Source organism: Haliotis rufescens, unplaced genomic scaffold (genome assembly GCF_023055435.1).
Source record: "Haliotis rufescens isolate VD_foot unplaced genomic scaffold, xgHalRufe1.0.p SCAF_15, whole genome shotgun sequence".
Taxonomy (NCBI): Eukaryota; Metazoa; Mollusca; class Gastropoda; order Lepetellida; family Haliotidae; genus Haliotis; species Haliotis rufescens.
The window spans coordinates 11,068,794-11,356,905 of NW_025963835.1; the positions used below are offsets into that span (position 1 = coordinate 11,068,794).

Sequence of the window (288,112 nt, forward strand, 5' to 3'; positions counted from 1 at the left end):
ATGGTGGTGGGTTCGAATCCCGGTTCGCCCCAATTATTTGTCTGGGTTTGTCTCAACCACACCCGTTTTCGTGATTTTCAGTGGTAAACGTCTAAGACCTGCATCACTTCACTTCCTCCCAAATGAAGCTTACCCGCCGTTATATAACTGGGATACTGTTCAAAGCGGCGTTAACCCACTCCCTCACTAATGATTGTACTCATTTGTATATAATCATTAGTTGGTGAGTTTGGGTTAACGCTGCTTTGAACAGTATTCCAGTGTGTATTAACATGTGAAGATCCGGATAGATAATAGGTCTTCAGCAACCGATGCTTGTCGTAAGAGGCGACTAACGGTATCGGGTAGTCAGACTCGCTGACTTGGTTGATGCATCATGTCATCGTATCCCAGTTGCATAGATCGATGCATATGATGTCAAGCACTGGATTGGCTGGTTCAAAGCCTGTATGAGTTACGGTCATTAGCAATGTCAACATTCCAAGTGATATTCTAAGACAACTGTTGTTGTAACTAGCAGGGTCAAGAGTCAGCTGAACTTTGGTATACTGCCTATACCTGTATATAAGGGAAAGGAACTCATCGAAATGGCCAAATCTGTTTTTTACAAGCGTTGCTTTAGTAGTTAGAAGACATACAGATTGTTTTGTATGTAGAACTCTTGAAATATTATGTGATATGGTGCTACATAAGTGGAACTTTCTAAATTGTGTAGTTCCATGGAATTTTTAAATGGTTCTGTAGGGTAAGACTATTGCTGAATATTTTCGTCTGGTGATGAAAAAGTGTTTTATCTTATATATTCCTGGAATCGGCTGTTGGCTCCAGGAACAAGTATATTGTATAATAATGGACTTTGAAATACTGCGAATGTTAAGAATATCTGCCTGTTCTTATATCATGATGTTATATTCATATGAATAAGACGCCTTCACGTCTCTTGTTGATTTCAGTTTGGTTTGGCTACAAAGGCTTAACAAAATAATGATTTAATGTATGATGTTGTTTGTTTGTTGTTTAACGCCGCACTCAACGATATTCCAGCTATATGACGGCAGTCTGTCAATAATCGAGTCTGGGCCAGACAACCCAATGCTTGACATCATGAGCATGGATCTACCCAATTGGCAAACGATGACATGCATCAACAAAGTCAGCGAGCCTCTTACGACAAGCATGGGTTGCTAAGGACTATTCTAACACGGAACCTTCACGGGACAATTTAAGGTATAAATTTGATTTGTATATCTGCACTGCATTAACTATAGAATGTCTGATGATAAATGAATCAAGAATATATATAATACTTGAAGTGTGCAAAATGATTGAAACGCACGTAAAAGAATAAACTGCTGTCCTAGTAAATGTGCCTGATGAATCTATATTTTGTCTGTTGATGTGGGCCCAGAACCCCATTCGTGACCAACTCGTGTTATTCCGGAACAAGCCGAATAGCGACTCGTGTCCCTCTGATGGCCATTTTTGCGACCGGGTTCCTTCTTAGCGCAAAGGGGCATACCTAAATCAATTGTCAACTCGTTGCGTAATGGTTCACAAATATTTCCCCATATATTACATATATTTCAGATGCAATTTAAAGCACATCTGGACATGCGGAAATTTACAGTATGATTGAACACATTTAACTGTGTCTTGGGTACATTTTAAGATGCAACACATGTGTAAAATCAAAAATTATTTCTGATGGATTCTTTGACGAAGAACTTGAAATCATACGCGCATTCTGATCGGTTTAACGTATTTTCGCACATACATATTTCGTAACATTCATCGATAGGGGGACGAGTTTTCTTGCAGGTCACGGAAAGGAGCGAGTGGTGACGAATGCCCAGAACCCCAGGAAATCCAAAGGACGAAGAGATATAAGCCTTACAATGCAAAGGTAAAGATGTGGCTGTACGGAGGCATGTGCAATCTCAGCTATAGACAAACACATATAGACAGATACCTGCTCCAAATGCGACAGACTTAACTTCTCCCCCAATGAACCTTTGTCAACAGGACAAACTGAAAAGGCTGCTTGCGTCTAAAGTGAGAAAGGGAAATTCACCATTGAAAGGCTGAACGTGCTCAAGAGAGTCTTGTCACCTCAACTACGTCGGATGAAGAAACAGATGCATATTCCTTTCAGTTTCAGAAACATCTTCCTCTTCCGTGCATTTCAAGCAGCAACATGTTATATTCTAGGATGCCGTAGGTGTACAATATTTGGATCGCAAGGGGATGGAATAATGCATTTGTAGAGTGAAACAAGTGCCAAAGGCGGTTCATCAGAGGTGTGTTCTTGTCTGAAAGAATCAGTTAACGTAGACATTCAACTGCAGGGCTCCTCACCGATGGTGTGAAGGTCCGAACAAGAACCTACCTCTCGAATGATGGGGATTTTGCTCTAATTGAAAAGCTCATTGTTGACTTATTTATATATGTATTTATTTATTCATAAGAATATTGACTTCAATATTGGGATGGAGGTGTGGGTGTGTGTGTGTGTGTGTGTGTGGGGGGGGGGGGGGGGGGGGGGGGGGGCAATTAAGTAACACCCCATCACCATGACTGAAATTTCATTCATCTTGTCCTGCAATAACTTCAATTTACTCTGGCAATTTCAGTTGCCATCAGACGTTTACTTCGACAAATAGTCCAGTTAATTTAAGTCCGATTGGCCATTAAGTCACTGTCATTCAAATTCTTAATTTGTCATCTAACCATGTGACCTTCGACTAACAGATCATTAATGCCTTCATCCCACTCCTTCTCAGTGTGAAAGCATTAAGTCCTGACAATATTTCTGATAGCTGATGTAACTTCTCCAATGTGATGAGCATCAGATTTGGATCTACTTCAAGCAACCCTGACGTGAAATTAGACCAACTATTTAAAATGTTTGATCAAAGCCTTGACAATAGCCGCGCAGTAATGTTCCTCAAATGAGTTGTTTCTGGAAATCTGGTTGAAGCAAATATCATTGTCAATAAATACTAATTCTCAGAATTCGTTTTAGGCAAGGGACTAGACTAACGTTTAGTCTCTGAAATCTTATATTACACAAATCCTTCTTGACTCTAAAAATAAAAAAAATTCCCTGTGCTTTGAAATAGAGCTAGCTCGGGCTGGCTAGACTTGCTTTTGTATGCGTTTCTAGAGATTATCATTTTTTTCATAAAATAAATATATTCCACGGTCATGGTGCAGGACTAGCAAGGGACCAACACATTCAGTAATGACCTGACTGCATCACTCTTCAAACGCTCGCATGGGCTTTTTCTGATTACGCATTTTTACCACCTGTCGTTACTGCTTGTTGGGCGTCAAGCGGGACCCTACTACAGTTACCTAAACGCATTGTCGTCCCTTGTCATCATGGTCAGTTAAGCCATGACTTGGCAGCTCGTCAGTATCAGCTCATCCCAGTCAAGGAGTGATTCGTCTAACGACGCTTACTCCGGATTGTCCAGCTTTTACTCACATTAGTTTTACTTATTCTCAGTCCATTTATCAATACACGACAGGATCAGACCGGCCAGGCTCGTCACTAAATGGGGACTTAAAACTTAAAACGATCGGGGTCGACTCGATCGACAGGAAACCGCGCTCTCCTCTCCTAATGTTGACGGTATCATTTACAGTGTTCGGGCCTGTCTTTGTCACATGTCCTCACAGATCATTTTAGTTGGTTAAGAACAATATCAGACCATGAACTCGTGTTTGTGTCGTGATCAGCAAATTACCGGAACCTACTAACTGATTAAAGATGTCTATTGATTAATTGGCGACAACACCACCGAAGCTATCCCGAAATATCCCGTCACTGTCATCGCCCTATTGATTTCCTACTTGTTTGGCCCTCACTTCGACTTTCTGTCTCCGTCGTTTTTAAAGCTATGACCATTAGTTTAAAGATTGACTTTGTTATAATTTCTAACGTTTTCGGGATGCATTTTACCTTATAACATCTAGGTCGGGTCTTATATGTTACAATACAATTACAATAAACACAATAGAAGTAAAACAGGATCGATCATTCCATATATTACATTTCATACATTGTGAAACCTAGTAACTATCTGACCGTATTCATCTCGAATCTTTACCCGCTAATAGTAACTGACTGTATCTTAGAAGCATGATAACAATTGTCACAAGTAGGTGATATATAATGTCACACTAGAAACCGTGCGAGTAAGCAACATTCAACAATAGTATAATTCTGTACCAACATGTATCATCACAGCATTATTCATTGTCTCGTCATTGTATTTCACGTCACATGACTGTATGTCATTTCACATGGCTGTATTTCGATTCTCATCATTGTATTTTGCTTCATTGTATTTGTAACCATATCATATAACCATGCCACCCGTACTCATTTGTATTCTCGTATATACACAAAGCGGCCTGCGAAATAAATGTGCGGCCATAACCCGTGAACATGATTTGTATTCTCCATTGTCAACTAACACATAACTGTAAATAATCCGAGTGTTCGGAGTATTCAAAACACAACGTTTGACAATAACAATACACATTCTCAACATGTATGCACGATTGTATTTTCCTATAACCTTGCGACAATTGAATCATCTAACAATGTAATAACGATCTATAGCATGTGCTAGCTCCAGGCATATAGCATCATGTAATTCTAAACCTGAAATAAAACACATGTAAAAATCAATATTAGAGTGCGCCTCTCCAATACGAAATTTGCAGTGCTGTAACTGAAAAGAGACGAAATATAACAACTAATCTGAATATGTGAAATACATATATCGAGATTTCTATCGCTTGGGCTTCTATTTCAATGACTTCTGTATCCTGTAATCGCGAATCAATCCTTGGGGGATATCAGATTCGGGTTCCCATTGAGCCCTTGTAAAGTGACATTTTCCCAGTGATTATTGTAGTTTTTCTCTCCATTGACTATTTCATGCGCTAGAATTCGTTTAACTATGAAAACGTCGTCCTTCTGTAAATCAAAGGTGGGATTCTGTGCCTGCGTGGAGGTTAATTTCTCTGTCATATCCGTCTCTGTATCAGGTTCATAAAGTTGAGACGAAGCAATTAGATTATCCGGAGCAACAAGTGGGAATACATTAATTAGCCTATCTTTTGGGTAGACACACTTTTAAAGCCGGTTAGTGTGGACAAAAACCTTAAGTATTAAGTGATTAGTACAACGACATAGTTTGTAGGTACAATGTTGAAATTCACTTGAATCGTTCTATTGCCTTTGTGCTATCGAATAACATCTATGGGGTCTGAGATTAAGAGGGTCACTAACTGTATTACTATAACTGTAACTATCTATCATACAACTGTTACTATATCTGGTGCAGTCAAAATCGTTATCTTGTCATTGTCGTCAGCCGACTTGGCGAGATCATTGCCTGCGCAATTTTTGCCCTACTGTGAAGCAGCCTGCGCAGTTTTTGCCCAAATGTGAAGCAACCTGTTGTTTTTATTGGGGAGGAATTGTAATATTTGACAGCCAGAGAACAGGAATTTGTTCTGGCTCTGTGGTCACTGTTTGTTGACCAGCAACAGGTGGTAACAAAATACCATTTACCCAGATAGGAACAACTGTTGAACCATTTTGAACAGTCAAAATATAAGAATAATAATTCATGACAGCGCTTTGCTGTAGCAGGAAATCTAAGCCTAAAATAAGAGACGCTAAGTCGGCAACAACTTGAAAACGTTGTTCTATGTAAATGTCACCAATAATGGGAGGTCAAACATCTGACTTTTGAAAAATGATGTCTTTCGACAGACCTGAGTCTTTGAAAACTTCAAGACTGACAAAATAAGTATGGTCAAAAGTCGATTATTTACAGACTGCCGTCATATAGCTGGAATATTGCTGAGGGTGGCGTTACACAACAAACAAACAAAAAATACTAGGATTTAAACCTGTCTGAACAAAAGTAGTCAATCTTTGCTAAGCTTGCCCAGTGGTAAAAGCGTTCGCTCTCATGCTGAAAACCCGGATTCAGTTCCCCACATGGTAGAAAGCGTCAAGCCCGTTGGCCCCGCCATGATATTGCTCGAATTTGCTAAAAGCGGCGTAAAACCATACGCACTCACCCCCAAAAGGTTCTAAGTCACCTAACCTGACCACCCGATTCACTTACGATTGCCATTGACGACCAGCATAGGTTGCTGTGAACCTGTTCTAACCCGGAACCTCCAGGGGGCCGTTGTGTAGTGTTGAGCTTTATAACAGACAGGGTTCTTTCCCTATGGGTACAAGCAACATATGGCATATAGTGTTAAAACTTGGTTACCTAGATTACACCTACTCTAAGACATTGTTCGAAGTATTTTATGTCTTTGTTTAACGAAATTTTTGTTGTAAGTTTGGAACAGTTTTAGATTAAAGCTTCCAGGTGCGATTGAAAACCAGTTTAATAATCTTTGCATTATGCTTTTTATTTAAGAAATGTATTTCATGTTTGTAGTTCAAAAACGATACCGAAAAATAAGCCATTTGGACCTTTGAAAGATAGTGTGGTGAAAAAGTCGGATGGCATCTCTGTTACACACTAAATAGTATGAACATATTCTCATATAATCTAAAAGTCATTAAAATACTATTCCCGTGGCATATTTTGTAGAGATATATGGCGACGACGATATGCTTGATTGAGGTTTATGTGAGTGAGAATATTGATTTGACAGACTAAGTAACTACAAGTATTCACTGCAACATAATGAAACGTATTCCTATACAGCAGGGCCGGCGTGTTTACACTTAGCCACAACCGGGCACTGTGGTTGCTTGCCGGGCCGTGAACAGCTGTTGCTAAGGACGCTACAATGGCGAGCACATGTACCCGGAAGTATAGGGAGCCCGCTCTGTGACGGACATACCAAGGCTCGGAATCACACACTGGACGTTACTCGGTGAATAAGTTTAGTTCCTAAATCCATGGGTTGTGGCAGCAGCCAAAGTGGCCACACAGAGCCGAGCCATGCATCTCCACACCAACCGCAGCCATATTCACGCAGGTAGGCTAAATATGAGATGAATGTTAATAAGCCATTTTTTTCAGTTCATACAGTTTAATGCTATTTGGTAGTACTGCTGCATACATATTGTATTGTACTGGCTTAGAATTATGAATGAACTACAACTGAGTTCATGTCATTCATTATAATATTGCTTCTGAAATGGATGTTATGTTCACGAAGGGAGATAACTCCCTATGTGTTATGTCTGTGCACACTATAAAGAAGCGGTTGTAAAATGTAAATAAATCTAGATCGCGAAGACGGATGTTGTCTCTGCAACACCTAAACCACGCAAGCTTGAGTTTTCCTTACTGTCACACTTCGATTCGGAAGTTTGTTTGGGGTTCGAGTCCAATCTTCTTTACAATTTGTGACCAATTTGAAATCCCACGCGGTGATATTTCGAGGTTATGCCAGGGCAATTTTCATGCCATACCCGATGACAACGCGAGACGAGCCGTGAAGATCCGGGGTAGAATAGGTCTTCAGCAACCCATACTTGCCGTAACAGGAGACTAACGGGATCAGGTGGTTAGACTCGCTGACTTGGTTGATGCATCGTATCCCAATTGCGTGGATCGATGCTCATGATGTCAATCACTTGATTGTCTGGTCCAGACTCCATTAGTTACAGACCGCCGTCATATAGCTGGAATAGTGCTGAGTGCGGCGTTAAACAACAAACAAACAAAGAACGCGAGACACCCATATTAGTCCGGGGCCGAAGGTCAGAGGGTTCATATGGGGGTCGAGGGTTGATATTGGGTATGATATGAAAACTGCCACATACTAACCTTGTTAATTTTTAGCATATACCACAATATCAAATTAAATTGTAAAATGTATCTATTTGCAAGTGACTGCAATACATGTTCACTTTGTTTGGAAGACATTCATGAGAAAGCTTCCCCAGCAGACGAGCAGACGACGCACTAAGGGACGTAACTCTTACCACCCATACTGATATTGATCGCCCATTGAAAATGAAATGACAAGCTATATCAGCCCGGCAGAGGGTGTAATACGGATGTGTTTATTACACCCCCTGTGATGTGACCGTCTCCAAGTTGGTTCTATCGCACATGCAAAATGCCTCACATCATTGATAGGTATATATGATAATGAAGTAATATTTGCTACGTGTAGTCCACAACCTGTTTTACGCAATGTGTCTCTCGCGACGCAACAGGCCGCGTTGAAGGGATACTGGTATTGTTTCAGGGTGACAAAACGTATTAATTCCTTCGAGGTACTAAATCTATCTTATCTTACCTTATCTTAATGTCATGTATAATTTGTCACACAAAAAATACGGACGAGGTACGATACGGGCCACTTAAAATATGAAACTTAGAAGATACGGAAATTGCTGTTAAATTAGTATTAAAAATATCAGCCTTCAAATGGTAGACCACTAGCCTAGTTCTCTTTCTTACCCTTGCAAATGCTGGACTTCTGGCAGGGTCAAGTACAGAAGAATGGGTAAACAAAAAGATAATCATCTAAATCACCCAGCCCGTTTAAATATATACATATGTTTACAAGTATACCAAACATCGTGCTACGTCATGATGGAATTCACTATTCCATCGGTGTAATGACGACAATTTATTACTAATATGCAGCGAGGCTTAAAAAACAGGAACGCTCAAAGTAGCACAATTATTTTCTTCGTACATGTTGACACAAAAGATGGGAGGAAAAGCAGGAGTGGGTGAGTGTTGTTTTATGCCGCTTTTAGTAATATTCCAACGATATCATAGCGGGGGCACCAGAAATGGGCTTCACATATTTTACCGAACGAACCCGGGCTTTCGGCGTGACAAGTGAACGCTTTAACCACCAGGCTACCCACAAGCACGGATATTGTGTTGTGAATTGAAGATCATAGTCGAGATGAATGTTGACTTGTTACGCTAATAGGCAACAAACCTTTATCGAATAATGAAGGATGTCTTATACATAATATCAAAAGTATTTGAAACACTTTACTTATTTCTCCTGTTTTCAACAGCGAAGAAAATCAGCATACACACCTGCCTACACAGAAGACAGTTCCGATACATGTGTCAAATGACAATACACCTGACGGAGCCCAAGAGGACAGAAAGGGAGATCCGAAAGAGGAGGAGCCGAAAAGAGACATATCGACAGGTGAGGATACGAAGCACCGCGAAGAAAGCCCGAATGAAGATGGACCGACAACCAATACAGCACCTAAAGACGCAGATCCAACTGAGGTTGATGACGGTCTAGTAACTGAATCCGATATGCGCGGACAGGAAGAGGAGACTCGGTCCAATGATCGTTGTGAGACGAATCAAGAACCACCTGTCATGCCTGAGCCTCTCAACGAAGAACCTGTCCAACAGGAAAAGAGTGATGGTTCGGAAATTCCGGAAAATTACCCTCAGCCTGCAGCCCAGGAGCAAGGTCAAAATGATCAAGAGGTTCTGGATGGTTCTGAGAATACAGACATAAATCAGGCGTGTAGTGAAACCCTTAGGGAACCAGGATCATTAAATGTGCATGATGGCTGCACCCCTGTTTCGATAGAAACTATAGACAACCCTAAAAACGACAACGCTGACAGGTTTGATGAAAGAGCTACAGCGGAACTCCAGGAAAGGACTGTGTCTATGGAGGCTGTAAAGCAGGGTCTACTCTATGGGGATGCAAGCGTTCAGTGCCCAAAGACAGCTAAGATAGTTAGGATCTTCCTCAGCAGTACATTCACAGGTGAGAAACTTGTAGTTTTGTGTTTGAGTGTGTGTGCGTGTGGTCGTGGTTATAGCTCATGTGAAGCCCTTGGTGTTAGCACCCGTGAAGATCAGGGTCAGGTCTTCAGCAACCCATGCTCGCCGTAAAAGCCGACAATGCTTGTCGTAAGTGGCGACTAACGGGATCGGGGTCAGGCTTGCTGACTTGATTGATGCATGTCATCGTATCCCATCTGATTGGATCGATGCTCACGATATCAATCACTTGATTGTATGGTCCAGACTCGATTATTTACAGACCGCCGTCATGTAGTTGGAATATTGCTGAATGAGCAAAAACGTTGTTGTTCATGAGTGTGTGTGTTTGGTTTAGCCGCTTTGAACAATATTTCATTTATATCAGGGTGTCAGTTTAATGTGGGAGAAAATCCCGGAGTAAACATTTTTCACCTCGTGGAACCAACGAGAACGCGTGTGATGTTGACAAACCTAGAAACGTACTCACGCACACCTAGGGGACGCAACTTTGCACGAATTGCGGCGCCTAAGACGACATAGCACAAAAATGAAAAACTAAGAGGTGTGGTTTTACCAGATACCATACAGGAGAGGAACCACCTACTGGAGAGGAGTTACCCCCACCTGAAGGCCGTGTGTAAGAAGAAGGGGTACGAGTTTCAGCTGGTGGACATGAGGTGGGGGGTTGGGCAAGGAATAGCCAATGATCACATGACCAGTGACATGTGCTTCCGGGAGATCAAACTGTGTCAGCAGCTCTCGACAGGGCCTAACTTCGTGGTGAGTTGTCGTCGGCTTTTTCGCCCATCTACTGTACTCATATTCCATGGGCTGTCTCCAAAGTAAGTGAGAAGGGAATTGCTTAGGCCATAACAAATTGTTTGTTTTGTCAATGAAGCTTTGTCTTCTTATACCGTGAGGCTAAGTAAGGAAAGTTTTTCCCTTAAAAGGCTGCACAAATCTGTATTTCGAATATTTTGTTGTATATTAGTTGTAGTTTTAATGGTCTCAAGCAATAAAGTATTGAGCTTTTAAAGTGTTATTTCGTATTGTTTTATACAAAAAGGTAAACTACATTTTTTTAATATATCAATTGGTTTCTTTCATTTTGACTGCAAAATATAAAGATTATTGTGGTTAAAATATGTTTATTTCATATCAATTAAATGTAATTCATTGAATGTTTACTGAGTAAAAATGGAACCGGGATTAGAAAGTTAAAGTCAAAATATGTTACTTCAGAAGTGACGAAATACTTCCAAACGAGTATAGGGACAGCAATTTTGAAATCGTCATACTCGAAAGTACTTAAAACTTAAATAACAGAATTATAATTATGTTATTTTATGCAAACACTTTGTTATCAACATCCCTTAAACATGATAAAATGCCAGTGGTTATATATTACTGAGTTAGATTTTGTATTTTTTTCTTTCTGAGCTGGAACAGAGAGTTCGTTATAGCCAACCATGTTTGCAAAGTTGGGCAATGCCCAAATTTACAAGCAAAATGACTAACAAATACCGACCATGTGAAACCTGTGTTGCAGACACTGTTATCTCACAAATATGGCTACTACGCATATCCACGCCAGATCGAGGCTAAGCTCTACAGACAGCTCATGGCGACTGTGACGTCAGCGGAGGACAAGACGCTGATGGAGAAGCAAGTATAGTTAATGAAATGCCTACATGCACAAAGCGATCTTAGTCTTAAGACGAGTGTAAATCTTAACGGAGACTCGTTTTTGTATTTAGTTTGTTGTTTAACGCCACATTCAGCAATAGTCAGACGACAGACTGTAAATAATCGAGTCTGGGCCAGGCAATCCAGGACGCCAGAGGTGCCTTGATCCGAGCTTCTCGTGATTCAAAAAAGTATTAAATCATAATGTGATAAATATAGATTATTATACAAGCATACTGAAACGACTGTCAGAATTGTTGTATTTCCCGAGTCCAGTTATGACGTCCTTTCTAGTGTGACATTTTATGTGAGTAGTGGACTGGTTGAGTTATTGATCCAGGGCGCAGTAACTTGACAATTTTGCGTGTCTACTTTCAGGGTCCACTAGTATTTTGGTTCGAATTCCACAATTCGTCCATATTTTGACCCCTGACATGTTAGCGCCATTTCAATTCACCTGGGTTTCTACCTTTGGGGTTTCTTCCGACATTAAACTGACACACCAGTAATCAAAACTCCACTCCTCACTGACTGTTCCAAGTGTGAGGGTGGCCCAGGCGCGGCAGTTCGCTGTGGATAGTTGCGTCTTTTAGGCTCGCCAGAAACCTTATTATCGTGGCTTCGAATCCCAGATTTGCTTAGATGTCTAGGTTTGTCAGTAAGCCATGCTCGTACGTTTCACCAATGTGGTAAACGTGTAAGACCTGCATAACATCTGGCTTTCCTCCCACATCTGGTGACGTGCTGTGATATAATGGACTTCTGTTCAAAGTGGCGTTAAACTCAACTCACTCACTCACTCACTCTTTCAGGTGGTTCATTGAAGACACCAACGCCGACCCGCCGCAGTTTATACTATTGCCAGTTAGTACACACTACCCTCAGTTTATGTCCCCTGACTTTGAAGTCTACAACCAGGTCCGGAAACTGTGGGGCAATGACTGTAACGGAATCATTAACACTCTCATAGCTGCTGCCAAGGAGGTGTTTGATGAGGAAGACGCTTCACGCTTCATACTAGGGGGTAAATGTTTTTTATCTTATAATAAATAGTATTACCGATGCAAAAAAACAATATTACAAAATTTACCTTGTATCACAGTTAAAATGCAAATGGCAGCCTGGCAGGATTTTTTTTATTTGGCTTAATAGTATTAATACATCGATGCAATGTCTGCTTGTGCATGACGTTGTTGTTCAAACTGTAAACATGGATACAAATTATTTATCGTCAGTGATAATTGGGGCGTTAACACTTGCATTGTATTCATACGCGGTGAGTAACGTTACAACAGTGAGAACAATTGCCATGGTTACATTTTAAACATTGATTATTTTAAGAATGATCATGTGACGTTGATCATTACCATTGTTTCGTTGATATTATAAATGAGGAATACATTCACACAATGTAATTTACATTCCTGATACAGCAAACTCTTACTTATCTATATCATTATATTAACCCGGATGTATCAAATTCATGGTTGTCTCGAACTCAATTTATAGTACCAAGTGTTAAACGTAAGGTAAAAGTCGATTGTTTTAAACCACAACTGAGCACTAGTTAGAATTGGCCTAAACGCCACAGTTGCTTAAACATCGATGTGACAACTGCTTCTGTTTTAGTGATTCGTACAAATGCTATGTACATAACATTCGCGATGTGGAACGTTTGCTGTCTGTTGCCTGATGGCAAGATCAGACGGTAATAAGGTCGGGTCGGATGTGTCGATGTTGGTTCGAGCCAAGAAGGTTCGACACTATGTCATATTAAAGATACGGAAACACGCGCTTGGCTTATGGTCTCTGTACGTACACATGGGAGGACACATCTAAGAATTAGAAACCTCCTTGTCATGATCAGGGGTCACCTTGCTGCAGCAGTCTTGGGTCGAATGCTGGAGCTTTACGGGTTATGGGCATTGGTTAATCAGGATCACAGTCTGGTTGTAAACGTCAGCGGCCTCTTTTAGTTTAACTTTCAGGCCATGATATAAATGTAGTAATGTTTCTAAGTGGCGTTAATCCCATCATAAATACTTGTCGTAAGAGGCGACTAACGGGATCGGGTGGTCAGGCTCGCTGACTTGGCCGATGCATGTCATCGATCCCAATTGCGTGGATCGATGATCATGATATCAATCACTGGATTGTCTGGTCCAGAATCGATCATATACAGACCGCCATCATATAGCTGGAATATTGCTGAGTGCGGCGTTAAACAACAAACTAACCAACCAACCATCACAAACACCACTATACGGCTTACACTGTAATTGGTGATGCCTTCCACAATGGGAATCTAGGATTCCAACCTACGATCCTGGCACAACTAAGTGAAACATCTCGGCACAGAAAATGCCAGCACTTTTAATTACGAGGAATGACACTGACGTATATGCAATACGTGTTTCTTGGTTTCAGTTACAGAAAGAGAGATTGAGGAGGGTATACTGAAGAACCCTGGGAATGATACGTGTTTTTGGTTAAAACGGGAAATTCGGGATCTGGATCTCGAGTATAAAAGTATATCCAAATATAAAGGTAACTCATTGTTCTCTTTGACTCATTGCTTATTCCTTGGATAAATTCAGAAAGAAATTGATCAGAAAAATACCATTAATTGTCACCTTTGATGATGATCAGATGGGCAGGCTCTTGTGACTTGGTCGATATCGATCACTAGATTGTCTGGTCCAGACTCGAGTATATACAGGGTGACGTCATATAGCTTATAACATGGCTGTGTGTGGCTTTAGACATATATCATATCACTGTTCTTTCTATTTCCGAATCTAAGCAATATTATATTAACATGATAGCACTTTGTTTTAATGATAGGGAGGTAAGTGTTCTTCTCGTTAAATACACTGCTGTGGTTTTATTTATCTGTGCCATGATGCAGACACTTTGGGTGATGATGACTGGGCTTTGCGGAACGCTCGGCTCTTCAACAACCTTGAGACGCAGCTGAAGGCTACACTCCCTGCGTCCAGTGTGGAGAAGATTTCAGTGGACTGGTCAGATAATGGTAGGTGTTACTCGGGACACTACCTGCGTCCAGTATAGAGGAAACACAGGTGGACGGGTCAGATAATGGTAGGTGTTACTCGGGACGCTACCTGCGTCCAGTATAGCGGAGACACAGGTGGACGGGTCAGATAATGGTAGGTGTTACTGGGGACGCTACCTGCGTCTAGTATAGCGGAGACACAGGTGGACGGGTCAGATAATGGTATGTGTTACTCGGGACACTACCTGCGTCCAGTATAGAGGAGACACAGGTGGACGGGTCAGATAATGGTAGGTGTTACTCGGGACACTACCTGCGTCCAGTATAGAGGAGACACAGGTGGACGGGTCAGATAATGGTAGGTGTTACTCGGGACACTACCTGCGTCCAGTATAGAGGAGACACAGGTGGACGGGTCAGATAATGGTAGGTGTTACTCGGGACACTACCTGCGTCTAGTATAGAGGAGACACAGGTGGACGGGTCAGATAATGGTAGGTGTTACTCGGGACACTACCTGCGACCAGTATAGAGGAGACACAGGTGGACGGGTCAGATAATGGTAGGTGTTACTCGGGACACTACCTGCGTCCAGTATAGCGGAGACACAGGTGGAGTGTTCAAATATGGCATGTGTTTGTGGGGACACTACCTGCGTCCAGTATAGCGGAGGCACAGGTGGACGGGTCAGATAATGGTAGGTGTTACTGGGGACACTACCTGCGTCTAGTATAGAGGAGACATAGGTGGACGGGTCAGATATGGCATGTGTTTGTGGGGACACTACCTGCGTCCAGTATAGCGGAGGCACAGGTGGACGGGTCAGATAATGGTAGGTGTTACTGGGGACACTACCTGGGTCTAGTATAGAGGAGACACAGGTGGACGGGTCAGATAATGGTAGGTGTTACTGGGGACACTACCTGCGTCTAGTATAGAGGAGACATAGGTGGACGGGTCAGATATGGCATGTGTTTGTGGGGACACTACCTGCGTCCAGTATAGCGGAGGCACAGGTGGACGGGTCAGATAATGGTAGGTGTTACTGGGGACACTACCTGCGTCTAGTATAGAGGAGACACAGGTGGACGGGTCAGATAATGGTAGGTGTTACTGGGGACACTACCTGCGTCCAGTATAGAGGAGACACAGGTGGACGGGTCAGATATGGCATGTGTTTGTGGGGACACTACCTGCGTCCAGTATAGATGAGGCACAGGTGGACGGGTCAGATAATAGCACGTGTTTCTCGGGACACTACCTGCGTCCAGTATAGAGGAGACACAGGTGGACGGGTCAGATAATGGTAGGTGTTACTGGGGACACTACCTGCGTCTAGTATAGAGGAGACACAGGTGGACGGGTCAGATAATGGTAGGTGTTACTCGGGACACTACCTGCGTCCAGTATAGAGGAGACACAGGTGGACGGGTCAGATATGGCATTTGTTTGTGGGGACACTACCTGCGTCCAGTATAGATGAGGCACAGGTGGACGGGTCAGATAATAGCACGTGTTTCTCGGGACACTACCTGCGTCCAGTATAGAGGAGACACAGGTGGACGGGTCAGATAATGGTAGGTGTTACTGGGGACACTACCTGCGTCTAGTATAGAGGAGACACAGGTCGACGGGTCAGATAATGGTAGGTGTTACTGGGGACACTACCTGCGTCTAGTATAGAGGAGACACAGGTGGACGGGTCAGATAATGGTAGGTGTTACTGGGGACACTACCTGCGTCCAGTATAGAGGAGACACAGGTGGACGGGTCAGATAATGGTAGGTGTTACTCGGGACACTACCTGCGTCCAGTATAGAGGAGACACATGTGGACGGGTCAGATATGGCATGTGTTTGTGGGGACACCACCTGCGTCCAGTATAGCGGAGGCACAGGTGGACGGGTCAGATAATGGTAGGTGTTACTCGGGACACTACCTGCGTCCAGTATAGAGGAGACACAGGTGGACGGGTCAGATAATGGTAGGTGTTACTCGGGACACTACCTGCGTCCAGTATAGCGGAGACACAGGTGGACGGGTCAGATAATGGTAGGTGTTACTCGGGACACTACCTGCGTCCAGTATAGAGGAGACACAGGTGACCGGGTCAGATAATGGTAGGTGTTACTCGGGACACTACCTGCGTCTAGTATAGAGGAGACACAGGTGGACGGGTCAGATAATGGTAGGTGTTACTCGGGGCACTACCTGCGACCAGTATAGAGGAGACACAGGTGGACGGGTCAGATAATGGTAGGTGTTACTGGGGACACTACCTGCGTCTAGTATAGAGGAGACACAGGTGGACGGGTCAGATATGGCATGTGTTTGTGGGGACACTACCTGCGTCCAGTATAGCGGAGGCACAGGTGGACGGGTCAGATAATGGTAGGTGTTACTGGGGACACTACCTGCGTCTAGTATAGAGGAGACACAGGTGGACGGGTCAGATAATGGTAGGTGTTACTCGGGACACTACCTGCGTCCAGTATAGAGGAGACACAGGTGGACGGGTCAGATAATGGTAGGTGTTACTGGGGACACTACCTGCGTCTAGTATAGAGGAGACACAGGTGGACGGGTCAGATAATGGTAGGTGTTACTGGGGACACTACCTGCGTCTAGTATAGAGGAGACATAGGTGGACGGGTCAGATATGGCATGTGTTTGTGGGGACACTACCTGCGTCCAGTATAGCGGAGGCACAGGTGGACGGGTCAGATAATGGTAGGTGTTACTGGGGACACTACCTGCGTCTAGTATAGAGGAGACACAGGTGGACGGGTCAGATAATGGTAGGTGTTACTCGGGACACTACCTGCGTCCAGTATAGAGGAGACACAGGTGGACGGGTCAGATATGGCATATGTTTGTGGGGACACTACCTGCGTCCAGTATAGATGAGGCACAGGTGGACGGGTCAGATAATAGCACGTGTTTCTCGGGACACTACCTGCGTCCAGTATAGAGGAGACACAGGTGGACGGGTCAGATAATGGTAGGTGTTACTGGGGACACTACCTGCGTCTAGTATAGAGGAGACACAGGTGGACGGGTCAGATAATGGTAGGTGTTACTCGGGACACTACCTGCGTCTAGTATAGAGGAGACACAGGTGGACGGGTCAGATATGGCATGTGTTTGTGGGGACACTACCTGCGTCCAGTATAGATGAGGCACAGGTGGACGGGTCAGATAATAGCACGTGTTTCTCGGGACACTACCTGCGTCCAGTATAGAGGAGACACAGGTGGACGGGTCAGATAATGGTAGGTGTTACTGGGGACACTACCTGCGTCTAGTATAGAGGAGACACAGGTGGACGGGTCAGATAATGGTAGGTGTTACTGGGGACACTACCTGCGTCCAGTATAGCGGAGACACAGGTGGACGGGTCAGATAATGGTAGGTGTTACTCGGGACACTACCTGCGTCCAGTATAGAGGAAACACAGGTCGACGGGTCAGATAATGGTAGGTGTTACTCGGGACACTACCTGCGTCTAGTATAGAGGAGACACAGGTGGACGGGTCAGATAATGGTAGGTGTTACTCGGGACACTACCTGCGACCAGTATAGAGGAGACACAGGTGGACGGGTCAGATAATGGTAGGTGTTACTGGGGACACTACCTGCGTCTAATATAGAGGAGACACAGGTGGACGGGTCAGATATGGCATGTGTTTGTGGGGACACTACCTGCGTCCAGTATAGCGGAGGCACAGGTGGACGGGTCAGATAATGGTAGGTGTTACTGGGGACACTACCTGCGTCTAGTATAGAGGAGACACAGGTGGACGGGTCAGATATGGCATGTGTTTGTGGGGACACTTCCTGCGTCCAGTATAGATGAGGCACAGGTGGACGGGTCAGATAATAGCACGTGTTTCTCGGGACACTACCTGCGTCCAGTATAGAGGAGACACAGGTGGACGGGTCAGATAATGGTAGGTGTTACTCGGGACACTACCTGCGTCCAGTATAGAGGAGACACAGGTGGACGGGTCAGATAATGGTAGGTGTTACTCGGGACACTACCTGCGTCTAGTATAGAGGAGACACAGGTGGACGGGTCAGATAACTGTAGGTGTTACTGGGGACACTACCTGCGTCCAGTATAGAGGAGGCACAGGTGGACGGGTCAGATATGGCATGTGTTTCTCGGGACACTACCTGCGTCCAGTATAGAGGAGACACAGGTGGAGTGTTCAAATATGGCATGTGTTTGTGACAGGTAACGCTCACCATTGCACGAACACCTGGTATCATCACTATGTGATAGTGATTAATTAACACATGCTCATGATATGGTCGGAATCTTACAGGGAGTTTTCTCACGGAAAGGGATTTCACTTTTACTACATGTACCTACGTCCAGTATAGAAGGGATGCAGGAAGACTGGTTAGATAATGGAAGGTGTTGAAGTATGGGTTTTTATTAATATGTACAAAAGAAAATTATAATGGCGTGTTGATGTTGTTTTTAAAATTACGTGAACGTATATCTGACGGGTATGCTTTGAGTTATGGTGAGCCCAATATTTTTCTGCTAAGCTATTATGACACCGTATACGACAACTAGAGACAACATAACGAATGTATTATGCTGAAAAGTTTACACTATTTTGTATCTTTGTCGCACATGCTATGTCAAAACCTTCAACTCAAAACTTAACACTTTCAACCTGAGACCTTAAGAGTCAAAGGGAGACTACTCTTCAAACCTCAGAGGCTAAACCTTGTTGATAATTTTAACTTTATATAATCTTTATTAAAGTCACGAACGTGATCCATAAAAAACATTAACGTCCTTCAACATCAAAATTAATGATATTAAAACACAAAACAGTGTCAAATAATGAATTTCTGTACCAGAATTTTCTTGTGAAATATGTAAGGTGGGTGTTGGAAAATCCAAAATGGCTGTTACTGACGGTATTAGGTCATTAACAGCCATCTTGGATTTTAACTGACGGTATACGGGCTCATATGGGGTTAGTAAATCGGCTCTCTAATTGGTCGATCTCACTTTAAGGCATAATAATGACTTATATACTTCATATTATCTTCATGTGATTATTTAATAATGTACCCTTCTATAACGATTCCCACAATCGCAAGACAAGGCCCATTTGTAGGTGAGAGTTTGGTTTTTTTAATCCATGCGTTCCATGATTGATTCCTGTTCCAGCCATTGACCCACAGTCCAACCCTAAGCACAGAGAGTATATTGATGAACTGTGTACGGCGTTTGAAACTCGGGTGGAGGACATCTTCACCAAAGCAGCAGGAGCCCTCACTTCCGAGGGTTTCAATGACAGGCTGCTAGCGGAGCTGGCCCAGCACATAGCCCTGGCGCAGGCCAAGTGTAAGGACTTTTATGGAAGAGAAGAATTGATGAAGGTGAGTTCTCAACCAATCAAAATGGTGTACAAGGACTCCATTTCCTATTTGTTTTCTCAAGACTAGAAGTTTTGAAAAGGGGGCGGTCGGGGAGCCTAGTGGTTAAAGCGTTCGCTCGTCACGCCGAAGACCCTGGTTCGATTCCCGACGTGGGTACAATGTGTGAAGCCCTTTTCTGGTGTCCCCCGCCGTGATATTGCTGGAATATTGCTAAAAGCGGCGTAAAATCATACTTACTCCCTCTCCCACTATTTTTTAAAAGCAATTATCTGTTCAAAGTAAATATATGATATTTCAGTAGATTGCAGGCATCCAACGATAAAGCCCTTATCTTGGTCAAATCAAAATTGAACAGACAACATACCCAAGCATGGATCGATGTTGAGTTTATATATTGCAAAGTTACCATGGTAAACTGTTACTGATAAGACCCGCTATTGTAATATTACAGAAGATCAAGTCGTATCTTCTTGCTGAGAAAGGACCCACTAAGCCTTTACTTATATTTGGAACGTCCGGAAGTGGCAAAACAACGATCATTGCCAGGACGATGAAGGAGACTTTCGAATGGAGAGATGGAAATGTTGCTATAGTTACCAGGTAACATTTTGCTATTATTGTTTATATGGTTCATGAACAGCAACCTATGCTTGTCGTAAAAGGCGACTATGCTTGTCGTAAGAGGCGACTATGCTTGTCGTAAGAGACGACTAACGGGATCGGATGGTCAGGCTCTCTAACTTATTTGATAACTGTTTATTTACTTTCTGACCCGTGAAGATTCGGGGTAGAACAGTTATTCAGCAACCCATGCATGCTCTAAAAGGCGACTATGCTTGTCGTAAGAGGCGACTAACGGGATCGGGTGGTCAGGCTCGCTGACTTGGTTGATGCATGTCATCGTATCCCTATTGATGTCATTTCCATGATGTCAGTCACTAGATTGTCTGGGCCAGACTCGATTATATACAGACCGCCGTCATGTAGCTGAAATATTGCTGAGTGCTTCGTAAAACAAACAAACAAAGCATATGTAAGCATTTATAAATTTGACTGATACATTTTGCATCAGGTCGGGAATTGAAATAACTTAAACTGGCACTGTCAGACATTTCTGTATGAATATATCAACCATTAAAGCTTGGGGCGGCACAGGCCTAATGCATTTCTTATCATATGATTGTTCGTGGTAGGATCCGTTGCTCGTGGAGTCAGGGTCTCCTAGGTCTGTCAGTTCCATATCCAAACTTATGGGTTCCACCAAATTATACACGCCTTAGATTTACTATCAACGTAGCATTTTTCCTACTGTGTTATGCTGACACGCAGTAATATAGTGAGTGAGTGACAGGGTTGGGTTTAACGCCGCGTTTAACAGTACTACAGTTATATCACGGCGTATCGGCTTAATGTCGGTGGAAAACCCCAAGTGATGCAGGTCTCAGACGTTTACCACTTCGGTGAAACCGACGAGCACGGGTATGGTGCTGACAAACCTAGAAACATAATCAGGGCGAACCGGGATTCGAACCCACAATCAAAGGTTTCTGGCGTGGCCAAGGGACGCAACTCTGCACAGCGAATCGCGGCGCCTTAGACGACTGGGCCACCTGTGCCCCCACGCTGTAATATAACTGAACTATCCTTCAAAACGGTGTTGGGGGCACGGATGGTCCAGTCGCTGTACAGAGTTGAGTCCATGGGGCACGCCAGAAACCTATGACCGTTGGTTTGTTTCGCCAACATCATACCCGAGTTTCACCAATGTCGTAAACGTGTGAAACCGCTTTCCTCCCACATCAAGCTGACACGCCGTGATATAACTGTTCAAAGTGGTGTTAAACCTAACTCACTCACTCACGACGTTGTTAAAACCACTCACTCACTCATCCCTAGGTTCATCGGTACGACTCGAGAGAGCTCGCGCGTGGGAACAGTGCTGGCCAGTATGACAAGTCAGATCCAGAAGATATATGACAAGGAACATTCTTCAGACGTGAGTAGTAGATTCTTCATTCTTTCAGTGAATTGCGTCCCTTGGGCGTGTCCGAAACATGTGACCGTGGGTTCGAATCCGAGATTCGCCCTGATTATGTGTCTAGGCAGAGACCATATACCGGTATATGGTCTCTGGTCTAGGTTTGTCAACATCATTCCCGTGTTCGTGGGTTTCAACAAAGTGGTAAACGTCTAAGAACTGCGTCGCTCCGAGCTTTCCTCCCACATCAAGCTCCCACGCCGTGATATAACTGGAATACTGCATGACGTGTGATTGTTTTATCCACTAGACCCGGCATTTCATGTTTTATTGTTTATGGATGTGTTTGGGTAGCTCGTGAAGAAAAGAAAACTTAATATTCGTGTCTCGATGTTGTATATTCCATTCGGGACAAAGTTGTTTGGGTTGGTAGATATAGTGGGGAAAATACTCACGAAGGTGCTTAGACAAACCTAGAAACATAATCAGGTCGGACAGATTCAAACCCACGAACGATGGTTTCTTGATCGCGCTGATTAACGCAACTCTTCACACCGATTGCGTCCCCTTTGGCGACTTTGCTACCCGTGCCCCCTACTTCAAAGTAAAGTAGACCGCCTCCGTGGTCTAGAGATAGAGCGTCTGCCCGGAGAGCGGAAGTTGTCAGTGTCATACCAAAAGACGTTGAAAGATGGCACTTTTTGTTACCCTGTCTGGCGCTCGGCATTAAGGGGCTAAAACGAGGACTGGTCGGCTCGGAGTCAGTATACTGTGTCTGAGTGGGGTATTCGTGTGAAACTGCGGCATGGTATCTCAGTGAGCTAGGTATCAGTCCGGACTAGTGCACGCACGCACGCACGCACGCACGCACGCACGCACGCTAGCAGTGCAATCGTTATTGGACCCGACGTTAAACCCAATACTCATCACTTCAGCATCTGGCCACACCAGAAATAACAGTAACCTGCACTTTGAGATAAATCATCATGAAAAGGCAGATACGCTGAAATCCATGTGACATAAATCGGCATCAGTCCGGACTAGTACAAGCAGCCACAAAAACACACAACGTACATGCACGTGCAATAATCTCGGAGGCGACGTTAAACCCCATTTCACCTCACCTCAACTCACCTCAAAGTAACGAAGAGATAAAGATTCATTGAGAGATTGCTACATCAGAGAAGGTTTTGACAGACAGGCGGACAGACAGACGAACAGAAAGATTATTAGCATATGTGACCAAAAGGCCAATAGCTATACAGTACATTATGTATACAAGAATAGTGGAAATAGTTGCAACGCCACTTTGACATTCAGTATATATATATATATCATGAGAACAGGATTACAATAAAAGTAAGGAAGAGAATTTAAGTGATGACGTTGTGTTCCTCATAACAAAGAAGTTGACATTCACAAATTCTCTAACTTTTGTGTATCACTTCTAAATACCATTCAAAAACTTGACACAAAAAAGTATTTCATCATAGTTGTTAGTTTCCATGTGAAATGTATGACACTACAGTACAGAGAGCTTAAACAGCGTATTCACACCTGCAAGTTGCAGCTGAACAACTTTTCACGAGATGGTCGATGACCAAGTACTGGGGTATATATTCATTTCTTAGACTAGTATATCCAGGGCACATTAATAATACAAGATGTTCATCTTCATTATGGTGTTTACAAAATATACAGGCTGTGTTTTCAATATCCAGCTGTTAGAAAATGGTGTTGCTCGAGCATTGTACATTACATCTAAATGTAGTGAACATTCGGCGTAGATGTCCTGATGATATAATTGACGTAAGATATGTCTCAGATGCAATAAACATATAAATTCAGGATACTAATGTACATATTTCGATTCTTTTTCACTGAACCAATCTTGTTGATAAATGTCATAAATATTATCAACAATGTTTGCCTGTTGTGCAAGCCAGACATGCCCCAAATCGTATTGAAATGATTCAGAAGGCGTCAAGTTTCGGTCCCCCGTATCGTGCAATTTCTTGTGTAAATCTTAACATCATCTGGACAGTGTTGTTGATGACTCTTTGGTTAATCGTATCCAGTATGACACCACTCTACAGCGAGCATTAATAAGTCGGGGGAACGGCCACACCCAGCCAGTACCACTCTGTCAGCAGCCTTTTAACTTGTGTTTAACCAACATATGCGTGTAATTTTTCTATTGTTATAATAGTATTTATTCCCTCAAGATCTGCATCACAATTCTATATTTTCATACCATTCCTAAAAAATATTATTATGTTTTGTAAGTATTTATTGTTAGTCATCATAGTAAACAGTACTCATGAAAACAATCGTACGTTGTAAAAGATTAACAGTCTTCACAAAATGCAATGCGAAAAGTAATATATTGATAGATCTTTCATCAATGATTATGTCTCTTGAATCAATTACGAGCTCTTCAAGCATAATACAAACGAGACAGGCGATAAAATACACCCTTGTCTTACACGATCATACGTATTTTATAAATATCAATCAATTCACACTGTTTAGTTCTAACAGAAGCTCTTGCACTAGTGTGCCTGTTTTGTAAAAGGCGTTGCAGTATCCCTTGTTTACCTGATTGCAATAAAACGTACACTATTTCGCATCTATCGACAGAATCAAAAGCTTTCTAAACTCGACATATAGCCAATATTGTGGCGTATTGTGGACACGTGTTACCTTACGTCTTTCAACTCAACGCTATGACTCGATTCCCATTTTTAAAAGGCAAACAGTTACTTTTTGTTAGATTTTGGTATTTGTATCAAAAGATGGTAGATAGAAATAACTGTAAACTGTTCTCATTTTATGTTATGATTGTGATTTTTGAATCCGGTTTGTCGAATCGTGTACAAAAGCGTCGACAAAGTGTCGCCTATTTATCTTTCAGGAGTTTCAAAGTTTCAGTGAAACATGTGAACGGTTTACGTCCAGCTTGAACATGGCGACCAGTGCCCGTCCCCTCGTCGTGCTGCTGGACAGCTTCGAGCAGCTGGACCCCATGGAGGAGGCAATGAACCTCGCCTGGATTCCCAGACCTCTCCCACCTAACGTGAACATCATCATCTCCTGTCAGGAAGATGGGGACATCAAAGAGAGGCTAACGGTAAATTTAGGTGTTTTTTTTAGATGACCGCATTTTCATTTTTTAAAAGATTGAACTTGTAATTGAAACCTATGTTTTATTTATAGATGTGTTAGTAGGGTTTAACGCCCCTTTGAATAGTATTTCAGTCATGTCACGGCATGTTATCTTAGTGAGAGAAAAGCCCAAAGTGATGCAGATCCTAAACGGGTACCACGTTCGTAAAACCCACGAAGTAAACATTTTGTGCTGACAGCCCACGATCTTAGGATTCTGTCTTTAGTTAAGTACCTTTTTTCATATTCTCCGCAATAAGAGATGCCATATCTTTTATATTTGTGTTTGTTCTAGGACGTTGTTAAACCAAATGAGCACAAACTGGAAGGATTTTCCTCTGAGGATGCAATGAGCACACTGAAGCAATGGCTACAACAGGAAGGTCGTAGTTTGACGAATACTCAGCTGGATGAGGTTGAGTCTGCTTTTGCCAGATGCAGCCTCCCTCTGTTTGTTCGCCTGACTCTTCAAGAGGCTCTGAGGTGGAAATCCTTCTCGCCTCCCGCAGAGACACGGCTGAAGGACACAGTCAAGGAAGCTGTCCGTGCTTTCTTTCAACGCATTGAGCAAAACCATGGGCACATCTTTACACGCCATGCTCTGGGCTATATAACTCTTGGTAAGAAGAATGTGCCTTCATATTGTAACGTAATAGAATAAGGGAACATAATTATGCATATACGAACGTCAAACGAAACTGTGATCATTTGAAGGTTTTTTTAAATGAAAATGATTAATTATGTTTGTTATATGAAATTCTTCATATGGTTTCTTCTTTAGATTTTCAGTTGGAGTGTGTGTGTGTGTGTGTGTGTGTGGGGGGGGGGGGGGGGGGGGGGGGGGTAAAAAGTCCAAGACCGTAAATAACCACGATTATCCCACGAAATAGACTCCATCGGGCGTAAAAGGAAAAATAACAGTTAAAATTACATGAATGAATCGCTGAAAAACATTGATGACACCAAGTGTTTGCGAAAAAAGTGAAAAAATAGAGCCTCAATCTTTTCCTTACACTTGAATGGCAAAACAAAAGAGAGTTTACCTCTGCCTTTGTACGGAAATATTTTATTATCACCATCATCATCATCATCATCATCATCATCATTATTATTGTTTTGAACTTTTAGCCCGTCGCGGTTTGAGTGAAAGTGAGTTGGAAGACATCCTGTCTTGCGACGATGAAGTGTTGAACGAGGTCTTCAGCTTCTGGGTCCCACCAATCAGGCGATTGCCTCCCTTGATCCTGGTTCGACTAAAGAATGACCTTGACCTGTACATAGGTAATATCTGCTGTCTCAACTCTTACGGGGTGAATAGTGTTCCAATATCTACCAATACCCCTTGCATTTCAATGTTATTTCCTATGTACAGTTGCTTCTTCTCATTATCTCCACAAACACTTGAGAAACAGCATGTTGCTGACATGTATTTTCTCGTGCACTTTTATAATGTTATTCCGGTTTTTCTTGATCCAGATAATTTCGTTCGACACGGTCGTTCCCTTTGATCTCGTACTGATTACGGTGAAAGGGAATTAGTTTAAGGCATATATGTTTTAATAATTTTTACTTTCTTGATATATTCAAAGTCTTAATTTGGAATTCCATGCTTTTGTTTGTTATCAGAACAAATAAATGCATTTTATAGAAAATCTTAAGAAAGAAGTCTTATTGTCGAGGGGGCGGATGTCCCTCTCGTCTCAGCGCAGCATTTCGCTGTAAAAGGTTGGGTCTCTGAGGCGTGACAGAAACCTATGATAGTGGGTTCGAATCCAGGTTCACCCTGACTATGTTTCTATGTTGAGCAGGAACCTTACCCGAGCTCGTGGGTTTCACCAAAGTGGTCAAAGCCATGTCGGGTGTTCCTCCCACATCAACCTGACATGCTATGCTATAACCGAAATACTTTTCAAAGCGGCATTACACTCACTCACTCACTCATTCCCTCATGTCATTGTACAGCTCAGCGGGAGATAGACAACACCCCTGTCTTGTTGTGGAATCACCAGCTGTTTAAAGACGTTGCACGTGACATGTACTGTAGTGACGTCACCGTCACCACGACGTTGCATGAGAATTTGGCGGACTTTTTCTCAGGAAAATGGTCAGGTTAGAACGTGCTTTTTTTAACATTCTGTACTTCATTCAGTATTAATCACAGAATTAATCATTGTCTTTTTTCCCAAATTAGTGCTAATGTGCCGTCATAGTTAATTAAGTCAACGGTATTTATCTGTGACGGGATTGACAGACAGCCGTCAAATCTGCATTGTCCGCTCCATTCGGTGATCACGTGACACATAGTCTTGTCTGTCATGATTACGTATACTCGTTAAGTATACGAATTCTACATAATCCGATTACCAGCTGCTACAGGCAGGTAATGGACAGACAGACAGACCATTGTATATTTACATCTCATCTTTGATTACATCATAAAAATTACAATATTTACAGATACAAAGCCACGCTTTAGAAGAGTTATGAGAGACGATGTTAAAATATTCAAAAAATGAAAAATATACACATGTTGAACAGTGAAAGGTTATCCATATAAAATATATCTTCGTCTGTGTAAAATTTGATGGCAGGTTTTAGAACTAAAATATCTTACATCACATCAAAAACATAACTTATTATTGCTGAAAATCTAGTACTAAAATCTGTATCATAATTCAGACATTTTTTCTAAAAGCTGGTCATGGAGGTCAAGCTGTGTACAGACTGGTCGCGAAGTCTACCCGGGGGCCGTATTTATCAAACAATTTAAGTCATAAATAAAACTTAAGTCAGTTAAAAAACTTAGTTTACTTGTTTTACTGACTTCAGTTAAGTGGAAAAACTTAAGTCATATTTATCAAAAGACTTAGACTTAAGTTTTGTCATTATTTGAATTAACTATTAAGACTCACCTTGCTACACTTAAATCATATATGTGAAACAAAATGGCTGCCAGACATAATCCAAGAATATTTAATGAGAGAAGAGATGTACGACATTCATTAGATGATAATGAACTGATACAGCGCTACAGATTTGACAGGAACAGTAGTGTTTATGTTTGTGATATACTTGAGCAGGAGTTGAGTCCCATAACACAGCATGCCCTGTGTCACGTGATCAGTAATATTCTCACGGACCGGAATATGGACAATTAAACAGTTGCTTTAACAGAGAGGATGTGTGGATTGTATAACGACGAAAATAAATAATCTTATTATTTGTTGTACCATATGAAGACATCGGAAAGTGAGATGTTAATTTGGTTTGAATCGAATTACTTTGGGTAGGATCCATCCTAAAGCAGCGAAGAAACTTTGTAATATCACTGAAAATAAAATATTCAATATGTGTCGTCATACAACGAAACTTACTGCAGTTAAAAACGTTTTCTTCGCAGACTGTACAAAACCCTTTAAAGACAGAAAAGGAGAGAACGGAAGTGCCGACAGGCGTGTTACCGCCCAACCAGTCATGCATGAAGAGGGGGCAAATTTGAGAAAGCTGAATAGTCTGCCATGGCACTTAATGCAGCTTCACGACTCCTCAAGACTGAACGAAGAATGTTTATTCAACATCGAGTTCCTCACAGTGAAGATGAAATACACTAGTGTAAGGTATGAAGTGTCGAACATTTTATTACCTGTCTATTATTTTCCTTTTCAAAGAGCGGATCCAAATAAACAACACTGTCCTGTCACGCCACTCCGCCCTGAATATGTGGAAAGACTTTCTTTTCCTCTTCCACAATTTGTATTTTAGATCCGAGTTATATATTTGTCTCCAACAGGTATGTCATTGATGACTTCACGGATGCGATGACGTGTGTGGAAGAAGAGAGGAAGTTGTACAGGACGATCAGGGACGCCATTCAGATATCCCAGAAGGCACTTTTCATTGACGTCAATGAACTTCCGACACAGCTTCTTAACAGACTCGGGAAGAAAGATGATAGCTATAGACTTCTGATGGACAACTGCCGCAAAGTGGCGTTCCCGATCTTGATATGTGACCAACAACTTCTAGCGACACCTGGTGGCAATCTACAACATTCCTTCCCGAGTCACCAAGGAAGAGTTGTCTCCCTTGATTTAACGCGTGATGACAACACTGCTGTCACCTGTAAGTTCAAAGGTCATAAACTCATAGTTTTTCTTTCGATTCTGTTGGAGTTCTTCATATATAGTTCGGGGATACGATTAGATGGATAGTGTGACGCGTCCAGATTCACGGTAAGGGGTTGCTTCCCTTACCCTCTCCACGGTGATCTGAGTTTCAAATCCTACATTCCGCACGATTACGATCTTTGGCTTCATAGCGCCATACCAGAGCACGATGGTTTCACGAAAGTGGCAAACATCTCCCTTCGCCACATTGGACATGCACACCTTAAGTTGATATGCAATTATATATCTCGAAAACTGTTCCAACTTGCGGTTTAACTCACTTACGTTCAGCGGGCGCTGTATGTTAATCAACATACATTAGTTTTTTACGCGTATAAACCTCTACAAGACCTCTCAGATTCTCATCTTCCTGAGGGCAGGGATTTCTTTTTTGTAAATATTATTTGTTTGCCAGACATGCTGGGTGTCCGCGAAAGAAATGTGAAAAAAAAATGTCTTAAAGCAGTGATCGAAAAAAATAGTGAGTGAATGAGTATGGTTTTATGCCGGTTTTAGCAATATTCCAGCAATATCACGGCAGGGGACACGAGAAAGGGACTCCACTCATTGTACCCATGTGGGGACTCGAACCCGTGGCTTCGGCGTGAACGCTTTAACTTCTAGGCTACCTCACCGCAACAACGAAACAAGACATTCTGCAGGAAGCATGGTGTCAATGTGGGATCATTCACGCTGTTTACAACGGGTCACGGGTGGGCCAGTCGTTTGAGGCGCCACAATTCGTTATGCAGAGTTGCGTCCCTTAGGCATGCCAGAAACCTATGGTCATAGGTCTGAGACCTGCATCATCACAGGGTGAGCACCGCCCCCGTGGGCAAGTGAATATAGCGTCTGCCGGGTACAGGAAGGTCCGAGGTTCGATCCCCTACCGCGTCATACCAAAAGACCTTAAAGATGGTACTTTTTGTTACCCAGGCTGTCGCTCAGCATTAATGGGGCGTAAACATGGACTGGTTCGCTCTGAGTATGTCTGAGTGGGCAATTCATGTTAAACTGCAGCATGGTATCTCAGTACTCTAAAATCGGCATTAGTCCGGACCAGTACAAGCAGCTAGCCACACACGCATGCACGTCGCTATATAAGTGCAACGATCTGGAACGGGACGTTAATCCCCATTTCACCTTCACCTCGCCCCACCTCATTGGGTGAGGAACCACCGGTGTAGGAGACTCAACTCGTAGTTCCATGGCCGTCACGATCCGCGAATCATATGTTCGAATCCTAATCCCTTGATCTTTCCGTGCCGTTCGTTCACTCGCCCATACGTTTACTCTGTATGTTTCTTTCAGATGGAGTGGACAGAAAGGTCATGATTTGGGACGTGGCAAATGGATGTCTTCTGCAGTCATTTCATACTGGGGAGGAGGAGCCAATCAAAGCCCTTCTTGCATACGACGACCAGAACATCGTTGTCGTAACCAACCAGAGTCTTTCTACCTTCCACAGGAAGTCTGGGAAACGGATAGGAAATGTTACTTTTCAAAGTCTTCAAATCAGTGTCCCGGCTGTCTGTGTTGCTGGTTTTACACGAGATGCCAAAACTAAGATGCACGTGCATAATCCGTTCGTGTTGGCGTTGACAAACACCCAGATAATCAAGGCGGGCGCGAGGAAGCTTGATGTGAGACACATGGAGAAGCACAAGATTGATGAACTGGCTAGGGGGAAACTTGGACGGGATTCAATCTGTGTAGGTGAGAGTGGATATTTCATATACCGGCGGTAAAACATTCGCTCTGGGTCTGTATTGGGTAAGTGGGTGAGAAGGTTTTTACGTCGCTTTAAGCAATACTCCAGCAATACTCCAGCAATACGTCAGCAATATTCCCTCACAATCCCAGCAATATGACGACAGAGGATACCAGGAGCAAGCTTTTCACATTGTTCTCGTACAATGTTGTAGATGACATTATTATCACTAATGTCGGCTCGTGTTGAAAGAAATTAGAGGACGAGGAAGGATAAGGGTACTTTTGGTCTAGAGGATCAGAATTGTGTAAGAACTGTGCAAACCTATTAGAAATTGCAATGTAAATTAACAGATGTGTTCATATGAATGAGAACGAGGCTTTGTTCATTTCTACAAGACTACATGTCCATATGTGGGCCCCGTGACATCCCTAGATGAATAGGTAATGTTATAATGTGTCGATTTTAAGCGTTTTCTGGAAGCCTTTTTCGAATATCTAAACATGAGTATGTCTTTGAACCAAACATATTCATAGGAGATGTAAATAAACAGTTTAAACGGTAAAGAAGTTTATCATAGATCACAAAGATTCTCATACTTAGATTTTTATTTGGCGTTCGAAAATCCGATTGTTTTAAATCAATATTGATCATGCCTAAGTCCATAAATTACAAGTGTCGACCATTTGAATATTTTTCATAATCTTTCAATATTTTTTAATGTTTTTTTACATTTCCACTTGGCCAAATAGGGCCCTTTTCCTACCTCGTCATTTCAAGGGGGCATGGGTAGCCCAGTTGCCTAAAGCGCCGTAATTAGCTGTGCATGTGCTGTGGACACGCCATAAACCTATGATCGTGGGTTCGAATCCCGGTTAGCCCCGATTATGTTTCAAGTTTGTCAGCACCATTTCCGTACTTGTGGGTTTCACCGAGTTGGTGAGGGTGGGAGACCAGCATCCCTTCTGCTTTCCTCCCACATAAAGCTGACACTCAGTGATATACTAGTAACTGGAATACTGTTCAGATCATTGTAAAACCCAACTCACCCACTTGTCCTATCAAATGCCATGAATATTTTAATATAAAAATTTGATATTACATTTAAATGCAGCAGAGTATCTTTGGTATGAATTTTTAATTGAATTTGAACTTCAGAGTCTCTGAATGAGTCTTAGACGGTTTCTCCATCTGTGTGCTGGAAACCAAACGAACCATGGTTTGATTTACTAAAACGGATTATCGCAGCGCTTTACAAACTCAAAACGTCAACAGGTGAACTCACATTTTCATCCCTGTGGTATAACTAGTAGAAACTAGAGCAACATAATTACAGATACTCTCCCACGCGAATAATTGCATATTTACAGAGATGACACCTGTTCGAGAAAAGGTAATCAACGTACTCCTTTATATTTGTTCATGGTCCAAGGCTTCAGCGGCTACATTGCTGTCACGGATGAAGACCGATATCATCTGCAAGTCTTCTCCTTGAAGGACTTCAGGCGTCAGGCTTTAACACGGGTCTATCTAGCATTTGAGCCTGGGGAGAACCTAGGACTGACAATAGACGCCATCTGTTTCTCTAAGGGGGGTGACTATCTGTTCGTCTCCAACTGGAGGGATGGAGATATCCTGTGTCTGGACCTGAAGGACTTGAAAGGGACGAGCAGACTCTCGGGTGAGTGGGGGAGTGTGTTTAACACAGCTTTTACCTAAATGTTTCCATGGCGAGTCAACACAATGTAGAGTTAAGCCAATGAGCGATCAGTTTCCATCATTTTATTAGCTGTCTAACAACAGACACACGCCACCGCTAGACCGTTTATCGGCACAGCGTGGTGGAGGAACCTGGTGTTGGATATATTTCCTCACAATACATGCCAATTTGTGTGATACACGGGATTTTACTTACAATGAATGTATGATAACATACAGCCAATGCATGAGGGGCACTAGGGTCTAGTAATTCGAGATCGGTCTTAGGTTTGAATACCAATTTGACACCAGTTGTGTACCATGGTATGTCGGTACAATACCTTTTTCTTTGTGATGTGCCCATCTTCCCGAGGCAAGAGAGTTAACTGACTATAAAAGTCCAGTTTCCACCCTTGCCGAACTAGGCTTGTATTATGGAGTTGCATTTTTGATGGACTAACGAGTCTATGCATAGTCCAATCAAAATGCGCACCGAAATCGTAATCCGGTTCATAAACCGTCGTGCAGGATTGCAGGATTTGCAAAACATGTGCACCGCCAACTCGTTGTCAGCAGATATTTTCCAAATCTTTTCATGTTTTTAATCAAGGTGCTCACGTGATTTGATGCATTTCGTGATGTAAGACCCATTTCATCAGAATATAGATCTTGATTATCGATCAGATCGTTCTGACTGGGTCCAACCATTTTGTGTGAAGCAAACGCAAGTAATACGAGATGTGGAATCTGATTGGTCCATAGGAGAGGCTTAGAAGGGACATAACTGGTAATAGCCACTGGTGCCGCTACGATCGAGCCCAGTAATTCCAGCCAATTTCGGCAAAGGTGGAAACTAGACTTTTAAAGTCAGTTAACTCTCCTGCCTCGGGAAGATGTGCTGTGCCAAGGGCTAAACACAACATTGGGCGTTTGCTTACAAATTCATCTGACATTCTTCGCTTTAAATTCACATAGCAACTGCGCAATGTAACTCGATTTCTCCCCAAATTAACGATATCTCACCTTCCGGAGTTTAAGTGTGATGTTTCAAAAATAATAAAGAGTTAATTTTGCCCTTATACAGTCCATACATTCTTCTTGTTTCCATAAAATGTTTAACTGTCTAAAAATAACCATTCAACTTTTTTGCAAATTATAATTATTATTATTATTATTATTATTATTATTATTATTATTATTATTATTATTATTATTATTATTATTATTTTAATGACGATTTACTCCTAAACGACAATGGGGGTCCCCACTTTTTTCTTTTCTTCTTTTAATTGCCGTACTTGAAACGTAAACGAAAAACCTAACGAATTTTAATCATGTTCATTTCTGCGTGGCATCTGCCTTTAATAGCTTTCTCTCGTGTGTTTGTACAGGGGAAGATCGGCCAGACAACTTCCGGGTGACACAGGATGAGGGTATTCTGTATTTCCCGTCAGACACCAGAGTTGTACTCCGAGATAACCGAGACCAGGGCCGTACATGCGTAGCTGAACATCCATGTCGTGTTCTGTTCTGCGCAACAAATGCTTTCGACCCACTCGTGACAGTCGGAGAGGACAGCGTCATTAGACTGTGGCGGTATAACGCTTCCTCCAAACTGGCGTGGCCTGAGAAAAGAAGTCAAGTAGAAGAACCCGCAAATATGATACGGTACGTCAAACATAATCTTCAGCTGGCAAGGCATCATCAACTGTATCAACTTTATAGCCTTGTCATTTCTAGAATGTCACAAGATCCCAACACCTCACCCATCCTTTTGGCTTTACCCTACCTATCGCTGTGACATATTTTTTTTCATTTCCCCTCTCCTCCTCTCTGAAGTAAAGAGTTCTGTAGTATAGTGTTGCAGGCCGTATGTTCATCTAAGGGTTCTTTTGAGAGAAAATTCATGTTTGATCAAACTGCCATGCACCAAACTAGAATGCACCAAACTGGAATGTACCAAACTGGCATGCACCAAACTGCCATGCACCAAACTGGAATGTACCAAACTGCCATGCACCAAACTGGCATGCACCAAACAGCCATACACCAAACTGCCATGCACCAAACTGCCATACACCAAACAGCCATACACCAAACTGCCATACACCAAACTGGAATGTACCAAACTGGCATGTACCAAACTGACATGCACCAAACTGCCATACACCAAACAGCCATACACCAAACTGACATACACCAAACTGACATGCACCAAACTGCCATACACCAAACTGCCATACTCCAAACAGCCATACACCAAACAGCCATAAACCAAACTGCCATGCACCAAACTGCCATACACCAAACAGCCATACACCAAACAGCCATGCACCAAACTGCCATGCACCAAACTGCCATACACCAAACTGCCATACACCAAACAGCCATACACCAAACTGCTGTACACCAAACAGCCATACACCAAACTGCCATACACCAAACTGCCATACACCAAACAGCCATACACCAAACAGACATACACCAAACAGCCATACACCAAACAGCCATACACCAAACTGCCATACACCAAACTGCCATACATCAAACTGCCATACACCAAACAGCCATACACCAAACAGCCATACACCAAACTGGCATGTACCAAACTGCCATACATCAAACTGCCATACACCAAACAGCCATACACCAAACTGCCATGCTCAAAACAGCCATACACCAAACTGTCATGCACCAAACAGCCATACAGCAAACTGACATGCACCAAACTGACATGCACCAAACTGCCATACACCAAACTTCCATACACCAAACAGCCATACACCAAACAGCCATACACCAAACTGCCACGCACCAAACTGCCATACACCAAACAGCCATACACCAAACAGCCATACATCAAACAGCCATACACCAAACTGCCATGCACCAAACTGCCATACACCAAACAGCCATACACCAAACAGCCATACACCAAACTGCCATACACCAAACAGCCATACACCAAACTGACATACACCAAACTGCCATACACCAAACTGCCATACATCAAACTGTCATGCACCAAACAGCCATACACCAAACTGCCATACACTAAACAGCCATACACCAAACAGCCATACACAAAACAGCCAAACACCAAACAGCCATACACCAAACAGCCATACACCAAACAGCCATACACTAAACTGCTTTACACCAAACAGCCATACACCAAACAGCCATACACCAAACAGCCATACACCAAACAACCATACACCAAACAGCCATACACCAAACAGCCATACACCAAACAGCCATAAACCAAACAGCCATACACCAAACTGCCATACATCAAACAGCCATACACCAAACTGCCATACACCAAACAGCCATACACCAAACTGCCATACACCAAACAGCCATACACCAAACAGCCATACACCAAACAGACATACACCAAACAGCCATACACCAAACTGCCATACACCAAACTGCCATACACCAAACAGCCATACACCAAACTGCCATACACCAAACTGCCATACACCAAACAGCCATACACCAAACAGCCATACACCAAACTGCCATACACCAAACAGCCATACACCAAACTGCCATACACCAAACTGCCATACACCAAACAGCCATACACCAAACAGCCATACACCAAACTGCCATACACCAAACAGCCATACACCAAACTGCCATACACCAAACTGCCATACACCAAACAGCCATACACCAAACTGCCATACACCAAACTGCCATACACCAAACAGCCATACACCAAACAGCCATACACCAAACTGCCATACACCAAACTGCCATACATCAAACTGCCATACACCAAACAGACATACACCAAACAGACATACACCAAACTGGCATGTACCAAACTGCCATACATCAAACTGTCATGCACCAAACAGCCATACAGCAAACTGACATGCACCAAACTGACATGCACCAAACTGCCATACACCAAACAGCCATACACCAAACTTCCATACACCAAGCAGCCATACACCAAACAGCCATACACCAAACAGCCATACACCAAACTGCCATACACCAAACTGCCATGCATCAAACTGCCATACATGGATTAACGAACCATGTCACTTCCTAAATTCGGGGTTTCCGGGTTAACGGGATCCGGACAAGTCAGTATTTCCAGTATACATGACGCAGTTACATCAGAGAGTCTAACTCCATGTACGTGTATGTCTTACAACTACATTTCAGGAGACTGTGCCTGTTCCGGAACCCCCGTTATGCCCTGGCCCTGAAGGTGGCCACAGATAGGTCAAGACAGGTGCTGGTGCAGGACCTGCTCGAGGGCAGACTCGTCAGATGCGCCACGTGTGTAAGTTACAAACTCAGGTTCTGACTCAGGGTTCTTTCACGAAAAATAGTTTGTCCTCAGATTTTACTTCAAAAACATCGTTTACAAGACATAGTCCGAAAACTAAAGTGTTGTTGGTCCTCCAGAAATGTGTATGTCTTGTAGCACTGTCTCAAACAATCATCCCAGGACTCAATTCCCCGAGATAAAATTGTATAGTTGTATTTCTGTGGACAAGATGTCTGTTTCAAACCACGAGATACCATTATGTTTGGTGGAGTATTATGTTTTACTGTTATGTGTGATGCAGAAGGGTAACTTGGAGATGGAGATGTACGAAGAAGAGCCTGGGAATGTGACAGCTGTGATACGAAGTCCGTCGGGGAAACTGTGCATTCTTGACCTTGAACACATGTCCCTGACCCGCCTTGACCTTTCAACCAAAGACCTTTCGCCAACAAAACGGTCATTTCGGATCCTCAAGAAACATGAAGGTTTTTTATTGTTTTGAGCATAAACGTCTTGATGAATATTGGTGTCATTTGCGAATTATTGTACCAAAATGTATCACAATAGAATGTGGATTGGGAATATTATTACATGTGTTACGATGATAAGTTAAAGTGGGCCAGTTAGTGTATGTGACCCTTTGTGCAATGATATGCCAACACGACATGTTATATGGATGGCAATGTACCGTGGATGCTCATCCTCCATACCTACAGGGCTCGCATATCGATGAATCCTAACTCGTGGATGCATTCCCATTGTTCTCTCGATCTCAAATTCCCCGTCCTGGATTTTCATTAGCAAATTTGATTTGTGAATGTCCATTTAACCATCACTCATTCCTGCAACAGTTTGCAACAGTAATCTGGCAGGGTACTTTTGTGTAGAAATTTGTCCAATGCAGACTGGGGTAAGGAATTAATTTGCAACCACATGACCCCCTACCATGATTGAAAGGTTGTGAATTTGTGCCGAAAAAAGCAAATGTATTGATTTCAAAGACAAGATGTCTAAGCTACCAATCGACAGTTGTGTGTTATGCGAAGAAAACAATTAATAGGTTAAAATCAAATTATACATAAAAATTAAACCATTTAGAAGTATTCTTTAACTGCCAGTCCAGTTCATTGTTTATATAATATCGCTAACTTAAGATATTTTCAACTAAAAATCGAATATATATGATAAACACGCCCCTCAGTTTATGTCAAAATCAAATGTAAGTCTCACAAGTCATTAATACGTAACCAAATTTAATCGAAACATGATAAGGTTAAACCATCTTCCTGAAGCAAGGAAGTTAACTGACTCAAGTCAAGTTTCAACTGAATTTTTACAGTCAGTTAACGCCTTTGCATATGAGGTTACGGCGCAAACCGTTAGTAAGAACTACAGCTTACAACAACGTTTATCATACTTTCCATATAAATACTAGCACAGGAATCTATTAAACAAGCTGCTCCTGAACTACTTCTAACAAATGAATGTGATTGTAGAGCGTGTAGCATTGGAGCTGAATCAATAGCGTGTGCTCATTATGTGTGACGTGTGAACCAGATGCAAGATGCAGTACCCCTGGATATCTTTGTGATGGAGATGAACATTACATTGATGGTTGTTGTCTGTCTTCCAGGTATTGTGGCAGTCAGTAGTGGCGGCGACAGTATGGATATCTACGATCTCAGGAGGAACACTCAGGAGAAACTTCATTGTGAAAAAGAAACCATAGAAAACTTCCAGGTAAGATGCATCTCAACGGTATTCCTCATACAGGCGCTTACAACGTCTTCGTTTTGTTGGGCAGAACACCTAGTGTCATCACCTTTTTCATAGTGATTCATAAACTCATGCTTAGGGGCGGATCATTTGATATGCTTGGGGATGGCTGTGATTTTATCGGGGGAAAGAGTCCTGGAAAATTCTTGAAAATAATAATTATGCTTCAGACTATTGAAAAAAATAAACAACTTAACTTTCTGCCACAAAACTGCATTGTTTGCAGGGTGTGTGGGTTTTTTCAAAACCAAATTTAGGCGCATATATTTTTAAAAAATTAAAAACATCTGGTTTGATTTAAAGCTGTAGCTGAAAAAAATATCTAATCTCCATGCAAAATCTCAGGCCCTCCCAGAATAGTACATGATCGGCCCATTATGATATAGTCAGACATGTTCAGTGCACTTTTGGAAGATATTCCTTAGGGTTATGGAAAGGGTTTGTCTTACACTTTAAAAAACATTAAGCAATGTTTCAATGGCTTCCTGCGATGTTACACACTGACTCCAGTAGTGTCACCATGAGTGTTTGTGATGTGTGGGACTGCTGAGTATCTCTCCAAGAATACATCAATGGTTGGCTCTGACATTACAGAGAATCTCTAGTATGTGGAACCAGTTCACAGTAACCACCGCCGAAATGTTGCTTGCATACTGCCTTCACACAAAGTCACAACATATGGTTTCAGCTGAACGAGACGGAAACAGTGTTGGCCGTGGCTACAGAAGATGGGTCGTGTATCGTCTATAATCTGGAGAAAAAAGTCCTGCTTTTTTGTCTCAAACCAGAAGATATTTGCCCCGAAAGTCCGGACAGCTGTGACTTCCTAAAAGTGTCAGGTGTCACAAATGACGGGAAGTTCCTGGTTCTGGAAACTGAGGATTTGCCGAAAATTTGGAATATTGAAAAAGGTCTAATTGATATCTTCTCACTGAGCATAAGCATGCATTGTAGAGTTACACAATGCACATTTTGAGGTCTTGTTGAGCTTTGGCATGCATTGTAGAGTTATACAATGCACATGATGAGGTCTTGTTGAGCTTTAGCATGCATTGTAGAGTTACACAATGCACATTATGAGGTCTCGTCGAGCTTTTTCAATTGTGTTGAGGGTTCTTTTATAAAAGCAGAACTGAAAAGTTTGCCTTGTTTTTAGTTTGTTTAACGCCACACTCGGCAATATGTCTGCTAAATAGCTGCTTTTAATGCTTTGAGCGAGGCGACTTAGTTGTATGCCATGGAGCAGCATGGCATCAGCTTTCTGTCTGTAGCTCTGTGGAAATAATTGCAAGTACATGTTCTGCTTCCACTGGCACAATCCTCTGATGATCTAGATACATCCTTTTTCCATTGAATTCCGTCAATTTGGGTGTAACTCGGAATGCGTTTAGTTATTGATTCCTCGATGACGCCCGTGGGAAATCGGGGGAAATAGGTTGCCGGTATCCGTATTTGTCGTAAGCGCCCACTTACGAGTGTCGTGTGCTCCAGAAATGTTACTAGGCTGACTCAATATCATATAGGAACCCAACTGCGGAGATCTCTGCTCATTGTTTGGCCCAAACGCAGTTTCACACAGACAGCCACGATATATATATATAAAATATAGCTGATTGTGGCATAAAACAACCCTCATTCATGCACTTTGCCACATTTATTTTGAATCCACTCACTCGCTAACTAATGAGTTTCCTTCTACAGAACAAGCCTCCAGTGACCTGGAGATGTACTGGGAAAATGGAGAGTACATAGAGCTCTCACACACCGCACTACTTCCGGGAAATCAGCTCCTTGCAGCGACAGATACCGGAACAACCTATGTGTTGGACATTACGACAGGTACAATTGTTTGTTTGATTGTTTGTTTGTTGTTTAACGCCGTACAGAGCAATATTCAAGCTATATGACGGCGGTCTGTAAGTAATCGAGTCTGGGCCAGACAATCCAGTGATTGATATCATGAGCATCGATTCAGGCTATGACATGCATCAACCAAGTCAGCGAGCCTGACCAGCCGATCCCGTGAGTCGCCTCTTACTACAAGCGTAGTCGCCTTTTACGGCAAGCATAGGTTGCTGAAAGACCTATTCTACCCCGGATCTTCACGGTCACGACAGGTAAAAAGAAGGAAGTGTGGGTAAAGAGGGACACGTTTTCAAAGACCTTCCCACAGTGTAATGATTCGTTAATCAAGTAGGGAATGTGTTCATCAATCGGACTGTCTGTTCAATTCCAGTGTGGGTTTCATTACGGCAGTACATTCCTTGGTGTCGGTTTTGAGTAGCTGCTAAACGGGCATTGAATAAGTGTACAACACTGTGCAACATTTACCAAAAGTTCGAATTACTAGTATTTGAATTGCCGATGTTAAATTTTAACTCACTCACTCACTCGAATGATTTGAAAAAAGTTTTGGGCCATAACCAAATTTTGACGGCTCAGTAATAATTTCCATTGAAGGAAACAAGTTATATACACTATTCTAATTTAGGACCACTCGATTCTCTCATATTCGGGTGGTCCTTAACTCCTTTTGAGTAGTTCATATCACACAGGCGTTCATCCATAAATAAGATCAGATTCAGTCCGTCACATTAAGTTTTGATTATTCATTTGACTTTTGGATCCTTGATTTCGAAAGGCCAGTAAGCCATGTTTCATTCACTAGGGCATACGTTGGTTGAAAACTCCTTTCATCGCGGTGAAGTTCGTATATCGTCCAGTCGCAGCGACACCTACTTGACCTACGGTGAAGACGCCCAGGATCAGACCATCGCTGTGTGGAGCAAATCAAAGGTGGCTCCCAAGGCTACCTTCACTTCCGATCAGCAGGTACCGTAGCATGTGAACATTCACTTTACTTTGACAGTAGTGCATTCTGTGTCAAGGATGCCCAGTTTAACGTACTTTGTCTGTATTAAGGGCGTGGGGGCCCAGTGTCTAAGGTGTCAGCACTGACTGTGTTGAGGTGCGGACGGTTGGTCGTTTGTTCGACTCCTTCATTTATGATCTTTGGTTTGGTAGCAGTTTAAACTGGACTTTTTCAGTCAGCTAACTCCCTTGCCTTGCCTTGGAAAGATCCACTATACCCATGGTTTTGAGTTTCACGACAGTGCAATAAATAAAATACTGAGCAGCGTTTAACAGGGCAGTGAAGGGTAGGGAATTCTTTGTATTTCTCTATTTTTAACAACCATACATTATGACAATGTTTATGATATAAAGCAAACGATAAATGAACTTTCACACAAATAAGACCCGTAAAGATCCGGGATAGAATAGGTCTTCCGCAACCCATGCTTGTCGTAAGAGGCGACTAACGGGATCGGGTGGTCAGGCTCGCTGATTGGTTGATGCATGTCGTCGTATCCCAATTGTGTAGATTGATGCTCATGATGTCAATCACTGGATTGTCTGGTCCAGACCCGATTATTTACAGAACACCGTCATATAGCTGGAATATTGCTGAGTGCGACGTTAAACAACAAACAAGCAAACAAACAAATCACAAACAAACAATAAAACAAACGTGACCAGCCCCTGGAAATAATGAACGTATTTTCAGGCGACACTTTTTGTATTTCTTTGTTTACGGATTTCAAACTCATTTCAAAAGTGAGGCAGGCCAATTTAAAAAAAAAAAAAAAGCCTCACATTTTTTTTACTTGAATTTTGTCCTAAAAAGTTAGGTAGGTATGAAAAAAAATATCCTGGCGTAACAAAAGTCAAATAACTCAATTTTTCAAGAACATTTTATTATATCCCTGGCACTCAGCTTGTGCACAAATGGCAACATAACAATATTCATGTCATGGGTGGAAATGCATGAAAGATGCTGCTATTTTGGCAGCATGGGCAACGTTTAACTCTTTCAACACCAGCCAACCAGAAGATTACTGCTGTGACACCAAGTTCCCAGAGACTCTTGTGTGATAGATGAAACAAACATTTATCAAGGAAATTATCTGCTGAAATTAACATCTTTGCTACTACATGTTTGGCCATACACTATTTGAAAGGTCTAATTAATCCTATTGTTTATAAATCTGAAAGTTATGTGTATTACATTATTTAAATAATTCATTAACAACTAATTAAAGTTCGTTTTAAATAAAAATAATGTAAGCTAAAACATTCATAACGTCGATTAAGGACCAATGAAGCGCAAATTTAAAGATTTTTTCGCCAAATATAAGAATTCATAAAATCCACATACCCATTTCTTTTTTATTTTCATTTGTTTACGTTGTTGGAACGTTATTTTAAAAATTTAAAAAGAATTACAAATAATATCTGTCATCACCCATTTCCCGATGATAGTCCGCTCACTAACATGATGAAATACCTCCGTTTTCAAAGCTTCGTATGAATAACACAAACGTCTAAGACTGCCATGTCAGTATACATTAAAAAAACTTATATTGTTTCACCGACAAAAACTGCTACAAGGTTCGTGATTGGTCAAATTTAAGCACGTGACCTAACGCAGCCAATCAAATTACAGCAACGGTAATTTTCAGACTTTGGCGAAAGGTTTGGGTTAAATCATGTTATTCTGAACGGCTAAGCATGGAATCGCGATCTATATTAAAAATATGGAACTTTATGGATGTATAGAGCTAGGTTACGAGCTATGACAAAGATTTCGTATGCATATATTTTGGCATTAAGACATCGTGTCCGAGCCGAGAAATCGAGGCGACGAAAGGCGAGATGTCATTATACTGACAATTACATGCGATCGCACGAAAAGTTGGAAATAATAACAAAGATGTCAGTTTGGCAACTTTTATAGATATATTTTGGAAGATTTTATTTCTTTGTCAATAAAGACGTTTCAGCACTTGAAACGTCTTTATTTTGCTGTTTGACATGTTCGATGAGGACCCGTTCTCGAAGTGTGTCCGAGAATATTTTCAATAACATTGCGGGAAATCGTGTCTAGTGAATACATTTTTAATCTATAGATAAAAAAATGATAAAATCAAATGGAATACGTATTTCAGACATTGTGAAATGTGATAGATTTAATAAATGAATGATGTGACAAGTAGGTTAATATAATTATAAACTATTTTGACGTGACTTGGACGGTCTACCGTGCGGTGTGACTTGTGGCTTTGAACGGCCGACAGTGTTGAAATAGTTAAACTGGTCACCACTGCGCTTTGCGTTGACAAGCTATGATGGTATTAGAGAAGGATCCCAGCAAGAAATATCAGAGTGACTTCCGTTTGCTTTACGCTCGACGAGAAAATGTAATCTTTTTTTTGTTTGAACTTTTTGTCGAAAATATCGGCGGTAATAAAAAAAAGGGTAATTTTCATTTTTATTTTTTTTTAACATTTGGACTTTGAAAGAGCGGCGCATCCGTAAACCAAGAAATAAAAAAATTGTCGCCTTACGAGTGCCCTATACAAGCTATATTTCCATCCCTGGTGTGCATCAGTTGCATTGTGAAGTGAGAACATACGCAGGGTACGTAAAGGACATTACTCTTTTATTAAACCAGCTGGATGAAGTGACGCTTAGTGAAGATGGGAACTTCATCATCGGCTGTCTGAGAAACCCTGCGAGAATAGTCACTTGGCACGTTCAAGACGGAACTATATCACGTGAAAAGTGCATGGATGGCAAAGCCCTTTTCAGAAATGAAAGTAAGTCAGTCCTTCTTCAGTGCGAGTGGCGGGTGCTACCGCAGAGGCAGGACACGCTCTACCGTTTCATGAACACCTGGTGTCATCATTGATTTTCAGTGATCTATTCATTAACCACTTTTATCTCTTTCGGCAGATATTCGAGTCTAGATATTCTATGGAGTTGACAAAAAACATTCTTGTAACACTCTCGTCACAGTGTAAAGGTGTGGCAGAGCTCCAGATAAACTGTGTATCTGCGTAAAATACGCATCAGAAATGCAGAAATACGCAGTAAAATAAAAGCCAAGCGTATCAAATACGCAACGAACATTACAGATACGCTACAAAAATAAAACTTGTGCGTATCATCAAAATATTGTGAAGTAACCCTGCGTATTCGATTAGGAAATCAGCAACTTAATTTGAAATTATAAACGGGCATTCCGTCAACCTTGCCAAATCCACAATGACAGTTACATCATGATCATTTGCCATCACACTTTCTTGTGGAAGAATCGTGATTTTTTTTAGTCCTATAAAGCTCTTGAACCCACACGACACCAGTTTGCAGGGACTAGATGAATAGTGTTTTTAAATATTTAACTTAAATACCCACATGTGTAAAAAACTAGTGGGTAACAGAAATTTGAATACCCAGATAGAATTACTGATACCCAATGATTTTAAAATGCATGGATAAAATTCCCACAACACCAAAAGCTTATCTGGAGCTCTGATGTGGCCTTTGACCTGCTACGTGGCTACTGAATTGTCCGGGTTATTCATTTCAGTGAATAGGTAATAACTTGTCTGTGTGGGTAACATACGTTCTGTTGCACAGGGAACTGTTGTTCCTCTTAAGATTAAAAATGTGTACTAACACTGATTATATGGTTCTGGAAATAATACGATTACATAGAAACGGGCTCCGTCCGTCTGTCATGATTCGTTTCCGGAGCATAAATCAGAAACCGTTCAATATTTTTTCATGAAACTTTGCAGGTTTGTCAGGTACATGCTGAACTGGTGCCTTTTGCTATTTAAAAATTTTAGAAATTTTTATTTTTTACGTTTCCATGGTAACAAGATGGACTTAGGTTCTGTGAGGGTAGGGTTCGTTTCCGGAGCATAACTCATAAACCTTTTAATATTTTTTCATGAAACCTTCCAAGTTTGTCAGGTACGAGTATGAACTGGTGCCTTTTGCTATTAAGAAATTTTAGAATTTTTCATCTTTTACGTTTCCATGGCAACAAGATGGACTTAGATTCCACACTCTTCTTTTTTTACAATTTCCATGACAAGTTCCACCTCGGTTAAAAAAGGTTAGGGTTTGTTTAGATTTAATTATGTCATTAATTCTGCAACAGGGGCGGGGGATATAGCCACGTTAGTGGCAAACTCTTGATATTATTATCCCCCGCCCCAACGAAGTGGGCGGGGGATATAGAAATGGGTTCTGTCCGTGTGTGTGTGTGTGTGTGTGTGTGTGTGTGTGTGTGTGTGTGTGTGTGTGCGTGTGTGCGTCCCGAAATCATTTCCGGAGCATAACTCAGAAACCGTTAGATATTTCTCTACGAAACTTTGCATGTTTACCAGACACATACTGAACTGGTGCCTTTTGCTATTTAGGAGTTTTATAAAAAAATATGTTTTACGTTTCCATGGCAACAAGTTGGACTTAGGTTCTATAAGGGTGGTGTTAGTTTCCGGAGCATAACTCAAAAACTGTTAAATACTTTCTTACAAAACTTTGCATGTCTACCAGGCACATACTGAACTGGTGCCTTTTGATATATAGCACTTTTAGAATTTTTTATTGTTTATGTTTCCACGACAACAAGTTGGATTTAAGTTTTAATATAGGATTGGTTGCAAAACATTGCATGTCTATATATAAAGCGCATACTGAACTAGTGCCATTTGATATTAAGGAGTTTTAGAAATGTTTATTTTAGAATTTCCATTGCAGCTATTTTGACATGGGCTAAGAGAAATGTTGGGTCAGTTACCTGGTTTGGGACCATAACGTGTTAAAATGGGCGGGGGATATAGATGACTTTGTCAACTATACGCTTGTTATAATTATTATTATTATTATTGGATACAATAGGCATTCTACATTTGCAGATGGATGGTCTCTGTTTTAATTAAGAAATAAACGACGAGTGGGAGTTGTTTATTGTACAATAAAAAAACTCCAGGGAGAATAAACCATGAGGGGTGCAGGATAAACAATGACCACGAGTCGATTTTTTCGTATATGACATTCATCTAAGGGGAACAACTGCGAGTGCATGTTCGAATCTCCAGAAATGACGTCATGATAGAACAATGTTGTGTCGTGAAATAAACCAGGCTTCGTTCTTCATTTTGTCCTTTGCCATTTATCGCGTAGCTATCTTATATAATCTCATATTGCACGGGTCCACACTCGCGGACACTGGTCAGCCCCCTGAGTAGCCTCATAAAACGTGACTAGATGCACACGATACATCTGAGATTAACATTTCAATTTTTTGTAGTACTGGACATGGATCTCAAACTGGACGACGAGGAAACAACCGAAGACAGGTACTCGACAGATGACAATCTCGAGTCCGCCGACGAAGAGGGAGGAAACCTTGGCGATATATTTGGATGACGTATCAATTACAACACGGTACACCACAGTCGTATGGTAGACAGTAGACAGTCTCATTCGTCACCACTGGCCGTGACCTGCAAGAAGACTCGTCCCCCTATCGATGAATGTTATGTGCGAAAGTACGACAACCCAATCAGAATGCGCGTTTGATTTCAAGTTCTTCGCCAAAGAATCCCTCAGAAATAATTTTTGATTTTACATATATGTCTTGCATCTAAAAATATAACCTAGATACAGTTAAATGTGTTCAATCATAGTGTATAATTACACATGTCACGTTGTGCTTCAAATTGCATCTGAAATATATGTAATATATGGGGAAATATATGTGAACCGTTACGCAACAATTTGACAATGGTTTTAGGTATGTCCGTTTGCGCTAAGACGGAACCCGGTCGCAAAAATGGGCATGAGAGGGCACGAGTCGCTATTCGGCTTGTCCCGGAATAACACGAGTTGGTCACCAATGCCCCTACACTGTCACCTGAAGCCTGGGTGCGACTTCATCCACTTAAAAAGCATTATATGACACAGTCTACCAATACCATTAATACAGCATTCGAGAAAGCATTCATAGCATGGAATACTTTGATAATCACAATGCTGTAGATTGTAATCAAGTTAAATTGCTTACCTTTGACAGTATTTGTAACAGTGCTGTAAGTTACATTTGGATACTGAAACTGACTTTGGCTCAGTTTAACTCCTATCAATGTATATCAAGATTCTGAGACTCCAATATATCATTAAGCAGCTGTTGGAGGGAAGAGACGCCGTATGGCTGATATAATACGACATACGAAAGTACTTACGAATTTACTTTAGAACTGATTTTCACGTTGTGTGGGTTCATTCGAGCATGAACCTTCATACTCCAATGAACTCTAACAAAGTGAAAGTCAATTCTTATAATTTATTCATATCATTATTTTATACCTCTAGGGTTGTATTACACAATTTGATGTAGAACGTGTGACTACCTGCTGGAATACAACAACCCACTGTGACGCGGGAAAATAATAGTTCACCAAAAGGAGAGGCTGTATGTATGCTCAAATTGCTCTACAGAAACATCTTTTTTAGTTTGGATACAACAAATAGATTCAAATAATATCATCATTAGATGATACAGGTCTCTTACGAACTACCTCAGAGAGTCGGTCACAGTGACAGCGCGTCGTAATACATTAACGTCAAATACAAGACGTCAACATGGCCGACACAATAAACGTGATGGGAGAGATTTCCGACGTTGTTAATGAACCTGTGGCGATAACAAGTGTTCGTGAGCATTGATCAATTTGCCGATCATTCACACTCTTATGAACGTCAGTTTCGCGCTCATTTGGTCTGAGACATGCATCAATTCGGGCTTTCCTCCGAAATTAAGCTGACACGCCGCTATATAACTGGAATACTGTTAAAAGCGGCGTTAAACCCACCTTACTCATTCATTCGACCGACCCCACGTCCAATGGAGGAGTAAATCGTAAATCGTGTAAACTTCACATTAATATAATATTTTTGATAAACAATGTAATCTGCCTGATTAGACCAGGATGTGTTCGATAGTTATAACTAGCATTTGTTGAATAATGTGATCATCATCTTAGATCGGCGCATCATGCGCTTCTGTCACAGTACATTTCTACAATATGATACTTATTGGTCGGTTTTCATCATACGGTCCCCTAAATGCTCTATTTTTCATCAAGCTGGGATTTTTCAAATTTTAGTTTAAAACGACAGTATATTAGAAATGATCTCGACTACCTACACCATATGAAGTATATAAACTCATTTGTGTTCCATCACACATGAACAATGTTTTCTGCTGCTGCGTTTAAAAGCTCGGTGGGTTTGTTTTTTGCTCGGATGCGATTACCGTACAAATCATGAAAGTAGAAAAAAAATCTCAATTGAGAGGTTTTTGTATTACCGCCGAGTCTGAAAACCTAATTTAGCAATAAAATATATCACAAACTGTTCTCGTGCATATCATGCAAGATATTAAACTCACCAACGACAGCACGTTTAAATAATTGTCAGGATCTTGGCCATTTGTTAATACTTACCGACCATATGTTTACACAATAGACAAAATAATAATTTGAAAGTGTTTTTTATACTTCAAGTTTTGAAAAGAAATCCGTGAGCCAACTAACAAAAAACATGCCCTACAATGGCAAGTAAAATTTGATGTTTATTGTGTGTTTTATGTATTTTAATATGGTGTTCAACAACGTCAAATACCATACGCAAATACAATGTCCTTGTATGTAGAGAGACTGTGCCTCGTTATCAACAGTAGTAATTGTCGTGTCCTTTTTGTCGCATTATGTTTGTTTGTGAGGGTTAGAAGAAGTCATTACTCGTCAAAGGGTCATACTCAGTATGAAAAATGTATGTACAATTCCATTTGTTGTCGTAAATCTGCGGCCTACAGAGGCTATAGTGCTTGGTGATAACTTTGGACGATGGGACAATTGAATAGGAAATTGTCATTTTTTCAAAGTGTGCCATGTGGACCCAGTGGAATCTGTTTCATGGTCGACAATCGAGACGTTCTCTGGCGTTGACAGTATATATTTATCGTTTGGTTTAAGGTGAAACGCCTTGAAGTCTATTACATGTATTTTGGTATAACATCTCGCTACAAAAGAGATAGGGAGTATTTTGTCCCTACGTACACTTCTTGCAAGAATTATCCTAAAAAAACGACTTTTGAATAAATACTGGGTCGCGTCAACTGTTAACTTTCCATATGTGTCGACACCACAATCACACAGTATTGATGCGGAGGATATATATTTATGTATGTGTGTCTCTTCTACATCTACACCAATGCATGTGTGGTACAGTCAAACACTGTTGTGTCGGAAGATGAAGGGACCTACGTAAATACTTCGAGTTATCCGAGATTCGACACATCCGAAAATGATGAGTAAAGAAGGAATACGCAGGGTCCGGTCCAAGCTTTTACTTCGTGACAAGCGTATGTTCGACACATCAAAGTTCGACACAACGGTGTTTAGATGTGTTATCATCATCTGTGGTATTGTTATATTATTTTTTTAATGTTGACTCTCGTTGTATTGAAGTACTTCGCAGCCTATAGGCTGGCCATCAGTTTCAACCGTTTTAATGTATTACAATACGAGTAGTTTGAGACGGATGACATCAATGAGATAATCAAAAATTCGGCAACGAGATCCTTTGCGAGACTCTTGTGTGTACAAAGAAATGGTTTCACACTTTGTACAATTGTTTAAATCTTTGGCATGAAGAGCTGACGTTTTTCATAGAACACCCTAAAAACAGAATTACATCCTCGATTAACCAGTGTTTTATATATCCAGTGTTATGAAAAATATCTTTCACCCATTCGCTACCATTGCCTCGTCTGCGTCATGACATGACGCTGAAAAGAGACCTGATATCAGCTTACACTCATGAGTGCGAGACATTCTAGGCGCTAGGCCATCCCTTTATTGTTATATGTGTTTCTTATCTCCACCCTCAACCAACTAGAGAAAAGGACGGGCGAAATATAATGACAACATGTATATATAACTGTTACACTAATTGTGTAACTTATTTTAGAACATTTTAAAGTTAAAACACTTTGTACCAGTCGGTTTGTTTCGGAAAGGACTTTTTTTTATAAACATAGCGAAAGAAAGAGCTATTTTTGAGTGTTCAATGACAGTAGGGGCATAATTTTCCACAACGGTAAAAATTGAGATACGAAAACATTTTATTATTTGAGTGAGTTGAGTTTAACGCCGCTTTTATCAGTATTCCAGTTATATCGCGGCGTGTCAGCTTAATGTGGGAGGAAAGCCCGAAGCAATGCAGGTGTCAGACGTTTACCACTTCGGTGAAACACACGAGCACGGGTAGGGTGCTGACAAACCTAATCGGGGCGAACCGGGATTCGAACCCACAATCATAGGTTTCTGGCGCGTCCGAAGGGACGCAACTCTGCACAGCGAATCGCGGCGCCTTAGACGACTGGGCCACCAGTGCCCCCTCGTCGGAATGAAAATCCAGGGTGGGCGTGAGATGGGAAACTCAGACAAACATACGGACATGGCGAGGTTAGTGATAAGAGCGTGAGATGGTGAATAACTTCCAACACATAGCTTTGATGGTGAACGAGTCCAGGTTATCACAATAGGATGTGATCAAGGATGACAAAATTATGACAAATGTCGAATTTTCTGAGAATATAGGTTAACGGAGCTTAACATACATATATTGTGCCGTATATTTACAATTTGTGTCATAATTGTTTTACATCAATACAATTCCAATTATGTATTTGTTATGAACAAACATCTTTGCTGTTAGAAATGCTTTTCTGAGAATGATTGTATACTCTGTGAAACATTATATGACATGTTGATTACTTTCATATTTTATTTCTATACACTTACGGTTGTAGCCCTTTTAAGGCAAATTCCTGAAGAAAAATAAATGTATCTCTTGAAATACAGAATATAAAAACATTTTTCATAACCATAAGATATATCTACCAAAAGCAGAATCCATTTTACAATTCCGATCATATCTTCATATGAATCGTGTTTATAAATCACTAGCTTCCCTGGAATTTAATTCAACAGAATTTAAGCACTAATAATAATGATAATAGTTCGTGTGTGTTTTCATAAGCATGCATCAACGCATTGTCATAGTACTATTCAGTGCTATATCCCCACGTTACAGTTATATCTCGTGCCTCATATCTGAAGCACGTGAAGTGCATTCCTGTCGACCCGTGAAGATACCCTTCCAGGTCTTCAGTATCAATGTTTGTAAGAGGCGACTAACGTGATCCTGTGGTCAGGCTCTCTGACTTGGTTGATGCATGTCATCGTATCCCAATTGCGTGGATCGATGCTCATGGTGTCAATCACTGGACTGTCTGGTCCAGACTGGATTATTCACAGACCGCCGTCATATAGCTGGAATGTTGCTGAGTGCGGCGTTAAACAATCTCATTGAAATCAGATCTCAGTTCTCGCTGCCGCTAAACAAAGATCTGAGGACATCCCATTACGGGTCACGTTAGACCGACCTGACCGACCAATGGAATTACTGACAAGAAGTCGACATTAGCCAATCAGAAGGAAGCTTTCTCGTGCTTTACGGCACTAATTGCAAATTGGCGACTACGCTTCGAAACATATTTTGACAAATTCTCGCTTAAAAATTTGAAACTTGTGCAAAAGAACATTCTCAAATGGATAATATATGGTCCAGATTGTATAGATTCAGTCGTTAAGCCCGTAACTATCGTGTGGAATACCCCGTTTTAAAGTTTTCGAGGCTGCGTGATTAGAAATCACATTCCGACTGTCACTGTCATGATCTGGTAAGCGACGCTCTGATTGGTCGGATGAAAGGTCGTTCTGACGCGACCCCTAATGGGATGTCCTCAGATCTTTGTTTAGCGGTCGCGAGAACTAAGATCTGATTTTAATGAAATTGGGCGATAAACAACCAAGCAACCAACTACCCAATCAAAGCTTGGTTCCATTCTTCAACCCCTCAAATCGGGCTGGCATGTCCAGCTATTTTCAATTAGGCTATCAGTTGATGGTAAATATCAAATGTCACTGACACCTGTCAATCACTCTTATCGACTCAAGGCTGTATAAGGCGTGCACATGTCAACAATCACTGTAGCCACGGCCACAAAACGATCCAAGCATTGACTTTCGTAAATCTGCGTTGAAGTATGGGATACGTTGTGATCGATTTGTGGATGGGCGCCTTATATCAACGTCAGTTTAATTCGGATTAAGACCGCCTCCGTGGTTTTGTGGTAGAGCGGAAGGTCCGGGGTTCGATCCCCGGCCGCGTCATACCAAGACGTTAAACGATGATACTTGTTGTTACCCTTTCTGGCGCTCGTCATTAAGGAGCTGCAAAAAGGACTGGTCGGCTCGGAGTCAGTATACTGTGTCTGAGTGGGGTATTCAGGTTGAACTGCGGCATGGTATCTCAGTGAGCTAGTACCATAATCGGCATCAGTCCGGACTCGTACAAGCAGCCACACACACACACACACAGACACACGTGTGCATGCACGTCGCTATATAACTTCAATAATCTTGGACGCGACGTTAAACCCAATTTCACCTAACCACACCTAATTCGGGTTAAGACAGATAATAACTGATCATTAAACGTACCATATAAGTTTCATAGTCAGTGTGTTGGTTATAGTTCTAGCCCACTGAGATACCTAGCCGTGTGTTGTCGTGCCAGGCCAGTGAGTTACCAGGCCGTGTTTTATGGTGCTAGCCTACTAATATACCATGTCGTGTGTTATAGTGCTAGCCCACTGACATGCCATGTGTTATAGTGCTAGCCCACTGACATGGCATATGTTATAGTGCTAGCCCACTAGGATACCATGCCATGTTTTAAAGTGCTCTCCAACTGAGATAAATTGCTGAATTTCTAACCAGAATGGGTAATTTCAGTGAAGAAAACATTTGATAATTAAAACATTCAAATATTTTTATTTTACAAGCGCCTTGTACCATGTACCATGTGAAACATATACTCGACAATAACCGTACCGATAGTCGCTTTGACTTGTCGGGAACGGCTTCCAAACTATATAGCTGTCATGTCACGTCATGTCGCATCATGTCATGTGGTCCTGTCCAGTATTGTCCTAATCATCCCACAGCTGCATCCGAGATCTGCTCCCGTGTCACTGGAGGCGCTTGAAGTACCGTGTACATACCACATCACGCGCGTGAATAGTCTGAAAAGAAACAAGAATCAAGTAGATTTTGTTCATGTGGATTCTCCTTCAAAGTTTCTCGCCCCGGGCAGTGACCTCTGCCACCCACTCGAGACGCATGCGCAACGGCCTATTTCCGTGAACGGACATCTTCTACAGTGATGTGGTCAACATGTTTTAATGATTGAAAGAAAATGAAGATTTAGCTTTGAATGACAAATAAATAAATGTAAATACATCATTTAACACGCAGCAGCCTTATGCAATACCATATCATGGCGGCTATAATTAATATGATGCGGTGGGGCTGGGACGAGCCCAAATTTACTACCCGGGTACCCACCCCCCTATTACCCGACCCTACGCGGGTACCCGCTGTAGGTCTCAAGAGGTAGGTACAAACCGATTGGGAAAGGTTTGACCGTAGCTCTGGTAAAAAGTGTTTAGATACATGCATGAAACGATCCGGTGTATACACAGAAGTTGACTGACGTTTTACTTTTATTCAAACATATAAAAGTCAGAAGGAATGAGTGTAGTAGTCAGGAAGAACTGCGATAAGTTGTGACTTGTAGTTTAAACATAGAGTTTTAGATACGTTTTGTCATTAAACAATATATCACGTGACTAACAGTGGGTCCGGGTAGTCCTGTGGGTACCCAGGTCCTACTCGGGTGTTTTTGCCCGTTTCAACCCCAGAACATAACTCGCAAACTAGACATGCTGGTAGTTCTGGAAATATAATTGGATGTGGGTCAAATATAATAATGTCCTCCTTTGCGAGAAAATAGTATGTTTTTTAAGCGTAGAGAGTGTGTGTCTCGAGTGAGCAGGGTTTACGTCACTTACTGTAAAAACATTGTCCAGCCATATCACGCCCAGGGTCACCAGAAAGTGGCGTAACGCACTGTACCCATGTGGGAATCGAACCTGGTGCTACGGTGTGACGAGCCAACGCTATAGCCACTAGACTATCCTCTCGAATTTGGTGTTACGCCGCCCCTCAAGCCGCATCGTACCCCAGGGACACCAGGGCCCACTCAACAAAGCGATCTTAGCGCTAAGATGAACTCCCATACTTTAACATAGGCTCACAATAGTCGTAGCGCTAAGATCGCTTTGTGCAAGTTGGCCCAGGCATGGACTCTCATCGTGATACTGCTGGAATATTGCTAAAAGCGGCGTAAAACCATACTCAATCAGTCTCCACATCGTGCCCTTGTGGGAAGCGAACCTGGTCTTCGGTGTGATGAGCCAACGCTTTTACCCTGCGGGAAAGGTGAGTGAGTATAGTTTTACACCGCTTTTGGCTAAACTCCAGTAATATTGCGACGGGGACACCAGAAATGTGGCTCTGTACACATGCAGGGAATCGAACTCGGGTATTCGGCATGATGAACGAACGCTTTAACCACTAGGCTACCCGGAGTGGTATACCTACCATCACCATTTCTCCATCAACAACATCTCGGACGGTTCTCTGCGGTGGCAGTTCCGAGTCTATCGGCGTCGCCACCGTCTCCAGCTTCCCGTCCTTGTAGGAACCTACAACCTATTCATTCATATCAGAGTGTTTGTGTCTTTCTTTATTGTTTAACGCCACATGTATATTCTAGTTATATGAAGGCGGTCTGAAATGACCCGATTCTTCTACGACAACATAGGTTGTTGAAGACCTATAATATCACCCGGAATCCTCATCGGTACATTTTACACCATCATCGTCACCATCATCAAAGTTATTCTCTACCTTGTGTTTGACTTTGTTCGTCTCATTCTCGAACTCTTCGTCCAGGTTAAAGTTGTCCTCTCTGTCCCAGAATCCAGTCTTGTACACGATGCGGATTTTACCATCTTTCACTTCAACTTCCTGTTCCGGTTTGCCAGCAGCTGCTAGCTTCCTAGCAACTACATTTACCCCTGCAATAAGAAAAAAAGGACACTACAGCCCACACTTGTCGGCAATAAGAGAACACCAATGGTGATTATAAACCAATATAAACAGCAGTACAAAAGCATTAACATGTATTCATAATTCTTTCGGGCGCAACTCTGCACATCACATTGTGTATTCTGTCCAAGAATACTTAAAGGGAAACAAGCTGGTGCACTGAGGACCGATTCTGCCCCGCATTTCCCACGGGAACACACCCTGGTGTACTGAGGACCTATTCCGCCCCGTATTTCCCACAGGGACACACCCTGGTGTACTGAGGACCTATTCTGCCCCGTATTTCCCACGGGGACACACCCTGGTGTACTGAGGACCTATTCTGTCCCGTATTTCCCACAGGGACACACCCTGGTGTACTGAGGACCTATTCTGCCCCGTATTTCCCACGGGGACACGCCCTGGTGCACTGAGGACCGATTCTGCCCCGTATTTCCCACGGGAACACACCCTGGTGTACTGACGACTTATTCTGTCCCGTATTTCCCTTGGGGACACAACCTGGTGTACTAAGGACCTATTCTGTCCCGTATTTCCAAAGGGGACACACCCTGGTGTACTGAGGACCTATTCTGTCCCGTATTTCCCACGAGGACACACCCTGGTGTACTGAGGACCTATTCTGTCCCGTATTTCCCACGAGGACACACCCTGGTGTACTGAGGACCTATTCTGTCCCGTATTTCCCTTGGGGACACACCCTGGTGTACTGAGGACCTATTCTGTCCCGTATTTCCCACGAGGACACACCCTGGTGTACTGAGGACCTATTCTGTCCCGTATTTCCCAAGGGGACACACCCTGGTGTACTGAGGACCTATTCTGCCCCGTATTTCCCACAGGGACACACCCTGGTGTACTGAGGACCTATTCTGCCCCGTATTTCCCACAGGGACACACCCTGGTGTACTGAGGACCTATTCTGTCCCGTATTTACCACGGGGACACACCCTGGTGTACTGAGGACCTATTCTGCCCCGTATTTCCCACGGGGACACGCCCTGGTGCACTGAGGACCGATTCTGCCCCGTATTTCCCACGGGAACACACCCTGGTGTACTGACGACTTATTCTGTCCCGTATTTTCCTTGGGGACACACCCTGGTGTACTAAGGACCTATTCTGTCCCGTATTTCCCTTGGGGACACGCCCTGGTGCACTGAGGACCGATTCTGTCCCGTATTACCCACGGGAACACACCCTGGTGTACTGAGGACCTATTCTGTCCCGTATTACCCACGGGAACACACCCTGGTGTACTGAGGACCTATTCTGTCCCGTATTTCCCTTGGGGACACACCCTGGTGTACTGACGACTTATTCTGCCCCGTATTTCCCTTGGGGACACACCCTGGTGTACTGACGACCTATTCTGTCCCGTATTTCCCACAGGGACACACCCTGGTGTACTGAGGACCTATTCTGTCCCGTATTTCCCACGAGGACACACCCTGGTGTACTGAGGACCTATTCTGTCCCGTATTTCCCACAGGGACACACCCTGGTGTACTGAGGACCTATTCTGTCCCGTATTTCCCACAGGGACACACCCTGGTGTACTGAGGACCTATTCTGTCCCGTATTTCCAAAGGGGACACACCCTGGTGTACTGAGGACCTATTCTGTCCCGTATTTCCCACGAGGACACACCCTGGTGTACTGAGGACCTATTCTGTCCCGTATTTCCCTTGGGGACACACCCTGGTGTACTGACGACTTATTCTGCCCCGTATTTCCCTTGGGGACACACCCTGGTGTACTGACGACCTATTCTGTCCCGTATTTCCCACAGGGACACACCCTGGTGTACTGAGGACCTATTCTGTCCCGTATTTCCCATAGGGACACACGCTGGTGTACTGAGGACCTATTCTGTCCCGTATTTCCCACAGGGACACACCCTGGTGTACTGAGGACCTATTCTGCCCCGTATTTCCCACAGGGACACACCCTGGTGTACTGAGGACCTATTCTGCCCCGTATTTACCACGGGGACACACCCTGGTGTACTGAGGACCTATTCTGTCAAGGCCCAGCGGGTTTCTGCCTATTTACCACCCGACACTAGCTGTTGTGGTAATTGTTTTTTTGCTACAATGTACTGACTCACCCATTTCTTTCAGAAAATCCTCAAAATTTTCACTCCGACACAGTTTCCATTTGCCTCTAAATTTCTGCTGAATTTCGTCCAGTGCCATATCTAGTCAGGAGCAGTAGGCGGCCCAAGGTGACTGGAGAGTCTAGAGATATGCAGTAACTGTTACACTGTTACATCTGCAGATCGGTCAAGGTACAGTTAGTCATCAGAAGATGTGATAACACGATCACCTGCTGCATCAGACAAACCATATAACCTGGTAACCGCATTGTGCAGGAGACACTGACGTAAACTGCTTGGCAAAGGAAAGTATACACCCATGTTTGATGGTGGCTAAAATGAAACTCAATCCTGAGTACGTTATTTGATACGGATATCATAGTTGTGTTTTTGGACCTTCAGACTGCAGTGTTTCGGCGACTGTTTTCTGCCTAGTAACGGTTTGCTAGATTTGCTATTTTTTGGCAAATCTAATTTTCTAGTGTAAACTTCTTTGCCCTGCAGTTTATGTTACGAAATGAAATGACAAATCTTTCCAAACACATGTACAAAGTTTATTCAATCGAAGTCAGGTGTGGTCCCCATGGCATCATAGGCGTATCAGATAGGCGTCTTATCCATGTACACTGTTCTCATCCAGGAAACAAGCGTCGATACCACTTGTACTCGATCTTTGCGCGCCATCTCCAATGCAACAAGAACTGTAGTATAACCATTTTGTGGTGACGTCATTGCCAGGTCAGTCTCACAGCTGGTTAGGTACCAATGATAAGAGAGTTCTACACAAAACTACGGAGATCTCATGTAATACGAAAGTCGATAAACATCATGTGTTTCCCTATCCGGTTGTTGTGAAGAGGAGTTTTAACATTTAAAGCATTCGGTTAACGATGTCGGTTACAAATGAAATATCCGGGGATCAAATACTCAATAACACCGGCAAATCTGAAAACACATAATACGATCTACGGCCATCTTGTGTTGATACTTAATTTTGAGCACGAAGTTACATGATCAGTAAGAATAGTTGACCGCTGGTTTGCTGGAAAATGACCACTGGAAAAGTCATCACGTGATCAAATGGTCAGCTGTAAGCTTCGACTCCTTGTGACCAGACAATACCAACCAAGGCAATCGATAACATGTGGAGGGTACATAAATCAATAGTATATCAGCCCGGCGTTATTTGTCATTCAATCCCTCACATTTAAGTGCTTCCGGAATGCCTTTGTAAAGACCCGCTGGCTAAACACGCTTGAATATCCTCTTGCAGATGATGTCTCCCACGTCTATTGTCTGAAACAATGATACAATGCGAGAACAGCTCAATGTTTTGTTACAGCGAATAACCTGTCTCGCATTATCAGTTGTATAATTATATTGAGGATATGTGTATTTTCTTGTCAGAAAACATGTTTATTTCCTCGTGTGATCTGACAAAGATTGAAAGTAGTTCCGGCAAAGAGTGATATTACACTGCACATATCGATTTTACATTTTCAGATAAATACAATATTCACCAGTAAATAATTAATAAATATGTCGTTGAAAAATGCATAATATATCAGTATTATAATTTGTAGCAGTAAGCTAAGCTCGATCCCACTTCGTTAGATTCATGATATATCCCGAACATTCGGGATCTTTCTTCAATAAACTGCCAGGCAGAAGAAAGTATACACCCACGGTTGATGGTTGCTAAAATGAAAAAAAAAGAAAGAAAATTTTATGGTTATCCGATTGAGATGCATTTGTTACTTGATATCAGTACTGTTATTGCCGATTTTCGGCGACTGTTTTCAACCCAGTAAAGTTTTTATAATTTTTGTAATTTTTAGACAAATCCAATTTGCAAGTGTTTATGTTTTTTATGCCCGGCCGTCTATCTACATATCGCATTGATCTCATTTTGACAAATGTCAAAGAAACCGACGATATCTCACGGGTCGTTGGTGAAATAACCCGGCATGTTTCTCCAGTTGGTGACAAGTACTTGGACATATTACAGGAGACAAAGAGGCACTACTGTCGCGGAACAGATACAAAACATGGCCTTGATTTCTGCATTTCAATCTGAGTATGTCACTTCGTCGACAAAAATAAATGAGTCTTGTTATAAAATTGATAAAGGTGCGATTTCAAAAAAGTGAATATTTTAGTTAGGAAATATTTCGTAACTAAAGACATTTAAATGAGCATAAGAAATCTCTACTGAAACCATAGCCCACTGTGCGAATCAGGCTTCGTCATAAGCATGGGTTTAGGAATAACTCTCACATAGTGGTGACACCAGGTACTGCCATTAACTTTGTGATGTTGTTTCTTTGGCAGTTGTATTGTAAATATCGGTGATCGGTGGCAGGTGTATTGTAAATATCGGTGATCGGTGGTAGCTGTATTGTAAATAACGCTGATCGGTGGCAGCTGTATTGTAAATATCGGTGATCGGTGGCAGCTGTATTGTAAATACCAGTGATCATTGCATTCGGATCTAGGAAAAGTGGGCGAAACCAGTCAATTGATAAATGTCAAATACACCCTTTAATCTCAGTGCACCGCGGAAGGAAAATATTCTCCACTGATTATAGTTCATGCTATGCGCTGGAGAAATTCCCGAAGCCCGTGTGAATTGCATGACGTATTCCAGCGGCTTGTTGGTGCTGTTTTCTACTGAATCAACCTTATTTATTTGTCCTATATGTGTAATGTCACGTTGCACGTCATATAATCTTGCGTTCGCCAGGTGCCATAAGTACAATAAACGACTGATTAATTGATACTGTTAACAGCTGCTGGATATTCTAACTCACCTACTCACCATGACCATTTCATCCTGGATGAGCTCCCGACAGATACGCTGTGGCTTGAGGTCAGACCCCACTGGCCGTGAGGTCACCACCATCCGACCGTCGCTGTACACGACCTTCACCTTCACAGGATAAACAAGCAGGAGATGCTGGGATTTTGTATCGAGATTAGATATTGTTTCCGCTACAGCAACAAAACCAGATATTTTTGCCAGGATGAGCCTGACTTTTTTTAAAGAGAAAAACCTTGCAACAATGTATTTTTTGTGGCAGGCATCTTATTTTATTTTCAACAGTAATTGTAAGCATAATTATATTTGCCTCCATATGCATGTCAGTTATGCTTCATTTCTAATCAGAAGTGGCTTCTGTTAAAGCCTCTATAAAATGTTTATATTAGTTTTATCATCAGTATCTTGTTCACAATATTCATCGGTGTTGAGAGTTTATGGGAGACTTTAAGTGCTTATAGTGTCGATCATTGCGCTTTCACTTCAGTGAATGCGCCTTTTTCAATTAACATGTGAACTAGTGTTTACTTTCACTGACATGAGAGAGCACATGTAGTGCCTTGACAATTGTTAGAGCTTACAGTCTCCTATCTTTCCCCCAACTCAAACTTGTGTCTTGTATTTTCGGTTTACCATAAAGGGAGATAATACAAGTCCCGCGCCAGTTCTATTTCAGCAATTGCATATGCCCCTATTCAGGTTAGGTTGAATATGTACCTGTTGGAGCCATGTATCACCCGTCTTACACTTCTCAGAAAACGTTTTTTTCCGACCGACAAATTTTGGAAATCGTCATTCCGTGTTTGACTGTCATTGAGTTCCATCACTTAACAAGATGTAGTAACTGATATTTCATTGTACGTTGCATTTGCATGAACGTGAATGGTCATGTGACCGGATAACGTATCCTAGGGTAGCATCTTCGGCTTTCATCCTGTATTACCTTATGTTTAACTGTGTTCGTCTCTATTTCACATTCCTTTCCCAGGTCAAACACATCGTCCTGGTTCGATAATCCAGTTTTCGTCGATATCCTTATCTGACCGTCCTTGACCTCAATTACTTGTTCCGGCCTACTGGACTCCGCCATTTTTCGGAGCAAGACGTTAACCCCTGAAAGGTTAATATAAGTTTCATATTTGTTGAAGCAAAAAAACGACCGAGAAATGGCAGCATGTTGCCTCTCCTAAAGAGGTCCGACTCTGCATATGTTAAAGAGTGGCTATGCTCCACAGTTTGGTATCCATTTTTAATCTTGGTCTAAACGATGTATTATTGCCATGTAAATGAGATTGTGACTTAGTGAACTAGTGAGTAAGAATAGTTTTACGCCGTTTTCGGCAATGTTGCAGCAATATCATGGCGGAAATGGAACCCGGACCTTCGGCGAGACGAGCGAACGCTTTCGCCACTAGGCTACCCCACCGCCACTTTCAGTGTACAAAGTGGCGACATTATCATACAGATCGATATTCAGTATCAAAGATAGCAGACAAACAAAGACAGTTTTGACGGGCCTGAATCAAACTTACTATGCATGCCTACGAATTTGCGAGACTAGATTCCCTTTAAAACACTCGCATCTCAGAGAGATCCAAAACTCTAACTATACATTTCAGCTAAATGGCAGCTTAATGACTGATTCAATCATCAGGCTACACGCTGACTGCTCACTAGCATGGCGTGACAACAATATGTAAGGGCTTGAACCCTTTGACGAATGCATGTTATTCGGTACACAAGAGACAACAAACATGCAACGCAAGCTACGGCGTACGATGTCGCTAGGGAGCCATGTAGAGAGGTTCATTGACATCATTGGTGGTGTTCGGCAATGAATAATGGCAGAAATTCTAGACAAACATGTCGTGAAACGAATCCCAGTCTTCCTTTTAGAAAACATAAGCCTTGATAAACAAAAATACTTGCAGATTTTAAGGGATTGTTTGAGATAGTGTGGTTTAAGGTTTCTTTCAACAGTTGTATCTTTCAGGGATACCATTTTGTGTCAAGGTGATGTAGGGGGAAAGTCCGAAGTTATGTGGGAGGAAAATCCAAAGTGATGCAGATTTTAGACGTTTGCGACTTTGATGAACTGCGATCACGAGTATAGTCCTGACAAACAGAACCAGGGTGAATTTGGGATTCGAACCCACGATCATAGGTTTCTGTCACACGAAAGAAACACTACACAGTGAATATCGGCGACTAGAAACACTTTGTAAAAGACACACACTCTGTGTAACAAGGATAGCTGCGAACTTTCTATACAAAATCAAATTGCTAATGTCTGTTCACCTCTTGAATCAACTTGCTGGGACCATCAATTGGCTTGACCTCGGTGCACCTTTAATGTCTAACTGAGTCGACAGTGCGAGTCATGGGATATGGAAATCACAAGTGATTATATGTATCATGATGAAACATGTTATTACTGTCAGGGTTAATGCGGAGAGAGTGGTCATTCAGTCTGTATGAATACGGAATCAGTAAACACGCTTAGCTCATACAAATCTCAGTGACAAGAAAGAGCGGCATATACTCGGAATGACGTCACCACGCGTCTCACAGACAGCTATTGTTGTTTTGGATCTAGAATAATCCTGCTTCGAAGATGGCTCACACTTTAAATATCGCAAGCTGTCTGGAGCGTGTGGTTAATCATGGTAATTTTCTATTTATTTTAGAGTTCCAATTTTACTTTCCTTAAAACCATATTAAACTGAACGTGGTGTATCAACAAAATGTCGGGCAAAAGAAAGTATACACCCATGCTTGATGGTGGCTTAAAATGAAACAAACAAGAAATGGTTATTCGATGGGTTGATTGGTTGGTTGTTCAACGCCGCACTCAGCAATATTCCAGCTTTTTGACGGCGGTCTGTAAATAATCGAGTGTGGACCAGACAATCCAGTGATTGACATCATGAACATCGGTCCACGCAATTGGTATAGATGACATCCTTCAACCAAATAGCGAGCCTGACCACCCGATCCAGTTAGTCGCCTCTTACGACAAGCATAGTCGCCTTTTTTGGCAAGCATGGGTTGCTGAAGACCAATTCTACCCCGCATCTTCACGGGTCTGTTCGATGGGGATGTATTTGATACGGGTGTTATAGGCGACATCACAAGCATCACATGGACGAGTATATCACGACAGCTGACGTGCATATTACCTCTTGAAGAATTTGAGCGTCACATTTTCACAGTAAACAGTAATGAGCAGAGTGAAGCAGGTATTTCCAAGTGTATGCTTTCTCTTGCCCGTCAGTTTGTCCACCCGATTGAGTTGTGTGACCCGTATTGACATTATCTTGCACGGCCCCGTTTCACAAAGCGATCATAGCCCTAAGATGATCGTAACGCCCAAACTTTAACATAGGTTTGGGAGGCCATAAATAACTGCTTTGTGGAATGACCCCTCGCGTCATCCCGGATCATGCCAATGCCACATTATTGTTACTGTGTCTGAGTGGCGTATTCAAAAGAGAGGGGAGACACACAGAGAGGGGGTGGTGGTGGGGGTGGGGGTGGGGGGTTGGGGGAGAGGGATAAAGAGAGAGAGACGTCCATTCACGACGCAATATAAGTGCAATAATCGTTATACCCCATTTCACCTTGCCTCAAAATGGTAACACAGATTGAGCATAGTTCGACCTAACTGAATTGTGTTTTTGGATATTGCCAAAACACAGGATAGTATTCGTCCCATTAAAAGAAACGAAAGTTTACAAATATAAACTAGCCATTCAAAACTTCTGCAGGAGAAAATTGGTACAACGAGTTTCTCATTCTCAAAATTTTCGGTTTTAAGGCTAAACTAAGCTAAGATTATTGTTTCGGAAACACACACGTCTGAACCATCGGCATGGATACATGTGGATAAGTCGCTCATTACTTGACGTGGTAAATACAGCGGAATTCTATTTTCGTGACAAAATGCTAAACTTACCCATTTCTTTTAGAAATTCGTCAAAGTTTTCGCTTCTATCAAGCTTCCATTTTCCTGCAAACATCGTCTTAATCTCCTCCAGTGCCATGTCACACTAAAATCAGCGACCTGCAGCAGACGACAACGCGGCAGACGACAAGTCCTCAACGATAAAGCAAAGAATGGGAAATTGGTTCCCTGAACATGTGATTTACCACGTGACCGGTGGATCGATATTCCTTCACCAATATAATATTAGTTTCGTGTGAGAATAGATTGATCCGGTTTATTAAACCCCCCTTCCTCCCCTACTCCACCAGCAACTACTGTTGTGTTTTTGCCTGAAGTAGAATAAGATTTTTTTAAGTTTTGAGGACAAACAGTTGTTGCTCTGTTAGATTTTGTAGTCCGCCCGCAGGTCCACAGCTCCATAGTAATACATTATGACATAAGACGTTATGTCTCCAACTCTCCAGCTCTCTGCGTTTACATGTTTATTGTCCTCACACATTGCTGATCATAGTGACAAGAAGGCTTTGGGGCGGTGGGGTAGCCTAGTGGTGTAAAGCGTTACCTCGTCACGTCGAAGGTCCGGGTTCGTTTCCCACATGGGTTCAATGTGTGAAGTTCATTTCTGGTGTCCCCGGCAGTGATATTGCTGCAATATTGCTAAAAGCGACATAAAGCCATACTCACTCACTCACAAGAAGGTTTTACGATCAGACCACGTAGTACCTCGTCCACAATTCATAGTACCATGCCTTCATACTACAGTGGTCAGGATGATCTTACTCTAACAGTGGTCGTCAGGATGATCTTACTCTAACAGTGGTCGTCAGGATGATCTTACTCTTGACCTTATAAGCCTACTACATGAAGCTGTAGTCTTCGAATTCCCACAAGTGCAAACCAGAGCTCATTACACCCCTGTGGAGGGGGAGAGTGGGAGGATGTGTTTCTAGCTCATGCGGCGACTGCCAAGCGTACATTGCCTGTGGTACTTCATTCATAACGACAACTCCTTACTACCATTTACAGTAAATGATGACAACAGACTGAATCAGAAGTGAGTGAGTTTTGTTTTACCCAGTTTGGAGAGGAGAAATGGGGTTTAACGTCGGGATCAACTTATTGGAGTTGCAGATTTTCAATTTGTGTGGCTGCTTGTACTAGTTCGGATACAACGCCGCAGTTTAACACGGGTATCACATTGAGACACAATATACTTCGATCCGAACAGTCCTTGTTTTATCTACGACATGTTTAGCTCCACATAGCAACAAGTACCTTCTCTGAACGTCTTTTGGTATGACGCGGCCAGGGGATCGGACCACCGACCTTTAGCTCTCGTTGTCTATACACTAGACCAAGGAGGCACTCTTGTTCCGTTTGGAACACTATTTCAAATAACAGCCTGCGTAAAGCTATGAAACCCAATAGCAGGGAGCGGGTAGATATCAGTGGTCCTAATCGGATCACTGTAGTCCCGAACGGGACCAGTTTGTTTGGTTGGTAGTTGCACTCAACAATATCCCAGCCACATGACGACAGTCTTAGATAATTGAGTCTGGACCAGACAATCCAGTGATTGATATCATGAGCATGATCCACGGAGTTTCAATACGATGACATGCAGCGAACTTGACCACCTGATCCCGTTAGTCGCTACCTAAGACAAGCATAGTTGCCTCCTATGACAAGAATGGGTTGCTGAAGACCTATTCCAAACCGGATCTTCACGGGTCCACATCAACCACTAATCAAACAGCCACGTCACACTCGCTCCACGCTTGGGACCTGTCCTCATAGCAGTCCCCACGCGTCTTTCCAAAGAGTGCCGTTTTCTTAAACAAAACCATGATTTTAGAGGAAATGTGAGATCTGATTATGCTTATCAATCAGTTAATGCTTTACAAATCGCCAATCGAACCTACACTCTGGGCAACCAGGAGAACTAGCCCGCAGTTCGAGGAAGGGTCTGTTGTCGTCTCATTCTCCATGTTGTCTCCGGCAGCCTAAGCTCATGCAGCAAGTGACTAAATGGATAATTGCTTGTTATCCTACCCTAACGAAATGGATGGCCAGGACGGGTGACTTTGTGGATTGCTTGCCGTCTCTAGTCCTTGTCAATTATCTCCATAATCATTCTTGGTTTCCAATTGTCGATGTCGGCATTTGCGCTTGTGCAATTACAATCCCACGTAAACGAGTTTTTCAAGTCTTGATATATATATTTCTGTTACGAACAAGGCCAATTATTGATTTCCCAAGCCAGTTGAGAAATTTGCGCCGCGTAGCTTCTGGCCAATATACCTCCCTGTCTACAAATAACATGAATCTTGTTTGACAAAAACACACTTTTTTATTTTTTAAAAGCATTGAACATGGGCACTTTCTTGAAATGTACATTATTGTGGATGTTTTTAGAGCCCTGTGAAATAATGTCCCGGACAAATCCTGTGGCAAAACTCTGAATCTGAATATTACTACATCTAGGATATAATGAACTATAGTGTATGAAACCTTTTCTATTACATCAAAATACATGTATGTAACTCCCCATATTTCCGCGCCATACAATAAAATTGGTGCAATTTTGCAGTCAAAAACGCTGTAGAGGTGAGGTGAAATGGGGTTTAACGTCGCGTTCAAGATCGTTGCACTTATATAGCGACATGCATGTACACGTGTGTGTAGGGGTGTGATGGTGGGGGGAGGGGATGCGTGTGTGGCTGCTTGTACTAGTCCGGACTGATGCCGATTTATAGTGCTAGCACATTGAGATACCATGCCGCAGTTTAAATAGAATACCCCACTCAGATACAGTATACTGGCTCCGAGCCGACACGTCCATGTTTTAACCTTTTAATGTCGAGCGCCAGGCAGGGTAACAACAAGTACCATTTTTTAACGTCTCTTGGCAAGAAATAAATATGTCTGCTTTAGACGGTTGGTATGCAAGTGATTTACAGGCCTTCGACCAATTTAATCTTGAAGAAACAATTAATCCCAAAGTCACAAATTCTAATCTGGAACGATACAATGTCTACTTTTCATGTACAGAGACATAACCACCCTTCATAAATCCAAAAACTTTAGTCTTGTTTAAATTGACAGTAAGTTCCGAATTTAATTCCATTATGTAATCAAAGCAAACACAATCATAAGCAAACAATAATATAGTAACCCCTATTTATTGAGACACAAGACACAAATTTTCGACGAGGACACTCCAGCCTTATATTGCTTTATGGTTTATTTAAAACAAAAGATAAACAATGTGGGACTAAGTATACACCTTTGTCGGGCACCGGTACTGGTGGCAAAATATGGAGTTTTAACAAATAGTGTTTTTACACCCGTTACAGTTATATATTAAGTAAATGTCTATAATGTAGGCAATATGCACATTGACTGAATAGTTATGTCAATATGTATATTGACTGATTCACTGAGTCAATCCGGCCTTACTTGTCAGGTATATATGTATATTGACTGAAATGTGAGTGAGTGAATCAGTCAATATACATGCGAAACACTGCAAGCTAAGGGCAAAATGCATCACCATCAAGTAACTATTTCTTGTTCGTTTTATTTCAGCTTCCATCAAAGGGTGAGGTAATTTTATCTGAAGCATAACTTTTTTTTGTCCTCCCCGCGAACACCCACACACCCGAGGATATGAAATGGTGGGTTCCTTACAGTAAAGCTATTCACTCAACTTCTTACATTCAAAACTTGGAGGGAACCAATTCTAACCCAGATTCCCCTCCAGGTTAACACATATGAAGACAAGGTGCGCCTACATTAGATGACCGTGACTGCAAAGTTTTGTGAAAAAAGTCATTTAAAAAAAGTCTACAGAGGGTATAGGGCTATGTCGCATTCTACCAAGCCCTGTACCCGTGGAGACCCGGATGAGAATTGGTTTCAGCTACCCATGCTTGTCGTAAGAGGCGACTAACAGGATCGGGTGGTCAGGCTCGCTGACTGGTTGAAACATGTAAGCGCATCCCAGTTGCTTGGTTTGTCTGCTCCATACATGATTATTTACAGATCACCGGTATACAGATGGAATATTTAGAAAGTTGTTAAAATCACAAGGAACGAGCCACGTCGTCAATTTCATCATCTTACCGAGGCTATGTATTAAAATTACTATAAACGTCGCCGAACAAACAAACAAACAAAACAAGCCCTGTCTATATGCTTAATGTTCACTGGCCGACAATCTCAATTCTATGGAATCCTAGAAAGGACGTTGTCGCGTTGTTGCATCGTCGCGCTTTGGTTAACTTTGAGAGTTTTTGCTTGTTTTTGTCATGGTGAAATCACGACGATGTCCTTTCTTGAATTCCATATAATTCCCCACTGTATTGGTTCCAAGAGATGGAATAGCGCACTTGCTGGTGGTTCTTGAATTACATTAGTCAGGAGCTTTAAGTTACTAAAGGGTCGTTTTATGCGTATTTTGACACACGAGCTAACATGTTGACAAAGCAAGAACCATAATCAGGGCCAATCTTGGATTCGAACCCACGATCATAGGTTCCCGGCACGGCGCAGGGACGCAACTCCCCGAGACAAGGGCGTTAACATTTGTTACAATCTTATAACACCAGTAAATGAAGCGGTGTAGCTAGCATCTGACAATAATACTGAATTCTAGACGTTTTCAGGAAGCATGTTTCCAATTTTGAACATAAATTACATTTGACTGATTTGCGAAGGGAATGTATGTAAACACAGTTCAAACCTGTGGAGAAAAATATCGCCTGGGTCATGATCATAGAATTGCTCATAGTTAGATTTACTTTGAATCCCTTTAAAATAAGATCTTCAACTCCGGACGGTGGTCCTTTCGTAAAGTTTAGTCGTTTAGCAATTTCCTGAAGGCGTCCATTAGCATGTCATAACGAAGACTTTTGTACATAGTGACGTTTGAATCTTCCAAACCCCAGTCTAATTTCAAAAGAGACCGTGATTTGCCCGAAAGCTCTACTACTGCGCGTGCCTTTTCGCTTGCTGTGACTGCTTCCGGGTGCGCAATAGCAACCATAAGGGCGAAGTCACATATTCGTATATTTATGTATACTGGGCTTGTCATCCTCTCCAGGAGTATTCGTTTAATGAAGTTAGCCTTCGCCGTTTTCACTTTTAGTTGCTCTATCATCCATTCCTGTAACATAAAAAATGTTATGTCTTTGAGGCGAGAGACCAATCATTTGGGGGTGGGGTGGAAGGAGGGAGAGAGAAGAGGGCTGGGTTGTTGTTTTTTAAATGTGTTCCAGAATAAAATGGATAAATATGTCAACAGCTTATACGAAATAAAGAAACTGTGTCACATGGATGAGAGCAGAGTTTTCCTGTTTCGAGCTGATGGTCGACAGCGTGTGTACAGACGTGTGTCCAGGAGAGTCTGCCATTTGGAGGCGTGGTGTCATGGTCTGATAAGGAATCAATGGAAATTTGTAGACGTGGCTGGTTGTCGTTCAGACTACACTAGTGGTAGTAGTAGTAGTAGTAGTAGTAGCGCTGATGGTTGTAATAGTGGTCGTAGTAGCGGTAGGGGTAGTAAAAGAGGTAGTAGTAGTAGTAGTAGTAGTAGTAGTAGTATGAGCGGTGGCGGTAGTAGTAGTGATAGTAGTAGTAGTAGTAGTAGCATAGTAGTAGTAGCGGTTGTGGTAGTAGTAGTAGACGTAGTTGTGGTAGTAGCAGTAGTAGTGGTGAGGTTAGCAGAAGAGGTAGACGTTGAAGTAGCAGTGACGGTGGAGTCGTAGTAGTAGTAGTAGTAGTAGTAGTAGTAGTAGTAGTAGTAGCAGAAGACGTAGTGTAGTACTGGTGATAGTAGAAGTAATAGTATAAGGCATGGTAGTGCGTCTAAGAAAGGATTGAGGAAACATGTGTAGAGTTACTATACAGCAGAGTTAGAAGTTTGTTGTGTACCTTAGTAAATTCCGTCATATCGCAAACGTCACGTGACAGAATGTGGATATTCTTCATATTGCTGAGGCAAAGGTCATCTACTTCCGGGTCCAGACTAAAGTTGAACTCCTTCAGAACATGTTCGCCAAGACCTCAAGTTCCAAACAAATAATAATAATAATAATAATAATAATAATAATCACCCATGACATGATCTCATGTCTGCCTCTTTCCTATATACAAACATTTTACCGTCAGCTCTGCATCCCCCTCTTTACATCACGTACATGGCGTCAGTCTCATCAATTCTTTACTTGTTTTACTTACTTTCATCTGTTGCGCTTTTAGCATACACGAGTTTAGAGTTCAGCGCTTTTTACGAATGCTAATAGGAGAACTATTAGTTATCATTATTCCAATTATTAAAGATAGAGACGTATATGTAAGTAATGTTACAGAGCAAGAGTACTGACTGACAAACCAAGGGACATCGGGAGCGACTCACTCCAGACCACCAATAGTGTTTCCGAAAGGTTGGTTGGTTGGTTGTTTAACGCCGCACTCAGCAATATTCCAGCTACATGACGGCGGTCTTTAAATAATAGAGTCTGGACCAGACAAGCCAGTGATTGATATCATGAGCATCGATCCACGCATTTGGGATCGATGACATGCATCTACCAAGTCAGCGAGTTTTCGAAAGGAACGTTGGAAGATTATATATTGACTTCAATTACATAAAAAACAATACAATACCATCTATATTTCCCCCCATGATGTACATATCCTTTATGCTGGCAGCAAAGTCTGGGTCCAAGTTGATCGCCAACGCAACATTTGTCAGTGAGCCCAGTGTCACCAGTGAGATTTCACCTGTGAATAGAAGCAGACGTGGTATCGGTCATAATTCAGTTTAGCAAGGATGAATTTTAACTCTTGAACATTTCAACTGAAGCATGTGGGTGGGAGGATACTTGAACAGAGATGAAATAGAGTCATGATTGACGGAATGATAGCAACCCGGCCTCAGTTGGAGAATGTACTGTTAATGTGAAGTTACACTTCATAACGTGGGCCTCGGACTACGGAGCAAGCTCAGCAGCTACCGGAACTCTATGTTAAAAAGTAGGAGTTTGGGTTCAACACAGGCTGTATGTCAGGCCCGAGTGATGTAAGTTTTAAACGTTTACAGGGCGCGGGCATGGTACTGATGGACCAACAAACATAATCAGGGGGAATCTGGGATTCGAATCCACGGACACAGCTTTCTGTAACACCTCATGGCCACAACTCTACACAGCAAACTGCGACCCCTCAGAAGACGGGCACCCGTGCACCTTAAAAGGTAAGCATGTTACGACACCCGTAGCGCTGTATGATTTTTGTAAGGTTATGTACACGACCAAGCCTACCAATGAAGCAAATAAGTTTTGTCTAAAAGTTGTTATTTGTTGAGTTTGCACACCAAAAGAGGGAATAGCTGGAACATACATCTAGTTTGCTTGTCACTTACGAGATGATCAAGCACTCTGGTAAACAAGAAAGTACTCGGGTGAAAAACGACGATCATGTACTGGGAAAAACGACGACCAAGTATTCTGGATAACGTCAAGAAAGAACACGGAATACACGACGATCATGTACTGGGAAAAACGACCACCAAGTATTCCGGATAACGATAAGAAAACAATCGGGAAAAACGACAAAGCACCTTGAAAATCGATTTGCGATCTAACAGTATGGTGAACGAACTGGATTGTTATTTCAGCCAGTTGGTCATTACTGAGCGATTTCGACAAATCACATATACATTGTAATAGATGTACCTGTCTTAGATGTACTTCACTTGTTGGCCTGGCGACAGGGCGCGAATTCAAACCTAACGTGAGCACAGTGTTCGAAGCCGTTGTTGGTTTCCCCTTCTGTCACAAAAATGCAAGATTCCTAATAACGGTGTCACTCACTCACTCAACTTACCAGGGTGTTGTTTGGCCATTTTTGTCAACGCTACAACAGCGTTTTCATGTTGAAAGACGTCAGTGTCGACGGTATCCTCCCAATCGACGTTGCCAAGACCATCGACGCCATGAACCCTGAACCGATCAGGTTTCAAATCTGGGACCAGCCCATGAAGGGCTCGGTCGCTTCCGCAGTAGATAGGTACCTTGGTAAATAAACGGCACGTGTTCACTTCAACGCTTGTGACAGATAACAGTGGTCGAAATATATGTCAGGTCATTAAAAATATAAGTTAATATAGAATTGCATGTGATTTAGAGTGGTTCTATAAATAACCAAATTGATCTCTGCTTTTGTTTCTGAAATGTATTTGTTAATAGACTCGACGGTAAGAAACAACACTGTCCTTGTGAAAAATATGTGAACAACATTTGTGAAACTTAGTGTGGGTGGTTATTTGTATTTCTCCTTAAATGCAGATGACGAAACAGTTTGTATATGTTGGTTTCCCTCCAAAAATGTCTTCGGTGGATTCGTTTCATCCTGCAAGCAAGTCTGTCTTCTTTATTATCATCCATTCAACAGCCATCACCAAACACGTGTCAACAGCCATCATCAAACACGTGTCAACAGCCATCACCAAACGCGTGTCAACAGCCATCACCAAACGCGTGTCAACAGCCATCACCAAACACGTGTCAACAGCCATCACCAAACACGTGACAACAGCCATCACCAAACACGTGTCAACAGCCATCACCAAACACGTGTCAACAGCCATCACCAAACACGTGTCAACAGCCATCACCAAAAACACGTGTCAACAGCCATCACCAAACACGTGTCAACAACCATCACCAGTCACCCAAGAACGTGGATCACGAAACCTCTTTAACTGGTTCCCTCTCAGTGTTATGTCCCTTTGTATCCTGTATAGGCAGTGTAGTAAGCTGGGTGACTGTCTTTACGAAACAATCAACGTGATGCAGTTTTTCATCACCCACCACCAACATCCCCATCCGGAAGTAGTTTAACCAATATGCATATATCAGGTTCATATATTTGTCAAATGCACGTGACTAGACTAATTAATTTTACTCGAAAAAGACAAATTCTAATCTCGTCCCTCAAGCCGGCAGCCAGTTTCAGGTTTATACATTTGTCAAATGCACGTGACTAGACTAGTAAATTTCACTCGAAAAAGACCAATTCTAATCACGTCCCTCAAGCCGGCAGCCAGTTTCAAAACCACAATTAAACATCATCTATATTACTTTGGGCTGGTAATAATAAATTCGGTACATGCGTATGAAGCGGTATTTTACAATAATTCGGCGTTACAACATCGACTTCGAAACTTGGGTGTGTTAAGGCCAATCAGCTCGTGAGACACCCGCTAGTGTATTGGTTGGTGGACATGCACGAGCAGGTAATAACAACCCGCTAGTGTTTGTCTGTTGTTTAACGCCGCACTCGGCAATATTCAAGCCATGTAACAAGCAATGTAATGGAAATAATCGAGTCTGGAAAGACCAGCGAGGCTGACCATCCGATCTCGTTAGTCGCCTCTTACGACAAGCATGGGTTGCTGACACCTATTCTCACCCGGATGTCCACCTTATAAATATATCTAGTGTTAATTCGCTGTACTGTTCCGTTCCCTCGCTTAACTACCGGTTCCCTCGCGATAACTTTCGCGTTTGCTCAGACATTATTACAATAGAACACAGGACAATAGCTAAGGGAATGCAAAATTATTGTGAGGGAACTATACGTATAGTTTTACCATGGCAGAGAGAGGCTTCCGTAAAAAGCATAGGTTACAAGGGACCAATTTTATCCAACAATCTCCACAGGGTATCTCCCATCTGTGACGCACCTGTTTTCCACAAAGGTTTACGACTCGAGCTGCGTTTCGACAACTGTTTTCCAGACTAGTGTTTCCCCACGTACACGTTATAGCGAGGACCTCAATATTTGGGGAGGAGAAGGCATACATGATGGCCACAGCATCATCCACTCCTGTGTCGGCGTCTATGACAACCTTGCGCATGCTCACCTAACTACGTCACTGAAACAAAAAGAATAATTATATAATGATTTTATGTGTTGCAATTAATCGTTAACAAATACAAATGCTGATCTGCGGACCCAAAGTCAATTAAAAATGAAAATTTGGGAATTGCCATTGGTGCACCTACACCCACGATTTGCCCTTTTCATAGAGCAAAAATGCACCTCGACAAATTGATGCTTGATGCTAGGCATGCATCGACACTGTGCTTGATCGCAAGTAACTGGCGTATTCCGAGGCACTACGAAGGCTTGCACACTCACGTTACAGACAGAGGCCGATATACCTGGTGGCTGAAAAGTTGTGTGCCTCACTACGAAGGATGCGACAATTTGATGTAAAACTACAAAACTTCCCATGCCCTCAGCCTGCATTTGAACAAAAAACACAACCAGTCACAGCATATTTGATCATATGTGTGCAGTCATCAAAGTGACTCGGTATCCTGTGTGGGTGAAAATGGACAAGATTGGCTATCGCGCTGTCTCTATTCCCAACTGCCATCCATGCGGACATGGTGTCGATATTAAGGGATAATGCGGCTTCCTGTGCAACTGAAGTGAGCAGCGGAAACATTAGAGGAGGATGGTCCTACCTGTGCCACTGAAGTGAGCAGCAGAAACATTAGGGGATGATGGTCCTTCCTGTGTCACTGAAGTGAGCAGCGGAAACATTAGAGGAGGATGGTCCTACCTGTGCAACTAAAGTGAGCAGAGGAAACATTAGAGGATGATGGTCCTTCCTGTGCCACTGAAGTGAGCAGAGGAAACATTAGAGGATGATGGTCCTTCCTGTGCCACTGAAGTGAGCAGAGGAAACATTAGAGGATGATGGTCCTACCTGTGCAACTAAAGTGAGCAGCGGAAACATTAGAGGATGATGGTCCTTCCTGTGCCACTGAAGTGAGCAGAGGAAACATTAGAGGATGATGGTCCTTCCTGTGCCACTGAAGTGAGCAGAGGAAACATTAGAGGATGATGGTCCTTCCTGTGCCACTGAAGTGAGCAGCGGAAACATTTGGGGATGATGGTCCTTCCTGTGCCACTGAAGTGAGCAGAGGAAACATTAGAGGATGATGGTCCTTCCTGTGCCACTGAAGTGAGCAGCGGAAACATTAGAGGATGATGGTCCTTCCTGTGCCACTGAAGTGAGCAGCGGAAACATTAGAGGATGATGGTCCTACCTGTGCAACTAAAGTGAGCAGCGGAAACAGAGGATGATGGTCCTTCCTGTGCCACTGAAGTGAGCAGCGGAAACATTAGAGGATGATGGTCCTACCTGTGCAACTAAAGTGAGCAGCGGAAACAGAGGATGATGGTCCTTCCTGTGCCACTGAAATGAGCAGCGGAAACATTAGAGGATGATGGTCCTACCTGTGCAACTAAAGTGAGCAGCGGAAACAGAGGATGATGGTCCTTCCTGTGCCACTGAAGTGAGCAGCGGAAACATTAGAGGATGATGGTCCTACCTGTGCCACTGAAGTGAGCAGCGGAAACATTAGAGGAGGATGGTCCTACCTGTGCAACTGAAGTGAGCAGCGGAAACATTAGAGGATGATGGTCCTTCCTGTGCCACTGAAGTGAGTAGCGAAAACATTAGAGGATGATGGTCCTTCCTGTGCCACTGAAGTGAGCAGAGGAAACATTAGAGGATGATGGTCCTACCTGTGTCACTGAAGTGAGCAGCGAAAACATTAGAGGATGCTGGTCCTTCCTGTGTCACTGAAGTGAGCAGCGGAAACATTAGAGGATGATGGTCCTTCCTGTGCCACTGAAGTGAGCAGCAGAAACATTAGAGGATGATGGTCCTACCTGTGCCACTGAAGTGAGCAGCGGAAACATTAAAGGATGATGGTCCTACCTGTGTCACTGAAGTGAGCAGCGGAAACATTAGAGGATGATGGTCCTACCTGTGCCACTGAAGTGAGCAGCGGAAACATTTGGGGATGATGGTCCTACCTGTGCCACTGAAGTGAGTAGCGAAAACATTAGAGGATGATGGTCCTTCCTGTGTCACTGAAGTGAGCAGCGAAAACATTAGAGGATGCTGGTCCTTCCTGTGTCACTGAAGTGAGCAGCAGAAACATTAGAGGATGATGGTCCTACCTGTGCCACTGAAGTGAGCAGAGGAAACATTTGGGGATGATGGTCCTACCTGTGCCACTGAAGTGAGCAGCGGAAACATTAGAGGATGATGGTCCTTCCTGTGCCACTGAAGTGAGCAGAGGAAACATTAGAGGATGATGGTCCTTCCTGTGCCACTGAAGTGAGCAGCGGAAACATTAGAGGATGATGGTCCTTCCTGTGCCACTGACGCAGTCCATCAACGCAGTCCATCATAGGCTCGGAACTATTCAGCCACCCCACGTAGTAGAGCAATCTTGTTGAACGTACCTTCGTAAGGTGTAGCCATATAAAATGTCCCTTCTCGTTGTAGTGAAACGTCAAAGATAAAGGCTGAACTTATATATACACCTGATATATCATAAATAGACCCCATGCATAGACAAAATGTCAAAAACTAGGTTCGATCCTTGGCCGCGTCACACCAAACAACGTTCAACTGTAATACTTGTTGATACCCTGCCTGGCGCTCGGCATTAGAGGGACAAAACAAGGACCGGTCGGTTTGGAAACGATATACTGTCTGAGTGAGGTATCTTAGTGATATCTTAGTGAGCTGGCACTATCAAACTGGCATAAGGTACTGGACAATTATTATCGGCCGCTGTGTCTGCGGGCTGTGCCAAGGCTTATGGCCCTTTGTTTCACAGTGTACAATATAATATTAACGTACGTCGTAGTTGATACTTGCTGTATAATTGTAGCAGTAGACTAGAGAGGCTGTCACGAGTGCGTAGCTTATTTCAATCAGCCAAATAGGTCAAGCGCGTGAAATGTATAAGTAGTACTAGTTTCAGTTATCAGGTGATGTGATGACTTCAACCGTGTGTCAACCAAATGCGGGTGAGTATTGGTTGACGCCACATTTAGCTATATTCCAGCATAGTGACGCATTGTGTAGACTATACCTCCTTGATTAAATCACAGGTGCGGTGTTGACAGAACAAGGATAAGAATCAGGGCGCATCTGGCATTTATGCCAACAGTGTGCGGATCCTAACACGATAAAGGGAGGCAACTCTGCACATCAAATGTCCAAGAAGTAATGGTCCAGAAGGCTATCCTTTCGGATTAACAGGATCCGCACTGGCGAGGTTTCGCTTTGTACATAAATACAAACTGTAGATGATAGAGTGAGTGAGTTGGGTTTAACGCCGCTTTTAACAATATTCCAGTTATATCGCGGCGTGTCAGCTTAATGTGGGAGGAAAGCCAAAAGTGATGCAGGTCTCAGACGTTTTTCCACTTCAGTGAAACCCACGAGCACGGGTATGGTGCTGACAAACCTAGAAACTTGTATTAGTCCGGACTGATGCCGATTTATAGTGTTAGCACACTGAGATACCATGCCGCAGTTTAACATGAATACCCCACTCAGACACAGTATACAGACTCCGAGCCGACCAGTCCTTGTTTTAGCCCCTTAATTTCGAGTGCCAGACAGGGTAACAACAAGTACCATCTTTAAACGTCTTTTGGTGTGACGCGGCCGGGGATCGGGACCTTCCGCTCTCCGGACGGACGCTCTACCACTAGAGCACGGCGGGGGTCGTAGATGATAGAAGGTGAGATGGTGCGCATGGGTTCTCGGGCATGTAGGTAAGTGTGGTCAGCAGGCTATCGAACATTCTAGTAACCATAATGGACCCCGTAAATACGGACAGTACGTTTTTTTAAAGGAATAGTCTGAAATAGCAATTATCCGGATTGATCTGAAGTATTATCTTGTTATGCATAGTTTACTTCAAACATTATTTGTCCTGAAGCCAGGGTGTCCGGGATAACGAGGTTTCGTTGTATGCAGTAAATTATGAGTACACATGCTCTGTTATTTACTTCATGTCACCATAGTGCGTGTTCACCATCAATTCAAGAAATCCGTTACAAATTCAGTGCTAAAACTAGAATTCCTTTTATCCAGACCCCTGATACATACTAATAAATGAATTAAGGTAGCTTAATGGAGAACTGACATCGAACAATAGCAACAGCAGTAACGTTTAAACTTAACATAACGAGGGGGAGAGGGATTCCCCACAGTAACACTGTTTACCTACCTCCACTTGATGAACACAGTCCCGACTGTTGGCGCAAAACACATCCTGATGTATGAAATAACTACAACATCATGTTAGAATACCAATGGCTTGCACGTACGTGCTTGCAATACCATCTATTTCAGATATACTCGGGGGCCTTGTGCACAGCTACTATTATCCATTACATTACCAAGTGTACTAGAGGTACAGAAGCTCACTTTTATCCACTGGTATTAAATTTCATGTGTTTATTTTTTGCTATTTGTTGTTTTGTTGTAGTTGGGTTGTTGGGGGGGGGGGGGGGGGGGGGGGGGGGGGGTTTAGCTGTTGGTTTTGTTTTGTTTTGTTTTTGTTTTTTGGGTTTGTTTGTTTTTTGGGGGTTTTTGGGGGGAGGGGGGTGTTTTGGGGTTGGTTTGGGGGGGGGGTTTTTTTTTTTTGGGGGGGGGGGGGGGGTCAGCAAGTTTGTACACATGTACGGGCACACACCAAAAAACTGCCTTGCATAGTAGACTTTTTTTGAGAACATGGCGGCTTGTGCATCGGCCTCATGGTGTTTTTTGTTTTTTTACAGTATCACTATCTCCCTCATTTCACTTAACATGTATACACTATTTAGTGGTGGCGTTGGGTGGAATTTTAATTGTACATGTTTTAGGAAAACCCTCGCCACCCCCGAGCCATAAAGTATGGACTTCCCCCAACAACTACAATAACAGTATCATTCCGAAAGGTAACATGGAAAAGGTAGTTTCCATATCAAACCCGTTTATTTTTTTACCTTGGAAAACACGGATACAAACATGTTTAAAGATTGCATTATTCTAAAACATGTCAAACCTACCAGCACTATTAATATAACATTGCTTATTGATTCGTATTGATGCTTGATACTCGTGTTGACTTATGGACTGTTGGCTGGATAGAGAATTCTTTTTCAGGGTGTCATAGTAAGTGAACGGTTCTCATTAACAAATCATTAAACGCACGGAAAAATTTTAAAATATCTTTAATGTTTAAAGAAACTGGCATTATCAAACCATGAAACACAAGTGCCTCGTGTTTGTTACGCGAACACTTGGTGGTTCAGCTATTGTTGCTGTTCAATATGGTTGTGCAGTAAGCTTTGTTTTATTGAAAACTGTGCACAAAATGAGCATAACGGGCAGGTTCATCCAACCACTTAAAGCAATTGTTGGATGTCTTGGTTAATTTACATAGGTTGAACATCATTATGAAATTGAACATGTTCAACCAAACAGGTGCGAGTTTTTGAATTTGAATGTGAGAATGTCAAATCGATTCTCAATAATGTCGGGTAGATACGGGGGCCCCGGTTGTCTAAGGGGCTGCAATTAGCTGTGCAGAGTTGCGTCCATTTGGCACGACAGAAACCTATGATTGTGGGTTCGAATCCCGATTCGCACCGATTATGTTTCTAGGCTTGTCCGCACCATACCCGCGTTCGTGGGTTTCACCAAAGTGATGAACGTCTGAGACCTCCATCACTTGGGGCTTTCCTCCCACATTAGGCTGACACGCCCTGAAATAACTGGATTTCTGTTGAAAGACGCGTTTAACCCAACTCAAACACCCACTCTCTGATGGCACGTGCTTCTCGTGTTATTTTTGCCACAATCGCTTCCTCTAAGCTGTGAAGTGAACCAAACATGTAACAGGAGGAAATTGGTTTTTTAGTTATAAGAATATATGTCCCCAGCAACCTATGCTTATAATAAGAGGTGACTAAATGGATCGGGCGGACAGGTTCGGTGATTTAGTTGATTGCATGACATCGTGTACCACATGGGTTGTTCAATGCTCATGATGTCCATCACTGGATTGTCTGGTCCAGCATATAGATGGAATATTTAGTAAGTTGTTTAAAGTACAAGGAACGAGTCACGCCGCCATAATATGACACAGGGGGTAGACGTTGCCCAGTCGTCTAAGGCGCCGCAATTTGATAATAAAAGTCCCGTTTCCACCCTTGCTGAACTAGGCTGGAATTTCTGGGCTCGATCGTAGCGCACCAGTGGGACTGCACAAGTATGGGACTGCCAATACAAGTGAGTGAGTTTGGCTTACAACCAAACAGTACCTCGGGTATATCATGGTGTGACATGGTGTGCCCAAGGCAGGTCTGACCACTTTGAGAAAACCCTGGAGGGCAGGTATATGGTGCTGACAAACCTTGAAACATAAGTGGGAAAACTTTGGATTCAAAGTCACGATCATAGGTTGCTGGCATACCTCCAAAGTGAACAGCAGTTCCCAAAGACAATTGTGCCACTCCTGCTCCCTAAAGACGGCAACAACTTGTTTCAAATAATCACCAAGATAAGACTCGGTTTCAAGGATTTTATTTGGCATTTTCAGACGATAACTACTCAAAGCTTCATGTCAGATGTCAGGTGATCCGTACTACACAATCATAGTCTACAATCATTGCTCAATAAGAACTCAGGGCAATTTCCATAACCGTATTTGCAGCAAAACCTTATCAAAATGTCAATATATGTAAATAAACATCAACACTTACTATCCCCCTTATACTTTTTTTCCCCTTGTGTTTACTTAAATCAGATTCTTTGGTTTTTATTACGTCCATTTTATGACAATGAACAGCAAGGTTTTTTTGTCATGCCAATTCAAAAAATGTTTGTACCACCTTTTAGTATATAAAATAGACATATTCTGGTCTTAGCATATAGATTATATATCAGTTAATCCCACAAACAAAAAAATGAAGAGTAGATCATAATTTGGATTCCAGTTTTGATATCTACAGTGTGAGTGAACATAATGAAGTAAATAAAGTGAGCCATCACATACAAAACAACTAAATAAATAAAAGGTTCATACAAAATGCTATCTTCACCAAATTTACAACTCAAATTTACAAATAAAGTCAGGAAATGATTGATTATTAAAGCAATATACCATTTTGCCTCTTCGGAACAGAATTTTGAGAATAAAGGATGAACTCATTGAAAAGACTTTCAAATGAAACCACATTTCAATTTCGCTACAGACACAAAAGTCTGCCTCCAAAGTTCATACATCAACTATCAGTGTCAAACACTAGACCACAATGAATATCTATAGATTTGTGTTGCATATTTTTCAGCATCGCTATCATATTTTGGTATTACATTTGACAAAGTTAAAAGTAGGCTGAAAATGGTCGAGACATATTTATATAAATATGCAAAAACTGTTCTTATATTGAATAGATTCAGAATGAAATCATTTGCACCACTTTCACACCCATATTGCTGAACTCTAATTGTAAGAGAAATAATTACACAAATAAATTATAGACATAATTTTTAATTCCATCATATTTATGGAAGATTACCATTTCCTTTACAACAAAACCTAGCAAGCCAGAGAGGAGCAAAAACTCTTGTTCTTGTACATGCAGTTATTTAGATTGCAACTCAGAATGATCATAGACCGGCTGGCTGGCGCTACAAGCTGGGGATAACTATAGGAGGACTGCAGCAGATCACTACAGGGGACTATTTCCCCCTTGTCATGGAGGTGGTGAACAGCTTTGTGAATTTGGGTTTCTTCTGTTTCTTCCTTCCTGCATTCCCTGGACGAGCTTCTGTGAATAGTGGAAACAAACTGTTGATATCACTTTGAAATATTGCCTACTACATACCACTACTACCAACAGGCCATGTATACATGTTTACGCCACTTTCAACAGTATTTCAGTTATATCATGGTGTGTCAGCTTGAAGTGGGATGATAGCCTAGGTGTTAAGACATTAACCACTTTGGTCAAATCAACAAGCATTGGTATGGTGCTGACAAATCAAGGTGAGTTGAAATGGGGTTTCACGTCACATACAAAATTATGGCCCTTACATAGCGACGGGCATGCACAGGTGTCTGTGTGGCTGCTTGTAATAGGCCAGACTAATGCCAATTTTTTAGTGCTAGCCCACTGAGATACCATGTCGCAGTTTAACATGAATACCCCACTCAGACACAGTACATTTACTCCGAGCCAACCAGTCTTTGTTCTAGTCCTATAATGCTGAGTGCCAGACAGGGTAACAACAGGTTCTATCTTTTAACGTCTTTTTGTGACTATCATACTTGTCTACTCCTAGTCTATTGACAACATATCCATAAGGACAACCCCATTGTGACCCGTAGCTATGTCCAACAACATATAGTTAAATCCACAAACCTTTAGGCTTATCTATGGTGTCCAGTGCAGCTTGTATGGCACATGAGAAGGAGTCCTGGTACATAGGTACAGGGACTCGGTCTTCGTTATCACTGTCATCCGTGTCAGCAGATCGGGGGACCACTGGCCCTGCCTGTGCCGGAACCTGCGCTTCAACAGGGCGTGGCCACATAGGCTTGGCCTTAGCTTTCCCAGCCTTCAACATCTGAAATTGCAACATAATGTCTAAATCTTCAACTCTTTAAACATGAATGTACAGGTTATACAGGTAACATATATGATTAAAATGGTGTTGCCCTCGATACCCATTTCCTTACGAATACTCTCCAGGCTTCTTCGAACCAGTCAGGTATGGCCAACACCATCCTTGATGATCAATGGCATTCTCTCTCCTTTCTAAAACGATAAATATCCTAGACCCATTCGCCACCACAGCTTTGTTTCAGAAGTGATGTCAATACCTAAATCTCTCCCATCTGTAACATAGCAAAGAATTTCTCTCACTCGAGAGAGTAATTTGATTGGACAGCTATTTTTAGCATCATGCCATTCATACTGGGATCAAAATGGGTTAAGTGTCTTTATCATAACAGAATGGAGATATAATACACTGGATGTACCAATCCAAGTGAAAAACAGAACTTTGAATACTCATCTTATTTTCCAACAATATCTATCATTCAACATGTTGAACAAGAATCTAAAACCAAGCAGCTATTATTTGTCAGCCATTGGTCATCTTCATTCAAGTGATTATTATTCCACCCACAACTATTGTAGACTAACAAATAAATAGTTTCTTGTGAAGTTACACAATCATTATTTCAAGTGAGTGTATTTTTCATGTATGAAGTACAAGGTTCTACCTGAGCAAATGACATGGATGTCTGCTCGCCATCACTGACGTCTTCTATAGCAGGACTGGCTCCCGGCACAAACTCTGCTGCACTCACATTGAAACCTGCAACAGTAGAATACAGGTCTCAAGATTGCAACAGCCTTTGTTAATCTATAAAGTTTACAAATTTAAAAACATGTTTCATCAAGCAGAATTTGAGATCACACAAGATGCAAAGTCAAAATCTGACTGACTGACTATGGTTTTACGCCGCTTTTAGCAATATTCCAGCAATATCACGGCGGGGGACACCAGAAATGGGCTTCACACATTGTACCCATGTCGGGAATCGAACCCGGGTCTTCGGCGTGACGAGCGAACGCTTTAACCACTAGGCTACCCGACCGCCCCAGAAGTCAAAATCATTTCTTAAACACACTTAAAGGATATTCTTAAGACATGAACATCCCTTGCCAAGAGATGATGTGCATAGGACTTGGTTTCCCTTTCAGAATATTTCATTATTTATTAGCAACATGGACTTCACATATTGTACTCATGTGGGGAATCTAACCCAGGCCTCTGACATGCTGAGCGAATGTTTCAACCACAAGGCTGAGCCACCGCTGCAGTACCAAGTGAATATGCAGCAAGGTGTTTACCTGATGGTGATACAGGAGGCGTGCTCGCGAGGCTGGAAACAGAGGGTGACTCAGACCTGATTTCAGGGGACCCCGACACATGGACATGGCCATCGCCTGCAGCCGGGAACTGGGCAAAGCTGCTCAATGACAGCTTCATACCAGGAACTGAAAGTAATGAACCTAAATTAATTCCTCTGACAACAAGGACAACATTTGAAACATCCGCATAGTCTGGTTGAATTTCAATTGACTTCAAATCAATTATTTACATGCAGAGGTGAGCAACAAAATGTGTCATACTAATATCTGAAGGATAGTGTGTACAAAGCTAAATAACATTATGGCATCAAGACAAACAATAACTTGTGTCTTCCAAGTTGAAGTTGGAAGTTGAACTCACTGAAGTATACAAAACACACTGAACCAATTACTCTCTCTTACAACAAACATGGGGCATGCAAGACTCATCAAAACTGGATGGTTTTAGGTGAGAACTGTAAGTTATTCAAACTTCTCGGGATTTGTTTTTGTTTGTAGTTCAACACCTCACACAGCATGCTGAGCAGTATTCAAGCTATATAACAGCGGCATGCAAATAATCAAGTCCAGACCAAACAATCTCAGGACTGATATAGTGAGCAGCGACCCATGACATTGGGATATGGTGACACGGAAGTCACTGAGCCTGACAATCATATCCATTTTAACTCGGAATCCACATATGGATAAAGTTCTCTGGAATATAATGACTCCCAGTTGAAATGGTCAGATTATGAATGAATGTATACATGGTATAGTAGTTCTTACATTTCCCCATCTTTTCATTCTCTTCCATCTCAATCTTCCTTGACCTTCTCTTGTCATCACGCATCTTTTTTTGACGCATACGTCTACGCTTTTCTATGTCACCTAAAAAGAAAAAAATAATACATGGTGATTTTACAGACCCGTAAGAAAAGTATCTTAAAAAATGTATTTTTGAGAGCATAGAAAGTGTTTTTCTTCTTCAAAACAAACTTACATACATCAAAGTGTTAATATTCATAATTCACTAGCACGTTAGTCTATTATTCTATTAATTCTTCTGACCAGAATTAAAAATAAAAGAAGTGCCAGGGGTGGTATCCTACCAGCAAAGTGTCGAAGTGTGTCTTTTGACAGAAGGGGTGGCTTCAGTGCAAGCTCTGCTACCTGGAATTCACAAGTCAGTGGCAGGTGGTTTAGGTACCGAAGTCTCTTCCGCAGTTCCTGAATAAAAGACAAACCAATAAATGAACAGTCTGCAGCAAAGGCATTTCCTTCAATGAGCTCAAACTGCCTTTATAAATCCCTTCAAACAGATACAACTGTTTTCACATATTGGCTTTTCAATAGTAATGTTATAGTCAAAATGTGTCGAAATGAAACGGGACTGCGATATGCGTATCATCAACATGTCGACATCTTGTGTATAGAGTGTCAGGGATATTCTCTGTAAACTGTAGGAGTTGATTTCACAAGCTTAGTACCCTCCGTGGGACGGACGGACGGCGCCACAACATAATCCCCCTTCGGCCATTCTAGGCCGGCGGGGGATAAAAAGTGGTTGATAGCACGAGCAACAATTTACAACCAGCCTGGTTCCACACATTGTAACTATCCAATTCTCATTGTCCACTCGTCCAACAAGCATTGGGTACAGAGCTCAACTCCACAAAGCAATCTTAGTGCTAAGGTATTAGCTGTCATACCTTAAAATAAACTTATGCAAGTCGCAGCGCTACATTCACTTTGAGGAACAGAGCCCTTGGGGCCTATTTTGCCCTGGAATCCCCATGGAAAGCCCTAGGAATGTGAAGACGAAGCATACTGTATCTTTTACTAACGTTTACAGGAAGTGCCATAAGTAGGTCAACATTTATATCACTAAATTATCAGGTCATGTTAATAGTTCCAGGAACTGTGGACTGTGTCAGTGTAATATGTCTTTGCGTGATGAGATCTCTACTAGTACTACCTCAGTCATAAAGATGATCTCTGTGTCTACAATGTTGGCGGTGATGGTGTCAGGACAGTCCTCTAGTCTGCCATATTCTTTCACCAGACACCGAGCATTCACAGCATGGAGATAGATGTGCTGACCGTCACTTGCTGTGTGTAGAGACAAACAAGTGATAAACTGAAGCAGTAAATGTCAGGTATGATATGCATAGAACCATGTGCTTCACCTTACTAATTACACATGCCACAGACGTAAACATGACACATGGTTAACATACAAATGGCAATTTGGACATGGCACATTGGTGTAAAAAATTATGATGAGAAATATCTACACTCTAATGTTCAAATATTGCAAGAAAGTCTAGAGGCCCTTGTCATGACCCTTAAAAAGGTCAAAGGAGGTTCCCTAGATTCCAATACCAATGGAGAGGACCCTAGGATCCCACTAATTTTGAACACTGCTCTACTTAATATATGTCAAATACACCTGTGGCATGATCGGTTATTTTCTAAATGAAGTAATGGAAATGGGACATGCAAACAAGCACCGATATCTCCAGGTAACAGCTGCATAAATTCAGTTATACCTTTTAAGTATTATTCCTAAACAATTTTGAACCAGTATACCTTGATAATAGAAGAATGCACTTTTTGTCTGGTTGCCCCTTCTGCCACTGTTTCCATGCTCACTCTCTGGGGGCAGTTCCAGGTGCTCCGCCGCTTCCTCAACAGGCATGGCAGCCTCCAGTGACTCCTGTATCTCAGACAGACTGGGACCATCAGGCAATCCCACAGAGCTTTCAGGCAGGGACGACCGCCCACTGGGTACATCAACAGCAGAGGCGTCCACCTCAGACAGACTGGTGTCCATGTCCGAGTGTGTCAGGGTTTCCAAGGAGGACGAGGTGGTGGATTCAGTGCGGATTTTGGAATCAGGGTTAAGGGATTCTGGAAGACTGGCATCTCTAGTTATTTTTCCAGGCTCAGCAGATTTATTATTCCTATCCTCATCTGAATCTTCTCCATCAGAAAAGGCTGATGCGTACTGTTTGACTGGCTGGAACAGACACCATTTTCTTCTCAAACATATGATTCAGGGAACAATATTTTGCATAAGATAATAACTGAATCCTAAAATTCCTAAAAAAACAAAATGGCTACAGGTCTCATTATCATTCGGTCTCAATATTGGTGTAAATCCTTACTGAATTGTCATTGTTCGCCATCACAGACTTTGGAGATTTTACTTTGTCAACTTCAGCTTTACGGGTTCGTCTTGCTTCACGGTGCTTCTTATGTGGAGTACTGGTGTGAAGGCTTTCCTCTCTTTCCTACAACACAAATATACATCTTAACCTTACTCTACATTACCATGTCTTTACAATATAACAAATGTTAGCATTATTAAAACATAAATATCAGTAAGCAACAGTATATCCAGATCAATTTCTTGCAATGTATACAATCTAAAGAAGACATTTAACTATATCATGCAAAACTGAATAAAAGTGAAAAGTTATTAACTTGTATGGATAATTCTAGGGTGGGGCCTTGTGCTTTTAGCCCCAAATTTGGAAAAAGGCCCACATTTTCAAATACAAAGGGGCATTTTACACTGTGCTGGATGGGCAAGTGTGGGTGTACCTCTGGAATATTTGAAACTTTAACACAAAGGGCCCATGTCAGAAAATTCCTGGAGTGAACCCTGAACTTGAAGTCCACAGAAAGTACATGAGTCATCCGTTGACAAGCTGCAAATATTAGGTAGAAGTGTTGACACTTCTCAAGGTTACACGTGCTCAAAGAATATGAGTTAATGCAGTTTTCACCTAGCTATGACTACTTTAACACACGAGTCTTACCTTCAGCATGACCATGGCTGACTCAATGAAACACACTTCTGAAGCCTGAAACAGTCACAAAGTAAAGCAAAAATGAACGATAACACAGAAATTGATTAATAACATCATCACTTCTCGAAACAATAAGAAAAGTCATCTCCATGATACACTGTACACACAGCACCAAAATTTGGAAGGAGTAATTTACAGCATAGTGAACAATCCACAGCTATATCATGAGTCTGTAAATAGGTGATGGTACCAGTTGAGCCAGTGGGTGATATCATGAGCATTGTTGAAATACACTCATCCAGGTCACACATTGTACCCATCCAAACCCAATGTTTGTCAACCCTTACAACAAAGACTTGGGAACCATCATGCAGTGTATTACCTCAGCATTCTGCATATGCTTGTTCAGAGCTGCCTTCTCTGGTTCAATGATAGTTTCCTGAATCTGACTGGGTGACGCCACCAGCAGCTTGACATGCTCTGTATTTACATCATCTACAACACCAACACATCTTTCCATATAATCTCAGATAACACTTGTGACTTCAGGACAAAATCCCATTGCAATTACGTCCCTGTGTCAGTAGTGCATGTTCTAACCAATAAATTGCTGATGACATTTACAACAACTTCTAAATGTAACTTGATCACCTGTGATTCTGTGTGGTTTCCCGTCTCGCTTCTCCCACTGCGATTTGGGAACAGAGTAGGTGCTACCACGCTCCCTCTTCATCAGTCGCAAAGTGATTGTTTCCCCTGGTTTATATGCATGGACAACTCGGATCTGTACACTGCAACCAAATGAAGCTTTTAAAATGCCACTGACACAGGAGTTGGACAAGTCTTCAGATAAACCATAAAAAAAAATCAGAAATAACATTTACAAAGCTAAAAAACAAAACCAACTTGCACTCAAGCAACAACTTCAAACATTTTAGTGCATGCAAGCAGAATCCAATCATGCTTATCTAAGTACAAAAGACATGCTAAGTTCACAAAATGGTGTAATGCTTATTTTGGGGGGTTAACACAGAAAATGTTGAATTTGTTTCTAATTACCAAAGAATATATTTTCAGGGTAACCTCTTTCTTATTAACACCATAAAACTATCATACCAAGATTGTTTCACTGGTTGGAACATACCTCTTTAAATCACTCTTGTGAACGTACTCGTAACAAATGGGACACTTTCTCCATTTTTTCTCCCCCAGTTCCAAATAGTGCAGGATACATGCCGAGCAGTAGACGTGTCCACAGCGGGTTATCTTCCCTGGAGCAAACAAATAGGACATCTTTACAATCCTTTATCAGTAACAATTTTATTGGACTAAAGTTTTTACTTCAGCTATTTTACTATTAGCCCATGTAGAACATGTATCTGATTCATCTGCTAGTTCATTAACTATTACCATTATAGAGCTTGTGGCAACTTTGCCATCTGTTGTAACATGGCCGCAACAGGGCTTGATTTAACTTTTAAGGAACTTGATTTACCTTGCACCATGTTGACATGGAAAACAAGTTGCACCAGACAAAAACCATGTTACACCCTGGCCCCAAAGTTGAACAACCAGCTAAGTAAGGGCTAGATAAAAATTTGATTTTTTTCTTACAAGCACCAAGTTCGTGTAGACATAATTATAAGGCTTCATTTTCTCTGACAGGTAGCACTGGTGCAGGTGTCATATAGCTAAATCGAGCCTTGCACTATCAACACATTAGTACTAGTGTATGAGCAGAGATTTCATGCTCTAAAGTAGAAACTTATCACTACTAACCGATGCCTTTAATTGAGAGAGTGAGGGACAGCACTCTGCCCATCATTCAGCTTCGATGTTATTACTGGAACTATGTACCACTCTTAGGAGACAAACTGAGCAAAACTACAACATTTTCAAAGGAACAATCCTCAAAATGGTTACCATGGTCTCAAGACACAGAGAAATATAAAGACAAATCAAATATGTCTACTCACCAGCCTGTGGTTCCTGCAAACAAATGGGACATGATGGCGGCTCCTGGCTCAATGTCCTCTGTGAAAGAAACAATATAATTTCAAATTCAATGAAAACATCAAAACGTTAATGATTATCCTCATCATTTTATCACTTTTGGAATGTCAGTGCTGGAGGGAACAGGTCAATGACCCCTGCAAAAAGCAATCCCAAACCTCTGCCTTGTGCAAAAGGTACCCTGGATCAATGTTCCTGATAAATGATGTATCCTTTCAGGAGTGACCCTTAGTTAATTTTATACATTAGTCACATCAATCTGAACATGCTGAGGCTCTTATGTCTATGCTGACATTTGCATCTCTAGTTCTAAAAACACACTTTTGTAACTACGGCAACCTTGTCATGGTAAACCAAATTTAGTAAAATCTAAAATATTTTTACATTTGTATATTTATCCTGCATTACTCCTTAATGCATTCACTGCTCGCCTTGTGACAATAGAAGGGACAGCGTAACGGCGTTGGTCCTGGGTGAAGAAATAAAAAACTGTTGTTCCTAGTCCCACTTTTGCCGACAGCCGCTGCCCTGTGACCTTGATGACCTCAGGTCACCTTCTTTACTACTCTGCCTGTCACCCAAGATCTTAGAAAAACATACTTTTGAGGTTTCTGAAGCCAAAGTTGGGAGACAAGTCTGCCTCAAACGTAGTATTGCAGGATAAGTGTACAAATGTAAAAAAATATTTAGATTTTACTAAATGTTTTATTTATCCTGCATTACTCCTGAATGCATCTGTATCAGACGGTTTGGAGGTTGGAAACCCTCAGAATACAGAAACCTCAATAATTCACACCCTGAACACACAACACCAGTTGGTTGATAAAGTGGAAAATTTCATAAAAATGCCATTAGGGTCGGGTTGTTTCAATGTGAAAACAATTGAACATAGGAATTAAAGAGAAGCTCCCTGTACACCTTAGTAATATAGACAAAACTAGCTCACCAGCTAATTCTTTACTTGCTACTTCATAGAGCCCTTGTAGACATCCAAATGTCTAATATTCTTCCACTAGCGAAATCTGAGCGACTGCACAGGAAAATGGAATGGCTCTGTATAGGGAGAGTTCATTATTTGCGTCGAGGGTTGGTAACCTGTTGGGCTACACTCAACGGCCCAAAGCTTTGCACACCTCCGACGTCCTCAAGAATCACATAACGAAGATAATGACTGGCGAAAACTGTGTTGGACCTCCAAAAACATCCTTCCATGATTGTTTTAATTGAACAATTGCTGTGTAAAGCCATGGTAGAGGCTAACGGCCTGGTCGCTCGTGAGGATTATTCGCTCTGGTGGATCCAGATTGTCAATCAAATAAGTCGGAAGGATGAATGCGACTAACTTTGGTCGTGGATGTAGGAGAAACGGGTATAAATAACCGCTTCCTCAAACCATGCCTAGTCTTGGAACGGCAGATGAAAAATCACAGTGCCCGCACCAGGCATAGAAAAAGTTCACCCTCATGTTCAGTTCCCATAATAGTCGATAATGGTGGGATGGTGAAGGAACGATCAGGTTGGCCTGGTAGTTGATTTTTTGCAATAAAATCCCAGGATAACCAGTGATGTACCACTCCGTGCATCCCATACTTAAGCGAACCTGGGTGATGTCAATCACATTTAGTTTGCTCACCCGTGTTGTCGTGGCTAATGCCAAGAGAAACACTGTTTCCTTGGTGAAGTCATAAAATGAGGATGCATAAAGGGGCCTGAAGGAGGGCCCTGGCAAACCTCGAGGTACCACGTTCAAGTCCCAAGCATGTGGGCGGAACTTGGCCTTCTGATCCTCAAGCCTTAATGAGCGTAGAAGGGCCTGTAGTTCCGCGACCTTAGTTATCTTGCGATTGTTCCGGAACAGCCAAGACTGAGATAAGTGTAACCTTCCAAGTGTCTTTGGGTATGCAGATGTAGGAGGTATTCAGCTAGGAATTGTAGTGACACAGTTGTAGTGTCTTGACTTTTTGCCTTGCAAAAAGTTTCAAACAATCCCCACTTGTCATCGTATAGACCACTGGTAGAGGGGTGATGAGCTAACGCAATAGCTTTTGCTGCGAATGCCGAATAGCCCTTAGCGCTGGAATGCTTCTGTGTGAAGTTTCCACTCAGTAGAAGGCATCGGCCAGAATGTTTTGACATCCGCGGATGTGTTGAACTATGAACTGTAGTTGCAGACGATCCACTAGATGGAAAAACCTGAATGTTTGTTGCAGCAGGGAGTGGGAGCATGTTGTTCCCTGATTGCGCAAGCACCACACCACAGTGCTCTTGTCTGTGGATATTGCGAGTTGGGCGGACTGTAGTTGATTCTGCCAATGTGATATAGCCAGAATTTACGCTCCATAGCTCTGAGGCTGTCTAGCCTTGCAGGTGAGCACCACACCCTTGACAGGAGCGTCTACGAACAGGTGTAGATTCAGGGATAACCCGGATAAAGAGACTCCTCCTGAGACATTTGACTCTACCATCCACCATATTGAGGTAAGGCCTTAGCCTTAGTGATGGCCTTGAGCGGATCCTGACGCCTGATGTAAGGGTTCAGGAATTGTTGAATTGGGGGTAGTTGTAATCGGCCTCTGCTGGTTAGGTCCTGTACTGAGGTGAGAAACCCTAACATCACTTGCCATTGGTGAAGTGTGCGTGGTTGATGAAGAGCAGGTGACAGGAGGCGTAAAATCTTGTGCCATCTCTCCCTTGGAAGTGATAGATCCTGGTCTGTTTTGAACAGGCCTCCTATGAACTGAAGTCGATAGGATGGAGTTAACTCCGAATTCCCCTCGTTGATTATCCGTTCCAGTTGATACAATAGCCATCTGGTGAAATCCTGGTGGCATACTAACGTCTGCATGTTTTGATGACACAGGAGACAATCGTATGTACGACTCGAAGCAAATGTTCCTCAGGTGTAGATAGGCAGTTATGGGCTTCATATGGCCTTTAATTTAATAGCAGATGTTGCTTTCTTGGATAATTCCAAGGAAGTGGAGCCGTGGTCAACGGTGGAAGTACCTCTACGTCTTACACAACAAAAAATCACATAAAACTACACAACATGGTGAGACCAATATGAAAAGAATTCATCAATTAATCTAAATTAATCCAAAACGAGAGCTTCACTGGTAGTAGAAGTCCATGCTGTAGCGTGACAGGCAGTGATACGAAGAAGGTGACCTCAGGTCATCCAGGTCACAGGACAGCGGCAGTGGTCAGCAAAAGTGGGACTACGAACAACAGTTTTTCTATATCTTCACCCAGGACCATCGCCATTACGCTGTCCCTTCTATTGTTGTAAGGTAAGCAGTGAATGCATTAAGGAGTAATGCAAGATGAGTAAAAAATATGTAAATATGAAAGTCCTCACCACTTGCTCCACCAGATCCCAGTCAACGAGAGTGTCTGCGTCGATGGAGTGAGCTATGTAATCACCACTATCTCCCACAACAAACTGGCAGCTGAAAGATGAACCTCACCCTGTACAATACTATTGCATGATGCTGAAGAAGATGAAGAAAACATAACATCTTTTAATCTGTTACTTAACAGGACAGGACTGGACTGGACAATGGCTGATCGGTATAGATTTACTTCTTATTCCCTGGCTGGAATAGAAATTGGGAATAGCTGCTAGTTTTCTGAGTTGGATTGCTTAAACTAAAAGACTTCCTGCAGGCTAGTACATTTCAGTAACGGGTTGTCCCTATGTCATGTATCACTTTTCAGACTAGTAATCATCATGATCATGGTAATTGTAGACATTCCTGGTTAATTCCAACACAAACTGGAAATGGAATGCTGAGAATATATTTGCTGCTGTTATCATTACTAAAAAATGTGGGTGTTATTTTCACTTAAACTGTGTTTATTAGAAATACTGTCTGATGGATATTCAGATATATTCAGATTCAGACATATAAATTATGATCACTTTATTTTGACAATGCTGAGTCTTTAAACATCAAAAACACATCCTACACTAAAAATAATTCAGGTCATGTATATTTCATAAATATCTAACATTGGAGAGAGATTCTCAACACAATATTAACTAAAGGGATTGTGAACAAATACATATTCCATTCGAAGACATTACTTAACATAAAGCCACTATTCACTTATGTTCATACCATAGTATAAATAAAATATCAATAACAACAAAAAATATAATCACATTCCGGAAATGTTCTTTTGTGGAAAGAAATGTCCAGTCAGACATAAAACATGCTTATTTTACTTCTTAAACATGATCACTTTTACAAAAATCAAACAATGCTTCAGTGTAAGTAATTACTATATTTATTCCCCCAGAACAGATCATTGTGGTCACCATGTTAACATAGCTAATAGACAAAACTTGGTTTATTTTCTGGGCCACACTACTTACTTTGCCTGAAGAAATCTTTCTTTATTGTACACTCTTCCTCCTGTTCGTGGTCTTCTCACTCTTTGATAAGCACCGGAACTTCCATAGTGAGTTTCACGACCCGCAAACGTGAAGTTAAACAGGTGATTCAAACTGGCTTTCTTAGAGCCACCAGTGAACATGAGGGACTCATACTCTGAGTCCACAGGTTCTGCTACCTGAAATTAAGCAAATGAAGTTTATTAACATGATTAACAATAGTGAATAAATTGGAAATAAAAAAACCTTCCTCTTACCTGTGTACAGATATGTCCCAAGATGTAAGAAGATGAAAACATCAACATGCAGAATGATGCTATTCCTAAACATGACAAATGTCAGTATTGTTCGTCATTAGGGTTAGAAATTCACACTAGCCCACTAGCCCCGGGCTAGTACAAATTTCCTAATTCCCTCATTGTTTTAACATAACATTATATTTTCAAGGGCATTTTATCTTTATCCAGGCCAGTTAAGTTTTTCAGTTTAGTTCTATCCATGTAACTCATACTTAACATGTTATTGAATACAATATGTACAATGACAGAAATATTCTGAGTATAAATTATAATACACCAAAGTATCTACAAAGTCTATGGAGAAAAACATCCTACAACAGACATTTAACAATCACATTATGTGTATACTTTGACTAGTGAAACATATCACAAACATTATCATGGATTATCATGTAGGCCATCATACTACACACAAAAATCATTTTCTTGAGCATGCCAAGGTCGATGACATACCTGCATACAATTGTACATCTTGTCATGCTTTTTAAAAGGTTTGTTGAAGATCAGAATGAACATGACAAAACGATAATTTCATATAAAACAATGAATATAAAATGTTTAGCTACAGAGCTGATCTGATTTGGCTAGCCTAGCCAGATAATCTGGCCTTGCACTTGCCATGCTTGCAGGTAATTGTGCAATAGAGTATATAGTTACCTCCCTTGTATAATTATAGTTGTACTATGTTGTACCACATAGGGTTTACACATACACCAATTCAACATGTTAAATGTCTATTTAATCCTAAAATCTTTGTAAAAAGAAGTTCGACCTTTCATGTTAATAAACAACAGGTCATTATGTATGTCATTGAATTTTGAAAGCCTATGAACTTTATTACAATATATACCTCTTCTCTTTGACGGTCATTGTAATTTCCTCTAGATCGTGGTCGCTTGTCCCCGGTAGCCCTGGATTTCTGAGGGGTTGGGCGACGGGCATGGTCTGGTGTGCTTCCCCGACCCGCTCCTGATTCTCTTTTCTTACCATACTTAGAAAACCTATTAGGACTGTTAATATCTGAAAATAACCCAGAAATACACAGTGAACATAACAATGCATACTAACAATGTGGACATATTGACAATGTATAGGCTGCATTTGAATGGGAACCACAATTTCAGCAGATATCCCAAGTCAATAAATCAATATTGAATGTCCAGCACAATGAAGCCAGCACAAGCTCAATGTACATGACCGTAACAGCTTGGGTCAACTGCAGTAGTTGCCAGCCATAGACTATCTGTCGTATTTCTATATCTGGTTATTCAAGACTTTTGATAACCCCCAGGGTACCAGCAACGATTGCAAACTGTTGTGATAAATGTTTTGGTCATGTGACATCAGCCGTCAGGTGTCGAGAAGTGACGTCACATAACTCACCATTTTTCTTACTGTCGGACGTTGCACCGTTCTTCGGCGGAACAGACAGCTGACGAGATAATTTTTTGTCCATATTTACTATCCCTTCCTCGAACATCAACAGTAGTACACAAATGAGAAGTAGAACCTCTCGTTCTCTTCTGCTTAGCAGAGATAACGAATGCTGAACGACCTTGGGCAACCATTTTCATAACTCCATGTTGAACACTTTAAAGAAGTAAAAAAATCCAATTATATCACAATTAGATCAATAACAGTTATGTAGTCTACAAAAAGAATCCTTCAAACACAAAATGCGGGGGCACAATATGTTCCCCCAGCGCTCCTTAACGCTCTCTCAGCGTCTTAGATGGGCGAGTATTACACCCAAACACAACTTGATGGAGACAGGCCTCCAATGCCCGGATGTTGTTGAACGAAACTAAAACTAGAACCGGAATTAAAGAGGACGACAATCATATTTAATTTACGAATTTGACCATGCAGTACCTTTCTTTAATTATTTCTTTTTTTAAATCACCCGGTGAGGTAAGACATTCATTTAATGCGTGTACATATGTAAATACATTGCAAAGTCCAAATAATAATACTTAAGGTATGTTAGAGGCTCAGGACAGGCCCCACCTCCACCCCCTCTGGATCCGCTACACTGCCTACCCATTGTTCCAACATTATTACTGATATTACTGACTCCTCTGGACTGGAAAAATAGATAGGCCCCGGTAAATCCATGTTCATACGTTGTAATAAATGCCGTGTGGGGCATTAAAAGGTTTTGTGAGTGTAATAGGGTTAGTAGTGACTGTTTGGTTAATCATCATCATCATCATCATCATATATCTAAGACAAAGTGGTGTTTGAATGAATTCATTATACTTGCTAGGATTGCCAATAAGGGCGGGACATGTCCACATTTATCCTTGTTACGAATGTGCAAATCTACTTACATGGAAACTAATTAAAAAATTTATTTGGGAAGTGACAAACTGCGAACAATATTAATAAACTGCGTCAAGGACAAAACATTGTTATCTCTTCACAAAACAAAATACCCAGTACTGAAACATTGATTGTTTTCGTAACGAAATATCCATTGCAATGTTTAATATCGTTATATGTAAGAGGTCCCATCATTCTGTTATAGTGAAATAATAATAATGAGCGTTTGGACTATACTAAAACCCTTGTTTAAAATACGTTTTTAACATATTAAAGATATATATTTTTCAGTTTTCGATTGACCAACAACAAATGCAACTACTGTTCATTTCAGTAAAATATTAAATATTGCTTTGATATGACATTTTAATATGTAGTATAAATCATACTTGAGATGTTAACGTCTTGCAAATAATCCGCCGTTCAAATATAATGTGCATTTATCGTTTCCATGGTCCATTACTACTTTTAGACCGTCCCGGAAATGCAACGCATGCGCGTTCAGACTGCGCGAAAATTTGAAAAGAACATTGGGCCGAACATTGAGTAGGTCAATTGGACTAAATATTGAAAATACTTTGATTGAAACATTCTGTACTATCGGATCTCGCCTGATCGTTACATTGACGTTTGAAGATATATGAAACGAACGCGTTGAAATATTGGCATGAACGTTTCTTGTAATTGTTTTACTTAGAATTCTATCTATCGAGAAATTCCTAAATTAAGAACCTGTTCATGTTTTGACTGTTTACAACACTTGATCATATTCAAGTGATATTGACAGCTGTTGAACAACCTTCAGCTAGTGTAAAAACTCGAAGTGGGTTCTGAATCTGTGGGAAATGAATAGAACTCTTGAAAGTTATATTCACGAAAATGTTAGCTATTGTGACCAGCTGTAACAGGGCGTGGAGTTATCTGACATATGACAGACAAGTTTACTTTGCTTACGGGGTTATGCTCTTTGGTCATGATTATTAGGAATGACATAAAATAATGTTAACATGACATGGGTGTATTGCACTCCTATGGTGAAGATAAATCGTTAATATTTTCCCATCCGCAAATTGTTCCTAGATCTACATATGAATTTAATAATAGCAACTTCTGTGGGAGTCAAGTTAAAATGGCAGCTGAAAAGCTAAGCAAACTATTCTCACACAACATAGCTGATACTGTTACAGCGTGGCGGAAGCCATCAGGTGTTCAGCAATCCAGTTTCTCAATTTCATTGTGAGAGACAACTTAGTTCCAATAATTTGGATAAGTGACATAAACTATGTAAACCATTAGGCAAACTGAGTTGTGACCAAATTGTATGTCACCAGCTGCTCACTGTCTGTGCCCTTATGGCAAATGGCATGTTTTTTGCTCGTACTGTCATCCCTTTGATAACTATATGGACAAACTGCATATGTTGTTTCCACTTTGCTCCCTTACAAAATATTTCCCAACAGATGTATATATGGACCACTAAGTTTCTTTTCAAATTTGAAATTCTCTTGAGCAAGACTTCCACCCTTATCCCCACTCAAAATATATACAAGTGAGTAGATTAAGCGGCAATGCATACATTTATAGCTTTTGGAAGGGGGATACAGGCGGAAGTCTTTCCTTCTTTTGTTTAAGAAATATTTCCAGCAATGTCTTCACACATTGTAATGTTATGTAAGGAATCAAACCAAGGTATTTGAAAATGACAAGCACATGTTAATTACTATTACAACGAAGCCACCATCCTTGGTATCCACCAAGCATTCATCATTTTCATGAATGTATTTATGATATACATAGCCATGTCCAAATAATATGTAGTTACAACAACCAACTTGTCATATCATTCATTTAGTAAATCTATCACTTTTCACAAAATAAAGATATAAGTATTTCATTTCAATATATCATGTAGAAGTAGCTAATGCACTGAGACGCATATATAAATGCGGACCACTAAAATGGCTCAAGTTATTTCAAGTAGATCCTCGTCTCGAGTTTATGGGATCAGTAACTAAACTGTTAAAAAAGCACGATGTCACAATCAGGCATGGTGAAAAAGAGGCCCACCGTAGTCAAGCTATCGTTGAAAGATTTAACCGGACATTAGCGGAACGTTTGTTTGGATATCAGTATGGGATTGAAATGAAATCAGTTCGAATAAGATCATCCGAATGGGTGACACAATTATCAACTGTTGTATCAGCGCTAAATAATGAAGTAACGAGATTAATCGGGAAGAAACCATCCGATGCGATTAAAATGAAATCTGTGACTTCCGAATTTTCAGCACTGAAGAGAGGCAAAGAACAAAAACGTCCGGATAGAGTAAGCGTAAGATATTTATACCATGAACTCGAAGGGGGTCTATGTCATGCAACCGATCCGATTTGGTCCCTTACAATATATACCATTAGTCGGTTGGTTATGAAAGAAGGAGAGCCTATTCTTTATTATCTTAAAGATGGACTGGGCAGGAGATTTGTACAAGAAGAGTTGCTCATAAACTTTATCAATAGATTTAAAATAATGAATTTTTTCCCATAACGTTATTTTAAAAAAATAATCTGGGACACATGCTTCAACAACAGGTAAAACATGTCAAAGAGCAATGTAAAGACATTTCAAGCAATACATAAATAAATTGAATAAATAATGTTATAAATAATATCAGAAAACATATTTCTAAAAACTGCCAAACTAACATCTAAGTTACTATTTCCATCTTTTCATGCGATTGTGTAATGTAAGTCAAATGACATCTTGGCTATTGTCGCCTCGCTTTTTAGGCTCGGACATGATGTTGGATGACAAAATATATGCATGAGAAATCTTTGTCACAAGTCGAAACGATTTTCTGCTTAAAGCATTCAAAATAACTCAATTTAGCCAAAGAATCTGATATCTAAATTCAAAAATAGTCTTGTTACTGATTTTCTGAGCTTTCTAACGATATCAAACCTGATATTTATACAAATCTCAGAAAACAGAGGTATTCCCGGTATTATTTCACGTCACTGAGCGGAAAGTGACTTTTATCAGGAAATATGTGATGATAGATCGTGCTTAAACTTCATTTTGTCATCATTTTTCCGATTACTTTAACAATGTAAATAGAAAAAGAAATAAGTTAGTGGATACCTCTATTATGAAATAATTTTTGCTTTCTTGGTGCTTAATCTGGACTTTATGAATGTGCTAGCTTAATTTTTTTATTAAAAACAAACTTAAGTTCTAAATGCATTATTTATATAATGTGATAAACATAACTCATAGTTATAAACAGTAGGATTATATCTTTCACATGGTGTATGACATGAAGTAGCAAAGGTGTTTTACAAGCTGATAATTTCCTGTATAATGTAGGCTTCATCTATCACCACGGTGTCGATGGGAACTTTGTGTGATAGCAGTAAAAGCTTGTGTTTGTGTTTTGTGATTTATGTTGCAAGAGTATGTCTCCCTGCTTCAGCTACAATGTTTGGGCCTACAGTTTTTGATATGTGCTGGCTCTTAAGGCTCTCGGTTTACTCGGCTGAGTTTCAGACACTGATGGAGTAGTCTTCAATGGCATAGGAATATTATCAAGCAGTCAAGGGGGATCACTCTGAGATGCTGTATTTTGGTAAGTGAATCTTAGAGACCAGATTATCCTCTTGTTACAGCAGCTGGAGATGATGATGAGTGGATGGGATACTGATCATGGTCAGGTGGAAACCTTGGATGAGTTTGATGAAGCTCACCATCTGGAGAAGACCTACTGCTCCACCATGACCGAAGAAGAGTATGAAGATCAGACAGTAGCTGAGACGGACAAAGCACTTCAGGTATACATAGCAAGCAGAATGCGATGCAGGACTTGCCTTTTAAACCCCACACTGTCAGACAAGATAATACTATGCATTCATTAGATAAATAGCAACCAATATCAAATTTGCTAACACTATTGTTTGTAACTAACTTGATCAAAAATCACCAGCCCAATACCAGTGATCGACATTGCTCTGGGACATTGAAGTTTCCTGCTATGATATAATCTAAGGATGTGGTTCAATTTTAATATTCGGTTACGACAAGGACCCCTTCAGTGCTTGAAATTGGAGAACCTTAAAGTTAGCTCCCACAGTAAATGAGTCTACTGACCTTCAATCTTGAACTTTTGTCCATTAGGTTTATAACTAATATGCCTGATATTCCTGCTTTGAACACTGATCATGATAATTATCAGTGTTAAGGATAAAGGTGAAAAGGACCTCGTCACAACCGAAATGTAAACATTTAGAGAAATATGGGGACCCTAGATTAAAAAATTATAAGAGGAAAGACTTCTGCCCATAGGACCCTCCAAAAGTTATTTATGTATCTATTGTATGCATTGCCGCTTAACCCTTTTAATTATATATATTTTGAGGGAGGATACAAAAGAAAGTCTTACCCCACCATTACATTTGTACACTGTTAAACATGGTGATGTGACTGTTGTTTGATCCACCAGCATTGATAACATAATTTTGCAGCAACTGAATTTGTAATTTGTAACTGATACCTTGACCCAGTGTTGGAAATGAGCACCTGCCCATTGGTGCATGGCAAGTAGGTCTCATGTCAGGCCCAAAGTTTCCAAGTTGTGTGGGTCCTTTGGGCCTGCAGTGAATTTATATGTGGATCTATTTGTCAATAGTCTGTAGTTTTTTAAATGGGGGCCTGAAGAGTTTGGTCAGGCCCTGCAGCTTCTAAAGTCTGTGGGTCCCGATGGCAGCCTGGCAATTTGTTTTATTTCAAACACTGCTTTGATCATGTACAAAAAGGAGACTGTGTTCAAGTAGTTCCGAACTTTGTCTCCACGGTTTCAGGATTTGGTGATGTATCTGGAATCCAACCCCGAGGCTTATACTCGTATCATGAGGAAGAAGAAGGTTGAGGAGATGGAGAATGGTGGAATGTATTCCTACCTGAAGGTGTGGTACATACTTTGTTACCTAATCATTGTTCAGCTACTTCTCTACAACCCCAGCAGTACATCCATTTACAGACTACACAAGGAGTTTGCTTAATAATATTAATAATAATATGTCATGAAACCTAGGATCACGGATGTGAACACCAGATTCACCCTGGTTATGTTTCAAAGTTCAAAGGTGTTCAAAGTGGCAATAAACCAAATCCCGCCCTTCACTGACTAAAATTATATTGGTTAAAATTTATGATAGGACATTGGTTTGAAATGAATGAATCATACATTTGAGCATTATTTTATTGGTTGTCTTCACAAATAATATTTTATTAAATAATAAACTTTAAGTTACATTTTCTCTCCTTTGCAACAAAAACATCAACTTGGAACCAATGCAATAGCAGAAGGCTTGAAATTGTCCATTATCAGACTATTGGGCTTTACCATATTAACACTTGTTATTCTAGTTATATTTTAACATCCGCCCTCAAAGTCATGAAAATTACTAATATTACTGGAAAATGATTGATTTTCATTTACATGATCGCCTCCTTGGTTGCAAGCAGTTTCAGACTGTTTGCTGTGTCTACATCACCTTGCCACAGAATATAGCAAGTTTTGAAAGTTTTCCTTCATTGTATTAACAGTAAAGAGAAATACCTTTACCTCCAATGGTTCCAGGTAAAGATGATGAGCCTGTTGCATGGTGAACACTACCCGGCATGTCTTGTTGCCCCTGAGGAGGCACAGAACCACCTCAACCAACTCAAGAGAGGAATGAAGAGGGCTTTTGAATACTCACAGGGTAAGTGATCAGTCTGACCCTAGTCCCAATCCAGAACTGAGTAAAAGAACAATTTCAGGCTAGTAAGTAGACTCCAAAGGTTTTGTGACATGACTGGGTAAGTATTTTAGAATGTTAATTAACTCTTCTTTTTCTCAACAGGGTTATATTTGGTATTGACACATGCATTTCAATTACAAAGGGGATTATCTCTCTAACATACACTTCAGTTGGTTCACTGCCAATTGTCAGACATCCCATTTGTCAGACGACCCAGTCGTCAGACAGACCAGTCAAATGTGACCAGTGTAACTGCCTGGTCTTACCTACTAATTAATGAGCGGCTCCCAACTGTGGGCAGAGTATGCTACTCCAACTCGTTAAGTGATACACATGATTGTGTTTACAAGTTGCGTTTGATCTGTGTCGGGTTGCGTGTGTTTTATTAGCAAAGATTTAGAGATATTTTTTTCCAATGATATAGAATGAAGGAAACTCTGTGAAGATTATAAACAATGTTAAATACAATGTTTGGTAGAATAAGTCTCAGAGAGGAACCCCTCAAGTATTCCTTGAAGAGTTCACTTACTCTAAGAATCAAACCAGAGGCCGGACCACACACTGGAGATGTTATTGTCTTTTGCAATAATGTAATGAATACTTCAAAAAGTGTTATTTCTGGTATGATTTGATGATTAAAAGTACATAATAAACCTATCCTGTAAATTCCTCAAACTTTGTGTTTTCTGGTCTGTTCCACTTCAATGAAAGGTAAACAGGTAACTATTGCTTGACTAACCAACCTTGTCTAATCCTGGTCTAAGCTGTCTGACAATTGGGAGGTTACCCTTCAATTAGTGTCACTTAATCTGTGCTCCCTGAACTAATTATGTATTGTTTAGTGACTGAAATCACACAGCAAGGCTCATCTGGATTAGGGAAGCTAGCAGTCTCTTGGATGTGTATTCAGTCCTTTGGTTGCCATTAATATCAAGAGAGGGTTCGAAATTACCATAAGTCCGCTGGTCCAGACTATATTGCGTATAGGAGAGAGAGTATATGGATGTCAACTTCTTTATTATGGTGAACACAAAGTTTCTGAGTATATGCTTACTCCTTCATGAGGTCAGTGAGATCTGTAGCAGATAGGTCTTTTGGGCTTATTATAATAACAATCATTTGCCAAGCCTAATGTGAGAAGTGTACGCATGACCAGATTGTTTAATACATCTATCTAAATACGTTTTGCCAGTGCCATGGTAGCAACATGCCCAGTCAGACATTTTGTACCTATCTCTTGAGACCTACAGTGGGTACCCGGATAGGGTCAGGTAATACCCAGGTAGTAAATCGGCCTCGTCCCAGCCCTTCTCACCTGGCAGATACATTAAGATCTGGGTTAAATAGGTCTTCAGCAACCCATACTTGCCGTTAGAGGCGAATAACAGGATCAGTTGGTCAGGCTCACCAACTTGCTTGATGCATGTCATCGTATCTCAATTGCGTGGATTGATGCTCATGATGTCAATCACTGGATTGTCTGGTCCAGCCTCGATTATTTATAGACCGTCATCTTATAGCTGGAATATTGCTGAGTGCAGTGTTAAACAATAAACAAACTAGATACATTAATCAAGCAAGATTATAGAGTTACTCAATTTCATAAGGAATTCTTTGGGTACACTTAAAACATTTACAAAAACTCAGAGGTGCATTCTAACCATGTGTTCCAAACAACACATGTACAAGGGTAGTTGTCAAAGACCCTGCTATTTGCTGTGCAGAGTTGTGTCCCTTCGCAATCCCAGGATACTGTCTAGTATGAACCTTGGTCAGGTGGCACCAAACATAGTATATATATCTACAACCTACTTCGCTTTGGGCTTTCCTCCCACATTAAACTGGCGCTGATGTTAGTCCACAAGATGAAATTTAGTGAGCCTCACCTCACCAATGACGTTGTGATTACAGAGAGCAAGGCAACAAGATACTCTTCAAGACTAGCAGCGAGGAAGCCCCTGTCAGATGCCTCCCCTCGGCTCAACACACCAGACAAGGACAGGTCTCGCCAGTCATCCAAGAGAGCAAAGAGGGGCTTGACTGAGCCTCACTCAGCAGTACCAGTTGCCAAGATTACCCCCAGCAACGCCCCTTCAGTGCCACCCCCACCCCCACCCCCACCCCCACCACCACCACTTCCAACTAATCTTGTCATTAAGCCACGTTTAAAGAAGGGCTCATCCAAGACACGCTCCCCCAAGACAGACTCATCCAAAACAGACTCATCCAAAACAGACTCATCTGAATCTCACTCACGACAGATAGCATCGCCATTACCAGCCAACTCACCCAGTGGGGCAGATAGCTCTGATCATGAGGTAACAGACTAGCACTGAATTCTTCTATAATCTTTATATATGGGCCTTTTTAAAGCCATAATAAATTAGACAGTAGATTATCATTCCCGCCCAACACACGACTAAATTCCCAGACAAATTAATTTTATTTACGGAGTAATGTTTAGAGCACTGTAACGATATCAGTTGTCAAATGACCATTTCTTGTTTACGACATGCGGTACATTGGTCTATGACTGACTCTTGGTGCGCGCCTGTCTGTCATCTGCTTGCTGTCAGCTGTCAAGATGTCAGGGCTTCAGATTGGTTCATTATGTTGGACATTAACCGATTGACTTCCAAAATGTTCTTAAGATATTTTTTTCAAATTTGGTACCAATGATATAGAAGAATGTCTCATCAAAGGTTGATAAAATCATGAAAATGTTCTATTGCCATTGGTGTCTAGCAAAATCACTGTTCACTTTGGAATCAATTGTGTTGATTTCCTCAATGTGCCTTGCTAAATGGGATGAATTGCTGCTTGCTGGTTTGTTAAGTGTAGGTTTTAGGTGCAAGCCACTATTCTCTTTTCAGTTTGTCACCCCTCCTACAGACACAAGGCCACTAAGGCGACACAGGAGAACAGTGTAAGTATGCTGGGTAGTGCCTGAAGGGGTCTGCCAGTCTACATTAACATGCGATTATAATCCTAGTATTTGGAGTGGACCAGGTTTTTGAGATAAACTTATTGTGTATAGTTCGAAGTATGTTAGTTTAATCTGATGTCACTTTTTTTCAAATTGGAAGTGATTGTGTGCGGTTTGAAAGATGTAATTCGGTGGTATCAAATCAACAATAACATACATGATGATGATGATGATGATACCCTACTCTCATGAATGAGAGGCTTGAAAATAACATGTAATGCAACTTCATGCAGGGCACTGATTGCCGATTAGCAATCTGATGTGACAGTCACAATAAAATCATTACTCTGATACAATACTTCTCTGTGTGAAGATATGACAACACCTCCATAGAAGGTCCGAGTGAACTTGGATCACCCAGTATAACTGAAGATTACATGGGTTCTTAGGCCAATCAGATGGTGGCTTTCTTAAATGAATCAATTCAGACATTTCAATCTTAGCAAAAGAAAACATCCACAGAACATAGATATACTCTCTATAGTAACCATGGCGCTCAGAAACAACAGCATGATGGTATCGTTTCAATTTCTTTTTGCATTCAGAGCTCCCCAATTATATTCGTTTTCAGAGATGCTTGTCTGAATAATTTGTTGATGTTGATTGGCTGATCAAAAGTTCACATATGACCTATATGAGTGTCCTCGGACCTTCTAACAAAGAGGGGGCATCGGGTAGCCTTGTGGTTAAAGTGTTCGCTCGTCACGCCGAAGAGCCAGGGTCGATTCCCGACATGGGTACAATGCGTGAAGCCCATTTCTGGTGTACCTTGCCTTGATATTGCTGGAATATTGCTAAAAGTGGCGTAAAACCATATTCACTCACTCATACAGAGAGGAATCGTATCAGAATAAAGGATCCGATTTAATGAGCTTTCCCCATGTCAAACCGTTTAAAAGTTAGTTACTGCATATGTTGCTTCCCATTTCTACATTTTTGCATTTTGTCTTCAATACTAAACTGATACGTTTTGATGTCCTGAATGACATTTTATCACTAACGAGAAACGAGTATGAAGCCTGAGTTACTTTCTTTGTGAATTTAGTTTCTTCTGAAAGTGTCATGTGTCGTATGTAATTTCCTTCTTTGCTCAATGGGACATTTCAAGGCAAATATTTTTATTAAGGTGCCAATGAGATTCTAGTTTTTATTTTATAGCTGAATATTGTGTGAAAATAACCTTCCCCAACTGTGAGACATTGTACTCACAATGTTCCAACATCACCCTTGAATACATTTGGCTGGTATGTGGTGTGGTGGTGACCATGTGTCTAGTTTTAGCCAGCTATTGAAATAACTCCTGGAAGACAGATAAGTTCTACTCTGCACATGGACATTGTGCAGTCACAACCATTGTCTGACATTATGGCAGTATGTAGAGAAACATTGCCGTTCATGCAATGTTAACAGAACAATGGTGTGAGTACTCGCTGGTTCCCCTCTGGCTGGAATCAGGCAGGCAATGAGTTGATTCATTGATATGCACCGTATGTACTCATGGTGGATGGAGGAACATAGTGTTTACATACCAGTGAAGTACTGACAATGACTGAAAATGTTCATTGTGAAAGCAGGCTTACAATACAGTAAGTCTGTTGTCAATCCTAAGGCCAGTCCTCCAAGTGACTAGAATATCCTGTTGTGTGTCTAGGTCCAATAGCTCAACGTCCTCTGTGTCCTCCGTGTCCTCCCTGTCCAGCATCCACTCCGAGCTCATGTCCTCCAACCCACTCCGGCGACTCCGATCCACACAGGTCATCAGGTAAAGTCATATATCGCCTGGCCACAAGTCCTGCATCACAATACTACAATCTCAATAAAATCAGATGATTGGCAGGTCAGAAAGATCTGATTGTACGCCAATTCCTTCTATTGGTTCAATTAATCGAAACATCACTGGTCACAATCAGCCATACCCGTGAAGATCCAGGTTGGAATTAGTCTTCAGTAACCCCTGCTTGTCTTAAGAGGGGGCATTGCTTGTCGTAAGAGGCGACTAATGGGATCAGGTGGTCAGACTCACTGACTTGGTTGATGCATGTTATCGTTTCCCAATTGCATAGATTGATGCTCATGATGTCAATCACTGGATTGTCCAGACTTTATTATTTACAGTCCCCTGTCTATTATCTGGAATATTGCTGAGTGCGGCGTTAAACAACAACAACAACAACAACAAAACAATCCGCGAATCACAATCCATGAACTTTACTAGTATTTGGCATCAAACTAATGATTGCATTACAGCATTAAGTCGCAGGCGTCTGGTGAATATAATATGATTTTGTAGTGAAGGGTCTTATTTGATATAAAAAAAACATTCCAAAGTCAAAATATAGCTTACATAACAGCTGTGCTAATCTTTTCCCATGTTGAATATAACATCTAATCATCCTAGTTCTGTAATGGGATTGTTACAGTGTATTGGACTGTAGCATGTTGCCTGTATATGCATGAGTTTCATGAGTAACACTGGTAATGATTCAACTCTGTTGCCCAACAGGTCACCTGGCGGCACACCAGTCCGAGCTGCAGCAGACAAGGAACATCTGGCACACTCTGAACCTCTCCACAAAGCATTAATCTCGGTTATGAAGAGGAAGTTTCGAAACATCCGTACTCCAAGCCCTCAGTCTGCTGGACATAGTCGAGTCAGCAGCCCCAACAGCACGTCGGCCTTCAGTCCATCCCTTGTGTTTACACCCTGAAGTATATACGTACTGTGTTCACTGCTAGTGATGCACAAGCTCTACAGATACTGCAGTATGCATAACAGTCAGTCAGTATAACAAACAAGAGAAGAACCAGTAACTAGTTAATTATATCTGGAATTTGTTTCTTGCAAAGCCATGTTAGCTGTTTATAATCACGAATGTTTGAACATCATGCAAAATGTAGCATTGGCCTAAAAATACAATGTTGTGCTTCTGATTACATGTAACAGTTCATTTCAAAATAGCGCCTGCAACTTAGTTGGAGAATTACTGTAAGGCTCTGCTGCGTTTGGTATAAATTTGTAGGTGTGCTTTGTTTTGTCAAGTGGGATGTGCATTAATAGGGGCATCTTCCCGAGGCAAGAGAGTTAACTGACTTTAAATGTCCAGTTTCCATCCTTGCTGAACTAGACTGGAATTCCTGGGCTCGATCGTAGAGCCACCAGTGGCTATTACCAGTTATGTCCCTTCTAAGCCTCTCCTATGGACCAATCAGATTCAACCTCTCTTATCACTTGCATTTGCTTCACACGAAATGGAGGCGCCCAGTCAAGACGATCTGATTGATAATCAAGATCTATATTGTGATAAAGCGGGTCTTACATCGCGAAGTGCATCAAATCACGTGAGCACCTTGATTAAAAACGTGAAAAGATCTGGAAAATATCTGTTGACAACGAGTTGGAGGTGCACATGCTTTGCAAATCTTGCAATCAACCGAAATCTGCACGGCAGTTTACAAACGGGATTTCAACTTCATTGCGCGACTTTGATTGAACTATGCATAGACTCGTTAGCCAAGCCAAAATGTAACTCCATAATACCAGCCTAGTTCGGCAAGGGTGGAAACTGGACTTTTATAGTCAATTAACCCTCTTTCCTCGGGAAGATGCCATAGGGGAAATATGGTATTAGGTGGTTAATTTCACAAGGCGGAATGTATTTATGTTGGTAGGAAATAACAGATTGTTTATACAATGTAATAAGTGCTTGTTTGCTTCTCAGACATCAGAGTGTTTTTTTCTGTCATCATAAAACTTGTAGCATCTCATTGCTTGATACAATGTATGTAACTACTGCTCCACAAACTTAAGACAAATCACAAACTGACTGTTAAGCCCATTGATCATCATTGACATACATACCAGTAATCAGTGTTGTCGGTAAGTGTAGTAGAGGTCGGGTGGAAACAGCTCCAGTGCAATTGTCTGTTCGAGGTGGTGTATGAACTGCACGAGTATGAACTCACGGTCCTCTCATCACTGGAAACTGATTCTTCCATTGAATGGCAAACACAGTGTCCCAAAAGCTGTGTTCACACATGGTGTCCCAAAATGCAGTGTTCACACCTCATTTTCTAAAGTATGTTTAGCAGTAGGAATTTTGGATTTGTCTTAACCATGTTAACCTTCAGTGAATGAGTTTGAAGATTTAACAATATGGTTTCAATAAATCTTCAAAATGTCAGTTCTCATGTAATGTCTTTTTAAAACATTGTGTTAGATGAGATGAGATATTTTTTAACTTTACGAAGTGTGATGTTTTGTAAGATTGTGATAAGGACTGGGATTGTGCAACATGAAATGACAGCTAATCATCATCAAATCATCTCATGAGTGAGAGCCATAGCATCCTTAACACATCACTGGGATACACTACATTTCCATCATCTGTGAATACATAGGGCTGACAGGCAGTGTAGTAGTGATGCCTGTCAATTTTCCCGTCAAGGTTGTGTTTGACACAGGAGTTAGATATGAACTTCCCTTAGGATAATTAAGTCTTATCTTATCTCAAATGAGCCTACCCCATGTATGAATTTTGTGTGAACCCATCCTATAGTTTCCCAATAAGTGAAGCTATATGTTGAGTGGATGGTCGCAAGCTTGTGGCACATGTAGCATAAGAAATGTTGCCATGCTGTCATCTCAGCTCACTGGTCTCCCTCTCACTGCAACCTGGCCATGACTTGATTTGCTGGATCCAAATGGCGACTATATGTATTCACGGTGATGGAGAAATGTAGTGTATTATCCCTTGCAGTACTCACAATGGTCCGGTAAATGTGGCAGCATCTCCTGTGATACATCGAACTGTGAAATTTGTACATAGTTGGAACATTTGAAGTATTCAAACAAAATGTTCACATACACAGTTTATTCAGATTACAACTGTAACTTGATTTTATCCTTGTGGAAGCCAACTGGAATGTATTGCACCCAATGACATGTTGCTCCAGTCAAAGGCATCATTTTGTCATCCTGTTCCATATGACTCTTCTTCCTTTTGTTTTGTCATTCTATCCCTCTTGCATCTCTTTCTCTTACTTCTTGGTGTCCCATTAGCATGCCATGTTAGAACTGTCCCCAGCAACCAATGCTGGACTCGAAAGGTGTCCTAATGGATCGGGTGGTGAGACTCCGTCACTTGGTTGATACTGTGTCCTCATACCCCGGCGGTGTGGATCGATGCCCATAATACTGATCACTGGATTGTCTGGTCCACACTAGATTGTCTGGTCATACAGTTAAAATATTGCCAAGTGTGCTAATAAACAACAAACACGTAAACTTTGTTGGTCTTATTTGTTGCAAAAGCCAACTAAAGTGGCTTTGTGTGGTTTCAATACATGACATGGCTGATTGTGTGTCATCGTAGCCTGCAATCGTGAAGCATTGGTGAAGCTTTCATCCATGGATTGTCTGGCCCAAACTCAGGTATTTATAGGCTGCTTTGATATTGTTTGTATACTGCTGACTGCAGGGTACAACAGCCTCATCATCACTTGCACCTGTGCCCACCATCTTACAGCTAAGCCTTAAGTTACATGTTGAGTTGCTGTGCACGAGTTCCTTGGACATGCCAGAAATCTATGATCGTAGGTTCGAAGCCCAGGTTGCCCATGGTTGTGGGCTTCATCAAAGTGGTCAACGTCTGATACCTGCATCACTTCATGCCTTCCTCCTGCATGAAGCTGACATGCTGTGATATGACTGGCCCAACTCACTCACTGACTTACATTTGGAAGGGCAGCCTTTAACATAACATCTTCATTGCTGTCAAATGCAAAGAGTCAAAGTTTCATGTAATCAAGACATTATATGTACTACTCAAAAGGAGTTAAATAGAAAACACCAGATTCGTCCTTATGACTACAGTTATCTGTCATGGCATGACATTAACTATTGTCGTCAGGACCTGGAAAAAGTTCCAGTTATCCAGGGTTTGAGACAACTAGCAAAGTTAATTTTCGAAAACCAAATATGTTGTTACAGTTTGAGACAACCACGAATTTGACACATCCAAGTTCGACTGTATAGTAATTTGAAAAAAACATTGGGTTTTCTTTAACTTCTTGTGAGTAGTATATGTTAGTATTCAGTTTGTGTGTGTGCTAGCAGGAAACAATTGTTTTTTTTATGAAGACTGATTAACCAGAAATTTCCAAGACTGACCAGATTGTTTGGGCTTGTTATGGAATATACCTGTGAAGATCCAGGCTAGAAAAGGTCTTCAGCAACCCACGCTTGCCGTAAAAGGCGACTTTGCTTGTCATAAGAGGCGACTAACGGAATCAGGTGGTCAAGCTCGCTGACTTGGTTGATGCATGTCATCGTAACCCCACTGCGTAGATTGATGCTCATGATGTCAATCACTGGATTTTCTGGTCCAGAATCGATTATTTACAGACTGTCGTCATAGCTGGATTACTGCTGTGGCGTTAAGCAAAAAACAATAATGTTATGGAATAGCAGATGGCAGCAGTATATATATATTTCAAATATCTATGTTTCAATAGGGGTGCTCTTATGTACATGTAGAATAAAGTATCTGGTGCACAGAGTATTAGCAGTAACTATTGTTTTTATTATCGCCAAAAATCCTGATCTCATAAAAAAACCAGATGTAATTACTCTAATATAATACCTATCTCTGAAGATCTGGGTGGTGAACCCAGCTCAACCTTTGAGCGCCCAATCGAAGTGAAGGACACATGTAATCTTTAGCCAGTCTAATGCAAGTTTTCTGAATGTTTTTACCACCTCAGTTCAAAAAGCGACTCCATTTGGGGTGTAGATGCCATGGCTCTCGAAAACATAAGGGTGCTTCCTTTCTGAGATATGGAAATCAGGTGTATTGGTCTGAATGCTTCTCTCACTCATAGTGGAAACAGAAGCCTGGGGGACAGTGATGGGCTGATTAGAAACTGGAGGACTTGTCAGATCTTCCTGTAGAGGGGTATCATATAAAGTAAATAAGCTGATATTAATGAGATTGAAAAAAACAAGAAAGTGGAGACATTAGATATTCCAACCATCAGGGCTTAGCGGAATGCCCTGTCACTATCAACCATTGGTGTGTATGGTAGCAGCTGACTATGGCATGAAACGTCATTCACTCCTTCTCTGGACTTTGTAGGCCTTATTGCATTATCTGTTTTAATAAAAAAATTACACACAGTTAAATTTCAAGAACGTGTATCATATTGTGATTCAGAAAAGTATTGTTGGTAAGAAATAAAAAGGTTGAAAAAAGCACATGCTTCTTTGTTTCTCTCAATGACCAATCATAGAGTTACTTCCCTTCCTATATTCATGAACTTTGGGGTTTATTACTGAAACTTGTCAAAAGGCTTGATGGAAAGAATAAGACAGTTCTTAGATATAAATATTATTTTATGGATTTGTGAAATGTTGGGTCTGTTGATCCAAAACACAAGTAATAAGAAACAAACTACAGTGTCGCCATGTGTTGTGTTCGTGTTTCCTCATGATCTGTTAACCTGCAACAGAACCTAGATATGCTGCCAATATGCTGAGATAGTATTAGCCAGCATTTTACTACCAGACAATCACATTATTACACCTGGCACAGTGTTACAGCATTGCTGTTGTCAACACTGAGGATTCATTTACATATTAAGCCAGTATTAATTAATCATTAGATACCAGTGACCATTCTTCCTTGCAAAACATTCCATCTCACCTCAGTTTATTTGTATTTTGGTTATGCCAGAATCAGTTAGGAATAAGTGTACCCAAAATAACCTATTCAGTCATTTTTTTTAAGGAATAAATATTCTGTTACTTTTGAAGCAAAAATGGAAGATAATCAAATACATGTCATTTTATACTGGCCCTGCAGGATAAGAGGGTGGCAGCTGCATATCCCATTATGATGATGCTCTGTGATTATGTATATTTAACATGCCCAGATGAGAAATAGCCCTGTGTATGCCATTCTGGGTAAAAAATACCAGAAATGGGACGGTGGGAGAGCCTAGTGGTTGAAGCGTTTGCCTGGCACGCCAAAGATCCAGGTTCGATTCCCCACATTGGGTACACTGTGTGACGCCCATTTCTGGTGTACCCTGGCGTGATATTGCTAAAAGCGGCGTGAAACCATTTATTCAGTAAACATACAGCTGTGGTGCATGGCCCGTTCAACAAGGCGATCGTAGCGCAAAGTCAATGTTAAAATATGGGAGTTACGATAACTTTAGCGCTACGAAAGCTTTGTGGAATGAGCGCCTGAATTCTAACGGTGGGCCGTTGTACCTATTCAATTAATAAGTATCAACTTTGGACGAGTTTGAAGTATTATTCTGTTAAGCTTAATTGGAGTAAGCTGTGGATCACGTAGATGTCTGCCTAGTCACATACGAAAGTGGAGTTTTGTGTTTTTGTGTTGTTTTTTTGTAAACGGCAAGTCATAAATAAAATGCTAAACGAGCTCGCGTGTAATACCAATTTAATGAACGGGTGAATAGTTATGGTATCTGATTATAGATATATAGATCACGGAGTGGAGCTAATGCACACTCGATGACCCCAGCACCCTTTTGCTAAGCTGACGTCACATGGCATTGTTTCGCCGGTGGATCTTCCAACAAAATTCCATAAAATACGCCATATGGTATTGCGACGTGTTTGTAAACTTTGTGTTGCAGAGTGGATCATGGTTTGTTGGTTTGTTGTTTAACGCCGCACTCAGCAATATTCCAGCAGAGTGGATGAGCTACGATGACCTTAGCGATAGCTTTGTGGAACGGACTGCCTGAACCCACATGCACAAAACGATCTTAGGGCTAAGACGATTGTAACTCCCTTACTTTAACATAGGCTTACGACAGTCGTAGCTATAAGAGAGCTTTGTGGAACGGACCCCTGAATTCTAAACGTAGGCCGTTATATGCATGGTATTTAATTAATAGTGCCAACCTTTGATGTGTTTGAAGTATGATTCTGTCAAACGCAATAATAGGATTATGCCGTGGATCGCGAATAGATTCATAAACGACAAGGAAATTAAAAAATTGTTATAAGTGGCAAGTAATAAATAAAATACTTAACTCGCTCCCTTAGAATACCAATTTTATGAAACGAGTGAATAGTTCATTTATCTCGTTTAGTATTATATATTAACTCACTCACTCACTCACTTACTCACTCACTCACTAGAATACCAGAATCAGTCTATCATAGGTTTTATTCCAGCATATGACCCATGCTCATGGATTTCACAGAAGTTTAAAAAGGGTTATAGTATTTATATTGGAGACACACTGAAAGGTGGACAATACTTATCTTTTGTATATAGTGGTGAAATGAGTATTTTATATGTAGTCCTTGAATGTCCACATGTGTTCACAGCAAGCCCCGAAGAGAAAATAATCTCTTGCGACATGCATGCCTTTCTTAATTACATTTGCTTAAGATTTCATGAATTCAGAGAACATTTATAACTCTGAACCAACAAAAGCAAACAATGCTGTGTTTGTTATGTGTACACCAAAGTACACCCACCACAAATGATCCAGTTTATGTGGGCGGTACAGCAGCACCACCTTAACATTAAGATGGAAAGCACGGCCCCTTCATTATATTTCTCACCTCACATCACCTGAAGCTGCGAACGTTTGGGTCAAACGTTTTCTAACAGACGACTCTTGAACGTAAGTAGGCCTTTAATGATGCTGTCATGGTGGGAAATTATTAATATGAAGTTATGTAGCTTGTGTCCAAATAGATGTTTATATTTATGGATGTCTTCGGTGTCAATTTAAGAGTAATTCAAACGCAGGAAGCAAGTTTATGGAAACGCAAGTTTACTTTAGCTATCGGCCCATGTCACAGCAGTTGTACAGCAGCCATTATTGTAATTGAAATTAACATCAGCAGTTTTGTCCTTAATTGCATAGACTTAAAATATACATAGCCAAATGTCTTATGATACTAGATGTATCACTTGACATCAAGACACTGAATTTATGTAATGTGGGAAATACATAGTAGTTATTTGAAATGTACTGTTCGCGCAATTCGGCATACACCGTGCACACAAACAAGAAATGATACTCATCCTCAACGAAACCCCTTTTACAAACATTGCAAAACCTTTCATTTCTTGGAACATTTGCATATCTGCCAGTCTCAATTTTTAGTTCGTGTGAACTACATCTAAACTTTGCTTAACACGAAACTTATGGATAGAAATATACTTAATACATGCATAATACTCTTGACACACTATAGATTTTTACATAGAGTAATTGAATGTTTTTGCACCATGTGACAAGGATGCATGCCAGTCTTGCTGATAAATACATTTTGCTCTTATAAATTCTGATAAAAATGTTTGAATACTACCAATGCTTTGATAAGCCCAAACATAGCCAAATCCCATTTTAAATAATACATTTCTTGACTTTGAAGCCCAATTGCTTTTACCATGACTCATATCTAACAATATCATATTATAGTATGGCATGGATAGTAATTTATACCAATATTTTATACAATACTTGTTGGCATAGATATATTCAGGGTATCTCCCACATTCACCAGTACAACATGATTTGGATTTGACTTCACACCAAGAAAATATTTGCATGCCTGGACAAGAACGTCTTCAATAACTCTGCTAAGCTTACAATCTGAGTCAAGTTCTAGTCCCCATATTTCGGCACCATACAATAAAATTGGCATCACTTTACAATCTAAAACTTTGAAGAAAACATCATACGGCAATTGCCGCAAATGTCTAAGTTTCGACAGATATTTTAAGATACCAAATAATGCCTTTCTAGATAGCAACGAAGAATTCGTAAAGTGCATATTCCAGGTTAACTCACTAGAAAATATTATACCCAAATACTTGTAAGATGAAAGACATTCAATGCGGTTGCCCTCAAAATACCATTTCTCACGCCTAGAAAGGATACCAACTTTAGTTTTATCTAGATTTACGTTTAGGTCATATTGATGACTACACTGTTGTAACACGTTAATTCGTTTTTAACCCTTCAAAAGTGATTCAGTCTTCCAATATTTCCTTCTACACCCGCTGACGGTGGTACCTGAACAATGGATACAATGACAAACTATATAAATATAGAGTCAAAATGAAGCTAACATGCATGCAACTTAATTTATTAAAGGGTTAGTTTAGCGTGTCAGATGTACATCAAATGTAGTGATATTTTTCACATCATTTGGATTTTAGGGCGTTAAACATATCTTTAATGGGGGTATGTTAGACGATTGGTGATACTTGTGGTATATACAATCATCATTTTAAGAGAAAAGTTTCACATTTAAACATAATGTGAAAGACGCCTTCCATGCACAGAGTCTGAGTTGCATTATCTACGTAGCGTACCACAGCACACCATGCACGACAGACGGGGTGGTGGCGCAGTGATAGTATTGGCTGGCATCACCTAAAGTTGAATACAGACCTCATCCGTCTTGATTGTCTGCTCACAGAGGCTCGTTTTAGTGATGAGGTTTTGAGACAAGTCGTGGTTCGCTTTGCGCGTAGGATTTGACGTCAGATTGAACTGCAACAGGATCACGCCCTCCCACAGCTCGTTTGTCAATTATTAGTAATTGCTGGAATATTGCTAAAAGCGGCTTGAAACCAAACTTGAGTTTAACGCCGCTCTTAACAGTATTCCAGTCATATCACGGCGCGTCAGCTTAATGTGGGATGAAAGCCCGAAGTGATGCAGGTGATGCAGACGTTTACAACTTCGGTGAAACCAACGAGCATGAGTATGGTGCTGACAAACCTAGAATCGGAGCGAACCGTGATTCGAACCCACAATCATAGGTTTCCTAGCTGCGTGCCCAAGGGACGCAACTCGGACAGCGAATCGCGGCGCCTTAGACGACTGGGCCACCCGTGCTCCCGCTAGCCCGCTGATATACCATACCATAGTTTAACATGTTTATCCAAGTCAAACACAGTGTTATGACTCCGAGCATGTTCCATCTTTTTGCATGACGCGACCAGTGATCGAACCATGTATCCGGAAAGATGCTCCCTCTCAGAGGTTAAAGGGTTCGCTTCTTACGCCGAAGACCCGGGTCCGATTCCCGACATGGGTACAATGTGTGAAGCCCATTAGAAAACCGGAACATACAACATGCCAGGAAACTTAAAAGTTTTTCTGAATGCATATACTCTTCATGCATAAAACCGTTGCTATTCACATACAGTATATACCAAACTAGTCGAAGAAATCACGGATTAAACTTAACCGCTGTTAATAGATGTCAAATTTTGCTTCAAATGTGATTATTCACATTCATTAACACTGGTAATGTTGGCACCACAATTTATAACATACGACCCTTAATTCCGACTCTTCGTTTTTATTTAAGGCGGCAAGCAAACATGTGAATAGAATTACCTCCCTTCGTAATTAGCGCAGAGACTGCTGGGAGCGCACCTTGCAGTGAACGTCAAATGAGCTGTGAGCAGCATCTCTTGGACTAATTCCGTGAAACTGTGTCACTTGACATCGATGGAGTCAAATGTGACTTGAGGCTCTTTTCTGTCAATCAGGACCCTCTTTGATACAATAATATCGGTAAGTATTTGTCTGTAGTGTTGTTACACTCATAGTTTGTGAAAAGTGACAGCTCTCTCGGACAGGGTCGGCAAATCGAGGTTTCCACTGGTTTGGAAACAGATTGTTGCTGATCGATTTCAGGGAGGTTGCTTTAGATGACTATGACTTAGAAGCATGTGTGGATTTATAATCAAGTGCTATAATGAGTGTGGAGGCTTCCTGTGTTTCATTTGTACGTCCTGATTATCGTTGCCGATCAATCCAAATATGATAGGCTAATGGTAAAACTTGCTTCGGAGGCGACGGTTAACGGACATCAGTCCATTCTGCACTGTCAATTGCTGTAGGTAAGTTGATGTAGGTCTAAAAAGTGTTAGTATCATTTAGGGTTCATTATTGTTGAAGACTACATCATGTTTATGAGACATATTGACGCTGTTAGTAATGAACACATTAACATTTCCAGGAGAACTTACAGCATGCAGACAGACTATATCATGGTTCTTGTCAGTTTTATGTCGTTAGCACATGAGCAGCAATGGGTAGTCATGATCATTGGTTTTCACACACCTAAAATATCCATTCTTTCTTCACTTGTATAGTGATTAAACACCCAAATCCAGTGACCATGTCGCAGACTGTTTGTTTGTTTGTTGTTTAACGCTGCACTCAGCAATATTCCAGCTATATGATGGCGGTCTGTTAATAATCAAGTCTGGACCAGACAATCCAGTGACATCATGAGCATTGATCTAAGCAGTTGGGAAATGATGACATGCTTCAACCAAGTCAGCAAGCCCAACCACCCGATCCTGTTTGTCGCCTCTTACCACAAGCATAGTTGCCTTTTACAGTGTTGCAGACTTGCAGTAGTTTTAACCCCTGTTTATCCAGACAGTTGCCGTGGTAGCATGCAGTCCCTGTAATATAATCTGGATGAACAAATGTCCAGATTAGGAAATCATGGTTTGATTGTTCCCAGCAGTATTTGTTTGGAAGTTAGAGTTTCCAGATTTGCAGGGTCCAGTCTAACGAGGTTGCACTGTATTCAGATCATACAGAACTTATTTCTTATATCTAATGCCAAAGTGTTCACAGTTCAACACCCACTTATGTAAAAATATAATCAAATTCTGTTTAAGCTGGAGACTATTGAAGTATTCATGTTATAAGGAAGCTATTATCACTGAGCATGTTGGAGTAGGTGGAATTGAATAATACACTGAAATGCTGCTAAACTCTCCCACATCTTGACAAGTTCAAAAGGTCATCTCAAACCTTTCATATAGATCATGTTTCCATTCAACACATTCAGCGATCATAATCCATTTTCACCGGCTTCACTGAATTTTTATCAGTTGTATGTATTTATGGCAAAGGACCCTACCCTGAATTACGAATACTGACTGTGCAGGTTTCTCAAAACAATTATGAGAAGGCAATATTTATGGTTTGTAATCAGTCTTAGATATATAAGTGATAATTTTCTTTGGGTGATCAATATATTTTGCTGCCCCTGGTCTAATCTGTTAGGGGTGTGGGGGGCACAGGTTGCACAGTTGTCTAAGATGCCCAAGATGCCCCAATTCACTGTGCAGAGTTGCGTCCCTTGGGCATGCCAGAAACCTATGGTTGTGGGTTCAAATCCCGGTTTGCCCCGATTTTATGTTTCTAGGTTTGTCAGTACCATACCCTTGCTCGTGGGTTTCCTCAAAGTGGTAAATGTCTAAGTCCTACATCACTTGTGGCTTCCCTCCCACATTAAGCTGACACACCATGATATGACTGGAATACTGTTAAAAGCGGTGTTAAACACAACTCACTAATCTGTTAGGTACAAAGATTCTGATTAAAATGAGAAAATGACCTCTTATTTGAAATTTACTTATGTGCATATAAGCTGACATCAATGATACTTGTGACAAGAGGTAGCACTTTGTACATTATTCAGCGCAGTAGAAATCATGTAGGCTTACATGCTTGCATGTGATTGGGAAATATAGATCTGTAAACATGGTAGAGAAAATACAAGTACGCTGCATTGATTATATTATGCACTGTGTTATGTGATTGATTTAAAAATCAACATGCATATTTGTACGCAACCAACAAACAAATAAGTACTGGAAATATATTTTGTGTAATGTGAGCTAATCTGGAGCTGCTCCTATTGAACACTGGGTTACTGGAGGGGATAAGCTGACCGCAGCTCAGGGGAAATCAGCGTGTACAGTGATGCACAGTGAGTCAATGAGTGTACATACAACATCAGCTTTGTTTGTTTGTTGTTTAATGCTCCACTCAGCAATATTCCAGCTATATGATGGTGGTCAGTAAATAATCGATCCACGCAATTGGGATACGATGACATGCATCAACCAAGTCAGCGAGCCTGACCACCCGATCCCGTTAGTCGCCTCTTACAACCTGCATAGTCTCCTTTTACAGCAAGCATGGGTTGCTGAAGATCTATTCTACCCCGGATCTTCACAGGTCACAACATCAGCTGGTAGGGTTTCTTTAAAAGATCAATGCCTCCCTGTGAGGCAGCCTTAGAACTTTGTGTATTTTAAGACTTGTCCAGAGGAAAAGTGGTAACTTTCAAGTTTTGCTCGAACTGATCACATTTGCTGTCAGTTTTCATTTTGTAGCAAAATTAAAGCACTGAGAACTGGTTCAGACTTCTAGCCCTCAAATGCTGAGCACTTCCACCATTGGAGTTTTGACTTGTCCTCAGGCAATACAGCAGTCTCGGGCTGGAGGACTAGCATATATTTCCATGGTTGATGAGGTAGAAATAGTGGAAAGAATGGATTTGGGATGGATTCTTTCTCCCAGAACAATATGCTTCATGACACTGAACATCTTGTCTAGGTCCTTTGGGGATGTCCCCAGTAACCAGGTAACCATTGGTAACCTGTGCCTGTGTCGGGATGTAACTGAAATGGATTGTATGTGATTGGTGACTTTTCTGACTGCTTGTCAGTGTGCCAAGGGCAGAAATTATTGTTCATGCTGTCAGTCACTGGTTTGCCCGATCCACATTGGATTATTTATGGGCCATTGTGATACAGCTGGAATATCGCTGATTACAGCAAAAACACCCTATACCTCACTATCAAACACCAGTACATATCGGAGGAAACAGGTATGGCATAGACTGTGTATGCATTCCACGTGGCAGAAATTCTGCCATAGTCCATATAATTAGCCTCTGTGGCAGAATATGTGTAGGTTTTCTGATATGTATGTATGACAAGGCCCCTCTCCTGCTGAATTTCAAACACTGACCATGTGTTTTTTTCAAATGTTTTATGAGATGGCAACATTTAAGATTTGCAGTCAGTCTTAGATATACAAGGGGTGTTCATTAAAGATTTCCCCTTAACCACTTAGGGATTTCATATGTGGTTGAAATTTCACATGTGTAATAATACATGTATCTATGGGTAATGTCTGAATTTGCGGCACCGAACTATTAATCTTACCACTTTTACAGGTGTTATGATCGAGTAGGGTGTGACAATGGAGCCAGTAGAATACCGAGCAGTGATTAGGTTTTTATATTTGAAAGGTCGCAAACCAAAAGAAACTTTTGATGAAATGAAAGCAACTTATGGGGAAGATGCCCCATCATATGACGTTGTTAAACACTGGCATCGCCAGTTCAAGTGTGGTCGGACATCTGTGGAAACAGCTGCCATTCCTGGTCGCCCCCATTCAGCCATTGATGAGGACACTATCCATCAAGTGGAGACCGCCATTTTGGCAGACCGACGTATAACTGTTCGCCAGTTAGCACAAGATGTCAAGATCAGTGTAGGGTCTGTGGAAAAAATCATCCATGACAATTTGAACATGCATAAGGTGTCTGCACGATGGATTCCCAAGTTGCTCACACCTTTCCAAAAGCAGGAACGAGTCAATTGCTCAAAGGATCTTTTGGACATGTGCCAAAAAAACCATGCAAACTTTTTTGACAGACTTATCACACAGGATGAAACATGGGTCCATCACTATGATCCTGAGACTAAAGTTCAGTTGATGCAATGGAAGCATGTGGAGTCACCATCCCCAAAGAAGGCACGTGTCCAACCCTCTGCAGGCAAGGTCATGTTTTGGGACCAGCACAGAGTAGTGATGATGGATTTCTTGGCAAAGGGTACCACAATTACAGGAGCTTATTATGCTTCACTGCTGCCGAAATTGCGGGACGCTATCAAGCTTAAGAGGCGTGGCATGCTGACCAAGGGTGTCCGTCTCCTGCAAGACAATGCTCCAGTACACAACTTTCATGTTGCCCAGACAGAAGCGCGGTCCTGTGGCTATGAAATCCTTCCACATCCTCCTTACTCTCCTGACCTTGCACCATCTGACTTCCACCTCTTTCCAACCATGAAGTCATTTTTGAAGGGAAAACGTTTCACAGATGATGAAACACTGATTTCTGAAGTCAATCCCTGGTTTGAGACGCAAAATGAGGGCTTTTACAAGCGAGGTCTCCATAGTTGCATAAAATGATGGGAGAAGTGTGTAACTCTTGGTGGTTCCTATGTGGAGAAAGACTAATACCTATGCCAAGTTTCATCGGAAGTGGGTCAGGGGAAATCTTTAATGAACACCCCTCGTAGAAGTGTGTTGTATATCCTCCAGCACACACTGAAATATTTTCGTAAACGGTCACCCTCAATATTGACACATGCAGGGCACTAGATGCATTTTTGAGCCATAGATTATAAATCACATGTTATCATTCGCATTTGGTATTGAATACTATTGATAATTTTAAATTTTTTTGGTGTATCAATATATTTTGCTGCCCTTCGTCTAATCTGTTGGGTTTTCTTATGCTTCGGCATAAATAGTGTATGTGCATTTTGCATGGCAGAAATTCGGCCATGGTCCATATACTTACCCTTAGTGGCAGAATATGTGTAGGTCACTGATTTGTATTTGTATGTGTATTTGGAATCTTATAATAATAAGTTATTTCAATAGAGAAAATACAGTCTTGAAAACTAGGAGAAGAAATGTGATGTTACAACTTGTACAAGTAGTTGGTTCCAAACAAGTTGATGGTGTTGTTGGCAGTGGACATGTTGGAACCACCAGTTTAAGGAGGAAATTATTGGTATCTGAGTATATAGCATCACTACAATAATTCCTAAGATGCTAGCTAGTACTAAGCATGATAGCCTGTATGTTTGGGATTGTTCTAATGGCAAGTTGGGCATAACATGCATCAGGCTGTGATGATTGATCTTCCTATTGATACATTCCATTATTTGGCAACAGCCTGATACCGAGTATCACATCGTTGACAAGTGTCTATAGTTAACTAGAGTCCCCTGCTGCTATACTGTTTCCTTGGTTTTATTACATTAATTAAACACTGAAAACCAACACTTCCAAATTCTTTATCATTTATTTTTTTATCAGACTTCTAAAGGTGACTTTGAAAAGACTTGAATGAGGAGATTATAGACAATTGGGACACAGGTGGATAGGGGGGATTGTCTAAATGTTCCATAATTCGCTGTGCTGAGTTGCGTCCCTTTGGCGTGTCAGAAACCTGTGATTGTGGGCTAGAATCCCAGATTCACCCTGGTTACATTTCTTGATGTGTCAGCACCATACACACATTCATTGGTTTCACCAAAGTGGTGAAAGTCTAACATCCTCATCACTTCAGGAGTTCTTCCTGTATCAAGCTGACAGGAATGAATGAAATACTAATTGGCATTAAACCAAAGTTCATATTCATTGTGTTAAACACCCTGACCAAATAAGCACCCCTGACCATCTGCCAGATCAGTCTGTAAGCCATCTTTATAAGCACCCCCTACTAAGTCTGAAAATTTCAGGACAATCTGTATTGTCATCTCTATATTACAGACAACATATATCAGTCTGTAAGTCATCTAATAAACGCCCCCTACTAAGACCGAAAAATTTCAGGACCCGTATTGTCATGTCTATATTACAGACTTTTTACAGACAACATATATCAGTCCGTAAGTCATTGTTATATACGCCCCCTACAAAGACCAAAAAGTTTCAGGACAATCTGTTTTGTCTTGTCTATATTACAGACTTTTTACAGACAACAGCAGCATAGACTATGGTAGAAAGGTATATAATTACCTTGTGCCTATTGTAAAAATACAGATATCAATGTTTGAACTAAGTTTGTGCGCAACCGTACAGTCACCGACGGCAACAGAACACCTACAGCAACTACGGTGCTCACTCAAGAGAATAATCATGGTTTGGGATTGGGCGTTTCTCGGTATATCAGTGCATGAAGATATATAAAACTGTACACTGTAGGGCTGTACAGGAATATGGCATTGCAATAGTGGTTATATCACTGAAATTGATATCTCAAGAACGGTACAATTATTGCAGTAGTATTAAAATGAGACATGAAATATGTTAAAACATCATTTGTATCTTTCATGGCTTGTAAAGGACTGGTGGGGGGTGGGGGTGTGTGTGTCTGACCCAGTCAGTTATGCCCATCGCTCATCTCGAATGCATAGGCCTCCGTCCTGGGCTTACCTCTCTAGTTGTTTCCAGGTGTGTCCCATCTTCTTGCTGTCTGCCTCGAGGTGTCTCTGACCCATCTACCCCTGTAATAAATGGCCATTCCCTTGTCAATAGACATGACCATGATCACAAATGACTTAAGTTCAATGTGTAAAGCTTGACTACAAACTGCAAACTTAGCTTTTAGTGTGTTGGTGTTACTTGAAGGTACATTGCATGTTTGTATTGTGAGTTAACCAAAATGGATTGTATGTGATCGGTGACTTTTCTGACTGCTTGTCAGTGTGCCAATGGCATGCTTTGATGTTCATGCTGTCAATCACTGGTTTGCCCAGTCCACATTGGATTCTTTCTGGGCCATTGTGATACAGCTGGAATATTGCTGATTACAGCATACACCTTTCCCTCCATATCACACACCAGTACATATTAGAGGAAACAGGTTCGGCATGGACTATGTCACAGCAGTTTGTGATGATTTGGAAATGTTGTGTTTTTCTGGGTGTGATCATGTGGATATTTGTGTTTGATTATTTGGATGTGGGATCAAATTGGAGGTTTTACCTCACCTTGACATTGTGTTTTCAAGTAGAGGCTTTGTGGTGATAAATGTCCGCTGTTTGTCAATAAGCACCACCCTTCCCCTCAGAAACAACTGGCAATATCAGTATATTTGCACTGCATGTTTGGCCTTGTTTTCAACAAGGCTGTGTTAGTGATACATACACCACACCATCCCTCCTATGTCAGCTCTCATGTTGGGAACTCCATTGCAGGGAATTGCCTACAGTCATGGCACACAGTCATGGCACCATTACACCTCGATATGTGTCTCAATACTAACGAGTGACAGTCAGCAGAATTCCAGCTGCATTGCAGTGGCAGCCTGTATAGGATTAAATGTGGCCCCGACACACCATGGGTAGAATATATGGATGTCAACTTCTTTATTATGAGGAACACAACGTTTCGGAGTATATGCTTACTCCTTCATCATGCTCGTGGGTTTCATCAAAGTGGTAATCGTCAAGACCTGTCACTTCATGTATTTTTCACACATTGAAACAGAAATACTTTTCAACTATTCTGCTCGTCAAATCGAAGGCTTATTTCTGGTAGACGCGGTAATTTGATAATCCCATTTGTGAATTCACTGTATAGATTTCGCAATCTTAATGAATAGTTAAGAACATTTAAGTGAAACATATTTTATTATTTTCTAAAACATTTATGTAGCTTTGAAGAGTATTACGTCTTCTAGAAAATACTGGTAGCTTGCTCTGACTGTCCAACACTGGGTACTTCTGCCCACACTTGTGTAAATCTCAATACTCTTGTAGCGGATGTAAGCAGGGCTGGCACACTGGTGACAGTATCAGGTGCCGCAGTTCACTTTGGCCTTGTGTTCAAATCCCAACTGTGTCATTATTATGGTCATAGATCTGTCAGCACCATACCCAGGCTTGTTGGTTTAACAAAGTGACCTGCAATTCGAAGCCAACCTTATTCTCTCATCTAATAGCTGGCTAATTAACTGTTATGATTTAGTTCACTCTGATCCTTTGGGGACCAGGGTTACAGCTGGCCCCATGTAATCAGGCAATTCCTATAGACAAACATCAGGACAGTTTCATGATTTTTTTCAATTTTTGAGAGGACATTAATCCAGAAACATTGTGGGTAACAATCATCAAATGTCCCAGAAAATGAGATGATCTGAAACCCTGGCTGTACCTTAATGTTGATTGTTATTTGATGGTGGTCAGGCTCAAGAACCAGACTGACTGCGTGTCATTGTTCCCCCGATGACTAGACCATTGCTCGTGCTTTTTGTCCAGGCTTGATTACATGCAGTTGTGATGTAGATGTAATATTTGGCATTAAATGTAAACTTACTTCATAGACTCTGGCAACAGATTAGTGGCCTACACAGATTAGTGACTTCACTATAACAGATCCAAATATGAAAACAAGATTCAGTTGATAGATTTTTGGCCATCATGATTCAGCCTTGATTTTTCCCAATGCCCCACGTGAACTTGATAGAACAAGCAATTTAGTATATTCAACATTGCTGAGAACAGCACTGGGCAGCAATTATCATGTGCTGTGCTTGTAATTATATGTGCTGAAGTGCAAATTATTATCAGGCAGGCTTTGAAATTATATGTTCATGGAAACACTGGTGAAGCTTGTTTTCTGTGGGTACAATGTGTGAAGCCCGTTCTTCATGGCAACAGTGCTTGAAGCCCATTTTCTGTGGGTACAATGTGTGAAGCCCTTTCTTCATGTCCTTTGCCGGAATGTATTTGTATTTCCCAAACCAGAGCAAAACCTAACTCAATCACTCATTCAGGCAAAAATTAATGCATTTTGTGTGCTGCAATTTTATTGGTTAAAAAATGGTATTGAATGGGATTTGTAGCCGGAAAATCTTCCACACTTTTGGATGAATTACTGTGAATACTTTTCTCAACAAGTATCATTTCCCAAGTATACGTCATGGCAACAAGAATACTGCATCTCTATATATTGATTGATTAACACTTATCAAAAACTGTTAAAAAATATAGGGGTGAGAATCTTCTGCGGATCCGTAAATTTCTGTGAATTTTACTGACCACATTTGTTAAAATCTGATGGCTTTCCCTACCAAGACCCCCAAATTATGGACCACGCTTGGAAAGAAGTTTCAGCTGAAAAGGAAAATATCCATTCTCATCCCTGAAAATATCTCAAGTCACATGTCTCTACTCACTGCTAATGGGACTTCAGTGTTTCAACCATGAATAGTTATCAGTTCCATAAATAGGTACCAGTCTAGTGAGAACGTTTTCCAGTTGCGGCCCGTGGGCATGTACTGTCCAGTGTGTCCTCTGTCCTGTCCAATGTAACCAGGCCTTACTTATGATAATCTGATTAAGCTTTTCCCCCTCTGGCACCTGTAGACCACAGAGGGTTGCCATGGTTAACATGGCCACCAGCTGGGAAGACCTCATGGCAGAATGTGAACCTTGTCATCACTCGAATGAATTATTTATCTGAAGTCTCTGTGGTGTGAATAGCTGAAATAATACTGTAAAATGACAATGAGTATGTACAAAGTAGATTTTTGACATTAATAATTGAAATGATCTATCTATTATTGTATGTCTGGTTGACGTAACAGCAAGCCTAGTTACAATTATGAGATTGCTTGTGAACAATAATTATCCTCCGTTGACAAGACTATCAAATATAGTTGATAACCTATTGGGAATATTCTAATAATTGATTTACATGATTGTTATCAATGAGTGGTCAGCTTGAGCAGTTACCCTGAAACACCACAATCAACCAGCTACTCTAAATAGTATTTAGTATCTAGTGTCCAGGAGCAGTTGTGTAGAAACATGTATTTTAAATTGTTGTGAAAGTTCAGCCATTATTAAGTCCAGGCAATATTAATAAATTACTCTTTCATACATTCATCGGTAATAGTGACCAAAATATAAAAGAAACATTTCGTTATGGGGTATAAGATTTAAGCTATGTCCAGTCATGATAATTGCAGGATCTTTTAAATGAATCTCTGGAGTATTGTAGGTATTTTTAACTAATTACAATCAGTGAGTATGGTTTTACATATATGGTCATGTTAAACTTAAAATTATGTTTGCAGGGGCACGGATGGCCCAGTTATCTAAGAAGCTGCAATTCACTTGCAGAGCTGTGTCCAATGGGCACGCCAGAAACTATGATTGATGGTTCGATTCCTGGTTCACCCTGATTATGTTTTTAGGGTTTGTCAGCACTATATCCATGCTGGTGGGTTTCTCTAAAGTGGTAAACGTCTAAGACCTGTATCACTTTGGGCTTTCCTCCAACATCAAGCTGACACGCTGTGATATAACCGTAATACTGTTTAACTAAATAATATGAATTACTGTCTTCTGTATTGATTAATGGTAATAGCTTTCCGGTTCTTGCGTTTCATGATTGAAATTAAACCAATATTTGATGATAGTTGATTTATTCCACATCAGCATGATCCAATTGTGGAGTGTCAAAGCAAGTTATGACCTTGCTGTTTCAAAACACCTTGACCTTGATGACCACTGCTAAAGATAATTACCGTATTTGCTGTATTAAGCGCCTTGTTACACGTGTTCCAGTAAGTGCCCCATGGTTTCTACACTGATCTGTAAGCAATCTTTATATGTGACCTACTCTAGGCTAAAACATTTACATGACAGTCTGTATTTTCTTGAATATATTACTGATTTTTTTAAAGGCAACACCATAGTGTTGAATGGGTGTACATGTGCCTTGTAACCATGGTAACTACAATTTGGAACTTTTGAGTTTCGAGGTTTGAACCAAATTTGATCAAATGTAATTTCAAGTTTAATTTCTGACAGCAAATTTAACTGGTGTCTGGTTTAAATAATTGTACTCCTTTGTCAATGTATGCGTCAAGGGCTCTCAAAACAACAAAAACAATCAATAACTGGGTATCAATATTCTTACTAAAGGGATGTACACACAATTTGATATATTTCTGTTTGTCCATCAATTGTGTGTCCATTCCTGTAGTCAGAATGTTGATACCCAGTTATATTGACTGTTGCTATGTATAGGAAAAACACGCCTCTGAGGTTTTGGTTGAACAGATAAAACCCGAGGGGGAGGGCTATTAAACCCTGAGATTTACATTTTCAACGAACACTGAGATGTGTTTTCTCTGACTTATATACAGTTGAAACAACGTTTATTAATATTTGTATAATATTATGTAAAAATGGTGCATTACAACAGTCTAAAGAAACGCTCAGAAAATCTGGCCAGGAAATAACACTAAACATGGTAACTTCTAGTAAACATCCAATTTTCTGCAGCTACAAACACAGGTGCATTGCTATATAAATGCAATAATCTTGAATGCGACATTAAATCCCATTGTTTCCATTCATGAAAACTTTTGTTAGTCTGGCAGTCAGGTATAGGGGATACGTCTGTTCAGGAAAGTTTGTCAGTGTTGGTTGTATAATGCTGACTCAGCAATATTCCAGCTATATGACAGCAGCCTGTAAATAATAGTCTAGATCAGACAATACAGTGATTGATGTTATGAGCAACGATCACCATGTCTGGGAATGACAAGCAGTCATCATGATAAATAGGTAAATTGCAATATTGTTTCTCTGTATGTAAGTGTGATGCTCTCAACAGTCCAACAGTCAGGACTAACAAGGTGTTACTGGACAAGATCTTTATGAAGCAAAAGGTATAGCTTCATAGCAAATTACCATTTCTTCTGAAAAGCAACCACTCCAAGTGGGGACAAGGGGTACATTGCGTCCCCAGCACTTGACTGCTGGTCATAAGGAATCTAACCCTGGGCATCCTGGGTTAGACTTGACCCCTAGCAACCTATGCTGGCTATAAGAGACAACTAATTGGAGGCGGTGGTCAGGCTCAGTGACTTAGTTTGATGACCAGTGTTCGAAGTAAGTGCCTGAGAAGTTTGGTCAGCATGGTCACTTAGGTCAGGGCCTGGAGTTTATGAAGGTTGGTTGGTTGGTTGTTGTTTAACGCTGCACTCAGCAATATTCCAGCTATGTGACGGCGGTCTGTAAAAAATAGAGTCTGGACCAGACAATCCAGTGATTGATGACATGAGCATCGATCCACGCAATTGGGATCAATGACATGCATCAACCAAGTCAGCGAGCCTGAACACCAACTTCTCAAGGATGTGGGTCCTGATGGCAGACAGATTTATTTCAAACACTGCTCATGTGTCCCTAGGTTCAAATACTATAGCAGCAAACAAACTATCAAGACAAGACAGACAAGTTCTGTTTGACGTCCCATGATACCTGCACAACATATTTACCAGCTGGAACACAAAACTGACTTACCATGCCCTGCTTCTTAGAATCAATAGAATATCAGTAAATAAAAAATAGGTTGGAACAGCTGTCCCGTCCTAGCAGTTGTTGACGATTAATCTTTTGCCCCACATTTTCTGAGTGGGAAGAGTACAGGCGTCATTGCTAGGATATTTCTAATCGACATGTGTCTCTCAGTTTGAAAATAGCCATCAGCTGGTCATAATATTGACTGATCCCCCACTTGTGAATGACGATCAAATCGTTTTATATTGATCCGGCAAGGTGAATGGTCATATCGATTCCTTCTTTATACAGCTTAGTGTTAGATTTATTAATTGTTAACGAGGCCCAGTGTAAACTGCCCTATTACTAGTCCTCGATCCTCTCATTAGTAGAGAGTCACACGCAGATGATAAATTATTTCTAACGAAGTATTTTTACGTTTTGTATTGGCCAATTAGCATGATTACACTCCTAAGAGCAGGAAATATGTTGGTTTTTATTATTTTTGGAATGTAAAGGACATTACATTTGCCAGATCACCATCAGAGTGAATGGCATTGGATCATGGTCATGTGCGTCCCATCATACTCAGTAGGTGCATTGATTGGTAGTGATGTGCAGAGTTGCTTACCTTCAGTATGCTTGTTGTTCTGTCACAGGGTGTGATGCCTGTCAATAAAACCAGACCACCAAATCCATTTAGTCAACTCATACGGGGTTCTATGGGCAAACATTTGGTAACAAAAACATCAATAAAGATCACCAGTGGCAATCAAAGTCAAATGTTATGAATAAAGTATTAAATGTTACTTGAAGGCGATTATTTGCATATGAATAATAACTTTAAATACAAAACAAATATCAATGAACAACCCTGATATATCATATACGTAGCATTGAAAAGCTACCATATGAAACAAACATGTTCTAAGTGACGTCAGTGCGCAGAAAGGGACACCAAATTCTGTCAAAACAATTCAATAAACTTGATCCTTTTGTCTGCTTTCATTTCCCAGACACCATGCCAAGTTTATTACCACATGCGACAGAGAAAAATGAAAGCTTAAAGCCATTCGGGCCTAGTATTTGAACCAGCCAATCAAAACACTGGAACATATTGCTAAACCTATCGTTACAGACACAAGGTCTGACACAAGATGAGTGACTGAAGACCTATACATTCAATCCCAGTTTTCCCACAAGGAATCTGGAACACATCCAGAACTTACATCCTGTATAATAGAATAACGATAATTACCATTTCTCTAGGATATTTCTATCTCAACCAGACTATATTCACTCAATGCAATAGTATTCCATGGGGATTTGATTACAGAGGTGTCAATGCAGTTCCGTGTGTGGAGATCCCTCCTCTTGGGTTTGTGGCCCTTTGATGGCAACGTGCTGTGTGGCGAGGACACTTGCTCGTCACGAGTAGTTTATCATGCCAGCTTCCTGACCACTGCTTCTATTACTGTCATTGTTAGAGTGGAATCAGTGCTTATGAAAGGATTCAGATACCATTGATCTGTTTCTCTGTTGGAGAAATTATCAGTTGCAATGTCCAAACAGCCGGTGGATCTAGGATTATTCAGCGAGGTTCTCGTTCACATCTCCATACTGTTCAGTTCAGCTGGGGTGGTGGTCATGTCTCCAGTGTGCTTCTTGGCAAGCAGACCAGGAGTATCTCAATAATTTGGGGGACTTTAATATGTCAATGGGGTCTATTTGTTATTTTCCATGGGGATGTTTCAAACCTCATGAGCCATCTCCCAAGACCTTTCACTGACGTAGAGGTAGTTTGTTAGACAATGTTAGAGGGGTACATCGAGGAGTAGGGAAACCGTAATCTTTCACTTTCCACTCTTCTTTTTGAACACCATATGTATATGGAGCACCGATGTTGACAGTAGTCTAATAGGCTGCGAAGAGTTGCATCCCTTAGTTATGTCAAGAACTGCTGGTCACAGGTTTGAATTTCAGATTCATCTTGATTACTTGAGTTTGCACAAACCACCAGCAATTAAATCAGTGGACTCTGACGAGCAATGCTGTCCCCCTCTGACAGATGACTTCCGAGTTCCGATACATGCAGCACATTGTACATGTTGTAGCTCATGTGTGAGACAGACATGTGAAATATGGAGTTCTACTTAGGGGTTGATATTTCATCTAACATGTCAAAGCCGTGGCTATTTAACTGTTCAAGAGCTATCAATTGTAGAATACCACAAGCCTTGTCAGCCAGTCCAATTTTATATGAAACTATGTTTTCTCCTGAGTGAAAACAATTGCGGGCTTGAATATTTAAAGTTACCAGTGATCCTTTTTGTGATTCACACAACACTGTACTTAGTTAGGGATTATAGTTCTTTATAATCCATATTGATAGCCAGCCCTTGTGTATTGTATCATCCGATTACAACTCACGATGCACCGGTGCACCGATGTATCGATTCGCCCTTACTGCTTTCATTGATAACACCATCAATTATGCATGTACGAGTTGACTAAATGGATTTGGTGGTCTGGTTTGGTTGACAGTCATCACACCCTGAAATAGCTGGAATGTGAGTTGGGTACTCATATCTATTGTGAGTTTGGTATTCAAATAATTTCTATTTTTGTATTGATATGATTTCTATTTTTGTATTGATATGATTTCTATTTTTGTATATTGATATGATTTCATTTTTATCTTTGGCTGCTCTGTTTATATGAGTAGCTGTCCATCTCTCAGAAATAGAGTTAGTCTGGCCTTCGCTATTGCATCTCTTGGCTTTAGGAGATCTGCGACAGATAGCAGATCTAACAGCAATTCTTGTTTTAACCGAGCCCGGGCTGGGGCATGGCCTTGGTATTCCAGTAACAAGAGAGCAATGGACTCAGCCTGATTGCAAGATGGACAAACCTTGTCATAGTGCTTTATGTGAGCGAGTCTGAGGCGTGAGATGGCAAATTCAACTTTCCTTTCATTTGAGTATGAGTTTGGCTTTGGGTGTTATTTACATGTATACATGATATACCCTTGGTGTGGGGAAGTTGACCATTCACAACAACGATAGGTTACATGGACCAAAAATATTTGGGGTTAACATTTTGATGAATATCATTATAAGATTTGAACTATTTAGAACATTAAGATGTGTAAATTGAATGACAATTCAGTATCCTTTGACATTTGACACTGTCAAACTGGCAAGTGATATCCTATTGTTTTAGATTTTTAGCCTTCAGTAATTAGAGTCCGCCGGCACTTATTGATTACAGAAGTAATTAAATGGTGTAGACAACGTTATTTTAGGGTAATGGTTTATTTTTGCAGGATAATGGGGATTAAGGTTTGTTTACACAGATATTCAGAAACCCCAAATTAAGCTGTCGCTAACATGACATTAATGTTGGACTAAACATTGTTTCAGTAGAGATAAGATTTGGTTATACATGTATAACAATATTTGTGGTTCAACGTTTTGGTGATTTAGGACCATGAGGACTTTGCAGTGATATATTTTAATACTATATTTATTAAAGTGCATTTTTTAATATCTATCATTAAACATGTTAAAGGTGTTTTTACAGTAAAACATGATAGTTATAAGCATTAGGCCACACATTTTTTATTTTTTGTTTCACGGGCCTGCCGCCCCGACTGAAAAGCAGCCAGTGAAGAAATAAATTAAACATAAATATGTATTTTTATTATGTCTCCTGCTAGTAAAATAGACCCTTAAAGAAGTGTTATATATGAATTCCACGTCTTCTTCACTATTGCTGATTCAAGAAGCCAGCTGCAGTTTTAACTCCATGGCAGAATGTTTTTCAAATAAGTAAATGAATGATTGACATAGCTATTAATTTTTATTTTCATTTTGACGTACCTTGTGTGGAAAAGCTGGAATAAGTCCATGAAACATAAAATTGTGGCCTGAGGCATCAGTGCAAAACTTTCCTTTTTAATGCCCATGATAGGTCCAAATTAAGTTGTTGTTTGTGTGTGTCTGTTTTTTGGGGGGTTTTTTAGGGGTGGGGGGTGGGGGAGTTTGATGCTACAGTATTTGAATCTTGAGACCCCTTAAAAATATCTTTAGTGTCATTTGGGTTATCATGGTTATGACGATTATGCTTAATTTTAAAGAGTGGAAAGGGTTAATCATGTCATAGCCGAAGACCTCCAAATGTATTGTGTACATCAGTTGTGTTTATGAATTTGAAGACTTAATGTGCTTCTGGAGAGCCATACATAATTTCCACATGGCACCCAAACAAATCAAACTAGAATGATAATTTCGTTGTACTTGTGATGAGTGAAAACTCTGCTATCCCTACAACAACAGACTTCCTAACATCATGTCATGATCACATATACATGATACACGTCAATGTCCACATGGTTAACACTGAACAAGGAGATGAGGCTAATGATTATTTTTGTTGTTAGAATCACTTCCCTTTTTTCTGAAAAAATACCTAGAGCTTTGTAATCAATACAATCTAATCATGTATTTTAAATATCTGCATAAATCTACTACTACTACGGACACTACAGCTGCTACTGCTCCTACTACTATTACCACTGATACTACTAGCTGCTACTACTACAGCTACTGCTATTACTACTACCACAGCTACTACAGCTTCTGCTAGTATTACTACTACCACTACTACTACAGATGCTGCTTGTACTACTACCACTACTACTACCACATCTAATACTACAACTACTACTACTACGGCTACTGCTATTACTACTACCACAGCTACTACAACTTCTGCTGCTATTACTACTACCACTACTACTACAGATGCCGCTTGTACTACTATTACTACTACCACTACTACTACCACAGCTACTACTACAACTACTACTAGTTCTACAGCTGCTACTATTAAAGATACAGTCACTACTTCTACTACTACAGCTACTACTAGTTCTACAGCTGCTACTATTAAGGCTACAGCTACAGCCTCTACTTCTACTACTACAGCTGCTACTATTAAAGCTACAGCCTCTACTTCTACTACTACAGCTGCTACTATTAAAGCTACAGCCACTACTTCTACTACTACAGCTGCTACTATTAAAGCTACAGCCTCTACTTCTACTACTACAGCTGCTACTATTAAAGCTACAGCCACTACTTCTACTACTAGACAAGGACACAAGATCTGCAAACCTAAGTAAAACTGAACATGCTGAACACCCAAATTAAAATGATTATAGAAACATAATTAAATAAATGTTTATCCTTCTCTGCCAACTCTGAATAGCCTAGAGAAATTTGTGGAAGATGATTAATGGCATTCTTCATTTCAAATACACCATTAATCCCATTAACAGTGTCAAGGACAATCAATCAACATGTTTACTGTCAATTGTTGAGAAAGACATTAGCCTGCGGCTAATGGCAGATAGCACAGACTGTGTCAAATCTATAGCTTCCCTCAGAAACTGCCTGATTTTATATGGTTTTACATTAGTTTCTGTGAATCTGGTTTGTACGGGGAAGTAGTTGTCTCCCTTTGTGATGGTCTTCAGAAACCCATGCTTGACGTAAAAGGCGACTATGTTTGTCGTAAGAGGCGACTAACAAGATCGGGTGGTCAGGCTCACTGACTTGGTTGATGCATGTCATTGTATCCCAATTGTGTGGATCGATGCTCATGATATCAATCACTGGATTGTCTGGTCCAGACTCGATTATTTACAGACCGCCGTCATATAGCTGGAATATTGCTGAGTGTTGCGTTAAACTCGGCATTGGCTCTCCCTATTGCCGCGTGACTCGGCAGTGGCTCTCCATATTGCCGCATGACTTGGCACTGGCTCTCCCTATTGCCGCGTGACTCGGCAGTGGCTCTCCATATTGCCGCGTGACTCAGCACTGGCTCTCCATATTGCCGCGTGACTCGGCAGTGGCTCTCCATATTGCCGCATGACTTGGCACTGGCTCTCCATATTGCCGCATGACTTGGCACTGGCTCTCCATATTGCCGCATGACTCGGCACTGGCTCTCCATATTGCCGCATGACTTGGCACTGGCTCTCCATATTGCCGCATGACTTGGCACTGGCTCTCCATATTGCCGCATGACTTGGCACTGGCTCTCCCTATTGCCGCGTGACTCGGCACTGGCTCTCCATATTGCCGCATGACTTGGCACTGGCTCTCCATATTGCCGCATGACTTGGCACTGGCTCTCCATATTGCCGCATGACTTGGCACTGGCTCTCCCTATTGCCGCGTGACTCGGCACTGGCTCTCCATATTGCCGCATGACTCGGCACTGGCTCTCCATATTGCCGCATGACTCGGCAGTGGCTCACCATATTGCCGCATGACTTGGCACTGGCTCTCCATATTGCCGCATGACTTGGCACTGGCTCTCCTTATTGCCACATGACTCAGCACTGGCTCTCCTTATGGCTGTGTAAAGCAGACATAGTACACTTCAAGAGCATCTGATAGCAGAAGGTATACCAAGGGACACCAGGTGACATTTGCAGGGATAGTGGTGTGGCTGTAGAACATCGGACCTTGACGCACAGTTACTGGCTCAATGCATTATTTCCCATGTCTGACAGTTATCAACAGACTGATGTTGTTAGCTCCCCTGATTGCAAGTGAAGGTGAAACTTCATACGCCCCAATTTGTTTAAGATGTTTGAATCTGTTTCCTCCACATTGCCTCCAAAGCAGCCTTATGAAGAACCTAATTATTGACATTACACAGTCATTTTTGTTCCAAATGCAATGAAGTAGGGTACATGTTTAGTTAGTCACCTAGTCAGGGGGCTCAACATCATGAACACCTACTATTTGTCTATATTCAATTTTTTTAGAGGATTTGATTTGATTTTTACACATCAAGCACAATGAAAGCTGAACTTCTTTTGGCTATTTCTTAGCGTTTTTTATTTATAATGCCAGGAAATTTGGTATATGTTTATTGTGTAGTTAGTAGTGGGGCTTAACACATGCATCCCATTTTTCGCAGTATTTCACATTTTGGCTTAAATTTGGCCTTTTCACTCTGACCATGCTACTAAATTCTCTCAAGATGAGTTTCCTCACATGCTGTAAACACGACCTCCTCAGAAACCTCTTGACCATGAATCAGCCACAGAAAATGCCTGTTTTTTCAAGAGTTTTGAATCCTATTTTCAATAATGGCTTCAATCTGTAAGTGATCTATAAGCACCCTCTACAAGGCCCGGTCATTTACATGATAGTCCATACTTTCTTGTATACATTACAGATTTGTTTTACAGAAAACAGCAGCGCAGAAGGTGCATATGTGTGTGCAATTGCCTGGTAACTGTTCCTGAAAAAGTTTCAGTTTTGTTGATGTTTGAACTGAGTTTGTTCTCCACCGCGCTTGATTGCTGAAAACTCATTGTTTATAGTTTTAATGAGTGCCCTAGCTTGTCAATTTTCTAAGAGCCTAGGGTTCTTATTACGCCAAATACCTTATTTCATGTTTTCCCAAATTAACTTAATGCATTACAAAGGTAATGATAAAGAATAAATCTTATTAATTGTTAAACAATTAGTTCTTCATTGATCTTGAGTTTATCTGCTGGCAAATCTCTGACTTCCAGCTATTCCTACTGACCCAGTTCCAACAAGGTGATATGTACAAGAGTCACTGCCGGACATTTTATTGACCATTACCCTGACTAGTCATTTCAAATCCAGCTTTACATCGACTAATTCTTAGTAACATAATCCTTATCTGTCTTTAACGATCACTGAGAATTTCGTTGGATATTCCCAACCAAACTACCAGTGTATCAGGGGACAGACAGGGCAATTCCGCAAACTCTGAATGCATCGATGTGGTGATGGTGGACATTGAGGCTGTGCATGTCTCCCTAGGGAGCTGGGATGCTGAAGTCCTGCATGCTTCCAGGAAATGAAGTGTGGAGCAGATATCTGATCATGTACCATGAGATTTGTTTTGTCGTGTTTCTGTGATATGAGCTTGTTGTTTGCATGCTGGAAATGTTTGGGTGTGGGTTGCTCAGTGAGTCATCGTTAAACAGGATTGGCTGCAGTCACTACTGAAATATCTGTTTACACACATTTGTGAAAAGCTTTTAGGAGTGAAAGGTAACACATGTATTTATCATGTTTCTGTAAATTCAATTTTGCCAGTATTACAAGACTTCATAACTCAGTTGTGTTTCTTAGTTTATGAGAATTATCTTTCCTAGATCATTTTCAGGTTGACACAATATGGATAGTTAATTTCAATGTGTTAACTGACATTCCTCAACGAATAAATATTGACAGTGATGTTGCTCTGAGATCTGGCAGCTAGTACAGCAATGAACATGATGAACAACAAATACAGACTCACCTCACAGACTCGCCTCACAGACTCACCTCAAGGACTCCCCTCGTAGACTCGCCTCACAGACTCGCCTAACAGACTCGCCTCACAGACTTGCCTCACAGACTCGCCTAACAGACTCGCCTCACAGACTCACATCACAGACTCGCCTCACAGACTCGCCTAACAGACTCACATCACAGACTTGCCTCACAGACTCGCCTAACAGACTCGCCTCACAGACTCGCCTAACAGACTCGCCTCACAGACTTGCCTCACAGACTTGCCTCACAGACTTGCCTCACAGACTCGCCTCACAGACTCGCCTCACACTTACCTCACAGACTCACATCACAGACTCGCCTTGCAGACTTGCCTAGCCTCTCAGACTCAGACTCGCCTCTCAGACTCAGACTCGCCTCTCAGACTCGCCTCACAGACTCACATCACAGACTCACCTCGGGGGCTCGCCTCGGGGACTCGCCTCACAGACTCACATCACAGACATGCCTCTCAGACTCGCCTCACAGACTCACATCACAGACATGCCTCTCAGACTCGCCTCACAGACTCGCCTCACAGACTCGCCTTACAGACTCGCCTCACAGACTCGCCTCACGGACTCACCTCACAGACTCACCTCACAGACTCACCTCACAGACTCACATCACAGACATGCCTCTCAGACTCACCTCAAAGACATGCCTCTCAGACTCGCCTCACAGACTCGCCTCGGGACTCGCCTCACAGACTCGCCTCACGGACTCACCTCACAGACTCACCTCACACTCACCTCACAGACTCGCATCACAAACTCGCCTCACAGACTCGCATCACAGACATGCCTCACAGACTCGCCTCACAGACTCGCCTCACAGACTCGCCTCACAGACTCAACTCGCCTCACAGACTCGCCTCACAGACTCAACTCGCCTCACAGACTCGCCTCACACTCGCCTCACACTCACCTCACAGACTCGCCTCACAGACTCGCCTCACAGACTCACATCACAGACTGACCTCACAGACTCAACTCGCCTCACAGACTCGCCTCACAGACTCACCTCACAGACTCGCCTCACAGACTCGCCTCACACTCACCTCACAGACTCGCCTCACAGACTCGCCTCACAGACTCACATCACAGACTCACCTCACAGACTCCCCTCACAGACTCGCCTCACAGACTCACCTCACAGACTCGCCTCACAGACTCGCCTCACAGACTCGCCTCACAGACTCGCCTCGCAGACTCGCCTTCACAGACTCGCCTCACAGACTCGCATCACAGACTCGCCTCACACTCGCCTCACAGACTCCCATCACAGATCGCCTAACAGACTCACCTCACAGACTCACATCACAGACTCGCCTCACAGACTTGCATCGCCTCTCAGACTCAGACTCGCCTCACAGACTCACATCACAGACATGCCTCTCAGACTCGCCTCACAGACATGCCTCACAGACTCGCCTCACGGACTGGCCTCACAGACTCGCCTAACGGACTCACCTCACAGACTCACCTCACAGACTCGCCTCCCAGACTTGCATCGCCTCTCAGACTCAGACTCGCCTCACAGACTCACATCACAGACATGCCTCTCAGACTCGCCTCACAGACATGCCTCACAGACTCGCCTCACGGACTGGCCTCACAGACTCGCCTAACGGACTCACCTCACAGACTCACCTCACAAACTCGCCTCACAGACTCACCTCACAGACTCGCCTCACAGCACACTCACCTCACAGACTCAACTCGCCTCACAGACGCGCCTCAAAACCTCACCTCACACTCGCCTCACAGACTCACCTCACAGACTCGCCTCACAGACTCACCTCACAGACTCGCCTCACACACTCGCCTCACACTCGCCTCACAGACTCACCTCACAGACTCACCTCACAGGCTCGCCTCACACTCGCCTCACACTCGCCTCACAGACTCGCCTCACAGACTCACATCACAGACTCACCTCACACACTCAACTCGCCTAACAGACTCACATCACAGACTCACCTCACAGACTCAACTCGCCTCACAGACTCGCCTCACAGACTCGCCTCACACTCGCAACACAGACTCACCTCACAGACTCGCCTCACAGGCTCACCTCACAGACTCACCTCACAGACTCACCTCACACTCACCTCACAGACTCGCCTCACAGACTCACCTCACACTCACCTCACAGACTCACCTCACACTCGCCTCACACTCGCCTCTCAGACTCGCCTCACAGACTTGCCTCACAGACTCGCCTCACAGACTCGCCTCACAGACTCGCCTCTCAGACTCGCCTCTCAGACTCGCCTCACAGACTCACATCACAGACTCGCATCACAGACTCGCATCACAGACATGCCTCTCAGACTCTCCTCACAGACATGCCTCACAGACTCGCCTCACGGACTGGCTACACAGACTCGCCTAACGGACTCACCTCACAGACTCACCTCACAGACTCACCTCACAGATTCACCTTACAGACTCGCCTCACAGACTCGCCCCACAGACTTGCCTCACAGACTTGCCTCACAGACTCGCCTCACGGACTGGCTACACAGACTCGCCTAACGGACTCACCTCACAGACTCACCTCACAGACTCACCTCACAGATTCACCTTACAGACTCGCATCACAGACTCGCCTCACAGACTCGCATCACACTCGCCTCACACTCACCTCACAGATTCACCTCACAGACTTGCCTCACAGACTCGCCTCACAGACTCGCATCACAGACTTGCCTCACAGACTCGCCTCACGGACTGGCTACACAGACTCGCCTAACGGACTCACCTCACAGACTCACCTCACAGACTCACCTCACAGATTCACCTTACAGACTCGCATCACAGACTCGCCTCACAGACTCGCCTCACAGACTCACATCACAGACTCGCATCACAGACTCGCCTCACAGACTCGCATCACAGACTTGCCTCACAGACTCACCTCATAGACTCACATCACAGACTCACATCACAGACTCGCCTCACAGACTTGCCTCACAGACTCGCCTCACACTTACCTCACAGACTCACATCACAAGACTCGCCTCACAGACTCGCCTCACACTCGCAACACACTCACCTCACAGACTCGCCTCACAGGCTCACCTCACAGACTCACCTCACAGACTCACCTCACACTCACCTCACAGACTCGCCTCACAGACTCACCTCACACTCACCTCACAGACTCACCTCACACTCGCCTCACACTCGCCTCTCAGACTCGCCTCACAGACTCACCTCACACTCACCTCACAGACTCGCATCACAAACTCGCCTCACAGACTCGCATCACAGACATGCCTCACAGACTCGCCTCACAGACTCGCCTCACAGACTCGCCTCACAGACTCAACTCGCCTCACAGACTCGCCTCACAGACTCAACTCGCCTCACAGACTCGCCTCACACTCGCCTCACACTCACCTCACAGACTCGCCTCACAGACTCGCCTCACAGACTCACATCACAGACTGACCTCACAGACTCAACTCGCCTCACAGACTCGCCTCACAGACTCACCTCACAGACTCGCCTCACAGACTCGCCTCACACTCACCTCACAGACTCGCCTCACAGACTCGCCTCACAGACTCACATCACAGACTCACCTCACAGACTCCCCTCACAGACTCGCCTCACAGACTCACCTCACAGACTTGCCTCACAGACTCGCCTCACAGACTCGCCTCCCAGACTCGCCTCGCAGACTCGCCTTCACAGACTCGCCTCACAGACTCGCATCACAGACTCGCCTCACACTCGCCTCACAGACTCCCATCACAGATCGCCTAACAGACTCACCTCACAGACTCGCCTCACAGACTTGCATCGCCTCTCAGACTCAGACTCGCCTCACAGACTCACATCACAGACATGCCTCTCAGACTCGCCTCACAGACATGCCTCACAGACTCGCCTCACGGACTGGCCTCACAGACTCGCCTAACGGACTCACCTCACAGACTCACCTCACAGACTCGCCTCCCAGACTTGCATCGCCTCTCAGACTCAGACTCGCCTCACAGACTCACATCACAGACATGCCTCTCAGACTCGCCTCACAGACATGCCTCACAGACTCGCCTCACGGACTGGCCTCACAGACTCGCCTAACGGACTCACCTCACAGACTCACCTCACAAACTCGCCTCACAGACTCACCTCACAGACTCGCCTCACAGCACAGACTCACCTCACAGACTCAACTCGCCTCACAGACGCGCCTCAAAACCTCACCTCACACTCGCCTCACAGACTCACCTCACAGACTCGCCTCACAGACTCACCTCACAGACTCGCCTCACACACTCGCCTCACACTCGCCTCACAGACTCACCTCACAGACTCACCTCACAGGCTCGCCTCACACTCGCCTCACACTCGCCTCACAGACTCGCCTCACAGACTCACATCACAGACTCACCTCACACACTCAACTCGCCTAACAGACTCACATCACAGACTCACCTCACAGACTCAACTCGCCTCACAGACTCGCCTCACAGACTCGCCTCACACTCGCAACACAGACTCACCTCACAGACTCGCCTCACAGGCTCACCTCACAGACTCACCTCACAGACTCACCTCACACTCACCTCACAGACTCGCCTCACAGACTCACCTCACACTCACCTCACAGACTCACCTCACACTCGCCTCTCAGACTCGCCTCACAGACTTGCCTCACAGACTCGCCTCACAGACTCGCCTCACAGACTCGCCTCTCAGACTCGCCTCTCAGACTCGCCTCACAGACTCACATCACAGACTCGCATCACAGACTCGCATCACAGACATGCCTCTCAGACTCTCCTCACAGACATGCCTCACAGACTCGCCTCACGGACTGGCTACACAGACTCGCCTAACGGACTCACCTCACAGACTCACCTCACAGACTCACCTCACAGATTCACCTTACAGACTTGCCTCACAGACTCGCCCCACAGACTTGCCTCACAGACTTGCCTCACAGACTCGCCTCACGGACTGGCTACACAGACTCGCCTAACGGACTCACCTCACAGACTCACCTCACAGACTCACCTCACAGATTCACCTTACAGACTCGCATCACAGACTCGCCTCACAGACTCGCATCACACTCGCCTCACACTCACCTCACAGATTCACCTCACAGACTTGCCTCACAGACTCGCCTCACAGACTCGCATCACAGACTTGCCTCACAGACTCGCCTCACGGACTGGCTACACAGACTCGCCTAACGGACTCACCTCACAGACTCACCTCACAGATTCACCTTACAGACTCGCATCACAGACTCGCCTCACAGACTCGCCTCACAGACTCACATCACAGACTCGCATCACAGACTCGCCTCACAGACTCGCATCACAGACTTGCCTCACAGACTCACCTCATAGACTCACATCACAGACTCACATCACAGACTCGCCTCACAGACTTGCCTCACAGACTCGCCTCACACTTACCTCACAGACTCACATCACAAGACTCGCCTCACAGACTCGCCTCACACTCGCAACACAGACTCACCTCACAGACTCGCCTCACAGGCTCACCTCACAGACTCACCTCACAGACTCACCTCACACTCACCTCACAGACTCGCCTCACAGACTCACCTCACACTCACCTCACAGACTCACCTCACACTCGCCTCACACTCGCCTCTCAGACTCGCCTCACAGACTTGCCTCACAGACTCGCCTCACAGACTCGCCTCACAGACTCGCCTCTCAGGCTCGCCTCTCAGACTCGCCTCACAGACTCACATCACAGACTCGCATCACAGACTCGCATCACAGACATGCCTCTCAGACTCTCCTCACAGACATGCCTCACAGACTCGCCTCACGGACTGGCTACACAGACTCGCCTAACGGACTCACCTCACAGACTCACCTCACAGACTCACCTCACAGATTCACCTTACAGACTCGCCTCACAGACTCGCCCCACAGACTTGCCTCACAGACTTGCCTCACAGACTCGCCTCACGGACTGGCTACACAGACTCGCCAACGGACTCACCTCACAGACTCACCTCACAGACTCACCTCACAGATTCACCTTACAGACTCGCATCACAGACTCGCCTCACAGACTCGCATCACACTCGCCTCACACTCACCTCACAGATTCACCTCACAGACTTGCCTCACAGACTCGCCTCACAGACTCGCATCACAGACTTGCCTCACAGACTCGCCTCATGGACTGGCTACACAGACTCGCCTAACGGACTCACCTCACAGACTCACCTCACAGACTCACCTCACAGATTCACCTCACAGACTCGCCTCACAGACTCGCATCACAGACTTGCCTCACAGACTCACATCACAGACTCACATCACAGACTCGCATCACAGACTCGCCTCACAGACTCGCATCACAGACTCGCCTCACAGACTCGCATCACAGACTTGCCTCACAGACTCACCTCATAGACTCACATCACAGACTCACATCACAGACTCGCCTCACAGACTTGCCTCACAGACTCGCCTCACACTTACCTCACAGACTCACATCACAAGACTCACCTTGCAGACTCGCCTCACACTTATATCACAGACTCGCCTTGCAGACTTGCCTAGCCTCTCAGACTCGCCTTACACTTACATCACAGACTCGCATCACAGACTCGCCTTGCAGACTTGCCTCGCCTCTCAGACTCGCCTTACACTTACCTCACAGACTCAAATCACAGACTCGCCTTGCAGACTTGCCTAGCCTCTCAGACTCGCCTCACAGACTCACATCACAGACATGCCTCTCAGACTCACATCACAAACTTGCCTCACAGACTCGCCTCACAGACTCACCTCACAGACTCACCTCACAGACTCACATCACAGACTCACCTCACAGACTCAACTAGCCTCACAGACTCGCCTCACATACTCACCTCACACTCGCCTCACAGACTCGCCTCACAGACTCACCTCACAGACTCGCCTCAAACTCGCCTCATAGACTCGCCTCACAGACTCACATCACAGACTCACCTCACAGACTCAACTCGCCTCACAGACTCGCCTCACAGACTCACCTCACAGACTCAACTCGCCTCACAGACTCGCCTCACATACTCACCTCACACTCGCCTCACAGACTCACCTCACGGACTCACCTCACAGACTCGCCTCACAGACTCACCTCACAGACTCGCCTCAAACTCGCCTCACAGACTCGCCTCACAGACTCCCCTCACAGACTCGCCTCACAGACCCACCTCACAGACTCGCCTCACAGACTCGCATGACAGACTCGCCTAACAGACTCACATCACAGACTCGCCTCACACTTACCTCACAGACTCACATCAAAGACTCGCCTCACAGACTCACATCACAGACTTGCTTCACAGACTCGCCTCACAGACTCGCCTCACAGACTCACATCACAGACTCCCATCACAGACCCACCTCACAGACTTGCTTCACAGACTCGCCTCACAGACTCGCCTCACAGACTCACATCAAAGACTCACATCACAGACTTGCTTCACAGACTCGCCTCACAGACTCGCCTCACAGACTCGCCTCACAGACCCACCTCACAGACTCGCCTCACAGACTCGCATGACAGACTCGCCTAACAGACTCACATCACAGACTCACATCACAGACTCGCCTCACACTTACCTCACAGACTCCCCTCACAGACTCGCCTCACAGACTCGCATCACAGACTCGCATCACAGACTCGCCTCACAGACTCACATCAAAGACTCGCATCACAGACTCGCATCACAGACTTGCCTCACAGACTCGCCTCACAGACTCGCCTCACAGACTCACATCAAAGACTCGCATCACAGACTCGCATCACAGACTTGCCTCACAGACTCGCCTCACAGACTCGCCTCACAGACTCACATCACAGACTCGCCTCACAGACTCGCCTCACAGACTTGCATCACAGACTCACCTCACAGACTCGCCTCACAGACTCCCCTCACAGACTCGCCTCACAGACTCACATCACAGACTCGCCTCACAGACTCGCATCACAGACTTGCATCACAGACTCACCTCACAGACTCCCCTCACAGACTCCCCTCACAGACTCGCCTCACAGACTCACCTCACAGACTCGCCTCACAGACTCACCTCACAGACTTGCCTCACACTCGCAACACAGACTCACCTCACAGGCTCACCTCACAGACTCCCCTCACAGACTCGCCTCACAGACTCACCTCACAGACTCCCCTCACAGACTCACCTCACAGGCTCACCTCACAGACTTGCCTCACAGACACACCTCACAGACTCGCCTCACAGACTCCCCTCACAGACTCGCATCACAAGACTCGCCTTGCAGACTTGCCTAGCCTCTCAGACTCGCCTTACACTTACATCACAGACTCACATCACAAGACTCGCCTTGCAGACTTGCCTCGCCTCTCAGACTCGCCTTACACTTACCTCACAGACTCCCATCAAAGACTCGCATCACACTCGCCTCACAGACTCACCTCACATCACAGACTCACCACACAGACTCACATCACAGACTCGCCTTGCAGACTTGCCTCACCTCTCAGACTCACCTCACAGACTCACATCACAAACTTGCCTCACAGACTCGTCTCACAGACTCGCCTCACAGACTCGTATCACAGACTCGCCTCACAGACTCACCTAACCCTCACACTTTTTTCCTTAGTTACCATCAACATCTATTAAACAGATAATTGGATTGTTCTGGCTTTAATTTGTTTATCATGTTTATAGGAATACACTAATTCTATAAGGCTGAAATTAGTCAGTTAGTTATAACCATGTATAACAGCAAATCGTTTCCATCAGTGTTAATATTTATTTGTACATACCCAGGTCATCATTGGACTGGGCGAGATAATTGAGTCTAGACCTTCAGCTTTTCAGTTTTCATGAAGTCGTCCGTCTCTAATGGTGGCAGTGTTGCTGGGAGAGTTGGTGTTTCATAAATACTGGATTGTGAATAAAAGAGAGCGTTCCTCCTGTTTCATCTCAGTTCTGTTGAGTAACTAGACTGATCCTTTACATACATACCGATGCTGGTTAGTTGGAATATAGGAGATAACAATAAGTTGTTTGGGTTTGTTTGTTGTACAACACCACACTCAGCAATATTCCAGCTATATGATGGAGGCCTGTATATAATCCAGTCTGGATTAAACAGACCAGTGACCTTGTTGTGGGGTACGATGACACTCAGACAATGAAGTCACTGAACCTGACTAAAAGTTTGAATGTCCTTGTACAACCAGAATAGGTTGCTGGGAACCAAGTCTAACCAGAGAGGCTCTTGAGTCACAATCTGTCGTGTAAAGTTGTAAACAGTCCAACTTGGTGACCAGTGTATCAGAAACTTAAGGTCTTTTCAAAAGGAACATGATGTTACTCTCTAGATTTACTTGTGTGCAGATAGGCCATGCTTGGCACACCTCATCTGCTGGCACTGGATGCAGAATCAATAGTTTCTGGGAACCAGCTAAAGGTAAAGTTCTATGACAGAATAAAAGGTAGTAGTACTATTCTTTGTGCAGACAGGATTGGCTGTTCATATTGCAATACATTTGCACATAGCAATACTTATTCATAAAGTGATAGCGTTCTCTCGTCACACTGAAGACACGTGTTCGAATCTCGACATGGGCACAATGTGTGAAGCCCATTTCTGTTGTCAACCACTGTGATATTGCTGGACTATTCCTAAAGCAGAGTAAAAATCATACTCACTCACTCACTCACTCACTCATGTAGTGGTACCTGTTCACATGGCATGCGTAGCAGTACTTGTTCACATCGAAGTACTTTCTTCACATTGCAGTACTTGTTCACATCGAAGTACTTTCTTCATATTGCAGTACTTTTCACATCGAAGTACTTTCTTCACATTGCAGTACTTGTTCACATTTAAGTACTTTCTTCACATTAAAGTACTTGTTCACATCGAAATACTTTCTTTCCATTGGAATACTTGTTCACATCGAAGTACTTTCTTCACATCGAAGTACTTTCGTCCTATTGCAATACTTACATTGAAGTACTTTCTTTACAGTGCAATGCTTGTTCACATTGCAATACCTTTTCACACAGCAATACTTGTTTCTATAATACCTGTTGACATGGCAGTACCTATTGAAACATTCACATGCCTAGCAATCCCTGTTACATGTCCTTGTTCACCTCTGCATGATAGCATTGTGTCCAAAGTCCTTAATTGACGGTGATACTCAAAGTATTAAATTTGGACCAAAGAAGTGTATTGGGAATACTAAAACCAAAGTATCCTGCCAATGTTTGCACCAATGGCCCCAAACACTAAACACCGAAAGTGGGAAAAGGACAAGCCAGCCGAAAATAACATAGGCTGCTGATTGCATGGATCGTGTGTGTTTCAAGTGTAATCACCTACTCAGAACTCGAAGGCTTTTAGAGTTATTTAACCTGAGCACAAATGAAGATTTTTTTTACATTTCAACACCCCAGGGTCCAAGTTTCATCTTTGAGTTGTAAAAACAATTACAATCAATCAATTCCATGGCAAATGAACCCAATGCTTTTGTGATTGAGTTTCAAGGAAGGTTAATTGAACGAGAAGTGCGGAGTGACGTCTCACTGCAAACCCCTCTTCTGCATGTGACATTTAAATGTTAGATGCCTCCTGTGATAACATGATAAATGTCAGTACGAGGGGAAAAAGGAAACATTCGATGCCATGAAAGTGTGGCAACTAATGTCAACAACTATGGCTGGAGACAGGAATAGGTAACATGACTACATTCTATGAAAGATGGACATGTTTATGGTGGCTGGTGTAGCGTCTGACAATGTATATCTTCTTTCTTGCGATGTTGTTGTTGAAGACGTATGGAACTTCTTAAAGGTGGCCAGTCATTATGTCTGAATACGTAAGGCTTCTCCAACAGAATCTGCATGCTGTGTTAAACATGTTAAATGGATACACTTTAGGCAAGTAAATATTTCTTATGTGTAGTTGTTTGCCTGTCATGCTTATGGTTTTAGACAATCAGTCAATTATGGAAGGAAAAACAAGAATTGTTTCACAGGTATTTCAGCAAATTACCCATTGTGGTTTGGGTGGTTCACAAGAAGATCCTTTCTAGCACCTCGATTGTTGTGTGGCACATACTGATCAGAGGAATCAATGATGACTCAATGCACTAAAGTACTGTCGGAAATGCTTGAAAAATGCTTTTTGACCGTCATCAGGAGTCTCATGTCGACATTTTTTTCAGGAGAAACATTCGAAAGAAAACAGCCAGTTCCGATTTATTTTAAGTCCAATAAGGGAAGTCTCAAACGGCTTATAGAAATATGAGCATGCAACTCCGTTACAATCAGAATAATGTCGGTTGGTTGGTTGGTTGGTTTGTTGTTTAACGCCACACTCGGCAATATTCCAGCTGTATGACGGCGGTCTGTAAATAATCGAGTCTGGACCAGACAATCCAGTGATTGATATCATGAGCATCGATCCACGCAATTGGGATACAATGACATGTATCAACCAAGTAAGCAAGCCAAAGACCTATTCTACCTGGATCTTCACGGGTCCATAAAATTGTAGTCAGTCAGTATGCATGGGCCAGGTGTTGGGTAATTACCTCAGGCAATAGACTGTTTCATACAACATTGTACAATTGTATGACAACACAAGAATATTTACTAAGTTTATCATCATTTTCCCTGCAAAAGTTCCTTTTAAGGCTAATCACAGTGTCAGTTAGGACAGACTAGATTAAGTAGATTTGCATTATATTTCTATTTTCAATGGTTCATATTTATTACATATAGTCAGAAAAGCAATTTTCTAGCAAAATCAATCTACTTATCTAAAAAGAATATTCATAGTTTTCCATAGTTTCATAAATTCAGCTGTTTTGTTGATAAGTCTCTGACCCACAGACTCAAGTTGGGAATAGTCAATGTCTTACATCTGCTGTTCATGATTTGGAGTTAAGTAGCTGATGGGAGGGGGTGCACCGTTGACCCAGTCGTCTAAGGCACTGCAATAAGCTGTGCAGAGATTCATCTCTTGCGCATGCCAGAAACTTGCGATCAAATCATCCTTGTTTATCAGCACCATACCCATGTTCGGAGATTTCACCAAAGTGGTAAACATCTAGATAACATGCGACCCGTGAAGATCCGGGGTAGAATAGGTCTTCAGCAACCCATGCCTGCTGTAAAAGGCGACTAAGCTTGTCGTAAGATGTGACTAATGGGATCGGGTGGTCAGACGCGCTGACTTGGTTGATGCATGTCATCGATCCCAATCGATGCTCATGATATCAATCACTGGATTGTCTGGTCCCTACTCAAATATTTACAGACTGCCATATAGCTTGAATATTGCTGAGTGCGGCGTTAAACAACAAACAACCAAAGATAAAATCCATCACTTGAGGCTTTCCTCCCACATCAAGCTGACTGACCATGATTTAACTGAAATACAGTTCAAACAGAGTAAACACCACTCACATATGAACTGAAGGAAAGATACTTGATCAGATGAGGTTTGATGTTTGTAAATGATTTAAATGATTCAGGGTTAATTACCTGATGTGAGAATATTTGATCAAGTGATCATGGTGATCTTTGTAAATGATTTACATCAGTAAGGTGTGGTCTGAAATTAAGAACCTTGCCATCAAGTTTGACCCTCCTGTCCAAGCACCAGATCTATGGCCACGTGCTGTGAAGACTGACTTGCATGCTAGGGGTACAACACATTACCCAGCATGCACCACACTTAAATCAGTGTTTCCCATTACCTAACTGTTAATGGGCAGATATATGCCATTGAATAGTTGCATTGCAAATAATATCAATGTATGGTATAAGAATGACAAGTGGGATTGCAATCATTAGCTGCAGCAGAATTATTGAGCTTTGGTCTCGTAACAAACATTAGAAAAATTCAGATTGATCAAGGTTCACTCTCCATCTTGCTGGCATGCTATTGATTTTCCCCTGGTTTCCATGGTGATTGATCGGCTTGTCAAGCCGCACAACTCCGTCCTTGCATCGCCTGTTTGTGAATGAATGCTGTGAGGGATCCACTATTCTTGCCCCAGTTTATCATCAAACTCGTATACAGTTTCGTCTAACCGGGAAATGAGAGTGTTTGCCGCTAGCAGATAATTTGTCATAAGTCATGCACAGTCAAGCCCCCCAAGATTAGAAATCGGTGGTTAAGGCAGATAAGATTTGTCTAAATCGAGGGAGTTAATATAGGATCAGGCACTTCAAATAAATCTTGCTCTGATTTATGTTTTAATAAGAGATTTTCTTTGTTTGGGGGTCATGCGATTCTCTTTTAGGCTGATATAAATGGAAAATCAAAGTGTTGATTTTTGTTGTGGCTTTAGTTGATGACTCAAGATTGTCAGGGTGATGATTACATTATAAACAGCTTTTGTATGATTTGGGGATAAGAACCAATTTGTTTTAATTATCCCCAAAACCTATTAACAAGAATGAGAAACAAGTTTCTGTCCCTCTTGTTTCATTTTGGGTGTCCTTGAACGGTTGAAGCTCTGCAAGCATCTTCATGATACATTACACACAATCAGTAACTTGCTTCTTACGACCAGCATCGGTTGCTAGGAACCAATTGTAACCCGGATTCCCTACGGGTTCCCCATTAAATTGCCTCTGATATGTAACAATGGGGTACTAGGGACACACTCTGCCAAAGGCCCCAGGGGACACACACACAATAACAATGTAGTCCTGTTTCACATTTAAGATTTTATCGGGGCGGTCAGGTAGCCTAGTGGTTAAAGCGTTCGCTCGTCATGCCGAAGACCCGGGTTCGATTCCCGGCATGGGTACAATGTGTGAAGCCCATTTCTGGTGTCCCGCGCCGTGATATTGCTGGAATATTGCTAAAAATAAAAAATATTTAAAATTCAACATTTTGCTGGAAACTGGATCAAATCATGCCGAGGCACAATTAAACTCAACTAACTGTGAGAAAAGGTACACAGCTATAGAATGTAAGATCTAGTTTTACTTGTTACTTGGAAGTTATGTAGTCATCAGATTACAAGCTAGTTTTCAATCATTAATGAAGGTACACTTGTAATCATTCATATGCTTCTCTGGGGAACAGGTCAAGTGTATGAATGGTATTTGCCCATCAAGTGTAGTGTATGAGATGCCAGCAGAAGATTGGAGTGAATTTTAGTTATTTGATTCAGTGACCTTGAAAATCAAGGTCAGTGTTTATTGATGCTGAAGAAACTTCAGATAATATGATTACTCTGGTATTTGTCTTTGAATGGACTATTTATACATGCATAATTGTCAAAGGTGGATTACCTATCAAGTAATATAACTTTGTCATGCTAGTTGACTTGAAACTTGACTTGTCACTATACATGGGATATACTGACATTACCATGAAGCATGAAAGTCAAGGGGTCTTCGTGCCATGTTGTGATAACTTAATGTTATGAACAAAGCTCAAGGCACCACTTCATTTTGAATACTGCTCTATGTGAAGCATCTTAGCACGAGTAAGGCCACAACAAATGAATCATTAGTTAGATTTATTTGTGATGGATCAAGAATGTCATTCACATAGAGTTGTGTGTTTCCTATTTATATACTTTTGGTTTTTAACTGTTTTGTTTACGTCCACTGAGACATTATTGAGATACTATGAAACTTTTTCAAAACATCACATCATGAATGTAAGATTTTGGACAGAAAATAATTAACAGCCCAGGTCTAGTCATTTATTAGTCAAGTGTGGTAATTTTGATGTAGCGTGCAGGTGTTCCACAGCAGTTGAACCTCATCAGTCATGGTGCTGATCTGGTCTATTCAAGGTGAGCTGCTGTACCTATGTCTAGCTTCTGTTGCCCACCAATCAGACTGGGAGCCTATCTTGTTCCTCACGCGTCTGTGGCCAGCCTTGATCTGTGTGAAGCTCTGACAGGGTGAGCGACGACCGACACACGTGTGTGGAGGTTGGACAGGGAAATTAGGGCTGAGAATAGATAGATGTACTGTATGTGTCCAGCGTGTCAGGCTGGGTTGGCTGAAGGGCATGAGGCCAGATGTCTGTGTCAGCACTTGGCTGGCGTACTGATGTGTCACTGGTTAGTGAAACAAGTTCTTTATGTAATTAGTTCATCAAACTTCAAGAAAGGTTTAGTTGGTTAATTGTTGGATTCTTGTGGTTGGTTGTTCATAGATTGGTGCACTTGCTTCCCTCACTCACTCAGAACCCACCCACTCAGTGATCTGTTATACTTTCATACTGTTTTTATATGTCATTTATGAAAATGTGACTTTGACAAAGCAGTTGTAGAACTGTGATCATAGGTCTATGTTAAAGTTTCATTGTTGTGTGATATTATACTTTGTTCAACATGAGTTTGGGTGTATTGTGTAGTGTCAAGATGTTACCTGATAGTTTTTGGATGCCTTTTGCCTATAATACAATAGGTCTCAAAAAAGGAGGCACAGTTTTGTGAAGGATCATTCAGCAGAACACAGCCCTGGTAAATTTATTACTTTCTTTTTTTTTTCAATGGAAATAGTTTTTCCTGCCACACCTTACTCACAGTACTTAAGTCATCTACCCTATGGTCGCCTTGTTTCCCTACATATATGTATTGATTTGCAGCGCCACCTGGTGGGTGTTAGTGTCAACAGCTGTCCCGACAAACGCAATATTCCGTTGACCTGTCACCGTAGAGGAATATGTTGACACCTATGGTGTTGAATTAGTGAACAGACTATGACAACTTTGCAACTAACAGACACGTTGTGTATGGGTAAATTAAGCTGATAAAGAAAGTACCAGTACCATTCTAAGTCTTTCTAGCAAATAGCTCAACATAATCATTGTTTTAGACAACTTAAAAGGAAACTTCATGTAATGTCCTTGGAATTCATTAATCAATAGCCCTGATTTTAAAAATGATTGACACTTAGCATGCTTACTGTATTGTTTAAGTGCTGTATGGTCAGTAGTATAATGGCTGACACCTTATGCCTGCCCCACACTAAACCTGGGTGTATGCAGCGCAGCACGTTAACAGCAAAAACATCACACAAGTTGTTTTAAAATAATCAACCTTGATTAACACAGGGTAGTGACAGGGCGACGTCACTGAAAACATTCATTGCAAAAATGTTATTTTTACTGTTTGCTGCCCCGACACTTTGGGAATTCCCCTTTCTATGAGCATGATGAGGCCATATCCGGCTGAAAGGAAACACATGGTTTGACAAATAAGTCTTGATGAAATGACAATGGCTAATTCACAAATAAATCAAGAATTGTTTTGAAACATCTGTGTCTGTATACCATTACAACATTGTACAGTAATGCCTAAATTGCAATTAATTCTTGGACAGCCATCGATAACTTTTTCAATTTAATTAGTTGAAATCAAATCCCTTTGCACTTTTAAGATCTGAAGATTATATCTATTCAAGTGATATCCTATTTTCTATATTTCTTTGACAAATTTCATCTTAATTTGGTAATCAAAACATTCACCGCTTCCCAAATGTGGGTTAAAATAAAATACACCAATGCAATGCACTGCACACCGCTGTTTAGTGTAGGAAGGCTTTAACTGTTAAAGTGCTGAATGGTCTATTAAATACCACATGGTGAAGCAACTGAACAAGCTCAATAACAAATCTCAGAGCAATAAAGTGGTTGCACTCAATAGTTTTATTGTCAGTAATCGATAGTTTATGCTGCTGACAGCTGTGTGATGTGTTCACGTTGCACATGTCTAACAAACCCAACCTGTTGCATGAGGAACAGCAACCTGAGTGAGGTTGGTTCATCATCAGTGTGTACTCACATACAACCTGTTGCATGAGGAACAGCAACCTGAGTGAGGTTGGTTCATCATCAGTGTGTACTCACATACAACCTGTTGCATGAGGAACAGCAACCTGAGTGAGGTTGGTTCATCATCAGTGTGTACTCACATACAACCTGTTGCATGAGGAACAGCAACCTGAGTGAGGTTGGTTCATCATCAGTGTGTACTCACATACAACCTGTTGCATGAGGAACAGCAACCTGAGTGAGGTTGGTTCATCATCAGTGTGTACTCACATACAACCTGTTGCATGAGGAACAGCAACCTGAGTGAGGTTGGTTCATCATCAGTGTGTACTCACATACAACCTGTTGCATGAGGAACAGCAACCTGAGTGAGGTTGGTTCATCATCAGTGTGTACTCACATACAACCTGTTGCATGAGGAACAGCAACCTGAGTGAGGTTGGTTCATCATCAGTGTGTACTCACATACAACCTGTTGCATGAGGAATAGCAACCTGAGTGAGGTTGGTTCATCATCAGTGTGTACTCACATACAACCTGTTGCATGAGGAACAGCAACATGAGTGAGGTTGGTTCATCATCAGTGTGTACTCACATACAACCTGTTGCATGAGGAATAGCAACCTGAGTGAGGTTGGTTCATCATCAGTGTGTACTCACATACAACCTGGGGTCAGTGATGACAGGAAAACAGTGCAGTGATATCAATGTATTAAGTGTCAAGTGTGCACAGGGCACTCGCAAACATGTTTAGATGTGCCGTTTAGATGTGCCGTTTAGAAGTTAGGTCAGTAAGTGTGCCAACAAGAAGAATACTTTTGATCTGACTTCGTACCCTGTAAACAAGAGAAAGATAACCTTGTAATCTAGAAAATCGGCCTACTATCTAACATGCTTAATCTGCATCAATATGATTAAGCTTGTATGTATTTTCGTTTGACATGATTTTACAAATTACAAATTGTTGAGGAACACTTAACCCTGGCTTTGTATAATAAACATGGTCATATTGTGCTTCTTAGAAAGATAGGATTTCTAAGTGTGCTCTTCAGGCACCTGGAACTTAGGTTAAGTGTGCTACAATATAAGTGGTTTTGAACAGTTTTGACACAAAAACCTGCAGACTGAGTTAAATATTCGATTTTCATCCTGTCTTTTGAAGACTTCTGTACATCATCTGTTGAGGATGTGATTCACATGAAGCTTGACTACAGTCTGCTGGCCAGAACCTATCACTCGACGGGGTGGTGGGTAGCCTAGTGGTTAGGGCCTTTGTTCATCATGCCGAAGCCCATTGTACATTGGTACAAAGTGTGAAACCTATTTCTGGTGTTCCCTGCAGTGATATTGCTGGACTATTGCTAAAAGCAGCATAAGACCGGACTTACTTACTCACTCACTGTCACTTGCCACACACGCACGCACGCACACACACGCCACTGTGGACCTAATTAACAAAAATGCATTTGCAATGTTAACGAAGTCAGATGTAAAATCAGGCTGAACTACATTAATGAAGCCGATTGTTTTGTTAATAACATTATTTAAAGTAAACATTCGAAGTACTATGTCTTGTAACAAACTTTCATTGATTCATTATCTCTGCGAAGAGCTTTGAGTCCGGCTCAACTCCAGTCTGGTGATAGGGAAGTGGCTCCTAGACAACGAGACAAGTGGAAAAACTACAATAATCAATAGATAATTCTCCTACTCTTAGCCTTAAATACTTCAGAAGCCCATACAAAATTTAAATAAGATTTCATAATTCAATTCAATTAATAGAAATTTATGAGTGCAAAACAAATGTCAATTTTGATTCTGATCTAAAGACTCGGGTCTTGGGATGAAAAAGTTGACTTTCAAGCTAAATATGCACAGCTTGATATTTTCTCAATTAAATAAAAGTGCCATTGCCAGAATTGATGTCTATGTTGTCAATGTCTTTTTCAATTTCAGTGACAGCCTGTGGAATTATTTTGTCCATTTATGGAGGTGATGGAGAAACATGTAAATTGTGTTTTCACAGCATTTCAGTAAACCTTGAAATAGCATGATACTGTGAAACTTGTTAGTCAGTTTATCAGAAATCCTTGTCTTCCAGTTCCAGACACTTACTGCTTAGAACAACATCTATATGAAGGGACACTACTCTTGCTAATAATACTTACTCTTTGTTAATCAGGAAGTTTGTTAATGAGTCCGATTTTAACAAGGAACATTATTGTCTCTTACACAGTGTCCACTATTCAACATTCATTGAAGCATCTTTTGTGTGAACAAATCTCCAATTCCAATCAAAGGCGTCCAATATCTGGTGTTCTGAGCTTGTGTTCATGTTCAGTTGAGCTTGAACAGCCTCTTAGGACACTGATAGAAGGCTAAACAATGAAGGAGCTAACATGTGCTCCCTCAGCCACATTTACACCAAATCAATGTAACTAATTATGTACCAAGCACCTCTCTTCTGACATGATACTAACTGGTTCATAGCTTCGGGGATTCCAGCCTAATTTCAAGAGGCAAGACCCTCTTTAGTACTATTGTGGGACATGTCTTGAACTGGTTCAAAGAGTGAAAGAGGCGTGCCACACTCTAGCTATAATTATGCGGCGGCCTGTAAATAATCAAGTCTGGACCAGTCAATCCAGTGATTGACATGAGCATTGATCTTTGCATTTGGGATATGATGACATGTATCAACCAAGTCAGCAAGCCTGACTACCCGATCAGTTTGTCACATCTTACGACAACATATGAACCTGTAAAGTAACAGTGGTTTGTTGAACCAAAGACGTATATAGTATATTGTATATACGTCCGTGGTTGAACCATGGGTAAAGGTTTATTCTGTTGCACTGGTCCTGCTTGAAAACAAGTATGTTTTTTTTATTCTGTTGAGTCCTGGAGGTTTGATAACATTGTATTGAATCCATGAAGCTTTTACATCTTTACTCAAGGGCTGTGACAAAACCCTTAACTTTCATGCCTAGCTTCCACTAAATTGTTTTTTGAGATTTAAAGGTTCTTAGAAACTTTGTTATCTATACTTGTGTTTTGTCCTTATGTCTATTGATAACTTTTGACAAACAATAATTCAGAAAAGCCTATTGGCTCACAAGTAGATACAGGAGCTTAACAAAATCAATGGTGAAGAAAATCTGTCAAAGCCGTAGATTTTTCACGTGAGAGTAATCTGCTGGCAGGTCTGGAAATGTCAACAGCGATGTTGCTATCGGTGGAGATTTGCCACTGACGCAGTCACGAGGTGAGAAACTCCTTAGTCATCCGTGACAAAATTGAAACAAAGTTGCCAATAATGGTATCTGTAATCGTGTATAAGGATTATTTTGTCAGACGGAGGATAACAGTGTGAGAGGCAGGGCCTCATTCAGGGTCAGACTGGAGGAAGGTGTACACCTGGTGGGTCCATCCAGCTCAGTCAGCTCAACTCAAGTTAAGAATCTTGTTGAGTGTGCAGACAGTCGGTATCAGAGTGTTATGGTGGAATAATGTCCGCTTCACAGACGGGTGAAGTGGATTTCATAGGGTCAAAGTAGACTATAAGTTTATAGACACAATCTTTTACAGACTTCCGTTTGAGTTACGGGGTCGTCGTGTCAAATCTGGTTTCGATTTTCGAATCACACGTCTGCCTACTTTGGACCAAATTGGAGCCTCCCTGTTTGGCTATAGGAGACTAAAATGCAATAATCGTCCTCGGCGTTATGCAAATCGGGCAGGATATTTCATCAGGTCTGTGCTTGCATGAATTCATTCTTATGGAAACAGGATTGAAATAGGATGAAATATGGTTGAAATTAAGGTAAGTCTGCTAGTCTGATATTAGCAACACCTGACTATTTGGCACTTTCCTAGCCATAATAGTGAATATGTGAATGTTGTTTTATGCCAGTCAGCAGTAATACAGCTAAGTTACAGCTATGTTACAACTGTGTTACAGATGCACGTAACTGATCAAGTCATTTGGGATAAACCCTTGGTTGCACATTGTAACCATGGTAACCACCCAAGCCTCACCTGAATCTGGGGGCAGTAGGTAACCCAGTGGTTAATGTGTTGGCCTGACATGTCAAACACCTGAGTTTAATTCCCTAAATGGGTACCATGTGTGAAGGTTATTTCTGGACACACCCCCCATTGTGATGTTGCGGCTTTATTGCTAAAAGTGGCATAAAAACCTATTCCCTCACTCACTCTGGTTACTCTGCTACAAGTGTTTGATTTGTTTGTTATACTGACTCGATTGTCTAGTTCTGAAGACATCTTACACATGCATTGGGCCACTGCTTTTATAAACTTAAATATTATATATGTGAAGATCCGGGTTAGAATTGGTCTTCAGCAACCCATGCTTGTCACGAGATGCGACTAACGGGATCGGGTGGTCAGACTCAACATGCTCAATGACTTGGTTGACGCGTGTCATCATATCCCAGTTTCATAGACAGATGCTCATGATGTCAATCACTGGATTGTCTGGTACAGACTCTATTATTCACGGGCCTCCATCATATAGCTGGAATATTGCTGACAAACTATTAAACAACAAACTAACAAACATCTGGTTCATTTAACAGAAGGCATGAATGTAAACCGACGGAACTGGTAGCAAAAATTTAAAGTATGGCAGTAATCTGGAATCATATCTGGAATGATAGTGCCATAATAATTTAGTAGTCCTGAATTTCTACAAGCCGCAGGCTACCGATAACGTAGATCTCACATGCAGTACTCCCATATAGAAGGTCTTCCTAGAACTAGAACTAGTAGTGATTAGTTTTCGACAATGGTTGCCTTGGCAATCTGTTGGAAGAAAGCTGTGACTGAATGTTGATGATGGAGATATTTAGATGAAACTGCCCTAGTAACTGTTGCATGTATCGTGATGATATTGATGTGGTTATTTTCTGCCCTGATGGCGATCATTCTCCCATGTCTTTGATCCGACCGTGCTTTGATGTGCGTAGATGCTGCTAAATATTGTGGTGCTCCAGCCCACACATCACATCCTGTGTCTCAGATGTTTATGCCGTCAGCGGTAACAGTTGCTTCAGGAAGGGTGTGTAGGTATCACAGCTATCTAATTCCTTTGTGGATCTGAAATACCCCAGACACATGTTGTAGTAAGCTATGGATTCTTCAGGGGCCGTCACCATTAATGGGATTATTATCGGCCATTTGATGTTAGGTCTCATGAATTTCAACAGATTACCAACAGGCCCATTTTGCCAAGTCTTTCAGTACCATCCATGCTTGTTAAAGTCACCTGGTAAATATGTACAGCCTGCGTTAGTTTGAGCTTTCCTTCCACATTGAGGAGACTTGTTGAATACTGTTCAAGGAACTCCCCCCTCCTCCATCCTGTCCCGCCCTCCTGTAGCCTGCCCTCATCCTGTATAATTGTGTAATAACAAAGTGAGTGTTTATGTACTGCGGGATCAAGTTACACTTACAAATATTGAAAAGTCCAAACATCCCTCGGCTTGTTAATGACATTGCGTTTGGAGATGACAGATCACTGAGAGGAGCTTATGCACACTCGATGACCCAAGCAACCCTGTAGCATGGCTGACATCACATGGCATTGTTTTGCTGGTGGATCTACAACAAAATTCAACAAATTATGTCATACAGTATTGTGAAGTGATTGTAAACTTTGTGGTGCAGGGCCATGTTCCACAAGGTGATCGTAGCGCAACGACTCTTGTACGTCCATGTATATGAAAGTTATGGATAACCCCAGCGCTGAAACAGACCCCTGTGGGCCATTGTGTGGTTTTAAAGTATTGCCAACTTTTGACCTAAGGAAGAGAATTCATGGATGTTAAATTCTTTATTATGAGGAACACAACATTTCAGAGTATATGCTTACTCCTTCATCATGCGTATCACTTCTAAATGCTGGGGTAGAATAGGTCTTCAGCAACCCATGCTTGCTGTAAAAGGCGACTATGCTTGTCGTAAGAGGCGACTAATGGGATCGAGTGGTCAGATTCGCTGACTTGGTTGATGCATGTCATCATATCCCAATTGCTGGATTGATGTGTATGAGATCAATCACTGGATTGTCTGGTCCAGACTCGATTATTTACAGACCGCCATCATATACCGGTAGCTGAAATATTGCTAAGTGTGGCGTTAAACAACAAAACAAACAAACAAAAAACAAATTACACGGGAGCTTGTTTAGCATGTTTAGTATTCTATATTTATCACATAAGACTGTCAGTCATTCTGTGCTTTCCCAGATGAAATCCTGTTCAAGGTGGTGTAAAACTCAGCTCACTCACTCACTCACTCACTCACTCACTCACTCACTCACTCACTCACTCACTCACTCACTCACTCACTCACTCACTCACTCACTCACTCACTCACTCACTCACTCACTGGTGTCATCTCACTTGCCATAAGTCGCCATCTTGTCTTTGGAAAAATTAACCAAGAGAACCTGTACAAGTGACTGGCAGTAATTGGACTTGAGGAGACGAGACCTGGTGGCATCTCATCTCGTCTGTATGGTAATGAAATGTGATAATAAGTCATCAAGGGGTTTGTTATCATGTTACAGTATCCTCTCAACATGGCAGCCATTAATTCATGTATGGTTATATGTGGCCTGGTAGCTCAAGGTCAAGGTCAACAGTTTCTATTATTAATATATACTGGATCAGAAATAATCAAATTCATATACAACGACATACCCATGCTCTCAGGTTTTACCAAAGTACTAAGTGTCTTAGAGTTTCCCCACTTCAGGGTTTCCAACCATATCAAGCCTATTCAATGTATATACAGAGTATTGGCGGTGCTCTTTAACATGCCATACTTGCAAGTATCAGTAACGCTTTATTATCCCCCGCCCCACTTTGTGGCGGGGGATAATAAACGGAGTTCGTCCGTCGGGTTCCTCAAATATGACAAATCTTCGTTAGAGAAATGAAATTTTACACAGTAATGTTACTGGCCATGATCTCAAAAGAGTCAGAAAATTGGTGTCGTAAATTCAATTTTTACAGAGTTATGGCCCTTGCTCCGTGCTTTTCAGCTTAGTGCATACTGGGTGAAATGGGGACAAGTTTAGATTCTCAGAATCTACTGAAGTTACTTGAATGAAAGTTTTGCCTGATACTTGTCAAGAGTGAGTTCCAAAATTGGTCCTGTAAATTACTTGTTCCATGTTATTTGTGCAATGGGGACAAGTTTTCTCAGAAACTACTGAAGTTAGTTTGTCTAAGAAATACTTATTAAGAGAAGGGGCCTTTTGTGTGGGTTTTTTTCACATTGAATCTTTTTTTCTGAAGATATAAAGCGGCCCAGGTGCCTATCTCTTCTTAAGGTTTTATAGGACTTATTTATAGCTTATATTCACTACTATATGAACAAATGAAATTCTAATCTGCCTCATGGCGGGGGTTAGTTATCAACGCGTGTCGATCTGACGTTGATTAATGAACAATTTGCATACTCGTATATGCAAGGGGCTGAGGTATGGTTCTCAGTAGGAAGTGACAACTTGGTGACGATGGCTTGCGGTATATACAGTTTTACTTTAAACATGTCGATATATACATACAGAAGACACTATGTGCCAGGTCAGCACATAGTGGTAGTGGTTGTTGTCTAGGTGCCCCGGAGCACCCAGCCTAACCCTAGCTAGGCTAAGGGTAAGACCTCTTTTTTTTCCCTTCTCTCTTTTTTTCTGTCCTTCTTCCTTTTGTCTTTTCTCTCTGGACCAAGGCTTATATAGCCAAGGTCACCTGACATTTAGTAAGTAATAAATATAAATGTAAACAGTAAATCACCAGTGACATACTTGCACATCCTGTTCAGGATGGCAGACGGTCGATGTACACAAAAATGGGGATTAACAAATAGGATTAGCATCTAATAAATAACAGCAATTAAATGTTTCAAGGCATATAGATGTCATGGCTCCAGGGTAATGAGCCTTTGCAATTAAATGTTCTTTAGACAATGGGTGTCGTAAATCAGTCACCATGACAACTTCCCTCCGTTACGTGAAGCTTGGACCCCAAGCTTATATGAGTCCAAATTGATATGTGTGAGTTTTTTTTCACCAACGAAAACAACCATGCAAATGTGATCAAAATCAGTTATATGAAATCCTTATGCAACAAATATATCTATGCAATGACGGTATGAAAGTGATCATCTAGCCAATTTGAATTAGTGCCAGTTTGAAAACTAACCAAGTGATCTTTGTAATGTGCAATTTCACTACAAGGTAATTACTGCTTTGCACAGATTCAATAAATATATCACTGAAGGTTCTTTGAATTCAGGAGTCTGGCTTGGCGGTGCGACTCAGTACCGAATAATGATAATGATTAATGTCATAAAAAGTACAAATTAAACATCTCAGCAAATATTTCGCATAAAGAAATTTGAAACCAGGAGTCTAGCTTTACCGCGTGACTCAAACGGTACTTGTGGGTACTATTGCCCTTTTAAGTACAATGGGTGCTCTTCCCGTGTCTTTGACGGAGCTTGCCCAGATATTGTGGGTGCGATGCCCAAGAACAAAAAATCCTTAATTCTGACATCAAAACTCTGAAATGCTGAATACTGCTGTGCTGTTAATTACTTAATACTGACATACAATAAACATATGTGTGGGGGTGGCTCACCCAAGAATATCCCTAATCTGAATTCAAAGTCCTAGACAATACATTCAATTTTGTACCAAACTGTGCACATTAATAACTTGTAACAAATGACAAATTTTGTCGTTTAGATTTTTGAAATTACGAGTCGAGCTTAGAGGTGTGACTCGATAACCCTACAGCTAAGGTTTTTCTGGGCCCTAGCTGCAACTATATGTCTGGCGTGGCCTGGAGACATTTCAAAGATTCCCTACACAATAACTTCAAAGATCTAGCTGACTAAAGATGTAATTTGGAGTATATTGCACACATACAAAACTGAATTTTGGAAAGACACATTTTGGCATTAATATACTGGCTTTGATTAAACATACCTGGTTGCACTATTCAACAGTCACACAATATATATCCTTGATTGAGTCCATGTAAGTAAACACAAATTAGTAAGTCCCAATGAGATATCTTGTACAGTGTCCATCTTGTAGGTGCCCGTGAGGCGGTTTCTGTATTGTGCAGGGTCTGCATGAAGATGGCTGTGGTCGGGTCTCTGTGGGATACGCGTGTATACTTCTTTTCTTAGGTCATGTGCAGGAACGACATCTTGAAGGGGAAGTCTTAGCAGTGTTGCTAAGATATTCGAGCAGGGAAGGTTTGGGATCAAAGAACTTGTTCTTGATCGGAGAGGTTCTTGTTAAAGGCCATTTCTTCGTTCTTGGTGATTGGCCCCCAGGAAGGTAGTATATCCTTTTAATAAGAGACTGTCACTTCCTACAGTTTTGTGAACCATATGCCATGCTGCAAAGAGGTACAGGAAAGGACAGACTAAGAAGTCTGTCATACCCGATAGCTCCACCAAATTATCAACGCGTGTCGATCTGACGTTGATTAATGAACAATTTGCATACTCGTATATGCAAGGGGCTGAGGTATGGTTCTCAGTAGGAAGTGACAACTTGGTGACGATGGCTTGCGGTATATACAGTTTTACTTTATACATGTCGATATATACATACAGAAGACACTATGTGCCAGGTCAGCACATAGTGGTAGTGGTTGTTGTCTAGGTGCCCAGGAGCACCCAGCCTAACCCTAGCTAGGCTAAGGGTAAGACCTTTTTTTCCCCCCTTCTCTCTTTTTTTCTGTCCTTCTTCCTTTTGTCTTTTCTCTCTGGACCAAGGCTTATATAGCCAAGGTCACCTGACATTTAGTAAGTAATAAATATAAATGTAAACAGTAAATCACCAGTGACATACTTGCACATCCTGTTCAGGATGGCAGACGGTCGATGTACACAAAAATGGGGATTAACAAATAGGATTAGCATCTAATAAATAACAGCAATTAAATGTTTCAAGGCATATAGATGTCATGGCTCCAGGGTAATGAGCCTTTGCAATTAAATGTTCTTTAGACAATGGGTGTCGTAAATCAGTCACCATGACATAGTGATAACGCTGTTTTCTTGTTCCATTTAGGGTTAATGTCATCTTGATCAGACTTTCTAAGAACTTGACACGGGGGAAGAATTACAATGGCTAGGAAAGATAATTTGGTCTGAACCTTACACAGGAAACCACATAGCCTGTTTTCTATTGAAATGTCAGAGGAGAAACTAAGAAGACGTCTTGAAAAAAAGACACTGATGAAGTACGGAGGAGATGGAGTTTTTGAAGAGACGCCTTCATGTGTAATATGACCAACATTTACAGTCGAAGGACCACTAGAGCAGTTAGTGCTGAAATTGACTCATTTCATGAAAGGGTTTTCAGGCCTGTGTTTTACCACTTTTCTTTGTCAAAATGTGAAATGAATATAATAATTAGAATCATCCGCTTGATGAATCTTGAAGTATATGTTTTGACCAAAGTACAAACAAAAAGATGTTTAAAATTGCATTAATTAAACATCCTGGGTTTGATTTAGAATAAGTTGTTTGGTTACTTTAGAAACGTAGGATAGACATAAGTATTTGGTCTGTGATCCTTCCAACAGGTCCAAGGGAAAACTGTCTTTGCTGCAGGAAAGTCAGTGTCCTGCATGGTCAGCTGTACATGTAGGAATCAGTCCTGCATGGTCAGCTGTACATGTAGGAATCAGTCCTGCATGGTCAGCTGTACATGTAGGAATCAGTCCTGCATGGTCAGCTGTACATGTAGGAATCAGTCCTGCATGGTCAGCTGTACATGTAGGAATCAGTCTTGCATGGTCAGCTGTACATGTAGGAATCAGTCCTGCATGGTCAGCTGTACATGTAGGAATCAGTCCTGCATGGTCAGCTGTACATGTAGGAATCAGTCCTGCATGGTCAGCTGTACATGTAGGAATCAGTCTTGCATGGTCAGCTGTACATATAGGAATCAGTCTTGCATGGTCAGCTGTACATGTAGGAATCAGTCCTGCATGGTCAGCTGTACATGTAGGAATCAGTCCTGCATGGTCAGCTGTACATGTAGGAATCAGTCCTGCATGGTCAGCTGTACATGTAGGAATCAGTCCTGCATGGTCAGCTGTACATGTAGGAATCAGTCCTGCATGGTCAGCTGTACATGTAGGAATCAGTCCTGCATGGTCAGCTGTACATGTAGGACTGATTCCTGGCAGTATAGTCCAGTAGTACCTCCTGATTCCTGGCAGTATAGTCCAGTAGTACCTCCTGATTCCTGGCAGTATAGTCCAGTGGTACCTCCTGATTCCTGGCAGTATAGTCCAGTGGTACCTCCTGATTCCTGGCAGTATAGTCCAGTGGTACCTCCTGATTCCTGACAGTTTAGTCCAGTGGTACCTCCTGATTCCTGGCAGTATAGTCCGGTGGTACATCCTGCTTCCTGGCAGTTTAGTCCAGTGGTACCTCCTGATTCCTGGCAGTATAGTCCAGTGGTACCTCCTGATTCCTGGCAGTATAGTCCAGTGGTACCTCCTGATTCCTGACAGTTTAGTCCAGTGGTACCTCCTGATTCCTGGCAGTATAGTCCAGTGGAACTTCCTGATTCCTGGCAGTTTAGTCCAGTGGTACCTTCTTATTCCTGGCAGTTATAGTCCAGTGGTACCTCCTGATTCCTGGCAGTATAGTCCTGTGGTACCTCCTGATTCCTGGCAGTATAGTCCAGTGGTACCTCCTGATTCCTGACAGTTTAGTCCAGTGGTACCTCCAGATTCCTGGCAGTATAGTCCGGTGGTACCTCCTGATTCCTGGCAGTATAGTCCAGTGGTACCTCCTGATTCCTGGCAGTATAGTCTAGTGGTACCTCCTGATTCCTGGCAGTATAGTCCGGTGGTACCTCCTGATTCCTGGCAGTTTAGTCCAGTGGTACCTCCTTATTCCAGGAAATAGTCAGGGGTATATAGACTAGTCCTCTCCATGTTAACTACAACTTTAAGTGACTCATGATAATGAATTTACCGTTTCATTGCGCCTTCAGACAGAATTCCTCAGCAACATTTAATGATTGATGCTATCACTTCCTCCCCTGTTCATGTGATAGGACACGGTAAAAACACTGTCTGCCAAACCTCTGCTGAATGGAGGGGGGATTGTCAGACTTGGTTGTTGCAGGCAATACAGTCTTTCTCTGTGCCACTCAGCTTTTCACTTATAATTCAGTACAGTTAAAACATTCATTTAATTACAGCGGAGAGATTTCTCCAAGCCGTTAATTTGTAGTTTTAGTTTCATTTATTATTCATTATTATTATTTCTTTTTTTCATGAACATTTTTATATGGCTGTGAATATCAACAAATTCACGAAGATGACATTTTCTTTTTCATCAACTACCTAAATCATGCCACAGTCTCCCAGGAAAACTTATTGAATTTGTTTCAAATTGTAGGTGTATTTTTGGATACATGAGAAATCTATGATGGTAATATTTTGCATTCTATATTTTAGAATGAATGCAAATAATATCTACTTCGAGTTCCATGGGACACAAACGAGCATGGATGTCGCAATGGTTGGAACTACTTCACTCAATCACTAAGTTTCAAGTCAAACAAGGAAATCCTTTTCCATAATACTGTATTCGATGTAATAAGCACCCATGGTTTATGCTGACAGCCTGAAATGTTTATGTACGAAAGATATATTTTTCCAGAATTTTATTGCGGATAATTATGGGTGCATATAACACACGAGTGCGTGTTATATGCGATTAAATAAGTCCTGTGTACATTGATCAATTGGAAGGGGTGCTTATTGGGATTGTTCACTAGCCAATATTTTAGCAAATATCGCAGTGGGCACTTATAACGTCTAATACGGTAAGCATGAGCATGATAAGGTACGACAAGATAGGAATCAGGGTGCTTGATTTGTCATGGCTTGCAAACAGGTATGACTAGTTAATTTAAGCAAGTTCTAACAGCATTGTAAAATCAAGTTTTGCATTTTCTTTTGTGATAGACAGTAAGGCTATGTGTCTGAAAGGATGTAAGGGCGGTTAATTCAGAGTTAAAAAACATTACTTTTTGAAAATTGATACTGAATTAAGACATGAATCATTACATTGATAGAATTATCGTGTGTTGTATCGTCAGGGGTAAATGTACAATGCATTGATACACACTCTCAAGTCAATGCTGTGATGCCAAGTAATATAAATGTGTATCTAATTATTTCTGACAGTGGCATGACATTAGTGATTTGATCGGGTGTTCAGGCTCGCTGACTTGGATTGATCACAAGAATTCAAAAGATGACTACAATTTTGTGTCATTTGAATTTTTCCTTTTGTGAAAGTCTGATGTTGACCATGATTAACAGTCCTTCATATTTGCCACTATATTTGATTTCAATTTGGTTTCCTTGCTGTGATACATTACAAACAGACTCGTGAAGATCTGGGGAAGAATAGGTCTTCAGCAACCCATGCTTGTCGGAGACCCGTGAAGATCTTGGAAGAATAGGTCTTCAGCAACCCATGCTTGCCGTAAAAGGCGACTATGCTTGTCGTACGAGGTGACTAATGGGATGGGTGGTCAGGCTTGCTGACTTGGTTGATGCATGTCATTGATCCCAATTGGTGGATCGATGCTCATGATATCAATCACTGGATTGTCTGGTCCCAACTCGATTATTTACAGACCGCCGTCATATAGCTGGAATATTGCTGAGTGCGGCGTTAAACAACAAACAAACAAACATTACAGACATAATTATCCTGACATCTATTTTGTTGAGAGACTAGAAGGAATATGATATTGTATGAATATTGTTTGTCAATATATCCATTACTGACATCCCAATGTTTTGATATGGTATGAGAGTCACATTGTATGGAGACAATGATAGTTGGGTAGTGTTATTGAGAGGTATTGTTACATTTCAGTGGCACTTGAGACAGCCTGACGAGCGTGTGACAAGGAGACTGCACCACCCATCGTAGGATGGGGGAGTTCGCCAGCAGCAGTGGAGGGGGAGGGGGAGCCCTTGACAGATGGGTGTGTCCCAATGACCGCCAGCTCGCCCTGCGTGCAAAGTAAGTATATACCCTTATTCTGAATGTCACTGCAAAGATAAGCGCACTGTGGTGAAGCACAAGACTTGTTACTAGCAGTATTGACCCGTGAAGATCCGGGGTAGGAAACGTCTTCAGCAACCCATGCTTGCCGTAAAAGGCGTCTATGCTTGTCGTGAGAGGTGACTGACGGGATCGGGTGGTCAGGCTCACTGACTTGGTTGATGAATGTCATCGATCCCAATTGCGTGGATCAATGCTCATGATATTAATCACTGGACAGTCTGGTCCAGCCTCGATTATTTATGCAGACTGCTGTCATATAGCTGGAATATTGCTGAGTGCGGCACTGAACGAAAAAACAACTAACAACTAGCAGTATTTCTGTTGCATCAGCTTTGTCATTATTCAAAATATTTGATTGTCTTCAAGGTTCTTGAAGTTTTTCTCAATTTGAAACACTATTCAAAGTATGTAGAAATGGATTCTTCTTTTGATTAATCTATTTTAAGCTACAACCCTCTTGGGATGTCCATTTCTTTTACAAACATAATGAGGGTAATAAATCCTAGTATTTGTTTCAACAAAATCAAACAGAACACAGATGACAAAAATGAAGAAGATGTGGAATGTTTGGCTTTTGTTTGACAGTCTCTCTTACGTCACCCTTCCGTGTTCCTGGGTTTCACCGAAGTGGTAAACATCTGAGGCCTGCATCACTTCGGGCTTTCCTCCCACATTAAGCTGACAGGCGGTGATATGACTGGAATACTGTTAAAAGCCGCATTAAACCCAACTCACTCACTCACTCTCTTACGTCACCCTTCCGTGTTCCTGGGTTTCACCGAAGTGGTAAACATCTGAGGCCTGCATCACTTCGGGCTTTCCTCCCACATTAAGCTGACAGGCGGTGATATGACTGGAATACTGTTAAAAGCCGCATTAAACCCAACTCACTCACTCACTCTCTTACGTCAATTCAATATAATTTCTTGTGTGTCAACATCAAGGTCTGAAGGAAACAAGACCAGGCAAATGTGTGCAGGACTAATGTCAACTTCAGTAAATATTATAGACAGGTCATTATTGTAAAAACTGTTCAAGTTCAATAGACAGGACAATCTGAAAGGATTAATCCCTGGAGGTAGGATGGGAATGTTATAGCCTCAGAAATATTCACTGGAAATGGTAAATGTTTTGCAAAATCACAATGAAAATGACAAAAAGGCAAAAATGAAAGAAGTTATGAGGTTAATACTTTGACTATACAATATTCAACGTTATTTCCTCAGAGTCTTAGGTTTAAGACAAGATTTAGCTTCTGGGAAAATTAAAGAACTCGGGTAGGGAGGTTTATTGGTAAAAGTTATAACAGTGTTAGATATTAGGGTGTGTGTTTTAAGGGGAGATGGTGTCCTTGAGGTTTTTTGCTGTATTGTGTTAATCTAGGGACCTCACAAAAGTTATCATTTTCAACATAGCAGTTTGGACAGGCCACTTATCTTTCATGCTTGAAGTGGCCTTGCTGCAAAAGTGTTCGTTCATCTTGCCGGGTTTGCGTGTTGATGTGGTGTGATGTATCAAACTCAGTCATTGTGTCCCTTGCTGTATCGCTGGAATAATTGTAAAGCTCACTGAAAGGCATTTCCAATGATAAAGTGTTCTGCGTCTTTACTCAAACCTCATCCTGTATTGTAACTTGCCTTGTGTCATGTCTGACCTATATAGTCTCCATAGCACTTGGATCAAGACACCATTATTGAATATTTGACAGTTCCAGTAATATCAATTCAATGTTCTCCCCAAATTCCTACCCAATTTCAAAATACCTCACAGCCGCTGTGTGAGCCATGCAAGGAGACGTTGCTGGAGCCCGGAGGCCATTACCCACCATATCCTTCCTCTCACTCCTTCCCTCGGCCGTCATCGGCCAACCCAAATCCCTGTCAAGTGGTCTCGGTGTGGACAGCCTCGCCTAAACCTTTCCTAATTTGACCAAATATATCTCGTTTGAGTCGGATAGGTATTTGCTCAGCTCGATATGAGATATCATTTGTCTGGGATGAGAGCCAAATGCTATATTAGATTTCTTATTCCACAGAAGCCATACCCATCCTTGTCTTGGAGGGTGATGCTGGAATTATGGCCCAGGCGATGGTGCATTATTTAATGTATCTAATCACAAATATTTATCCAGTAGGGCAGAGGTAGAAAAGAATATCCAGCCAAGCTTGTAATAACCTTAGGCGCTTTGGCCATTATTTTTTGTAGGAGACTATTGATTTTGGAATGATTTACTGAGCTGTCACTGTAGCTGTTTTAGACTTATAACCATTCTATGTGCAGGGTTCCCACGTTATCTACCATGGCAGAATTACAGTGATGCCTAGATTCATCGTGATAACATAGACTCGCCACCACATGCAGGGGCATGGGGAAATTATTGCTCGACGGCGCTATTAGCGGTTTCATCTTAAGCAGGGATGCATCCTGATCTGAAGCATTTCCCAGTCTGAATAGTGATCACATATAGGGACAGACACCCTTAAAACCCTTTGGGTACCTTTAACATTAGACAAAATGACTTGGGTTAGTGCCTTGTTGCTCTGTCCTCAGCAGTAATTTAGCTTGAGACAAATGACATGAGACTCTTGATGACTTATGATATACTCTCTAACACATGGCCCACTGTTCTAAAGCACTGCCATTTGCTGGTCATCCTTAGCTGTGATTTTGTTTGAGACAAATGGTATGAGACATTTTCATTGCTAAATCAAATCTACTTTGGTTGAAAAATGTTTGTATGTTGTTATTACCAATGTTGTTGATGATGACATTTTAGATGACAATCAGTGCAGTGTCCTACACGATGAGGCCAACCAGGGCCAGAACTGGCTATATACAACATGCACCAGTGCAACCGAGTATCTGTCTACATGTACCAAGTGCATATAAAACAAATTCAAATTTGTGACCCTTGCTTTTCAACCCAACAACGATTTTTGAACTCACTCAATACCCTGAAGCATGTTCAGCTTCATGTACCATACTTACACACAACTAACCCATGTGGTGAGTAATTTGTCATGCTTTCTTGGGCTTGTTGTCATCAAACTGTGGGTACTTAAGATTATGTGCACATGTTCCTTTTACGTTTACACTTACATTGTCAATATATTGTCAATGTAAAATTGGGATACGGTCATCAGAGATGTGAAATTTTAATTTTTAAACTAGTTTATGCATCAGTGTTTCACCAGGATGCAACCTGGTTTCTTGTCAACATGCACCTGGTGCAAGTTGAATCAAGTTCCGTAAATCAAGCCCTGCCATCTAAAACCCTGCCTGAGTCAGTATGATCCTGTAGGTGTCTGTCTGATCCTACATTGGGCCAGTTATGATCGTCAGTTTGTCAGCAGCATGGGGTAACAGCTACATCTACTTTGGTCTTTCCTAGCACACCCTATTCCAACCTTGTGGGAGTAATGCCTGGTTTGAACTGGTCCTCAGCGACTTATGCTGGTTTTAAGAGGTGACTAAATTGTTTGGGTGGTCAGATTTGGTGACTTGGTTGATTGTTGAGTGCAACATTAGGCAAACAAACAAATATCATATGAAGCCAGAGACAGGTGGACTTTCTGTAAGTAAACTGGACAAACATGGGAAACAACGAACATATGAACATTCACAAAATGAACCCGAGAATTCAGAATTGTTGTCTAGCTCATGGAGAAATGACATTCAGAGAGTTTGTGGAGGGCTGTTCCTCTTGTTGTAACAGTGCTATCTTCAGACATTAATTTTGGTGAAATCGTGTGTGAAGTGGTCGGTAGATTGCAAAACTCACCATTATTTACAGCAACCATGGTCTAATTACAGCTGTTAATGCATAAAACGAACTTTAGTTGCCAGAGAATGGATACATATTTTATAAATGTCACAATTTGACTCGTTAAATTTTGTGGCAATTTGACTATTATGTTGACATTGTCAAATTATGTTTTGCAATCAAAATAAATGCAGTGCAGGAAGTCCCTACAGTGACTGGTCAAATTGTTCCATGCATAAACATATCCTGCAAAAGGAATCACATGCTATTTCCGGCTCAGTTAACGACAAATACCCTCAATAATCTTAATCTCTGCGTGTAACACAATGCCTTGGAGAGCAGGAAATACACTTCAAATGGTAAATCATCATGTCTAGTGATGTTTTATATCAAATTTCATTGTTTTATTGACATATTTGTTATACCTGTTCGTCCCCCTGAATTCACTGAAGAGATATGATGTGGTATTTTAGAGCATGTAACTCTCGATAAATCGTTTTATACACTATGAATCATAAACAACTACTATTCTAATCTGTTATTGAACTCCTAAACATAGATTGTGTTAGGTAGGCAGAGCATGTACTGGTGTGTTGGTCATCTACCCCTCTTTGACTCAACCTTCGTTAAGACTCAACAGCAGGAGATATTGTCAGTACTCAGAGGGCATCACTGTCCCCTGACAATGTTGACATTTTAATATTTCTGAAAAAGAACCTGAAGTAGAACTATTCAGACTGTGAAGTACATTGATTATTTTCTGGTGTTTGAACTTTGAAGTTTTCTGCTGTTTTGAAATTTGTAGTGTTATGAAGGAAAGTTAGATAAAGTTCTACTTTGTAACTTAACTTCAGTAGTCTTGTTATCATAAAAGAATTTTGACTGTTCCAAATTCGTAAAAGGTCCAATCTTGACATGCTTGAAGTCTTGAAACTTAATAATAGCTGGAGTACTGTTATCTGGTTTGTTTTTTTGTATCGTTGCGTATCGAGATTGGTATCGTGACTTTCCTGTAATGTTGCAGCCCTAATGAATCGTAATGATATGTTTTTTAAAGTTTGTAAGGCTTTTTCGTATTTGGAAATGTTCAACCTCCAAAATAAGACTTTCAAGCAAGTTTGTAACTTTTCAATTACTGCTTTTATATCAGCCCTTGGGAAAGCTAAGGCATTTCACTGACAATGAAATAACCCCCCACTCACACCATGTACAGACAATACCATTTAATCTGATTAAAACATACTCATTGTATTTGATAGTCCACAGGCATTGGGGTTCCTGTTGTCGTACAGCGCTGCAATTTGCAAATTCACCCAGATTATGCCTTTGGGTTTTCAGCACCATAGCCTTGATTGTGGGTTTCACCAAAGTGGTAAATGTCTGAGAAACGCATCACTTTGGGCTTTCATTCCATTTTATGCTGACACGCTGTGATATCACTGAAATATATAATCCATAATAGCTTGTTTTAGTGAACCTGCTTTATAGTGATTATTTTAGGAGTCCTTCAATCCTTCATCTAGACATGCCAACTCTATCTCTTTGATGCTATTGTAAAACCAATACTACTGTATGGTTGTGAAATTTGAGTTTCTGATCATTGTAGACTAATTGAAAAGGTCAATGTACAGTTTCTCAGAAAATTACTACCGGTTCATTTCAGTGAACAAAGGGAAATTTACATCCCATGACACTTTTCAAAAAGACCAAATATGTTACAACTCCAGCTATTAACTATGTAAATTTGTTAATATTATAATGAAAATTGTAAGAACTCCCAGTTAACCTCTGTCCACTGTTCTGTTCTGCTTCCCTCAGGCATACCAGAAACATAGGATTGTGGGTTAGAATCCTGGTTCACTCTGATTACATTCTGTGAATATTATTATATTGTACTTGGAGAAGTTAGGCATCGAGTTTTAGAAAATATGTCTTGTGATTTGTACCAAAGGGTAAATCTAAGTTCTGTGTCAGGCCTCCGCTCTCATCTCCTCAGCGGTTCCCTCTCGGCCTTGACTTCCTATGTCTGATTAGTTGAGCAAACACTCATTAACTTAATGCTTTGTTTTCCTGTGTCAGAAACACCAGACTGTTCATCTGTCTAGTCATCAAATGAGGCTCCTTCAGGAAAGGTTCCGGGGCGGAGTGGTTTCCGATAGTCTTGGGTTGTATGTGCTGAGGATGTTATCTACCAAGGCGTATTACGCTGATGAGCTAGTTTCCCAGTAGCTGGACACCATGTTGGGACCACCACTCAGTTCCTCTGGTTTCAGATGATAATGTTGTTTCTTCGTTTAAAAAACCAGAAATGAATAGATTTGTATTTTATGTTTTCATGTACTTTCTGATGAGAAAGACTGAGGCTTTTGCAAATAGTTGTTAAGTGATGTTATTGTGGTAATATATATCATATCCTGCCTTCCATCATGTCCATCAGGTAATGACAGCCAAACCTATAGTGGGTCAGACATGGTGATATATATCATATAGGGGCCTTCCATCATGTCCATCAGGTAGTGGCAGCCAAACCTATAGTGGGTCAGACATGGTGATATATACCAAATCCTACCTTCCATCATATCCATCAGGTAGTGGCAGCCAAACCTGTAGTGGGTCAGACATGGTGATATATATCATATTCTGCCTTCCATCAGGTAGTGGCAGCCAAACCTATAGTGGGTCAGACATGGTGATATATATCAAATCCTACCTTCCATCATATCCATCAGGTAGTGGCAGCCAAACCTGTAGTGGGTCAGACATGGTGATATATATCATATTCTGCCTTCCATCAGGTAGTGGCAGCCACACCTATAGTGGGTCAGACATGGTGATATATATCATATTCTGCCTTCCATCATGTCCATCAGGTAGTGGCAGCCAAACCTATAGTGGGTCAGACATGGTGATATATATCATATTCTGCCTTCCATCAGGTAGTGACAGCCAAACCTATAGTGGGTCAGACATGGTGATATATATCATATTCTGCCTTCCATCAGGTAGTGACAGCCAAACCTATTGAGGGTCAGACATGGTGATATATATATCATATTCTGCCTTCCATCATGTCCATCAGGTAGTGGCAGCTAAACCTATAGTGGGTCAGACATGGTGATATAAGTAAACAGAAACCAGCTGCCAATGGCAGGCTGACAATGCAGATTTTATTTCAGGATTGATATTACACTGGAAAATCTATATGTTCTTCTTGACAAAGTAGACCAGATGGGCAGAGTGTTATGACTCACTGACAGTCATAGAGTCGCTGAGTTTATCATGTTTACTCAGAAAATAAAAACCCAGCTGTCCCACTGGATTACTTCATTACAGGATAATAGCCAACAGTGATGATGTTTCACAAACATACATTTCATCCAATATTCATTGTCATCAGAAAGCCTGGTGGACATCCCTGACAGGGCTTCTGTCTGCTTCCTGATGCTTCTCGTGAGAGTGGCCTGGATCTTAAGTCACAGTGGTTGATAAGTTAGTGAGTCAATGTCACCAATATTCCAGCCATAATTGCGCTGCTCTATTAGACAAGGTGATAAAAGCGACAAAATTCTTCCATAATCAGGGTCCCTTATATCAGGCAGTAAGCACCAATGTAGAGATAGGCATCAGAAAAATAATATGTATTACGTCCCAAGGGACGCACAATAATATTCATTGTACCAAAATCTTAACAAGAAATATAAAGCTCCTGGAATTAAAGTAATTATTAAGTCTTACAGTACATTACACATTTCATTACTTTACAGGAGCCCAATAGTTTCTGTAAGAACCCTCACAAGTAGGGTCCACTGGACCCCTAGTTTTGTCAAGGTTATTGTTATAATGTTGACAAACAGGGTTGTTATCCTGTACACGTTTATTATCTTGTCCTGATGTGTTGTTACATATGCGTTGTACGTTGAAACGGTTTAAGCTGAATACAAAGCAAAGCAAACCTTAAGGTAGTTTCCAAATATCTCTACCTGCCTATTCAGTGACACATTCACTGATATTTCATTTAATATTAATGTCAGCAGTACTCAGCACAGTGCTTACCGTATTCGACGTAATAAGCGCCCCGCTCTAATAAGCACCCATGGCGATATTTGCCATATACAAGACTTATTTATTCGTGAATAATACACACTCTTGTGTTATATCACCCATAATTATGGGCAATTAAATTCTTGAAAAATATATCTGTCGTATGTAAACATTTCAGGCTGTTAGCATAAATCACAAAATTTACGATCTTTCAACTCAAAATAATATTCTAATAAGCGCCCCCTATTCCTAATTTTGAGAGCACCCTGGGTGCTTATTATGTCGAATATGGTAAGTACTACTTTGTATAAAGTAATTACCCGTATGTCACTTATGCACGTGTTGTACAGTTATATCAAATAAACAAATAATTTAGCTGTGACAAGTCCTAACCATACAAACCTATCCCTCACAACAGAAAAACAATTTAATGACACATATTGTGTATATCCTTACAAAATTTCTTGGCCCCTATTGTCACAATACTGCGATTTTTCTGATGCACTGTAGAGCCACTGTCAACATGAGCTGACACACCTGCTGACTCCCCTTGGCCGGCCTTTTACCCTACATATTCAAAATCCGGATCAGATCCAGGAGAAACCACAAACTGTCACTAACAAAGGCAAAACCCTGCATACTGCATAAATAAATTTCTCCTGCTGGAATATAGCTCAGTATAAAGGGAAAGTTAAAGATTGATCCTCGGCTTTAGGAACTGACTCACTGCACACCCTCTCCACCCCTGGCTGTTGGTCCAAGTTCTATTCCTACACAGGGGTGGAATTTTTTTTAAAAACTTCACTTGCCATCGGACAAGTTTAAAGCCAATTTTCACTTGCCCTGATTTCATTTTCACTTGCCCAAATAATTTCAAAATAAAACTTCAAATCATCAATATGTGTTTAGTCACGTCAAAATAGTATATATTTTTATGGACCTAGATCTACCTGTAATATCATTCATTTATTAAATCTGTCACATTTCACAATGTCTGAACTACGTATTCCATTTCAATTTATTATTCACTATAAATTATTCACTTTTTCCCGCTATGTTATTGAAAATAAAATTCTCGGACACACATTTCGACAACGGGTCCACATCGAACATTTCAAAGAGCAAAATAGAGGCGTTTTAAACAAATCTTTAAATATATTATACAAAGTAATAAATAAAATCAACAAAAATATATCTAAAATTAATCAAACTTACATCTAAGTTATTATTTCCATCTTTTCGTGCGATCGCGTGTAATGTAAGTCAAATGCCATCTCGGCTTTCGTCGCCTTGAATTCTCGGCTCGTACACGATGTTTAATGCAAAAATATATGCATGAAAAATCTAGCACAGTACATTCACGAAGTTCCATATTTTTAATACATATCGTGATTTCTGCTAAAACGTTCAGAATAACACGATTTAACAAAAATCTTTCGCCAACTTCTGAAATTTATTTAACACGGGCTTGGTATCACAGCTGTAATTTGATTGGCTGCCTGAGGTCACGCGCTCAATATTGACCAATCATGAAACTTGTAGCAGATTTCGGCAAGAAAGCGTCATTATAAACCAATTTGAATCCAATGAAATCGCTTGTTATAACTACGGAAAAACCCAGGCGATGTTACGAAAGCGCGATAACAAAATTTCTCTCAGCTAATTTATTGTACCATTTTACCAGTAGTTAGACATGTAGACAGTGATAGTAATTTCCAATATTACCTGCCTCCGGACAAGTTAAAGTAAGTGATTTTGTTGCCCGACCTCGTATTTCTACTTGTCCCTGGAGTCGGGAAATGGCAAATTTCCACCCCTGCTACACCATATCTAAAACATCTTAAAATGATTTAATATTTCTAATTATAGCATCAGCTCCATTCACACACTGAGCCACTCTTACATCGGCAACATTAGTACATATAAATGATGTTTTTACTCCAACCCTAAAACCCTGTTGTGATTCTGGGTCATCAGCTATATATTCTGTTCGTAAGAGGCAACTAATGGATCTGGTGGTCAGACTCGATGACTTGATTGATAGGGTGGGACGCTGCTCATAATATATGTCACTGTTTTTTCTGGTTCAGACACGGTTATTTACAGGCAGCCATCATATAGCTGGAATATTTCTGAGTGCAGCTTAAACAACAAACAATACAAAACCCAAATAATTTGTCTGCCTATCTGGTCTATTAGAAGAGCGTCCACCCAGTGGGTGGAAGGTGGGGGGGTCGATCCCTGGACGAGTCATACCATAGACGCTATAAGATGGTACTTGCTGTTACCCTGTCACAGCAGCTCAGCGGCTCAGTATTAAGGGGCTAAAACAAGGACTGGTCGGCTCGGATCAGCATAATGTGTCTGTTCAGGTTAAACTACGGCATGGTATCTCAGTGGACTAACACTATAAAATCGGCACGCACACACACGTAGCTATGTAAGTGTAATAGTCTTGAAGGCAACATTAAACCCCCTTTCCCCTCACCTAAAGTATTTGGTTATAATGAGCTTGAAGTGTGGTACAATAGACGACATTGATCAGAAGATACCATGCCGCTATTATGATAGCAGTCTTCCACTATGATGAAAGTTGTAATCAGTAGTGGAAACAGATATGATTGGACAAAAGTTTAGGGAAGTTATTTCCTTATCTGCCAGACAGAAACGTGGGGAAGATACCCTGAAAAGTCATTAAACTCAGCTCAGCACTTAATCAATGACACAAATCTTTTTCGTTTTCTAAATTCAGCTCTCGAAATGTAGCTGTGACAGGTTTCATTACTGAAGTAATTCTATACGTTGTGAAAGCACAAAACTGCCGACCCCTTTTTTAGGGTGCTAGCTTCTTCAAAACTTATCACAAATGTCTTTTTGATCTGTTTTTAGATCGGATCAATATTGTCCAGAAGTTCTTTTAGCATGAATTTCAAACAGTTTCAATGAATATTCTATACTTTTGCCTGTTCATCTCACAGCTTTAACATGTCTTTTAAGAATATCTGTCATCGTGAGTTATTTGCTTAAAAGCTATGGTTTTTAAACATTGCCCACGCAGTATTTAATCAATATCATCAACATGATCAAGAATCTGATTCAGGGCCCTGTTCCACAAAGCGATCGTAGCGCTACGACTGTCGCAAGCCTATGTTGAAGCATGGGAGTTACGATCACCATTGCGCTACCATTGCTTTGTGGAATGGAGCCCTGAGTTCAGACATGTTGTATTACACAAGGATTTATATACAAGTATCCAGTTGATATCTCTCACAGAAGACATTTGATTTGTCCTCGTTGAAGCTACATGGAGCATTGTTAATGCCTGCTTCAGCCCACCTTAGTCCTGAAAACGTCTGCAAATCAAGTTACTGATGTTTTTGAACGAGCTTGTTAGATTACGTCTGGATGTTATGTTTGGCTTCAAATTTGAAATAGCTAATTCAATAACGATGTTGTGTCTGAAAATGGATTGACGCTGAGCCCAAGTTTGATAGCCTATCCGGTATGATCTCAGCTTTAATCATGTTACAATATATTAGATTTATTCCCAATGCAAGGAATATTAGATTTATTTCAGACAATTTGCTCATGGTGGTTATTTTGATGGAATTGAAATAGGTATACGGCTGTTCATTTCTGAAGTTTATGACAATCATCATGTCATTTATCATCCAGATCATACTCTGAAATAAAACCTGACTATCAATAAATTTCTATTTTTTACTTTTTAGTAAATATGTGGAATACAGTAGAATCCAGGGCTCGATTTAAGGAACTTGATTTAACTTGCACCTGGAGCATGTTGACATGAAAACCAGGTTGCACTCTGTTCCAAAATTTGATCAAAGTTGAAACATAGACTGGTCTGCTGCCAGTCACACAAACTAATGGCGCATTGCTGTAAAACATAATAGGAACATGTGCACATAATTTTAAAGTACCCACAGTTTGACGATGTCAAGCCTACAAGAAAGCATGACAAGTACATGTAATCAGGGATTGGTGAATAAACTTGAGAGTGTGTTCACAGATTGATTTTGTGTGGGCAAGTGAGGGTAAGTAAGACAGAAATTAGATATCTTTTGACATGCACTAGGTGATAGGCACAATGGGAAATCTCCCACAGCTAACAGGCTCCAGGAGAAATCTCCCACAGCTAACAGGCTCCAGGAGTAATCTCCCACAGCTAACAGGCTCCAGGAGTAATCTAAATCTGCTTCATTGACCATGCTATCAGTTCGTGGTATCATTCATTGAAAAGTTTAGTAGCAACATACTGACTCAAAAGAATCTGAATATATCGATATATTGATTAATAACAATAAGTTAGTAATGCTAAATCTCAACTGGTGTAACCGTAGTGTTGAAGCTCATAACAGTTAAGTACCAGATGGCAATAGCTATAAAGATTGATGAAAGACCCTGTGGAAATAAATACAGAGTTAAGATATATGCACATACAAAAGAAACATTACAATTATAACTTGTAAACAAAGTTACAAAGCTATCTAGGGGGATTTGGGTGCATAACCCCCCATGTAATTTTTTTAAATGTCGACCTGAAATGGTGTATTTTAAGCCATTCTGAGCACAAGTGTATGTTTTTATGGGTGGTATCACATGAATTTTAAGAGGCAAGAAATTTGAAACAAAACATTAAGTTATGCGTAAAATTTCAAAATGAAAAATGCGTAAAGGGATGCTTGTAGGTTTCTTTTTTTGTGTCCCAGTTTTTTTCAGTGCAATATTATTTTTTTATGGGACACCATAAACACAAACACTAGTATGATCACACAGTTTCTATGATCAGTATTGATTAACTAGTTACCTTTAAATACCCAGGAAGATGCCTATTGAGATGATCCATTAGTAACATACCACACAGTAAACACAAGATTTGTCCTAATGTATACTGACAACATAAGTTATACATACTGATGGTGATCACTATGCTTGTCGTGAGAGGCGACTAACAGGATCGGTTGGTCAAGCTTGCTGACTTGGTTGATGAATATCATCATATCCCAGTTACGTGGATCAATGTTCATTATGTCAATCACTGGATTGTCTGGTCCAGACTGTGATTATTTACAGACCGCCGTCATATAGCTGGAATATTGCTGAGTGCAGCTTTAAACAACAAACACATTTAACCATAGCACTCTATTTGAACATAACATCAATATACGCACTAAAATATCCCCCACCATAGGTATAGGACTGAGCCCAATGACGTCAGATGGCGTCGTGTATAATTTGCCAGGGTGAAACACCTGAACCATGAGACTGCCCGAGGCAAGGGGGTCAACTGCCTATAAAAGTCCAGTTCCACTGTTGCTGAACTTGGCTGGATTTATGGAGTTATATTCTGCTGGAGCAATGAGGCTATCCATAGTCAAAATCACGTAACGTTCTGTTCATAAACATCATGGCAACTGCCGTGCAGATTTCGGTTGCAGATTTGCAGAGCATGTGTACCATCAACTGGGTGTAAACAGATATTTTCCAAATCTTTTCATGTTTTTAATCAAGGTGCTCAAATGATTTGATGCACTGGCGATGTAAGACCCATTTTATTACAATATGGTTCTTGATTATCAATCATATTGTCTTGACTGGGGGCTGCCATTTTGTTTGAAGCAAATGCAAGTGATGTGAGGTGGAATCTGATTGGTCAATCTGATAGGAGGTACATAACTTGTAATTGCCACTGGTGGCACTTCGATTGAGCCATGAAATTACAGCCTAGTTCATTTTTATTGCTGACAGTGGCAAGTCAAGACAATCAGCGATGATTCAACCTCGTTAAACTTGTTTTATGTTTATCTTACCTGTAATTGGACAATTCTTGAATGTAAAATAAAACTTAAACATTTAATGCTGCAATTATTATCTTTCGTTTTATCCAAGATGGTGGACGTTTCGAGGAAAAAAACATATATAACAAACAATTTATATGACAAATTGATTTCTCCTGTCCCTTATAGTTGGTTATATCACTGTTCTACTGTACATTCTTTCCTACGTGCAGAACTGTAATTAGTTTAAAGGTATATAGCTATAACATATGTAGACAATATATTCACTTACATGTACACGATAAGTAACATATGCACATGTGAATACTTTTTTAAATTAGCTAAAATAAAGTTACTTACATTCATAAAGTATTTAAGCAAACCTCGTTATACTACATTTACTTGAAAAAGATAGCTGCACAGGAACTCGATGACAGCATGTATAGCATAATATATTTGTATGGAAAGAAATCACACTATATCACACTATATCACACTATATCACACTATATCCCAGTTCTAAACACATATATTATGCTATACACGCTATCATCCAGTTCCTGTGGATAGCTGATGTAATTTTTATTTACCACACATAACGATATACATACATTTTAAAAGAAGCAAAGAAATAATACACATGCACCTGATTAAACCCTTATAAATACTACAACACTAAATAAGAACACAAATATACAGTTCACACATAAACTAACCCGTGATAAGTGGAAATATGTTAACATTGACTTGCCCAAGAGAGACTCCAGTGGAAGTGTGAGAGAACTGACCGCCACATGAGGCACCCTGTCACTGAATGTAAGGGGCTGGGGCAAGACAATAGAAACCCAGAGAAAACAATAGAGCAAGCAAGCGCAATGGTGACTGTGCTATTGTTGTAGTGAAGCAGGTTAGATTGAGTGCTTGAGCAAGGACTAAGACTTAGGAATTGAAATAGAAGCTGAAATTAAAGTACACTTGATGATATATGTAAACACATACTACTACTCAAGGCAGATCCATTAAATGATTAAGATTGAATTTTCTGCCTTCATTTTTGTCCACCTATAACAATGTTACTCTTAATAGATGTAAACATTTCTGTGGAAGTTAATTATTAATAATTTAGTACCGGTATTCATGAATTTGTATCGATTTCACGATGTATCAGTCCCTGTTTGTATGCAGTCTCATTACTTGTGGTGATTCGCTGTGCAGAGTTACGTCCCTTGGGCATGCCAGAAACCTTTTATTGTTGGGTCGAATCCCCCGAATCCCCGATTTTGTTTCAAGGTTTGTCAGCACCATACCCGTGCTAGTGGGTTTTACTGAAGGGGTAAACTTCTGAGACCTGCATCACTTGGGGCTTTCCTCCCACATTGAGCTTACACGCCGTGACATAACTGGAATAATATTATAAGCAACGTTAAACCCAACTCACTCTCTCACTCACTACTTGTGTGGTACTGCTTCCTGCATACATTTCAAGACACGCCCTGAGGTAATAGATGTTATATCTGATTGTTGAGACAGGGTTGGATCATGTAAAACATTACAAACAGCTAGTCCAGATCTGATCAATAACACATTTCCTTCCCTCCTCAGTAGACAGATGTGCAGACAGGGCTGTACCTACTGATTACTCCGGGCATGCGACATCCACCACTGACATGTTCACAACTTAAATAGCTTTTGTCATGTTTATGGGCATGGTGTTGGCTTTCTTGTAAAACTGTTGAGTACTTCTGTTATGAGAGTCTGAGTGATGTCTTAATGTGGGTAATCGTATCCTGACAACATGGACTGCTGCTCATATCGTCAACCACTGGTCCACTTGGCTCATGTTGCAGGTTGCTGCACAAGCACCGCTGACAATGTTGTCAACAACTAGTTGACTTGGCCCATGTTGCCGGTGGCAGTGTCAAACACGGCTGCTCTTGTCATCGACCACTGGTTCACTTGGCTCATGCTGGTGGTGGCAGCGTCGAAAAAGGCTGCTCTTGTCGTCGACCACTAGTTGACTTGGCTCATGTTGCCGGTGGCAGCGTAAAACACCACTGCTCTTGTTGTCGACCACTGGTTCACTTGGCTCATGTTGCGTGGTGGCAGCGTCAAGCACTGCTGACCATGTTGTCAACTACTAGTTGACTTGGCTCATGTTGCCGGTGGCAGCGTCAAACACTGCTGCTCTTGTCGTCAACCCCTGGTTCACTTGGCTCATGTTGCCGATGGCAGCTTCAAACATGGCTGCTCTTGTCGTCGACCACTGGTTCACTTGGCTCATGTTGCCGATGGCAGCTTCAAACATGGCTGCTCTTGTTGTCAACCACTGGTTCACTTGGATCATGTTGCCGGTGGCAGCTTCAAACACAGCTGCTCTTGTCGTCAACCACTGGTTCACTTGGATCATATTGCTGGTGGCAGCTTCAAACACCGCTGCTCTTGTCGTCAACCACTTGTTCACTTGGCTCATGTCGCTGTTGGCAACGTCAAACAACAGTATCCCCTCTCATTTCTAAACCAATGAATCAACCTCAATCAGTTCTGATTTGCATCTGTTGATGTGATGCCCGGGTGTGTGACACATCGCAGAAGCTTATAACAGCAGTTCATGTCTAAGTTGTAATTAGCCAGATGTAGAACTTTTAGCATTATTCACTGTAGATTTATGTATATGTGGTGCCTGTCTTCATTCAGTATATAAAGATTTGCAGAGATGAACAGGTACACAAGCTGAAAAGGCTACGTTTGGTAATTACACACAGCGTCAATAATATTGAGCGCGAGAATATCCAGCATACCATTTGTACCAAAGTGCTACGCTTATGGTTCTTATAATTTTAAGTATATATGGTGGAACTAAAATAACACAATATTGGAATATATTTTTCCTGATAAAATAATAATTTCAGATACATTTTCCTCCCACCTTTGCATCAAAATTCTTTAAAGTGGTATCACTGGCTACGTTGTAACTGAATCACCGGTAGATTTGGAGGAAACGTGTGCACAGCTAATTGCTTTTTTCAGCTTAGTTTACGAGAAAATACACACGGTAAACTTAAGCTCTGCATATAAAACAATGCCTTTGAGAGCAGGAAATACATTTTAAATGTTAAAATCATCATGTCTAGTGATGTTTTATATCAAATTTCTTACTTTTATTGACCAAGTTTGTTATGCCTGTTTATTCACCTGAAGTCGTTGAAGGGATACGATAACGCTCATCAATTATTTGGACCCCGAAGGTAGCGTTGTTTGTTTTTTAAAATGTCCGGACAGAAAAATTTAAATGTCCGGTAAGCAATATTTTAAATCGGAGATTCCTAATCGGACATGTCCGGCGCATATGACTGTTTCCGTACCCCTGGTCAATAAACTAGTAGAACACAGATATAATGAACACGGATTGAGTGAACAAACAAAATACAAGGAAGTGTGAAAAAATCCCCGATTTATCTCCTACATATTACCATATGAAATTTACATACATAACGAACTAGTTTGCTGTATATCTGATATCTGATCACGACAAGCCCATCTACCACAAATTAGTGACATCTATTGCGAAATGTGGAAGTCTCACTTAGTGTCAAGTGTCACTGACAATTGGCTGTATGTAATCAGAGGCGAATGAACACAATCACGGCGAAACAACACAGTCACTGGTGATGATTCAAACTTGTTAAAACTTACATTACGTTACTCTTACCTGTCCATGTAATTGGACTAATCTTGTTTGTAAAACAAACAAATTTCATTCAATAATGTTTACATTAATTTTGGTGAAATTGTGTGTGAAGTGATCGGTACATCTCACACCTCACCGTTATTTGCAGCAACCACAGTCAGTTTACTGCTATTGACGCCTTGAAACGAGCTTTAGTTGCAAGAGAATGGATACATGTATCACTAATGCCATACTTTGACCTATTAAAAGTCATATTTGAGGCAGCTTGACCATTAAATGTCAATATGACGTTTTCGCCAAACGAAATACATGTAGCGCAGGAAGTCCCTATGGTGACTGGTCAAATTGTTCCATATGTAAAAATGTCAGGCAATAGCAATCACATGTACTAATGTGCTACGCTTAAAGTTCTTATTATTTCAAATAAATATAGTGAAAGCTGTAACTAAAATAACACGATATTGGAATATATTATTCTGATAAAATAATAATTTCTGATACAATTTCTTCCGACCATTGCATCAAAATGTTTTGAAGTTGTATCATTGGGTACTTTGTAACTGAATCACCGGTAGATTGGGAGGAAATGTGTATAAACGTGTATGGTATTGTGTTTTGTTTGCCAAGATGCCGGCTGTTTCCGAGCGAAAACGTATATAACGAACAACGTATATAACAAACTGATTTCTCCAGTCCCTTGTAGTTCATTATATCCATGTTCTACTGCACTTAGTTTTCTTTTATATATTCATTTATGTTCAAAAACACTTGGGTTGTGGTAATTTATTGTGCATGATTTACGTCAGCACCCAGCTTACCTAGGAATTATGCTTTCAGGCTACTAGAGATGTCTCTGTTTTATGTCTTGTTTTTTTTGTCGTTTTTTGTGTTGTTTGTTCAAATGGGACAGAAATATGACCAATGATAGTCTCTGACTCAGCTTGTCTGTCTGTGTGGTGCCTGACAATATCATTCGATCTGCTTCCAGGCTGGGCACAGGCTGGTCAGTACACACAAACCGTATGGCTCAGTTCCACAAGAACGACCAGCTGAATCTGGACGAGCAGGAGCAGATCATGCGTGTCATCAACCGAGCCGATTATCTCGAACAAATCGAACAGGAGAGGATTGGGTAAGGCAAAAATGACCACATCAGATCTGTGATATTTTTCTTAGGAAGCAAAATATGGATCTCCGTGGTAACAATATCTGGAATAACGAATTGTGGTCGTGTAGTTACTTTGGTAGTACATGTAGATACAAATGTATTTACAAAAACCCAAACTTTCCACTTAGCATTGATTTATTTATTTTAAATCAAATTTTGGATTACTTGGATTATTTTTTTGGTATTTCAATTATGTTTTCAAAATAATAAGTTGATTAAAAAAGTTGAAATTTCAAAAATAATTGAAGTAAAGTGTAATTTTTTTAAATATTAAGTTTTTTACAAGAACTTGAAATAACAAGAAAAAACTTGAAATTATGAGAGAAAAAACTCTAAGTAATGAGAAAATAATTGAAATTACAAAAATATGATCAAATTTAAGAGAGAAAAAAACTCAAAATTTCCAGAAAACAAACAAATAATTGAAAAAACAAGAAATGTTCATTTAAAAAAAATCTTTGTGCTACCAAAGTGGCACCATTAGGCTTTTGTAGATATACCCAGTCTTCAACCTCTAGTCCCAAGTGTGTGTCAAGTAAAATTCTGTTCAGTCTAGTAGGCTCAGCTAATCATGAACCATATAACAAGGATAGACACTGCCACTAGGCCATTCGTCTGAAAATAGTATAACTCTACAGGGAGTTGTTTTCTCCCCAAATCAGGTTATTTTACATAAAATATCCAAAAGTCCAAAATGTGCTCTGAACTAGGAGAAGATTGAGTTGGTCCTGGTTCATGACAAAATGTGATTATGTGTTGACAGTCGTCTGGTGGACAAACTGGATAACATGAGGAAGAACTGTATCGGTAATGGAACAACCCAGTGTGTTCTGTGTGGGGATGAGTTCGGACTTCTTGGAGCCTCGCCCACCTTCTGTGATTCATGTAAAAAGGTACAGCCGTAACCATAGTAACTTCCTTCACAGGAGGGTCATGGTCACGTCGTGGTCTATTGTTGCTTCATGATTGTGGAAAAGTGAATTAATGTTTAGAATATCAAAAATAAAATAAAATTATGCATGAAGTTTTGTATACAACACTCTTAGGATATGTGATCATGCTTTTGATACATGTTTTATGATTGATTCGACCATCTCCATGGTCTGGTGGTAGAGTGTCTGCTTGGAGGGCGGAAGGTCCTGTGTGCGATCCCCAGCCATGTCATATTAAAAATGTACTTGTCACCATGCTTGGCGCTCGGCATTAAGGGGCTAAAACAAGGACTGGTTGGCTCAAGAGTCAGTATACTGTGTCTGAGTGGGGTATCCATGTTAAACCGCAGCATGGTATCTCAGTGGGCTAGCATTATAAAATTGGCATTAGTCAGGACTAGAACAAAAATGCACAAAGAGAGAGACAGAGAGAGGTGCTATCAATCACTGGTTACTCGCAGCCCGATACCTTGTTGACTGGTGTAGAACAAGACTCCTTGTTGACTGGTGTAGGACAAGACTCCTTGTTGACTGGTGTAGGACAAGACTCCTTGTTGACTGGTGTAGGACAACACTCCTTGTTGACGGGTGTAGGACAACACTCCTTGTTGACGGGTGTAGGACAACTATCCTTGTTGACGGGTGTAGGACAAGACTCCTTGTTGACTGGTGTAGGACAAGACTCCTTGTTGACGGGTGTAGGACAAGACTCCTTGTTGACTGGTGTAGGACAACACTCCTTGTTGACGGGTGTAGGACAACTATCCTTGTTGACGGGTGTCGGACAACTCTGACTGTTCCAGGCGGTGTGTTCCAAGTGTGGGGTGGACACCTGGAGCGGGGGCAAGCAGCAGCTGTGGATATGTAAGATTTGCAGCGAACAGCGTGAGGTAAATTTTGAAATAAAAGAGTAATTTATTATCCCAAATCTATATTGACTAAGTAATTAAACTTTTCAGGAGTCCAATATTCCAATCAGATATAATCAAATGCACTGTAATGACATTTGCACAGATATTTTAAGAGTTAACCCTGTTCAGATATGGACATGTACAGGTAGAAACCATCTCTTGAAAATCTTATGTATGGACAGTCTCAGCTGTATTTCTGCACAGAATAGAAATATCATTTTGTTTTGAAATTCATACTAAAATTGATTAAATCTGAATGATTCATACAACTGTCCTTGTTAAATCCTTAGGGACTTTTCCAATTTGTTTGAGAATAGGATGTAATATTTTGCATCGGGTAAAGTGCTAAAAGCCCTGGTTACAGGAATCTAGGGAATGTGAAATCAGTTCTGGTCATTTCTTATTTGTAAGAGCTGTCATGTTATCATGACTACCATTACCCATGAAGATAAGAGTTAGAATAGGTCTCCCGCAGCCCATGCTTGTCTTAAGAGGCGACCTCGCTTGTCGTAAGAGGTGGTCAGGCCCGCTGACTTGTCATGTCATTATACATGTCATCGTATCCCAATTGTGTAGATCAATGCTAATGATGTCATATAGCTAGAATATTGCTGAGTGTGAGTTAAACAACACACAAACAAACAAACTATAATGACTACATTCATGTTGTAATGACCTTTTTCTATAAAATCACGCTGGTAACATCTGATAAGCTGTCCCTGCAGTTTTGTCTCACTGTGTACCGGTCTCGGTAGGTGTGGAAGCGTTCCGGTGCTTGGTTCTTCAAGGGCCTACCCAAGTATGTGATCCCCGAGAAGATCAAGTCTGAGGGGAGCAAGTACCAGCGAGGTGGGCGGACGCAGCAGCTGAGGCAGTCCACGAAGGGGCGACCAGGGACACAGTTGCGGGACTCCTACACCTGGCATCGAGCCAGGGGCAGCTCTAGCACAGGTGGGTTTACCCTAAACACTGTGTCCTAGCCATCTCACACTACAGTAGCAGCGTTAGAAACTAACAGTTTTCGTCCAATGGTCCTTATGATGATAACATATAGCAAAACCCTTAAAAAGGGCAAATCTCTACTCGTCCTTATGATACCTATACCATTAGGCAGTTTGGCAAGGACTGCTGCAGTAGTTCCTCGACACTGTGCCCTAGCCATCTCAGACCACTGTAGGTCCTCAACACTCTGCCCTAGCCATCTCACACCACTGTAGGTCCTCCACACTCTGCTCTAGCCATCTCACACCACTGTAGGCCCTCCACACTGTGCCCCAGCCATCTCACACCACTGTAGTTCCTCGACACTCTGCTCTAGCAATCTCACACCACTGTAGGCCCTCCACACTCTGCCCTAGCCATCTCACACCACTGTAGGCCCTCCACACTCTGCCCTAGCCATCTCACACCACTGTAGGTCCTCCACACCCTGCCCTAGCCATCTCACACCACAGAAGGTCTTCCACACCCTGCCCTAGCCATCTCACACCAGTGTAGGTCCTCAACACTCTGCCCTAGCCATCTCACACCAGTGTAGGTCCTCCACACTCTGCCCCAGCCATCTCACACCACAGAAAGTCCTCAACACTCTGCCCTAGCCATCTCACACCAGTGTAGGTCCTCCACACCCTGCCCTAGCCATCTCACACCACAGAAGGTCTTCCACACCCTGCCCTAGCCATCTCACACCACAGAAAGTCTTCCACACCCTGCCCTAGCCATCTCACACCACAGAAGGTCTTCCACACCCTGCCCTAGCCATCTCACACCACAGAAGGTCTTCCACACCCTGCCCTAGCCATCTCACACCACTGTAGGTCCTCCACACCCTGCCCTAGCCATCTCACAATGTAGGTCCTCCACACTCTGCCCTAGCAATCTCACACCACAGAAAGTCCTCAACACTCTGCCCTAGCCATCTCACACCACAGTAGGTCCTCAACACTCTGCCCTAGCCATCTCACACCACTGTAGGTCCTCCACACCCTGCCCTAGCCATCTCACACCACTGTAGGTCCTCCACACCCTGCCCTCGCCATCTCACACAGTAGGTCCTCCACACTCTGCCCTAGCCATCTCACACCACAGGTCCTCCACACTGTGTCCTAGCCATCTCACACCACTGTAGGTCCTCCACACTCTGCCCTAGCCATCTCACACAGTAGGTCCTCCACATTGTGCCCTAGCCATCTCAAACCACTGTAGGTCCTCAACACTCTGCCCTAGCCATCTCACACCACTGTAGGTCCTCCACACCCTGCCCTAGCCATCTCAAACCACTGTAGGTCCTCCACACCCTGCCCTAGCCATCTCACACCACTGTAGGTCCTCCACACCCTGCCCTAGCCATCTCACAGTAGGTCCTCCACATTGTGCCCTAGCCATCTCGACCGCCTCCGTGGTCTTGTGGTAGAGCGTCCGCCCGGAGAGCGGAAGGTCCGGGGTTCGATCCCGGGCCGCGTCATACAAAAAGACGTTAAAAGATTGTACTTGTTGTTACCCTGTCTGGCGCTCGGCATTAAGGGGCTAAAACAAGGACTGGTCGGCTCGGAGTCAGTATACTGTGTCTGAGTGGGGTATTCATGTTAAACTGCGGCATGGTATCTCAGTGAGCTAGCACTATAAATCGGCATCAGTCCGGACTAGTACAAGCAGCCACACACACACATACACGTGCATGCACGTCGCTATATAAGTGCAATAATCTTGGACGCGACGTTAAACCCAATTTCACCTCACCTCACCTCACCTAGCCATCTCAAACCACTGTAGGTCCTCAACACTCTGCCCTAGCCATCTCACACCACTGTAGGTCCTCCACACCCTGCCCTAGCCATCTCAAACCACTGTAGGTCCTCCACACCCTGCCCTAGCCATCTCACAGTAGGTCCTCCACATTGTGCCCTAGCCATCTCAAACCACTGTTGGTCCTCAACACTCTGCCCTAGCCATCTCACACCACTGTAGGTCCTCCACACCCTGCCCTAGCCATCTCACACAGTAGGTCCTCCACATTGTGCCCTAGCCATCTCAAACCACTGTAGGTCCTCAACACTCTGCCCTAGCCATCTCACACCACTGTAGGTCCTCCACACCCTGCCCTAGCCATCTCAAACCACTGTAGGTCCTCCACACCCTGCCCTAGCCATCTCACAGTAGGTCCTCCACATTGTGCCCTAGCCATCTCAAACCACTGTTGGTCCTCAACACTCTGCCCTAGCCATCTCACACCACTGTAGGTCCTCCACACCCTGCCCTAGCCATCTCACACAGTAGGTCCTCCACATTGTGCCCTAGCCATCTCAAACCACTGTAGGTCCTCAACACTCTGCCCTAGCCATCTCACACCACTGTAGGTCCTCCACACCCTGCCCTAGCCATCTCACACCACTGTTGGTCCTCAACACCCTGCCCTAGCCATCTCAAACCACTGTAGGTCCTCCACACCCTGCCCTAGCCATCTCAAACCACTGTTGGTCCTCAACACCCTGCCCTAGCCATCTCAAACCACTGTAGGTCCTCCACACCCTGCCCTAGCCATCTCAAACCACTGTAGGTCCTCCACACCCTGCCCTAGCCATCTCACAGTAGGTCCTCCACATTGTGCCCTAGCCATCTCAAACCACTGTAGGTCCTCCACACCCTGCCCTAGCCATCTCACACCACTGTAGGTCCTCCACTCTCTGCCCTAGCCATCTCACAGTAGGTCCTCCACATTGTGCCCTAGCCATCTCAAACCACTGTTGGTCCTCAACACTCTGCTCTAGCCATCTCACACCACAGAAGGTCCTCAACACTCTGCCCTAGCCATCTCACAGTAGGTCCTCCACATTGTGCCCTAGCCATCTCACACCAGTGTAGGTCCTCCACACCCTGCCCTAGCCATCTCACACCACAGAAAGTCTTCCACACCCTGCCCTAGCCATCTCACACCACAGAAGGTCTTCCACACCCTGCCCTAGCCATCTCACACCACAGAAGGTCTTCCACACCCTGCCCTAGCCATCTCACACCAGTGTAGGTCCTCCACACTCAGCCCTAGCCATCTCACACCACAGAAGGTCTTCCACACCCTGCCCTAGCCATCTCACACCACTGTAGGTCTTCCACACTCAGCCCTAGCCATCTCACACCACAGAAGGTCTTCCACACTCTGCCCCAGCCATCTCACACCACTGTAGGTCCTCCACACCCTGCCCTAGCCATCTCACAATGTAGGTCCTCCACACTCTGCCCTAGCCATCTCACACCACTGTAGGTCCTCCACACTCAGCCCTAGCCATCTCACACCAGTGTAGGTCCTCCACACCCTGCCCTAGCCATCTCACAATGTAGGTCCTCCACACTCTGCCCTAGCAATCTCACACCACAGAAAGTCCTCAACACTCTGCCCTAGCCATCTCACACCACAGTAGGTCCTCAACACTCTGCCCTAGCCATCTCACACCACTGTAGGTCCTCCAAACCCTGTCCTAGCCATCTCACACAGTAGGTCCTCCACATTGTGCCCTAGCCATCTCACACCACAGGTCCTCCACACCCTGCCCTAGCCATCTCACACCACAGGTCCTCCACACCCTGCCCTAGCCATCTCACAGTAGGTCCTCCACATTGTGCCCTAGCCATCTCACACCACAGGTCCTCAACACTCTGCCCTAGCCATCTCACACCACAGTAGGTCCTCAACACCCTGCCCTAGCCATCTCAAACCACTGTAGGTCCTCCACACCCTGCCCTAGCCATCTCACAGTAGGTCCTCCACATTGTGCCCTAGCCATCTCAAACCACTGTTGGTCCTCAACACTCTGCCCTAGCCATCTCACACCACTTAGGTCCTCCACACCCTGCCCTAGCCATCTCACAGTAGGTCCTCCACATTGTGCCCTAGCCATCTCAAACCACTGTAGGTCCTCCACACCCTGCCCTAGCCATCTCACACCACTGTAGGTCCTCCACTCTCTGCCCTAGCCATCTCACAGTAGGTCCTCCACATTGTGCCCTAGCCATCTCAAACCACTGTTGGTCCTCAACACTCTGCCCTAGCCATCTCACACCACTGTAGGTCCTCCACACCCTGCCCCTGCCATCTCACACCACTGTAGGTCCTCCACACTCTGCCCTAGCCATCTCACACCACTGTAGGTCCTCCACACCCTGCCCTAGCCATCTCACACCACAGTAGGTCCTCCACAATCTGCCCTAGCCATCTCACACCACTGTAGGTCCTCCACATTGTGCCCTAGCCATCTCAAACCACTGTAGGTCCTCAACACTCTGCCCTAGCCATCTCACACCACTGTAGGTCCTCCACACCCTGCCCTAGCCATCTCACACCACAGTAGGTCCTCCACATTGTGCCCTAGCCATCTCACACCACTGTAGGTCCTCCACACCCTGCCCTAGCCATCTCACACCACTGTAGGTCCTCCACACTCTGCCCTAGCCATCTCACACCACAAAAGGTATGAAGAAGACCTCACAACAAACCAGTCCACCCTATAAAGAGTAGCCCTAGAGACTTCATGTGTAGACATTATGAAATATTTTAACTTTGACTGCAATAATTGATTTTATGAAATTTTTTTGAATTTCAGTTTGATTTTCTCACTGAAAATCCCAGTTTAATTGTTAATTTCAGTGCCTGTCCTATTATGTGTAACTTTGGATTAAAATATGATGAACAATATATTTGCTGATTCCTATTTGATCATCAGACTGTATTGCAGCCAGCTACGGGGAGAGCAGTGACCAGGAGTCCTCTAGCAGCTCCGAGGACGAGTACAACATCGCCAAGCCAAAGTCCAAGAGAGGCGGAGAATCAGGTACCACATCTGCTCAGTGTTGTGGAGAATAGTCTCGACACGCCCAGAACAAGTGCTATGATTTGAATAAGACAGGTGATATTAAGGGGCTGAATATGCCCCCAGTACCCATGCTAGTGTCTCCATTAGGATTCATATACAGAGTAGGTCCCCAGGACCTGTGCTTGTCTCTATGGGTCCCAGTTGTTCATGCTGTCAACCACTGGTTTGGTTATTTTCAGGATATAGCAGTGTGGTCATAATATTGCGGACAGTCACGCAAAACCACTCAGTCTCACTTAGGGTGCAGATCCAAGTGTAATGATGTTTTAGTATTGCCAAGGGGAGTGGGGTTGCCTAGTGGTTAAAGTGTTCCCCCGTCACGATGGAGGCCCGGGTTCGATTCCCTTCTTGGATACAGTGTGTGGATACACCATTTCTGGTGTTCCCTGCCATGATATTGCTGGAATATTGCTAAAAGCAGCATAAAACCATACTCAATCAATAGTATCGCCAACTTCACTTCTAGCCAGGTGGGACAGTGTAAAACAACCCCTCCAGAAGTGTTACTGTAAGCAAGGAATATCCTACCTAAATATTATCCCGGGGGAAGTTTTACTCTACAGTATAGTATCTATAGGATTAAACACACTGGTATGGGTTCAAATTCACAAGGGAGAATCATCCTGACACTAGAGAATTTCATCCCCCGAATAAAAAATAGGGTAGGATAATATTCACTCTTACATTCCATCCTAACATCTGCATTTAACTATATCATTCAAGTGGCTTGATCCATGTCTCACTGTCCCCCAATGTCTCCTCCCTCCAGAGAGTGACAACATGAGCATGGGGAGCCGGGGCAGTGCTCCCCACCTGTACGGGGTGCAGAGTCTGGCCGACAGCAAGAACAGCATCACCAGCAGCAACTACCATGGTGGACACTGGAGCGCGACGGAGAGTAGCCGTGGAGACGATCTCCATGACGACTCAGAAAACGATAACAATAGTAACTATGGTAATCCGTAATACAAAGGCCGCAGGGTCTGTTCAAAATTTTTAGTTTTGGTATTATATTTTTTTTATTTTCCGGAATAAATGTTTTGATAAATACCAACTAATCTTTTGATAAATGAATTATGTTTGTGTTAAAGATATGTGCTGAAATAATGTAACATGTCCATGTGTTTAAAATGACATAGAATGGTATAGATGTCTGGTGTTGTCAGCAGTGATACATACAGAATGTGATATCTGCAAACTGTGCTACATATATGCTGAGACTCGTGAAGATCCGGGGTAGAATAGGTCTTCAGGTAGAAGAGGTGACCAACGGGATCGGATGGTCAGGCTCGCAGACTTGGTTGATGTATGTTATCGATCCGAATGGCGTGGATCGATGCTCATGATGTCAATCACTGGATTGTCTGGTCCGGACTTGATTATTTACAGACCGCCATCATATAGCTGGAATATTGCTGAGTGCGGCGTTCAACAGCAAGCAAACCTACCAACATATATGCAGGCTGTGAAATGTAGGCAATTTTACTACTGCCTGTCTGAATTGAATAAAGACACCCAAGGCCAAAACTATGATGCAAAGTTCATTACGAATACAGACAGCAGCATCCTTTGGAGAGCCAGGGCCATGTAAACCTACGGATGACAACTTCTCTCCTCCTCCTTGTACAGGGTTCAGCCGCCAGGGGTCCATGCATTCCGGCCATGAAATGACCAGTCGTCTTGCGGCTCGGCATGAAGAGGATGCTGATATTGACTCTGCTGTCGACAGATATATGAAGACATCGCAGCAGGACGACTACGATGATCAGGTTTCTTCACCAGACAGTGATGGTGGTGAGATGACGGAGAAATAAACAATTACTATGGATGTCAAAATGAGAAATAAACAGAGGCATTGACGCATACACAACCAGTTAATAATCAACTGGTTGACACATCTTGAGGAGTATGGTGATTAGATGAAATGCCAAAGATCTGTTTTGTTCCATCAAAACCATTCTCAGTGGTGTTTAATGACATTTTGGGAAATGACATATTCTAGTTCTCAATTGCAATCATTCAAGTTATTCGTGCTTTCCTCAATTTGGGGTTGGCATCTCTCAATAAAACAAAGTGTTAAAGTACTATCAGAAATGCTAGAAAAATGCTGGAAGTTTTCACAGATTGTTGCTATTGAAATATCGAGTGACTTCCGATCCATCTACCTGTGGTTTGAAGTATTTCAGTAACAAGGTGTCCTAACAAGAAGTTTATAGGAGGAAGATTCGAGCAAAAACCACCAAGTCCAATGAGGGCAGTCTGAAACGGACTATAGAAATAGGCACATGTGACCCGATCTGTTATAATAATAGTAATGTTCTAGAATCACACCAGAGGCATGGCAGAAGGCTGATGGTCACGTCGGTGAAGGTCACGTCAGTGAAGGTCATGCCAATGTGGCAGTGTAGATATCAACCTTGTTGCACTTGTTATCACACCTTTTGGTGATAATACAGGTTCAAATACATCATCTGCTGAGTCAGAAGCTTGCCAAAGAAATCATCTGTTGAACAACGAATACTTGTTGATTCAAAAACCCAACCTTCCTATACTCCCATTTTTTGCTTTTAACTGGTCCGTCATTTTTCAAGCAAACATAATGAAATACATATCTTCATTGCTACCCTGTCGACGCATATCTCAATTAAGTACAATAACAGCAATATTTTGAGACCACCCCCAACTCAGGTGAGAATGCACGGGCCGGTGTGAGGTCATCACCTCGGGACAAGTGTTACGTAATTGCCTCAGGCTATAGGCCGTTTCATACATGCGTGACAACAAGCTTATCATCATTTTACCTGTAAAAGTACCTTCAAGGCTAATCACAGTGTCAGTTAGGAAGGATAGGCTAGATTAGGTAGACTTGAGTTATTTTGATGTATGCTAGTTTTATAGTCCTATGATTCGTATTTATTAAATGAAGCCAGAAAAGCATTTTTCCCAGCATGTCCGACAGTTCTTTAATCTCAGATGTATAATTTTGATATCAAGTGTCAGTACATGTATTTCATTATCTTGATATATCATGTCAGATGATGTTAATTATTTTGACAGAATCCTTATCAGCTCTGCTTGTCTCAAACTTTGCATAACTGACGTATTCGATGACCTCCAGAACTTTGTTTTGCTGTATTTGTTGTGTGACAGATCTCATCACTATGAGATACTGTGGAAGCATAAGACTGATGATGTGTACTTGCAGCATCCCTGGGCACACTGGAGTTCTCCCTGCTGTACGACTCGGTCAACAACGCCCTCTACTGTACCATCGTCAGGGCAAGGGTATGGCATACTTTCATCCCATTTCAAGATGTGTGACTTTCCCTACCCCGTGGGATCCCGGGTCAGAATAGGTCCCCAGCAACCAATGTTGTTGTAAGAAGCGTCTAATGTTTGGGTGATCAGGTTCAGTGACTTGATTGATTGCATTGTCTGCTCCAGACTATTTGCTTACTGCCGTCACATCACTGGGATATTGATAAATGCTTCATTAAGTAACATTCACTGGCTCATTTTATGATCTTATAAGGGTCGGTCGGGTAGAGTGGTTAAAGCGTTTGCTCGTCACGCTAAAGACCCAGGTTCGATTCCCGACATGGGTACAATGTGTGAAGCCCATTTCTAGTGTCCCCTGTCGTGATATTGCTGGAATATTGCTAAAAGTGGCATAAAACCATACTGACTCACTGACTCTCTATGACCTCATAATGAACTGGTGTTTCTATCTGCATGTGAAGGTTGCTTTATCTTGAAGTAATTTTGACATTTCCATAATTTGAAACACATGTTAAATAACTTGGCTATACTTGACAGGGTTTGAAAGCCATGGACTCCAATGGGTTGTCTGATCCCTATGTTAAGCTGCACCTCCTCCCCGGTGCCAACAAGGTAAGCTGATGTCTCATGAGTTCTTCATCCTCAAGTCACATCTCACTTCTTTAGGCCTGGTTAATAAATGGCATAGTTTGATTTTCTCCATTTAAAATTGATTGAATTGTTGAATTGAAAAGAACTGAAGGATTTAATCAGTTATTTCTTAATGACGTTGAGAAAGATGCCTCAAAAGGACTTCACAAGTGCAATGAAATCTGATCACACTGCAAATCTGTCAGTTTAGAGCTGTGTTACCTTTAAATTTGATGGCGCTACATTGAATTTGGAACCAAATGCACAGCATCAAGTTTCCAGCTCTCTGTTACTACTCAAATTTGAAGTACCATGTGTTTAGTACGATTCAGTAATCACAGGTACACAGGTATTCAGTCCTCCTATTGTCTGTTGTATTCCTGCCCAAAATGTATTGCCAGACATGTTGAATATTGAAATAACTGGCACTCTGCATTGCATCACTTCAATTGTATTGATCATAATTATAAAATGACTACAGACAGTGATTGAAAAAGACATGCATTTCTAAATGTATTAGCTTACTCAGTCATGCAACTTTGATGTCAACTTTTCTATAGAGGTGGTTATTGTGAATTGAGTCCTCTCATCTTTTTTCACCAAGTCATGGTAGAATTGAGGTTTACTACCGAATGATATCCAGATATGAATGTAATGATATGTGATTCAATGCTTGCATATGATTCAATGATTCAGTCCACCAAGATGAGGACAAAGACAATTCACAAGACTCTCAACCCAGAGTGGAATGAAACACTCACATACTATGGCATCACAGAGGAAGACTGTCTCAAGAAAAGTCTCAGGTGTGCATACACCCACTTTGGCCAAGGGAACCCCCATTGTTCCCAGAATCCCCATGGGACTGGGTGGTCAGGCTCGCTGACTTGGTTGATTCACGTCATCGTATCCCAATTGCATGGATCGATGCTGATGATGTCAATCACTGGATTGTCTTGTCCAGACTCGATTGTTTACAGACTGCCGTCATATACCGTATTCAACGTAATTACCGCCCCGCTCTAATAAGCGCCCACGGCGATATTTGCTAATATATTGGCTAGTGAACAATCCCAATCAGCACCCCTTCCGATTGATCAATGTACACAAGACTTATTTATTCGTGTATAATACGCACTCGTGTGTTATATGCATTCTGAAGTATGGGCAATTAAATTCTGGAAAAAATATATCTGTCGCATATTACATTTCAGTCTGTCAGCATAAACCACGAAATTTATCTTTCAACTCTGTTTTTTTTTCACCAAAATAATATTCTAATAAGAGCCCCCTATTTCTAATTTTGAGAGCGCCCTGGGCGCTTATTACGTCGAATACGGTAGCTGGAATATTGCTGACTGAAGCGTTAAACAACAAACAAACAAAGTACATCCAGCTGTCCTCAACTTCCGGACCCGATTGAACAGACTGTATTTTGACAAAGTGTCCCCCAAACTGCACCATCTGCATCTTTTTAACATCAGAACTGTTTTCTAACAAGCTGACCGCACCTTGCAAGGTTTACTAATCTCTCACTACAGATGTGTGGCTCAGGTCACACAGCATTTCCATTCCAAACTGACAGTGAGGCCACACATTTTTTACTTTTCGTTTCATGGGCCCGCCGCCCCTACTGAATAGCAGCTGGAAAAGAAATAAATTAAGCTTATATATATTTATTTTTATTTTGTCTCCTGATAGTAATATTAATGAACAAATGATTGACATAGCTATTTATTTGTGTTTTTATTTCGACCGACCTTGTGTGGAAAAGCGGGAAAACATCTGTGAAACATAAAATTAAAAAAGTGTGGCCTAAAATCTGGTATGGACTGGTCATGTCAAGAGTTGTCAGTCCCTGGGTGTGGTATACCTTTCGACTCTAAGCAGCATCTGAGTGCACAGGGTACATTGTTTGTAACCTCAGCACTCCTCAGGCGTTGCACAGTGTAATATGCCGACATGATCCGTCTGGGCAACGTGACTCGAGAGCATGGCAACCTTCTAAAAGCATACAACAATGTCAACACCATACATTTTTAAAAGGTCATAAACGAAAATGTTGTAATCTGAAACTGACCAGCAAAATTTAGTTATGTCAATATGTTCTTGTGCCACTGGTCCTAATGACCAGTGTATGCTAAATAAACCTCACAGTTATTTTTAAAAAACATTTGTTTGAAAAGAAGAGTTTGGTTTGGATAAGAATGATTTTTGTTCATTTCAGATTGTCTGTGCTAGATGAGGATGCATTTGGGTTTGACTTCATCGGAGAGACTAGAGTCCCACTGAAAAGGATCAAGCCACATCAGACGAGGCAGTGCAACATCTACCTGGAGAAACAGCTGCCGGTACTGTAGACTCCCAGCATCTTGTAGCCATGCACACAGATCTATACACCGTGCTGAGTAGGCAGAAACAGATACACCGTGCTGAGTAGGCAGAAACAGATACACCGTGCTTACTAGGCAGAAACAGATACACCGTGCTGACTAGGCAGAAACAGATACACCGTGCTGACTAGGCAGAAACAGATACACAGTGCTGACTAGGCAGAAACAGATACACAGTGCTGACTAGGCAGAAACAGATACACAGTGCTGACTAGGCAGAAACAGATACACCGTGCTGACTAGGCAGAAACAGATACACAGTGCTGACTAGGCAGAAACAGATACACAGTGCTGACTAGGCAGAAACAGATACACAGTGCTGACTGGGCAGAAACAGATACACCATGCTGACTAGGCAGAAACAGATACACAGTGCTGACTAGGCAGAAACAGATACACAGTGCTGACTAGGCAGAAACAGATACACAGTGCTGACTAGGCAGAAACAGATACACAGTGCTGACTAGGCAGAAACAGATACACACTGCTGACTAGGCAGAAACAGATACACAGTGCTGACTAGGCAGAAACAGATACACAGTGCTGACTAGGCAGAAACAGATACACAGTGCTGACTAGGCAGAAACAGATACACAGTGCTGACTAGGCAGAAACAGATACACAGTGCTGACTAGGCAGAAACAGATACACCGTGCTGACTAGGCAGAAACAGATACACAGTGCTGACTAGGCAGAAACAGATACACCGTGCTGACTAGGCAGAAACAGATACACAGTGCTGACTAGGCAGAAACAGATACACAGTGCTGACTAGGCAGAAACAGATACACAGTGCTGACTAGGCAGAAACAGATACACAGTGCTGACTAGGCAGAAACAGATACACCGTGCTGACTAGGCAGAAACAGATACACAGTGCTGACTAGGCAGAAACAGATACACCGTGCTGACTAGGCAGAAACAGATACACAGTGCTGACTAGGCAGAAACAGATACACAGTGCTGACTAGGCAGAAACAGATACACAGTGCTGACTAGGCAGAAACAGATACACAGTGCTGACTAGGCAGAAACAGATACACAGTGGTGACTAGGCAGAAACAGATACACAGTGGTGACTAGGCAGAAACAGATACACAGTGCTGACTAGGCAGAAACAGATACACAGTGCTGACTAGGCAGAAACAGATACACAGTGCTGACTAGGCAGAAACAGATACACCGTGCTGACTAGGCAGAAACAGATACACAGTGCTGACTAGGCAGAAACAGATACACAGTGCTGACTAGGCAGAAACAGATACACAGTGCTGACTAGGCAGAAACAGATACACACTGCTGACTAGGCAGAAACAGATACACAGTGGTGACTAGGCAGAAACAGATACACAGTGCTGACTAGGCAGAAACAGATACACACTGCTGACTAGGCAGAAACAGATACACACTGCTGACTAGGCAGAAACAGATACACAGTGCTGACTAGGCAGAAACAGATACACAGTGCTGACTAGGCAGAAACAGATACACAGTGCTGACTAGGCAGAAACAGATACACCGTGCTGACTAGGCAGAAACAGATACACCGTGCTGACTAGGCAGAAACAGATACACACTGCTGACTAGGCAGAAACAGATACACCGTGCTGACTAGGCAGAAACAGATACACAGTGCTGACTAGGCAGAAACAGATACACAGTGCTGACTAGGCAGAAACAGATACACAGTGCTGACTAGGCAGAAACAGATACACCGTGCTGACTAGGCAGAAACAGATACACCGTGCTGACTAGGCAGAAACAGATACACACTGCTGACTAGGCAGAAACAGATAATCACTGCTGACTAGGCAGAAACAGCTGACTTTGCATGCCTGATCCCAGCTATGATGCCTCTAGGCAGTGCTTACAGAATTCCAAACCAATTTTAACATGACCAACGTTATTTCTTTAAGAGAGCTACAGTGCTTTGCTGCTGCATTTATATAACCCAAATTCACCTTGTTTGAAAAGATATGTTACAAGCTTCTCACAGTTTGTCCATAACTTTGTATCTATGTACAACTAGCAAACGTCCCTAACCTAGAGATTTGGACAAGATTAGGAAAATACTACCAATATCTGTAAACCTACAGAACTATATTTACAACAGTTTAACAATTTCAGACCCCAGAGCTTATAAATATCAAAATGAAACATTCACCCCATTCTAGTCTCAGCCTCTTGGAGGCTCTAATATCACAGACGTCAGGGTTCCTTTGTTGAGCTGGGGTGGAATAGGTCTTCAGCAACCCATGCTTATCACAGACGTCAGGGTTCCTTTGTTGAGCTGGGGTTGAATAGGTCTTCAGCAACCCATGCTTATCACAGACGTCAGGGTTCCTTTGTTGAGCTGGGGTGGAATAGGTCTTCAGCAACCCATGCTTATCACAGACGTCAGGGTTCCTTTGTTGAGCTGGGGTGGAATAGGTCTTCAGCAACCCATGCTTATCACAGACGTCAGGGTTCCTTTGTTGAGCTGGGGTGGAATAGGTCTTCAGCAACCCATGCTTATCACAGACGTCAGGGTTCCTTTGTTGAGCCGGGGTGGAATAGGTCTTCAGCAACCCATGCTTATCGTAAGAGGCAACTAAAGGGATCAGGTGGTCAGGCTAGCTGACTTGGTTGATGCATGTCATCGATCCCAAATGCATGGATTGATGCTCATGATATTAATGACTGGATTGTCTGTTCCAGACTCTATTATTTACAGACCGCCATCATATAGTTGGAATATTGCTGAGTGCGGCGTTAAACAACAAACCAACCAACCAACCTTTGTTGAATTATTTATGTTGAACCTTACACATTAGTATATTTCTGGGACTATGTTAGTCTAGGCATGACACAGTTGTTTCCCTTGCAGCTGGAGAAAGATGATGATCTGATTGCTATACGGGGCAAGCTACTGATGTCCCTGCGATACTCTACATCAAAACAAGCTCTGGTTGTCCGCATCATCCGCTGTGCGGAGCTGGCAGCCTGCGACACTAATGGCTACTCCGACCCCTATGTCAAAGTGTAAGTAACTTTGGTTTCAGGGCAAATTGTTTCATATGTTTTAAATTTTGTGCTTTACTACAATCTCTTTTTTCATTTCAGAAAAAAAGGTTTTTAGTACCTTGGTTACTGTGCCTACCAGATCTCAGTTTCTATAGTTACCAGTTTTTGTTCCTATGGTTACTATTACCGTGGACTCTTTATGGCTATTGTCTCCATGGTCACTCATTCAGCGAGACCATATCAAATTTTAAGGAGCAGGAGAATGTCAATAACCAAAGTTGGAATGACTTTTTTCATTAATGTAGCCCACCTTCCACAGACCTGTACAGAAACATGTCTTACTTTCAGCTACCTTAAGCCTGACAAGGACAAGAAATCCAAGTTCAAGACTGCTGTAAAGAAAAGAACGCTCAATCCAGAATTCAACGAGGTATTGTACCACACTACAGCTGCAGGAGCTGTGTAGTCTCATTAAGGGTGTCGTGATTCTCCGAGTATCGATACATCGCAAGTTGACACCATGTAGCAGATCATGATTTAATGCATAGTTTATTAAATGAAATTTACGACACCCATCTAACAAGAGGATTGTGCTATCAACCAACTTGTGTCATCAGATTTAACATTGTGTTTTGAGTAATTATCAGGTCAGGTTATTTCAAAACTTCATAAATATCCCTTCTTGAAAATTTATACTGAATTAAATCATGAACTGCTACATGGTGTCAACACTAATCATGATTAGAACTGAATGTCAATTTTCTTACTTGATTTTGATTGGACTATGCATAGACTCATTAGTCCAGCCAAAATATAACTTTATAATTCAAGCCTAGTTTGGTAAGGGTGGAAACTTTATAGTCAGTTAACTCCCTTGATAAATATATAAACCACTGGTTTGTCTTGTCCAGACTCAACTCAGTATATGCTGGACTTAATACAAATATTGATGGCCCAACCAAATAGCCTTGAAAATGACTGTTTTAAAGCTTGGAAATGGCCTTGAATTTAGAGTTTCCTATCTGTAAGGACCTTGTATTATATAGCAACAAACCTCAAGGAAGAACCCAGGCCTCCCTCTGCTTAGGTACAAAACCAGACTGAACAACATCTTTGAGTATGCCGAGTGTGATGGCAGCACCTGTCCAGTACTCGTGTAACAGTGAAGTAATCTGTTGAAATAGGAGTCCAGCCACTCTGTAATCAGCCCTGTGTGTGTGTGTGTGTGTTGCAGGAGTTTGAGTATGCTGAGTGTGATGGCAGCACCTGTCCAGTACTCGTGTAACAGTGAAGTAATCTGTTGAAGTAGGAGACCAGCCTCTCTGTAATCAGCCTTGTGTGTGTGTGTTGCAGGAGTTTGTGTATGCCGAGTGTGATGGCAGCACCTGTCCAGTACTCGTGTAACATTGAAGTAATCTGTTGAAGTAGGAGTCCAGCCTCTCTGTAATCAGCCTTGTGTGTGTGTGTTGCAGGAGTTTGTGTATGCCGAGTGTGATGGCAGCACCTGTCCAGTACTCGTGTAACATTGAAGTAATCTGTTGAAGTAGGAGACCAGCCTCTCTGTAATCAGCCTTGTGTGTGTGTGTTGCAGGAGTTTGTGTATGCCGAGTGTGATGGCAGCACCTGTCCAGTACTCGTGTAACATTGAAGTAATCTGTTGAAGTAGGAGTCCAGCCTCTCTGTAATCAGCCTTGTGTGTGTGTGTGTGTTGCAGGAGTTTGTGTATGAGATCCGCCACAACGATGTGGCCAAGAAGACACTCGAGATCACTGTATGGGACAAGGACATCGGCAAGGCTAACGACTTCATCGGTACGTCAGACATCAATTCTCTCAGTCTGGTCAATAAGTTCCCTGTACTTCCAGGGACTGTGGTGATCTGTACACTGATTTTTATTTTGTATCGTTGTCTGATATTCTGTTTTAATGTTCTTAAGCTGGTTTGAAGTAAGTCTGTGAGTATGTTACTGGTTGTTATTCTGCTCTTTGATATGTTTTGAGAAATACAGACTAACAGAGAAGCCCTCACATTCTCACTTCTCAGACATAGCAATAGACTGAATGGACTTTCAGATTTACAAATAGCATACTTATTGGATTGTTGATCATATTTTATGATTTATCACGTATATTGATGACCATGATATCACATGATGAATTTTCTTTTTGTTCATTATGAATTTTGGGGTGATTGGCTGTGCACAGTTGCCTCCCTTGAGCACGCCAGAAACATATGATTGTGGATTTGAATCCCGGTTCTCCCAGATTATGTTTCCAAGTTTATCATCACCATACCCGTGCTCGTGGGTTTCTCCAAAGTGGTAAACGCTTAAGACCTGCATGTCTGCATCACTCCCTCATTAAGCTGACGCACTGTCATATAACTAGAATACTGTTAAACCCAACACACCATGGGCGGATACAGAGAGGGGGTGCGCACCCTCCCTTTTTATTTCGAAAAAATCTTTATTTCTGTATATATTACCACCAAAGACAATAAATAGATCTTAATTGTGCACCCCCCCCCCCCTTTTCAAAAAGCTGTATCCGCCCATGCACACTCACTCACTCGTTATGAATTTCCTTCAGGCGGAGTTCAGCTTGGCATCAACACGAAGGGAGACAGGCTCAAGCACTGGTTCGAGACACTGAAGAACCCGGACCGAGAGTTCCGCCGCTGGCATGTTCTGTCAGCCGAGTTGACCCCTGAGGTTTATACATGATTAAGTTTTGTGCATGACGTAGCACAGCCATCATTGTGAGTGGAATTTTGTTTGTATGTATGCTTGTTTGGTTCTGTTTTAGAATTTCAGGAGCTGAAAAATATTTTGAAGCATATACATGTATTGTAGAAAAGAAAAAGTGATCAAACACAAGTTATAAAACTTGTATGATCTTACATGAAAATATTTCTAACACATCAGTACCTATAAGTTGATCCAAAATACTCTTATTATATTTTGAATAATATGTAATTGACAGATGAAGATTGTTAATTTCTATTTTTCCACTCCTGAAATGTTTGTTAATGTCACGATATTCATTACCCTAAAAGTAAAACCAGTTTATAGCATTGAATGATCACATTCAGTATTCTATGCTGGAGAATTCTAGTTATGTCTGTTTGAAGTAGGGACCACACTAAGGGACATCTCCATTACAGTATTCAGATATGTATCATTGAACTCTGAAACTAAACCATATTTTATGTGTATTTATTCAAAATCTCAAAAACCTTGAGATTTCCATTTGGACAACCTAGATGATAACTTTTAACATATTACTCTGAAGAAATTAAAATTGACTCAGTTCAATAAAGTGTTATTTTATAACTGTGTTAGATGAGATATTTGAAATAATAACATCCTTTTGATATGTATTAATATTTGATTATCAATGCATATGGGCATATGAGAATTATGAAAATGATTTTGTGGTGACTGATGTGTGGAATCCAAGTACTACTGGTCACTAGTTAAGCAGCTCTGTAATTTCATTACGAGAAAACAAATATGTGACATGAATGAAAGGGGCATTATGGTCTCAGCGTCAGATTGGCAAATTTGATTCAAGTACCTCCAACTCCACATTTCTAATTTTATATGTATCAGTCCAACAGTTAATTTTTAGTTTTTTTAGCAGTGAATATGCAGTTTGGTTCAAAGTCCCTTTCTGCAGTTTTATGATGAAGGATTTCGGAGGAAAAATATTTTTTTCTGCCAACTGAGGCAGTCATCAATTTTCAGTGCCAGCAAACTCCCTCCATAATAGAGGGTTATGAAAGGGAGGTAACTCTACTTATAGAATCAACACAATCAGTATTTTGCTATCATTTTTTTGTTTAACTATACTACTTATCACACTTGTAGAGATGACTACACTATGTGTTTTTGCATTTTAAAATATATTTTTGTGACCTTTGAGCTTTGTTCTAAAACTAATCAATATGCCAAACACCTTTTTTAAAAAAGGTGTTATACAATAAATAACAAATGCAAATCGAGACTGTTGTCCTTTGTGACCCAGATTCAGTCAACCTTGTCATGAATTCATCATTTTACATCCATTCATTCAGTAATAGGACAATAGTTGAAGACAGCCGTTGTTTAACTTTTGACCATGAGTATACATGCCAGCACACACCAGAACGTTGTGCACTAGTTTGTACAAGCTTGTGACCGCCTAGTGGACCCCTGTGTAAGTATGAGCATGCAAGAGGTTGTTGTGTGGCTTCAGTGGATCTGGTAGGTAGATGCCACCTCCTTGATTGTTAATAGTTTATGTTGACTGGATGTGATACTGTCAAAATACTTTGTGGTCTGCATCCATACATTGTTGTCATGTTAGGTCTTCAAAGGGATTAGTCTGTTTATTAGAGTCAACTCTTAAAGTTTGTTGTTTGCTTGTTGTTTAACTCCGCACTCAGCAATATTCCAGCTGTAAGAAGGTGGTCTGTAAATAATCAAGACTGGACCAGACAATCCAGTGATTGATACCATGAGCATTGATCAATGCATTTGGGATGCGATGACATGCATCAACTAAGTCCGGAAGGGTGATTAATATCTGATATTTTGGGGCATACACGATTCATTCACTTGGATTAGCTCATCACGCTGAAGACCCAGGTTCGATTCCCGACATGTTTACAATGTGTGAAGCCCACTTCTGGTGTCCCCCGCCGTGACATTGCTGAAATATTGCTCAAAATGGCATAAAATCATGCTCATTTACTTGAAACAAATAATCTATAATGCCTTGTTACATAGTCTGTAATTAATTCATTTGCCTGAGTGTCTTCAGTAACTACAAAAAATATTAACCAGCCAAAGATATGCCATAAGATAGGCAAGTTATGAATTTGTTCAACTGATTGTGCAGATAAACAAAGTATTTTGACAGTTTTAACCCAGGGCACCATGTTTTAGGACGTCAGTCAGTAGATGTTGAGCGTGTATTGTGTTGTGTGTACATTCGTATAAGTCTAGGTTTCTGTTGGCAACGTTCAAAATCTGTGGGGAAAAACTGGAACACTTGTCCAACAAGGAGCATGGTCGCTTGATACGGGTAATCTTGTCTTACCATGATGGGGATTGTGCTTCAATACAGATAATCTTCTCTTTCCATGATGAGGATTGTGCTTCAATACAGATAATCTTGTCTTACTATGACGGGGTATGTGCTTCAATACGGGTAATCTTGTCATACCATGATAGGGATTGTGCTTCAATACAGGTAATCTGGTCGTACCATGATAGGGATTGTGCTTCAATATGGGTAATCTTGTCCTAGACCATGATGGGGTATGTGCTCCAATACGGGTAATCTTGTCGTACCATGATAGGGATTGTGCTTCAATAAGGGTAATCTTATCTTACGATGATGGGGATTGTGCTTCAATATGGGTAATCCTGTCGTACCACGATAGGGATTGTGCTTCAATACGGGTAATCTTGTCTTTCGATGATGGGGTATGTGCTTCAATACTGGTAATCTTGTCATACCATGATTGGGTATGTGCTTCAATACGGGTAATCTTGTCTTACTATGATGGGGTATATGCTTTAATGTGGGTAATCTTGTCTTACCATGATGGGGTATGTGCTTCAATATGGGTAATCTTGTCGTACCATGATAGGGATTGTGCTTCATTACGGGTAATCTTGTCATACCATGATGGGGTGTGTGCTTTAATTCGGGTAATCTTGTCGTACCATGATAGGGATTGTGCTTCAATACAGGTAATCTTGTCATACCATAATGGGGTATGTGCTTTAATACGGTTAATCTTGTCGTACCATGATGGCGTAGGTGCTTCAATACAGGTAATCTTGTCATACCATGATTGGGTATGTGCTTCAATATGGATAATCTTGTCTTACTATGATGGGGTGTGTGCTTCAATACGGGTAATCTTGTCTTACTATGAAGGGGTATGTGCTTCAATACAGGTAATTTTGTCTTATTATGATGGGGATTGTGCTTCAATACAGATAATCTTGTCTGACCATGATGGGGTATGTGCTTCAATACGGTAATCTTGTCTTACTATGATTGGGTATGTGCTTCAATACGGGTAATCTTGTCTTATTTTGATGGGGTTTGTGCTTCAATACAGATAATCTTGTCTGACCATGATTGGGTATGTGCTTCAATACGGTAATCTTGTCTTACTATGATTGGGTATGTGCTTCAATACGGTAATCTTGTCTTACTATGATTGGGTATGTGCTTCAATGTGGGTATTCTTGTCTTACCATGATGGGGGTATGTGCTTCAATACGGGTAATCTTGTCTTACTATGATGGGATATATGCTTCAATACGGGTAATCTTGTCCTACCATGAGCATTGATCCATTCAATTGAGTTAGATGACATGCATCATCAACCAAGTCAGCGAGTCTGACCACCCGATCCCGTCAGTTGCCTCTTACGACAAGCATAGTTGCCTTTACGGCAAGCGTGGGTTGCTGAAGACCTATTCCAATGCGGATCTTCACGGGTCGGTAGAGCTTCAGATCTATTAGTGAGTACTTACTAGTCACTGACCCCTTACCTATAAAACCGGTGGTCAAGTCCAAGAATGTGTTGCCAAGGCCTGTGTTGTTGTGAAATAGAAGGTCCTGTCTTGACAGGGAGCGTGGTGTACAGGACAGCGTGACATGTTGTATGTGAAGCGTTGCATGACTGGCAGTGTGTCACTGAGTGTTAGCTCTAGCTGCTGTCAGACAGTGTGTTGTGTTTCTAAGTAATTGTTTTTATAAACATATTGTCATCCCAGCATCTTTTTTCCAGTCAAACATGGAAAATTGATGGCCCATTGATTTACAAGAATTGCACATCTGATGTTAGATAAATGCATGCGAGTTTGGTACTGTTTTAGTATACTGTCATCCTCTATATCTCCATGGCTAGCATTTTGGTAAACCTACACTAACCCGTGAATCCATTCCCCTGCTTCTCGCAATCTCAAATTACCTGCCCTTGATTTTCATTAACATTTTACCAATCAATCAAGTACGTCAAGTACGTCAAGATAAGGAAAAAGGAGTTGGGTATAAGACAGGGAATGGTTGGAGGCAAAGGGGCTTGCTACCACCAGTATAAATGGTCATGAAGACATCCTTTCCATCAAAAAGATTTTTGAGGGCTTTCTTTTGGGTGTCAGTCAGCTTTTCAATGTTGAATTTCTCACAAACTCTACCACAATCAATGGAACTGGCCGCCATGTTGTTGATATTGCCAAACCAACATGGAAGCTGGTTTGTCAATTGGTCCTTTAGACTGAGTAGCCTAGCGAATGAAATTGGCTCATAAAATCAAGGGCGGGTAATTTGAGTTGGCAAGACCCACTGGAATGGATCCAGGTGTTAGTGTAGGTATGCTGAAATGCGAGCTCTGGAGATCACGGAGGATGATACTGTGAAACCTTGACTCTCCAGGACCATCAAATGTAGAGCGTTTTCCACTGTAGGAGACTCATAGTGTGTGGATATAAGACAATGTTGTCAGAAGTTTCCACCAGGAGTTGATCTTAAACTTCATCTTCTTAAACAATTTATCAAGTTCTTTTAGATATTTTCTGACAGAGGTTGAAGAAAATGGGTTTTTCCATATTGTTGAAAGATATCTGCGTTCAGTGTAAATCCTTTCACAACAGTTCCTTGTAACAATCCTTCATTCAATCTTTCCATTGTTCATTCATTCAATCATTCTGTTCATTCATTCAATCATTCTGTTGTTCAATCAATCAATGATTCCATTGTTCATTCAATCAATCATTCCGTTGTTCATTCATTAAAACTCACTTCATTTTGCTTATTTTGTGACATTGTATTTTCAGCCAGATGAATATTAGATGGCATTCCGTTACCATGACAACATGGCCTTCATGAACTTACAGCGCTTTCACAGTAGCCAAGGCTAGATGCACACTTGATGACCATCTCTCGCTTGGAGTGGAGGACACAGGATTGTCTCCCTTAGTCATCAAGAATTAGACCATCTTCGCAGCAGTTACCTCTCCTGGAAATTACAATATCATGTTCAATATGATATTTTGATTCGCTGTACGGTTACACATATTGTTTATCATTTATCATCAAGCATTTAAGAATTGTAATATTTATTAAATGTCCGGAAAAAGTGACCATTTTGGGATATTTTTTTTTTATACTTTCTCTTGCCATTGATCTCTGTAATAGTTCATTGAAGTTAATGAAAGTTACATAGTTAACATGTAACAATTTTCAAGTGCATAAATGTTTCAAAACGATATGAAACGGCCGTCATCAACTTGCATCTTTTACGGAAAGTGTGAAGTCATGTGTTTTCTGTTAATGCCAAGTGGTAGGGTCGTAACAGTGACGGCCGACTGAACCCTAGACACTGTTGTTAAGTCTGGATGCTGTGCAGATCAAGCATGTCGTGTGTTCTGATGCAGGGGGTGCTCATCACACTGATGTCACTCATCCTGTTTTCAGCAGCAGGACATTGTCTTTGTCTGCATTGACAACAAACTGACCATATTTAGAATTATCTATTGCAAGGATTTATCTAGGTCTGCCCAGAGGCCAGTATTTGGACCCAAGTGTGTAGAAAGTGTCAGTTAAAATTCAAATGGGATTTTGAAATTTGACATTTCCTGTTAAGATAGTTGTAACTATAGTGAAGGCTTTGTTCAGGTGACTTACAGGCCAATAATGAGGAAGAGTTTTTTATAACATAGCTTAACATTATTGCATCAAATGCAGTGTTAAATAACAATGTTAAGTACATCTGAAATGAAGAAAAGAGGAGCTTAAGACAATCCCAGTTTTGAACATCATAACAATTTTTTACCAATTTGTCTGCCAAGGGCACCCAGTTTGGAATTCTAGATAAGTTCCTGCAACGTATACCAAAGTCTGCTACTTTAACCATTGGTCGGGATGAGTGAACTTGATTTGGGACAAAGTCCATATTTTTCAATAATAATTATAATAATAATGATAATGGCACAGACTTTGTAGACACTGGGGTCCAATCAGGGTTCATGTTTTCAACATAGATCTGAAGAATTATATATTCTGTTTGAACTTATTGAGCGAAAAATGGACAATATTTTCATCTTGTAGATCTAATATTACCTGAAGTTCAGTGCTAATATTGATAATTTGCATATATTATTGTGGTATTTATCTGTCTCAAAATAAATGTCATGTTATTTTGAAATGTTCACAATACATCTTTTAAGTGCGATATTTGAGATGTTTTTCCCAGCTCAATATGTAGTAATGTTATCGTACATTGTGTTAACATACGCAGCAACTAACATTTATGTAGATCTTTCAAGTATTTGTGAGTTAAATCAATATCCTTTCTGCAATCAAATTTGTTTTCTTAGTGGTTCTAATGTCTCTGTGAATTTGTTGTAGTGTTGATGTCAGTCTTGGCTTGTTTAGGGGAGAATCTTGAATATCTACAATTATCGGACCAGAGCTGTATAATGAAATAGGTATGACATGGAGAAAGGATGATTGGTAACTGGTCTGATACAAATGAGAGACATTCCTTGAAATCCTGATTTCGTACTTTTCGCTAACTCTCACTGTCAGTTATATTTGGATGACTTGTTGTATGTAAGGCAGTACTTTTTTTATGAATTGGTTTACAGAACTTCCAACTCTAAAAAAAATGAAAAATGGAATATTATTTAGATCTGAATAGCGCTACTATTATTTTTATTGAGAATGCAGAGTTACGAGTTTACAAAAATGTGCATCAACTACATAAAAGAACGTCAGATGAGACTGGCTCAGTTAACTCGGCACACAGTTTATAATGTTTTAAAGAGCACAAAAAGTCAAAGGATTTCTTTGTCTATTCTCTTCCCACCAAGCAACCAGTAGTCCTTACAACAGCCTGAACACCATGCAGTGAGACAGGTCCTGTCCTTGTTGACTTGAAGGTGAGAGAGGGTTCCAGGGATACGGTCTCCAAATCAGCCAGTACCAGAATCTAACAGCCATGTTTATACTTAGCAATTAAAAAAAACATTATTATTGGATATCTTCAAAGAGAGCCACAATTACTGATAAGTATTAAACAAGGCCACACATATTATTTTAAATAAAATGAAAAATATTTTTTTCATATATTAATGTTATATTTCATTATTGAATGTTTACAATTTATAAACATCCACATTGAAGTAAGATATAATCAAGTCTTGTACATGAATGTTTGTTGTTTTCACAGGTTTATTGTGCCAATGTTTCAGTAATTACATTTTTAAATTTTAGACATTGTATTACTGACAGCATTTTACTGCTGTCAGGTTTATGGTGATGAATTTGTTTTTGTCACTTGAATATGTACTTCTTTAACATCTCATGGTGATATTTAATTTTTAAGATAGCTGGAATAATAAGTAGAAGAATGGTGTTTGCACGGTGTAGGCAGGAGTGATAAGATACATGGTGTCACCTACACAATATCCAGTAATGATTACTATAGGGAAATGGTATTGTTTTTTGTTTTTTATTGTTGTTCGAAAACAAGTGTGAGACTATCAAAATATTTCCTAATCTTGAGTGGTTGATTGTATTGAATTCTTATAACTGAAGTCAAATATGATTCATGTAAAAGCTTAATTGTGTTGGTTGGTGTGATATTTCAGATGCGTGATTTTCATACAGATTATTTGGAATATTTGTCATTTTCACTGTAATATGAAGCCAACAGGAAAAGTCTTTGTTTACTTTTTGAATATTGAATCTCAAACCAGACAAATAGTCTTGGGGGAAGTAGTCTACAGATGATTGTCACAGATAACAGTGGCACAAGGAACATTCTATTGCCTCAAGTCTCGGTTGACAGTGTCACAAGTCACATGTTTAGTCTCAAAGAAGGCAGTATCAACAAAGGAGCATTCACATTTACCCAGAACACACCATCACATAAAACACTCTTGGTATATGTCTTAGGGAAAGTAGTATCTACCTACCAATGATCATTTTCAGACAACACATGAAAGTGCTATGTTTAAACCATAAGGAATATATTATCTAAGAGATTAGTAAAAATGTCCTGCAGAGAAAAGAACTTATCTATCAGTCTTAAGGAAAGTATTATCTACACAGATAAGTGACAGGTACACTAACTTGTGTCTTTTGGCAATACATTATGGAAAAATGAAAGCATCACTGGAATAAAGAAGCAAAATTGAATTAATTACTTTTGAAACTTCACAATTTGGAAGAACCCATCCTGACCTGTTTAGGTATGTGTTTATATACTTCCACAATGTTAGATTTACTTCTTATCATTGTTGACGTAATTGTGAGTCCCATTTGGCTGTCTGATGCTACTCGACTACAAACCTGCATTTACTTACTCTACTGTGTGGCACCTGGATTGTTCTCCCAGGTGGGGAGATGTCCGTGACATGACATACCTCAACATACCACTCTGCGTTAGTCATAGCATGTAATTTCATTGATCATGATCTGTGCCTCATCTTCTCCAGGGGAATATTTTGGATGTCGCACTGTAACAGGTGGGAACATGACTTTGGAATTATTGGAAAGATCCTTAAACAAATGGATATTTATGAAACTGAAGTCAATTTGTTTTAAGATTTGTATAAAATGGTCACTTACAGAAATCTGTAATTTAAGTTACAATATTTCTGTGTTTTTACACAAATCTTAAGCTTCTATAGACATGAATAAATCACAACTTTGAAATAGATCTTTTTAGGGTATTTTTAGCATATTTGTGTAAATACTGTTGTAATATTGAAAAGTGGTCTTATTTTTCTGCGCTAAGTCCTAAATATGTGCATGAGGAATATTGGTGTCCTATAATTATTTCCGTATGTTCAAGATGGACCATTGTGTGTGCTTCAGGAAGGCAGTAGTTGTATATAGTGTCGGGGTGCGACGTCAGTGTCGGTGTTCATGTATGTTACTGAGGACAGTTCAAATATGATGTTGAGATACAAGTATGTAGGCTTACAACCACAACTTTATGTAAGGTAAACAATGGGAGTTTGGTCACAAGACAACAAGTTTATTGATAAATATTTACGATTTGCATTTGTTAAGATTTTGACAAAAAATATACTTTTGTTATTCATTATTAAACATTTTAAGTATTACAGATTCCAGGGTAAGATCTTTGTAATTAAAAATGTCAAAGTAAATCTTTAATTTTTCTTCTTAGTCTAAAATATTCCAGGACAGAAATGTTATTGTGGTGACAAGGTGAGTGTATTGATAGATACGACTATTGATATGTATGAAAATAATTGTTTGCACAATCTTGTGATATTCATTTGTGTTGTTATTTTCCTGCCTTAAACAGGGTTGTGTTTCCATGGCAACATGCCTGAGTGGATTCATCGAGTCCTCTTGTCTTGTGAGACATCTGTATCAGGCTTTTGTATGACTAAGTGCAATTTCTCTCATGTCAGTATTTAGCACAGTCAGGATCTGATTTGTTATATTGTAGATGTTTATTATCTGTTATAAAGTCCTCTGTTTAACACTCTGGATCTTGTGTTGAGTTGTCATTGATGAGCCCCTGGGGGTCGGCGTTGGAATTGGTCCCAGCACTCTAGTGCTATTTTGAGATCGCGAGGTCAGGCTCAGTGTTGATTCTGTCATCGTATTTAAAAAGAGTGATGCGTATGGTTTTACGCCTCTTTTAGCAATATTCCAGCAATATCACGGCGGGGGTCACCAGAAATGGTCTTCACACATCGTACCCATGTCGGAAATCGAACCCAGGTCTTCGGCGTGACGAGCAAACGCTTTAACCGCTAGGCTACCCGACCGCCCCCACTTAAAATGAAAACCCCACTCAAAGTATACTGACTCTGAACTGACCAGTCCTTATTTTTCCGCTTAATGCCGGGCGCCAGACAGGCTAACAAGTACCATCTTTTAACGTCTTTTGGTATGATTGGTTGGTTGGTTTGTTGATTCGCAGAATACAGTCGGTATATTGTGGTAGTTTCTGAGAACGAGTCATATGCGCACCGAAAACTGGTACGTATTTATTATTTATAGAAAAGAAGAAATATGTTAAACACTTTGTACGTTCTGGTTCTCAATAAGTTCATGACTGCAGTTTGTGTTGCCATGTGATTGTCACGTGAACGCCAAAATCAGTATTTATTCCTCCCATTGAGCTGAGTGGTGGTAGGAGGTTTATGGTTGTCCAGTAGCCGCTGAACGGCTCGTGATGACCCGCCCCTTTCCACCGGCCCGCCTCCGGGAGGTAGTTGGTTCGATACTTGGTCATGTCATACCAAAAGACGTTCAAAGATCACTTTTTGCTACCCTGTCTGGTGCTCGGCATTAAGGGGGAAAACAAGGACGGGTCAGCTTGAAGTCAGAATACTGTAAGTATGGGCATCCATGTTAAACTGCAGCATCGTATCTCGTTGGCTAGAACAATAAAACCGGCATTAGTAAGGACCAGTAGAAGCAGCCACATATGCATGTCGCAATATAAGTGCAATAATCTTGAACCCGACGTTAAACCCCACTTCACCTCACCTGTGTCCACTCTCTGCTGGTGTTCCATTACTTAATGAACGTTAATTATTCAGTAGATCCATCTGATTATGGGTTCAGCAATAAATAGTGAGTGAGTACACTTTACACTGCCTTTTACAGGGCTTTTCCAAATTTGGCTCATCACTGACAAAGATGAAGTCCGATGCAATTCCCTGTTTAGACATGCTCCATATGTTCCCATGTTTTTTCAGTTGAACAATTGACTTGCCTTTGCATGTGTTTGTGACGGTGCCACCGCTGGGGCATGATGGGCTCACCTTTTCGCAAACACCTGGCACCATCACTGTATCATAGTGATTCATAAACACATGCTCATGATATAGTCGGAATCGTACACTCGACTCTGCTTTTAAAATAGCAACCATTTGGTTAGTGCGTTAATTCGTCAATTATAAGGCTAGATTATCAAAAGTGCGTAACACATTGTCCTCCATGTCTGTCCCGTCATTGTGATAAGTACTGTGTGTGCGAATAAGACTGAGACTGCGACTCATTGAAGACCCGGGTTAGAATTGTTTTTCAGCAACCCATGCATGACACGTGCACAAGATCGGGATCGGGTGGTCAGGCTCGCTGACTTGGTTGATTTCATCATATCCCTACATAGATAAATGCTCATGATGTCAATCACTCGATTGTCTTGTCCAGACACCATTTTTTACTCACACATCGCCCCTATTTGATAAGCGTCATCATTACCAGTTTGAATGATCATGACATTAGAGTTACCAGGCAAAGTAAGTGGTTGTTGAACAATTTGAATGAAACTTGCTGGGGCTGCCAATTTGTCTGGGCATAGCCTCCCGTTAAGCCCTCATTAATCTCGTTACACACGGGTAACAGCCAGTACCTGCAATGACATCTCACAATGGAAACAGTACACGCAGGGCTCTGATCCTTCTGCCAGATCACTGAAGTTATCTGATGAATAAGTGATGAATGTCAAGCGATAACAGTACAAACGACCGATCACCCAGCTGTCCAGCTGCTGATGCGTGGAGTGGTGTAGCATAGTAATAACTCGAACACCGATAGCCTCGTTATCGGGATGTGGTCACGTGGGTCAGTAGTTCACTGGGCATGCAACTTACGGTCAGTTGAAATGGTTATTTATTGCAGCGGTCAATGACTACGAATATTGAACAGCCTAAATTTGTGTGTCGTGATATGGCGACAGAGTGAACAACAGGACATAATATAGACGTTTCACGGTAAGTGCTTCTGTATATTTACGGAAAGACTTAAACAGCAATATGCATTCTGTATTGTTTTGCTCTAACGGACGTGATTATGGCACTTATATAGCGACGCGCATGCACGTGTGTGTGTGGCTGCTTGAACTAGTCCGGAGTGATGCCGATTTATAGTGCTAGCACACTGAGATACCATGCCGCAGTTTAACATGAATACCCCACTCAGACACAGTATACTGACTCCGAGCCGACAGGCCGAGCGCCAGACAAGGTAACAACAACCATCTTTTAATGTCTTTTGGTATGACGCGGCCGGGGATCGAACCCCGGACCTTCCGTTCTCCAGGCGGACGCTCCACCACTAGACCACGGAGGCGGTCCATGGTTAGAGGACACACAACCAACCAAGCCACAGAATCTGACCACCTGATCCATTTGGTCTTCTCAAACGACCAGTACAGGTTTCTGGAGACCAGTTTTAACCAGGAATCCTCTTTGAAGTCTTGAAGTTAAGCGCAAGGCCGCTCTCAACAGTATTTTAGTTGTATCACAGGTGTCAGCTTGATGGGGAGTAACGCTGGTCAGGACGCGTACCACTTTTTCAGTGTTAAACAAATTATTTGTTTGTTTGTTTGTTGTTTAACGCCGCACTCAGCATTATTCCAGCTATATGACGGCGGTCTGTAAATAATCGAGTCTGGACCAGACAATCCAGCGATTGACATCATCAGCATCGATCCACGCAATTGGGATACGATGACATGCATCAACCAAGTCAGCGACCCTATACCCCATCCCGTTAGTCGCTTTTTCCGACAAGCATATTCGCCTCTTGCGACAAGCATGGGTTTCTGAAGACCTATTTCTGACCCGGATCTCCACGGGTCTTAAACAAATGAACACGGGACTGGTGCTGACAAGGCATCCCCGTTGGTGGGTGTGGGTTGGGTATCTCGGACTGTTGTTTGTACATGGATGATACCATTACTAGTCGGGGGTAACAAGCAGTAGTTTTGCAGTGCACTCAAGCAGGCATGTTGTTATTAGCTGTCTAACAACTACCTGTCTGCAAAATGGAAGGTTACCGCGATGGACCGTGGTCATTGCCTGGTCAAAACTCGATTAAATATCACTGTCAAATAGCCATATTTACACAAACCACAACAGCCCGTATGACGTCGTCTACAAGTGTTCTGGGGAGGATGGTTATCGCCTCGTCAGCGACACCTGGATGACAAGGTTATCTGATTGGTCAATAATCTTGTGAACCGTGGCATCTGGATTTGCAATTAATATGATGCATCGTTGTCATACAATCACCACAGCCTGACCTCCCGATTTGCACTCTACTTGGACACGCCAGAAACCTATGATTGTTGGTTCGAATCCCGGTTCGTCCCGATTATGTTTCTAGGTTTGTCAGCACCATACCCGTGCTCGTGGGTTTCACCGAAGTGGTGAACATCTGAGACCTGCATCACTTCGGGCTTTCCTCCCACATTAAGCTAACACGCCGTGCTATAACTGGAATACTGTTAAAAGCGGCGTTAAACCCAACTCACTCACTCACTGTAAATAAGTGTCAAAACAACAAACTTGCAGTGGTTATTAGAAGCTTTATTTAATAAAGTTCAACCTGGCAGTAACTTGAACTCTATTTCCTACGATTCTACTTCACACAGAGTGCTCAACATACTATCTGGGGCCAGATTGTGGTGACGAAGTCGACGTCCTGCCCTATGATGAACATACGGGTACCTGTTGCTTTTAACAACTCTAAATTGACTTGATCGTCACCACTCAAGAGTTTCAAAATGAAGATGAAAACGCTGGTGAGTTATCTGCTCTCATTGCTTCTGTGGTGGATGTCGTCTGCTCAAGAAGCAGACGACCTGAAACGACTGTTTGACGACAAGATCTGGTCGTACAACCCCTACATCCGGCCGGTTCTCAACCAGACTGACCAGATGAACGTCACCTTGCAACTCCACCTCGTCGCGATCACCAACTTTGACGAGGTGTCTGAAAATCTGTCCTTCACAGCATGGCTGGACCTGGTCTGGCACGACCCGTTCCTGGTGTGGGACCCGATACAATATGGCGGTAGTGTGTCCATCCACCCGCCTGCTCACCAAGTATGGCGGCCAAATATCGCCGTCGCCAATACGATGTCAACATTCAACCCAGTCACAGATAGTACGAATCTTGTACATGTGCTTTCAAACGGAACCGTTACGTGGAAACCAGGGGCCAATTTTGACGTGTATTGTGAAGTAGATACAAGCTCATTTCCCTTTGACGTCCAGGAGTGTCTGGTGGAGCTTCTACTGTGGGACTACCATCTGGAGGCTGTGGATCTCCTCCCTATGGCGTCCTCTGTTGGGGTGAGCAGTTTCCGGGCCAACGGGAAGTGGGCGTTAGTCTCGACAGACGTGTCCAAGGAGATCCGACAACCTGACACGTCAAGCAAGCCCGCCGTTGTGATGACGCTGAAGTTGAAAAGACGTCCTGAGTTTGTTCTCATCAATATCATCTTACCGACAGGTATGTTACTTGCTGAGTGAGTGATTGAGTTTGGTTTAACGTCGCTTTGAACAGTATTCCAGGTATATCATATCACGGCGTGTCAGCTTAGTGTGGGAGGAAAGCCCGAAGTGATGCCGGTCGAACCCATAATCATATGTTTCTGGCGTTTCTGACGCTACTGTGCACAGCGAAATTCAGCGCATTAGACAACTGTACCTACATTTTTTTAATATCACGATAAGTATTGGTAAGGTACATGAATATTGTGCTCAATGTTTTCCCTATCAACATCACTATACCTATTGGTAAGGTACATGAATATTGTGCTCAATGTTTTCCCTATCAACATCACTATACCTATTAGTAAGGTACATGAATATTGTGCTCAGTGTTTTCCCTATCAACATCACTATACCTATTGGTAAGGTACATGAATATTGTGCTCAGTGTTTTCCCTATCAACATCACTATACCTATTGGTAAGGTACATGAATATTGTGCTCAGTGTTTTACCTATCAACATACGTATTTGAATTCGATATCCACACAGACAACAGTATCACGTTTCGAGATTGTATCGATGTTATATAAATCATCTCTTCCCTTTCAGCCCTTCTGTCCATCCTCAACTCTTGCGTCTTCCTCATCCCCGCTGACTCCGGGGAGAAAATCTGCTTTGCTGTCACCATCCTCCTCGCGTATGGCGTCCTGATGTCGTACATCACCAACATGCTCCCAAAGACGTCCAAGACCACATCCAGTCTATCCATCATCATGGTCGCCAGCCTTGTTGTCAGTTCCGTCTTCGTCGGGTTAGCAATTGTCATAACGAGGCTGTACAAGAAAACCGAAACAGAAGTTCCTGTTAATGTCGCGCATGTGACAAGACTAATTGAACGAATTCTTTGTCGTAGAAAGAAAAATGAATGCCAATCATCAGACTCGGTCAGCCGTTCTGAACCACAGGACAGCCATGACAGTATTGACAAAGTTGTTCAGACGAGTTCTATATCATTGTCTAGTCATGTCGGTAATGATGGCAGATGTTGCCATGGCGAGGATGTAATGACCTGGAAACGGGTAAGCAAATGTTTGGATATGGCATTGTTTGTTGTATGTTTCCCTGCCCTGCTGGTGGCTGCAGTCGCCGTCATGGGTAACGATTGCATTACCCTGGGAAGCATGGGAAACCCAGCAGTCTAAGGCGCCGCGATTCGCTGTGCCGTTCCAGAAACATTTTGGTTGTGGGTTCGAACCCCATATATTCCCTGATAATATTTCTTGGTTTGTCAGCAGCATTCCTGTGCTCGGTGGTTTCAACAAAGTGGTAAACGTCAAAGACATGATTCCACAGGGCGTTGTAACGCAAATAGTAGCACCAACAAGATATACGGTCACAACCTGAGGATGGTTGTATAGAACTGCCTCTGTTGTGACCGTACATCATGTAGGTGCTAATGTTTGCGTTACCAGCCCTTGTGTCTGCATCACTGCGGGCCTTCTCCCACATCAAGCTGACACGCCGTGATATAATATGAGTTGTTGTTGTCCGAAAAATATATTAGTGCAGATATTTAGTTCGAGTATTTTAAAGATTTGTTTTAAGTTCAGCATTGAACAAATATGAGTCTTTTCCTACACTGTATGTTTATGATGCTGTTACTGAATGCTTCGCCTATCTTTTTAGACTAAGACAGGGCTGTGTATTAAGCCCGATTTTATTTTCACTTTTTATTAATGAGTTGGCCGCTGAAATTCTTGATACATGTCGACAAGGAGTACAATTATTCCCCTTCTTACATGAACTGTTTCTATTAATGTTTGCGGATGATTTTATTTTTATTTCTGATAGAGTGAGCTACAAGAGCAACTGAATATCCTAGATAATTTTTGTTCAGCTAGGAAGTTAAATGTTAACCTGTCGAAAACTAAAATACAGTCAAACACCTTTGTGTCGAAGTTGATGGGACCTACGTAAATCCTTCAAGTTATTCGGGGTTCGACACAACTGAAAATGATGAATAAAGAAAGAATGTGCAGGGACCATGCTTTTGCTTCGTAAGTTCGAAACATCAAAGTTCGACACAACGGTGTTTGACTGTAATTGATTTTCCTAAAGTTGGGATTGTTAAACAATGTAAGAAATTGTATTATCGTAATGAAATTGTAGAAGTTGCCTCACAATATATGTATGACTCCATCTTAAATTTAACAAGAGCAGTGTCACATTTGTCATTTACTGGGTAAGGTAACTAAGAAATGTTTTAAAATTGGTTTGGACATATGTAAAATCCCACTCGGAATCAAAATATTTGATTTATGGATGCAAAATATGGGGACTAAATTAGAGGTAGTAGAAAGGGTCCAATATCTAGCATGTAAATATTATCTTGGTACAGGAATTAACACTCCCAGTGAAATGGCTTCAGGGGAATGTGGACGGTTCCCACTGCTTATAAACAACAGTTCGGTGAAATGCATTAAATACTGGGTAAAACTACTTCAATGCCATCACCAGACTTCCGCGTAAGGCAGACGAAATGTTATTTAATCTTGATTCAGTAGGTCGACAGAACTGGGCAAGTAATGTGAGACTTATTCTGTTTGGTTCAGGTCTTGGCGATGTCTGGGGTTTACCAAGATGTTGAATATATAGTTAGTTTTCTTAACCTTTTTCAACCAGATTGAATGATATGTACAGGCAAGAATGGACCAATATATTATTATCTGGTGCTAGATATGAATGTTATACACTTTTAATATACGCCCAGAAGCAGAGAAATATTTAACAGATTCGACCTTGTGTACATTTGCTACAAGGCTTTATATTGATACATGGAGACACGACTCTAAACAATTTCTAAGATCTGTATCATTTCACATTTATATGTCTTAATCTTTAAACACATTCGAAAGCACCACATACCAAATAAATATGTAATTCAATCGTCAGTCCAACAACGTAAAATCTGTTATGTTTCAAATCTGCCTTCAAGACCAGAAGTGACCAGAAATGAAACTTATGATTCTACGTGTAAAATTAGCCTGTACTGTATTGTTACACTTCGTGTATTTGGGCCCATGGCCTTTTATACAATAAACATTTGAATTGTTCAACTGTTTTCAAAGCGGTGCAAAATCCCACTCACTCAATGCCGCGGTTTAAGTCTGGTAGATAAAGCGTACGACCGACTAGGTTCGATTTCACATATGTGGTTTAAATAATGCTGAAAGCGACTTAAACTCACCCACTCACTCCATACACGTGTTTATGAGTTTATTTAATTCATGACCTTTCCCTATGAATTAAAATTTCCAAAACAGAACGCCATTCTGACCACAACATGACTTCAGTTTTCACGCGAATATTAGAAGCTGTCAGTAAAGTCGGTACTTCAAAGTGTGTCTGTCATTACTACTTACTATTACTATTACTACCACCACTACCACTACCACTACCACTACCCCTTCCACCACCACTACCACTACCCCTACCACTACCCCTACCACCACCACCACCACTACCACCACCACTACCACTACCACTACTCCTACCACCACCACTACCACTACCACCACCACCACCACTACCACTACCTCTACCACTACCACTACCACTACCACTACCACCACTACCACTACCACTACCACCACCACTACCACTACCACCACCACCACCACCACCACTACCACCACTACCACCACCACCACCACTACCACTACCACTACCACTACCACTACCACCACCACCACTACCACTACCACCACAAACACAACCACAACGCTCAATTCTTTCTTCATTGACCGATGATATTTTAAAGTGTAAGAAGTCCATATTTTACATTACTATAAAGTAAAACATGAAATTTACACCCCGAAAAGAGCTATGCGCCCCCTACTACTTTGGCCATGATGTTTGAAAACCTTGGAGCTGGCCGCAAATCTATGGTAAGAAACCAGAACGTGCTATTTCCTGAAAGAGTAGTTCTTATCGAAAAATAAGGACAACAGTCATGAAATTCTAGAAAGTGGTATTTATCCTATTGGTCGAGCTTATAGTTGTTGGTACGGTGTTGCTAAAATAGACCCTTGTGACCGCCTCAGTCCTCTCCTCGTGCCCCCAGTGGGGTTCCCGGAGCGTTCCTGGAGTAAGTTTGGCCGTTCTCAGTGCCGGAAGCTCCTGTAGACTGGCTACTTCTAGGTCCAGCTTCCCTACCGTGCCCCCTCAATTGAGGATGTTCCAGAGGCCCGAGACCTGGACTCATTGCGGGCCAAGAGATGGTCGTGATGGCGGTCTGCTTGAGGAACTGTTACCCCGGCCTGGTTGTTTGGGATATCTGTCCTTCTTCAAACACAGGAGTCCATCCATGGGTCCACAACACTTTATTTATGATATAATAAATCCTACAGCATCTATACAATCATGTTTATGATAACGAGACAGACATGGCCAGGCAGCATCTCACGTCAGAGAGCCAACCTGCCAAGCCGCTGTCCGAGGGTCAAGTCGCGACTAACAGAAAGCGTACTATCTTTAACCCTCACTGTCAGACTGCCATGTATCGTGTTACGTTACATATATGGTCAGCCTGCAGTACCCCGCACCTCATCCACAAAATTAAGCTTCAGTGGCCAACCAGCCATTCTCAAGCGTTTATTACAAAGCCGCTGACCCGCACATGACTCTGCTGACCATGGTAATGATACCCCGCCTGCTGTTATAATTTGTATTGGCCGCACTCCCAATACTTAAATAGATATAAACAACTTACTTAACTGAGGGAATATACGTATTAGACTCCCTGTTAAAATATATATACACATGCACAAAAGTTAAGCGCCACCATATTCATAGTCTCTTGATTTCACGTGTGGGAATCAGAAATACGAAATATGATGATGTATGACTGAATTAGGCTTCCATAGTTTTATGAACCCAAATTTGTCCAGATACCACAAGGAAAGCGTGCTTTACGTGTTGCTACAGTTCCCCTACCCTATAAATAGTGAAATTCAAGTTTCAGACACGTTGTTGCATTTTGCTCCTGTGTGAGATTCCCCTTCCAATAGAGGTTGAAAATTAGCCATGGTGAGGAGAAAGGTAACGAACGCTGAAAGATGGCAAGTGATAGGCATGAAATATGCTGGCATGTCATGCAGGGCCATTGCAAGACAAATTGGTCGTCATCACAGTGTTATCACTCGTTTGATTGTCAAACATGGTCAAACCAATGATGTCAATGACAGGCATAGGTCTGGTAGGCCAAGAAAGACCTCTAACAGAGAGGATAGACGTCTTTTCAGGATAGTCAGACGAAATCCATTTGCCACTTCAACAGATTTCAGACTGCAGTGGATTACCCATTAGAGACTCTTGCAATAGACTCTGCACTCCCTAGGGTGTCTATGTGACACCTGATATGGTCTGCTGATATCATGACAGTTACATGACAAAAAAAGTTTTTCAATGTTTTCTAATCCTTCAATTTCTGGTCTTCGATAAAATTCCTTTCTGCTTATATTCTTTTGGAACACAAGATAAACTTGCTTTGGGACAACTTTTGCATCACATGAGGTTTACATATACGGCTTATAACAATCGTACATCTCGTTATAATATTAACCTTAAGTGCCAAAAGTAACAGCTCACAAATATCGTGGGTGGCGCTTAACTTGTGTGCATGTGTATGGATTCACTGTTAAAACCTATACCCTGCCTACAATACTGTGTAACCTATCTATATGTGTGCGTGATCTCGCGTTGTCGTCATCGTGGACGGGTTTGGTTCAACCAAATGTGGTCCTGCGATCGCATCCAGGATATGAGGCGTGGATCTGTCACCCGTCAGATTCCTCTGCAGTGTGGCCATGTCCAGTTGACAGTCGTGGGACAGGCAAGCCCTGCCGGGATTTAGCGTCGGGTGATTGCGTTTTCAATAAGTTTTAACGAGTGGCTCAAACCGAGAGTAAACATTCACATCCCAGATATCGATAACTGTTCGTGTCATTACCAAAATGATTTCATCAATTACATAGGCGGTCGCGCGTTTGTGATGGACTTTTCCAGGGGGCGCTAAAGTTTTGTCCATGTGTATATTAACAAGTCGTGACGGACTAACGCCGAACTTCCACCTTAAATGATCCTGCCATGTCCTTGACATTAAATGTTTTATTGTCGGTAATTTATCAAATCGTTGAATCAAGGACAGTCGAGAGTCGGAACTTTACTTCCCTGCCTACTATTTATCACGCACGTAATAGTTTCGAGTATTTCCTGGCCTGTCTAATGTTTCCGTGTCCACGAGTTTTAAGCATTCCAGGGCAATAACGTTTTGCACGCAGTAAGGATAATAATAGCCCCAAAGCTTTACCACCTGAGAGCCGGTTTCCCCTCGACGCGTGAGAGAAGTGACAAGAAACATCACGCGTGGGGAGGGGCGGGGTGGGTTAGGTATGATAGCTGAGGAATGTTTCTAGGTTTGTCAGCACCATACCCGTGCTTGTGGGTTTCACCGAAGAAGTAAACGTCTGAGACCTGCTTCACTTCGGGCTTTTCTCCCACATTAAGCTGACACGCCGTTTTATAACTGGAATACTGTTAAAACCCATCCGTAAGTAATCTTCCTTGTGTGTATCACTTCTAAATGCCATTCAAAGACTTAAACTATGGTAGTTTTATTAAGATCATGCAATGAATGTCTAACTGTACCTGACCTAATGGAGATTCCGGCTCAGAAACTGCATGGTCTGACCCAGGGACGTGGTTTATAGTGTGTCATCATGGCCGGCCGGCCGGCGTGGGTCGAGGTTCGTTTTAATGGTCTGGAATGCATGTATAACAAACAAACATGACACCACTCACGTTGTTGGTTGTTTAGAAGGCTCCATCACATTCACGGCGTGTACACGAATCAAAGGGGAATACAAACAGCATAACACTAGGGAAGTGAGGTGGGGTCAAATGGGGTTTACTTTAAAAGTGGCGTTCAACCAACATTATTGCACTCATATAGCGACGTGCATGCAGGCTAGTGCGCGTGAGTGTGACTGCTTGTACTAGTCCTGACTTATGTGGATTCTGTAGTGTTATCCCATGCTGCAGTTTAACTTGGATAATCCACTCAGACACAGTGTACTGACTCCGAGCCGACCAGTCCTTGTTTTATCCTCTTAATGCCGAGCGCCAGGCAGGGTAACAAAAAGAACCATCTTTAACCGTCTTTGGAATGACACGACCTGATCGAACCGCCACTTTACCACGGTGCTTGGAATGTTTTTGTTTGTTTGTTGTTGTTTAACGCCCCACTCAGCAATATTCCAGCTATAAGACGACGGTCTGCAAATAATCTAGAGTCTGCACCAGACACTCCAGTGATTGATGTCATGGGCATCGATCCACGCAAGTATGGGCTGCTGAAGACCTGTTCTAACCCGGATCTTCACGGCGCCAACTAAATATGAAGAAGGGTTGTCAGACAGTTTGCAAAATTTGTTCGATTCTTTGCTTGTGGTCTTTTGTAATTATGAATACGTACATGTGAGAATGGCATTACAATATGAATTTTGTAGGTCTTCGAGCAAGCGAAGTTGGAGAGACAGCATCAAACTTCTACAGTGTCCAGGCCAGCCCCTACCGTTCCAGAGCCAAACACCTGCCGCCTTCTCCATGTCCCCGATCTGACCCCCATCTTCCCTTGTCCTACACGTAGACTTCAAGTAATGAAAATTTCCTCCTGCATCCCGACGACCAGATGCTGATATTTGCAACCGGCAGTAACTTAAAATATTGGGCCGCAGCAGACACCTACTTTGAGAGATGGTACTTTCAGCATATCGTCGTTACTGCTCTACCAGCTGTATACCATTCACGCCTGTCAGAAGATGTTTCCACTAGTGTATTCCCTGTTACCGACAAGACGCAGACCACCTACCATCAATTTCTTCACCATCGTCAAGCAGAAAGCAGCAGGCCTGAAAAATCAACTATTAGTCTATTAGTAACTGACTCTGAAACTGCTGCTGTGTTCCACTGACAAGGGGTTTATGTTTCACTATCGTCAAGCAATATGGCGAAGTGTTCAGCGGTTTGGTCTTCAAGTCAGATTTGCCAGTGACCATCAGTAAATCTTGTCGTGCCCGAGCCGGTGCCTTGCCCCTTGTGAGGCCTACTGGTTTTAACGATGTTGCGGTGATGGCTTTCACTTACTACGGAAGAAATGTGGAACAATTTTGAAACAGCAGGCTCTCGAACCATAAACCACACTGAATGGCGGACACAAGGTTGAACAAAATTGGACATTCTCACCTTAGGTTGAGTGACATTTTGAAGAAAGGACAGATACATAGCGAACTTGTGACCAGTTTGTTTGTTTGTTGTTTAACGCCGCACTCAGCAATATTCCAGCTATATGACGGCGGTCAGTAAATAATCGAGTCTGGACCAGACAATCCAGTGATTGACATCATGAGTATCAATCTACGATGACATGCATCAGCTAAGTCAGCGAGCCTGACCACCCGATCCCGTTAGTTGCCTAATACGACAAGTCTGATCGGGTGGTCAGGCTCGCTGACTTGGTTGATGCATGTCATTGATCCCAATTGCGTAGATCGATGCTCGTGATGTCAATCACTGGATTGTCTGGTCCAGACTACAATGGAAGTACAAGTTTTGAGATGACCCACGGCACCTTCAGTGTCGACCCAAACAGTACGCATGACTGCACTCCGTATTCGAAACAATGGGTGATGACAAATCGAGGAGACCTTTCCTCGACCATATCCCCATTGTTCCAAACCGTGTGATAACCCCCGACCTACCAACAATTGACAGATGTGGGTGATGTTACGGCTTTGACATTAGAGCGACTTCACCGACTGTTGCCATGTCTCTTGCCACATATGCCATGACATTCCAGACATTCTACATGCACATTATACGCAAGTATATGTGTGTGCGTGTGCGTGTGCGTGTGCGTGTGTGTGCGTGTGCGTGCGTGCGTGCGTGCGTGTGTGTGTGTGTGTGTGTGTGTGCGTGTGATTGGAGAGAGAGAGAGATTTCAAAATAGTATCATCTTGTTGGGAAAGCAAACATACCCAGTACTGTACAATTGTAATAACTCTTAGGTCCCGGGAACCGCCGTCATATAGCTGGAATATTGCTGAGTGCGGCGTTAAACAACAAACAAACAAACTTAGGGCCATTGAAGATCCGGGTAAGAATTTGTCTGCAGCTACCCCCGCTTGTCGTAAGAGGCGATTAAAGGGGTCGGGTGGTCAGGATCACTGACTTGGCTGATGCATGTCATCGTACCCCGATTGTGTAGATCGATGTTCCTGATGTCAACCATTGGATTGACTCGGTTATTTACAGACCGCCGTCATATGCCTGGAATATTGCTGAGTGTGGTGTTAAACAACAAACAAACAAACAAAACTTACACTTAGAATAGTTCATAATTTCAAGTTCAACCAAAGAGGGGAATTAACGAATGACAATGTCTGGCGAGGGACGAAACCCCTCGCTTCAGTTCCACACAACAAGATAGACAGATGTGTGCCAGCCACACTCCACAATGGTCTTAATATTGATAATAAAGCTATCCATGCGGTTGTGTAATCCCCCGCCGTCATATTGCTGGAATAAGGCTAAAAGCTGCGTCAAACCATACACACTCACTCAAGAATATAACCTTTTGTAGCAAATCGTTCAACTTTCTAGGTATGCCAGCCTTTTAACATGTAATGACCTTTATATTATCACTGTCTGTCGCCACATGTAATTCATTCACTGTGCAAACACAGCATAACAACAGGATATTCTAAGTAATACACACTTTTATTACCGTAAGCCATAAATGCCATAAGGTAATTAATAGGTAAAAGATACAAACTGGTAATACAGTGCTCAGTTTTCTCCAAGATCGATTATCAACGATTATCAACGATTATCAACGATAAGATTCTATAATCGTGTTCATAACAACTTGTATATACACACACATCACCAAGTTAGACACACCTGCCACTACCCCCCTCTGAAGGCGACTCCGTGGAGGTAAGCCGAGACACCTCGAGACGATCGGCTCTTGTCACGATGCTTGCACAACAACAGTTACAAATAGTGAGAACACGTATACTCTATGACAAACGAAATTTTAGAAAAAGTCACGGACCTGACGTATTCAAATTAAATGTCAATGATACAATAGTGAGAAACATACGTAGCGTGTCTATGCATCGTTGGTTGGATTGTTTGTTTGTTTGTTTGTTTGTTTGTTGTTTAACGCCGCACTCAGCAATATTCCAGCTATATGATGGCGGTCTGTAAATGATCGAGTCTGGACCAGACAATCCAGTGATTGATATCATGAGCATCGATCCACGCAATCGGGATCGATGACATGCATCAACCAAGTCAGCGAGCCTGACCACCCGATCCCGTTGGTCGCCTCTTACGACAAGCATGCGTCTATGCGTCTAGGAGTACAGTAGACGTTGCAGAGAACTTAGTTGCACAGTGCAACTGATGTCTCCATTCGAATGTTATTATACACTTAAAGATGTATTGTTATTAAACGGGTGGTCTTTTCACGGATGAGTAATAAAGAATAATACAGTTTACATGGGATATATTAAGGTTGTTAACATAGAATAGAAGTAACAATGTTCACCAGATTAAAAACATTTACATTTGAATAATAATGACAAGACATGGTTCATAGCGAGTAATGACGTTATTCAGAGTGAAATAATAAAGTTATGACGTGACTGAGTATTGCAGCTGAGTATTTCGCAATATTCGTTTCCAAACATATAAAAACCAAAATATTCAACTGATCTCCGTTTCTGAAAGGCTATTCTTCTTTTCACCACAAATGTCAGCTTCTTTCAGGTAAATGTTTCAAGTTATTATGGTAAAGTCTTGGACCCACATTTTCGTCACATACCGAGACATACCGAGAGAACAATCTTCTTTTCTTGTAAAGCAGGTATTTTCCCAAGTCTTTACATTTAAGTGTAGACGTCCGGGTTATAACATAACTCCAGTACCCATCCAGTCTTCACTGAACTATATAATAAAACACATTATGTGTATCTCTCTGTCGGCTGCGCTTGGTGACCAAGTGATATCATCAGCCCTTTACATGTACAAATATAACACATTCTGTTTGAGTGTCAGTCGGCAGTGCGAGACGACAAACAAGAAAATAATCTTGACAAAGCAAACCTTTTGTTTCGTCTTTTTTCTTTGATGACTGATCTCTTTCCAGAATATTTGTTAATCTCACTTGAACTGTTGCCATCTTTCCCAAACTCCTCAATCATAACATTTGCTATGGACGTCTGTGTCTGTGTGTGTATGGTACGGACAAGGTCTTGATCATCAATCCTAATGTCGACCTCAGACGTAGAGGATATTTCTGTGACCACCTGTTCCTGTGTAGTCTGGCCATACGATAGGTCACACCCTGAAGCTGGTAGCTCACCAACGCCAGACGAATGGTCTTCAGTCGATGGCGTACTTCCCGCAGACATTGCCTTTATCGAAAATGACGTTTCTTCTTCAGAAGGCGCTTTGTCATGCGTAACAGACGACGGTTCAGCCCCAGCACACACAGACTCGCTATCAATATATGGCAATTCCTCAGATGAGGACATATCACTGGCAGCACACGACATTTCTGAAGATTCAGACGACATGTTTCCCGTGTCAGACGATTGCTTAGCTCGGACAGGTGGCACTACTTCAAAGGTGTCGTTTGGTGTTGATTTCTTCACAGCGCACTTTTCCATATGCTGTTCACAATGTCTAATTTCTGTGACGTGTAAGTCCGTTATATGAGCACCTGTTTTGCCCATCACATACTCCCCTGAATTCCGAAATTGATCGTCTTCCTTGGTGACCGCCATACAGCGCATTTCTCCATCGACTGTCTCCAGACGTTCCTCAGTCGTTTCTCTAAATGCTGCTGTAAACCTGTGTTTTGGGGAGATATCGATCTGAAAATTCCCCTCTTCAGGTATACCAAGAGTATTCTTCCTCAAAAGCACATTTTCCCCTTCTATGGAAATGTAAAAATCTTTATAAGCCAATGATTCATACACAAGAGTCCTATTTCCCGAACATTGGACTTTAAACCAATATATGTAACACTTCCTGTTGACTTTCTCAGCCTTTCTATCAAGTGTTTCCTCAAGCTTCTTCTTCTTAACCCGAAGCTGCAGGGTTGTGTTCGTTGTCAGTCTCCTCCTCAGGGGACACACGACGTAGTTATTTCCTCGGTGCTCAAACTGAATGGACACAAGGCAATCACCACAGGAACCGTCGACAGAGTCCTCGGATATTCCAGTAAATTCACTGAAACTCACCACGTTGCTTGAGTCGTTTCTTCGACCTTCGACACATAGCTTCAGATCATCTGTGACCTGGAGAAACCTCCCAGCTTTGTAATGCTCACTTCTAAGAAGCACCGTCTCCTTCTTCACGTGGTCGATGAGCTGGACAGCCATGGCGATATAAGAGTGTGGTGCCTCTTCTAAACTTCAGTTTTAGGTTTCCTTTCTTGCTGATGAGACGAATCTGAAAAAAGATAGGGAATTTATCACTAATCGCCACAAAAGTGTGATCTCTGGAATATTGAAATCCATGAAATATGTCTGTTGTGATCTTTTCAGCAGTAAAAGGAAGCCGGCGAAGTTTCAGTTTGTGGTGTGTTCTCACAAGTAAATTACACGTGTCCGTCGCAATTGTCAGAAAAGATGAAGGGTTTCAGTTGGAGTGCTATCAACTCGATCAGTGTTGTGCAATATGTTCATGAACTCTGTGTACACACGCGTTGATCCACACACTACATAACTTTACATCCGGGTTATGACGTGGGGGGGGCATGAGCAGACAGGATACAGCCCGTGCTCGCTACCTCTGTGGCCCCTCGTTCGGGGATCTCACATTCCAGTCCTTTGTCACAGCAGTGTCTGGATATCTGAGATCCATATGAAAAAGACAGTGTTAACTTGTTTGATCTGAAATTATGTCATATTTGCAGATACATTCTTTTAAGAAAGACACAAAATCATCGAACCGCTAAATGCTAACTCACCCTCGGTGATTATTTTTGAAATAGGTTACAAGCAAATATTGTTTGTCGTAAGAGAGACCGAATGGATAGATAGGTCAGGCTCGGTGGTTTGTCGTCGTACCTCGACGGCGTGATATGTTGTTCATAAAACAATAAATCACCGGTTTGTCTGGCCCAGACTCGAATATTTACAGACAGCCGTCAACTTGTTTGAATTGCGAGGCATTAAACGATACACAAAACAAACCCACGTGATTGTGGCCTTAGCTGGACACACGTCCTGAAATTCATTCAGAGTGACATATTCTGTGACTTAATTTCTGTACACAGAAATATTTCGGTATGTTTATAAATCACTATGACCGATTATTGACATGTATTACTTTTCATACAACTCAAATACACCGCACATGCTGGTGTATAACTCATAGATCACACACAAACTTCGCATTAACACCGTACACACTAGTACATAACAATAGATCAGAGAGAGAGAGAGAGAGAGAGAGAGAGAGAGAGAGAGAGAGAGAGAATGAGAGAGAGAGAGAGATATCCCACATACAGACATCACGTAAAACACATACATCAAGATTACACATATGGACTTAATTTCGTTGCACTGGTTTCAAGGAAAGGATGTGTTGAACTACACGATACATTATATATCTGTCTAAACCGAAACTTGGATATTTATTCATTATATTTAGAAAATAAAAAAACACTGTTGGGGTCTTCCTTGTCACAATTTCTTGCCCGATCTGAACCGGGAAGTGAAACCGTTACACAGAACATATTTTCCGAGTTTCTGTGTGTAAGCTAGGTCAGCTGGAGCGCGCAATGGTATAGTCACAAAGGACGGAACACAGTTCGGCAATACCCGACGGATATCCTCCACTCAAGGGCATTGTAATCTCTGTTGATCACAAGATAATAATATACATGATATGAACACACGGACACGCTTCAGATACAGACACAACACAGCCTGGGATTTTCACATAGAATGCATGACTATGAGTGCTCATCGGGGTATAGCTAAATATTGATTTGACACACTCTGAAGAAAATATATACCCAAACTAAATTTAGATATTGAAATATTGGCATCCGCGTACCTGACAAACATTTCATGACATCTAGCATCACTTCGGCATCCAGCGTGCTTGACTTTGGCATCTAATGTACTTCACTTCGGCATCCAGCGTACTTCACTTCGGCATCCACCGTACTTCACTTCGGCATCCACCGTACTTCACTTCGGCATCCAGCGTACTTCACTTCGGCATCCAGCGTACTTCACCTCGGCATCCAGCGTACTTCACTTCGGCATCCAGCGTACTTCACTTCGGCATCCAGCGTACTTCACTTCGGCATCCAGCGTACTTCACTTCGGCATCCAGCGTACTTCACTTCGGCATCCAGCGTACTTGACTTCGGCATCCAGCGTACTTCACTTCGGCATCCAGCGTACTTCACTTCGGCATCTAGCGTACTTGACTTCGGCACCCAGCGTACTTCACTTCGGCATCCAGCGTACTTCACTTCGGCATCCAGCGTGCTTGACTTCGGCATCCAGCGTACTTCACTTCGGCATCCAGCGTACTTCACTTCGGCATCTAGCGTACTTGACTTCGGCACCCAGCGTACTTGACTTCGGCATCCACCGTACTTCACTTCGGCATCCAGCGTACTTGACTTCGGCATCCAGCGTACTTCACTTCGGCATCCAGCGTACTTCACTTCGGCATCCAGCGTGCTTCACTTCGGCATCTAGCGTACTTGACTTCGGCACCCAGCGTGCTTGACTTCGGCATCCAGCGTACTTCACTTCGGCATCCAGCGTACTTCACTTCGGCATCCAGCGTACTTCACTTCGGCATCCAGCGTACTTCACTTCGGCATCTAGCGTACTTGACTTCGGCACCCAGCGTACTTCACTTCGGCATCCAGCGTACTTCACTTCGGCATCCAGCGTACTTCACTTCGGCATCCAGCGTACTTGACTTCGGCACCCAGCGTACTTCACTTCGGCATCCACCGTACTTCACTTCGGCATCCAGCGTGCTTGACTTCGGCATCCAGCGTACTTCACTTCGGCATCCAGCGTACTTCACTTCGGCATCTAGCGTACTTCGGCACCCAGCGTACTTCACTTCGGCATCCAGCGTACTTCACTTCGGCATCCAGCGTGCTTGACTTCGGCATCCAGCGCGCTTGACTTTGGCACTCTCTGTTGTAGAGAAGGAAGCACAAATGGACGCATGGCATGTTATCGTATCCCAATTGCGTGGGTCGATGCTCATGACATCAATCACTGGATTGTCTGGTCCAGACTCGATAATTTACAGACCGCCGTCATATAGCTGGAATATGGCTGAGTGCGTCGTTAAACAACAAACAAACATATCACATCTGTCACATAGATATCACATGTATCACATATATAAACCATAACATACATAACACATACATCACACAAAAATCGCACGGTACTTACCGTTTCTCATAATATCCATAACTGGTTTATCTGGTTTATTAACAGTGCGGAGTTAAACAAGAAAACTTTTCTCACAGCTCCAGTGAATGGGTGCGGTTCTTCTTCTTTCTTTAGCAGCGAGAACGGAACCCTGGGCAATTCAAATACACAGATAAATTGTCATCAACAAGGACCGTAAAGGAACACAAGTTTACAAACAGAAACGGTCACCAGAGAGTCCATACAGATTTACTACGAGGAGATTAGTAGTTAATTAGTCCTGAATGGAGTGGGTGAAACATACAAATGTTTTTCCTGAGGGTTATCAAAATGTCTTCAGCTTCGTAATCAACCCGATATCAGTTTTGTATCACACACCCCTGACTATAACACATGAGGAAACACGACCCATCCTGAACACACCATTGAAACCCACTGAGCCTTACCTCGCAATGGTTATTAAGCGAGTAGGCATCGCATCAGTGTGTGGAGCTTAGGTCGTGTATGAATATGAAAGTAGTTCCTGCAAGGTGAACTCATTTGCATATTCCCGTGATCCTGATACCAGGTTCATCGGATTGTTTTATTCTGATAATTTTCTCTTCGTCCAAATTGTCTGAAATACATACTTACACTTTACATTAATCATATGTACAAGGCTTCCATCAATAACTATTACCTATATAAACGCTGTGTGTTTATTGAAAAAAAATAATTATATGAAAACATGTATATGCATTTCCCCTTTGGGAAGACTCCTACATCTAGTTTATTTATTTAAAAGGCTTTTAAAATTTAAATTGAAGCATGCTGCTTCTTGGCAGAAAGCTTTTGAAGGGGAACAGCGGCAGTCAATGTTGATTAATATTTCGGGACCAAGAGCAAAATGTTTGTTTTCGCCATTCAGAGAAATGGGGGTTATCACGCGAGTGTGTTTGGGGATAGTAAATATCCTGTATTAGGAATAAACATTGTATGTTATTGCCTTGGCTCAATTCTGACTCGATCGCCGAATGACAAGGACGACGCCATGTTTGTTAATAAACACTGAACGTAGTCCCTACTTGACCTTTGATATTTGGTTCTCTATCCGCATTCTTTAACCAAAATACTTTTAGTCATACGCGTTGTGTTTCGGTTTTGGGGTGCAGGAGAGGCTAGGCGCCGCAGTTCGCTGTGCAGATTTGCGTCCGTTCGGCACACCAGAAACCTCCTGGGTTCGATTCTCGGTTCGCCTTGATTATGTTTCTAGTATTGTCACTCAATCTCATTAAAATCAGATCTTAGTTCTCGCTATTGCAAAACAAAGATCTGAGGACATCCCATTTCGGGTCACCTCAGAACGACCTTTCATCCGACCAATCAAAGCGTCGCCAACCAGATCATGAAAGTGACAGTCGGAATATGTTTTCTGGTTATGCAACCTCGAAAACGTTAACACGGGGTATTCCGAACGACAGTTAGGGTCCGTACTACTGATTCCGTCAAAATCATCGTCTATCTCCCGTTTCCTGTTCTTGGTAAAGAACAGATGGATGTTGATGACCACTCAAACGTTAATTGTACACACTTTGAGCTAAAGGGCTTCGATTAAGTCACTGAATTGTCAGAGCATAATCACCCGTGTCTTCTTGTTGCAAGGTTCGTAAACGCACTGACGCCTGGTTCGCTCTCGCTATCTCACGTGATCACGATCTACGTCGTGATTGGTTGAAATATAATCATCGTCTATCTCTCGCTTCCATGGGATAAACATTTGAACAGAGGAGGCGTTGCACAGTACGTAAGAAGCACTGCCATACGATCTCAACCATATATTAGACATTCCGAAATGTTTGTTTGTTCAGATTTCAAAAATTAAATCGAGAACTGTGTCAAGATATTTTTCAAGCTTTGTCTGAAATGGAAGTCGCCAGGTTGAAACGAGTGTTAGTCATTTCAGTGGCCGGTCAAAGTTCGCGAAAGGTCGTTCTGATGGACCCGTAATGGGATGTCCTCAGATCTTCGTTAAGCGGCAGCGAGAACTTAGATCTGATTTTAGTGAGATTGGATTTCCCCCCAACATCCAGCTGACACGCCGTGACATAACTGGAATGGAGTTAAAAGCGGCGTTAAACCAAACTCACTCGCTCACTCACCCACCCTGACTGGATTGTCGTGTTTACGCAAATGGCATTGACGAGTCTTCTTGCTGGTTACGGATGGGGGCTAGCGCAAAGGAACGATCTGAATTGTCACATCGTGTGGTAGTCCCCCCCCCCCCCCCCCCCCCCCAGTTACCCCCACGTGTACACACTGCTAAATATAAACCTACTCACTCACGCACTCTATCACTGAGTCTAAGCAACTACGGGTATTCCGGATATACAATGTCTGCTACATTATTGTTATCGAGCCTATGTTGGATATCACCGAGTGTAACGGTAGTCAGTCAGATATGGTAATAAGATATTTTAATAGCGCTTTATTGTTTCTTTTCATTAGTGGTGAGAATTTTTTAGCTCCCTTGGGGTATGGAGCGAGTACCATGCTTTCCGGTGAGAAAGGCTTTTGTTTATCCGCATTCCGTCAAGGTGTTTTACGGATTTCAGCGAATTGGACAAATGTGAGTTTCTCTATATTAGAAATTCTGTAAAATAAACATCATGAATACTCAGTTTCTCCGTTCAGAGTTTTCGAAAACATTATAGTAAAACATCGATTGAGTGGAAAGAACGTGTACCGGGAGTAAGTTGAATTTCAATAGTGTCAGCATGGATTTGAATATTGACATATGAACAATTGTGATGATGATTTAAGTAGCCGTGCAGCTAAACCCACACAAGAATACACTGATTATAAGATTGAACTATGTGTGAAACGTTTCAAATCTGCACTATCTGCATGGCCTCCGCAGGCGAGTAGTGTCATGAAGTTAGTATCTGACAGTGTGGACATATCTGAACTGCGTTCAATTCGTGATTGTTTAGAAGACCGTATGGCAATTGTGTGTAGTGAACATGGGAAACTAACTGAATTCAATTATTCTGATGAACATTTGCTTGCAAAATTTGACGAGATTGAATCAAAACATTTTGATTTAATTAAATCCGTGAGTGATAAACTGTGTGAACTTGAATTTGGTTTGAGTGAACGGAAATTCGCTGACTGCAAATCATGTCAATCTGTAAAGACTAAGTCATCAAAAATGTCGAATGTGTCAAAACTGTAGGAGACCGAAATTGCTGCTACAGCCGAAGCTGCAGCATTGAAGACTAAATTGAAATTTGATGAAGTTGAAAATCAAAAGAGAGCTGTGCTTGAAAGGTGTCAAACTGAAATGAAATTATCTATGGCTTTGGCACAATTAGAAGCAGTAGAGAAATTAGAAAGTGAAGTGAATGAGGATTCTGTTCATTCTCCTGCTTTATGTCCGGATGGAAAAAACATGTTTGTACAAGATTATATTGACTCAGTTCAGGTTGAGAATCTTACACAAAGTGAAATTAAAGCTCCACATGAGTCATGTGCCACAAGTGACATAGAATCTGTTCCGATTCGCAAGACTCGCAAAATGTTCTGTTCAGTCAAAACGTTCCGCTCAGAGAATCTCAGAATGAAGATTTAATCAAGGCCTTAGCAAATCAGATAAACATTGGGCAGTTACCTCCACCAGAGCCAGGAACTTTCTCTGGGGACCCTCTAATGTACCCAAAATGGAAAAGTGCATTCAATGTCCTCATAGGGAGGCGAGGTATTCCTGAAGGTGAACAAATCTATTATTTGCAACGCTATCTTGACGGACAAGCCAAAGAGTGAGTGAGTGAGGTTTTACGCCGCTTTTAGCAATATTCCAGCAATATCACGGCGGGGGACACCAGAAATGGGCTTCACATATTGTACCCATGTCGGGAATCGAACCCGGGTCTTCGGCGTGACGAGCGAACGCTTTAACCACTAGGCTACCCGACCGCTGTCAATGGATTTTTTCTTTTATCGTCAGAGAATGCATTTAGTGAGGTGATCAAATTGCTTGATGAACGTTTTGGAAACCATTTCATTATTGGAGGTGCGTTTCATGACCGTCTAGATTCATGGCCGAAACTACAAGCAAGGGATGGTAATGCATTACGTAAGTTTGCAGACTTTCTCAGACAGTGTGAAACAGCAATGTCAAGCGTCAGATCACTAGACATCCTAAATGATGAATGTGAAAATCGTAAGCTTATTCAGAAGCTACCTGATTGGCTCCTCAATTGTTGGAGACGAAAAGTCGCCGAATATAGGGAACAGACATCAGAGTTTCCTAAATTCTCAAGATTTGTGACTTTCATTGCTAAGGAAGCAGAAATAATGTGTGATCCTGTCACTTCTTTTCCCTTGGAATTGAAACATGAGAACAAGCCCCGGAACACTCGTGCATCGTCACAGCATCAGACAGCTAAACGACCACATGGTACAGTGTTCGACATAAATCTGAAAGATTCATCTCTAAGCACTGTCACAGGTAAATTAGACAAGAAATCAAATGTGAAATATGAAACTTGCCTTTTCTGTAAAGGTCAACACAAGCTTGATGATTGTGAGACATTGTTGTCTAAACCCTTGATTGAAAGAAAACCGTTCCTAATAGACAGTCAAGTGTGCTTTGGATGTCTCAAGCCAGGACATCTTTCAAAGTTTTGTCAGAACAGGCTAACATGTAAAACATGCTCACATCTTCATGCTACTATGTTACATGGTGATCTCCCTAAACCTTCTGAGGAGACAAAGCTGAAAGGTATTAGCCATCTCAGTAATGGAAGCAATTCTGTGGATAAGTGCTCCATGATTTTACCCGTGTGGGTATCTCATTCCGATTATACGTCAAATGAACTGTTGACATGCATTGCTGGATACGCAATCTGATGCGACTTTTGTGTTAAAAGACTTGTGCAACAAACTCGGTGTCACAGGTACACCAGTTAATCTGTTGCTCTCTACAATGACTTCAGCAAATGCACATGTCAAAAGCAAGAAGGTCAGAGGTCTTCAAGTTCGAGGAATGGACAATGTGTTCAGGATTGCTCTCCCTGGAACATATTCAAGGGATGTGATACCAGCCAATAAGGACCATATTCCGACCCCCGACAAAGTGCAAGTATGGTCACACTTACGACAGCTGTGTGATGTATTGAAGCCAACATATGATGTTGACATCAGTCTATTGATAGGCTATAATTGCCCACAAGCACTCATACCTCGTGAGGTTATTGCACCAGTTCAGGAAGGTCAACCATATGGACAACGTACAGACCTGGGATGGGGTGTTGTCGGTATCATAGATCAAACACAAATTGAGAACTCTGATTCAATTGGCATCAGTCACAGAGTGATGTCATGTGAAATTCCACTCAAGCTATGTCTGCCGTCCGAGTTCATCTATCTCAAAGAACATCTGTGAAGGAGCAGTTTGTTCCAAATGATGTGATCCGCATGTTCTCTGTAGACTTTAATGAGAAAGACTGCAATGCTTCCAACATCTCTCACGGTGATAGAATATTCATGAAACAGATAGAAGAAGGCATTCATGTAGCAGAAGGACATTTTGAAATGCCGCTTCTGTTCAAGGCTGGAACTCCAGAGCTTCCAGATAACAAGAGGATGGCATTTCAAAGACTTGATGGACTAAAATCACGTTTCCGTAGAAATCCAAAGTTCCACAGTGACTACTCCGCCTTTATAAATGCCATGATTAAAGGTGGACATGCAGAGGAAGTTCCTGTAGGTGAACTACATGCATGTAACAGATGGTATATTCCGCACCATGGGGTATTTCACCCTAAGAAGCCAAATAAAATCAGAGTCGTTTTCGACTGTAGTGCCAGATATAATGGCAAGTGCTTAAATGACTGTCTCCTGAAAGGACCCGACTTAACCAATAATCTGTACGGCGTGCTCTGCAGATTTAGGCTTGAACCTGTTGTGTTGATGTGTGATGTGAAACAAATGTTTCACCAGTTCTTTGTCAACAAGGAACACAGGGACTATCTAAGATTCCTTTGGTGGAGAAATGGGAACGTTGAGGATCAAGTTGTCGAATTCCTAATGAAAGTGCATCTTTTCGGCGCTGTGTCAAGCCCAGGCTGTGCCAACTTTGAACTTTGCACTAAAGCAAACAGTGACAGACCATGTGACAGACATTAGTTCAGCCACAGCACAGTTCATCAAGAACGACTTCTATGTCGACGACGGATTGTGTTCTGTTCCTACACCCTGTGATGCAGTGACACTCATTAATGAAAGCAGGAGTGTATGTGCAATGAAAGGCCTTCATTTGCATAAGTTCATCTCCAACTCTAAGGAGGCCATGTCAGCTATACCGCCTGAGGATCATGTAAGTGGTGTTCAGGACATTGAGATTGATTGTGACGTCTTGCCAACAGAAATAGCTTTAGGAGTACAGTGGTGTGCAGAATCGGACTGTTTCATGTTTCAGATAAAACTTGACAGTCACCAGGACAAAGTTGTCACAAGACGCACAATATTGTCAATGGTTAGTTCCATCTTTGATCCAATTGGACTACTAGCCCCAGTTATTCTCCAAGGTAAAGCGATTCTTCAGGAGTTGTGTAAGGATCAGTATGATTTGGACACTCCGGTATCTGATGGTATCCTCAAGGCATGGAATGCTTGGAAAACAGACTTGAAATCACTTCATGATTTGAGAATTCCAAGATGTGTGAAACCACATGACTTTGGGAAAGTTGTTGCAACAGAATTGCATCACTTCTCTGACGCAAGTATGACCGGTTATGGACAGTGTTCCTACCTCCGATTAATGAATGAACATGAACAGGTACATTGTTCTCTGATAATGGGTAAGGCACGGGTTGCGCCAATCAAATCCGTCACCATTCCGAGATTGGAACTAACTGCTGCACTTACATCAGTCAAAACTTCTACTGGACTGACAGTCGAATAGTGTTGGGCTACATCTCAAATGACTCTCGCAGATTTCATGTGTACGTAGCCAATCGTATCCAACAGATCAGAGACAAAACGTCACCTAAACAGTGGCATCATGTAAGTTCCTCTGACAACCCTGCTGATTTTGCATCCAAAGGGTTAACCGTCAACAAACTGTTGACATCCAAGTGGTTAAGTGGCCATCACCAAACTCTGCTTCCGAATACTTCGTGGCAGCTGATGACCCTGAAATGAAAGGAAAGAAATCTGTGGTACTTACCTGTGAGACAGATGAAAACAGCCCTCCGTACTCAATACTTCAGCGCTTGGAATATTTCTCCGACTGGTTCCGTGCCAAGCGTACTGTTGCTCACTGTCTGAATCTGAAATGAAAACTTCGTAAAAGTAAACAAAGAGATTGTGAATCAGTAGCTGGTTCAGTGCAAGTCAAAGAAATTGAACAAGCAGAGATTGTAATCTTAAAGTTAGTTCAGGCAGAAGCATTCGGTGAAGAACTGAAAGTGCTTCAGTCCTTGAATCAAACAGGAACATTCAAGAAGGCAACTGTACGCAACAAATTTCTGAAATCAGTCAGTGCCTTGTATCGTCTGGATCCATTCCTGGACAGCAATGGGATCTTACGTGCTGGAGGACGGTTAAAACGTGCTCAGATTAGTGAAAACCTTAAGCACCCTGTTATCTTGCCAAAGAAGCACCACATAACAACACTTGTTATCCGCCATTGCCATGAACAAGTTCATCATCAGGGAAAAGGTCTAACACTCAATCAGATCAGATCAAGTGGATACTGGATCATAGGTTGTAGCTCAGGTGTGTCCTACTACATTTTGAAATGTGTTTAGTGTAGGAAACTCAGGAGCAAGGCTCAAGTCCAGAAGATGTCAAATCTTCCCATTGATAGGACAGAAGAAGCTCCTCCATTTTCATTCTGTGCAGTAGACTGTTTCGGACCCTTTTATATTAAGGAAGGAAGAAAGGAGTTAAAGCGATTCGGTGTTCTGTTCACATGCCTGTGTTGCCGAGCAATACACATAGAGACTGTTGTGTCAATGAGTACAGACTCATTTATCAACGCCCTAAGACGCTTTATGTCAGTGCGTGGTCCGATCCGTCAACTACGATGCGATCAAGGTACTAACCTTGTAGGGGCAAAGAACGAACTGTATGGTGTTCTAACAAATCTTGATCAAAGAAAATTGAGACAATTCCTATTGCAGAGAGACTGTGATTTCTTTGAGTTCAAGTTTAACCCACCATATGCAAGCCATATGGGTGGTGTCTGGGAGAGGCAGATTAGAACTGCAAGAAATGTCATATCTGCTTTACTTCATGACTTTGGATCACAGTTTGATGATGAATCCCTCCGTACTGTGATGTGTGAAACTGCCGCCATTGTAAACAGCAGACCCTTAACTGTTGACACTCTGTGCGATCCGTCCTCTCCAGAACCTCTGACACCAAATAACCTTCTTACCATGAAGTCTAAGGTAATCCTTCCGCCACCTGGAACATTCGTTAAGGAGGACATGTATTCCAGGAAGCGATGGCGCAGAGTTCAATACATCGCTAATGAATTCTGGAGTCGTTGGAGGAAAGAGTATCTGCAAAGTCTTCAGTTGCGGCAGAAGTGGACTGCCCCATGTAGAAATCTTTCTGTAAACGACATCGTGATAATCAAGGACAATATTCCAAGGAATCACTGGAAACTTGGACGCATCTCAGAAGTGTACCTTAGTGAAGATGGTCTAGTCAGAACTGTGAAAGTAGACTGTGGTGAATCAAACTTTGTGAGACCAGTTCACAAACTTGTGCTTCTCTTAGAAAAAGAGAACTAACTGTGTTCAAATGTGTGTAAATTCATTTGCAGTATGGTGTTCCGAACTGTGCTAAATTCATTTTCGGGTTCATTGAACTTTGTGAGTGATGATTACGATGATTCCGAATCCGATCCGAACTATAAACTTTGTCACAATGATGTGTATTTTCATGTTTATTATTTTGTATGATTATGTGTTTTGCCAAAAAGCATATTTTGTATGATTATGTGTTTTGCCAAAAAACATTAACCTTTGTTCAAATAAGGGTATGACACTTGCCTATCTGCACTTGCAATGCTGTATTGTTAGCTAAACCATTGTGTTTATATTTATACCACATCAGCATTTCTCGTTGTTTAATGTAAATTAGGTTAATACTAATTTCGGGTGGAGTGTAACGGTAGTCAGTCAGATATGGTAATAAGATATTTTAATAGCGCTTTATTGTTTCTTTTCATTAGTGGTGAGTATTTTTTAGCTCCCTTGGGGTATGGAGCGAGTACCATGCTTTCCGGTGAGAAAGGCTTTTGTTTATCCGCATTCCGTCAAGGTGTTTTACGGATTTCAGGGAACTGGACAACTGTGAGTTCTCTATATTAGAAATTCTGTAAAATAAACATCATGAATACTCAGTTTCTCCGTTCAGAGTTTTCGAAAACATTATGCCGAGTGTGTATTGGATGTCACAGAGTGTGTATTGGATGACGATGATTGTGTAATGGATATCACCTATTTTGTAACGGATATCACCGATTTTGTATTGATTGTCGCCGAGTGTGTGTTGTATGTCACCGAGTGTGTGTTGTATGTCACCGAGTGTGTGTTGTATGTCACCGAGTGTGTATTGGATGTCGCTGATTGTGTATTGGATGTCGCCAATTGCGTATTGGATGTCGCCGATTGTGTATTGGATATCACCTATTTTATATTGGATATCACCAGTTTGTATTGATTGTCGCCGAGTGTGTGTTGTATGTCACCGAGTGTGTGTTGTATGTCACCGAGTGTGTATTGGATGTCGCTGATTGTGTATTGGATGTCGCCAATTGCGTATTGGATGTCGCCGATTGTGTATTGGATATCACCTTTTTTATATTGGATATCACCAGTTTGTATTGATTGTCGCCGAGTGTGTGTTGTATGTCACCGAGTGTGTGTTGTGTGTCACCGAGTGTGTATTGGATGTCGCTGATTGTGTATTGGATATCACCTATTTTGTATTGATTGTCGCCGAGTGTGTGTTGTATGTTACCGAGTGTGTATTGGATGTCGCCGATTGTGTATTGGATATCACCTATTTTGTATTGGATATCACCTATTTTGTACTGGATATCACCTATTTTGTATTGATTGTCGCCGAGTGTGTGTTGTATGTTACCGAGAGTGTATTGGATGTCGCTGATTGTGTATTGGGTATCACCTAGTTTGTATTGGATATCACCTAGTTTGTATTGGATATCACCAGTTTGTATTGATTGTCGCCGAGTGTGTGTTGTATGTTACCGAGTGTGTATTGGATGTCGCTGATTATGTATTTGATGTCGCCGATTGTGTATTGGATATCACCTAGTTTGTATTGGATATCACCTATTTTGTATTGATTGTCGCCGAGTGTGTGTTGTATGTTACCGAGTGTGTATTGGATGTCGCTGATTATGTATTTGATGTCGCCGATTGTGTATTGGATATCACCTAGTTTGTATTGGATATCACCAGTTTGTATTGATTGTCGCCGAGTGTGTGTTGTATGTTACCGAGCGTGTATTGGATGTCGCTGATTGTGTATTGGAAACCAACGGGTGGATATCACTGATTGAAAACGGAGGTGTACTACACTGGTTAGCCGGCAATGTTTTGTATAGACACGCTGGGAGTTTGTGTGGTTTCACGTTGCTTGGTAAAGATATATTGTGTGATACGCGAATGTTATCATTATCGATTTGATAAAATAATATAGTTTGAGCACTTATTCTATTACACCAGGGGGTGTAATTAGTATAGAGTTCAAATATACTTAGTTGAATGGGAATACCGTTTGCACATCGCTTTTTCGATTCATACCTCAATGAACCGGGAATATAACAAGTAGCATCCTTCACAGAATATAGATATTATAATACACACGAATTCCTACACAAGTTGAGGATTTAAACAAAATCAGAATGATGCTTAAAATGAACTATTTATTAAAACATTATGTGGCCGAGGCAAAAGTCTAGAGTGTTCTGTGTGCGGGATAGGAGACTTACCCCCAAGGCCGTTCGATGGTTGAGCATAGCAGTGGTGTTTTTGGAAATCCCAGTTCTATTTATAGCAACACGTCAAACTGAAAGATACACCAGGGAATTAATCACGTGTTGATGTTTGAAGTGTCAGCCATGAGTGACTCTCAATATAGAGTGACGATTTGTTTTCTTTACAAGACATTTTCCCATGTTTAAATAAGCAACAACTACCCCTTGACACCAGCAGGTTCTGCATCACGTATACGATGTAATCGAGCGGTGGTGGTGTATATCCCAGCATACTTTGCCATCTCCACATTAAATGCTTACAGGTGTAACGTGGCATGTAAGCTCTAAATGGTATTTTAAATACATTATGACAGCCTGTGCACGTTTTGAAATCAATAACATTACATCAGATAGACTAAAACATAGAGGGAATGTTTAGTTCATTTAGTTACTTAACCGGAACAAACAGCTCGTGTTACGGAAAGTGCTGCCTCCCCATATTCGCACTTTCCCTCCCCCCAGATAGCCCCCAACTACCGGGTAAAAGAAAGTATACCATTCAACATTTTATTTGATGAAAATATTACAAATGTTATCAAAACGTTACTTGGCTGAAAACATTCGCCGAAACACTGTAGACTTGAGGTCCACAACACAGCTGTGATCCCCCTGTGACACACATCAGCATCTAAACCACTTCCTTGTTTGTTTCAATGTTAGCCATCATCGAACGTGGGGGTATGCGTTCTTTGCTCGGGGGTTTACATTGTAAAATGCTTACTATTATCATCGTAGTTGTTTTCTACACATCACGTGTCTATCTACATTCATAAGAAAACACACTGTGGTGTATGTTTTTGTCCCCGCCGCAGAAAACATGTTCACTCTCACGTTATAGCCAATCCTCAAATCTGCATACCATCATAAATTGTCTATGCTATTAATATAACAGACACATTCAGCATTACTCGTAAACCAATCCTCGACAAAGATCTGTCATTGTGACAGATTCAGGACAACCATTTTCTGAATGAATATTTAAATCCAAATGATAATCTCTCTCTCTCTCTCTCTCTCTCTCTCTCTCTCTCTCTCTCTCTCTCTCTCTCAGTTCATGACGTGTGTCTACACTCATATATGGGTGTCCATGTTTACGCAGTGTTACCGCCCACGCAATACTTTCGTGGGGATGCTCTTAGAACATGAGCTATTAATTTCTATTCAGAAAACCACCTGTATAACCTGAACGTCCGACCCAAAAACCCGGATCTATTTAATCGGGGAATCCCCTATGAAAGCTATAAAGTGACGAGTCACACGTGTTGAGCACACACAAATAAACCTCATCATGTCAAGCAAACCTCGTTGTTCGAGCTTGATCGATGACGAAAAATCAAAAATTGATATCTGGAGTGGGACACTCGGATCTCAGCCCGCGTCAACTCAGTGTAGTGGAGATAGTGGGTTCACAGAGGAGACTGTCCACAGACCAGGGACAATACGGGGAAAGCCTCGTCATGTCGGATCCATGAAATTTGTTTCAACGTCGACCTGTGACGTTGCGTCAGATCAATGTCTTCGGAAACGTTCCCTAAGATCAACGATGAGGCCAAGTAACATTGATAACGTCTGTCAACTAGAAGACCTTGGGGGTAAGAATTGTTTTTTCATACAACCCTTGACTTTAATGTTAAAACATATCCTCTTATAATCGCTGGTACTCCAATACACCGCCGGGCCTTGTAAGGTATCAATATGGCGGATTGATCTGATGTTGGAGCCGTGAAGAAATAGAGGCTGATGCCCAATAAACACAGGGCTTGCAATGTCCAAACACCGCACGGCTCGGGAGTCTATGAAAGAAAATACTGCCATAGCGTTAATCCCTTGATAATCTGGGCCGGGAGGGGAGGGAGCGGTGATTGACTTAAGGAGGGAGTGTCCCCGTCTAAAGTGAATGCATCACAACAACTGTAGTAAAACAAGTATGTTGATTTAGGATAAGTCAATAAACATCATCATCAACAGCAACAATAATCGCCAACATTATTATCATCATGAACATTTTCTCCATCATGATCACAATCACCGTCACCAAACAATGCCCCTGTCGGCGTATTCCTCGTCCTGTCTTAGATCGGTGCTAGATCAATCATTTCTCGTCATTCACTAACTCATTGATTATCGGTCCTTCATCGTCAAATCAATGAAACCGTTTTGACACTTCTATACAGGTGACAATGTTCACATACATCTTTAATGTACACATCTTCATCCCCTTGCATTAGTCGATTAGCTGAATCAATACTGTACAAACTTAAAACATACAGGCTTACAGGCGCTCTCAGTGCATTATCGGAAGTAGAAAGCAATGGGCGTGTTGTTTGGGGCAAGTCCATACCCTGGGTATCGTTAACATTTGACGATCAAGGAAACTGTTCTCTTACATTCCTATATAGGTAATGGGCCAGCCATTTTGTATTCTTCTGACATGGCGTAATGTATAGCCGTTTAAAATTAGCCACAGCTCACGGTGAAAGCTCGGGAAATCCCATGTTGTGTTAATGTTTGAAGGGAGAATTGTTTTCACGGTCCGATGCCCAGTTCATATCTAGGCATTGACGTTATTATGAGCTCAGCGTCTCAAAATGAGAGACTGTCTTTGTGAACTGTAACATCAGCTGTTAGAGTGATCTACGCAATAAAACGCAAGTTATTTGCGTAAAACAGGAGTAAAGTTACTGGACAGTAGCAAGAAACAAATATTTGATTCAATGCCGAATTTCAGTGTAGCTATGTGTCATATTATATACTACTAAAAAGGTTAAGGACAACCAGATGTTTTCATATTACTATAGTAAATCTAGCATGCCATGACAGATTAACTATTGTAACATGAAAGGATTTAGTGATCCTTAACTATTTTGAGTGGTATATATTGGTTGATAGGGGTATGGGTAGGGATTAAATGTACATTTATTATTCAGACAGTGGAACAGAGGAATGGGGTACAGTTACCCCATCTGGGGAAGAGATTTTGCCGGGGATGTCGATGACAACAGCGACCTCGAGCGTTGCTAGGCGACCATCCAATGGAAGCAGAGTTCCAGAAGAGTCCGATCATGCAGAATACTCGACCACGACATCAATGAGTATCACAGGTACATACCTCTGGTTATAACAAACTCGGATAAAGCGAATATTGTCCTGAACTTTGTGTATTCTTTTTTTACGGCAGTCAGCAATATTCCAACTATACGGCACTCTCTATACATTGGAGTCTGGCTCTGGCAGACCGGTGGTTGATAGCATGAACAACCTACCACGTACTACGCAGAAGCCGTGTCCTAGAGCCTGGCCACCAGATCCTCTGTTGTCAGATATTACGCACCCCGTTGTATCGATCTCGGCTGTGTCCAATACTCCGTTATGTCGAACTCACATGCAGTCCGTTCCCGGTGAAGCCTTGCAATATTTCTCACTTTTTCAACCTGAATGTGTCTGTTAAGTCGAGCTCAAAATTCTCGATCGTTAGGTTGCAATTCGATATTTCACAATTCAAACTTGATTAGCAAAGCTTCATTCCCTATTTCTGGATACAGGTATGTTTTGTGTCGATACACGATTATATCAAATGATATTCGTATCGCGGCACACAACATGCATATCATCCAAACCTCCATGACACGTAGAGCTATGCCATTCATACAACACATTACTGAAGACCGCAAGTATGTTCTCCGGAAGCGCTCGTTAAAACATCATCAAGATCGTAATTTTACGAATACAGAACAAACATGAAATAATATATGTGTCTTTATTAATATACTTACATCTTTTTTCATTATTAAGTTACAGAATTGACATCCCGATGTAGCACTGGCGGAAGGGAAATAGAGGAAGACATTATTGTTGCCGAGAGGGAGGAAGTGGTCCATTGCACCCCACGACCTGTCACCGATCTGGTCTACATAAACTCGTTCAATGGGATGCGGGTCAAAATAAAATGGCCGCTTTCTAATGGCCGTTTTTTGAGAGCAGTTGATGATACGGACCGGCCCGTCCTTATCACCGACATCTACCAAAGAGAGTTCAAAGAACAATATTACTTCATTAGAGAAATCAAAAACGCAATTGATACGACTAACCGAATGTATTGCTTAATGTGTTTCCGGTATGACTTCCAAGGTCAATCGTTCTACCTCACACCTGTCAATACCACAGGGGACTGCCAGTCACAGACATTTGGCTTCCAATTCACTCGTGCAAACAGAAGTGATGTTGTGACGGACGTAATTACAGAGACAAATAGTAAATATTGGTACGAATACCAGAAACCTGCGTTTGAAATGTTACGATCTTTGGCCTATAGTGACTTTTACCTCAGTATCGAGAAAGGACGGCGGGTCGTGCTTCGAAACACCCACGGACAAACTCCCAGAACGAGGAACTATGCCATTCAGATTTTCGAAGATCCACAACCTCTCCCAGAAAGAGGGTCTGTTTCGGAAAGGTTCTCTCGAGGTGTACAATCATTACTTTGTATACACTGACTGTCATTGTTTTTTTATTAACATGCCATTCATTTTCATTGTTATTATTTATTTGTCATTCTTGTGCATGTTTGCATGTGTGACAACAGTAAATATAAAATAAATAATCTGATGGGAATTTCGTTTGTGCTCAAATTCTGTGATATAACGTCTAAAGGATGAAACAATAGACATATGAACAATGTGTATAATATAGCTAAAACCTTTCAAAATGTGGAGAGAGAGAGTATGTGCATGTGTGTGTGTGTGTGTGTGTGTGTGTGTGTGTGTGTGTGTGTGTTAATGGCATAAATAACAAAATGGATCACAACAAATCAAGTGGAATATATTCAGGATCCCAAAATGGGCTTCGAAGATTCTTCAGTTTCGGTTGAGTAACAGCTTTCGCCAAATGCATGGGTTCAATGTTCTCCGCCCTGGTCATGCTGGAAAATTGCTCAAAGCGGCGTAGAATCGTACTGACTGTTGCCCATGATATCAACCACTGGTTTGTCTGGTCCAGACTCCATTATAAAAACCACTGTGGTACAGCTGGAATACTGATTGTCCACTCATTCAAGACGATCACATGGCAGGTCACATGTATATTACGACTACTACTACTACTACTACTACTACTACTACTACTACTACTACTGCCACTGCTACTAATACTACTACTACTACAACTACTACTACTACTACTACTACTACTACTACTACTACTACTACTACTACTGCCACTGCTACTACTGCCACTACTACTAAGAATATGGTTTACAACTTAATGCGTATTCTTAAAGTATCCAAAGAACAGGCGCCACTTTTATGTAAAAATAAACGATGGTCGCCCAGGTGCTATTTTGGAGACTTCCTTCTCCAAATCAGCATTTCCCCAGTCAACACATCTATTCTTTCTTTAAGCAAAGGACAACATATCGAACTCTAAAGGAACAGCGGGTATCAACATAAAATAACCTTGGTATATATGTCACATCTATTTTTACTTGTAGTACAGGTGTACTTTAGGCTATAAATTTTCCATGTTGAGTGAAAGGCCAATCGTTGCGTTATTTATAGGACTGCCCACGCAAGTGAAAGTAGGTTAATATCTGCTATAGACACTGCCTGTTGAGTGAATGGATGGTGTTTGACGCAGCTCAGCAGATTAACCGTATATATATATGGCTGTAGATAAGACGATCTCATGGTTAGGCCGAGATATTAACTTCACCCTTGAAATCAATATCAAAATGGGGCGAAACCGCATTATCGGTGGTTCGAGAAGGGAGCTAATTCCGTTTGCCTAATCGAAAGTTCGAAGTGGGTAAAAGTGGTATGACCGGTACACTAGCCGGACCACAACCTGTCTACATCTTCTCGTCATGATCCGTCATCGGAAACGGAATATCATCAAATCCGTATTGAATTACCCAAGTTCATCCTATTGTTACACTATCTGGTAATAAACAGTGTCACATGTAAAAGAAAACTGATCTAAATAACTATTCAAATATATTAATGAAACTGTTTTCGTTTGAATTATTCTGATATATCTTTACATGGTCATCAACTGTCGCGTGATGTGTTTTTTGATTGACATAAATATATGTAAGCATTGTTTGAAGGCTATTTAGATAATTCGATTTTGATACTAATATGTCTAACATACAAGATTCACCACCAACCCATCTTCTAGACAGAATTTGTCCACAATATTTTAAACAGTTTAATAACAGAAATATTGAAGATGAATTACATTATTTAATATCTTGTCCGTTTTATGAAGATTTAAGACTTTTTTTAAATATTGTATGTTATTAAATCCGACCTTTACAAATCGGACTGATTTCAACAAACTTGTCTCTATTTTAAAGTCATTTACATGTCTTTTAGCAATCACGCTTTACAAAATTTATAAACGAAAACCATTATTTGATTCATTATTTTATTAACGCATTCTGTATATTACCGTGTATAATAATGTTTTGTACTGGATAGGAACCATATTTTTATGTAATCAACTGACGGCCAAAATAAACTTCACTATAGATTTATATCACTCTAGTTTTAAAACCACAAAAGATCCATCAAGTAAAATGTACTGAAAAGATCAAAATCTTATACAGCATCCGATATTGGCATGGCAGTTGCCCAAATTGAAGTGGGCTAGAAAAGAAAAAGCTTTCAAACTAAAAGTCAAAGGACACACATATCTTAAATCACTCAATGTTCATTGACACGTCACATTAATAGTGTGTATGACCACCCCAGACTACAAAACACACAAAAACTCAAAGAAAAAGTCAGTCGTCCGATGACGTCACGTGGGGCACACCGCCATTCTTGCCGGTTGGCTGGAGGATGTGGCCGCTGCCGAAGACGACGATCCATGACATCCCAGAGGTGTTCTATGGGGAACATGTCTGGGGAGCGTGCAGACCACAGCAACACGATGACGTTGTTGGCTGCAAGGAAGTGTAGGATTCAGGCTGGATGGGGTCTGGCGTTGTCTAGCTGATAAAAGACACCACGTGGTAGCTGTATGTAGAAATGGTAGGACAATCGGACGAAGAATGTCATCCCCCACCCCCACCCCCACCCCCACCCCCACCCCCACCGCGGGAAACACGGTGTTTACCATCAGCTCTGAGCAGACAGAGCCGGCGACGACTCTCTGCGAGTAAGAGAGTAACATTGGTGCTAACGACGTACAGTCCGGGTGCATCTCAGTCTCTGACGATGATGTTGCGCTGTCAATAACTGTCCTTTGTAAGCCCTAATTTACGTGACACATACATAAGCTCTCTCTCTCTCTCTCTCTCTCTCTCTCTCTCTCTCTCTCTCTCTCTCTCTCTCTCTCTCTCTGTGTGTGTGTGTGGTTTCCTCATATACACATATACACATACAGTGAATGAGTGAGTGAGTTGGGTTTAACGCCGCTTTTAACAGTATTCCAGTTATATCGAGGCGTGTCCGCTTCATGTTGAAGGAAAGCCCGAAGTAATGCAGGTCTCAGACGTTTACCACTTCAGTGAAACCTACGAGCACGGGTATGGTGCTGACAAACCTAGAAACATAATCGGGGCGAACCGGGATCCGAACCCAGGTTTCTGGCGTGCCCAAGGGACGCAACTCTTCACAGCGAATTGCGGCGCCTTAGACGACTGGGCCACCCGTGCCCCCTACACATACAGATACGAGAAATGGCCGTGTCTAGTATATAACCGATTATCCTAAAATTTACAGTTACATTTCTATTTTGTGCGTTCTCTCCCTCTTCATCTGAATCACTCGTGACCTCTCGTGTCATTTCGGAACAAGCGGAGTGGCGACTCGTGCCCCGCTCGAGGCCATCAACTTGACGCCGGCATCGTGCATTAGGGATAGTCACATTGCTGTACCACATCCACCTTTGCTCAGTTAAGTGACAGTGATATTTTCTAAATAAGGCACGCTCGTCATTTACAACTTCTTGTTGTTCTGTTAGGAAAACTGGGATACGCACTGGTACTATAAATAGCTGGGTTTTCCCAAATAGCCAGTGGGGCCTCGGGGAAAAGATGTCATGACTCATGACAGTAACAGCGTATATAGTGGGGAGGGGGTCACAGGGAATCTAGGGGAGGGTCACCAAAAATATGACAGTGTTTAGAGGAGGGTCATAAAAAATAATACACATATTTGGGGAGGGTCCTGAAATATGGGCATTTTACAATAATATATAGTTCTTTAGCATTTTGTCTTTTCGAGGAGGGTCATCAAAAAATGTACATGGACATGGGGAGGGTCATCAATACAGGACAAGCATTAGGGGAGGGTCATTATTTTCAGTTCATTAGATCATTAAATGGAATGTGCGAATGGTAAACGTAAGTTTGGGAGTGCAAGAAGACCCAAGAGAAGATATTCTGGGGTAACAGATTTCATAGGTTAGGCGAGAAATCTACGTTGTCATCGAGCACATATTTGTGATCTGCCATATAGAGAACGACGGTACAAGAATGACAACGCAAGCTGAGAAAAACACTTTGACGCAAGACACCAACCCTTTGTTCGTCAAATTAAATTTACACTGAAATAATTATCCCAAAAATTATTGGTGTTTAACCAACACAGACATGTTTAAAACACTACGAACAATATTGGCTTCAATTCATTCCGTTTCACATAGTACACCATACTGACCACTATGCGATTGCTTCCCTTATATACTGAATTTGATAAACAGTGCCTTTTCCACAGTAAATGAGCACAGTGGCTTATTCAGGCCAGAACTCGGTCACGCCACATTACGCCTGTGGTAAACTGGCGGCACGGGGGCACCAGTTACCTCTTATTCGTGTGTACAACTTTCTACGAGTGACACATTTCAGGTTTACATAAAACTAAAACTGAACAACTAATAAGATGCCGGGAATTTTAAGCACCAGTAGACCAAAATAATATGTTATTAACAATTGTTTAAAATAATTATAAAAATATGTACTTTCTACTCATTTGCCCATAAGTCCGATAGACTTTCAGAAAACTATTACAAAACTTCATTACCATAAATATTCCAGGAGAGTGTCTGCCAGTCTAGCAAGCTGTTAGGAGGCCTAAATGTGACAAAGAAAACGAAACTGAGCTTTGATGCTCATGAAGATTATGGGGGGCACGGGTGGCCCAGTCGTCTAAGGCACCGCGATTCGCTGTGCAGAGTTGCGTCCCTTGGCCACGCCAGAAACCTATGATTGTGGGTTCGAATCCCCGATTATGTTTCTAGGTTTGTCAGCACCATACCCGTGCTCGTGGGTTTCACCGAAGTGGTAAACGTCTAAGACCTGCACCACTTCGGGTTTTCCTCCCACATTAAGCGGACACGTCGCGATATAACTGGAATACTGTTAAAAGCGGCGTTAAACCGAACTCACTCACTCATGAAGATTACGGATTTGTAAGCAATGATATCTAATTTGTCTGCGCATTCGTTGACCTTGATGTGTGGTTTGCAAGTAACTTCCCGTTCCTTTGTGTCCTCTATGTGCTTCAGAAGGAGTTGAGGTGCAGCATGAACCTGGAACCAGCAGGGCAAGTACAAGTGTTCATGACGTTTTCAGTCAACATGGAGCAACTTGGCAGTGGATATCAGTGCATGAAAATAGTTGCACATTTATGAATATGCCTCCACCTATGACAGCTAATTCATATCATAAATATGTCAATAAGCTGAAGTCCCCGTGAAGATCTGGGTTAGAACTGGTCTTCAGCAACCCATGCTTGTCGTAAAGGCGACAAACGGGACCGGGTGATCAGGCTTGTATTTGTCATTGTATCCCAATTGAGTAGATCGATGCTCATGATGTCAATCACTGGATTGTCAGGTCCAGACTCGATTATTTACAAACCGCCGTCATACAGCTGGAATATTGCTGAGTGAAGCGTTTAACAACAAACAAACAATGACCTGGAGAAATCTGCTGAAGCCAGTGCACATAAAACTATGAGTGTTCCTACACAATTCATGATCGTGTAAGGAATAGCAGTAAAACTTTTGAATTTTGCTGTATCGGTAGATATGACTTGGCAGAGGCGGGGCTTCTTGTAACTGGACGTAGTTGTTGCACCCATGCACAGGCCCGAGGTTGATGATAGAAGGTAAAATTCCAGATTGTGAAGAGGCGGATCCAGGACTCGGGATGGTGCCCATAATACCCAAGTGAAAACCGAGGGTACAGTTAACATGTAAGGTGTCTGAAAAAGGGGGCGCGCACCCCTGCAAGGAGGGACATAGAAGGGACATAACTCGTAACAATTAATTGTGGCTCTACGATCGAGCCACGAAATACCAGCAAGTTCGGCAAGGATGGAAAGTGGACTTTTATAGTCAGTTAACTCCCTTGCCTCGAGAAGATGAATATGATACTGACAGAACCAGGATCATTGTCGGAGAAAATCTTCTGATCCTGGCACGACTAAAGGACGCAACTCCGTACAGCCAATAGAGGGGCCTTGCGGGACTGAATCCGGGTTCATGTGGGAGGAGTGTGTGTGTGTGTGTGTGTGTGTGTGTGTGTGTGTGTGTGTGTGTGTGTGTGTGTGTGTGTGTGTGTGTGTGTGTGTGTGGTCTTGTATCCGCACACAATGTCCTTTTATTCTTTAAAGTGACTTTAGAGTTTGACGCCGTTTTGTACAGTGTTTCTTTTACATTTCAGCAAAAGGAAGCGACAAAGTCATTAAAACTTAACTCACGAAACCACTCCTGTAAGATCAATAAATTACTCCTTTATCCTGGTACATTCACAATATAATAATTCAACACGACTCATCGTGTCCAGGAACTTCCCTGTGGCTTATCAGTAACTCTGACAGTCCTCGACACACGACACATGAAAAAGAATCACGAAATATCGCGATTATTAATAACGAAAAAAGCTGCATGTGTGCTTATAGTTATAAAGTGAAAACAAGCCATTCCATCGATAAGGAACATCACTTACAGTAATGACAACAATTGCAAAATTCGCTTTTCAAGAAATATCTATTTTGCTAGCGATGAACCACAATTGAGATTTGATCACGAACATAAGGGGGCCGGCCATCGGATAGTCTGGTCGGGACTGTTGAAAACAATTGTCTTTGTAGATGTGTAGCTGTAGTCGCATAAAAATATATACTCTCGATCCAAAATCCGAGCCTCGATTATCTACAGACCTCCCTCGTGTGGCCTACACAAACAAACACACTAACTATAATGACTACATTCATGCTGTAATGACTTTTCTATAAAATCCAGTCTGGTAACATGCATCTGATAAGCTGTCCCTCCAGCCTTGTGTCTCACTGCGTACCGGTCTCGGTGGGTGTGGAAGCGATCCGGTGCTTGGTTCTGAAGACGGCCTTCTAGCTGCCACTGAAGAGTCATTGCTTCATCTGCCGAGCCAAGTGAGTCATCCCATGCCTCAAGTGAGTTGTCTGCCAAGCCAAGTGAGTCATCCCATGAATCAAGTGAGTTGTCTGCCGAGCCAAGTGAGTCATCCCATGCCTCAAGTGAGTCGTCTACTGAGACAAGTGAGTCATCCCATGCCTCAAGTGAGTTGTCTGCTAGGCCATGTGAGTCATCTCCTGAATCAAGTGAGTCGTCTGCCGAGCCAAGTGAGTCATCTCCTGAATCAAGTGAGTCGTCTACTGAGACAAGTGAGTTATCTCCTGAATCAAGTGAGTCATCTGCTGGGCCAAGTGAGTCGTCGTGAATCGTCTGCTGATACAAGTGAGTCGTCTGCTGAGACAAGTGAGTCGTCTACTGAGGCAAGTGAGTTATCTCCTGAATCAAGTGAGTCGTCTGCCGAGACAAGTGAGTCGTCTGCCGAGTCAAGTGAGTCATCTCAAGAACCCATGATCTGTGAAAACCCCTCAAGTCCCAATTAAATCGCGCTAAGAGGCCGACATATACAAACCGTGTTGTAATGGAATACAGTGACAATGACCCGTACTCTTTAACTATGAAAGGTGACCCGAAACCTGTTTTAGTGCTCCCACAACCTGTTTATAGTGCTCCCGTCACCTGTTTTAGTGCTCCCGTCACATGTTTTAGTGCTCCCGTCACCTGTTTTGGTGCTCTCGCAACCTGTTTTAGTGCTCCCGTAGTCTGTACATGTTTTAGTGCTCCCGCAACCTGTTAAAGTGCTCCCGTCACCTGTTTTAGTGCTCTCGTCACCTGCTTTAGTGCTCCCGTAACCTGTTTTAGTGCTCCCGTCACCTGTTTTAGTACTCTCGTCACGTGTTTAGTCCTCCTGTAACCTGTTTTAGTTCTCCTGTAACCTGTTTTAGTACTTCCGTTAAGTTTTAGTGCTCCCGTCACATGTTTTAGTGCTCCCGTCACATGTTTTAGTGCTCTCGCAACCTGTTTTAGTGCTCCTGTCACCTGTTTTAGTGCTCCCGTAGTCTGTTTTAGTGCTCCCCCAACCTGTTTAAGTGTTCCCGTCACCTGTTTTAGTGCTCTCGTCACCTGTTTAGTGCTCCCGTAACCTGTTTTAGTGCTCCCGTCACCTGTTCTAGTGCTCTCGTCACGTGTTTAGTGCTCCTGTAACCTGTTTTAGTACTTCTGTGAAGTTTTAGTGCTCCCGTCACCTGTTTTAGTGCTCCCGTCACCTGTTTTGGTGCTCTCGCAACCTGTTTTAGTGCTCCCGCCACCTGTTTTAGTGCTCTGGTCACCTGTTGAAGTGCCCCGTCACCTGTTTTAGTGCCCCGTCACCTGTTTTAGTGCTCCCGTCACCTGTTCTAGTGCTCCTGTAGCCTGTTTAGTGCCCCCGTCACCTGTTTTAGTGCTCCCGCAACCCGTTTAAGTGCTCCCTCACCTGTTTTAGTGCTCTCGTCACCTGTTGAAGTGCCCCGTCACCTGTTTTCGTGACCCGTCACCTGTTTTAGTGCCCACGTCACCTGTTTTAGTGCCCCGTAAACTGTTTTAGTGCTCCCGTCACCTGTTCTAGTGCTCCTGTAGCCTGCTTAGTGCCCCCGTTACCTGTTTTAGTGCTCCCGTCACCCGTTTCAGAACTTCCGTCACCATTTTATTGCCCCGTCACCTGTTTTAGTGCTCCCGTCACCCATTTAAGTACTCCCGTCATCTGTTTTAGTGACCCGTCATCTGTTTTAGTACTCCCGTCACCTGTTTAAGTGCCCTCGTCTCCTGTTTTAGTGCTCCCGTCACCCGCTTAAGAACTCCCGCCACCTTTTTAGTGCCCCGTCACCTGTTTTAGTTCTCCCGTCACCCGTTTAAGTACTCCCGTCATCAGTGTAAAACGGCGAAACAATCTGCTGCTCTTCTAAACACAAAACACCTCGTGAATACTGAAGTTTCAGTTTCACCGCACAAGTCTCTGAACAGTAGTAAAGGCGTCATCAGAGACAGGGACCGTTGGCTCTCGGATATGAGCGAATCGGAAATAGAAGCAGAAATGCGAGGTGAAGGTGTAACGACTGTCAGACGTTTTACGCGTAAGAGAAATGGAGAGACTGTACAAACAAACACATACTTACTTTCGTTTTCCCAGCCTAAACATTCTAAATGTATCAAAGCAGGATATTGTAACATCGGGGTGGAGCAATATATTCCAAATCCACTTCGACGTTAACAATTGTCAAAGGTTTGGCCATGGTGCCCAGTCTTGCAGGAATCGCATGACATGCTACAGATGTGGCGAGGGTTCCGATTGTATGACACCTCCAAAATGTGTTAACTACTACGGAGACCATGTATCTTCATCAAAGGCGTCCAAGCTGGAAGCGTGAGTATGAGATAGTCAAAATCAAAGTTCAGAAAAATATTCCATACCATGATGCAAAACTTTTGCTAAATGCCACCACTCCTCAAACAGCAGGTATGTCCTACTCTGCAGTGGTTTCTCGACCTCTTACGTAATCTGTTCAGTCTGTTGCATGTCAAACTGATATCACCTGGACAAAAACAGACAAATATACAATCACTACACCATCTTAAACTGTTGACCAGAACCATGCCTCATCAGGATCTCAGACTGATTCACCAAGATCACCAGCTCCTATTGTGAAAAATCCTTGGCAGAAAATTACTCCAAACAATCTGATCGAATACCCAAGGGTGTACGTGACCCTGTGAAACTTTTCAAAAAGTATCAGATACTGGAAGACATGGATGTCTCCCCATTTCCCCGTGCGCGAAACAGAAGCCACTCGTAGATCCCCAGTACTTCCACCTCCTATAACATGAATCAAAATAACTCCCCCATTCAGTGGAATTGCAGAGGCCTAAGGACCAATTTTAATGAAATTCTATTATTGGTACAGGATTTTAAGCCATCGACAATATGTCTACAAGAGACATATCTCAAGCAAACACAACCATTTAACTTCCGTCAGTACAGTTCATATCATTCATTTTCTCCATCAGGTGTTAAAGCCACTGGAGGATCTTCCATCCTGGTGCGACAGGATGTGATTCACAGTCCTGTGTCCTTTGATACAAATCTCCAAGCTACCGCAATGCGACTTACTTTGCACATTGCATTTACTCTGTGGTCTCTATATATTCCTCCCTCCTCTAATCTTAATCGTTCTGAACTACAATCTCTATATGATCAGCTTCCTAAACCCTGTATCATAATGGGTGATCTGAATGGTCAGAATCCCTAATGGGGAATCGTCAATCTAAATTCTAAAGAGAAACTCCTTGAGGATTTTATCTCTTATAATAACATATGTATTTTTAATGATGGTTCCAATACATATTTACATCCTGCTACTAGGACGTATTCTGCGTTAGATTCTAACTTGTTAAATGAATTTACATGGTCGGTCCATGATGATCTGCGTGGAAGCGACTATTTCCCTACAATTCTGAAAACTAATAACCCATCTGACGTTCCGCCCTCATCACGGTGGAATTTTGATAAGGCCAACTGGTCTTTGTTTCAAAACCTCTGTACTGACGAGTTAACACGTGACATTTTCGAGAATGCTCCTGATCCTATTAAGTTGTTCTCAGATCAACTGAATGAAATTGCTGATGAAACGATACCAAAGTCCTCTGCAAACCCACACATACGAAAACCATGGTTTGATAATACATGCAAACAAGCTAGAAAGATAAGGAAAAAGGCAGAAAAATATTTAAATCATGTTTAAATTACAAATGCTAAAGCAAGACGCACTTTTAAACAGAATAAATGTGTGTCATGGAGAAAGTATGTCTCCAGGATCAATTCCCGAACACCTATGTCCAAGGTGTGGAATATGATTCAAAGGATTAAAGGAAAAGGTTCCAAATCTAGCGTTCAACACCTTAAAGATGGCGATCGTCTACTAACAAATAACTTTCTTCATCAGCAAATTATGTTCCAAAATTTCAGAAATACCAGACTCAAGAGGAAAAGAAAAATATTAATTTTACCTCAGACAATGATGAAGATTATAATGAAGTGTTTTCACTCCATGAGCTACATACTGCCCTTGGCCAAGCTCATGATACTGCGACAGGAGATGACAATATACACTATCAGCTCCTGAAGCATTTTCCTCAGTCATGTCTTCGGGGAATTTTCTTCCATCATGGCATAATGCCATTGTAATCCCAATACCTAAACCTCGACGGGATAAGTCTGATCATTAACTAGCTGTGTTTGTAACACTATGGAACGGATTGTAAATAATCGTTTTATATGGTACCTGGAAACCAACAACCTTATCACAAATATTCAATGTGGTTTCGGTAAAAACAGAAGTACCATTGATCATTCGGTACGTTTAGAATCGTACGTTAAAAATGCCATTTTCAACAAACAATCCTTTTTTATCTTGAAAAAGCATACTATACGACGTGGAAGCATGGTATTCTTAAAGATTTAGGATTTTGAATTAAGAGGTCGTTTGTATCCAAGTTTTTAACAGGCAGACAGTTTCAAGTTTGTGTGGGTCATACCCTGTCTGACCATTATAATCAGGATCAGTGTGTCCTACAGGGCAGTATTCTATCTGTTACTTTATTTAGCATAAAGAATAATAGCCTTTCCAAAGTTTTGAATGATTCACTTGATGGGTCACTTTTTGTGGATGACTTCAATATTTCATGCCGTGGAAAAAAATGTGTACTATAGAAAGACAGCTACAGTTATGTCTTAATAAAATTCAAAAATGGTCACTTGAATATGGCTTTAAATTTTCAAAAGCCAAGACCAACTGTATTCATTTCTGCAGGAAGTACAAGTATCATAAAGATCCCGAACTATTTTTAGATGGCAATCCTATCAAAGTTGTAAAGGAGACCAAGTTCCTTGGACTCATTTTTGATCGGCATTTGACCTTTCAGACACATATCAAATATCTTAAGACTAAATGCCTGAAGGCTCTAGATTTGCTGAAAGTCGTTGCAAATTCAAAGTGCGGTGGAGATAAGAAGACCCTCCTTCACTAGTATAGATCCCTGATCCGGTCTAAATTGGATTATGTTTCCATTGTTTATGGTGGAGCCTGCAGAAGTAATTTAGAGAAATTAGATTCCATACACCACCAGGGACTAAGGCTATGTCTATGCATTTAGAACATCACCAACTGATAGCCTGGAGGCTGATGAACCTTCTTTGCTGCAACATCGTATCAAGTTATCCCTTCAGTATGTTACTAAATTACACTCTAACCGACTAAACCCTGCCTACGCCTGTGTTTTCAAACCTCCTTATGAAGAGTTGTTTCAAAGTAAATCTAAGCTGGTTCCACCACTGGGAATTCGGATTAAACCCCACATTTAAGCTGCTTGTATTAATTTAGGCTTTATTTCTCCTTCTCGGCTTTTGTCTTCTCCTTCTTGGCAAATAGTCCTGCCGGAAGTAGACCTTACTCTTACTCAATTTAAAAATGACACAAATCAATTTGTTTTTCAACAGGAATATCTACAAATGAGAGCAAAATATGAATCACATCGTTCAATATTTACAGATGAATCCAAGGACGTTGACAGGGTAGCAAGTACCACTGTCATTGGATCAAAAAGTATATCTTTCCGAATACCAGACTGCAGCTCAATTTTCAGTGCTGAGGCAAAGGCTATTCTAACTGCCTGGTATATGTTCAACATCAATCAAAATGTAAACAATTTGTCATCTTTTCAGATTCCCTGTCATACCTTCAGGCTATGGAAAATGTCTCTTCCTCTCATCCGCATATTCTTTACATTTTAGAGTTGTATAATGATCCCAGTCGTCTAAGGCGCCGCGACCGATTCGCCGTGCAGAGTTGCGTCCCTTAGGCACGCCAGAAACCTATGATTGTGGGTTCGAATCCCGGTTCGCCCCGATTATGTTTCTAGGTTTGTCAGCACCATACCCGTGCTCGTGGGTTTCCCCGAAGTGGTAAACGTCTGAGACCTGCATCACTTCGGGCTTTCCTCCCACATTAAGCTGACACGCCGTGATATGACTGGAATACTGTTAAAAGCCGCGTTAAACCAAACTCACTCACTCATAATGATCTCCTCTACTGGCCAATACGACATCGTTTTCTGTTGGTTACCGAGTCATGTCGGCATAACCGGAAACACAAAAGCTGATGCTGCAGCTAAAGCAGGTCTGGATAAATCTGTCACCCACCTTCTGATCCCGTACTATAAACCTCATATCAGAAATTATATCAGGCTGATAATGCAGACAAGGTGGAATACCCAGTTAGGTGCAATCAAACTTCACCAGATAAAACCAACTATAGGTTACACTTACTTGGGTTGCTGGTGAAGGGCATGATGAAGTTATTCTGCAACGATGTCGCATTGGCCACAGTCGTTATACTCACGAGTATTTATTGAAAGACGAGGGTCCTCCCTTTTGCATCCCTTGTGATGAGAGAATCACTGTCAAGCACGTTTTACTTGACTGTGTAGAGTTTTCTCTCACAAGGGATACTTTTTATCAAGTTTCGAATTTAAGGGATCTTTTTATTAAAGTAAATTCTCACTTAACTTTTTAAGAGAAATAGGACTGATCAATAGCTTTTGAATACATGAGTTTTAAATTAGTTAGATGCAATTAATAACTTATCTTATCCAGTTGAAGTACAGTAAAAATTATTGTCCCCTGATTGTGACAGATAAATCTCATAATATCTAAGTACATTGCAGAGAACTAGAATTTTGATACATTTCAAAATTGGATTGTTTCTTATATATGGCTAGTATTGTCTACAACTACCAGTGACTAGAGTTATGACTTAAATCCTGCTGGGGATTCATGCAGGTAGCTAAAGTACTGTAAGTCCCCATGGTCCCAAGTAAGGGGGTCTGGCTTTAGTTACTGGAGGTATTTTGCTCGTATTTAAAAAATATAAAATGTAAGTTGATGTATATATACTGTCCTTTGTGACAGGTATTTATCTTTCAATTTGTTCTCGTCACTATTTGGCTGAGATACTGCCGATGTGACCCAAAACTTTAACTCACTCACTCACTAGCTGTTTTCGTGGTCTCATCGCCTATTTTAGGTTAACCTGAATAATTGTGTTCAACTGGTGATGTTATCTGTGACAAACACATTTTACTTCCCCAGGATGTGCAGTTTGACTCGAACTATGGAGGACAATATTTCAGCCGATGTTACCGTGCTGGCACCAAGACACGCCAGACCAACAGGTGTAGATGGTTCAAGGCTAAGCTGCACTGTAGCTCCAGGTCCCACTCACGTCTGACATGTGTTAACGAACCCTATGTCTTCATTATATAGATATAGCAAGTATTGTAGACTATCTATAGATATAGCAAGTATTGAAGACAATATAGAGATATAGCAAGTATTGAAAATCTATATATAGATATAGCAAGTATTGAAGATTATATATAGATATAGCAAGTATTGGAGACTATATATAGATATAGCAAGTATTGGAGACTATATATAGATATAGCAAGTATTGAAGACTAGGTATAGCAAGTATTGAAGATTATATATAGATATAGCAAGTATTGGGAACTATATATAGATATAGCAAGTATTGAAGACTAGGTATAGCAAGTATTGAAGATTAAATATAGATATAGCAAGTATTGGAAACTATATATAGATATAGCAAGTATTGAAGACTAGGTATAGCAAGTATTGAAGATTATATATAGATATAGCAAGTATTGGAGACTATATATAGATATAGCAAGTATTGAAGACTATATATAGATATAGCAAGTATTGGAGACTATATATAGAGATAGCAAGTATTGAAGACTAGATATAGCAAGTATTGAAGATTATATATACGTATAGCAAGTATTGAAGACTATATAATAGATATAGCAAGTATTGAAGACTAAAAAGATATAACAAGTATTGGAGACGTTATATAGATATAGCAAGTATTGAAGACTATCTATAGATATAGCAAGTATTGAAGACTATCTATAGATATAGCAAGTATTGAAGACAATATATAGATATAGAAAGTATTGAAGACTATCTATATATATATAGCAAGTATTGAAGATCTATATATAGATATCGCAAGTATTGAAGATATATATATAGATATAGAAAGTATTGAAGACCTATATATAGATATAGCAATTGATAGACAACAAAACTCGCTGCTTCAGGTCAAACGTTGTTATTCGTTAGACTTTCATTATACAACTTACAAAACGATCATCTCATCTGGCGGGTCTTCTGGCGACAATCCCTGCACATCTGAGGTGGCGACGTACATTTTGTGAAGATATTCGTCAAAGGCCAGGGATGCTTCTTGCAGTCACTGTTGCTGGCTGGAATCGATTTCGTAGGTGTGTTGTTCGAATCCAGTCGTCTTGTCGATTATTGGTTACGCGTGGCCTGCCACTCCTAGGATGGTCTTTGACTGCATTCGTCTGTTGCCAACGTTGCCATAAACACCAAATGGTGTTTCTGTGGACGTAAAATTGTCTTGCAACATCACGTTGAATCGATCCTGCTTCAAGCATACCAATGCTCATTTTCGGACAGGCGTGGCATTTCGTAATGTTGAATAATTGCGTAATTTTGTTGTTTTTCTGAGTGGTTGTTGTCAGCACGATGCTAAACAATGCATATGGAATCCCGTCAGGGCCTCACTGGACACTAAATTAACGTGGTATTTAGCTTTGCAAGAACAAATAGACTGAAGCTTTAGTAATGTCAATTGTGTTTACTGGGTCAAAAAGTCGGATTTAATATTGGTCATTTCGTGGGAAAGAGGTTACTAAAAAGCCAGTTTATAAATTATTCAATCAATCTTTATTTCAGAAATACTGAAAGGCCATAGGCCTATAGTACATATCTTTGTGGACAGTGGGTGGACATATTGATATCTACTTATTTAATTCATTATCATTTCTAAAAATCATTCCATGGAATATATAAATATTATATATAATATATATAATTATATATAAATGATTATATTATAAATTATTCATATGCTTACATCATATATATGCTAATTTATGAAGCACTTGCCTACATAATAACAATGAGACGTCTATCTGTTTATGTCAGTTACGAACTATGGATTCAGTGTAACTCAGACTCGGGTATAACGAATTAAAACGTGAATGTCTAATGACGTTGTACACGTGACATTATACTGAACCATGACGAAGCCGTGAAGTGACAACATTACACCAAAGCAAATTGATATAATTTATTTTATCACTTGCCCGTGAAGAGATCACCCGTTTAATAAACATACAGCTTTATTACACATTGTGTAATACCAAAACGCGTGCTTATGTACTCTCGGAACACGTTTCATGAACAAATATTGAAAGCTCTCAACATCCCTTGGCTTATTCAACGACATTGCGTATAGAGTTGATAGATCACTGAGAGGAGCTTATGCACACTCGATGACCCCAGCAACCTTGTTGCTAGGCTGTCGTCACATGGCATTGTTTCGCCGATGGACCTTGCAACAAAATTCCACAATTTACGTCATCGGGTATTGTGACGTGATTGTAAACTTTGAGGTGCAAGACCCGTTCCACAAGGCGATCGTATTGTAGCGCAACGACAGTCGTTAGTCTAAGTTAAAATATGTGAGTTGCGATTAGCACTACGATAATTTTGTGGAACGGACGCCTGAATTCTAAAGGTGGACCGTTGTATGGTATTAAATTCATACGTTTCAACGTTTGACGTGTTTGAAGTATTATTCTGTTAAACTCAATTGGACTATGCCGTGGATCGTGTAGGTGTCAGCCTATTCATACTCAATAGTATAATTCTAAAAACGTTATCAATGGCAAGTAATAAATAAAATACTAAACTCGCTCCCGTGTAAAACCAATTTTATGAAACTCGTGAATAGTTGTGGTATCTGACTCGCTTTCGCTCGTCAGATACCACAACTATTCACTCGTTTCATAAAATTGGTATAACACGGGAGCGAGTTTAGTATTCTATATTTATCACTTGCCCGTGAAGAGATCACCCGTTTAATAAACATACAGCTGTATTACACATTGTGTAATACCAAAACGCGTGCTTATGTACTCTCGGAATACGTTTCACGAACAAATATTGAAAGCTCTCAACATCCCTTGGCTTATTCAATGACATTGCGTATGGAGTTGATAGATCACTGAGAGGAGCTTATGCACACTCGATGACCCCAGCAATGTTGTTGCTAGGCTGACGTCACATGGCATTGTTTACGTCAGCGGGTATTGTGACGTGATTGTAAACTTTGAGGTGCAAGGCCCATTCCACAAGGCGATCGCAACGACAGTCGTTAGTCTAAGTTAAAGTATGTGAGTTGCGATTAGCCCTACGATAATTTTGTGGAACGGACGCCTCAATTCTAAAGGTGGACCGTTATATGGTATTAAATTCATACGTTTCAACTTTTGACGTGTTTGAAGTATTATTCTGTTAAACTCAATTGGACTATGCCGTGGATCGTGTAGTTGTCAGCTTCGCTCGTCAGATACCACAACTATTCACTCGTTTCATAAAATTGGTATTACACGGGAGCTCGTTTAGTATTCTATATTTATGAATTACTATCAAAGGAACACAGGAAAAGGAACACAGGAGCTGTAGACAACAGACAAACAATAACATCTAACAGTTTCTCCTGAAGTTAGAAAAATCAGACTTTTTCAATTATTTCAGCCGTACTAAAAGGGACAGCCTTATCAAAGCCTAGATTACAATAAAAATATGTCTCTGTCGTATAAAGCCAATCACTCTCCTACACAGAGATCCTTGCGGCAGACGGAGTCGCTATGTCAAATCATCACATCTTGCACAGTCCATTCATGTGTTTTTTATCTGTTTCATTTTGGACGATTCTGCATGTTCAGAATAACATACGTCATGGAATGTTTTACTTTCATTGAGAAACTATCCAATAACGTGAAAAACTACTGTTTATACGCCACGCCCGTTCTACTTTCTACTCCACGAGCTAATGATATACCGTCACTTTGGTGTGACAAAAAGTCTAGGTATCAGCCATTTGAACATGTCTGATCATTTTCATACCACAGCTTAAAAATGTAATATTTCTGACCTTGTCCTTGTTTACAAAAAAACCAGTTATTTCCAAAGGTAAGTAACTAAAGTTCTTATGCTGTATGTTAGCTGTCTTATTATCCCATCCTTCACTGAAACTTCCAAGTGTATAAAAGGTTAGTGGTAACTGAGAACACATGTTGAATTACCCGTGAAGATTCGGGGTAGAATTGGTCCTCAGCAACCCGTGCTTGCCGTAAGAAGCGACTAACGGAATCGGGTGGTCAGGCTCGTTAAGTTGGTTGATGCATGTCATCGTATCCCCATTGCGTGGATTGATGCTCATGTCAATCACTGGATTGTCTGGTCCGGACTCTAGTATTTACAGACCGCCGTCATTAAACTGGAATTTTGCTGAGTGCGGCGTTAAACAACAAACGAACAAAACAAACAAAACATGTTAACTTTCATCCTTCCTTATTTACAAACCTTTTGTGTATATTTTAATTTAATTCCTAAATTTATTCATAGTAACATAGTGCTGGGGTGTTGTATTATTTCCATTCAGATGCATAAATGATATTTATTCTTTTTCCTCCCCACCCTGCATTGTCAAACACAAAAACGAGGCCATTCAAACACATACAGGTTATCAGTATGCTTCATTCTCAGAGAACTAATATCCTGCACAATCAAGGTTTTGCTTCATTACCGAATTCAACACTTATCACAATGTTCGTTTAGCTTTGGGCAGTTACATACATAGTCGAGGAGCTTTAGCAAGTCGAGTTGCATTGAATGAATCAAATGAATGAATGACACGCACTCAGCAGTATAACGGGGACCCGACTATAACCAAGTCGAAGCCAGCCAAACAGTTGAAGCACGAGCAACAACCCACGACGTCAAGGAACGGTCACATACTGGTCACAAGTGACATCCTCGAGTATCCCGCGTAATACTTCTCCATTCTATAAGAAACAATATCCGTGACCTACTCGCTACCCTACTTCTTTTGGAGTCCGATTAGAAGTAAACGACGCCTCAATCAAATAACATTCATTCGTGCGAAGTTCTTAACAATTGAGATGGTAACGTCACTTCCTAAATACAGGTACAGTACAGCGGTCTCGTAGTTTTCAAGAATATTTTTTGTTGGTTGATTTTGTATATAATCATATCTTAAATTACTAAGAATGTTCTTGACCCTAAGTACGTTTCGATAATTTTGTTTATATTGTTTAAGATTGTTCAAAAACAACGGAACTACTTTTTAAGTCGCAAATACAAGGGGCGGTGAACCGTCCTCGTGTGTTTGCTAGGGAGATATTACGTTTCAAGGTTTAATATTTGTAATTGAAATGATATAATTTCCCTGTAGACACCTCACAAAATGTATATGACAAATAGGATATTTTATATGTCTCGTGAAATATCATGTTTCTCTCATCTGGTGATGGAGGAAAAGGAGAACTCTAGAAAATATCTCACTCGACGAGAGAATCACGATATTTCACTCGACACATGAACTATCCTCTATATTTTTCTGGTATATGTCGTAGGGCCCTATGTCCAATGACAGTTTGAGGAAGTTTTGTCCACTCCTCTTGTAGCGCATGACCCAGTCCAACTAAGCAAGCTGGTGGCCTTTCACATCCGCGTGCACGTTGCACGATAATTTCCCCCTCGCGCTCTATGGTGTGAAGGTCATAGCAGATCTACCTCCAAATCTGCCTTACGTTGACTTTCATAATGATGCCTCCAAACGCGGCCACGTCTATTCAGAAAGTCCAGAGTAAATCAGGATTTATCTGAAAACCTTACACGAGACTACAAGCGATTCCCCCAATTGCTACGCTCTAAACGCCATAGGCGCCTGGCTCGAATCTGTCGATTTATTAACGGCTGTACAACTCGTGGGCGTCGAGCATGCAGATTAGTTGCATGCATGCAGACGATTTCTAATCGTCTTGTCAGCCATTTGAGGTCAAGTGGCCTTGCGCAAGTCAATAACGATTTGATTGGCTGCTAGGCTCGATTTCATAAAGACTGTTTTCTGATCGATCCTGGATTTGTGTTATTGACGTAGGCACCCTGTGCGGGGCCGATCATTAACATTTTTTGTCTGCAGATACCCGTTCCAAAGTCTGCAAATCACAGACTGAGATACATTGAACATATTGGCTATACCTCTATCAGTCTGGAGCATGTCAATAGCCCTTAGGCGCTCGTCACATTGTAGACGACGCCTTCCGAGTCTGATCACAGATATTGCATGAAAGCAAATAGTGAGCTTACGCGTTACTGTGGATAATGAAAATCAACAATACTAAGAGCCATGAATTTTTTAAATACCTTTCACTTAAGTATCAAAAACCAGGATGGCCTCCTACCTACGTACACGGGGGAATTTCATAGTCCACGTGCAATGTTTCTGGAGTGTTGGGGCGTTTTGGTTCCGAAACCATTCAATCTGTGGCAGTAATTTTTTGAAAGCTGATCTTTCTTCTAATGACCGATCATAATATTCATATTTCCTGAACCCCTACTTTTTGAAGTAGTATATCACTATCATTTCAGTAACAGAACTGATCTCTATTGCGGTAAATATGTATATCAGTAGCCGAATTTTCACTCTGAGCCCTAAATATAATATTATTTGAATAATAAAACAATTGTGTGTTTTTAATGTTGTATTCCCAAAACATGTATATGATATTTATGTTCAGGATATACATAAGTGTCATACTATTTCTTTATCACATAATGCCATTCATAAAAAAATAAGTACAAATATGAATAATTGAATTAAAGACGCCTTAGACAAATTTTCGTTCACTCAAGTAACTGTTGGAACCACGTATGAATACAATTCCTGAGAAAACCGCGCCACATATTAAACAGTGCTACATAATTTGCAGACACATATCAAGCGTGAGTGAGTGAGAATGGTTTTACGCCGCTTTTAGCAATATTCGAGTAATATCACGGTGGGGGACACCAGAAATGGGCTTCAGACATTGTACACATATCAATAAAGCCTTCTCTAAACTTAATATTAACGGCTTCAGTTTGATTGATCATATTTGTAAGTAGATTATGATTTCGTCTGTGATTAGATGAACCTGAATAACCTCTTCCATTGTGCTTGTTTGTTGTTTTACGAGGGGACACGGGTGGCCCAGTCGTCTAAGGCGCCGCGATTCGCTGTGCAGAGTTGCGTCCCTTGGGCACGCCAGAAACCTATGATTGTGGGTTCGGATCCCGGTTCGCCGCGATTATGTTTCTAGGTTTGTCAGCACCATACACCGTGCTCGTGGGTTTCACCGAAGTGGTAAACGTCTGAGACCTGCATCATTTCACATTAAGCTGACACGCCACGCTATAACTGGAATGCTGTTAAAAGCGGCGTTAAACACAACTCACTCACTCATTCACTGTTGTTTTACGCCACAGTCAGCAATATTCCAGCCACGCCGCGTCAGCCTGTAAATAATCGAGTCTGACCCAGACAAACCAGTGGTTGATAGTAGGAACACCGTTCCTCGCCATCAGATAGGATGCAGGCAATCGTGCTTCAGAATCTGGCTTCACACAATATAGCCATGTGGGGAATCGAACCAAGTCTGGGTGTTACAGACCCACGTGTTTAACGACTAGGCTACTTCACCGCGCCATGATTCATAAGGATTAATGTCCTCATTGCATCATTTCATTGACATGGGCTTTGTGCAAGTTGAAGCGGAAGTTTTCATGTCAGGGGAAATTGTAAGCCAACTGACTGTATTTCCACATTGCATGGAATACAGTACTACTAGGTATTGCGTGTGCTCTCGGGTAGGAGGAAGACATAATTTTCCTGATGCGCACACAGGAAAATCTCGGTCATGTTTGTTGACACTGTTAAATCAGGTGTGTGGGGGAAGGGGGGGGGGACGCTGGGGGACCAAGAATGCCTTATGTATCTGCCCAAGTCTTCGGTCGTCAATCGACGTCGTTCACGCTGTGGGTCATAAAAGCAATCAATTGTTGCAAATCTCAGCAACAAATCTTGTTATGGTCCCTGATATTGGCATGCAACAATTCTGTGACAGGTTTTCAAGCATTCGTGCACCTCGTGCCCCTGACTCCATGCCCCGATCCGTTCATCATGAAACTGGGGTCTTGTCGGGGTTACCCAATCACTGTGTACCGGCATATTTCAATCTTTGTTTTTTGAATGACTCATGGGAACAACAGCTACATTAACATGTACAGTAAAAGATACAGTTTATATAATAGTGTAAAATTCCCAGGACCAATCCTTCGGCGATTTATAGGAGGTGGTCCAAATATAATACTGACAATATTTAGTACATCAAAACCAAAATATGTAACCATGTATAAGTTGTCAACCGATCTCGTTGGGTATATGGCGTGACGTACCTCCGCACGCTCGGAGTATGTAACTAGATATGCTCACACATAGGGTACGTCATATCATATGCCGCGAGGATTCGGTTGACAGCGATGTCTGCTGTTTCACCGAGAAAATGCGAAGCAGACGACGCAAACCAACCGAGCTACTTCCCCTTTTCCAATGCATTCGTATACACTCTTCAAAAGAAGAAACGCACAGGTAGAATGTAGTTCATTGAACCTGACTACACTAAAAATTCTTCAACTTCACCTTCTTCCAATCATTGACCGCCAGAGAGAGCTGTTTCAACAGGACAACGCTCCACCGCACACAGCTCGTGTCACGGGAGACTACCTTCATAATACCAACATCAACGCCTTGCCCTGGCAGAATTCGTACACTTCGTCAGTGCCGAGGAGCTGCAACGCCGTGATTGCTGCCCGGGCGGTCACACGAGATACTGAGTTCAGCGCAACCTTGTGGCCTTATGTGACATGACAATGAACAGTTTTCAATGCCTTTGTACAACGACAGCATATGACTATCAAATTCCAAATTTTCATATTTGTATCTATGATATTAAATCTATGATATTATTACCTGACTTTATTAGGTACAATAAATTTACTAATAATCTACCTGTGCGTTTCTTTTTTTTGGAGAGTGTAAACATCGGTTCATTTCCGATATTTAACGATACATAAACGTTATAAGCAAGTTACCTGTGGAATTCTCAGCGGGCTGCATGAATGGGTTCAAAAATAATTGTCCGCTCCGTAATCCATAAGAAACTAGTAAACTGGGGGGCAAAAGAGCGTATACCGTATACCGAGTTGGGTTTTTTATGAAAGAACTGTTGTTAAATTTGATTTAATCTATTTAACCATCACCCATTCATGCAACAGTTTGTAAAGAAATGTAATTAGTGGTTGTGTAATTTAGTGTAAAAATAAATAGGTTAAAGAAATGAATTTGCAACCGCATGGCCCCTATCATGTTTGAAATGAAATTTGTAATAAAAAAAGTAAATGTATTGATTTTCAAAGATAGGATGTCTAACATACCCATCAGTAATTGTGTATCATGCAAACAATTATTTATTGAATTTGAAAAGTTTTAAATCATATAATTTAAAAAAATAAAATCCATTTTAGAATGTATCCTTTGAGTGCTGAGTAAGCACAAGTACAGTTCACAGCTGGGATATAATATCACTTAACAATAACTTAAGCTTTTTTCAATTGAAATTCACACATATGGTTAAATCAACAGAGATTAATGTAAGGTAAGATAAACACATTGTAAATCGTGTACGTATCATACCAAGGCAGGCCCTGGCAATGTGAAAGGTGAAACATAAGGCGGGAACACTGCTATTATTCCGGACAATACGAATGGCGACTCGTGCCCCTCTCGTAGCCGTATCAACTTTCGACCCTGCGCATTCGAACCTCGAAAATAAAATGGTCAACCACACCCACCTTGGTTTGTTTCATTACGTGAATATTTTCTAATAATAACACCGCTGTCATTTAAAACAACTTGTTCCTGAGTATTGTGTCATTAGTGTATCCGTCACACTGATATATTTTTAGATACAAGTTAAACTTTGAAACAAATCGTTGCAAGCTGCATTTAAATATAATATGAATTCTTTTAGTTTTGGGAGTATTATGGATAACAACTTGTTTATTTTACATACGCAACGTGTCAGTTCTGCTTCTTGACCGTTCACCAGGTGAGTGACACGGGTTAAACAGAAGGAAGGGCAAGGCGGAGCCGAAAACCTGGTGTAGGTATAATAAGTCGTTTTCCAGAAGTAAGGTGACTGGGGATTCTGCTCGAAAGACGTAATGGAATTCTGTAACCTAGGAGGAAGTATGGTGATTCACTTGGGAAGTATTTATAAGATCACTAATGTCTGCAAATAGAGTAATGGCAGTTTCATCTATTTCATTCTGTAACCCACCCCACCCTCACAAACACACACCCTCTTACTTGGTCCTTCCCCCTTGCCTCGCGTTCTCCCCAATATTGCGGAGTGCGTCGTTAAACATCAACCAACCAAACAAAAATCTCTCATTTACACGATACCTGTCTGGGTGAAAGTCTATGTGAGGACCAGTGCAAGACGTGTGGGCTGGGGCTGGGGTTGGGTGTGTGGTGTGTGTGTGTGTGTGTGTGTATGGAGGGGGGTGGGGTGGGGTGGGGGTGGGGGTGGGGGTGGGGGGGGGGGGGGGGGTGGGGTAGCACTTGTGTGGGTCCACATATGTGGGCGTTTGTGTTAGTGGGTATATGTAAGTATGTAGGTATGAATAAATGTACAAACGTAGGGATATGGTACCGCCTATATGTTTTATTGTAGTTGTAAATGTTTTTGTTTGTTTGGTTGTTGTTTAACGCCGCACTCAGCAATAGTTTCGCTACTAATAGTATCTGACTCGGATCCTCCTATCTGTGTAGTGAGGGCCTCTCTCTCAACACCCCCGCCCACCCCTCTACCCTGGCAATATTCAGGGGAAGTTGAACTACATGTTGTGTAGATCGATTGTTGTCTTCTTTTTTTAACAATAACATGTAAACACCGTGATAGCTGTATATCGTACACGAGTCACGCTGACAATATCGCGCTCTGATGAATGGGGAATACCCTGCTCTCACTGGCCAACAAACATCCGCCCTCGCATGTTTTCCTTGAAAGTAATGGGAAATCCAAACACGGGACTATTTAATACACAGCAGAATAGGTTATCACCATTCACGCCGTGAGCATAGATACGTTTCTGTGGAGTTGTTGCCCAAACGCCCGCCCCGTTAGAAAGTAATACACACCAGTTGAGGACTGTATTTCCTCCAGACAGAGACAGTCAAGTTGTCGCAAAGGACTATCAAAACAGTGACGCCATGGATACGAGCAGGGTGAGGCGGTCGTTGTCCGACTGTTCACACAAACCAAGATCAAGATCTGTGAATCGTCGACGTCACAAATCACTTACCGAGACCACACCAACAACAGACTCGAACAGCGAACACCCAACACGTGGTCAGCTCCGTTGGAGTATGACTAACAGGCCTAGTTCTCCATCTGAGGGTTCAAGAACAGGTGCGTGCATCGACGTTCCAACAAGACCCTATTCTGATACAACATCATATACACGTAGTGCCAATACCTCGGTGGAGGGAGAGGTTGAAGTGACTAGATGCAGGCCAGGGTCACCTCCCCCTGATCTGCTTGTCTTGGACAGGGGTGAGACAATACAAGTCAAAGTAAAGCGGGAACTCGCCAGCGGATTTTTCATGAAAATGGTGAAAAAACAGGAATCAATTTGTGTCAAGGCTGCTCCATATAAGTCAAGAGCTGCTTCGTCCTTCTTCTTCACATCCCAGGTTTTCAAGGCCGTGGATAAAGACACCGAGACGCAGCAATTCGTCTTATATCTGTTTTCAATGACAATAGAGAACGAAACACATTACCTACACCCAGTCTTCTCGAGCGATCACTGTGATGCGGAAACGCTTCAGCTTCGTCTCGTGCGCGCGTCACGTGAAAATATCATAACGGATGATGGAATTCCGGAAAGTGGGCAGGAATTTTTCTTTTGTCTAAAGAACCAGTCCCGTCCCGTGTTAGAATCTCTGGCCTATCAGGGTTACTACCTCAGTTTCGAAGGGAACAAAAGGAAACAAGTTGTTTTCAGAAAAGCGTCCGAACATATGAACCTTCCTTCCAACTATAACATTGAAATATATCCAGTTGGACACAAACAATACCCGTCAAGTATGATATTTCGCAGGATTATCCCTTGTTTAAAACGGATGGATTCGGAAATAGCACAATAAACTATATATTTGTAACGGTAAATGTTTTTATTTCTGTCAAATTACTATTTCAGTTAAATGGGCCACAGTGTCATGTCTTATGTTTATCTTGGGGAGCGAGTTGTGTTTTACGCCGCTATCAGCAACATTCCAGCACCACAACGACTGGGAAAACTCGGACGGGCCTACATTCATTGTTCCCATGGATAATTCGATTTCACACAGGCACACGCACACGCACACATAAACACACACGCACACGCACACGCACACATCAACTAGCACGCACACACACATACTTAAACACGCACGCACCCCCCCCCCCCCCCCCCCCCCCCCCCCCCCCACACACACACACACACACACACACACACACCACCGTTCACAGGTTAGATTCTTCTACAGATCTCTCAAGGGATATTTCCCAGGGTTGATAGCGGGCACGTGTGGCCCTGTCGTCTGAGGCGTCTGAATTTGCTGCGCGACGTTGCCTCCCTTTGACATGCTAGATTCCTATGTTCGAATCCCAGACTCACCCTCATCATAGCTCTTAGTTTTTCAGCATCTTACCTGTGCTACTTTGATTTCACCAAATCGTTGTATATCAGTTATTATAAACATATTATTTTCACAAACTGAGAATACCCTGCATTTCAATTGCTTCGGGCTGTTTTAAACAGAAACTAGGTCAGTGTGATGGTTATCTCACACGGTATTGTGTCCCTTGTCTCTGCGGGGAGTGTGTGTGTGTGTGTTAGTTTGTGTGTGTGGTGTTAGTGTGTGTGGTGTTAGTGTGTTAGTGTGTGTGTGTGTGTGTGTGTGTGTGTGTGTGAAGGGACATGATAATACCCCGCGTGTACCTATAATTATTATAAATTTATCACAGCTGTGTACGTATGTGTCAAGTAAGATCTCTCCCTGCTTTGTACAAGTCGATGAACTGTGATTGTTGTCATATTTTTACAATAACATCTAAACATACTCGGATATCGTACATGAGTCACGCAGACACAATCGCGCTCTGAGCTGTCAATGAATGGGGAATACCCTGCTCTGATTGGCCAACAAACATCCGCCCAGGAATGTTTCCTTGTAAGTAGATAGGAAATCCAAATACGGGACTATTTATAGATGAACACAGCCGGAGTACCATAATATGGGGGAATATAGGCGGCTTCGAACTACGATCGCAGAATCTTGGCACGCCTCAAGTACGTACACATTCTGCACGAGATGACTGGACCACCCGTAACCCCCTAAAATACACGAAACAAGCCTGTCAGTGTTACCACAGCATTCTACTCGCCCAAAGAGATAAAAAGGACAAAGAAAAACATCTACGTCCTCGCCACTTTGGACTTCCAACTGACACCCCCTGATATATCGGGACCACTGCGGACCCCACCCTTAAATGACAATGACGGTCTTACCCGAAAGTACAAGCAGTCATAGCCAATCAGGGACAGAGGGCACACCCCGCAATGAAAGGCCACAATAAACAATAAACTCCCCGGTATATGAAAGTTATTAATAAACTCATGAATGGAATTTACATGGGACCAACAAGATCGAAAATTGGTATCCACGTTGAAATTTCAAAGGGGATATCTGAATAAGTCCCAAAGACGGTTATTGCGAGACGGGCTGATTTTAAAACTGTATCTGGAACTATCGCTACAAACTGATGGTGACATGGCATGGTCGTTCAAGGACAAACAATATCATTTGTCAGGCAATGTCACAGACCATGTTATTAGAAGTAGAAATGTTTAAAAGTTGCTGAGAGGGTGAGGGCGCGGGAGATGATTGACTGAATGAGGTCAGGTCGGATGATAGAGTGAGTAAGAGATTTAAGCAATATTCCAACATCATGTTTGTTGTTTGTTGTTTAACGCCGCACTCAGCAATATCCCAGCTATGTGAGGGCGGTCTGTAAACAATTGAGTTTAGACCTGACAATCCAGTGATTGACATCATGAACATCGCCAATATGATAAATATGATATCTTGTACGTTACCAATCGTACGAGTGATCATATCTTCAATCTGAACAGTCTTATTCATATAAAAAAAATTAATAATCTACGCTTTTATTGATCTCTTTATTTGAGAAAAGTTTGTTACCTATCGCTTAAAATATATCAATTTTTATTACGCCAGAAATATTTCAATGTTTAAACTGGTGAAATTATTTTGAAATCAAGGATAAACTTAACATGAAGAAATTATCAATTTTCAGTAAATCTATTATTAATGTTCAAAGTGATTACTGTACACAACACCGCTAGTTATGCATGTATATTGATCTCTGTTGACCCTCAGCATGCTATGTCTTGCAGCCCTGAGTGAAGCAACGATCATTTCAGTCACTGGATGTGGTGACACGTGTCCTAGCCGCCGTCGGACGATGTTACCAGTACCACAACCATATCAACCACTCTGTTGTTCCAATACATACTGCGGTACTGAACTAACGATATATTTATTTTTATAAATCATAAAACTAACTTAATCCAATTGACTAAGCTCCATAATTTTTTTCACTCATTTTGATCAGCTTGCGTCGTTTCATGTCTCGAATCGATAAGAGTGCAAGTACTATAAAAAACAATTGCAGAAAGTATGTGAAAATTTAGTAATCTAATGTAACCTTGCCCGTAGCCCGTCCACCGCAAAGCTATATCATGTCTACAGCCAGTGCTTGTCACACACCATTGTCTTTTCATGTCTCGAATCGATAAGAGTACATCTTCCCGAGTCAAGGGAGTTAACTTACTTTAAAAGTCCAGTTTCGACCCTTCCCGAACTAGGCTGGAATTTCGGAGTTATGTTTTGGTTGGACTAACGAGTCTATGCAACAAAATCAACATCTGCCATGCAGATACAGGTCAGTTGTCAGGACTTGCAAAGTATTTGTACAACAGGGCGACTACAGATATTTTACAAATCTTTTCCTGATTTTTAATCAAGATGCTCAAGTAAGTTGATGCACTTCGCGAGGTAAGACCCGTTTATAACAATATGGATCTTGATTATCAATCGGATCGTTTTGACTGGGCGCCGCCATTTTTTTTAAGAAAGTGCAAGTAATATGAGAGGTGGAATCTGATTGGTCAGTCGGAGGGCCATAGAAGGAACATAACTTATAATAGCCACGTGACGCTACGATCGAGTCACGTCTTTCCGAAATTGTAAATCGGCAAGGGTGGAAACTGAACTTTTAAAGTCAGTTAACTCGTTTCCCCTTGGGAAAATGTATGAGTACGAGTACTATGACAAGCGCAGAAAGTATGTGAAAATCTAGTAATCTAATCACCTTCATAGCCAGGAACTGTCACACTCCTTAAGACAGTGGGCCAATTCGGACCAGGAAATACAGTATGTTTGAGACGCAAACTTAGTTCCTTTTTACAGGCTGAGCACCAAAAGTGTTCGTTATAAGACACTGCCTTGTGTCAAGCTCGGCAGTGAGTGAATGAAGTATGCAGACCTTCGTGACTGATCTGGTGACAGTTTTAATATACCACAAGATATTTCTCAACAGGAACATTTTCTGCGAACAGCACGTAAACAAGTGTGTGGTCACGTAACGCGGATGAGCATTCTTGAAGGTTACGGAAAGATGCGAGTGTTGACAGCAAGGGGTCATTTCCGAATGCGAATTGACGACGAACCAATGAAAATACGGGTAGGAAATTGAATCACGACCTCACCTTTCATTCATACATGTAGTAAACACTTCCTAATGTAGAATAAGCTTAAGATGTTTCGATACGTAAATACAGCGACAAAACCCTTTCCATAGCCAATAGAAATCTCTGCATAAAACAGAGTCGACTGTATCATGAGCATGTGTTTATGAATCACTATCACATAGTGATGATACCAGGTGTATCCTGCCCCACTGGTGGCACCTGTCACAAACACATGCAAAGGCAAGTCAATTGTTCACCTGAAAAAAACATGGGAACATATGGTACAAGTCAAAATAGGGAATTGCATTTTTGTCACTGATGCGTCAAATTGGAAATGACCTCTACATGTCTGCCATAAGACTTTTTGAAAGCTTCACTGAGGCCTTGAATGTTGTAACCTTGATCAAACAACTCCTGAGCAAAAGTCGTATGACGCTCTTTGAAATCTCGGTAGAACGGGCATGCCCGATTGTATCTCAAAAGTTGTGAAATGTAAACACCAAAGGCTGGAACAACTACAATATTTTCAGACAGGCAGACGTTGAGAGACGGTTTGCTGGGACAGCATGAACACTAGCGAGAGAGACAAATTACAGGCAAAGTGCATGAACGTTGGTAAAAGACATGGCTCCTTTCGAGCCATGCAACGTGACGTGGGCAAGTCTGTGGCAAATGGTACCAAAATGAAAGTCATTGGATCGAAGTGGGACATATATTCATGAGCAATAGTGTGCATTGTTACGACGGGAGCCTAGGAAGGGCCTTTTATGTGCATATGACGGGATTGAAATACTGGTTTCTGTATTAACGGGAATTCGCCATCACTGTAAGACAGCTTGTTACGACGAGAATAGCTTCCTGTTTCATTACTCCTGATCACATATATGTTAGCACACATTCATTTGAACGAGGAAAAGCTTTCTTGGTCGATATTTGTTTGACCGAAATAATGAAAGGAAACAACACAATTCTATCAATCAAGCCATCATGATGACGTCACGCTATTGTTGTTCCAGTAGATTCCGGGTCAGGAATTCACTGGCCATTCTGAACGCGACCGTGCATTTTAAGCAAGTAAAACCGACGCAACTATGGGTCATTATGCAAAATTATATGGTCCAAGACAATTTGCATCAACCATAACATGGTTTTAGTCTGAGCAATCACTAGAGTCTTATGATTCCCATCAGTGAAACCACTTTAACTCGAAGTCCTAGGGTCATTCGGATATGAGTCGGGCTATCCGTAGTTCATGGAAAACAAGAGCTTGTCCGTGTGCATATGTTGTAATTCAATACTGTTTTCTACTGTGTTATTGCTCTGCATTGGCAATAATAACTTTGTTTTTCTGTCAATGGAGGCTTGAAAAACTGTAGTTCGAGACAACAATGCCCAAAAGACCGACTACACAGAACTACATTGTCTTGAATAACAGCTCGAGATAAATGCGTTAGAATAAGTGGGGTTTGACTTAATGTCTGCACCTAATCAACCAGAGCCATGTGAACTGAGCTACAAAAGCAGGAACCTAGTCCTTCCTCTTGGCTGGGAAATGGGAATTTCATACAGCTTGTGACTAATCTGAAATTCGGGGAAACCCACAGATGATGATTTACCCATAATTCACTACTTCCTGGTACGCTTCTATATAGTAGATGACACAGTAGCTAGCGGGATTTGAACAGAACCTACAGACGACGGTAATCAGTGAACTAGTTGCAAGTTTGATCATTTGAATATCTTATGATGGGAGTATCTTCAAATATGCTTGACGGGTCATTGATCCAAGATCAAGGTGAAGGTGATACTTACAAAGAAGTCGACTCCTCTGCCAATGTGAAAACCGTTGGTGTAACAGAGTTGCCCAAAATAGTTATCTCTTTCTGTGATAGAGGCGAGGAGTTTGAAGGTCGCAAATCCAGGGCAAGTGTGTCGTGTTGTACACCAGCTGGGCAGATGTCGCTATCTATATCTCGCACGGTGGAGACTGATGGGTCAGGGCAGAGAAAGAGTTATCTGAGAGAGTGCCGAGAAATTGAACACGTTTCTACTGCAACGGTCCAACAGATTAGATGCACGTCTCCGCATTGGGGTATTGGGAATGTTACAGAACTTGACCCTTCTGAAGCACTCGACAGCTTGGACGGAATTTTTGATAACACGACATTTTCAGACGACAGCGGCAGTGGAAGCGAGGAAGACAGCGAGGATAGTGTCATCATCAACGACGCCCCCGTCAGTCCCACCGGCTCTATTTCCATCGTGACGAGTGACGACGATGGTGTATACATTGACATATCAGGGAACACGTCGCTCAGTGATGACGAGACCTGCGACCTCGTGCCAGTGGACGACAACAGCCCCAGCGATGTGAAGATCAAGAGCTCTGCATCCAGTGGCGTCTATATGGAGGTTTATAGGGAGCATAGCTCTTACCGGGTTCGCCCACACACGTTCAGGTATGAGAATGCCAACGACTTTTACTTCACCGCATATCAAAGAAATTGGGTGGATGTGGTGACAAACAGAACTGATGAAATGATCTCATTTTCGATTCAACGTGGTGGCCGAACCTTTTTTCTACACCCAACATCCCCTCATGTGTCAGGTGAACAAAGGGTGCTGGCGCTCGGGCTGTCTGCGGTGTCACGTGACAAGGTGATAACGGAGGATAACATCACCAGATTCGGGGAAAAGTTCTTCTTTTGTCTTCACGGAACGTCCACAAATACCTTGGCGCTGGAGTCCCTCGTATACCCACAGTATTATATCAGCTTTGAATCGGACCGGGTTGTTCTCCGAAAGATGAGTCCAATAATGAAAACTGCTTACATCGAGATGCACTAACAATCCCGCTTACTGCCTCCGGTAGGTTCAGACTGAAACCGGACACTCAATGTATTCAGACAGAGTGGGTGAGTGAGTGGGTATGGCTGGACAGTTGTTAGTGTTAAGCAACTGGACACCAGACGTGACCTTCACACATTGTACCCATGCCGGTAATGAACTTTACCTTCCGTGTGACAAGCGAACATTTCACCCACCAGCCTACCCCACCGTCCCTCTTCTTGTCACTTTAGGGTTTCTGGGGTATACGTTTGAACTTTCGTATATAATAATATAATATGTAAGGTCTGTTGTTGTGATGTATATTCCAAGGGAGCTGAGAATGTAGTTTGAGTGTACACTGATCCATCGGCCATTGTAAATATTGTGTAGCGCCAAGAGTACGCTTTAGAGTTTGGATACGGGGCAATATGAATATACAGTTAGTATTAGTATTGGTGAGTGAGTATTGTTTTACGTCGCGGGGGACACCCGACATGGGCTTCACACATTGTATACATGTCGGAAATCGAACCCGGTTCTTCGGTGTGACGAGCGAACGCTTTAACCACTAGGCTACCCGACCGCCAATTATTAGTATTGGTAGTAGTAGTTTTTATTAGCAGTAGTACTAGTAGTAGTTTTTAGTAGTAGTAGTACGTCTTCAACTACTACGATAACGAGTAGTAGTTATATAATTATTACCAATGTGAATATTATAGTTGTTGAAATAAAGGTAACAGTAAAATACAATGTCAAGTGTGTCTTCTATTTCCATTGAAAGTACGTGTATATTAGATGCTAAATATAGCGTCCGTGTGTTTCTGGATAGAGAACACACGAGACCGACGAGCACGACCGACGAGCGAGACCAACGAGGGAGACCCACACACGAGACCGACGAGAGAGACCGACACACGAGACCGACGAGCGAGACCAACACACGACACCGAGACACGAGACCGACGAGCGAGACCGACGCACGAGACCGACACACGAGACCGACGAGCGAGACCGACACACGAGACCGACGAGCTCGGGTATGGTGATGCAAACCTTGAAGCATTTTCGGGACGAACCGGGATTCGATCCCACGATCATAGGTTTCTGTCTGGTGTTTCCAAGGGACGCAACTCTGGGTCACCAGTGCCACCTATAACAACAGGAAGTCTGCATCACACACATGGGCTTGTAAAACTATCTGGACTGAAACCCAGGACGCAT

At 41.8% G+C, this 288,112-nt stretch overlaps 10 protein-coding genes across 18 annotated transcripts; 5 read left to right on the forward strand and 5 right to left on the reverse strand.

Annotated features, from left to right (window-relative positions):
* Positions 1–6,819: 6,819 nt before the first annotated feature.
* LOC124110420 (NACHT domain- and WD repeat-containing protein 1-like) lies at positions 6,820–50,227 on the forward strand. 2 transcript variants are annotated; one of them, XM_046469778.2, is made up of 27 exons: positions 6,820–7,032; positions 9,050–9,774; positions 10,351–10,553; positions 11,323–11,438; positions 12,272–12,483; positions 13,887–14,006; positions 14,368–14,493; positions 19,670–19,881; positions 20,333–20,481; positions 21,778–21,877; positions 24,774–24,989; positions 25,320–25,644; positions 26,153–26,305; positions 26,987–27,133; positions 28,425–28,641; positions 28,815–29,146; positions 30,502–30,906; positions 32,334–32,582; positions 33,991–34,267; positions 36,788–36,908; positions 37,198–37,381; positions 38,530–38,636; positions 39,361–39,583; positions 40,374–40,511; positions 41,341–41,504; positions 44,185–44,329; positions 46,837–50,227. In XM_046469778.2, exons 1-27 carry the CDS (start codon positions 6,953–6,955, stop codon positions 46,953–46,955), a joined length of 5,565 nt encoding a protein of 1,854 aa, XP_046325734.2. In that variant the 5' UTR covers positions 6,820–6,952; the 3' UTR covers positions 46,956–50,227. The 2 variants fall into 2 exon arrangements, with proteins under 2 accessions (XP_046325734.2, XP_048252084.1); XM_048396127.1 differs by having other exon boundaries at positions 9,629–9,774.
* A 3,247-nt stretch (positions 50,228–53,474) lies between these two features.
* Positions 53,475–57,964, reverse strand: LOC124110401 (cellular retinoic acid-binding protein 2-like). Its single transcript, XM_046469753.2, has 4 exons — positions 57,786–57,964; positions 55,475–55,644; positions 55,166–55,276; positions 53,475–53,745 (listed from the first exon to the last, which is right to left on the reverse strand). Exons 1-4 carry the CDS (start codon positions 57,871–57,873, stop codon positions 53,692–53,694), a joined length of 423 nt encoding a protein of 140 aa, XP_046325709.1. The 5' UTR covers positions 57,874–57,964; the 3' UTR covers positions 53,475–53,691.
* A 363-nt stretch (positions 57,965–58,327) lies between these two features.
* On the reverse strand, positions 58,328–64,688 carry LOC124110402 (sodium/calcium exchanger regulatory protein 1-like). Of its 2 annotated transcripts, none has more exons than XM_046469754.2 (4): positions 64,547–64,688; positions 61,535–61,704; positions 60,592–60,702; positions 58,328–59,069 (listed from the first exon to the last, which is right to left on the reverse strand). In XM_046469754.2, the coding sequence occupies exons 1-4, from the start codon at positions 64,632–64,634 to the stop codon at positions 59,019–59,021; spliced, it is 420 nt and encodes a 139-aa protein (XP_046325710.2). In that variant the 5' UTR covers positions 64,635–64,688; the 3' UTR covers positions 58,328–59,018. The 2 variants fall into 2 exon arrangements, with proteins under 2 accessions (XP_046325710.2, XP_046325711.2); XM_046469755.2 differs by having other exon boundaries at positions 60,584–60,702.
* A 4,690-nt stretch (positions 64,689–69,378) lies between these two features.
* On the reverse strand, positions 69,379–78,683 carry LOC124110439 (probable uridine nucleosidase 2). Its single transcript, XM_046469817.2, has 6 exons — positions 78,664–78,683; positions 74,289–74,480; positions 72,428–72,614; positions 71,207–71,323; positions 70,472–70,602; positions 69,379–69,704 (listed from the first exon to the last, which is right to left on the reverse strand). The coding sequence occupies exons 2-6, from the start codon at positions 74,460–74,462 to the stop codon at positions 69,396–69,398; spliced, it is 918 nt and encodes a 305-aa protein (XP_046325773.2). The 5' UTR covers positions 74,463–74,480; positions 78,664–78,683; the 3' UTR covers positions 69,379–69,395.
* A 2,306-nt stretch (positions 78,684–80,989) lies between these two features.
* LOC124110421 (RING finger protein 10-like) lies at positions 80,990–96,672 on the reverse strand. Its single transcript, XM_046469779.2, has 18 exons — positions 96,259–96,672; positions 95,726–95,895; positions 94,559–94,755; positions 93,539–93,629; positions 90,144–90,201; positions 89,312–89,438; positions 88,819–88,958; positions 88,550–88,662; positions 88,177–88,221; positions 87,520–87,645; positions 86,942–87,371; positions 86,328–86,461; positions 85,462–85,579; positions 85,139–85,240; positions 84,350–84,496; positions 83,716–83,810; positions 82,850–83,054; positions 80,990–82,255 (listed from the first exon to the last, which is right to left on the reverse strand). The coding sequence occupies exons 1-18, from the start codon at positions 96,353–96,355 to the stop codon at positions 82,167–82,169; spliced, it is 2,484 nt and encodes an 827-aa protein (XP_046325735.2). The 5' UTR covers positions 96,356–96,672; the 3' UTR covers positions 80,990–82,166.
* Positions 96,673–97,667: 995 nt separating this feature from the next.
* LOC124110422 (shootin-1-like) lies at positions 97,668–109,161 on the forward strand. Of its 3 annotated transcripts, none has more exons than XM_046469780.2 (8): positions 97,668–97,743; positions 100,860–101,021; positions 102,048–102,152; positions 102,830–102,953; positions 104,904–105,310; positions 105,866–105,918; positions 107,630–107,740; positions 108,482–109,161. In XM_046469780.2, the coding sequence occupies exons 2-8, from the start codon at positions 100,869–100,871 to the stop codon at positions 108,684–108,686; spliced, it is 1,158 nt and encodes a 385-aa protein (XP_046325736.2). In that variant the 5' UTR covers positions 97,668–97,743; positions 100,860–100,868; the 3' UTR covers positions 108,687–109,161. The 3 variants fall into 3 exon arrangements, with proteins under 3 accessions (XP_046325736.2, XP_046325737.2, XP_048252085.1); XM_046469781.2 differs by having other exon boundaries at positions 97,675–97,743; positions 100,863–101,021; XM_048396128.1 differs by lacking the exon at positions 97,668–97,743 and adding an exon at positions 97,768–97,877.
* A 9,253-nt stretch (positions 109,162–118,414) lies between these two features.
* Positions 118,415–218,358, forward strand: LOC124110423 (double C2-like domain-containing protein beta). Of its 5 annotated transcripts, none has more exons than XM_046469783.2 (18): positions 118,415–118,569; positions 170,158–170,307; positions 188,631–188,774; positions 189,574–189,703; positions 190,546–190,632; positions 191,409–191,604; positions 196,368–196,475; positions 197,287–197,472; positions 198,147–198,311; positions 199,723–199,802; positions 200,334–200,408; positions 201,123–201,232; positions 202,654–202,777; positions 205,686–205,840; positions 206,171–206,252; positions 207,537–207,633; positions 208,411–208,579; positions 213,666–218,358. In XM_046469783.2, exons 2-17 carry the CDS (start codon positions 170,216–170,218, stop codon positions 208,542–208,544), a joined length of 1,965 nt encoding a protein of 654 aa, XP_046325739.1. In that variant the 5' UTR covers positions 118,415–118,569; positions 170,158–170,215; the 3' UTR covers positions 208,545–208,579; positions 213,666–218,358. The 5 variants fall into 5 exon arrangements, with proteins under 5 accessions (XP_046325739.1, XP_046325738.1, XP_046325740.1 ...); XM_046469782.2 differs by having other exon boundaries at positions 208,411–208,532; XM_046469784.2 differs by having other exon boundaries at positions 197,287–197,463; positions 208,411–208,532.
* A 3,876-nt stretch (positions 218,359–222,234) lies between these two features.
* On the forward strand, positions 222,235–224,398 carry LOC124110403 (acetylcholine receptor subunit alpha-type acr-16-like). The gene is made up of 2 exons (XM_046469756.2): positions 222,235–223,127; positions 223,720–224,398. Exons 1-2 carry the CDS (start codon positions 222,398–222,400, stop codon positions 224,310–224,312), a joined length of 1,323 nt encoding a protein of 440 aa, XP_046325712.2. The 5' UTR covers positions 222,235–222,397; the 3' UTR covers positions 224,313–224,398.
* An 8,530-nt stretch (positions 224,399–232,928) lies between these two features.
* On the reverse strand, positions 232,929–239,233 carry LOC124110424. Its single transcript, XM_046469788.2, has 2 exons — positions 238,689–239,233; positions 232,929–235,692 (listed from the first exon to the last, which is right to left on the reverse strand). The coding sequence occupies exon 2, from the start codon at positions 235,620–235,622 to the stop codon at positions 234,288–234,290; it is 1,335 nt and encodes a 444-aa protein (XP_046325744.2). The 5' UTR covers positions 235,623–235,692; positions 238,689–239,233; the 3' UTR covers positions 232,929–234,287.
* Positions 239,234–250,888: 11,655 nt separating this feature from the next.
* On the forward strand, positions 250,889–254,278 carry LOC124110425. The gene is made up of 3 exons (XM_046469789.2): positions 250,889–251,318; positions 252,654–252,827; positions 253,519–254,278. Exons 1-3 carry the CDS (start codon positions 251,015–251,017, stop codon positions 254,217–254,219), a joined length of 1,179 nt encoding a protein of 392 aa, XP_046325745.2. The 5' UTR covers positions 250,889–251,014; the 3' UTR covers positions 254,220–254,278.
* Positions 254,279–288,112: the final 33,834 nt, after the last annotated feature.

What these genes read in the sequence shown, in the direction of transcription:
- LOC124110425 (XM_046469789.2), top strand. Translation starts at nt 251,015, where the DNA reads ATGTCAAGCAAACCTCGTTGTTCGAGCTTGATCGATGACGAAAAATCA. An exon ending in TCAACTAGAAGACCTTGGGG is followed by an intron (nt 251,319 to 252,653) that starts GTAAGAATTGTT and finishes TTTATTATTCAG; the next exon opens with ACAGTGGAACAGAGGAATGG. An exon ending in GACATCAATGAGTATCACAG is followed by an intron (nt 252,828 to 253,518) that starts GTACATACCTCT and finishes TTCATTATTAAG; the next exon opens with TTACAGAATTGACATCCCGA.
- LOC124110403 (XM_046469756.2), top strand. Translation starts at nt 222,398, where the DNA reads ATGAAGATGAAAACGCTGGTGAGTTATCTGCTCTCATTGCTTCTGTGG. An exon ending in CAATATCATCTTACCGACAG is followed by an intron (nt 223,128 to 223,719) that starts GTATGTTACTTG and finishes CTTCCCTTTCAG; the next exon opens with CCCTTCTGTCCATCCTCAAC.
- LOC124110423 (XM_046469782.2), top strand. Translation starts at nt 170,216, where the DNA reads ATGGGGGAGTTCGCCAGCAGCAGTGGAGGGGGAGGGGGAGCCCTTGAC. An exon ending in CGATAACAATAGTAACTATG is followed by an intron (nt 197,473 to 198,146) that starts GTAATCCGTAAT and finishes CTCCTTGTACAG; the next exon opens with GGTTCAGCCGCCAGGGGTCC. An exon ending in TCCGACCCCTATGTCAAAGT is followed by an intron (nt 205,841 to 206,170) that starts GTAAGTAACTTT and finishes TCTTACTTTCAG; the next exon opens with CTACCTTAAGCCTGACAAGG.
- LOC124110401 (XM_046469753.2), bottom strand. Translation starts at nt 57,873, where the DNA reads ATGGCACTGGACGAAATTCAGCAGAAATTTAGAGGCAAATGGAAACTG. An exon ending in CGAACAAAGTCAAACACAAG is followed by an intron (nt 55,277 to 55,474) that starts GTAGAGAATAAC and finishes ATGAATGAATAG; the next exon opens with GTTGTAGGTTCCTACAAGGA. An exon ending in TTGATGGAGAAATGGTGATG is followed by an intron (nt 53,746 to 55,165) that starts GTAGGTATACCA and finishes GTTTCTTTTCAG; the next exon opens with ACTATTCACGCGCGTGATGT.
- LOC124110420 (XM_046469778.2), top strand. Translation starts at nt 6,953, where the DNA reads ATGGGTTGTGGCAGCAGCCAAAGTGGCCACACAGAGCCGAGCCATGCA. An exon ending in CGACAGGGCCTAACTTCGTG is followed by an intron (nt 10,554 to 11,322) that starts GTGAGTTGTCGT and finishes CCTGTGTTGCAG; the next exon opens with ACACTGTTATCTCACAAATA. An exon ending in GATCCTCAAGAAACATGAAG is followed by an intron (nt 37,382 to 38,529) that starts GTTTTTTATTGT and finishes TCTGTCTTCCAG; the next exon opens with GTATTGTGGCAGTCAGTAGT.
- LOC124110422 (XM_046469780.2), top strand. Translation starts at nt 100,869, where the DNA reads ATGATGATGAGTGGATGGGATACTGATCATGGTCAGGTGGAAACCTTG. An exon ending in GAATGTATTCCTACCTGAAG is followed by an intron (nt 102,153 to 102,829) that starts GTGTGGTACATA and finishes CAATGGTTCCAG; the next exon opens with GTAAAGATGATGAGCCTGTT. An exon ending in CGATCCACACAGGTCATCAG is followed by an intron (nt 107,741 to 108,481) that starts GTAAAGTCATAT and finishes GTTGCCCAACAG; the next exon opens with GTCACCTGGCGGCACACCAG.
- LOC124110402 (XM_046469754.2), bottom strand. Translation starts at nt 64,634, where the DNA reads ATGGCACTGGAGGAGATTAAGACGATGTTTGCAGGAAAATGGAAGCTT. An exon ending in CGAACACAGTTAAACATAAG is followed by an intron (nt 60,703 to 61,534) that starts GTAATACAGGAT and finishes TATCCTGTGAAG; the next exon opens with GTGAAGGTCGTGTACAGCGA. An exon ending in TCCAGGATGAAATGGTCATG is followed by an intron (nt 59,070 to 60,591) that starts GTGAGTAGGTGA and finishes TCATTGTTTCAG; the next exon opens with ACAATAGACGTGGGAGACAT.
- LOC124110424 (XM_046469788.2), bottom strand. Translation starts at nt 235,622, where the DNA reads ATGGCTGTCCAGCTCATCGACCACGTGAAGAAGGAGACGGTGCTTCTT.
- LOC124110421 (XM_046469779.2), bottom strand. Translation starts at nt 96,355, where the DNA reads ATGTTCGAGGAAGGGATAGTAAATATGGACAAAAAATTATCTCGTCAG. An exon ending in GGGATCTGGTGGAGCAAGTG is followed by an intron (nt 90,202 to 93,538) that starts GTGAGGACTTTC and finishes TTTCTTTCACAG; the next exon opens with AGGACATTGAGCCAGGAGCC. An exon ending in CATCCATGTCATTTGCTCAG is followed by an intron (nt 83,055 to 83,715) that starts GTAGAACCTTGT and finishes TTGCAATTTCAG; the next exon opens with ATGTTGAAGGCTGGGAAAGC.
- LOC124110439 (XM_046469817.2), bottom strand. Translation starts at nt 74,462, where the DNA reads ATGCGCAAGGTTGTCATAGACGCCGACACAGGAGTGGATGATGCTGTG. An exon ending in AATGGCCAAACAACACCCTG is followed by an intron (nt 71,324 to 72,427) that starts GTAAGTTGAGTG and finishes TTCTATTCACAG; the next exon opens with GTGAAATCTCACTGGTGACA. An exon ending in ATATGACGGAATTTACTAAG is followed by an intron (nt 69,705 to 70,471) that starts GTACACAACAAA and finishes TTTATGTTACAG; the next exon opens with GAATGGATGATAGAGCAACT.